The following is a 288,358-nucleotide window of genomic DNA, read 5'->3' on the forward strand; positions in this document are numbered from 1 at the left end:
GAGGCGCGTTTAGTCTACATCAGACTCATCAGTGACGCTCATATCAAAATATTTATAAAATATACCTTGTGTGTGACATGTGTCACCTTTTGATGTTATGTCTCTGTTATGTCGTTGTTCTCTTATATTTAATACGTTCCCTCAGTTTTAGTTTGTTACCCCTATTTTGTTTTTTCCGATCGATTTACGAGTAGTGAGTAGCAGTATACTACTGTTGCCTTTATAGTTGATGTGATTCCCTCAGTACAAAACTACTGTTGCCTTTATTCATGCTTCTGTTGATATTGATGTTGTTCAATATTTTGAAACATATGCAGCAGTTTATAATTATGCATAGTAGGTACACATAAATTGACTTGGGGAGAAACACATGGAACTTTTTCGAAACATCACTTCGTTTATATTCTCTAAAATAAGATAAACGATAATAATTTGCAATATATGCATTTCGAATAATTATGTCTCGTCTAGTATGCTCAGTTTAAAATATCTAACATTTAATAAAAGCGCACACTGGATAAGGAGTCCGGGCATTTTAACATTTTTACAGATTAATATACGCAAAAAAAAAACGTGTTGAACCATATATAAAGGATGTCACATATAACAAATGGAGAAAATAAAAACCCCATGTAACAATCGACACAAAATATACAACATAAAGGATGTCAATATTGAACACAGAGCAAATTAAAAACCTCATGCTACAATTGACAACAGACCAAATAAATACAGTCTTCAAAGCGTAAAATAGCAAACAAGATGAAGCAAAATGGACTTTGTACTCGGTACTGAAATCTGATATTACATGTCCAATCACTTCTGAAGACACAATGTTGATACTGACAAAAGTTAAGATTGCTTGAATAAAGAAATTAAATTTTACCTCGGGAATAGATAACCTTAGCTGTATTTGGCACAACTTTTAGAACTTTTGGTTTCAATTGTCTTCAACAATGTTCAACTTCGTATTTTATTTGACCTTTTTAACTTTTTGGGAATCGAGCGTCACTGATGAGTCTTGGGTAGACGAAATGTGCGTCTTGCGTTAATATAAAATTTAATCCTTGTATCTATGATGAGTTTATTGTCAGAAAGATAGTCACTTGAAAAATAGAAGCTCAAGCATAATTTAATCTTAAGCTAACCAGAGAGGCGAAAACACCAAGAACATATTTAGGCTAATAAGTCAAAAACATACTGATAACCTATTGGCATAGAACAGCGACAAAACTGTACAACAGCACGAACTCCAACGACCCTGCTACACACATAACATTAATTAAAGTGGAGAAATTTCACGAATAACCAATACAATCAAGTATTTCACAATTATTTCCATGTATAAAATATGTGTTAACGTAATGACATCTGTTAATGTATAGGGTAGCTTAATTTTGGAATATTAAAACCAACCTTAAAATACCACTAAACAGATCATTATATATAAGAAAAACGAAAAATTATTCGTATTTCATTTCTTGGTGAAAACTGTCTCATTGATGTACAGTACTTGCAACCTTAGGCGTTACTGTTTGACGTGAACTTGACTAATCGGTGAATGATCGGTGACGGATGTTTGACTGATCGATGACTGATCGGTGATCGGTGACCCATAGGATCCGTCAGATAAGTCAAATAACCTATGTGGGAGTTACCGTGACAACGGTCATCGATCGATCAGTAAATCAAATTTATGCACGGATCGGACGGATACGTATATATTAAAATTCTTATGTAAACCGAACTCAACAGTGTTTACGATCCATGAACGCGGACCTCGACGAAGACACCATAGTTTACACGTTAATTTGGTTGCAATAAAAAAGTAAAAATAGTATAACAGTTATATTAGATGCTTAATTAAAGCCTTAAATTGTTTCTGTTGATTAATAGTTTTGTATTAAATATTGTAAACATTAGAAACATAATTTAATACATAATATGTCTCAGTTAATATGAACTTCTACCTACGAAAATGCCGATAATCCGCCATTGAAGTTTTGAACTATTATTTTGTGGAATAAGAATGCAGTTATTTAATATTTTGATAAAAATTATCAACCGCAATATGATTTCAGTACTTTTTGTTCTTCAGGCTTGGTTGTTCTTCATAAATTATGTTTACTTTAGGGAATAAGATATTAAATTTATGTACGTGTTGCGTAAAATGCAAATTTTTCTTCTAATATTTGAAAATGTTGTAACTTCAATTTCAATCTGTTGCTATACATTCCTTTTATTGACAAATTTTGTATAAAATTTGAATATTTGAAGAAGTATCTTTTTACTTTTAATTTTGTTGAACCAGAATGCAATCTTTTCTTCATTTGAATGGAAATTATTGACCACTATTTGATTTTTTCACTGTATATAGTTAAAAATTAATGTTTTATTTATAAAGTTTAAAGAATGTCAGAGAAATTATACAAAATTTATTCGCATTCTTTAAAATATCCAAAATTGTTTTTCTTTTTATTGAATATGCCTACGTTAAGGAAAAAAATCTAAAATTTTTGTATAAGTTGCCTAGAATGCAAATATTTCTTTATTTTACTAAAAAAATTTTGACCGCCATTGTATTTTTGTACTTTTTATAGATTAGAATAGGGTTTTTTTCATGAAATTAAAAGAGTGTCAGAGAAATCATACTAAAATTTTATTCGCGTTGTTTAAAATAACCAAAATTTGTCTTCTATTTATAAAAAAATGATGCTATTTTAATTGAAATCACTCATTTTTACCATCTTGAGACAAGTCATCTAATCAGAATTGAGATATACTGAGAATTTAAATACTTTAACTTTTATTTTTGTTGAATAAGAATACAGTTATTGATTGATTTTGATACAAATTATTAACCGTCATATCATCTGAGTACTTTTTGTCCATCAGAATTGACTGTTCTTCATAAAAAAATGCCTACGATAAGGAAAAAAATATTTAATTTTTTTACGCATTGCCTAAAATTCAAATATCTCTTCATTTTACTAAAAATTATTGACCGCCATTGGATTTTTTGTACTTTTTATAGATTAAAATAGTTTTGTTTATGAAATTAAAAGAGTGTCAGAGAAATCATACTAATATTTTATTCGCATTGTTAAAAATAACCAAAATTAGTCTTCTTTTTATTAGAAATGATGCTATTATATTTGAAATCAGTTATTTCTACCATCTTGAGACAAGTCATCTAATCAGAATTGAGATATACTGAAAATTTATATACTTAAACTTTTATTTTTGATGAATAAGAATGCAGTTGTTGATTTATTTTGATACACATTATTAACCGTCATATGATTTCAGTACTGTTTGTACATCAGAATTGTCTGTTCTTCATAAAATATGCCTATGTTAAGGAAAAAAATATTTAATTTTTGTACGCGTTGCCTAAAATGCAAATATTTCTTCATTTTACTAAAAATTATTGACCGCCATTGGATTTTTGTACTTTTCATAGATTAGAATAGGTTTTTGTTTCATGAAATTAAAAGAGTGTCAGAGAAATCATATTAATATTTTATTCGCATTGTTAAAAATAACCAAAATATGTCTTCTTTTTATTAAAAATGATGCTATTTTATTTGAAATCAGTCATTTTTACCATCTTGAGACAAGTCATCTGATCAGAATTGAGATATACTGAAAATTTATATACTTAAACTTTTATTTTTGTGGAATAAGAATGCAGTTATTGATTTATTTTGATACACATTATTTACCGTCATATCATCTCAGTACTTTTTGTACATCAGAATTGGCTGTTCTTCATAAAATATGCCTATGTTAAGGAAAAAAATATTTAATTTTTGTACGCGTTGCCTAAAATGCAAATATTTCTTCATTTTACTAAAAATTATTGACCGCCATTGGATTTTTGTACTTTTCATAGATTAGAATAGGTTTTTGTTTCATGAAATTAAAAGAGTGTCAGAGAAATCATACTAAAATTTTATTCGCGTTGTTTAAAATAACCAAAATTAGTCTTCTTTTTATTAAAAATGATGCTATTTTATTTGAAATCAGTCTTTTTTACCATCTTGAGACAAGTCATCTGATCAGAATTGAGATATAATGAGAATTAAAATACTTAAACTTTTTGTTTTTGTTGAATAAGAATGCAGTTGTTGATTAAGTTTGATACAAATTATTAACCGTCATATGATTTCAGTACTTTTTGTACATCACAATAGACTGTTTTTCATAAAATATGCCTATGATAAGGAAAAAAATATTAAATTTTTGTACGCGTTGCCTAAAATGCAAATATTTCTTAATTTTACTAAAAATTATTGACCGCCATCAGATTTTTGTACTTTTTATAGATAAGAATAGGTTTTATTTCATGAAATTAAAAGAGTGAAAGAGAAATCATACTAAAATTGTATTCGCATTGTTTAAAATAACCAAAATTAGTCTTCTTTTTATTAAAAATGATGCTATTTTATTTGAAATCAGTCTTTTTTACCATCTTGAGACAAGTCATCTAATCAGAATTGAGATATACTGAGAATTTTAATACTTAAACTTTTATTTTTGTTGAATAAGAATGCAGTTGTTGATTTATTTTGATACAAATTATTAACCGTCATATGATTTGAGTACTGTTTGTACATCAAGATTGGCTGTTCTTCATAAAATATGCTTACTTTAAGATAAAGATATTTAATTTTTGTATGCGTTGCCTAAAATGCAAATATTTTACTAAAAATTATTGACCGCCATTGGATTTTTTTGTACCTTTTATAGATTAGAAAAGTTTTTTTCACGAAATTAAAAGAGTGTCAGAGAAATCATACCAATATTTTATTTGCATTGTTAGAAATAACCAAAATAAATACTTTTTGTTAGAAATGATGCTATTTTATTTGAAATCAGTTATTTTTACAATCTTGAGACAAGTTTTCTAATCAGAATTGAGATATAATGAGAATTAAAATACTTAAACTTTTATTTTTTGTGGAATAAGAATGCAGTTATTGATTTCTTTTGATACACATTATTAACTGTCATATCATCTGAGAACTTTTTGTCCATCAGAATTGACTGTTCTTCATAAAATATGCCTACGTTTAGGAAAAAAATATTTAATTTTTGTACGCGTTGCCTAAAATGTAAATATTTCTTCATTTTACTAAAAATTATTGACCGCCATTGCATTTTGTACTTTCTATAGATTAGAATAGTTTTTATTTCATGAAATTAAAAGAGTGTCAGAGAAATCATACTAAAATTTTATTCGCATTGTTTAAAATAACCAAAATTAGTCTTCTTTTTATCAAAAATGATGCTATTTTATTTGAAATCAGTCATTTTTACCATCTTGAGACAAGTCATCTAATCAGAATTGAGATATACTGAAAATTTATATACTTAAACTTTTATTTTTGATGAATAAGAATGCAGTTGTTGATTTATTTTGATACACATTATTAACCGTCATATGATTTCAGTACTTTTTGTACATCAGAATTGGCTGTTCTTCATAAAATATAGCTATTCTGTTATCCGGCGTGACGTAGCAGCCGGTAGTTACAGCATCCGGGCATCACTGTAGGTGACGCTTTTCCCTAGATACTCCAATCACCGCTAATGGTCAGTGGTAATACCCGAGGGTAAGTTAATTGAGATAACACTTTACATTTATTAATTAAGGTGTAAACAATAATTAGATGGCATACAATTATTTTGATAAGCTAGACAGTGTGGCACAAGGTCGTTATAGTACCAAATTAGTGTTAATTAACAGTGATGAATGTCCATACAAGTTCCCTGCAGGTGTTTGGAAAAATAACCCATCTTGTTGGCCAGATCTCCAGTTTGGAGATGTGTATTCATATTTAATTGACTCGCCAGGTATTTAGAATTAAAAATTATTAAGCTGAGCACACCTATAGATAACTTTAATTATTTTTTCCGGTTTTGAAGAATAAGGGTGTGCCGATTTATGCAGTGATATATTAGTATGAAACATATATATGTCTCTGTGTATTAAAAGTAAGCAGAAAAATAATAAACACATCCTTGAAATAACTAACAAAATATAAAAAAGTATATATTCACGGCGATATTATTTAGAACTAAACACAGATTGATACATATGTAATATAGATTTATTGTGTAGCAAAGTTAATTTGGTTATAATTCTGTTCTTTTAAGTTTGATTTAAAAAACAAAAATTAAATGTAAAGGACGCGGACCATGATAGAAGTTGTTATAAATAAAGATGAGATGGCACATCTTTGGCAATAAACTTTGCACAGTGGGTGATTTCCTCCCAGGTCAGGTGTGAAAGGATAGATTTATTATATTCGTTTAGTGTCCATGTAAACTTTAATTAATACACGAAGTTATAATTATGATATGTGTCAAGTTTTTAAAATGACATGAAGCTGAAGATATAGATTAAAATAAAAAGTGAATAACTTTTAAGAATGTTACAGAATATTACTTTAATTTATTAGGAATAATACTAGGTTACGTATTAAATGTTTTAAACATGTGTTTTAAAATATTTGTCAGTTATGCTGAAAATTAAATAATGTACAAAAAAATGTACAAAGCTCCTTGTATGCTTAAGGTACTATGGAACAGAATAAATTCTTTTAGCCTTCGCCTTTTTACAAAAATCTGTTATTTTTTTTTCTAGTAATTTAAATTGTTTTTGCTTATACCGGTATCTTGACATATATGTGTACCATATTTAGAGTGAACTTTTTAAAAAGGTTAATATTGGAACCTATTAAATTTAAATTGAATATAGGACAGTAAATACACCCAGCCGCAAGGACTCATTCTTATGTTAGTCAATATATGATTTTCAGGCATTTTTACCCGAGCAAGTATGAAATCCTATAAGAGTTTGGATGCCCACAACTATTTTCAGTCAGGATGGGTTCAGACAGTTTACAGCTATAAGCCTGCCACCAGTGCATACACTATACTGAAAGCAGATGTTAGGCCTTCACAAAGACTGAACGAGGAACCTCATCACCCATGGGTTGCCCTCTCTGGAGATGGTTCAGTAGCCGTGGCTCACTGCAATTGCATGGCAGGGTAGGTTTTAAAATCGTATTGAAATCATTTATATTTATTATATGCATTCAGGTTACTTTGAAGGTTGTTCTCTTTTTTTTTTATTTGCTTACGACGGTTAATGTAAAGACAGTAAAAAAGTAATGGAAAAAAGGTCACAATATTTTTTTATGTATGAAACTTGTCATAATAGTCTGTACACATATATCTCTAGATAGCAAAACAAAAATCCTATTTTTTTTTTAGGCTTGCAGAATCATGTTCCCATATTGCAGCCCTTCTCTTCAAAGTAGAAGCCGCTGTGAGACTGGGATATACCACTAAACTTTGCACTGAGCTACCATGCAAGTGGAATGCTGATTTCGTTAAAAAGGTACAGCCTGCGCCCGTAAAAGACATTCAATTCTATAAAACCAGCTGTATAAACAAAGCAAAGAAGGTAAAAGTTCGACATTTGTCATCAACCCAACAAGAACAACAGACTCTTCTTCAAACTTTGCATGCTTGTAACAGCAAACCTGTGGTTTTAAGTACATTTGACAACTTCTCTGACAAATTTCACTGGCAAAAAACTGTTTCCTCAGATCCGATTGTACCACAATGTCTTAGATCTCTGTACAAGACAGAGTATGCAGACTTCACAAAAATATATTTAAGCAGGAAATGCTCCGAAATTAATGATAGTTACAGCATGAATAAAGAGACAATCATGTATATCTACGATGTTACTCAAAAACAGAGCTCATCTTTAACATGGCATGAACAACGCATTGGTCGAATAACATCTTCAGTAGTGTACAGTGTTTTACATACAGATTTCAACAATCCAGCGCCATCACTACTTAAAACTTTGTGTAACCCTAGTTCAAAATCACTTGATCATGTACCTGCAATTCATTGGGGTAAAGAAAATGAAAAAGTTGCGCTGCATCAGTACAGTGCAACCATGAAGACACAACATCAACATTTTAATATGAGTTCTGCAGGCTTCCTAATTTCTAAAGAAACCCCTTTTATTGGTGCTAGTGCTGACTCTGTAGCCAGCTGTTCCTGTCACGGAAATAGAGTTATAGAGGTCAAATGTCCGTTCAGTCACAAGGAATCGACATTACAGGAGTATGTAAAAGACCCTTCATCCTGCATTGTGGCTAATGGCAGAGAGGTGAAGACTACACACAAATATTACTATCAAATCCAGCTTCATATGTACGAGCATGATGTAAATTTATGTGACTTGGTAATTTATACATCAAAGGTAACAGCGATATTTTATATTTTACGCAATGACATCTTCATTAAAGATATGATAACAAAACTGAAAGATTTTCACATTCGTCATGTGATGACAGAATTATTGACGAGACAATTGGAAAACAAGATTAAACAAGTACCTTTGAGAAATGATAAATTGTATTGCTACTGCCGATCAAAGGATGATGGAAAGGAGAATATGATTGGTTGTGACAACCCACAATGTAAAACTCAGTGGTATCATCTTAAATGTTTAAAAATGAAAAGAATACCAAAAGGACAATGGTTATGCAAAGACTGTAAAAACATTCCCGTTACTAGCTCTTAATAAATACTTTTGCATGTGGACCTGTCACCATCAGAGACGTATATAACAGTGTTCAACTTTTGTAGTTATTTATTGTTACAATTCTGTTTTTGGAGACCATTACAGCAAATTTCCTAATGCATGTAAAGGAAAACTTTGTTGGCTTGTTTGCTTTGTTTGTATAATTGTTGACACAAAGGCATAGTTAAACTGTATAAATAATATTTGAATTTAATTGGGTGTTATCCTAATGATTGTACAATATGAAAACAAAGCAAGCAAGTTAACTTAAGTCTTGCTCTACATGCTGTAGGAAATGAGCTGTAAATGTTGAACTCAACAACAGTCAGATATTGATCATAAGTGCATGCATATATGTAACCTAGAACTACATATATTTTTTATTTACTATGTATATACAGTCAATATTTGAAAATAATAAACATTTATCATTCAGCCACTCTAAAAAGGATGTTCTAAATTAGAGGTATTGTTAATCACTTTCTTCATTGTAGACTATTCCTTCCCCCATGTTGGTTAATGATCCGCAAATGCGGACGAGTTTGTCTATTCGAGCTTGCTTCTTGGTGGATGCCTCATCGGTGGTTGATTTAAGCATATTGATTGGTATAGTCCCTTGTAGAATTTTGTACCGGTTTTTCATCAAACCGATCACTCTCTCAATATGAATTCTGATGCTGCTCATTTTACGCGATGTTTCAACTTCCTCTGCAGATAACTGTGATTTTCCCTTTGTAAAAGCCGGAATTATAAGTTCTGCAGAGCATACACTGGCAAAGTCGTCTTGAAGAGTAAAGCCTCTATCTGCAAGAATTTGATCACCTGGGTGATGATATATTGAACTTATAAACCCAGATGACCTCACAATTTCGGTGTCTGACACTCTACCGCCCCATACTTCAGATAAAAATGTTATTGAACCTAAAGGGCTACAGCCAATTAAAACTTTAACAGTACTGTGCTTTTTATAGTTGGAGTAGCATTTTGCTCTGGCGTTTAATTTTTTTGGTCTATCTATAAATATTTCAAAACAGTCTATTATACATGTTAGTCGAGGGTATTTGACCTTGAAAACACTTGGTAATGTACGTTTCATTGTTTCACGATCAGGCCAGTGTATCAGAAAGTCAAGCTTTGTACTCATTAGGTCAATCCACCTCCAGAACATGTCATGAAGAGTAGAAGAAGGAATTCCACATTGGTCTGCAATATACTCAAACGGCATATCTAACTTTAATTTAACTAATGTCACAAAGAATTGATCACGCAATGCCAATTTACTTGCTAGAGGCGTTCTTGTCATAAATGTCTGCAAAAATGTAAATACGGACAGGAAAACATCCCACTTCAAACCAGTATAAAAATTGGATTTGACGTCATTGTTTTCAATGATAGAGGAAGAAAGTCTAAGCGTTGTTATCTGAGAAGAGAGTTTATCATTTTCCTGTATCAGACGGTCTCGTTCTGATCGTAAGTTGTCCATTTCACTATAAATCATTTCCCGTTCAGATGAGGTAACGGGTCTGTGTATGGCAGACGATCCCCTAGCAGGTGATTCCATGAAAGCATGATTAAGATACGGCATCGGTGATAACGGCGAAGTTGCTATATTTTCCTTCTTTTGTCTTAAAGGTGAACATGGTGTTGCTTCATACATAATACATGTTTCAGGGGTTGAAAGATTTTGGTCAAATTTCACCCTTTTCACTGCTAAATCTGGTGATGTGAAGTGGATTTTCCTTTTAGCTACGTTTTCATAACGCTCTATTTTTTTCTGTTGAACTGTCTTTGTATTGGTTACAGCAAAGGAGAACACAGAAGGTACATAGTCAGGGTGGTCGTGATCTTCATTTGGTTTACCTGAAATATTATATTTTCTCAATTCAGTTAATGGAAAAAAAATTGATTAGAGGTTAGATAGTCTAGATATATTTTTAAATACAAGTACTATACAAATAGTTCAAATCGAGAGGTGTATTTATTTGAATTTGTTTTGATTTTAAACAGCGTATTTTAATGACCAATAAATTCAAGGTAACATTTAAATTCGGGTTTCACTTGTCTTAATGCAAACACAATACTTATTTATGTTAATGTGGTCAGAATCACCTTTCTGTTAATTAGTTTCAATTCAAGATAAACAGTTCGTATGTTATCAGACTGATCAACTTATTAGCACCTTCTAAAAACAGCTTGATTCTAAATTTTATCTTTGCCAGATGACCACATCTACCTGTTATCTTTGATGTTTATAATTTTAATATCGCAATTAATTTCAACAGGAATACGATCGTGGCTAATCAAACAAGATATACAATCGCACATGGCTTGGGATTCATTAAAATAATTTCTAATATCCATTTGACTTCAAAATGTTTTATTTTACATCAATTATAAAGGTATTGCAAACGGACTTAAAATAAGTTAAATTAAATGAAAAATATTCAAAAACAGGATTTTAAAAACTTGTCTTTAGGACTTAAAAAATAACAAGACGGTAAGTGCTGAAAAAATATTATTTGAAGGTGTGTGTTTGTGAGTTGAAATAAAACAGTTAAGATGGTGTATCTGTATGTTTTAAACAGAGTAATTAATTAATTTATAATCATTTTAAACATGAAGTGAAATACAAATGTATTACCTGTGATGAAATGCTCGCTACATATTACTGAGTGTTTTGTTGGAACCCACGGTGTACCGTCTGGTTTGTCTCTTTTAAGTGCAGCTAACCACTTAATTTGTCTGTCGGCATTTCTAGGAAATCTAAAGAATGATAATCTTTTCAGCATCAAGTTGTGATTTTTACAGCCAACTGCACAACATGACTTGGGCATGTTTCAATTAAAATAACAATATAAGACACAGGTGCATTCACGACAAATTCTTTATTAAAAATGAGCATCTGCCCTATTATCTATACATCAAAGCTTCACCTCCTTGACATCGGAAATCGGCGTAACTAGGAAAGGGAGATTACTCGTTTTGAAAATGCCCGTATGTTCGGATAACAGAATGGTAAGGACAAAAATATTTAATTTTTGTACGCGTTGCCTTAAATGCAAATATTTCTTCATTTTGCTAAAAATTATTGACCACCCTTGGATTTTTGTACTCTTTATAGATTAGAATAGGTTTTTTTTATGAAATTGAGAGTGTCAGATAAATTTTACTTACATTTTATTTCGTGTTGTTTAAAATATTCAAAATTAGTCTTCTTTTTATTAAAATTTTATAGGCTTCGATTGTGACAGGAATATATATAGAAAGTCCTTGATTATGATAAGTTTTTTTAATGAATTTTATGATGATAACAAGGATTTGTATAGCTATGCAAATCCTTGTTCTAACTATACAAATCGTTGCTTTTCCCGAGAATGTTTGGAAAATAAAAAAATAAAAATCGCGATGTAGACACCGTTTGAAAACCCACCGTGTTTGAAAATATATAACCTAACTAAAACAAAAATACCATTCTTTAATAATAATATTTATGTTAGGTTTTATCTGTACATTTCTTTTCAATAAAACTTTGCTAAATAATTATTATTTAAGCAAAATGTATCATCATGATCATTGAACGTTCGATTTTCACTAGTCGCCATTTTAATTAAACTAAGCGAAACTTAGATTCCGTAATTTGCATTATTTTATCATTTGACGTATTACAGGTCAATCCGTCATCAAGGTCGATCGGTTCTATCAGTCCGATCAGTCCGATCAGTCAATTACTTTTACTAGAAGTCTGACGGATCGCTGACGTGAGTTTGACGCGAACTGGACTGATCGGTGACTGATCGATGACCGCTGATTGATCGCTGAAATAGTAACGCCTAAGGTTGCAAGTACTGTATATATAATACATCACAAAAACAAAAAATTAAAACAACACGTTCAATAATTTTATGCGTCCGAAGCCAATTTCTTGATTTACTTTTATCCGGAACGCTCACCCCCAAATATTTGTAAGCCGAGGATGTATAAATACATTTCGTGGTGATATATTCATAAATCAGATTAAATTTTAAAGATCTTCACAGTAATTTTGCCAAAATGTTGACAATTCTATGTTTATTCTTTCTTTGTGTAAACTGTACTTTTTCGTTAATTTATTCTGGACATTGTAATATTTCATTAAGTATGAAGGAAATGAGATGTGATTGTAGTTCGAGGAATTTAACATTTATACCAACAGAATGTCCACGAAATTCATCAGAGTTATATCTGGCTAACAATGAGCTTGGTATTTTAGGTAAGGACACATTTACTAGATATACACAACTCAGCTTTCTAGATATAAGTAACTGTAATATAACGTCAATCGACCAATCAGCTTTCAATAATTTGACACAATTAAAAAACCTGAAATTTTTAAATAATCCATTGAAAAAATTTCAAAGTAACGTTCTTGCACCAATAACTGAGCTAAGAGTTCTTTCCATTTCACATATTTTGCTGTCAACGTATCCAAGAGAGTCATGGTCTGATGTTTGCAGAATTACAGGATTGGTTTGTGATGATGGCCCATCAAATGGAACATTTTCTGAGATATTTTCTGCCATGAAAAATCTAAATTACTTCGAAGTTGATTATCAGAGTGTTGTTATACATAACTTTACATTTCAATCATTTAAAAGGACGCCATTAAAGCATTTAAATATCAATGGTTATTTACGAGTGATAGAAATCGATGCTTTTGCACCGTTAGAATTACTTTCTAGTCTTATCATTCCAAATCAAAATTTTCTGAAACTATCAAAAACATTACCAGCTTTGCACGTGTTTGAAAATCGACAAATGAATGAATTGGATTTGAGCAATAATTTTAAAAATTATGGTGAATATGTTATTTCGGCTGATCTATTTGCATATATCGGTAATATTTGCGTAAAAAGATTATCTTTGGGTTGGAACGGCATTAGGAGGATAGATGCAACTGCCTTTCAGAAAATGAAATACAAAAATTGTCTTGAATCTTTGAAATTAAATCACAATGACTTTGATTATCATCAGGATCTTATGGTATTATATTTAAATTTCTTTATTAATATCAAAAGAATAGACATTTCTGAGATAACTAGTAGATCTATTGAAAAAATTCGAGAACAAAACACTAATGGCACAAGAACGCTGGATCACAGAGTGATATTCAATACTCGATCAGATTGGTCTATCAGACTACCTTCTTCACTCGAATTTCTAAATGCATCATGTATATACGGACGAAATAATCTGATAAACAGTATAACATTTAATGGTATTGAAAATTGTTGATTTTACATACACATCATTTGATGACTGCAATTACACAGTAAATGGACTTCAGAACGTGTTAATACTTAATGTTTCACATTTCAAATGTGGTCTTTTAAATCCAAACCTTCTTCAATCTGCCGTCAATTTGGAACAGTTGATAATGCAAAGTTCTTCACTAAGTATCGGCCTTAAATATGATCACCACAGTAAATTCCTTCATGGACTCAAACGTTTGCAGTATATAGACTTTTCAAGAAATGCATTTGAAGACCGATTCAGAATTTCAACATTTAAAAGTCAACTAAACAGTGTGCAATCTTTGATACTTGAAGGAAATTTATTCACAAGTATTCCTTTAAATCTAGAAGACTTGAACCGTCTTAGTTTCCTAAACATCAGAAACAACAAAATAGCGTATTTGACAACTATAGAAACTGACGCGATTGAAGTGTTATTTGAAAAATCAAATAGAACAATGACAGTCTTATTAGATGGCAACCCCCTTGTTTGTACTTGCGCTTCGTTAGATTTTGTAGAATGGTTATTAACTACTAAAGTGACACTTGACAGCAATGGTAGTTATTCTTGTGTCGAAAACGATGGAAATATTACAACAACAAGTGTTGTCTACAATCACTTGCGAATTTTTAGAATAAGATGTATCAATACAGTATGGTTAATTTTTTCTGCAACTTTATTCGGTGTGCTTCTTTATTCATTCTGGTTGGATATCGTTACAAAATGCACCTTCAATACTTTTGTTTATTTATGGGAATGGCCAATCCACTTTTCCGGAAGTCAAAAGGAGAGACACTTGAATATGATGCATATGTAGCTTGTTGCGATGGCGACTATAAATGGGTTTATGGACCTTTGCGCTTATTTCTCGAAGAGAGACGAAATTACAAACTTCTTTTGTTAGATAGAGGGGATGTCCTTGCTGGAGAACATAGACTGTTTGCCTTAAACAATTCAATTCCAAAATGCAAAAAGATAATCTTAGTGATTTCAAAAGAGTTTGTTAACAATGATTGGGCATACTATGAAGCTACTGTTGGAATTGAACATTTCCTGGGATTACAAGCAAGAATAATTGTTATAAACCTGGAAAATATAACCAAGACAGAAATACCGCAATGTGTTCTTCAAATGATGTCATTGGACGCCAACGATCATATTCGCAAAACAGACATATTAAATGAAAATAACATTTTCTGGAAATGTTTAGATCAAGCGATGAAACGTTAATGAAGGACAGTGTCGTTATGGCTTTTTCAATTCAACAATTGTTGTTTTATAGTACAAATGCATTGTCAGTCTTAAACGTATACAAATAAAGTAAACATTAAAATTCTGCACGGTGGTACTATAGATATAATGACCACTATATGAACGAAAGGATTGAAAGAAACAAATGACATCAAAATACGTCTAGATGTGCTTGCAGGTATGAGCAACAATTTTACCTGAACACAAATGTATATAAAAATCTTATTACAGACGATCATATGACTGTAAAAGTGAAATATCATTATCGGTAAACGCTTATATAAACATGGATCTTTATAAAAAAAAACTATAAAATTGAAATTGCATTTTATGTCAAATACATGAGTTTGACATTCCACAAGAATTTATGAACAAATTATCGAGATTATTTAACCTGTTTTTTTTCAAATTGAAGCAAAAGTCATAATTTTGAAATAAAAGGTCAAAGGTACCAGGATTATAATAAAGTACACCAGACGCGCGTTTCGTCTGCATAAGACTCATCAGTGACGCACATATCAAAATATTTATAAAGCCAAACAAGTACAAAGTTGATGAGCACTGAGGATCCAAAGTTCCAAAAAGTTGTGCCAAATACGGCTAAGGTAATCTATGCCTGTGATGAGAAAATCCTTAGTTTTTCGAAACATTCAAAGTTTAGTAAACAGGAAATTGATAAAAATGACCACATTCTTGAAAATTTTTACTATTTGTCCAATATAAAAGACCATTTCATTGCTCTACTCTTATGTCTTTCTTTTTTGAATTTGGTTTTTGTGGTGCAGGTATCTTCAGAAAAGTGCGTCGGCTGAAACCCATTTTTGAAGTTTTACTTTCATTTATATAAAATCTAGATTACAAGTTACCACCGGTTGTTTTTAAAAAAAAATGTAACAACATTTGTCAAATAGACATGCTTAATTGTATGATAATTATGTGTATGAAATAACCCATTTCTGTTTATTTAAAGCTTTTATATTTTTATATTTTAACAGGATCTAGCTATATTACATACAGTACAAGGTCAGGAAATTATGTGAAGTAAAGCGATGTTCTTTGTGTTTCTTCCCATTTAAATATCACTTCCTTATATCAATATTCAGATCAAAATCTTAGTTGTTGAACATTACCTTATATATCAGGTTAACAAGAACAAACTATTTGAAGAATAGGTTCAAATGAATGATACCGTTTTAATACACGCATAAAAGGAAACCATTCCGTAATAAGAGCTCATATTTTAATCTTTTTTGTATTACAAAAACGTATCTAAAATGTCTTATTTTAACAGTATAACCAATTTGTTTGCTAATTGAGAAGCGGAATAATTTAATTTAAGATAGCAGAGAAGCTTAACGTTGTAGGTTTATAGCTGTAACTAATAAAAAGAATGAAAACTTTACATTGTAAATTTTACGATGTCTCTGAAGTGACCACTGTGTCAGATTTGTATAACATGCTATTTGATTAATTGTCTAATTTGTATAACACTTTTTCAGGTGTAGAAAACCATGTGAGTGGATTTCTTACTTTACTTCCTATTGGTCAATGATCTTGCGGGGTCAGCATAAGTTTACGTGCCATGTGTGCACTTCCTTTTATCATTAACGTTCGTCTTGATAACTTTTGTTTCTAAAACATTGTGTGAAATTTAAATCAACATTATGTATAATTTGAACTCATCTCTGTAAAATTCAAATATTTTTGGAAGTTCCAGCCTAGATTGATTTGTTTCAGCAATTTGCGGTAAAGGCGAACCATATTTTTGTGTATTTATAATTTGAGTTGTTAAATTAAATTAACTTGACCTTTTGCTACATAATGGACAAATGTGCAGTTGTTTTTGGCCATTCTTTCATTCGTAGGTTAAATGATTTTGTTTTATGCAATTAACATAATGGCTGGTCAAATTTGTCTTTTTTCGAAAGAGATATTTTAGTCAACTTCTTTGGTTTTGGTGGGGGCACTGTATGTCAAGGGCCAAAATGTATAACCAAGGTTATTGAAAACAATAGCTGAAGGTAAACCCGATGTTGCATTTTTGCAAGCTGAGGGAGATGATATTAAGCATGATAGTGTTAACCCAAAGCTATTAGCTCGAGATATAACTTTATTTGCAGAGTTCATCATTAATGGTTATGATGTAAAACATATTATTGTCGGTCAACTTTTTCACCGTTTTAATGTAAATCGGCCAAGAAATTACAACGAAATTGTTAATGAAGTAAATACACATGTGAAATTGATCATAGATAATATAGACAAATTATCGTTTTGGCATCAAAGAGGCATGTGGTCTGATTATGAATCACTAAAAGCAAATGACGGTTTGCATTTAAATTATAAAGGCAATTTGAAGTTTACAAATAGTATCAAATCCGCGTTAGGCATCTGTATGAGACGTGGTTTATTTAAATGTATGCATATGTTACTCATTACTTTGAACTTACGGTATGAAAGTATGTTTTTTTTCTAAATATGTCGCAACCCAACACTTATTTTTTTCATTGATTGATCCTCATTTTCTAATATTTTATTTTTCAAACCTTATTTCCTTGCTTGCTTTGGTAACGTTACCGTTTTTTAATTGGTGCAGAGGTCGCGGTTGCTTGTAATTATGACCTTTGTGTATTTGCTTCGTCAAATATGTGTTAATGTAGTGTAAATTTTATGTTTTATGCTTCGTCATGAAATTCATGTTACTTCAGTTATTTTTTTTGTTACGGTAATATTGGTTTGACAAATAATAATTTTTGCATTGTAACCTATCATAGGTTATCATTGCCATGTTTTATTTTTTAAATAGATACTGACTAAAATTATAGCATATGCTAAAGAAGAATAAAAAATCTTTCTTAGAACACCACAAAAAGTCTTTCTGCATATAGCATGTTTAGGCCCTCCAAAATTCTTCGAAATTTGAAAAGTTTTGGAAACCTTACCAAAAAGTTTCGTCATTTAAAATTTACTCAATTATTGCTGCATTTAAACTGAGTCAACCGCTTATGATTTTAAATAAACTCATCATAGACACTCGGACTAAATTTTATATATACGCTAGACGTGCGTTTCTTCTACAAAAGACCCATCAGTGAGGCTCGAATCCAAAAAACTTATAAATAGATTTGTTTCATTCGATAAGATAAGTAAATCATGTTTTAAATAGACATGTTACGAAAAGGTATATTCTCGACGCTGAGGTTCACAAATTACACTTTAAATTTGGGGACGGTGTCAAAACATTGATAATAGGTAAAATTTAAAACCTGTGCGTCTAGGTGAATTCAAATCACATTTATGTAGAACATCATGATTATGATGATATAACATCCTAATATTATAACAATTGCTTTTTTGATATCATTGCTGGCTTTCATACGACATGAAAGGTGCACGGGTGCAAGAGTTGGTGCGCTAGACAAAAGGGGGCTGAGAATTATACAAGTTCATTCGATTCTAGATTGATAACATATACATAGTAATCCAATTAGAAATGAGTTCTATTGTTGTATTACAGTTCCATTAACAAATAAATCTGTCGCTCCACTAATCCCGCACAAAGCTCTACAGTGTGCTTGATTTTTTTTATGGGGCATCCCCATAAGCCAGCTACTCTGAAAGTTTTTAAGCGCCTTATAGCGTGTTCGACATATACCCGACGCTCTAATATACGCAAATAAATGTGTTTACATGTTCTTCTTTATGCTCGTGGTATTTCTTTGTTGATGCCTTTTTCAAATTCAATTCAAATCCCCTCCCTCTCCCTGAAAAAACAACTGGTACATCCGTATAGTAGTAATAGGTACACATCTATAAAAACGCCATACTACTTTTTAAAAAAAAACCTAGCTTTGTTAGCTTAAATAGAGAAAATATCCATCGGTCATCGATGTTTATTTTCCTATTGTCATTTTCTTATAAAACGGTTGTCGAATTTTTACAAATCGTTTCAGGAATTTATAAAACACAAAATATCTGCATAAGGTTGTGTTAAGGTGTAAATACAAAGTCATTACGTAATGCTTTTGGAAACTCCGCAGGGATGTTCAACTGATGAGTAGTGAGTCATATTTTACACAAACCTCTTTTCGTTCTGAACAGGCATTAAATATTTGCCACTGGACGTTATGTAACCAATAATCAATCAATCACAAACCCCTTATCGGAAAATACAAATTGAACTAATATAAAAAAGAAGATGTGGTATGATTGCCAAAGACCCACCTATCCACAAAAGACCAAAATGGCACAAACATTAACAACTATAGGTCACCGTACGGCCTTCAACACTAAGCCCATACCGCATAGTCAGCTATAAAAGGCCCCGATAAGACAATGTAAAACAATTCAAACGAGAAAACTAACAGCCTTATTTATGTAAAAAAAAATGAACGAAAAACAAATATGTAACACATAAACAAACGACAACCACTGAATTACAGGCTCCTGACTTGGGACAGGCACATACATAAATAATGTGGCGGGGTTAAACATGTTAGTGTTTAAAAGTGTTTAAATAAAGACAAAGTTGGAAGGAAATAAAGGAAGAAAATACATCTCCTCGCAGCTATGTGACCGAGAGTATAAATTTTATAAACTAGAACGCAACATGTTTCAAGTTGAAATTTTATAAAAATCGTGTTCATGTGTTTTAAAACAGACCCCGTTAGATAAAAATTTAGGTGGCAAACAACTGGATCAAAATACATCACTTTTTTTTTGCTTTTCATAACTGTTTATAGATGACCGTTACATATATATTCACGAGCAGGTATAAAGCAGATTATTGTGCAAGGTCTATCATTTTTTCAAGGGCTCGCCGAAAAATTTACACACGTATGTATCCCGTGTCTTCGTTGCATTTACATGACCGCTCCCTCCCCACCCCCTTCCCCATTTTTTTTTTGCATTAGAGATTCTTGAAAATATTATGGAATTTATTAATATCTATTTCTTATATTTCTTATGGTAAAAATGTTATTGTATGTTCGTTCCATACGGAATTGCCTCCACAAAGATCAATGCAGTTTTTAAAAAATATTCAATGTATACACAGGTATAATCTCTCTTGTGTTTTGACACAGTCCCCACATTTAAATTGTAATTTGTCAACCTCAGCGTCGTGAATTTACCTTTTCGTAACATGTCTAATAGCCAAATAAAGTACTAAGTTGAAGAGCATTGAGATCCAAAATTCCTGAGAGTGTTGCCAAATACAGCTAAATTAATCTATGTCTAAAAGAGGGACGAAAGATACCTAAGGGACAGTCAAACTCGTAAATCTAAAACAAACTGACAACGCCATGGCTAAAAATGAAAAAGACAAACAGAAAAACAATAGGACACATGACACAACATAGAAAACTAAAGAATAAACAACACGAACCCCACCAAAAACTAGGGGTGATCTCAGGTGCTCCGGAAGGGTAAGCAGATCCTGCTCCACATGCGGCACCCGTCGTGTTGCTTATGTGATTACAAATCCGGTAAATAGTCTAATTCGGTAGGTCAAATTCATGGAAGGGAAGGGGATTGTAGTTACGACGTAAGGAACATATCCGATATCATTTGTGAAACGGTTATTCCATAACGGTCAACCAACTCGTGATGGCGTCCGTAAAATTTACGAAGGGATGATTTCAACTTCACCATTTGGAACTCTTGGTTGAATAGCTTCCTTGTGAGCAGTAACCCTCTATCAAGAAAATCATGATAGGAAATGCAAGCACGGGAATATCGTATCAATTGGGAGATATATACCCCGTATGCAGGTGCTGCTGGAATGTTGCTACTTAGAAATGGAAAGTTCACAATTGGAAAGCTGAAATCATCTCTTTTGTCGTAAAGTTTTGTCTTCAACCGACCCTCATTGTCAATTTCTAGATGTAAGTCAAGATATGAAGCCGACTTAACTGTATCTGTAGTATCCTTTATCTCCAATTCGATGGGATAGATGCGATCCACATAGTCACCAAATTTTGAATTGTTTAGTGAAAGAACGTCATCTATATAGCGGAAAGTAGAGTTAAAGGATATTGCTAACTTCTTATCTTTCTTCCTAAGAAGTTCCTGCATGAAGTCAGCCTCATAATAATAAAGAAACAAGTCAGCAAGTAGAGGGGCACAGTTTGTTCCCATTGGGATGCCGACAGTCTGTTGAAAAACACGTCCTCCGAACGTAACAAATATGTTGTCAATCAAGAAATCAAGCATCTTGATAATATCGGTTTCAGAGAATTTTTTGTTTGAATCAGAATGATTCTTTACAAAGTATGATTTGTCCCTCCCTAAGACAAGATACTTGTATCTACGTTGGCCATTCTTTTTTATGAAGCAAAGTAATACCAACTCTTTTAATTTGTCTTTTAGTTTGGAATGTGGAATACTTGTGTAAAGAGTAGAAAAGTCAAATGTTTTAATACTGTTACAAGATGAAAGAGAGTTAGATTGTATGTACTCTAAAAGATCTTTGGAATTTTTAAGTATCCACATCTGATTCACGCCACCTCTAGAATAGGCAGTTTCACAATAACTTTGAAGCCCGTCTTTGATTGCTGATAAAATGGATGTTAATAATATAGAAAGGGGTTTCGTGGAGCACTTGGAAGACCCAGCAATATACCGTTGTTTGTAAGGACACTTATGTAGTTTAGGTATCCAATACAGTGATGGAAGATCCAGTTCTTCATCTTTGGTTGAAATACCAAAGGAACAAAGAACAGACCTATGATTATCCAGGATTTCCTCTTTGGTAAGTGTCGTGAGGGTATATGTTGGGTTTCCAAGTGAATTGTCTATACCTAATTCGTTTATCAAACAATTAATGTAATGACTTTTACAGATAAAAACGATGTTATTTGGGGCTTTGTCTGCGGGGACAACAACATATTCATCATGGAGGTCAGATAGGTGTTTAGCAACATTTGGATCTTTGAAGATTGACGTAGCATGGGCATTGATGGACCCATTCAGTTTCTTAATTCTGATTTGTATTAACGACCTCACTGCCTTAATCCATTCGGATAGAGTGTCTACGTCTTCCTTCTCGCGCTTAGCCCATTGCCTGGCATAATCCTCGACTGAATCCATCAAAATTTTAAAGTTGTGTTTCCAATTGATGGATTTAGGCTCACGATATTTCGGACCTTTCGATAACACGTTTCGTAGAGAAGTGTTATTAACAATGTTAAGGTCACCGGTAATAACGTGGCCAGCAGGATTATATGTGAATTGGGAACTAGCACAAGTGCAATCAGGAGGTTTAGACTTGAAGTCGTCAATATCGAGATCCTGCAAAACGCGTTTGTAATTGAAAATTTTAGTTGCAATAGGTTTGGTATAGGTATAAGAAATTATTGGTACAGACTGGTCTTTGAAATAAGGAGGTATTTTCGATTGAACTAATTTATGATGAAGGATATTGCCTAGGTTGACGCCATCGAGACCTTTGTTGGCAAAGGAAAGATTTAGAAAAGATCTTTTCTCTTTTTCATCTTTTCCAATGCGAACTGGCTTGAAAAGTCTGTGTCTGGCAATATCCGAAATTATAGCTTGTAGTTTGTATTGGTTTGAATGAGGGTTTGTAACAGTGGATTCCAAACATAAATTGAACAGAGAATGAAGTTTTGAAAGGGGTAATGAATAAAGTTTCGTGCGAATGTGATGAATACCTAACGGTTTTTGTATGCATGGCAGCAAGTCATTAATAGAGACATCATGCAGAGAGGGTGATGTATAATGAAGATGGCCATGACTACGTCTACGTCGAGGAGTCGAGTTGAAAATATTCATCACATTCACCGAGTTACACGAAGGACTAGATAGAATACCTATACCATCAATTTTGTCATTGCAGCCATACGGTGTTGCAGTTCCCAATTGTCTAATCCAGTAGTCTTCTTTTTGTCTACGGAGAGTCGTTGAAAGATTAGGATTGTTCGAGCTATGGTATATTTTTTCAATAATTCGAACTGTCATAGAAACGATGGAATGATCGGGCTGATTAAAATGCTGGTATAGAATGTCATTAGCATTGAGGTTAATGTCTGATCTATGACCGCACATACGTTTGTTTAGCCTTCCTTTCGTTTCACCGACGTATATCAAGCCGCAAAGGTTGCACTCTAATCCGTAGACGACATTTATCGATTTACAATTCAGATCATCGTAACTTCTGGTAAAATATGACTTCTTGGTCAAATTGCTAGTGAATTCAGCATCTGTAATTAAAATAGCACAAGTTTTGCAGCCTTTGGTCTCACATTTTGAAATGCGACAGTGTTGTACTGTGTCATCAAAAACCAAAATGTCTTTAAGGAGAACTGAACAAGGCTGTATATGTGTAATATTGCTGTTGTCACTAGGACGATAATCTGAATGAGTCGTGTTTGGGTTATTTGTCATGTCTGGTGATGAGGGGACACCTGCCGTATCAGACGACACCGTGTCCATGGTGACGTCTGTTTCGGACCTTTTTATACTGGGCGACGTCCGAGCCAGTTTCCTGTTAGTTCTTCGTAAGTTCATGCAATTGTAGTTTTGCTACTGGGCGGATGATGTCCTCGGGGACAAAATGTCCACCAGCAGAGACATCGACCCAGTGGTAATAAAAGAGGGACGAAAGATACCTAAGGGACAGTCAAACTCGTAAATCTAAAACAAACTGACAACGCCATGGCTAAAAATGAAAAAGACAAACAGAAAAACAATAGGACACATGACACAACATAGAAAACTAAAGAATAAACAACACGAACCCCACCAAAAAGGTAGAAAAGCCTTAGTATTTCAACAAATTCACAATTTTTTAAACAGTTAATTTATTAATATACCAATATCAATGATAATTCATGTGTCCTCGGTTGCACTCAATCTAAAAGACTTCAAAAAATCAAGATTCGAAGAGGAAAAATCATGAATAAATTTCATCTCAACTTCTATTTATTGCTTTGTAATATGAATTTCGATTTTGCTTGTGTTCGTCAATAAATGTACGAAATAGTCCTATGAACAAGAAAAGTTATCAGCATGGGTTGGTGTTAGTACTAAATGAGGAACACGATAAAAAAAGACGTTCATTTTTATTTTAAGAAAAAAAGAGTATGATTGCCAGTAAAAATTCTTCATATTGTCATAGACCAAGTTCATGTTTGTAAGTAAAGATGCCCGTACACTCCCGAGCAAAAGGGTAAATACAGAAGATGAAAAAAGCAATATACAAAATGTATCTCTGACTAATTAATTATAACAATAAGAATATTTTAGGTTACATATAAATTGAATTTGATTTCTCTCTCTCTCTCTGACTTATTTCACATACAACACTAATACTTTCACTCATCTGTTTTTCTACAATATTTATCATGACTTACTTTTTGATCTGATTTTTTTTAAAGAAATAAATTTGCTCATAGTTTATAAATTATTTCTTTTCAATTAACTAAACATAGATAAAATATAAACAACACTTATATAAATAATTCTTTGTAATTATGATTAGCAGAATATATAATAAACTTTCATGTTTGCAACCAAGAAACACATTCTCTTTGTTGAGATAAAATATGTATTGTTGGTGGTTGAATAACTGCATCTACTCAGTTTTCATATACAAATTTGACTTTCACATTACACATGTCATCTGCTTTTTTTTTTAAAGAAAGTATCACCAGTGCTAGACTTATCAAAATCTTGATTTAGACAGTTTTCTTTAAGGCATGTTTCATAGTGTTAGAGATTTTTGATAAAATCATAATATTAAATAAAATTGTTGGTTTGTACTTTTTCTTGAAATTAATTAAATTTATAAAAAATCTTATTTTCACGATTAATGAGGTCACTTACTGACTACACGGACCCCCTTTCCCATTGACTGTAATATGGGAAATCATCCAAAGAAGAAAAGTTCAAAATATCTAAGAATAAAATGTTACTGACAGACATCTCAGTAACACGAAGCCTTGGTTCACACCGAACCACACGCTGCAAAATGATCCCAAAAGTTACTAGATAAGTGTAAAACTATTCAAACGGAAAAACCAACGGTCTTATCTATTAAATAAAAAGAAACGAGAAACACTTATGATACACATCAACAAACGACAACTACAACATCAGACTCATGACAGAAAAATGTAAACCAACTTAGCAAAAAAGCTCGAAATGCGACAATGAATGAAAAAAATAGAGATTTTCTATCAGGTGTGATAACTTAGGTAAATTGAAATATATTATAACAGGTTGTGGATATCTTAACGCCAAGTTATAATTTGATTTTGAGTAGTTCAAGTAATATCCAAATTAGTTGTACCTTAAACAGGGAACACACATCATTGATAGTGTATTCAACGAACGATCCTTTTGATAAACATACCCAATTTTCAGATGTAGAACTGTTTGCTTATTAGAACTCATATTTGTCTTTTGAATTTTTGAAATACTAAGTCTTTTCTACCTCGGGAATATATAACCTTAGCTGTATTTGGCACAACTTTAACAACTTTTGGTTTCAATGGTCTTCAACAATGTTCAACTTCGTATTTTATTTCACTTTTTTTTTTAAACTTTTTTTGGGAATCGAGCGTCACTGATGAGTCTTGGGTAGACGAAATGTGCGTCTTGCGTGAATATTAAATTTAATCCTTGTATCTATGATGAGTTTATTGTCAGAAAGATAGTTACTTGAAAAATAGTAGCTCAAGCATAATCTAATCTTAAGCTAACCAGAGAGGCGAAAGACACCAAGAACATATGTAGGCTTACAAGTCAATAACATACTGATAATCTATTGGCATAGAAAAACGACAAAACTGTGCAACAGTTTTAACCCCAACGATCCTCCTACACACATAAAATCAATTAAAGTGGGGAAATTTCACGAATAACCAATAATGTTTAAACAGTAGGACAACAAAATTACACAAGTATTTCACAAACGTATCCATGTATAAAATATTTGTTAATGTAATGACATCTGTTAATGTTTAAGGTAGCTTTGAATATTTTAACCAACCTTTAAATACCACTAAACAGATTATTATATATAACAAACACGAAAAATTATGTGTATTTCCATTCTTGGTGAAAACTGTCTCATTGATGTATATGTAAAAAAAAAAATCTCAAAACAACACGTTCAATAATTTAATGAGCCCTAAACGCATTTCTATATTTACTTTTATCAGGAACGCTCAGAGCGAAATATTTAAAAGCCGAGGATGTATGAAAACCGAAACAGTTGAAGAGGTATATAACAAAAAATACCTAAATAAAGCCGAATCCATCTTATGTAAACTTTGCCGGAGAGAGTTGAAACCTTACATTCTTAATTATTTCAAAATTTATCAACGGCCAAGTTTAGAAAGGTTTGTTAAAATCATGTCAGTACCGTACGTAGTACTGACTACTAAGCTGATGCTACCCTCGGGAAATGATTGTCCACCAGCAGAGGTATCGATCCAATGCTGTAAAAAAATTAAAAGACAACACGTTTAATAATTTAGTGCGTCCGAGGCGCTTTTCTGGATTCACCTCCAATTGTGAACTGGATAAAGAGTTGTTTTATTAGCACTTATACCACATTTTCTTATCTGTGTCTTTTATAGAAATAAAGTCAATACCCGATCTCTTTAAAATCTGTTCAATTTTATATTAAAGATATTAATTTCAAATATTAGCGAAACTTTATAAACAGTTCACCTTTTTCTTATAGCATCTATGTTGTTACTTTTGTATACTCTTATAACTGAAGATAAGCGCAATGCAAGTGCATACGGGCATCTTTGGTTACGTTACTTATATGCATTTTATATGGTCTCTAGTGGTCTTCAATGGTTCTTTTGGCAATCATACTTCCTGCTGTTTAATTGTTAGTGCTTAACATTTTTAAAGATGCGGCTCATTCATCACCAAATAGTAAGTTCTTCTATAATAATCATGTTTATCATGAATTGTGAATTGAACTTATGCCATACTAAAACTATTTATTTATACTCGATGCACATAAATTGGAGCGAATACGCGAAACGTTATTTCAATACTTTTTTGTTGGAATGCAAAAAATAGTATGCACGCATGTTTTTATTTTTTTTCAAAACTTCAGTTTTCAAGAATGAGAAATTATCTTCAACAGCGAACACAATGTTAGTGTCAATGAGTTTAAGTGTTGATATGACATCTTAAATATAAAAATTGTTGATTTACTTCGATAATTAATAAAGTTTTAATGTGAATACATTTTGTTAGCTTTCAAATTGTTGTTATCGAGGGAATTCGAAGTATTACGTGTAGCCATTCGAACAGGAGTATTGTCAGTCTTTAAGATATATTTTCTTAAATGGATGACTTCATGATAGCTAAGCATCATTGTGTAAGGGCATTAGCTCGCAAATTCATGTTCATCGATTTTACTCAAATTCTCATATTAGATTTATAATTTAAAAAACATATCAAATATTTATCCTATTTAAAAAAAATCAAAATTAAGCAATTCACAAGGCATGCAATTAATAATATGTAGCTTCGTATCGTGTGTATTTTAGTACAGGTGCCATCTAGATAACTATAGAGATGACTAATACAACAGCCGACGGTCACATAACAATATATAAACATTAACATAACTAGATAAAGGGACCTTATGCAAAAGGAAATTTCTATGTCAATTCATTCTTTTTTCAATTGACCTCAATTTTGAGGTTAAAAGGATGTATATTTTTGAATTTACCTGTATTAGAATGGTATTTAGGTGATCAAATCAGACAAATCATAATGTTTACCTCTGTTTTACTTTCAATGAATGTTGACATTATTTTCCTTGTACATTCTTACTCATGTATAATCCATCTCTAGCTTAGGAATTAAATTGAAGATCACTTGAATACGAATTCAATGATATCTTATTATTCTCTTGCAAGTGTATAATTCATCAACGATATTTTTTAGCTTATTTTGACAAAATATAAGCACACTGACTGTTAAATAAATGATTAAACAAAAGTTTTTATGTTTCTCGTAGCTTGTGTCCCCAGAACAATACACTATCATTATATATACAGTATAAAAACAGTAATGGCTATTTAAAAATATTGCTTTACATATTCCAAATGATATTTGGTGGTAGTGTAATGTATGTTCTCTTGAATCTAATAAGAAGACACAAGCAGTTACATTTTTAAATTAAAGAAATGTCATGTATCTATGCATTTAAATGGTGTCACTATTTCTAACCTTTATTTCGATTTGTTCGAATTTTTTTTACCTGTTGAAATATGTAATTTCCTACAAAATAAATTTAGGTATATGGGAGTGGTATTTAAAATGAAAGAAACCCGTTATCGTTTAAATTTTACTTTTGTAGCAACTTTGTCACATCCTGTTAGAATGTTTAATTTTCATTAAACAAAAGACACATGGTTTGCATGCATCACGGTCCAAGGAACTTACACCAAACACATTTTACAAAATAATTCCACATTTTTCAGTGACAGTCACTTGATCTTTGTTTATTTTTATTTTTCGTTGGGTACTTCAATATTGGAGATTGATGCGCTGAATTTTGGTACTTCCTATTTTCTTTTTTCGTTTGGTATCTGGATGTTTGTGATTAATGCGTTGCATTTTGGTACTTTCTCTTTTCTTTTTCGTGTTAATACTTTAATAAAACAGTTATACTTGTAAATAAATGTAAAATTTAAACTCTACATGATTTAAAAAATAGGGGTTGATGTTCCCTATTTAACAAAAAAGTATGATAAATGTAATATGTATGAGTCTTTTTATCTTTTTTCACTAACAAAAAGCCCACTAATTTAGATATCCCAGTATACATGTATATAAATTGAAAAAGTATGAATTCAAATGTATTTGATATTATAATTAAATCATCTATCCTTTATAAATGACAAAGTTGTCTTCTCTTACGTTCCATTGCTTGATCTAAACATTTCCAGAAAATGTTATTTTCATTAAATGTGTCTGTTTAACGAAGATGGTCATTGGCGTCCAGTGACATCATTTGCATTACACATTGCGGTATTTTTTTTATTTTATATTACTCTCCAAGCTTATTACAATTTTTGTCGCTTGCAACCCAATTAAATGCTCAGGCCCAACAGTAGCTTCATAGCTCGGCCATTAATTGTTAACAAACTCATTTGAAATAAATTAAGATAATCTTTTTACGTTTTGAAATGGAATTACTTATGGCAAGTCTATTTTGACCAGGCCGTACATCCCCATTTCCTCTGTCTGACAAGATAAGATAATAACTGTTTCTCTCTTAAAGAAATGAACGCAAAGGTCCATACACCATTTCATAGTTGCCATCACAATAAGCTTCATATGTATCAGATTCAAGTGATTCTGCCTTTGACTTTCGGAAAAGTGGATTGGCCATTCCGATAAATAAAGAAAAGTATTGCAGTTGCAATTTGTAGCGATATTCAAGTAGGATAAATTATAGAAGTACACCGAATAAAGTTGAAGAAAAGATAACCTTTACTGTCGTAAAACATCTTATTCTCATAATTTGCATATCATTGTAGACGTCATTTGTTGTTGTAATACATGTAATATTTCCATCGTTTCCGAAACACGAATAACTACCATTGCTGTCAAGTTTATCACAATTATCATACAATGATTCCACCTCTGGATTATTCTTCGTGGATTTCTTAAATTCGTGGTTTACTGTGACCCACGAAAACCAAGAAAACAGGTAAACCACGAATAAAACAAAATCCACAGTAGGGAAGCCGGACAAGTCGCGCCACTGGCAAGTCGCCCCACACCTTATCTCCCCACTTTTTCACCAACTCGCCCAACTTTAAAAAAAAAACGCCCCAACCTGGATCATCAACTCACCCCACTTTTTAAAAAATCCCCCCACATGTGAAATTGGTTAAATCGTGATTAATATTACTCCTGCAAACTCGCCCCACTTAATGGAAAACGGTAATATTTAGATTAATATAAAATTCAAAATTCAAACTCGCTCCACTTAAATGAAAACTAATCTACACAGAATACAAACAAACCGAAATTTATTTAATTACTATAATTTATATACTGAGATTATAATTTTAAAATTCCTAACCTTCTATCTGTTTTATTTCAATTATGCAGAAGAAAAGAACAACAACTAAAGAAAGCATTTCAAACATTCTCATAAGTGGGACCAATTCATTACTGTTATATATTACAAAAAAGGAATAATATAAGAAGTTTTTATAAGGTTTTCAATGGGATAGCATCTTTTTCCATACGTGGGGCGAGTTGGCAGAAGTAATAATCACGGAATTTAACTTATATACAACGGGATAATATCTTTTTTCATAAGTGGGGCGAGTTGGCATTACTACATTCATCCTGGTTAATAATATATTAATCTAGATATTATCGTTTTCCATAACTGGGGCGAGTTGGCAGGAGTAATATTCACGGAATTTCAGTTATATACAACGGGATAGCATCTTTTTCCATGAGTGGGGCGAGTTGGCTTTACTAAATTCATCCTGGTTAATAATATGTTAATCTAGATTTTATCGTTTTCCATTCAGTGGGGCGAGTTTTCATGAGTAATATTAACGGGATTAAACACATTTCACAAGTGGGGCGATTTTTTTAAAAAGTGGGGCGATTTGGTAATCCAGGTTGAAGCGTTTTTTTTTAAAGTGGGTCGAGTTGGTGAAAAAGTGGGGCGATTAGGTGTGGGGCGACTTGCCAGTGGGGGACTTGTCATGGATTCTCTACTGTGGAATCTATGACAAGTCGCCCCACTGGCAAGTCTCCATACTAAAGGCAACAGTAGTATACCGCTGTTCAAAATTCATAAATCCATGGACAAAAAACTAAATCGGGGTAACAAACCAAAACCGAGAGAAACGCATCAAATATAAGAGAACAACGACACAACACTGAAAAGTAACACACAAAGAAACGGGCCAAGCGTCAGACAAAATCCCACGAGAACAACAAATATAACATCAAAAACAAACACATGAATTTGGGATAGACAATTACCGTGACACGTCTAATCGCCATGCGAATCCTCACTCAAAAATAAGAGAAAACAAACGACGCAACGTTGAAATGTAACACACACAGAAACGAACAATAATCTAACAATGGCCATCTTCCTGACTTGTTACAGGACATTTTTAAAGGGAACAAAAATGGTGGGTTGAACCTGGTTTTGTGGCATGCCAAACCTCGCACTTTAATGGCAATGTTAAATATAACATTGAAATGACAACATACATGTAATATAACAGGACTACAATACAAATAAACAGGAGAACATATTAGACAAAGAAACACATGATTAATAGATAACAAAAACCATCATGTTTAAAATTCAATACGCCAAAAACGCGCCTCGTCCACACAAGACTCACCAGTGACGCCCAGATATGAAAACTCGAAAGTGAAAGTAACCGTATTGTTTTTTAGGATTTTTGAGGTAAACCGGGGATTTTACTGTCGCTATTATCCGTTTACCTGTCTCTGCGTCGCCAGTTGAACTCAATTTGCGACAGTAAAACCCCCAGTTTACCCACGCAAATCCCCAAAGACAATACGGTATCTTCTTATTTAGACTTCTGTACTTACATTGACTATCATTGATATGGTAATATTTATAAATTTACTGTGTACAACCCTTTTGAAATTGTTGAAATACTAAGACTTTTCTATCTCAGGAATTTAGGATTTTTGTGGTAAACCGGGGGTTTTAATGTCGCAAATATCCGTTTACCTGTCTCTGCGTCGCCAGGTAAACTCAAAATTGCGACAGTAAAACCACAAATACCCCCACAAATCCTCAAATACAATACGGTTATCTTCTTATTTAGACTTCTGTGCTTACAATTACAATCATTGATATGGTTATATTTATAAATTTACTGTTTACACCCCTTTTGAAATTGTTGAAATTTTCTAAGGCTTTTCTACCTGAGAATAAGATGTATCGCCAACCATAGATAAGCAATTTATACAATTTGTCTATAAGTATTTCACGAGCACGACCCTCTATTTTGTTTTCGAACATGTTGTTTTCTGAAATGAAGTAACGTAAGCAAACAGAGTGCTCGACACAATTATGATTAGCATAAAACAAGGCCTAGATTATCAGGCTTCCATACAGATAATTGTAGTTCTTCAGAAAATAATTATTTTTGGGAAACAAGAACAGAGTAAATCTTTACATTCACAGTATTTTGCATTAACTTCTTGTGAAATATTTTTTAACACAGTATATATAAATATATAATAAAAATACATATATATGTAATGGGGTGTGTGTAAATGTATTTTAAGAAACATCTACGCCACCTAAAAAAGATATTCGCTATTCTAAATTTTCTTTAGGTGATCCATGACATCCTATCAGTATAAAAACTACCCCTTGGTGTATAATACTTTGAGTTTATTGATGGTATTATCCAATGTACCGCAGGAAAAACTCACGTTTTATACGGCCCCTGAATTGTCATGGGCATATCATTTCAAAACAAAATATCTTTTTTTTATATAATTCACTCGCAAAAAGGTCTTGACTTTATCAATTTCACAGCATTACAAAAGTCTCCTTGCTGCAGAATTGTATGATTCATCGGGAGAGATGTTGAAAGATTGTAAAAAAGCTTGTCGTGCGGATTCCAAGTCGCCAAATAATTGTAAAGCAATTCCCAATAAAGTGTAGGCCTCCGCTTTATACCCCCAATCTGACATCAAATATGTCTTTCCTATAACAAGTTTTAATTTTTGAATAGATTTCTGACAAGGTCTAACATTATTGAGGTGATAATGACAAAGAAAACTTAGGAAATAAACATACGCTGTGGATGGAATATGATATCGATTTTTCCATCCCTCCATTAAGAGTTCCTCAGGTATTAACGTTGAATTCACTTTAAAGTGTATAAGATCTACGAATAGTATTTTTAGAAGATAAGCAACACTCTTCTTGTTGAATGACAGCAGTTTAATTGACTTGTAGTGGATTTCTGATAGAGTCATTCCATGATACAGTTTATCGGAAGTACATTTCGATTTAGAATACCTAATGATGCGTAAAGCTTTTCTATATTGCTTTGTTTTGTAAAACAATGAAGCTACCATAAGCCATCCAGAAACAGCGTCATGATAGACATTTGGTAGCAGAATACTTAAACAGGATTTGTACTGTTTGTACTGGTATTTATTGTTGATAAATGCTCCATCAAGTGGTAAACTTTGAGGCATAATACTGCACCCCTGTGATATGTAGTATGCATATAATTGCTTTAGTGAAAACTGGTGATACCATATTTTGTGTAATAATCCTGTGTTGAATATATCTAACTCAGAATAAGATTCTAAGTAACCATTTGCAATATACAAATTACGGGATTGCACTATTTTCTCAACGTCATTCACATATAATGTAAATGGTTCAACTGGAAAATTCCACATCGCTACATCAAAGTTAAATATTTGATCTGATAATAAAATGCATCGCCAACCACAGCTGTGTAACGTGTTTAATCTTTTTAAAAGTACATCACGAGCACGTCCCTCTAATTTGTTTTCGAACATGTTGTTTTCTGGAATGAAGTAATGCCAGCAAACTGAATGATCGACACAATATACTAGCCTGCTTAAACATCGCATAAAACAAGGTATAAGATTATCAGGCGTCCATACTGATAATGGTAGTTCTTCAGATATCCAGAAAATAATTGTTTTAAGGAAATAAGAACAGAGTAAATCTTTACATTCAGGGTTGTTTGCTATATCATCTTTCAAAATTATTTTTAAGAGAGCATAGCACATTAATTGGGTGTGTGTAAATGTATTAATTAGGAGTTTTTCAGCCACTGAAAAAGATACTCGCCATTCTATATCCACCTTTGGTGATCCCTTAAATCCGATCGGTACGAAAAGTACCCCGTGTTGTATAATACTGTATTTGACGTTATGACTAGGCCATGAACTTGTTGATCTTGTTATCCAATTTACAGCAGAAGATATCCACGTTTTACAATGTAAAGATGGGGCAAAATCTAAATCTCCTGTTTTGTCAGTTATACACGGTCCATGAATTGTTTCGCCTTTATCCTCTCCAACCAATAACATTTTCCCCTTCCATAATGCACTCGAAAAATAACTTTTACCATTGTGTTCTTCACAGCATTCCAAATTATACTGACATCTGCTATATTCTAGTCTTAATTGAGTAAAACCAGGTTTTACATCGTCTGTATCCATGGACAGATAAGTAATACTTGGATTAAAGTCGGGTTGTTTATCCGCATTCACCATAATAGATTTTTCTACTTGCACCATATCTAAATCACTTCCTCGCATATCAAGTCCTTCTCCATAGCTTCCACTTGTTATACATGTAAATGACTCGCTACTTGACAAATTATCCCTCACCGTGTTCATTAATCTGATTGTGTTAACATGTTCTTCTGTTCCTACGATGCTATGACACAGATATCGATAGAGAGCTAGTGATATGTTGGGTGAATTATTGTCTGTAATTAGAAAATTAAAACAAACATGGTAAAACATTGTTTAAGGTATATATCATCAAAAATTATATATTTATGATGACTTCACTAATTTTTCTGACAGTTATGTTCTCCATAGTCTTTTTTTTTTAACATTGAACTTAAATCATACGAGATTTGAATATTCAGATGATGTGTTATATTACACTTATAAGTAAAGTAAAGTTCAAAATAATTGAAATTGGTCAGGGAAAAGCTCTTAAATACATAAGAGGACTAATATATTGACATGAATTAATTAGAGACACGAATAAAACTGAATATTGGAAAAAGTATTCCTTCTTTCGTACAGTAAAACATGTTTTTGATTCACACTATTCTCTTTTATTGATTTTATCATCCTTTTTTTCAAAACTCCTATAAAAGTATTTATGAACCTTTTATTTTCATACTTAAATATAAAAAAGAAGATGTGGTATGATTGCCAATGAGACAACTGTCCACAACAGACCAAAATGACACAGACATTAACAATTGTAGGCCTTCAACAATGAGCAAATCCCTTTTTTTCAAAACTCCTATAAAAATATTTATGACCCTTTTTTTTCATACTTAAATATAAAAAAGAAGATGTGGTATGATTGCCAATGAGACAACTGTCCACAACAGACCAAAATGACACAGACATTAACAATTATAGGCCTTCGACAATGAGCAAATCCCATACCGCATAGTCAGCTATAAAAAGCCCCGATAAAACAATGTAAATCAAATCAAACGCCAAAAATAACGGTCTTATTTATATAAAAAAATGAACGAAAAACGAATATGTAACTCATACGACAACTTCAGAATTACAGGCTCCTGACTTGGGACAAGCACCTACATACATAATGTAGCGGGGTTAAATATACTAATCCTCCCCTAATCTGGGACAGTGGTATAACAGTGCAACATTAGAACGAACTATTAAAATCAGTTGAAAAAGGCTTAACTCATCAGATGGACAAAAATACAAGTGGACGTGGCCGGGTACTTATACGTCCTGACAAAAAAAGACACAATGAACAGATATGAGAGTACAGTAAGTTCAAGGCCGCTAGCAACTTATAAAAAAATCATGCCTCTTAGACTAAACACTCAATCCGTACAAACCCAACATCCAATGAATTTACTGTAAAGACGTCATAAACAGCAAGAGAAAAACACGACCTTGTGCAATTTTACAACAGACACGGGCATACCGAAGGAGCTGTGAAATATAAACACCGGAAGATATCACCAAAGGAACATCACCTTCTAAAAATGGAAAATTAACAATAGTCACAAATCTAAGTGTGGAGTTTCCCGTTAAAAACCGAAATATCTAAGCCAAGAAAGGATAGTTATTACCGAATAAATTTGATTTGTTTGAAGTAAGTTCCTTGAGATAATTCAGCAGTATATTGATAAAATTCTTGAATATTTTACAAAAACATATCATTAAGAGAACGGTTAGTGTTGTTGAATTTATTAATTGAGTGCAATTTCAACGGGTCTTAACTGAGTTTAGTAATAAAACTATGCAAAAACAAGTCTGATATTAAAGGGACACAATTAGTGCCCATGGGGATACCTACTAACACCTCCAGTAAGTGGATCTATCATGTTTGCCTTTCACATTATAGAAGAAGGCTTTAAATTTGTTGCAGCAAATATATTTGCATTCAGCTTTACCAAAGCACCATTCAATCAAATAGGAAAACTTTTGTCTAATAAGATAGTGTGGAATTGTAGTGTAATGTGTAGAAAAATAAAAACTGTCAACAGAATCAAAAGGACCACCAAAAGCACGTAACTTATATAAAACAAGATTTGTTTACACTAAAAAAATCGTTTATATCATTATGTTCTTATATTGTATTACAATAGTTTATGATTAGCTCTTAAGTAGTAGTTAATGAACTAGTTACGAGCACTGAAAGATTAGTTGAAGAACACTTAGTAGAGGCCGAGATGAAACGACAGTTAAATGATTTTATGTTTACTTTAGGTAGCCAATACATAGAAGGGACCTTCAAATGTTCAGAAGAAGTCTCAAGCTTTGATGTGGTTGTTATATGTTTGTTTACTATATGAATCTCTGTGATGCGGATGGACTTGAATGCAAATGAAGTTAAAATTTTATTTTTAAGAACGTCCGTGTAATATTTACGGCATACTACTACCCCATTGTTGGCTGCTTTGTCGGCCGGAACAAACACAAACCGCTTTGAAAGTTCTTGAAGTTTATTTAATTTCTGATTCTGGAAATAGGTGTTTTATGTACTGTATTATTTACTTATAAATTATTTTCAAACTGTGATATTCTCTTATCTACAACATTCATACACTTATTTTAAAAAGGATCAAAATGTCTTTTATCAGATTTTTCCCGCTAATACACCATGTTTTTACAAAACCAGGAAATAGCATCTTTGGTGACTTTCAAATGTATTTTAGATTAAGGACGATATATTGGTCCTTTTCCAAAAGGTTTTTTAATTTCTCTGTTCTGGACGGTATTGAGATCCCCTGTAATAAAATGGCCATAAGCAGCATATCTTAATTTCGAAAAATCACAGTTTCAAGTTAAGGGAGTGTTAATATCTATATTGACATCTGATGTAATAGACTAAGAAGCGCGTTTTGTCTACAAAAGACTCATCAGTGACGCTCGAATCCAAAAAAAATTAAATGGTCAAATAAAGTACGACATTGAAGAGCATTGAGAACCAAAATTCCTAAAAGTTTTGCCAAATACAGCTAAGTTAATCTATTCCTGAAGAAAAGCTTTAGTATTTAAACAAAAATCAAAAACTTTTAAACAGTATATTTATAAATATAACCATATCAATGACAATTCATGTCACCACAAAAAGTGCTGACTACTGGTCCTGTAATACCCTCGGGGAAATGTATCTCCACAACCAGTGACATCGACCCAAGAGTTGTAAATAAACTCATCATAGATACCAGGACTAATTTCTATATACACCAGACGCGCGTTTTGTCTGCAAAAGACTCACCAGTGACGCTCGAATCCCAAAAAGTTGAAAAGGCCAAACAAAGAACAAAACTGAAGAGCATTGAAAACTAAAATTCGTAAAAGTTTTGCCAAATACAGCTAAGGTAATCTATGCCTGAGGTAGAAAAGCCTTAGTATTTCAAAAAATTCTAAATTTTTTAAACAGTGAATTTATGGTTCTAATGCAATTATTTTGCATCAATGGTTCCGATTAGATGACAGTTGGTGTAAAATTCTCTATCTCTTTGTCTGTAACTAAGGAAGCCGACATTTTGAATTGCTGAATGTATTGACATGTAATTTCTACAATGATAAGCCAAAAAACTCACATGTTGCACCTAAAAATCTTCTTTTTATTCAATTTTATTACATTTTGAGGCGGCACAGAAGCCAGAAAACGCCCAGTGTTAAAGTTTGACGCCGGAAGCATACCTATGACGTCACCTTGTGTAGGGACCAAAGAAGATAATATCTTTTCGCGGAATTTTCTTTAATGAAGATTTTACACTGAAATTATGATTGAAATTTGATTATGAACTTGTTTTGCATTAGAATAGAGATGACTGTATTGTATTTGAAGCTTTAAGGACGTCCATCGGTAGTTTTACTGTCGCAAATACCCGTTTACCTGTCTCCGCTACGCGTCGCGAGGTAAACTAAATTTGCGACAGTAAAACTACCGATGGACGTCCTTAAAGCTGCAAATATAATACAGTTATCTCTTAAATATAGCCATATCAATGACAATTCATGTCAGCACCTCAATACCTCTCCTTATATATTTAATTTTCAGAAAATGACGTTTATGATCTTCAGGTTTGTCGATACGCGGGAACAGCCTATGGTTGCAAAAAGCTGTAATTATACAAGAATATTCATACAGCGGGCTGAACATTTGGATGGTGTCACACTGTACGAAAATATTGTATAATTTACTGATGGATATTTGACCCAGTTTACATAATAATTGATGCTTACCATTATTTTTTAAATATAGATAGGATATAACCAAGTGTATAATTTGTACGATGTTTAACTCGTTGATTTCGATTGATACGTTTCCCATGAGACCTATTATTTCGTTGTTTTTTATCAATTATATTCATGATATCAATAGAAGAAGTAGGAGATACATGTATGTTCCCTTGTCCAAGTATATTGTCATTTAGACCCAGGGGATAAGCTGTTTGAAGTCAGTTTGATAATTTTACGTGAATCTACAAATTGCTTATGAGAATATCCTTGTTGTGTCTGGATCGTTTCGAGAGGTTGAAATTTGATAAATTAAATATTGTGGTTGTGTTCACCTAAATGGTGATAAACTATACTTTTTAATTTCTTAGGTTTTCGGAAGCGGTGTAGATGTTCCTTTGATGGTTTGAAAAAAATCCCGTCCTGTTTGTTCTTCATATTGTAACCATGCATTCTTTGGCTTTGTTCATGTAACCAGATAAATGAGGCTTTGGATTTTTCATGTTTATGTCACAGGAAAAGGAAACCGAAAAAGCTATGCCGTTCACTGTTGACCTTAAAGTATAGTCAGAAGATAATCAGGAACAGGGTTGTCATTTTCTGGCATTGCACGGAAATATTTGTGGATACCCACGTGCGTTTTCATTGAATAACTGGCAGCAGCAGCATTGCCACCTTTAACTCAATTAGAAAAACTGCTCAATTTAGATGGAGAACTTCGATTGACGGAGGTTAAATTAATATTTGGAATATTTTTTTATAATAAGGTGTTCTTTAAAGTCGTGAAAAATTGACTTACTTTGAATGATTTTTTTTTTGATATTTTGTTTTAAGGTTATCTCTCTTTTGTAAACAATATAGATAAGTCATTTGTAAGCTATGGCAATGTAATTTCCTTTTAATTATATGGTCTTTGTGAAAGAATATACAAATTAAAGTTGTTGCTTTACAACAATCTCAAAAGCCTGATTTGTTTAGGTGCGATATGGTTTTTTTTTTCTGTAAAATCTATGTTCGTTCTTATTTTAAACAGACGTACTAATAATTCCGAATATTTTAACTTTGTAATTTGGTAATAAATGGCAAGAAACATTGCAAATGGAACATTTTTCAAGATATAAATATTTATTGTGTTTAAATACATGGTTTATAAACATGTGAAGTTGTGGTTAAAAAAACGAATTTTCTTTTGTATGAAATTTAAAGTACGATACACAATATCTGAACGTAATCAGCCGTTCGCAAGGCTTTCTATATACAAAACCATTCGAAAGTGAAAAAATAGTTTAGATGTACTTGAATGTACATATAAAAAAGAAAATCCCATAAATACTGAATTTAAACATGTTAGAGGAAAATCAATTCGGAAAGTCCATAATCACATGGCAAAATCAAATAACAAAACACATAAAAAACGAATGGACAAGAACTGTCATATTCCTGACTTGGTACAGGCATTTTTATACATTCACAGACCCATCTAGAACTCCGAGGGAAATTCAAAACGGAAAGTCTATAATCAAAATGCAAAATGAAAACCGCAAACACATCAAACATATGGATATTAATTGTCATACTCCTGACTTGGTACAGATATTTTCTTATGTAAAAAATGGTAGGTTGAAACATGTTTTATTATTAGATAAACTTGTCACTTTTGTGAAAGTTGCACAAAATGACAATATATTGTCAACGATGTGTTAACAAAATAAAGAGATATACACGTATTAGGGGAAAATGTCAGAAATAGGGAAACATCAGTCAACATTATGTCATAATCTGTATTACTGTAGGAACAAACAAGCATGCAAACAAAGACACACAAAAAGGCATATAGACAACGCACATTAGCAACAATCAAAAGCAAGAATACAAAAATGTACCATATCACAATGACATTGAATAACACAATGACCGAATGTATAAGTACGTATCCACTTTAAATGTATATTTCTATAGGCAAGTTCAGAAATATTCACAAACACAAATAAAATAATAATATAACACATTATTGAGGGGATAACAATGTCAGTTACTTACATAAAAAATTATGTCATGTATTATTTAAAAGTGATATATGATAACCAGGAGACATTCAAAACTCATATAATTGAATGAAACAACAATGCAATGACAAAACAGGGAAATTGACACGAACCCTTCCATAACTCAGTTTATCTCAGTAAATAGAACGTGTTACACGAGTTACAATCGTTATGTTGATAACTTTTTGTACAGGTTCTGGTATAAGCTTGGAGGGTATAAGTCTCATTAGCTGATATCACAAGCAAAGACAGATGACGGGTTGTGATAATGATGTATTTGAGATTGTTCATGTGTTTAAATCTAGTCATTGTTTTGTGATATTAGAGATTATACTAAACTGCGGCCGAGCTTAGCGAAAGGTCGTGCGACATAATCAGTGAAACAAACTTTATTAAATGTAGATTAACTCTCTACGGAACGAACGTTTTCATTGGTCAATTCAAACCTTCAACCTCAGAACTGCGAAAATAGAACACACGTTCTATAACGTTAAATGGACTGATTAATATTCACGTAGCTGGCCAATGTCGTTTAAAGCTTCCATCGTCGTATTCGCATACATTATTTCAATCACAATTCTGGCTTTTATAATTGTGCATGTGAAATTCATAAGATTTGTAATTTTCTGCAAATGGCAGTAAAATTTAAACTTGAAAATTTTAACCGTTTTTACATCAAAATATTCAATTTAAATGTCTCCTCTAGATCAAAGGACGACATCAAAAGTTCAATGTAGAATAATAAAAACTCAAATCACATATTGTTTTCTTTGACTCCCCCAAAACTGCTTATCCTGCCTTTTCATTTACTCAATGGACCCGATGAATTAACGTTGTACTTGAAAAATTAAACCGTACTTCACTACAAACACTTTTCATATTCTTTGCCAAGTTTTATGTATTCGACATAGGATTGTGATTTTTTTTTCTGATTCCATTTACTTGAGAGAAAAAATTCCGAAATTGTAAGTAAATTTATAACATGTAACCAACCATGCTTTATTAAGAAAAAAACGAAAATGGCCAATCATGGCACAGGGTATGATTAAATGTAATTTATAAACTCCAACGATATACTTCATTAGGTTTTGCTATTCTCGGTTGAAAAACGAATGTAAATTATTTGTAAATATTCATAGACCGTTGGTTTTCCCGTTTGGGTGGTTTTACACTAGTAATTTTGGGGCCCTTTGTAGCGTGCTGTTCAGTGTGAGCAAAGAATCCGTGCTGAAGGCCGTAAATTGACCTATGATGGTTTACTTTTATGAATCATTATTTGGATGGGGAGTTGGCACTCACAACACATCTTCCTACATATATATCTATATTAACAAACAAACAGTTAAAAAAAAGAGTTTATTCATTATATCATTTAAATGTATCTATGAAAAGGTGAGCCAACTCTCCACAAGAGACCGAAATGACGCAGAAATTAACAACTATAGGTCACCGTACGTCTTTCAAAAACGAGCTAAGCCCATACCACATAGTCAGCTATAAAAGGCCCCGAATTCAAACAAGAATTGTTCCTTATAAACTACGATTTCTCACAAGTATTTATTTATTATTTAGTTCCACACATGCAAAATAATTAATCTTCGCCGATGTTACATTTCAATTTATTACAACAACCTGCCTTCACTGAATTCATTCAGGTGCACCAATGATACGATTAAAGTTATTTTGTTTCTATCTTTGGGGGACAATTTCCTCCGTTTATGGTACGCTTATACATTTGTTGTTTGTAATTACATTTTTTTTTACTGTGTGTATGTTTTATAGCATGAAAGCGGCACATGTATTTTATTTTATCCTTATATTTTTCATCATGCCGGGTACAAGATAGTTAAGTTGCTGCATGCATAAAGAACTTAGAATATTACTTAAAATAAAATATCAGTATAATGTTTCGATCCCACTATTTGAAGTTAACAAAACATTTATTTAATTCTTTTGACCAAAGGTTTGTAAACTATACAAATCATTGTTTTACGTTCGTAGTAACATAGTAAATTCCATTGTCGGTCACCTGTGCCAATTCACGTGCACACTGACTACATTGTTGTTGTATTTAAATCTTTTGGCCAATGAAATGAGACGTAACAAGTTGTGTGTTTGTGATACGCCAGAATGTAATCAATGAACTATCAAACGCTAAAGTTGACTGCATTTTAGTTTAAAGATAATATATATTTTTCTATATGTATTAAAATTTAAATTGTTTACCTTTTATAATCTTAATCGGTTATATACACATGGGGCTAAACCGTGAATACTCGTAATATTTGCTTTCGTTGCCAAATTTAATAACATGTTCATGTACAATACGTACATAAGATTTAACATTTAAAAAACAGCCGTTGGTAACAATTCTATTCAATTATTGATAAGATTGTCTTTGTTAATAAAAGTTAAATTGTGTATCTACCATTCTCTCACTTTATTATAGGACTTAATATAATATGTGTTTTCCCATAATATCAACTTTCGTTTTCATTTCAATTACACGTAGTTATATCACCTACGCAATACTTTGTAATTTGAAATTAAAAACCCAGGTATATCAAACATGGTGAAAAGGAAAACTAAGATATAATAAACCAAAAAATTATATACACACTTGACAAATTAGATATTAATGTGTTTGTTTATCTTCATATTAAACTTTAATATATGTATGTTTTACATAGACATCAGACTGTTACTTCATTTTCACTTTATGTTTAAATTTGTTGATATAAACTAAAGTTAGATTGTTTACCTGCCATCCTTTCAGCCTGTTATAGGATTATACATAAAATGTGTGTTTCCGTGATACCAATTTTCGTTTCCATTTAACTTAAACCCTTTTACAACACCTGAATGTACACCAAACTATTTTGTAATTTACATTTAAAAACTGCGGTACATTAAACATGATGACAAACTAACATGATATCAATAACAAAAATGTGTACACACGGGAAGTATTAGGTTATATATGGATCTGGTTCGATAGATCGGGTTTGTGTTATTATTCTCAGTTGATGTGTTTCCCTCAGTTTTAGTTTGTAACCCAGATTTATTTTTTCTCAATCGATTTATGAACTTCGGATAGCGATAAACTACTGTTCCCTCTATTTATGTTTCTCAAAAGTTTGTGACATGGGCAGCGGTTCATAATTATTCATAGTATATTAAAGTTTGAAATGTCTTAAAACCTACCTAAGAATGTGAATAAAAACTTTTAGAGTTGGATTTACCCATTTGCCTAGTATTGATTCTAGATTATACCATTTGATAGGGGACTTTCTGTTTGAAATTACCTTGGAAGCCAGTTTTTTTTTTGTCATTCTGTAACATTTCGAGTGTTACATCATTGCTAGTAAATTATTAATAGATATTCCTGCTAAATATTGTCATATTTCAGTACATCTTTTGGTTCTTTACCTATAATGCTGTGTCATATTCCTAATATCTGTAGTTTAGTCTGGAAAACATATTTTATTATCGAGTTGGAATAGACTTTGAACTTCTTTTTACATATTGTAGTACTCGGGTTTTTGTTTTAAAGTTAATGTGTTTGACTGTGTACCAGGTTTCAATTAAAACAACTGAGTTTTATGGTTAAATCGTCCAATGTACTGATACACTACTTATCAAGGTTAGGGTGGTTGAGCGCTCAAAAACAAGTGTTACCCCTACACATTATGTATGTGCCTGTTTAAAATCAGAAGTTTATTTGTTAAAGTTTGTCATGTTTGTATTTCACAAATGTGTCTGTTATAAATTAGGCTGTTAATATTTCAAGTTTTAATTGTTTCACATATATCCATATTAGGGCCTTTTATAGCCTACTCGTTCTTATGGTTGTACTCATTGTAGAAATATTGACGGTGACCAATAACTGCTTGCATCAATCTTATTGGAATTCTGGTGTTTATATTTCTAATTGCAATACTACGAAATTTCATGGTTATTATATCTACCAATGGGGTTAATTGACACCCTTGGTAGAATGAAATAGTAATGATATCTAAAATAAATGTGATTGGTTATTTTTAAATATGTTATTCTTTGTAAATGTTTTTTTTTAACCTAAAATCTGATTTATTGCACTATTGCTGTTATAATGAATACCATGTTTACAGCATTTGACCGGGACACCTTTAGTGCTAGTTTTACTGAACAAACAGTTAGATTAATAATGATAAATGGTTAGATTTACATTCTAGGTATCAATATTATGTATACAGATTAATTTCCGGAAAACATTAAATTCGTGAACCGCTTTGACTCTGTATATGCTTGTTGACATGTTCATGACCTAATGATCAACGATTACACGATGGAGACAGGTTAACAGGCTAAGCATTTTATATCAATTATGTAGGTGTACATACTTGGTTGCAAATTGAAGTAATTTTATCAGTTTATTTTTTTATGAATATGTGATATATTAGATCAAGGAAGCATCAAGGATAATAGGTGTATAATCTTTTATCCCTGATCATTATAATTATCACGACGAAATCCACAACACTTGGTTTTAAGATTAAACAATGGCGAGACACATGTATTGCTGAATAAATATAACATATAACATATATGCATAGAATAATAATTATATGTACAAGCCTATTTCTTTCCATATTTTACCTTGTTTACCACATGGAAGTGTCGAAATGTTTAAGTTTAATGTTTAAGTTTAATTGTTTAAGGCATATACATAAAAAATTGTAGTTTTATAATTTGAATTGTGGTCAGAAAATGTAATAAGTGTCACCAAAAGATTTATATCATAATAATTTATATCACAGATTTCATATCCTATTATGCATGTTATGAGATTTCTGTCGTTTAGGATATTATGGCCAATTTCAACTTTATTTAATAGTATGATGATCTTTTCCTCAAAAGTTTTAATGAAACCAAATTTAACAAAAATGTGTTGCAGAGATAAACTATCAAGTATAAAAAAATTGTGAACACACAATAGATAAAAAAATAAAATGTAACATCTTTTTATATTTGCATAAAGAGTCGCATGTTTGTTCGAGTAGTCTGTGGGTCATTTTTCTTTTAACTCAGGAACTATAGAAATGTTTGGTCTGGTTTTCACAACTTTGTATTTACCTAAAAATAATGAGCTACTTAGAACAAGGCAAATTATCTTTAGTAATGGTAAAATTTTAGAAAAGTTCAATTTAGTTGACAACACTTTTCAAACAGTATTCGGCCTTTTTCAAATAATCAATATAAGTTAATAATTCGAAAACGAACAAATGTCAAGATAACACAAAAACACAATATAGAAAACTGAAGATTGAGCGATACGAGCCCCACTAAAAATCCAAGGGTGATCTCAGTAGATGATGAAGGGCTATGAGATCCTGCGTCGCATGTGGCATCCGTCGTGATGGTAATTTGAGTACAAACCTCGTGATAAGTCTTATTCAGTAGTGCACATTCCGGGAAAAGCGGACATCGGAAAATATTTGTCATTATCAGAGAAACAAATACTCCATAACAGTCACCTAGATCGTGATGGCATCCATAAAAATAAATATGTTTTAAACTTAGACAGTGGGGTTTTCTAGTTTGATAACTTCCATGTAAGCATCGGTATAAAAAATGACAGATCTTGAGTATCATATCATCATATTAATCCATGTGCAGACACTACTGGAATGTTGCATGGTAAATAAAATTTCACAAATGTTTTGGTGAAGCTGACTTCATCTCAACTGTTTTATTTACTTTGTTCTCAACCCATCTCTTTGTCAATTTCTAGAAAAAAGTTAAGATGTAAAATTGTATCTGTTTTCTTCATTTTAAACGAGTTGGAAAAGGATCTGATTCGTTTGCAATAGTCACCAAACATATAGTACGCATATGTAAAGGATTATGCTAGTTATTTTTCATTCCTCCTATGAAAATCTTGCATGCAGTTGGCCTCATATGAATACAGACACAAATCAACAAAAAAGTTGGTTCCTATGGGAATGTAGAGTTTCTGTTAAAAAACAAAGTCTCCAAAGAATAGCAATATGTTGCCAATCAAGGAATCTAGCATGATGATAACTGAAGTTATAGCATATTTTATATTTGAATTTAAGAGCGAACGTATGGAACTTTATATATCAGCTATTACATGTAGTAAGCACAGTATATAGAAGTAAGAGGGTATTTGGCGTCAAAATGAACTCATTATGCTGTTCTATTCTTGGTATTTTGAATAAGCAATCATCAAGAAAAAGAAAACAAACCAAACAAAAAAAAAACAAATTGTTCTTTTCAAGATATCATTGGTATAGCATGTTTATCTATTTCATTAAAATTTATGATATCTACTTTAATTAGAATATTAAGCTAAGTTGACACAATCCTTGTATTTTATTGCAGTAACATTTTTTTTGGAAAATGGTTAATTCTGCTATAATTTAAAATTGTTTGCTTGCGAGCCCCTCTCTGTTATTAATGTAAGATATCTTTGATTAATTTTCCAAACGTTAAATTTCATTATGCGGAGATAATATAATTTGGTTTTCATTCGAAGTCCTTTGAAAAAAGTTAAAAATGTTTTATGTAGAATCCAATTATATTTTTTCAAAATAAAAATTGGCAGAAGTTTGAAGAAAGTGGTGGCGATGGTGGTCTGTTTTTGTGTTTGTGCGTTTGTGTGTTTGTGTTAAGGGGTGTTACATTTCTTTCATGTCTTTGTATTTAGGGACTGAATTATGTAGAAAAGACGGTATGTATGCATCATGTGTGTTCTGACATAATTGTATACACCGTAGTAAAGCAACTTTAATGATCTTTAATGATTTTACAAATAGCAGGATCAATGCTGATGATGATTTAATAATTCTTGATGTTGGTATATAGTAATTTTATACATTTCAAAACAAATAAAGAAAAAAATAAATAAACATTTATGTCTTTAATAAACCAATAAAAGATCTAGTGCATCGATCAATTTTGTAACGATTTAAAATTCAATAAAATAAATATACTTGAAGTTGAAATTATAGCCTTGTTAGGGTAGACAATCGGCTCATTGAGTTTATGGAATTAAACATAGTACAAAAGAATGTAACTATTGCATACAAATCCCACACCAGAAATAAATTAACACATAATTTGTTCTCTACCTTCAATGACGATTTTTTTAATTATTTATATAATCTACAGTTGAAAATCTATAGGATAGTGAAAGCTAGTGAATGCTAACCCACAATTTTTGTGTGAGTAAAACCTAATTAAAATAGAACACGATTTACTTGATTTGTATAGCTTATAATTAATGTGTTTACATATTTATATACTATATAGCTTTTAAACAGTATGCACATCTAACAATATAAGGCACACTACATAACCTATGTTTGCATCAACTAACTTAAATTAATATTAATTTAAAGGCTCATTTTGACATTGTTAACATTAATATCCGTGTTGGAATTTGAATATTTTCACAAGTTCGGTTAAGTTTTAACTTAATAAAAATATCCCGATATTGTCAGGTAAACATGCTAATTGATACCATTAACCAAACACAGTGTCATGAAAAATCTAACTCAAATTCAACATTAAATTTGTTTTTGTTATATGTCATATTCAACCCATTAGTATAAGTCTCCTGGCGGCAGAATTGAGCGATGCATTCGGAAATATTTTGACAGACTGTAGAAATGCCTGTCGTGCAGATTCCTTGTCGCCAAATAATTGTAAAGCAATTCCTACTAGATTGTAGGCATTTGCTGCACCTGTCCGATATGGAATCAAATAATGTTCTTCTGTAACCAGTTGTAGACCTTGAATGAAATCCTGATATTGTCTTCTATTATTAAGGTGAAAATGACAAAGAAAACCAAGGAAATAAGCGTACGCTGTCGATGGAAACAAATATGTTCCATTCCATCCCTTTATTAAAAGTTCATCTGGTAACAATGTTGAACTCGCCTTCAATCGTATTTTATCTACAAACATTATTTTCAGCATATAAACAAGACTCTTTTTGTGGAATGATTGCAGTTTTAATGATTGGTAATGGATATCCGTCATAGTCATGTTGCGGTACAGTTTTTCGGGGCTACATTTTGATATAGAATAGCTAATAATGTGTAAAGCCTGACTGTATTGTTTTGTCTTATAAAAAAACGAAGCAATCATAAGCCATCCAGAAACAGCGTCATGATATATATTTGTCAGCAAAGGACTTAGAAAGGATTTGTACTGATTGTATTTGTATTGATTATTACTGATTGCACTTTCCCGTGGTAAACACTGCGAGTGAAAATTACATACGAATGACATGTAGTAAGCATATAAATGCTTTGGTGAAGATTGCTGAAACGATAATATCTGTACGATTCTGTATAATTTAAACATATCTGTTTTAGCAGAAGATACTAAAGTACAATTTGCACAAAACATCATCGTGGAGTTTATTATTTTCTCAAAATCTTTAACATATAATGTAAATGGTTCGATAGGGAAATTCCACATTGATAGATCAAAGATAGATATTTGATCTGAAAATAAGATGCATCGCCAACCATAGCTGTGCAACATATATAACTTTTGTAAAAGAAATTCACGAGCGCGACCGTCTATTTTGTTCTCGAACATGTTGTTTTCTGGGATGAAGTAATGTAAGCAAACTGAGTATTCGACACAATAAATCAGCCTACTGAAACATCGCATAAAACAAGGTATAAGATTATCAGGCTTCCATACAGAGAGTGGCAGTTCGTCAGATATCCAGAAAATAATTGTCTTCATGAAATAAGAACAGAGTAAATCTTTACATTCAGGGTAATGTGCTATAACATCTTTCAAAATTACTTTTAAGAGAGCATAACAAAGTAATTGCGTGTGATTAAATATATTGATAAGAAGTTTTTCAGCCACTGAAAAAGATACTCGCCATTCTAGATCTTCTTTTTGCGATTCATGAACACCGATCGGTACAAAGAGTACCCCATGGCTTATGATACTTTGTTTGACATTTTGACTTATCCATGAGCTTCTTGGTCGTGTTATCCAATGTACTGCAGGAGATATCCACGTTTTACAATGTAGAGAGTGAGCATAGTCAAAAGTTCCTGTTTCGTTTGTTATACAAGGTCCGTGAATTGACTGGCCTTTAATATGTTTTAACAAGATTCTTTGTTTAAATAATGCACTCGAGTAATAAAGTTTACCGTTGATTTTTTCACAACATTGCAAGTCAAGACGACCTCCATATGCTCCAGTATGTTCTAGTTTTAATAAAGTAAAACCAGGTTTAACTTCATCTAGTTCCATAGACAAATATGTTTTACTTGAATGAAAGGCAGGTTTTTTATACTCATAAACCTCGATATATTTGAATATCATCATCATATCTAAATCACTGCCTCTCATCTCGAGTCCTTCCCCAAAGCTTCCACTTGTTATATAAAAACTTATCTGGTTAGTTGTAAAAATATCTCGCATCGCATTCATCAATCTGATTGTTTTGACATGATCTTCTGTTCCCACTATATTCTGACAAAGATAGCGGTACAGAGCTAGTGATATGTTTGATATGTTAGTTGTTACATTGTCTGCAATTAGAAAAGTTAAACAAACATGGTAAGTACATTTATAATGCATTCGATAAATTTTTGTTGACAGTTAGGTTCTTCACACTATATTCTTTGTCCATTAAACGTAAATCAAACGAGATTTAAATATACAGATAATGAGTTTTATTAAGATATTAGTAACGTTAATATAAAAAAGAAGATCATGTGATATGATTGCAAATGAGACATATCTGCACAAGAGATCAAAATGACAACCAAAATAACTACTATAGGTGAATTTAAAAATCGGGTAAAATAATAAAATGTGTAATACTACCATTGATTTCCTCCTTTTAGTCCTAGTAAAATTTGCACTTTTCAAAAATATTTACAGAATTTATTTTTCAAATAAAGAAATACTTGGCATGGGTTAAGTTTTATCCTTTCCAGCAATATAGAAAAAAGTCACATTTCATTGCATATAAGAAAATAGTCGCCACTGGAAGTTAACCAATCAAATGTCTCCCCTTATGTAATATGTGTACAAGTTTTAGTAACCATGTAACCTCATGTTTACAAAATATTCTATAAAAACCCGAAATAAAAATAAAATAATGGTGCTTTGAAACACCCAAGACATTGGTTTATGACACATAAATGTTTAGGTTGCTATAAAGAGTTTCGTATAAAAAAAAAACTAGGGGTTATTCCCCGACTAGAAATATACATGGAGGGAAGTCCCTTTTTATCAGCATAATTGGTGATAAAGTATCATGTGTTTTGTATTTGGTTGGAAAACAAGTAAATTAACTTCAGTTAAAACAGGTTGCATGATTACAATTATTTAAATAAATAGATTACAAATACATGTTTAAAGGGGAGACAATACTGTAAGCATCCTGTTTTTTAGCAGTGGAAATCGAAAACTTATTTTCAGCCGCTGTAGCTTTTTTTCGGAGCAGGCGAACGTATCCTAAAGCATAATTGTTTTGAAAAACAAGGTAAAAATCTATGAAATTCATACAGTTTTGATTATGAAAAATGTGTATTAATCATGTCTTTATTGGTGTGCACATGACCCGATTTCAGTTTTTTTACATTAGATTATGCAATGTTTACCCAATGTTTACCCATTTTCTCTGGATAAAACTTTGTTATACTATTAAAAGTACACTTTATTTTTATTCATTATCAGATTATAGTTTTACACATTTGCAAGTATCTTTATCAAACAGTCTACCACTAAGGATGACTTATGTTTGGTCTTTCAAAAAACTGTTAATTGCGCCCTTAACTGCAGAGGAAGTGGGATTGATAACCTTCAACTGTCAATTCGAGGGAATATTTTTTTCGACCTAAAGAAGACATTATTGGTTAATAAACTGAATGTGACTTTTTTCCTTAAAGTTTGCAATACTACAAATATCAAGCATTTCTGTCATGTTTTATCATAATCAGTTCAAATGTTTGAGAAAATCTAGTTTAATTAAAGATGACATCTACAGCGATTCGTGCAAAATTTCTTAGACAAATCCAAATCAAGCCGCATCAATTAAAATAGAATACAGTGTGGACCAATATATGATCAAATTGAAACAGTTGAATATGATACAAAAGATAAGTTTAGAAATATAAATACCACTAATAGACCTCCTTGTTTTCTATATGAAGTCTCTTTTACAATGTTTTAGTCAATTAAATCCTCTAATTTCCTAAAAAAAATCAACTTTTCAGGCCGATAAATAAAAAAACAAGAGGCTCTCAAGAGCCTGAATCGCTCACCTTAATATTTTGGGTTAAATCTCTCATCAATGATTATTATGGCTTTTCAATTTATTTAAATGTTCTTTGAATCGTCCTATTTTCTTCAAAAGCAAAAAAAAAATCTTTTTCTCCTATGTTCTATTTTAGTCATAGGAGCTATGTTTCTGGATATTCAAGGAAATAAAATATAAAATTTATACTAGATACTCTGAAACTCATTTAGCCTAAGTTTGGCTGAAATTGATTCAGCAGTTTCAAAGGAGAAGATTTTTTAAAGTAAGTCAACATGATGAACAAATTGTGACAAAAGTCTTTAAAGGGCAATAACTCCGTAAGGGGTCAATTGACAATTTTGGTCAAATTGACTTATTTGTAGATCTTACTTTGCTTAACATTTTTGCTATAACAGTTTATCTGTATCTATAATAATATTGAAGATAATAACCAAAAACTGCAAAATTTCTTTAAAATCATCAATTCAGGGGCATTATACCTGCAAAACCAGTTCCCCGATTCAGCTGAATATTTCACCACAGGTAGACCTTGACCTAATAAATACTTAAACTTCTTGTCTTATTTGCTTTTGAGATATAAGCCAAAAACTGCATTTTAACCTGTGTTCTATTTTTAGCCATGACGACCATGTTTTTTGACGAAATAGAAAATAAAACACAAACTTTATTTTATACACCCTACTGATCATTCAGTTGAAGTTTGGTTGAATTTGGTTGAGTAGTTTTAGAGGAGAAGATTTTTTGAAGTTAGCAATTACGATGAACAAATTGTGAAAAATTGTCATTAAAGGACAATAACCCCTTAAGGGGTCAATTGACAATTTTGGTCATCTTGACTTATTTGTAGATCTTACTTTGCTGATCATTTTTGCTGTTTACAGTTTATCTTTATCTATAATAATATTCAAGATAAGGACCAAAAACTGCAAAATTTCCTTAAAATTACCAATTAAGTGGCAGCAACCCAACAATGGGTTGTTTGATTCATCTGAAAATTCAGGGCTGATAGATCTTGCCCTAATGAACTAATGAACATTTGTACTCCATGTCAGATTTGCTCTAAATTCTTTCGTTTTTGAGATATAAGCCAAAAACTGCATTTGACCCCTATGTTCTATTTTTAGCAATGGCGACCATGTTTGTTGATAGATCAAAACTTCGGATACAATTTATAAACAAGATACCCTCAGGAACATTCAGTTAAAGTTTGGAAGTATTTGGCCTAGTAGTTTCAGAGAAGAAGATTCTTGAAATAGTTAACGACGACAGACGACGTTGACGGACGACGACGGACGCCAAGTGATGCCAGGTGAGCTAAAAACGGGGTAACCTTCACTCATTCGTAATCAAAATGTTAAAAGAAATGAGTAACTGAAGTATTCAAGCAGAATGAACAATCCGTACAAAGTGTATTGTCTCCAATGAGGTTTCAATAGGTCCGTACGTAAAAATTTACTTTACGTACGTTCCAGAGAGGTAAATAAAAGGCTTTTCTCCTAGTAAATGATTTGTTGTTATAGCATTACAAATAATTTCATTTACTTATAACTATATATTTATTAAACTATTTCCTAGGATCATATTCGTTCAAATAAAGAGAAAAAGTCTCTAAAGCACTTAGCATGGCTTGTTCTTTAAGCTTTTAACTGAATATTCAAGGTAGAGTCCTATTTAAGGAAATTTATTCACGAAATGTGTTTTTGAGACTCGATCCCCTCAGAATATTTAATTTTTTGTAATATTTTACTTAAATAGCAATTTAAGAAGTTTAAAGACATGCTATTACTCACAAGATCATAGATGCAAGCTTCCAATAAGAGACATAAATAACACGGAATGTTTTTGGAGGTTTTCCAAAATATTGATTTTAATTAAAAAACAAATCAACACTCACATAAAAGTCTTGCAAAATTGTGCTATATTTATTGATAATTTTTTTATAATATTTATCTATAAGATTAAATTCAGAGTAATGTGATTTCATTTAAACTGCATTTTCAATTTGGAAACAGAATATTATAAAATAATACGTAGCTTATACTCATTCAAGAATTTAAAAGAATATACAAATTAAAGTGTTTGCTTAACTTCAATCTTGAAAGCCTTTTTATGTTAAGGTGCGATGTGTGTTTTATGTAAATCCCATGTTCCTTTTATTTAAAACAGACGTACTAATAATTCCGACTACGCTGTATACTTTAACTTTGTAATTTGGTTATCAAGAAACATTGCAAATGGAGTATTTTTCAAGATATAAATAATTGTGTTTACATACATGGTTGATCAATACGTATAGTTGTGGATATAACAACGAGTTCTTTTTTATATGAACTCGAAAATACCATACACATAGAATCGAATTCATAACAGTGTGGCTGTGGACATTGATTGGCGCACTTTAATTTCCCTTTGACTGGGACAGATTAGGTGAACGTTCGTCTTAGCTCACGACGTCCTAAGTGTAGACATTTAAACTGTGGGGTCACCAAAGGTTCTCAACGCCTAAATAAAATAATTCGAAATACTAATCAGGAATTTGTGTTTTGAAAAAAGAATGACTTACTAGCTTTAAAAATTGCAATGCATGTGTTGATTGATTATATTTATCGGACGTCAAAGCTATTTAACTATTGCGATTGTCGAATAATGTCATCTTTTTACGGAAGCCGATAAGGGCCATTCCAAAAAAATATTTTATGTCGTAATTACGACATAGCATGTCGTAATTTCGACATAACATGTCGTTATTACGACATCGCTATGTCGTAATTTCGACATAACATGTCGTAATAACGACATCGCTATGTCGTAATTTCGACATAACATGTCGTAATAACGACATCGCTATGTCGTAATTTCGACATATCATGTCGTAATAACGACATAGCTATGTCGTTAAAACGACATCGCCATTTATTAAAGAACATGTATTATGATTGGCAAGAGACTAAATGACACAGTAATTAACAACTTTATGTCATCATAATGCCCCCAATAATAAGAAAAGCCCCCGCATAGTCAGCTATATAAAAAGAGGGAGGAAAGATACCAGAGGAAGAGTCCCCGAAATGCTGTGTGGCAGTCAGTGTTATTATTTAATTATTAGCTCCCTTGGTAAAACTCCAAATTTCATATTCAATGTATTTTTTTTAAATAATTTACATGACGCTTAATATGTATATATTTGTTAATTGCATAGCTTTTGCTATTTGAATTCATTGGTTAAAGATTTCTATTTATATTGTTAAGTTTAATATTTGCATCGTTGCAAAATCTTTTGTTACCTTCTTAGGGTACCTTCAGTGAGAAACTTATATATTTCATAGATTCTATCTACAGATTTAAAGAATAAGAAAAGGATTTAAACTCTTCATTTCTATAATAAAGATAAAAAAAAAAAACTCTTCTTTTCTAAAGTTCAAACTATGGGAATGTTATTAAAAGGGCTATACAGCCAGACTAGGGCCGTGTTCACACCAAACGCCGTGTAGAGTAAACATGTTTACAATTAGTTTAGTGTAGTGTACACTGGTTTCACATTACATTTGTTCACATCTATACACCTTGTTTAGCTACCTGTACATAAGATTTGTTCCCACTTGTAAACTATATGTCATTTGAATGTTCATTACGTAGAACTGAATTCAAAATGTTTTGACAATTTTTCTAGCGGTAAGGGAACAACCATTTGACTTCAAAAGGGTGTGTGTGGTGGGAATGGAAATATTCCGATCAATTTGATGAAAAAAAAATGGCCATACAGATGATAAAGAAATATTCTGAATCAAGAGTTTCCCCATACATTATAGTGTTAAATATTGAAAAAAAATGTATTTGATCACCAGCATCGAAAAAAAAAAGTAATAAAAACGTACGCGCAAAAAAAATAAATAAAATAAACCCCCCTTTTTTTAAATTAAGTGGTTGCTACTTTATGAAAGCCATTTTTATAATTTGCAGAAGTTTGAATATACTAAAGATATCTCGATTACGCATTAGAAAACGGTTGCTGCAGAGCGTGCTTTCAGCCGAAAAAAAGGGATTGAGATATTAGGGATCACTACATTTGTATCTTTTCAAACGGTTTTTCTTCTCAAAGGAGTATTTGGTAAAAGAATAGGATAACGTTTTATTTATTTTAAGTGTTATTTAACGGACCTGAGATACAAGACAAACATGTCATTTACTCCACACTTTTTTTAGTCATGCATTTATGCGTGAATCGTTGTTTGAGTAAACACCGGTGGCGAATATTTCTGTGTACGTCAAGTCGAATCGGGAAGACCTTTTCAAATTAATTAGGCAACTATTTACTTTATTTTTGGGGAGGGAGAGAGGGAGCGGGCGGTGACGAAGAGGGGCGTGGGCAATTGATTTTTTTCAGGACAAATTTAGGTGACAAGTCGAAATCAATTTTAGCATTATATATAGTGGCAGCTGAGGGTGAAATAAACCAATTTTTTTCAGGGCAAAAAACTGGAAACATTTTTTGTTTCCAAAACAAAATCCATAGCCCACCACCACATTCCCTTGCCTTATGCCTAGTATGTTTTATACTCAACTATAATAGCCCGCCCCTCCCGAAAATCAATTGGTTGGTGCCTTATGGGTTCGACAATGATGCTGCTTGAGTCTTGATCAGGGGGTTAATAAAGTACGTGAATTTTTTTAACAAAAAAAATAATATGTAAAATTTAGACAACAATTTCTGTAAAGAACTGTTACAGTACTAATAATTATAAAAAACACTTTTACTCAAAAATAGTTTCCTTCTTAAATATATACACGATAAAACTAATGTCCTAAATGCCTAGTGTTGTGTACACTTAACCTACACAAGGCCTACATTGACTATCGACTGGTCCGAGACTACCATTGTCGTCCCTAGTCCCTAGTGTTGACAGTGGGTTACTTGCCATTAATTTTTATACCCCTTCCAAATTTATTTCTCCATGATTAATGCCTCAAATTGCAAGTAGGGGGATATAATTACACTGTAAAAAAATTTGGGTCCAGAATTTTAAAGGAAAGTAGTGATTTGGTCCAGCTGAAAAAGGTTGAAAATGAGCACTTCGGAAGCTGTCAAAAGATTTCAAGACGCCCTAAACATAAAATTGTCCATATTTTGAGTTTGAGGCGATGAAGTTTTCTATAATTTTTATATAATTTGTCCCAAAAGTAGTACAACACACTGTAAAAGTTTCTTTGAGAAAGCGCAGGTGGGATTTTTTTTATTTTCATTTATGTTCTAAAAGAAATGCACTACGAATTAATTGTGTTCTCGGACCGACTGTGTGTAGATAAAACATGATTTAAACTACATGTAAACATTGAGTTTTATCAATGGGAACGCAATTGTGTTTAGTTTACGTGTGAGTTACACTAACACAACACCGAATTTAGGTCAATGTGAACACGGCCTAGGTCATATGAAACTTAAAATATTCTGTGGATTGATATATAAAGAAAGGACTGAAATTGCAAGTCTAGCATGTATCCCATCATCCTGTAAATAAGCGCAAACTACATGTCTTCTTGTAATAATGGTGAATTAAAGTATTGACTGCTCAATTTCTTCTTTTAAACGTTGGGCACGATGTTCCTACAACACGTTACACTCCAAATATTATTCGGTTTTTCATATTGTTGGTTGATTCTGGTTTTGTACGTTTTGTGATGTCATTTTATCAAAAATTACCTCGAGTTGTGGAAATCGATTTTATAATGTTTACCCTTTATTAGTTATTTCAACTAAAAATGCAGTACTGTCGCAAGTAATGTAGGAAGGAAAGATGGGACGGAAGTACATGTATACGGTTTTCCATAATTTTTCTATCATAGGATGTTTAACTTTCAAGGTGCATATCAGCCACTGTGATATCATCTGTCATTGCAAACTTTCTATATCTAAATTCAACCCCAATACAAATATATCTGACACTCTGCAAGTAAATTGAACATTTCTACCCTTGGTTGAATAAAATTGTATTTTCCCTAGCACATATGTTGCAGGGACGGATCAAGCCATTTTAAAAGGGGGTCCTAACCCAGGACAAAGGGGGGTTCCAACTATATGTTCCATTCAAATGCATTGATCGTCCACCCCCCCCCCCCCACCCCCCCTTAACCCCTTCTGGATCCGCGCCTGTGTTTTCGAAATACACCCCTTCAATTACTTGAACCTTAGCTTTAGCATTATTTCCCAAGTCATCTTCAGATATAAACATTTCAAAATATTAGTAATCTACTCCTGGATTGTCCGCGAAAACGGCAAATATAATCCCGGGTTTTTATTAATACGATGAAACGGGTTTCGTCGCTGTTTGGGATTCGTCTTTCAATTACCTCCATTTCATGCACAAGTTTATATTGACGAAAAGTTCCGGCTTCGCTAGTACAGGAATTACTTTCATTACAACACTTATAACATGAATAGCAGGACAAATTGGGAAGTAAAACATTCCGTTAACTGTTATTAAGTCTTTTAATACTGGTGATTGCACCTCTAAGTTACTGAAGTGAAGACTTTAAATGATCTATTTCGGAGTACTTCCGTAACATAAATTTCAATTCGCATTTTACATTTAGAGGACTGTCTTGGTGTCTCCAATTTGTCTTTGCAAACGTTGGACGAAGTTCATGTAATGGGATTTTTTCCCATTTCCAAATTCTTTTAAATAACTCGCTAAAAGCTATATACGATTAATAAAAATTTCAAAATTTAACCTGTGTCGACCTATGTTTCCGGGCGGAGTCTATATCAACATGCACTATTCTTTTTTTTCCGGCAGCAATCATCAACCTCTTTTTCTAAATTTCATAACACGATTTGTTTTAATTATCATGAACATTTAATTGAAACTTTAGCACATGTAACGTCGGAATTTAGCGTCTTTAGGATTATAGACGTTTTCAGACGTTTGGACAAATTGGCTACCGTAATGTAATGTATGGAAGCATTATATTTCTTTAAGAGCCAAATGTGTAGTTAATAAAAAAAAGAATCTTGGCATTTTTTACTCTTCGTGTATCTAACTTTTGTTTTGATCAATTATAAAAAATACGCGTTAACTGCTTTGAAAAATGAAATATTAACTTGGACAAAATGACTACCGTTTGAAAAACGACTGTGTAGAGAAGATTTTATTGAATCAGTAATATTAGAACTCACATGAGGCAAATATTTGTACTTTTGTTAGATATTATTATAATTGTCTTACTCTTTTTATTCATTTTCTGCTATATCTACTTTCAGTCGTTGAGTTAACGAAAAACGTCGGACAGTTTTCCTATTCCAGCCTAATATGCAGCCACCGAGTCAAATAAAATTTTGGTAAAATAACGGCTTTAACGCCACAAAAATCGACACATGTCGTTGTTCCTGTCAAGAATCAAGAAGATCAGAGAATGAGAAATAGGATCACTTAACATAAGAGTTAAAACAGTTTTTCATAAATGTAGCGTTGGACATCCGTTTTTTCACATAGCTTTCTTAAATTTCAATCCTCAAATATACTAGATATTACTTAGGATATGACCAAGAGCTGTAAAAACATAATTCAAAACATATATTGAATTTGTTTTAATATTGGTTCGTGTTTTCTAACATTTTTATTTTGTTTTGCGGACGAAATTGTGAAGATTCTGTTTTAAATCCTAGGGGTTGTAGAAACATCGTGGCCAACGCTTGAAAGTCGAAATACAGCAATCAATACTTCAATATACCCTTTTTTACAAGAAGCCATATAGTTTGCGCTTATGTATAGGGAGATAGAAAGAATGGCTTGCCTTGGTATGATAAGTTCAGTTCTCTAATAATTTCACATATCAAGTTTATATCCATCATGTCTTGCTAAACAGCTCTTATCTTTATCTTCCAATCATTACAATAGACATATGGAAGATTTTAACGACCTTGAAAGACTATACAGCCCTTGCACGGTCGGCCCTGGCTTGAACCTTATTGAGCCATATTTTTTTTTTTTTTTTTATCTTTATGAGCCATAATATTTATATTTATTTATATAGATATTAACCTTTGATGATATCTATAGAATATAAAATTCTCACTGAAGGTATCCAAAGAAGGTAACCAAAGATTTTGCGACGATGCAAATATCAAACTTTACAATATCAATAGAAATCTTTAACCAATGAATTCAAATTGCAAAAGCTATGCAATTAACACATATAATTATATTTATTAAGCTTTATGTATTTTATTTAACAATAAAATACATTAAATATAAAATTTGGAGTTTTACCAAGGGAGCTAATAATTAAATAATAATACTGTCTGCCACACAGCATTTCGGGGACGCTCCCTCTGGTATCTTTACTCCCTCTTTTATAGCTGACTATGCGGGCCTATTCTAACTATTGGGGGCATTGTGATGACCTATAGTTGTTAATTTCTGTGTCATTTAGTCTCTTGCCAATCATAATACACATTCTTTTATATATAGCGATGTCGTTATTACGACATAGTTATGTCGTTATTACGACATGATATGTCGAAATTACGACATAGCGATGTCGTTATTACGACATGTTATGTCGAAATTACGACATAGCGATGTCGTTATTACGACATGTTATGTCGAAATTACGACATAGCGATGTCGTAATAACGACATGTTATGTCGAAATTACGACATGCTATGTCGTAATTACGACATAAAATATTTTTTTTGAATGGCCCTTATCGGCTTCCGTATCTTTTAACTTTTTTATCTGGTCAAAAAAATTATTTTAGAACGAATGCATAATCCACTTTCAAAAATTGTGCAAATACATAACATATAGACAAAATAAACTTCTGCCCTGTCTTTTTCGTACTTGAAAGTTATTGGATAGTAAGAAAGCTATTTGGATTAAACCTTGTAAAATTTGCATGCATTTACGGTATTGTATTGGTAAAACTGTTCTGCTATACTGCTACTACTTTGTGAAAAACACTTGGCAACAGAAACGCATTAATCTTATTTATATTCAAATCGACGCAATTTACATAGAAATGGACGACTTCGTGCATTTTGTGTTCGCAAATAAAATATGTTCCGGACCATACGCGTATGGTCCAAATACTCTTACGGCCCGAACACATACATGATATTCTGTGCGTTATAGGTCGTCTATTCATTTTTTTTTCTTTCTTTTGTTGATGGGTTGGACGTCTTTCTGTGCGTGATTATTTGTTTTAAATACTTTGAACTTACTTGCAAATAATTTAAAACCAAGACTTGAATTAAATGTCTAAACAAATCATGATTTTTTAAACATACATCACATCCATTGAAAAGGCTAAAATTCGCCAGGTCTTTCATTTCAACTTAGTGAGTTGACTAAAGTAATATTGCAGACCATTTTCCAATTTGTATGCGGTATCCTTATTGTTTTTCTCTCGCTCAACTTCCGTGTTTGTTTTTACATGCCAAGACCTCATGGAGCTTTCATTCTATAAAGTGTGTATTTTGCTAATGGTTGAAGGCCATACGGGGGCCTATAATTTGCTAACGCCTGTTGGTCCCTGTAAAGAATTTGTATGTTTGTCTATCACACCACACATTTTTTTTTTACATGCAGTTATATCTATAATAAGAATGAGAATTGAATTATCATACAGACAACAACCCAACCAAAAAGCAAAACAAGCCCAAGACAACATGTATTCGTATCAAGGGAATTGCTATAAAAATATTTATTTCAGGTTAATAGTATAAGGCCATACTCAAGTTGTAAATAGATCTTGTCGTCAACTTTTGCAACCAGCTTCTATGTTTCTATAATGCACCGTTCATCTTTTTTTGGCCTCGACCTTTCCATTGGACAGTCAATTTTGTTTTCGACTATTTTTAAAAGATGCATTTATTTACAAAATCATACAGGACGCATTTGTTCCTCCTGTCCCAAGTGTTGGACTTAAGAGCCAAGAAAAATTGACAAATATCTGAATGAACGGATCGATTTTTGGTTTATATCAACAACAAAAAAATGATTTTTTTTGTCATCTGGAACTCTTCAGAAACAAAGCCCACATGGTTAGCATTGAATAAATAGAAGGTCACTCTTAAATGGTTTTGTTCTCTTAACCAATAAGATATTTTGTGAAATAACGCGGGTCCCCATTACTTAAAAGTTGGGTTTTTTTTTACAATTAATAAACTTTTTTTTATCATTCTTTATTGATATCAGCTCTGAACATTATCATTTTTAAAAGAAAAACTGTAGTAAGTGATGGTAAAAAATAAATTTAAGACAAATTCCTTAAATGATTTGTGAAAAGAAAGTTTCATTTTATGTATCAAAATGTGTTAACAAGTGATTATTTAAATCCCCACTTGAAGGCCTCTGATAGACTGAGTGAGCATACAATCATCGCCAACGAGAAACAAGTTATAGGTAAATTTTTCAGTATAATTACTAACAAACGTTTTACCGTCGACCACACTGTTAAGAATTAAATTATATCTGAGCGTAATCAGCGATACAGCGGTTCACGACGATTTCTGTATACAAAACCATTTGACAACGAATAAAAACGAGCTTACATGTAAAACATTCACAGACCCATCCGAGGAAAATTCAAAACGGAAAGTTTGTAATTAAAATGCAAAATCAAAAGCTCTAACACATCAAACGTATGGATATCAATTGTTGTATTACTGACTTAGTACAGACATGTTCTTAGTTGAAAAAAAGTGGATAAAACCTAGTTTTATAACTTGCTAAACATCTCATTTGTATGAAAGCTGCACAAAACACCATTATTTTGACAAAGATTTGTGATTAAAATAAAGAGATATATGGGGTACATCAGTCAACATTGTGTTATAATCTTCATTACTGTGAGAACAAACAAATATGTCAACAAAAAACACAAAAACATGAAAAAGGCATAAAAACAAAGCACATCAGCAAAAATGACAAAAAAAGTTTACAAAATTTTACCATAGCAAAACGACATTGAATAACACAATGACGGGATGTATAAGTACCAAACTACGTTACAGTTAAAGTGATATTCACAAAGACAAAAAAGAGGTGATAACAATGTCAGTATCTTGAATGTATAATTCGAAACCATCCTGTATTATTCAATACATTCGACATGTTGAAAACTCAGGAATTTGAAAGAAACAACAATGCAATGAAAAAACAGGAAAATCGACACAAACCCTTCCAAAACTTAGTTTACCTCAGAGTAAGTAGAACATATTACACGTGTGCCAATCGTTATGTCAATATTTTTTAGTAAAAGTTCGGGGATAAGCTCAGAGAGGATAAGTCTAATTAGCTGATATCACAATCAAAGAAAGAGAAGGGTTGTGAGAATGTTGTATTCGAGATTGTTCGTATGCATAATGTCTATTTCGTGGTTCTGTGAGAAAAGAAAACTTAAAGATGTAATGAAATTATATTTTTATATGAAATAAAATCAAACGGGTTAGTCAGTTTTAGAGTTGGGTCTTTTTGTAATAGTTGCTTTTGTTTCAATTAAAATCACAGTTAAAACATAGTATATGCAATGTTTTACATTTAATAAAACAGCAGTTGGTTATTAACTTAAGATTCATGCTTAATGAATTCATGAATAAATACCAAAGAGATATAAATGAATTATTATTTTAATTGGCAAAATAAAGGCCTACATTAAATAGAAATATATTAATACAAAACCCAGAATTTACTCTGTCGAAAAATGTCTGCCTTTTCTTCTTAAATCTCTAAACGCCAATGCAGGCGATAAATTGACGTCACAGACAATATTGGTCCGCTAGGCCACATGACACTTTTTCGAGAAACATAGTTTGATTTTCAGAAAATTGCAAACCTACATTATAAAGAAACTGTATAAAGATAGGTAACTCGAATAACTGAAACGTCAGCTTCACAGAGTGAAAGCAATCTATCCCATTAGACATATTTCACATTATACATAAGATGTTCTATGAAAACTAAAGTTAAATTGTTTATTTTCCATCCACCTGTTGTAGGATTTAATATGAACTGTGTATTTCCGTAATATAAACGTTTATTTTTATTTGAATTACACGTAGTTTTAACATCTACGCAATACTTAGTAATTTGAATTTAAAAACCGAGGTATATTAAACATGGTAAAATTAAAAGCTAAGGTATAATAAAAAATTGTGTACACACAGGACCAATTAGAAAATCAATCTAGGGTGTGTTTCCTCAAATCATTTTATTTAACTACTAGTATTATATCACAATATATTGAAGATTTTATATATGAATTAAAGTTAAATTGTTTACCTGCCATCATATCAGCCTTTTATAGGATTTGTTATGAAACTTGTATTCGTAATACCAACTTTCGTTTTCATTAAGATTACACAAACTTATAACAACTACGCAATAGTTTTTAATTTGCATTTAAAATCCCAGGTATATTAAACATGGTGACAGTAAACAATAACATAACATAAACAGTGTATATAAAGTGCGAATCCAGCTAGATCATTTTCACTGTTATATGCGGGTATGTCTATTGTAGAATAAAGGATCATGGGAAAACTGTATTTGTTTACGGTTTGAAAATACCAAATTAATTTATGTTAATGAAAGTTTTTACATCTTTCATTGTGATATGTCTATATTATGTACAAACAAAGCATTAAAGTTCAAATAAGTGTTGTAAAAGCAACACAATATAGCATACCGATTATTGAAAGCGATCCATTTTAACTATAGATGCGATGAATTATCACTGTTAGTGCAGTCATTTCTGATGTGGAATTTTTGAAGATGCGAGGAATTTTTATCGTAGAATTGTGTGATAAATGCACTTGAAACAAATGAAAAACGTTGTTGATGACTTTAGAATTGATGATAAATATATTTTCAAATTGAAATACAAACTCCTCATTCATTCTTTTTCAAATATATAGCTTTTCAAACTTGTAACAACAAACGCTTCTCAAAATGTCATATTATATTCTTCAAATAACGTTTTTTCTTGATTTTAATAAAAAATTTGAAAGATATTTCTGTATTGTTTTTTAAGTCAAAGATTAATATGGCGGAGTTTAAGTGCAGTCTGTGTAAAATAGAGTACATTTGAAGATGTTATCTTCCACGCAATACATACACTTGCAGACAGAGAAATATGCATCTTGAAACGCAATGGTGACAGAAAAGCTTATCAAAGATTAACTTTCCAAATTTTACCCTCAACTGCACCAATTTCCATATTCTGAAAAAGACAGTTTTTGATAGAATAAATGTTTTAGACTCGATTGTTGCTTGCATGATTTTTACTGTATAAGGTGAAACGGTATGCAACATAAATTGTCCGCAGTCATTAAAACATGAAATGTAAGGTGTGTTGGCGGACTTTTTTGTTTTCATTGTACGTGACGTAGAGCACCCTTGATACAAACAAAATGGTCCGTAATGCACAGCTCGATACCAGAAGAGGTTTAAGGGGGGACAGGGGGTTGGCCCTTTTCTGGGAAAACATTTGGTTACTTTTATATGGAATCTCTGGAGCGGGCTCCCTCTTAGGCAGTCATTGGGCCCTACTTATGAAAATTCTAGATCCGCGAGTGGATATGCAGTTCTCATTTTTTGAAATTTTCCGTGTCCCGCTATTCTTTATTTTTCGTTTTCACGACACAATCATTTGACTTTCACGTGTCACGCTTACAAAAAATCGACAATTCAGCGTCACGCTTAGACCCCAACGCGACCCACTATTCTACTCTTTTCTGACTCATATTAAGCCCATTATAAATAAATTAAAAAAGTGTGTTTTTATCCCTTTTTGTCCCGTCTCGTTTCGGTTTGAGCCATAGATAGATAAAATGTCATATGTGACAATGAGACAACTCTCCATCCGAGTCACAATTTATAATAGTTTACCGTTATACGTCAAAATACGGTCTTCAACATGGAGTCTTGGCTGACACCGAACAGCAATTTATAGAGGGCCCCAGTGTAAAACCTTTAAAACGGGAAAAACCAACGGTTCAATCTATATCAAGATGTACGTAATTAGTGGTGAAATGTCATGGAAATGGATAAAAAACAAGGATATTGAAATGGATAAAAAAACAAGGATAAAGATCCCTATACGATTTATAAGAAATTAAATGGAATACATTTGAAATAAATATTATTTCTATTGAATTTATTTAGAGTGTTTTAAACCCAAACTTTCCTCCGTAAGTTAAATTTTATCACATCCGTCTCTTAGTTTTATTATCTATTGTTTGAGCAAGTCGGCTAAATTAAGGCTTTACAGCTAATTTCCTAACTATGGTTTACTTGCTTACTTTGTTTGTATAATTGTTTATACAAACTTTGTAAATAAGATTGACATCTTTAGAGAATATGTATCGGCATAGTTTAACCTGTATTTATATAATTATTATATTTGAATTAAATTGGGTGTTATCATAATGATTGTAAAATAAAAAAATAAAAAAAGCAAGCACGCTAACTAAAGTCTTGCTTTACATGCTTAAAAAAATACGCTGCAATAGATAAAAAAAAATCATACAGTGAAAATGCTCCGCATATACAATACTAATGACTCGCTCTACAGTGAAAATGAAAGAATAGTATAATTATTCGAAAGTAAACATGACTCGCATAAAGAAAGCATCATAGTGGAATTCAGTTCAATATGAAGAAACTGAATGACAAAACCTACGTTATACAACTGTAATAATTGTGTTGAAGTGAATATTTTTTCTGCAACAACATCTTACCTGTTAGTTATAAAACACCTGCACGATCTGTTCGTGAAATGTCCTAAATATTCACCTATTTTAGTATATATTTCACAGCTTATTGGCTTTAGGCGCGAAAACACCCGTTCGCATCTCTTACTTTGTTTTATTAGTATTATGTGTTTCTTAACATATACATTTTAACTTATTTTCTTCATTTTCTTAAAAAATAAAAAAAAAGTCGTCTGTTTATTTATTATTCTACACCAGACATTTGTGGCATATACAGTGAACATGATATTTTAGGATCCGCACTTTACATACACTGATAAACAAATGTATACATACGGGGTGCATTACGTTGTAAATACTATAGTATTAATGTATGGACTTTTTCATATTGGCCCTGTAACATGCCCGAGGTGTTAATAATGGCCAAGGATGGTTGTAATGGCCCTGAGGCAACGCCGAGGGCCATTACAACTGTCCGAGGCCATTATTAATAGCAAGGGCATGTTACAGGGCCAATATGAAAAAGTCCATATATTGATACTTTTACTAACCAACTGTAAAGGCACCTTCATTCAAGAACAGTCTTCGAGTCTCGGATCCAAAATTATACAGCTATCCACAAACTACAACAGGACCAATACAGAAAAGCCAGTTTCATTTAATGGTTTTAATTCTTCGATTAAACAAAGAGTAATAAAATTACCGTGAAGAAGATACAGGAATTTCATAGCTGAACTTCAACTTGTCTTTTTGCATTCAATTTCGCATGGAATTTTGGTCAACATAGTGACTGTCAGATGTTATTTCTGATTTCTCATCCAAGTACTTAATTTTATGCTATTAAAATTCATTTCATCTAGCACAAAAAAGTAGCTGGGAAGAATAAATCAGACAGTTTAACTATTCTTAAGTCTGCATTCTGAGGATTGAACAACGAAAATGAAACAGTGGTAATAATCGAAAAAGGCTGTGAAATATTTCCGTTTCAAGTCGATACAAAACAATGTCAATGAACATCATTTAAACTTGTTTTTATGATATTAAGTTTTAAAAAAATATAATGTCACACTTATTTAAAGAAATAAACGACATTTTGATTTAATCGATGTCCCGTTTCATCTGTTCATAATGCATGACTCTGATTTAGTATTGCACGGGTGTGATTTCGTAATGCATGACTGAGATTTCGTAATGACTTGCTGTAGCAATTTCTCCGTTCATAATGACCAGAAGTCGAAATTTTCCTTTTATAAAGCATGGGCATTTCTATACATATTGTAGTAAGTTGGTTATTAAATCTAGTTTATTGTTTTTTTTTCATATTCTTATTTGATATTTGAGTTATTTAATATTTTCTAGCATAGAGAGCAGTTCATAAAAAATCATAGTTCAATAAAGATTTCAATGCATCAACACCCACATAAAAATAAAAATATATGAGATTAACATTTGCCTTTAATTAATTCTAGCTATGTTCCTTATAGATAATTTAGCAATTTCAAAATAAATAAAAAATTCGGAATCTGATATTTTTAGAACAAAAAGTTAAAATAAATGCAAATTAATTTAAAAAAAAACAATAGCATTTTGCTTTGTTAATTTTATTTTTCAAAATATGCAATCTTGCCAACACCTGAGATTTTGTTTTAAATGGTGTGCCAGCTGGTGTTCAGTTTTGTCCATTTTGTTACTTTTTTTAACTGATAGCAAAAGTGATTAGAGAAAAGAAAATCTGCAATGAAAAGTGAGGCTCACACTTGCATGGCAATGTTTATTTGAAATCACATTCACATTTATCATTTATGTATATTACCTCAAAATAATCTGCAGATAGTCTGTACGTACAGAAAAGCATCATATTTCTTATTTTTCAAACGCTTGTAAAAAAATGTGGAGACAGAAGCAGCGAAAATTTACTATTATTTCCCTTTTCAATGATATTGACTGGACACTTGGTTAATACATCAGTTATGTTGATTGTTAAAATTATTTTACACATTTTGGGTGGTAACAGACACGAACAAAGGCAGTAACAGGGAGGACAAGGTGGTTACAGTAGAGACAAAACATAATTTAGGTCACAAAAATCAATAACAAAAAACACGATTTTTAAATTCTTAAATAGGTACTAGTATACAATAAAGACAACAGTAGTATACCGCTGTTCAAAACTCATAAACCCATGGCAAAAAAGCAAAATCGGGGTTACAAACTAAAACCGAGGGAAACGCATTAAATATAGGAGGAGAACAAATGAGGGATATAAGTATTTAAACATTATACACAAACCATTTATACGTGTATCATCCCTGTTCGGGTCCAACATACAAAAGAAAACAAAAACAAATGAAAAAAGCTATGTATGAAGTAAGATTGGGTTGCCGCAAGTCGTAATCATCAGTATACATAAGATGACATGCCTTTTTGTGAACTGCCGCTTATAAGATCGTAACTACAATTCCCGTTTCCTTTCATGAATGTATCATACCGAATTAGACTATTTACCGGACTTGTTATTAGATAAGCAACACGACGTGAGCCACACGTGGAGCAGGATCTGCCTACCTTTCCGGAGCACCTGAGATTATCCCTAGTTTTTGGTGGGGGTCGTGATGTTTATTCTTTAGTTTTCTATGTTGTGTCATGTGTACTATATTTTTTTTGTTTGTCCTTTTCATTTTACGCCATGCGTTGTCATTTAACTTTCGATTTATGAGTTCGACTGTTCCTTTGGTATTTTTCGTTCCTCTTTCACAACAAAGAAGAAAACAAAAACACAGACCGAATGAGGTGTCAATGCAGTTAATCATTTTATATGATATGCAGCGTTTTGTTAGTCTTGTATGCTTTTTAATTTTAGTTCATTTACTAGTATATGTTTTTAAGTATAATATGACGCCTTTTTTCACTGAACTAGTACATCTTTTTAACTAGGGGTCAGTTGAAGCCTGGCTCCATGTACGGTTGTTGGATTTTCATGCTGTTTTGAAGACCTTTTGGTGGCGACGGCTGTTTTCATCTCTTTGTTCGGGTTGTTGTGTCTTTTTTACATATTTCTCATTTCCGTTCTGAATGATACTTTTATATTTCACTTAATCATCACAGGATTAGGGTAAATGAGGCCCTATATTTGGTCCACAAATCAAACAGTGCAATTTCATATCTGATGTTTCTTACTTTAGGACAAACATGTGCAAGACAGACATTGTCGTTTAATCAACGCAACAACAATTCGACATTCAATTATCTATCACGGTCCATTTTCTTCTTAAAAATATTGGCACCCCCTTCGATTAAAAAGTTTATTACTAAAAAACAAATCGTATATAAGGTCAGATACGCATCTAAACAAATTTAACTGTGGTCCATTATCAAACACTTAAAATGAAGAAAGGGTTAACGTAATAATGATTATTTTTAAGTATTAGAAATATACGTTTTACGTGTTTTTGAACCAATAATTTTATCCTAAAGGAACATTACTATCGATTTAAAGACAGTAGTATACAATTTTTATTTTTTTATTTTATTGGCACAAACACAATTACAATAATTGGCAAAAACACAACTACAATAATTGGCAAAGGCCCATATTACAGTGCATTACAACAATGAATACAGCATACATTTACTTGTATTTAAATATGTTATAATTAAGAAGCTAAAATCTCGTTTCTATACATCAGACATTTATATATATAAGAACTAGTCACTTTTAGGACTTTTAAAGAATTACTATTAATACAACTATTAATATTTAGCTGATTTTCACTACAACATGTAGGAAGTATATTTAATATCTTATTTTTAAAGTTAAATCTATAGTTTGAAAAAAATTCACATTTCAGTAAAAAGTGATTTTCATCTTCTACCTCACCTGATTTACATACATTACAAACTCGTTCGTCGGTGGCTAAACCTAAATATCGCCCCTTTTCAATAGCAAGATTGTGTGCACTCTATCTAATTTTAAACAGAGATGACCTTTCTTATCTATTACACAGAACATCAACATAAGAACTACGCTGCTTTGAATTATGAAATTGTTGGTAAAATTTTAGTTTTGATGAATCATGAATTTTTGAGGTTTGAAAATCCTAGATTGTTAAAAATAGAATAAAGTTTCTTTGTCCAGGGGTTATTTTTTTCAGTTGCCAGAAAAACTTTGATACATGTGTGAAAGAAGACCAAAAGATTCCAGAATGACATTTAAACTAGATAGAAAATAAACTGACAACGCCAGGACTAAAAAAAGAATATATACAAACACATAATAGTACACAAGACACAACATAGAAAACTATTTACTAAGCAAAATAAACACCCTTGCAAATTTAGGATAGTCTCATGTGCACTGGGTAGGTAAGCAGATCCTACACATATGGCTACCGTCGTGTAGCATGGTTATGTTATTACAAACCCTGTAAATACTCTAATTCGGTAGTCACATTCGCGATAATGAACGGAATTGCTGTTTCGACATAAGAACATATCCGAAATCATCTGTGAAAATCTGTGTATCTACTCTCATTAATCATCATACACATGTTAACTTGATCATGCCCTCTTAGCAATCATCATTCACATGTTTGCTTGATCATGCCCTCTCATCAATCATCATATACATGGCAACTTGATCATGCCCTCTCATCAATTATCATAAACATGCTTACTTGATCATGCCCTCTCATTAATCATCATACACATGTTTACTTGATCGTGCCCTCTCATCAATCATCAGACACATGTTTACTTGATCTTGCTCTCTTATTGATCATCATACACATGTGTACTTGATCTTGCCCTCTCATTAATCATCATACACATGTTTACCTGATCGTGCCCTCTCATCAATCATCAGACACATGTTTACTTGATCTTGCTCTCTTATTGATCATCATACACATGTGTACTTGATCTTGCCCTCTCATTAATCATCATACACATGTTTACTTGATCGTGCCCTTTTATCAATCATCATACATATGTTTACTTGATCGTGCCCTTTCATCAATCATCAGACACATGTTTACTTGATCTTGCCCTCTCATTATTCATCATACACATGTTAACTTGATCATGCCCTCTTATAAATCATCATACACATGTTTACTTGATCATGCCGTCTCATTAATCATCATACACATATTTACTTGATCATGGTCCTCAATGCTCCTCAACTTTGTATTTGTTTTTGCTTTTTAACTATTTTGATCTGAGCGTCACTGATGAGTCTTATGTAGACGAAACGCGCGTCTGGCGTATAAAATTATAATCCTGGTACTTTTGATAACTATTTACACCACTGTGTCGATGCCACTGCTGGTGGACGTTTCGTCCCCGAGGGTATCACCAACCTAGTAGTCAGCACTTCGGTGTTGACATGAATATCAATTATATGGTCATTTTTATAAATTTTCTGTTTACAAAACTTTGAATTTTTCGAAAAACTAAGGATTTTCTTACCCCAGGAGTAGATTACCTTAGCCGTATTTGGCACAACCTTTTTGGAATTGTTGGTCCTCAATGCTCCTCAACTTTGTATTTGTTTTGGCTTTTTAACTATTTTGATCTGAGCGTCACTGATGAGTCTTATGTAGACGAAACGCGCGTCTGGCGTATAAAATTATAATCCTGGTACTTTTGATAACTATTTCCACTTGATTGACTGATTTGTTGTTGATAAACTTACATAAATGCCCGATTTCTGAAGGGGAACGCAAACTGCTGCAGTTCCTAGTTTAATCTACGTAAACACAATAAACAGTTAGAAAATAGAAATGACAATCGCAAACAAAACATGTCACACATTCGTTATCATATGTGGTGTATAGGTCATTCAAAGAAAACGATTTTTAATTTGAACTGGAGTTCTATATCATGACCTGCGCAATAAAACATTAATATATATACATATGTTCACTTTTACTCATACAAAGATCAGACCACGATGTGTTCATTAATATGACTATCAGTCTCAAGTCTATATACTAAATTGTTCTTTTCAATATATTAAAAAAATTATAATGTGTGTATACTGTTTTATATGAATTATTCTATTTGCGGATTACCAAACATGTTTTACTTATAAGGTATGTATTACAAAATGAGTGTTATCAAATTTATTCACAACATCTGCATGCAGTTATACAACTCATTCGTTCCGTTTTGTTCAATATGTTATTACATAAAATTCAATTATTAATATATTGTAAAAACATGTACGTCCTGTTGGATAGTTTCATCGGCTAATCAAAATAATTATATGCGATCAATATTATTTTTTCAATTTAATTTTGAGACGACCCCTCATTTCTCAACGGTTCTTTTTGTTCTCAACTGTAGGTGTAGACCATTGTTGAAAAGGTTAGATAAAAGTTATTTGTCGTTTTCTTATCAAGGCCGGTATCGACAGGAAGTATTACATATTTGTTTTTCGTAGGCTTAAATTTTGTGAACTGTTAATAAGTAGCTTGGGAAATTGTAATTGTTATCTTTGTCAAATTTCTTTTCAATGTGTTCATATGTTCTACGACAATTGTTTAAATGTAAACTTCCTCAATAAGAAACTTGAATTATATGAAAAAATGCATATGTTACTATTTGTTGTGTAATGTTTTGCATGACTCGTTATATTTGGTTTAAATACAACTTTAAACTTTTGAAATAACATTATTATTTTTATATTCTTTTGCAAAATGTTGTTTTATCAGTCATTGTTTATTTGTATTATTGTTGTCAGTTCTGATGTGTTACCAAATCATTGTTATATTTCATTAACTAATAAGGAAGTAAGATGTGACTGCCGCTCAATGAATTTAACACATATACCAACAGATTGTCCATCTAATAAAACAAATTTATATTTGTCTATTAATAATCTGGACATTATATCAAGGAAAGCTTTTACTAAATATCCACAGCTTAGGTATCTGGTTTAAGTGATGGTCATGTGACATCAATCGACCAATCAGCAATTTAACACAAATTAAAACGAACTGAGTTTATTCAATAATCCAATGAAAACTTTCGTAGGGAATGTATTTGCACCATTAAATAAACATCAAGTACTGCATATATCACATGACTTACTGTCAACGTATCCAAGAGAGCCGTTGTCAGATGTTTTACATTTAACAAAAGTGTTTACTTATGGTGGACCGTCAAATGGATCATTTGAGGAGATATTTTCTGCCATGAAGAGTCTGACGTATTTACATAGAGAAATTCAAATCCATGTTCTGTGTGACTGTATGTTTCATGTCTTTGATAAAACGCAATTCAAATATCTAGAGATAAAAGTTAAATTAATGACAATAGAAAAAGATACTTTTACACCATTACGATTTCTGTCTAGTCTTGTTATTCCAAATGCAAGTTTCCTTAAAATGTCAAATATTTTACCAGTTTTGCACGTGTTTGAAAATCGACAAATGGAAGAACTGAATTTAAGGTAGATTCATGGTATACCGCCATCTTGGATTGTACAATCACAGTACAAAATCGGTATAGTTATTAGCCTTAATCTGCAAATTTGGAGACAGATTTGCAATTCAATGGTTAGAATGTTTTTTTCTATTTAAAGAAAACTTGTTAATTAGTTGTATTATACAAATTATTTTAACAAATATACATTTTTTGGGTTTAAAAATCATTTTTTTTCAAATGAGCCATTTAAGGGGAGATAACTCTTTTAGTACAAAATTTATACTGGGCTAATCGGGAATTTTTTTATTTTTTTTGTACCAAGAAAACAAGTTCGGTGACACCATGTTTTATTTTTATTTTCTTAAAACATATTATGAAACCTTTCTTCTCACAATTTATTTCAAAATTCTATCTCATGCACCCTTATGTGTTTTTTCATGAACAAACTAACCAAATTTTGGCAATTTTCAACGACTCATAGCTTATAAAATAGCACGGTGACCCATACTTTTTATTAAATTTTTGAAAAGAGCATAGTAAATTCTTCACTTTGGCAAATTATAAAAAAAATCTGTCTCAAAAATTATATACTTGTGATCTACCTTAAACAATAATTTTAGAGTACATGGTAAATTCGTTATAACAACTGATTTATTTACATATATCGGTAACATTTGTGTAAGGAAATTATCATTGACCTTCAATGGCATAAGAATGATAAATGCCGACGCAGTTTAGAAGATGAAATACAAACACTGTCTAGAGAGTCTAAACTTAAGTAACAATGACTTTGATTTTCACCAGCTGTTAAAAATATGTTTTTTTAATTTGTTTACACATCTGAGGACATTAGATATGTCGGATAACAACAATCAATTAAGTCAAAATAAAGTTAAGAAAGATTGGATTAAACATACACGTGATAATAATGATCGATCTGATAATAAATCCTTTAAAATCATTCCCTCATATTATCCTCCAGATATTGTACTATGGTTTCCTTCGACACTTGAAATCTTGAACATATCTTGTATCAACATAGTAGGGAACCAAATCAACAGCTTTACATTGAAAGGAATAAAAAAAACATGCAAATAATTGATTCAGCATACTCTTCATTGTTTGACTGCAATTACACAATAAATGGACTTTAGAACGTGTTTATACTTAATGGTTCACATTTCAAATGCGGACTTTTAAACCACAACCTTCTACAATCTGCTGTCAATTTAAATCAGTAGCTAATGCAAAGCTCTTCACTGAGTATTGGCCTAAACGATGATCACCACAGTCAATTCCTCCAAGGACTCAAACGTTTACAGTATATAGATTTTTGAAGAAATGCATTTGAAGACCGATTCAGAATTTCAACATTTAAAAGTCAACTTGATAGTTTGCAATCTTTGATACTTGAAGGAAATTTATTCACAAGTATTCCATTATGTCTGGAAGACTTTAACATATAACGTTTTCTAAATATTAGAAACAACAAGATAGCCTACTTGACAACCTGTATGCACTTGTGCTTCATTAGATTTTGTAGAATGGTTATTTACTACTAAAGTAACACTTGCAGCAATGGTTGTTATTCGTGTGTCGGAACCGATGGAAATATTACAACAACAAATACAATTTACAATGACATACGAATTGTGAGAATAAGATGTATAACAACAGTTTGGTTATTTTTTTCTGCAACGTTATTCTGTATGCTTCTTTTGTTTATTCTAATTGGATATCGTTACAAACTGCACCTACAATACTTTTGTCTATTCATCGGAATGGCCAATCCACTTTTCCGGAGGTCAAAAGGAGAGACACTTGAATATGATGCATATGTAGCTTATTGCGATGGCGACTATACATGGGTTAATGGACCTTTGCGCATATTTCTTGAAGAGAGACGAAATTGTAAATTTCTATTAGATAGAGGTCATGTTCTTGCTGGATAACATAGACTTTTTGCTTTATACCATGCCATTCCAAAATGCAAAAAGACAGTCTTAGTAATTTCAAAAGAGTTTGTTAACAATGATTGGGCATACTATGAAGCTACTGTTGGAATTGAACATTTACTAGGATTACAAGCAAAAATAATTGTAATAAACCTAGAAAATATAACCAAAACAGAAATACCGCTATGTGTTCTTCAAATGATGTCATTGGACGCCAGCGACCACATTCGTATAACACACACATTAAATGAAAATAACATTTTCTGGAAATGTTTAGGTCAAGCAATAAAACGTTAATGAAAGACAGTGTGGTTATGGCTCTTTTCAATTGATGCTATTCAACAATATTTTTCATTGCACTCATGCTTTGTCAGTGTACAGCATATGTAAATAAAGTAGACATTTTCTATGTTGTGATGTTATGCTATTGTTTCAGAAAAAGGGAGAAGGTTTGGATCCATTAAAACGTTTAAAACCCGCTGCAAATGTTTGCACCTGTCCTAAGTCAGGAATCTGATGTACAGTAGTTGTCGTTTGTTTATGTTATATATACGTGTTTCTCGTTTCTCGTTTTGTTTATATAGATTAGACCGTTGGTTTTCCCGTTTGAATAGTTTTACACTAGTAATTTTGGGGCCCTTTATAGCTTGTTGTTCGGTGTGAGCCAAGGCTCCGTGTTGAAGGCCGTACTTTAACCTATAATGGTTTACTTTTTAAATTGTTATTTGGATGGAGAGTTGTCTCATTGGCACTAACACCACATCTTCCTATATCTATTAAAAACCTGTACGGTGGTACTGAAGATACGATGACAACTATATTTGTCAAAGGAACAAAAGAAACCTTTGATATTAAAATACGGCTAGATGGGCTTGAAGGTATGAGCAACAACTTTCCCATAACAAAAATGTACTACTAAAATTTGCTTTACCAAGATGATTTTATGTTTAAACGGGAAGAAAACAAAGAATATTTTCGTCTTCATTAGACTCATCATTGTCGGTAAATCGCTTATATATACTTTGACTAAAAACGTTGCTTGAAACGACATAGGGCGTCTCATTGGGGGGTCCGATCCCGGATCCCGCTTACTGTTTTGTCAGATTCCTGTATCCCGCTTACACTATGTACGTAAGCAATTCTCATTTTTTTGTCATTTCCCAGGTCCCGCAAGACTCCATTTCCCATTTTCACGCCACAATAATTTGACTTTCACGTGTCACGCTTACAAAAAATCGGCAATCCCGCGTCACGCTTAGACCCCAATGAGACCCACGACATATTTTGGTCAATATACGTGAATTTGATTATCTTGTAACGTGACATCACACGTAACTTTCTTTGCAAATGTATCGAGACTATGTTAACCTGCTTATTAAAATGTAACACAAAAGTAAACCTTGAATAAACTGACTATTTATGCAAAGACTAATTCCTTGATCTTATCTCATGTTTTATTTTTTTGGAATTTGGCGTCTATGATGCAGGTAGTTCCAGACAAGTGCTTCAGACACAACCTATTTTTGAAGTTTTCCTTTCATTCATATAAATTCTATATAACTAGTTACAACAGTTATCAAGGGTACCAGGATTACAATGTAATACGCCATACGCGCTTTTCGTCTTCATTAGACTCATCAGTGACGCTCAGATCAAAATAGTTTTATAGCCAATTAAGCACAAAGTTGAAGAGCATTGCGGACCCAAAATTCCAAAATACGGCAAAGGTAATATATTCCTGGGATAATAAAGTCCTTAGATTTTTTTGTTACAGGAAATTTATAAATATATACAAATAATTGTATTTAGATGAAAAAATACTATTTCACATAATTTTGTCAAACAGACATGCTTGATTGTATGCTTATTATGTATATGATACAAACCATATCTGCTTTTTTTAAAGATTTAATAATTTTTACATTTGAAAAAGAAGTAGCTATATTGCATTCAATACAAGGTCAGAAATTTATGTGAATTAAAGCGATATTCTTTGTTTTCTTCCCGTTTAAATACCACTTTCGTATAGCAATATTCAGATAAAATATCTTACTCATTAAACATTACCTTATTCATCAGGTAAACACGTACGAACTATTTGAAGTAAATGTTAAAATGAATGACACCTTTTCAATACACACATAATTTGAATTTTTTCCGTTTTAACTGCTCCTCTTTTCCTCCTTTATGTATTACAAAAGTAAATGTGAATTAACTTATTCTAACAGTTTAATTGTTTTGTGCAGTGTGATAAATACAAATGTGCAACGCGAATATTATTTTGTGTATTTAAATTAATGATCTTCCATAACCAAAGGATGTTATTTTATAGTTATTGATACTGTCTAAAATTGTATTATATGCTTTAGAAGAATAAAAAAACTTACGGTCTATTGTAGAACATCACAAAAAGTCTTTCTATTTATATAGGCACTTCACGTTCTGCGGACTCGCTCGCTAAAAATTGTTGGAAACATTAACATCAAGTTTCGTTATTGAATAGTTGTCAAAGGTACAAGGATTATAAAAAGTAAAATCACAAAAATACTGAACTCAGAGGAAAATCAATTAAGAAAGTCCATAATACATGGCAAAATCAAATAACAAAACGAATCAAAAACGATTGGACAAGAACTGTCATATTCCAGACTTGGTACAGGCATTTTCAAATGTAGAAAATGGTGAATTAGTACGCCAGATGCGCGTTTCCTCTACATAAGACTCATCAGTGGCACTCATATCAAAATATTTATAAAGCCAAACAAAAACAAAGTTGAAGAGCATTGAGGATCAAAAATTCCAAAAAGTGGTGCCATATACGGACTAGGTAATCAATACCTGGGATAAGAATATCCTTAGTTTTTCGTAAAATTTAATGTTTTGTAAACAGGAAATTTATAAAAAATGACCACATTATTGATATTCAGGTCAACACCGAAATGTTGACTACTGGGCTAAAAACTTACGCAAGTATTGCTGCATTTAAGATGAGTCAACCACTTACTATTTCAAATGTCCTTCTTCGGACTCCAACTCACAGGCTTTTAGTAATTTCAATAGTCGAGGATGAAAAATTATTCATTAACTTCTTTTCACCTTTAAGTTTTGTTAGGTAATAAATGTATATCATTCCTGAAAAAATGTGTTGCATTTCGAATTCGCTTGCTCTCATCAATAAATGTGATAAATTGTCAAAAGAACAAAATATTATCATGGATGGCTTTAGTACAATATATATGACGAACATGAAAATAGTGGACCTTACTTTCTTTTTTTATCGAAAAAGTAGTATGATTGCCAAAAACTTATTAAGGAGACTCGAGGGTACAACAAATTCAGAAACAATTTTAACATTATTGTTTTCATTAAAAAAAATATTTATTACACTTTTAGTTGTAACTTTATAACATAATACTAAAATCAACCAAAAAGATCGATTCGGTTTGGCTCTAGATTGCTTTTAAGATATTTTTATCATTGAAAAAAGCATTAAAGGATTTGCCTTTGGTGCAAACATGCCATTTGTTTACATTAAAATTGAAATATCTTTTTTAACTCATCGGTGATATATATATATTTTTTATTTTTTTAAATAAGCTGTACTTAAACTAAACAATTGTAAACTTTTAACGATTTCTGTAATTGAGTTTTTTTTTTATTTCGCTCTTAGTTCATGCATGCTTTTTTCGAAGGCAGATTATGTGCTTAAATGAACGGTGACCCCACTACTTTATTTTATTTTTCTACTATAATTATATGATAAAGTTCATAATTGGAAAAATAGTAAAAAACATGAATTTATACCGACAAGCCCCGTTTAGACCGTGAACGACCAAATACAAGTTAGGAACAGAAGATGCACGTATACTCATTAGCAAGAAGCAAATCAACAAAATAACACCCAGTGCAGATCTAACAGAACTCGCAGTTACTGACAGCTAGTTCATAGACAATAACATGTTTATGTCATTAATATCCATTAACAATCACTTAAATAGCATCATTCGTCATAGATCTCATTAATACCAGACGAATTTTTGAGGAATAGAATATATCAGGGTTTTTCATCTATCTTGCATGTTTATTTCTTTCTTTATATTTCTCATTATAATGTTGATAATATAAGACAATATCAGGCCTCTCATGAAGGTCTACAACTGGTTACAGAAGAAAGATTTAAGTAATACAGCAAATGCCTACACTTTGATGGGAATTTCTTACTTTGTTTCATGTTGAATGCTCGTTAACGTTTTTCAAAGCCCTCGAAACTTCCCCTATTGGCCCATCGCACTTAAGCGTGATATACTGTCCTACAGTACTTAAGCAACCAAACAACCATCGAATTTTAGCGTGAGACAACGCCATACTTGAGCGTAGACCATTGCACTTTACCGTAGCCATCGCGCTTTAGAGTCCTTCATATACTTGTATAATATGTATTGCTGTAACTTATGTAATCTGTTGATGTATAGGGTAGCTTAATTTTGGAACATTAAATCTTAAAATACCACATAACAGATAGTCATTTTATGTTAAAAAAAATGTGTATTTTATTCTTTATTGAAAATTGTATCATTGATGTACAAATGTATACTCCTTAAACTACAATTACTCAATCTTTTGTAAGCAAACTATTTAAAAAATCTACATATACATGTTATACATTACAGTAAAAATATAGAAAAGCGGGTCTTGGCCTTTTATGGTTTACTTTTAAATCAAAAGATGAAACCAACACGTTTAATAAGTTAATGCGTTCGAAGCGCTTTTCTTGATTTACCTTTATCAGGAACGCTCAAAGCCAAATATTTGCCTTCCCATCCCTTTACACAAAACAATGCAGTTTCATTATAAATTCAAGTATAAAAACAGTAATGGCTATTTAGAATATTGCTTCAAATAATCCAAATGATATGTGGATTGTTATTTAAAGTACGTGCTCTTGGATCTAATAAAAAGACACAGCCGTTACAGTTTTAAATAGAAGAAGTTTTATTTATTTATGCATTTAAAGTGTGTCACTCCTTCTTATCTTTATTTCGATTTATTCGAATTCTTTTACCTGTTAAGATAAGTTATTTTATACGAAATAGATTTGGGTATATTGAAGTGGTATTTAAAATGAAAGAAAACCGTTATCGTTTAAATGCACATAAACTTTACTATTGCATGCAACGTTGTCACATCCTGTTAGAATATTTAATTTATATTGAACACAATACACATGGGTTGCATGCGTCACGGTACAAGGAAATTATATCAAAAACATATTTTACAAAATAGTTTCACATTTTTTAATGACAGTCACGTGATGTTTGTTTATTTTTTAACGTTGGGTACTTCAATATTGGTGATTGATGCGTTGAATTATGGTACTTCCTATTTTCCTTTTTCGTTGGGTACTTGAATGTTGGTGATTGATGCGTTGAATTGTGGTACTTCTTCTTTTCCCTTTTTGTTAGGTACTTGGATTTTGGTGATTGATGCATTGAATTTTGGTACTTCCTCTTTTCCTTTTTCGTTGGGTACTTTGATGTTGGTGATTGATGCATTGAATTTTGGTACTTCCTCTTTCCTTTTTCGTGACTTGATAAATAATAGTTATACTTCCAAATAAATGTAAAATTTAACTCAAAATGATTTAAAAAATATTCGACATTTGTTTTTCTTAGGGGTTGGTGTTTTCCAGAGGTGAGGTGAAAGTATGACCATTTTAGTCATAGGGTCCACATGAACCTTAAACAAAATGTAATATATTAATGTCTTTCTCTTATTCTTTTCTAAAACAAAGCTCAATCATTTAGATATCCCAGAATATTCAATGGAATAAGTTTAAATTTGAAAATTGTTTTGTATTATAATTTTATCATTTATAAATGACAAAGTTGTTATCACTACCGTTCCATGGCTTTATCCAAACATTTCCAGAAAATGTTATTTTCATTAAATGTGTCTGTTTTACGAATGTGGTCATTGGCATCCAATGCCATCATTTGAAGAACACATTGCGGTATTTCTGTTTTTGTTATATTTTCCAGGTTTATAACAATTATTCTTGCTTGTAATCCTAGAAAATGTTCAATTCCGACAGTAGCTTCATAGTATGCCCAATCATTGTTAACAAACTCTTTTGAAATCACTAAGATTATCTTTTTGCATTTTGGAATTGAATTGTTTAAAGCAAAAAGTCTATGTTCTCCAGCAAGGACATCTCCTCTATCTAACAAAAGAAGTTTGTAATTCCGTCTCTCTTCGAGAAATAAGCGCAAAGGTCCATATACCCATTTATAGTCTCCATCGCAATAAGCTACATATGCATCATATTCAAGTGATTCTTCTTTTGACTTCCGGAAAAGTGGATTTGCCATTCCGATAAATAAACAAAAGTATTGTAGGTGCAATTTGTAACGATATCCAATTAGAATGAATAAAAGAAGAACACTGAATAAAGTTGCAGAAAAAATTAACCATACTGTAGTAATACATCTTATTCTCAAAATTCGCAAGTGATTGTAGACGATATTTGTTGTTGTAATATTTCCATCGTTTCCGACGCACGAATAACTACCATTGCTGTCAAGTTTTATTTTTGTAGTAAATAGCCATTCAACAAAATCTAATGAAGCACAAGTACAAACAAGGGGGTTTCCCTCTAATAAGACTGTCATTGTTTCATTTGATTTTTCAAATAGCACTTCAATCGCGTCAGTTTCTTCAGTTGTCAAATACGCTATTTTGTTGTTTCTGATGTTTAGGAAACTAAGACGGTTCAAGTCTTCTAGATTCAAGGGAATACTTGTGAAAAAATTTCCTTCAAGTATCAAACATTGTAAACTGTCAAATTGACTTTTAAATGTTGAAGTTCTGAACTGGTCTTCGAATGCATTTCTTGAAAAGTCTATATACTGCAAATGTTTGAGTCCTTCGAGGAATTTACCTTGGTAATCCTCTTTAAAACCAACACTTAGTGAAGAACTTTGCATTATTAACTGTTCCAAATTGACGGCAGATTGCAGAAGGTTGTGATTTAAAAGTTCGCATTTGAAATGTGAAACATTAAGTATTACCACGTTCTGAAGTCCATTGAATGTGTAATTGCAGTCTGCAAGTGATGTGTACGTCAAATCTATTATTTTTAAATGTGGGATACCCTTGAAAGTTATACTGTTTATGATGCCAAAACCATGGGCAATTAAAAAGGAGGCGTTAAAGAATTCGAGAGAAGAAGGAAGTCTTATTGCGTAATCTTTTGGCGTGTCAATTTTAAGACCATGGTATCTCGTTCGTCTAGAACTGTCACTCTTTTGTTTTTGAATATTTTGAATAAAGTTACCAGTAATTGAAGATATGTCTATTCTCTTGATATTGATAAAGTAATTGAAATATAGAAAGATATATTCCTGGTGAAAATCAAATTTATTGTCACTTAAATTTAAATTCTCAAGACAGTTTCTATATTTCATTTTCTGGAAGGCGGATGCATCTATAAGCCTGATACCGTTGTCTCTTAAAGATAATCGTTTTACGCATATGTTACCGATATATGCAAATAGATCAGCCGAAATAACGTATTCACCATAACTTTTGAAATTATTGCTCAAATCCAATTCATCCATCTGTCGATTTTCAAACACGTGTAAAGCTTGTAATGTATTTGATAATTTCGAGAATCTTTGACCACGCGTAATAAGACTAGAAAGTACTTCTAACGGTGCGAAAGTATCGATTTCTATTTCCCGTATACTGCCATTGATACTTAGATAATTTAATGGAATCCTTTTAAATGTATCAAATGTATAGTTATGTATAACATAACCTTCATAATTGCAATGGAAATAATGAAGATTTATCATGGCAGAAAATATCTCCGCGAATGATGCATTTGACGGTCCACCATAAGTAAACACCTTTGTTAAATTCAAAACATCGGACCAAGACTCTCTTGGATACGTTGACAGTAAGTCGTGTGATATATGAAGTACTTGAAGTTCATCTAGTGGTGCAAATATATTCCCTCGAAACGTTTTCATTGGATTATCGAATAAATTCAGTTCGGTTAAATGTGTCAATTTGTCAAAAGCTGATTTGTCTATTGCACTTATATTACAGCTGCTCATATCCAGATATCTTAGCTGTGTATATCTAGTAAATATTTCCTTACCTAGACTATTAAGGGTATTTTTCATCAGAAGCAAATCAGTTGTGTTTCTTGGACATTCTGCCGGTATGAATGTTACATTCCTTGAACTACAATCACATCGTATTTCATTCACACGTATTTTAATATCACAATGTCTTGAATAAACAAACGAAAGAATACAGTTAACACAAAGAAAGAATAAACGTTGTAGTATCATCATTTTTAAATCAACAGTAAATCGTTAACATTTTATATCCCTATTTTTGAGTACATAACCACAAAATTAAGCGCTCCTATCATTAAACATTATAACATTTAATACAGATTTCCAAAACGGATCCAACCAAGCGAAAATCAGCATAATTAAATATATAATGTTAAAAACATGAAGTTTGTTGTTGATATGTTACTAAGGTGATAATTGTTTGGCGGAAGATACACAGGAAGTACGGACGATTACATGAAATAGATATTCCAACTACCTGATACATCCTCATTTTATTGTCGGTTTATCTAACATTTTTTAAAAGTAATTAATATACCATAAAACGGATTGTAATCAAATCACGTGACACGATTTTTAAAGATTCACTCACACGGTGCAACACCCTACTACCTGACACACTTAAATTTATTATAACGTCAATTTCTTTAACAGTTTGAAAATATATACAACATTAAAATATCAAATATTTGTGTATAAACCTAAACGTCAAGAAAATTAAGAAATCGGTTTTTGAAATGGAATCTAAAGACAGAAAGAGGCTACCGAAACATTATCTGCCTCTTTCTGTTTTTAAAATGTGTGTTTGAAAAAATATCAATTATAAAAAAAAGACACAAAAGACGAGACAATTCTTCAAAGATCTTTTATATCAGAAATAAACTGAAACCATTTAATCTATCATAACACATGTATAGAAATATGTTTAATATTTGTCACGTCAAGGCCTTTATACCACATCTTCCTTTTTAATTTCTTAAGTCGAAAATCAACTGACAACGACATGGCTAAACAAGAAAAACAAATATACAACAACAGTACACAAAACCCAACATATATAACCAAAGACTAACCAACACAAACCTCATATTTATCTGGTGCTTATCTAAGGGGCTCCTAAAGGGTCTGCAAATCTTGCTCCATATGTTGCTCGTATTCTATTTATCACATCAATACAAATCTGGTGATTATTTTAATTGGATATGTCACGTTGTGAACATATCCGTGTATCTGCAGTACAAACCCGGAGAAGATATTTGAATTTTTGTGTCATTGTGTTAAAGGATTCAGATTCAGATTCAATAGTTTATTAAAGTCTCACCACTTGAATAACATTATGCATTCCAATATACATATAAAACATTGCGTATAACACGAAATATTGGATAACATATATAAAACATATTGTATATTAAAACTAACAGTAAAATATTATTAGCTCCTAATAATACTAAAACATATACAAGTGCCATTCTATTAAGAATTATGAGAGACCAATACTGAAGGATTAATTATATACAACGTTTTACACAATTTTAAAACTATATATATCTAAAATTTAAAATACATCATCAACTCTATACAAATAAAAAATTTGTTCTTCTACATAAAATATTAAAGCAGGTTTTAGCAACTACCTGACATAGTTCTTCATTACTGAATAAAAATATAAATTTTTCGTCAAAAGACAAGTTATAAAATTGATCGTTATGTTTCACTGCTTCATTATACAATATATTTCGAAGGTCTGCATATAAAGGACATAACGTAATAACATGTTTCTCATCTTCAATTTCCTTATTACACATAAAACAACATCTTTCATTTATTGGCTTTTTCTCATATCGGCCTGTTTCTATTTTAAGTTGCGCAACGCCACATCTAAATTTTGCATAAGCACTTCTAAATTTTATAGACATTTTTTGCTTTAAATATAACTCTGTGCAATATTGTGACTTGTATAGCTTATAAGTACGAAGCTTGTTACCGGTACTCTGTGACAAAATTTTCGTTTGCCATTCTACAATATATTTATTAAATAAAACATTTTCAATTTGTAGAACAATATTCTTATGCAGCACATTATCAATTGTAGTATACAAATCAAAGTTACAATCTTTTTCATGACTCTATTACACCAGTTTTTCTTATTATTTACAGCATTTTTATGTGACCATTTGAAAACTTTATAATTCATTCTGTCATTAGTCATAGAACTACATCTTGCCCAATGCCTGAAGACACATGTCCATTGTTTTACACTAAGAGGTCTCCAGCCCATGTCCCCGTTAATTGCATCATTTGGCGTATACTTGCCAACACCCATAAAAAACCTGATAGCTCTGTTCTGGACAGCGTTGACACAAGAAAAAGAACGAGTGCCCGAAATGGATGCACCGTTGCTTATTACTGGCCAGACCAGAGTATCAAATAATTTTGTAAAGGTACTGTGCTGGAAACCACCATGTGCTTTATATTTAACAATCAATAAACTTAGAGCTCGACTTGCAGACCTTGACACAGCTTTAGCCATCTCGTTATAATCGAGATATTCTGTTAACAGTAGACCCAAATATTGGTAACAAGATACTATTTGTACTATATCATTATTTAACAAAAAACATTTAGATGTTTGTTGAACCGAAGGGTTCCTAAAATGAACAACTTTAGTTTTATCTAAGTTCACATTCATGCAATTGGTAACACAACAATTACTTAATACATCTAATAGAGTTTGTAAATTATTTTCATTTTCAGCAATAAATACAATGTCATCAGCATATAAAAGTATACCAACTTTTTCACCATCAATGTCTACACCAATGTCTAGTGCTTTTATTACATCAATTAAACTATTAATAAAAATGTTGAACATAATAGGTGATAATACACATCCTTGTTTTAAACCTGAATTAACGCTAAACCAGTCTGTCATATTGCCATTAAGTTTAATACAACATTCTACATGTGAATATATAGCTTTCAATGTACATAAAAAATGTGTACTTATTCCTAAATCATCTAAAGGATTAACTTTGGTTTCATTTTCTGTTTTTGAACTGTTTATATAATATCTTGATCTTAATCTATAAATTGTTAAAGAGTCTACTCAAATTACAATAAGCTTTCTAATTAAGTATAAGATAAACGTACACATATTAAACGTCAAGTAAACAACAATAACTAACACGACTAACTTAAACCTGGTTGCGTAAGGACATTAGCACTAAACACACCTGTAATCTGTAATAATGATAACTCCTTCTTGCATAAATGTGAGTATTACTACTGTTTCAATAAGTGAGTCTATGAAAATGGGCAAAACAAATAATTTGACAATGCTAACTTATTCTAATCTGATACAAAATGGTCAACTCATTGTTAGTAATGTAACGAAAGACATTGCTCGAAGCCATATGGGATATTTGAATTTAATCGAAATTATGTTTGTCGATATATTAATGACTCCTTATGAGGATAATAGCAAAACATAATAAATTAACTAGTTTGAAAGATCAGAGAATTTATATAAAAAGGTGTTTGCTAAATCTTCTTCTTTTTTTATATAAAATTCAAATAACGATTCTTCATTGAACGTTTAATGTTTAATATTAGGTCTAATCCTGGCAAATCTAGTATACAGAATGTTTATTTATTTAACTAGCATATATATCTTAAACGGGCACTGGCTATCAAGTTAATGTTCACCGATTAGACTCAAATTCTCATATTTTGTACTAAAACGTATAGTCAAATTATCAAAAAAGTCTCAAAGAAATAATGTCCAAGGCATGTGCTAGATAGTATGTGTGAACGTTTCTTGTGTATTTTATTCTGGACTCCGTTTAATTAACTATAGAGTTGAACTCCGAGGAGGAGTGACAGCTATCATATATAAAGCGAAATAAACATAAAATATTATATAAAAATAGAATAGCTAATATTTTTTCTAGGTGTTTTTGTAAGCGATAAATTTGTCCTTGTAAAATATGTCCGGGCGGACCTATATTCCTAGTATAAAATGTCCATGGTTACAAATTTTACTAGTAAATATAGTCTGATGTTAGTAATTTTTGTCCTCGGACTAATTTACCTAGGAATTTAAGTCCATGTCATTAATAATCCTAGGTAAAAATGTCCATGTTAAATCTGAAACATATAATTCATTTACATAATTAAACATTTTTTTAAGAGCTGTGTATTAATATTTTTGATAAAATGTAAGTAACCAGACTAACTTTCCTAGGAAATCATGTCCGTGGTACATGTATTAATATTAATAGGGAAAAACGTCCATGTTTTTTATGATTTAAATTAAAGGTTATTTTTAACCAAACTAACTTTTTCAAGTACCTTTCATGTATTTTGATTTTGTTAAAGAGTTATGTAATAATATATGAAAAAAATATGTTCCCAGACAAATTTTACTAGGAAATCATGTCCATGCTATAATTATTCCTAGATAAAAACATCCATATCTTTAATTTCAAAGGTTTATTTACATAAATGGTTTTAATATTGTTTTAGAGTTATGTATTAATATTTTTAAGTTATGTCCCCAGACTAATTTTCCTAGGAAATCATGACTATGTCATTATTATTCCTAGATAAAGACACCCATATTAATTATTTTTAAAGGTTAATTAACATGGCTTGTGTTGTTTTAATATTGTTTTAGAATTGTGTATTGATAATATAAAAAAAATAAAAAATTCCCCAGACAAATATTTCTAGGAAATCATGTCCATGTTCTTATTATTCCTAGATAGAAACGTCCATGTTTGTTATTTTTAAGCGTTGTTTTAATATTGTTACAGAGTTATGCATTTAGATTTAAAATAAAATATTTCCTGAGACTAATTTTCCTAGGGAATTTGGTCCACTTTCTTTATGTTAATTGTAAATTATTATCAACACTTTCAATTCTTAATTAAGATGGGGTTGTTTATTCAATAGTTTTCATCATATTATAAAAAAAGAAGATGTGGTAAAATTGTTTCTAGTAGAGATTTTTGTTTTTAAGTTGTATTTAGTCATAGTCAATCTATTGCATTGTATTTATCAATTCATCAGGTAAAAAGTGTTCATTTTATTTTGCTTCCAGAATTTAATTTGGTAACAGACATTTTTTTCTAGGTAAATAAGTCCATGATCATAATTTTACTAGAAAAACATGTATTAGGACAAATTTTCCTAGGAAAATAAATGCCAGACTTATTTTACTAGCTATGGACTTATTTTCCTAGGAGAATTTGTCCTAGGACTTTTATTCCTAGTAAAACTATGGCCATGGACTTGATTACCTAGGGAAAAATGTCCGGCGGACAAATTTTCCTACTGGACCAAATTTACTGTTACATTTTTACTTTCATAATAAAAACATTTGTTTATCATCATTTGTACCTAGGCTATTGAATATTCTAAATTTAAACTTATAAATCTATCGCTAATGGTTTTGTTTTGTTTTGTATTCCGTTTTTTTATAATTTTGTTTGTTTTGCTTGTTTAAATTTGTATTGCAACGTTACAGACTGTAAATATGTAATGACAATAACGGAATGCTGACCACCGCTTGGTATCGAAAATTGATTCTTTAGCGGTCGGTTTCTTCGATATTACTATTAGCCGAATGACAGCCATGAAAAAAGTTCATTTACAAGTAGAGTATATTCCAATAAAAACAAGTAGATACAAAAAACTCATAAATACACATTTTATTACTTGATTATTCATTAATATAATTACAGTACTGCTGTTTTTAAATAATTTGTCAATTTGTCGTATTCATTAAAATAAATTCAGAATATTCAGGAAACAATAACCATGCAACACAGGGTTCATCTTTCTCCGAAAATTACTTCACAGTATCGTGGTAGTTCACAAGAAGAACGAATTTGTATTGATAAACACAATAAACAAAACAGGCGGTTAAGCATCACACAGGTAAAATTTATATTTTGTCATCCGTTTACCTTTGATGGGGAGCTTAATTACGGTGAGCTAGATATGAGTTCATTTGAGTTCTAATGGCTAGTGTCGATCAGTGTCATGTTTATATAATAGAGATGAAAGATACCAAAGAGACATTCAAACTCATTAGTCGAAATTAAACTGACAAAGCAATTTCTAAACATGAAAAAAACATGTAGACAGTACACCAAATACAATATAGAAAACTTAAGTCTGGGCAATACGAATCCAATTAAAAAATAGGAGTGATAAGGACGATAAGCAGTTTCTATTCCGAATTGTAGCACCCCTCGTTTTGCTCATCATAGTGGAGATCCGGAATAACTTATTCCGTAGTTGACACTACATGTACTTAGGAAAAAAGGGGACGGGATATAATTAGTTTTATGGGTATTTGTATTAAAGAGAAATAGGCAATCTTTGTTTTCGTTTTCATATTCTAGCTGACAAAAATCATGAATTTGCTGATTACCGAAATTTCAAATGCCTATATATGGAACTTGTAATCTTAGTTTTGAATTGTAACATCTTATTTGTTGTGTTAGAAAATAATTATAATATCCAAAATGCAATTTAATGTTTCTGAAACTCAAAATGCTCTCAGTTTCATGGCCCATGTTTATAGAAAACTGCGTAAACTTAAAAAATTTCCAACTGCATCTGTTGTATACTACTTCCTGCATTGTCCAGTAAGTTTGGAAAATTGTACTGCTGAAATATGCAGATTTGCACCCAGGTGTGGATCCAGACATTTTATGAAAAAGGGTTCCCATCCCAGCGCAACCGTATTTCCCTATTCAAATGAATTGATCGTAAAAAAGGGATTCCAACACCCGGAACCCCCATCTCCCTTTTAGTTTTGGTTTGTTGCCCCGATTTTGTTTTTTGTCCATGGATTTATGAGTTTTGAACAGCGGTATACTACTGTTGCCTTTAATTAGATCCGCCACAAGCAGCAAACACTATTTTCGGTGAAATTGTTAACATTCTTCTTGCAGCAAATACAGATTGAATCTTGAAAAAAGGCGACAGTAGTATACCGCTGTTCGAAATTTATAAATCGTTTGAGGAAAAAAAAATCTGGGTAACAACTAACACTGAAGGAAGCACATCAAATTAATATAAGAGGAGAACTAAGACACAACATTAAAATGTAACACACAGAAACAAACTATACCAATAGCAATTTCCCTAACTTGGTACAGGAGATTTTAATAATAAAAAAAAATGGTGGGTTGAACCTGGTTTTATGGCATTCCAAACCTCTAGGTTTTAGGTAATTGAAATAAATAAATATTTTATTAATTTATATATATAAGAAGGAGACGACAAATATTTATAACAATGAATGTTCGACCTTGTATTTGGGGTTTCCCAAACCAGGTTATTTTCGAAGGTACATGGGAAATGATTTATAGGTTGCGGTTTTTTTTATGACAATCAAACATTTTTTTTCTGTTTATAGACATCCGATTCGTCACAACTCGGCCGATTCCGTACCTTCTAATAGGAGAGTAGCAGATGCATCCGATGATTGCCGATTGAGACATCACCATCAACAATGGAAATCAACAATCTTCCACCAGAAGTTATTGTAGGGATTTTCAGATATTTACCAACAGAGAACCTAATACAGTCTAAAATTGTATGCAAACTTTGGTATCAACTGAGCAAGTCAAAAATATTGTGGAAAAGTGTTACCGCTATATCGTATATCAATATTAAGGAAACAGCGCAAAAAAAACATCGTCTTGCAAAACATGTTGATCAATAGTCACCAGATTCGCAACTTAACAATTAGTCCACTAGGGTTAAAGGTAATTTTGCAACAAAGTCGTGAAGTTGAATTTGCTTACCTTTCCAATCTTGTCCTTGCGGCAGATCGAGTGTATGGCACATCTTTATTTAGTTTGATCAGTGAAAGATGCCCGAATCTTAAAACTTTGAAATTTAGTTGTTTCTCTTGGAAAACATGGGAAAGGACAGCTAGCTTTCTAAAGAAGCTGCCATTAGAAGAAATAGACATGGCTTTTGAAGACGATGATATAGACGTTTCTGTTTTCCCGTCCTTGTCACAATTTCCTTGCATGCAAAAGTTTAATCTGTTTACCTCTTCGGTAGATTTAGTTAAACATGTGCTCCATAATTTAAAAACAATAGTTGGTATTAGAGCGCCAAGAACTATGGTTTGTACGGATACTTTTCAAACCATGCCAGTAATTCCAGGACTAACCCTTCTTCATCTTGATTATACTGAAATTGATGATGAATCTCTGTTTATTATTGCAAAATGCGCCAGGAATTTGAACTTTTTTTCAGTAATTGGGTGCACTGTGACGGATAAAGGCGTTTCTCAAATTACCTCTTCTTGTAAAAAATTAGAGTATCTCAGAATGGGTTCCAGTGACGACAAAATGACATCCGTTTTGTCACTGACTGCTATTTCAAGAGAAAGTAACTCACTTAAATACATTAATGCACAAAATATCAATTTATCATCTCAACAATATTTAAGCGATATCACCGAGTCGTGTAAATCCATTCGTTACCTGGACTTAACTGGTTGTTCTAGACTAAATGACTCGGCTTTGGAGGTCATCTCAAATAACTGTCCAGGATTAGAAAAAGGAATATTTAGTGGTTGTAATCGAATAACATTAAATGGTGTCGTGTTTATCTTGACAAAATGTTTAAATCTTACACGTTTGATTTTAAGCTATTGTCTTAACCTATCCGAAGTTTTAAACATTGAAAATCTTGGAGATGAGGACTCATTAAGTAATGATCCTTCAAATATGAACCAAGAAGAAATGTCTTCCACACTGAAGATAAATAGTTTGCCATTGAATACAGAAAATACAAATCCAGCGGAAAAAACAGAAACTTTTTCTTACAAAGCTGAAAGTACCAATGGTGAAACATATAAAGAAACGTCAATTGATGTTACAATGACTGAAAAAGAGATCTCTGTTTCTCAGCTGTCAGCGATAGCAAAACAAAACAAATCAATTAGCAATTTGACGGAACGCCATTGTGAATTAAGAGAATTGGATGTTAGCTTATGTCCGAACCTGACTGCTAGGTCCATTGTTCATATCACTTTGTTTTGTCCTGACTTAAGACAGCTCAACTGTTTAAACTGTGATCAGCTTGAGACGTCTGAGGCGAAGGTGATACTCCGTCAGGTGTTGCAGAACTGTCAGTTTCTTAAGACCATCGGGTAGGTCAAGATGGCACAATATTGAGAACAAACAAATAAAGTGTAAAACATAAATATAACCAGATACCATAAACTTTGTAAATGATGTAATAAACTAGGCTACGACAGTAAAATCTTTAAATACTGCCTTAAATGTACTTATTTTTATTTAGGTTTTGAGAAGTAAAAGCATAACTTAATAAAGGCAACAGTAGTATGTTCGAAATTCATAAATCGATTGAGAAAAAAACAAATCCGGATTACAAACTAAAACTAAGGGAAACACATGAAATATAAGAGGAGAACTAAGACACAACAGAAACACAACATTACAATGTAACACACTCTGAAACGAACTATGATATTACAATGGCTATTTTCCTGACTTGGTACAGGACATTTTAATAAAATAAAAATAAATAAAATATGATGGGTTGAACCTGGTTTTGTGGCATGCTAAACATCCTGCTTTAATGGTTTCTAGTATGTTAAATACAACATTAAAATGAAACATTACATGATAGGACTACAATACAAATAAATGGGAGAACATATAGGACAGAGAAACACACGAATAATAGCTAAAAAAAGTGTCAGGTTTAAAATTTAATTTGGCAGACGCGCGCTTCGTCCACACAAGACTAACCAGTGACATTCTGATGAAAAAAGTTCTAAAGCCAAAAAAGTACAAAGTTGAAGAGCATATGCATTGAAAACAATTTTTTTTTCAAAAAGTTGTGACCAAAATGGCAAGGGTTTTCTGCCGGGGATAAGAACATTTTTGTAATTTATAATAATTTATACTTTTGCAAACAGTATTTTTTTGGTAAAATGACTCTATAATAGATATAAATGATAAAACCGGTGCATTACTACAAACTAAAAACGGAGAGATAAATAACCTAACCCAGCATATAAAATTGTACAGCCGCGTTAGACAAATCGATATACGCACAAATTTAAATGACGTCACATTTGATTTCTAAAAATTTCCTGAAAAATAGAATAGATAGAATTCAAGATTGTGTTTCTCATACTGTTTACCTATAGCTTGGCACTGCACAAGGTCATGTGTTTCTCATATTGTTTACCTATAGTTTGGCACTGCACAAGGTCATGTATTTCTCATATTGTTTACCTATAGTTTGGCACTGCACAGGTCATATGTTTTTCATTCTCTTATTCTATAGTTTGGCACTGCACAAGGTCATGCGCTTCTCAAACTGTTTACCTATAGTTTTGCACTGCACAAGGTCAGGTTTAACAATCTGTTTATCTACAGCACTACACAAGGTTATGTTTTTCTCATACTGTTTACCTATAGTTTGGCACTGCACAAGGTAGTGTGTTTCTCATACTGTTTATCTATAGTTTTGCACTGGACTAGGTAATGCGTTTCTCGTCCTTTTTATCTATAGGTTTGCACTGCACAAGGTCATGTGTTACAGTTTCTCATGCTATTTACCTATAGTTTTGCACTGTCCAAGGTCATGCGTTTTTCAATGAGATTAATAGTACCAATTTTCTTGCACCAGATGCGCATTTCGACAATACATGTCTCTTCAGTGATGCTCGTTGCCAAAATATTTGAAATCCAAAGCTTATATAAAAGATGAAGAGCTATAATCCAAAAGGTCCAAAAAGTATAGCCAAATCCGTGACAGGAATCAGAGCTTTGCACGAAGGAGATACATTCCTTAATTTATAATAATTTCTATCATTTTGTAACAGCAAATTTTAATAACACAAAATATCCGTATTTTCATGCCAGTACCGAATCAATATGTTCATCTATAGTTTTGCATTGCACAAGGTCATGTGTTTCACAACTCTTTACCTATAGTTTGGCAATGTTAATTCAAGAGAAAAAACAATGCCATTACCCAAACAAAACTATGGGTAAGTCAGGTGATTGAGGGAAAAGTAAAATCACAAAATTAATCCGAGATAAATTTAAAACGGATAATCCCTAATTAAATGACAAAATCAAAACACATCAAACAAATGAATAGCAACTGTCATATTCCTGACTGGGTATAGGCATTTTCCTAAGTTGAAAATGTTGATTAAACCTGGTTTTATAGCTACATAAACCTCTCACTTGTATGACATTCGCATATAACTCCATTATATTGACAACGATGTGTAAACAATTGAGGCAACAATCCTTTAAACGCAGTGGATGAAACAATACCGGTAATTGACAACCGTACGACCACACATGAACACTATGAAACAATTCAATTGTAGAAACTATCGGCCAAGTATTTTATTACAAAAAAAAATACGATAAACAAAAATGATAGACACGAACCAAGGACAACCACTGAACTACACGCTCCTGACTAACCTTATATATTTGTTATAACAACGAGAAATACGTCAAATTCAGAGGATTGTAGTTACACATTAGGAGTAAATTAACGGTACCAATTTTTTTGCACCAGATGCGCATTTCGACAATATATGTCTCTTCACATATGCGCTATCAACTGTGAAACGGATATTTCATAACGTTCAATCAACTCGTAATGGCGTCCGTAACACTTCACTTTGAAACTTAATATATATCCTTACTACACTTACCAAAGAAGAACTCCTGGATAATCATAGGTCAGTTCGATGTTCGAATTCCTTTCCAATTTTAATCAAAGATGGAGAACTGGATCTACCATCACTGTGTTTGAAACCTAAACTATATATTAAGTGTCTTTAAAAATAACGGTATTTTGTTGGATCTTTCGAATCTTCCACGAAACCTCTTTGTATCACCAATCAAAGCTGGGCTTTTGCAATAATTTGAAACTGCCTTTTCTAGAGAGACGTGAACCAGACGAGGATACAAAAAAAAATCTTCTAGAGTACATACAATCTTAGACTCTTTCATTTTGCAATAGTATTAAATACTTTACTTTTATAAACTTTACAACTAAAGTTTTCAATTACAAACACGTTTTGCAGGATCTCAATATTGACGACTTTAAGTCTAAACTTCCTGATTGCAATTCTGCTAGTTCCCAATTCGCATATAATCCGGCTGGCAACGTTATTACCGGTGATCTCAGCTTTGTTAATAACACTTCCCTGCGAAATGTGTTATCGAAAGTTCCGAAATATCGTTTGCCTAAATCCATCGATTGAAAATACACCTATAAAATTTTGATGAATTCAGTCGAGGACTATGCAAGGCAATGGACTAAGCGCGAGAAGGAAGACGTAGACACTCTTTCCGCATGGATTAAGTTGGGGAGGTCGTTGATACAGATCAGAATTAAGAAACTGAATGGGTCTATCAATGCCCATCGTACGTCAATCTTAAAAGACCCAGATGTTGCAAAACACTTATCCTACGGTACCTCCATGACAAATATGTTGTTTTCTCCGCAGATAAAGCCCCAAATAACATCGTGTTTGTGTCAAACTCATTACATTAACTGCTTGAATGATGAATTAGGTACTGACAAATCACTTGGAGACTCAACATATACCCTCACGACACTTACCAAAGAGGAAATCCTTTTCTACACTTTTCAAAAGTATTCCACATTCCAAACAAAAACACAAATTGAGAGAGTTGGTATTGCTTTGTTTCATAAAAAAGAATGGCCAACGTAGAAACAAGTATCTTGTATCAGGGAGGGATAAATCCTACTGTATAAAGGATCACTCTGATTCAAACAAAAAAATCTCTGAAACTGACATTATCAAGATGCTTGATTTCTTGATTGAAAACATATTTGTTACGTTCGGAGGACGTGTTTTTCAACAAACTTGGCATTCCAATAGGAACATATTGTGCCCCTATTCCTGTCGACTTGTTTCTTTATTATTACTAGGCTGACTTCATACATGAACTTCCAAGAAGAAAGATAAACTAGAGGCTCCAAAGAGCCTGTGTCGCTCACCTTGGTCTATGAATATTAAACAAAGGAAGCAGATGGATTCATGACAAAATTGTGTTTTGGTGATGGTGATGTGTTTGTAAATCTTACTTTACTAGTCTTGCTGCTTACATTTATCTCTATCTATAATGAACTTGGCCCAGTAGTTTCAGTGGAAAATGTTAATAAAAATTTACAAATTTTATGAAAATTGTTAAAAATTGACTATAAAGGACAATAACTCCTTAGGGGGTCAATTGACCATTTCGGTCATGTTGACTTATTTGTAAATCTTACTTTGCTGAACATAATTGCTGTTTACAGTTTATCTCTATCTATAATAAAATTTAAGATAATAACCAAAAACAGCAAAATTTCCTTAAAATTACCGATTCAGGGGCAGCAACCCAACAATGGGTTGTCAGATTAATCTGAAAATTATAGGGCAGATAGATCTTGATCTGATTAATAAATTTACCCCATGTTGGATTTGCTCTAAATGCTTTGGTTTTTGAGTTATAAGTCAAAAACTGCATTTAACCCCTATGTTCTATTTTTAGCTGTGGGGGCCATCTTGAGTTGATAGTCGGGTCACCGGACACATTTTTAAAACTAGATACCCCAAAGATGATTATTGCCAAGTCTGGATTAATTTGGCCCAGTAGTTTCAGAGGAGAAGATTTTTGTAAAAGATGACTAAGATTTACGAAAAATGGTTAAAAATTGACTATAAAGGGCAATAACTCCTAAACGGGTCAACTGACCATTTCGGTCATGTTGACTTATTTGTAAATCCTACTTTGCTAAACATTATTGCTGTTTACAGTTTATCTCTATCTATAATAATATTCAAGATAATAACCAAAACTGCAAAATTTCCACAAAATTACCAATTCAGGGGCAGCAACCCAACAATGGGTTGACCAATTCATCTGAAAATTTCAGGGCAGATAGATCTTGACCTGATAAACATTTTTACCCCCCCCCCCCATGTCAGATTTCCTCTAAATGCTTTGGTTTTTGAGTTATAAGCCAAAAACTGCATTTTACCCCTATGTTCTATTTTTAGCCGTGGCGGCCATCTTGGTTGGTTGACCGGGTCACGCCACACATTTTTAAAACTAAATACCCCAATGATGATTGTGGCCAAGTCTGGATTAATTTGGCCCAGTAGTTTCAGAGGAGAAGATTTTTGTAAAAGATAACTAAGATTTACGAAAAATGGTTAAAAATTGACTATAAAGGGCAATAACTCCTAAACGGGTCAACTGACCATTTCGGTCATGTTGACTTATTTGTAAATCCTACTTTGCTAAACATTATTACTGTTTACAGTTTATCTCTATCTATAATAATATTCAAGATAATAACCAAAAACTGCAAAATTTCCACAAAATTACCAATTCAGGGGCAGCAACCCAACAATGGGTTGACCGATTCATCTGAAAATTTCAGGGCAGATAGATCTTGACCTGATAAACATTTTTACCCCATGTCAGATTTCCTCTAAATGCTTTGGTTTTTGAGTTATAAGCCAAAAACTGCATTTTACCCCTATGTTCTATTTTTAGCCGTGGCGGCCATCTTGGTTGATTGACCGGGTCACGCCACACATTTTTTAAACTAGATACCCCAATGATGATTGTGGCCAAGTTTGGTTCAATTTGGCCCAGTAGTTTCAGAGGAGAAGATTTTTGTAAAAGTTAACGATGACGGACGCCGGACGACGGACGCAAAGTGATGGGAAAAGCTCACTTGGCCCTTCGGGCCAGGTGAGCTAAAAAGTTAGCAATGTCCTTTAATTCTACTTTCCGCTATATAGATGATGTTCTTTCATTAAATAATTCCAAATTTGGTGACTATGTTGCACGCATCTATCCCATCGAACTAGAGATAAAGGATACAACAGATACAGCTAAGTCAGCCTCGTATCTTGACTAGTCCTATAATATAAGACTCTGGAGGTTCATATCATTTACATTCAACGTTTTTTATCGGATATTTTTTTTTTACTATCAATGTTGAACCCCAGAGTCTTATAACAAGTATCCATTTTCTCGTAGTGGATTCCCAACGAATTTTTGTGGGAACTTTGAACGACAATTTGACAATGTTTACGGAAGTTTTAAGTTTACTTATGTCACTATCCTTACAAGTGAACATCTCAAATAATAAATAAAATGTCTTACCTTATCATATGTTGGATTTATATCCTTTTTTTAAGCACTTTTCAAACTGTCCCCCCTTATTTCAAATTGTCAAGCGGATCAAGTACGAGAAGTTCCGCAGGTCTTTCCGAATGTTAATCAGTTGTACATATTTCAGAATATACATTGGAAAACGAATTTTGTTTTGACTTTAAGATGATTATAAATGATGAAATGATTAAATTCATTTTAATTTCCTCATCAATAGAAAAGGAAGCTTACCATCAAATCTTTCTTAACCCTTAAGAGGCGACCATTTAGTATTCATAAAAAGGTAAAGGATGGTTGTATAAATGAATGCTATGTCCCGATAATAACAGGAATTACACGGTGAAAATTTCTACAAAGAGTTATTGAAAGAAAAAAAACCTGTGTAATGAAAATAATGGTCAAAGCTGGAAATGGTGACTATTATTACATACACGAGTAAGGTAGTTGGCTTTCTCGATTTACTTTCTTTACAGATTTTTTTTCATGTTGGAGATTTGCCATTACAGCGGTTTTTTTTTTTTCCTCTCGCGGAAGGCCATATGGTATAAACTGCTTACATCAACTTCATTTAAACTCTTGTAAATGTAACATTATTTTGTCTCATCGGCTTCAATACCACATCTCCTTGCAATTTTGATTAGGGCTAATTGCATAATGCTTGTAGAGTAAAGCTTTGGTCGGTTTGCTTGCTTTGTTTGTATAAACTTCTACCTAAGCTTTGTAAAAAAAATTCACATATTAATACAATATATATGTATATCTAGTTATACATTTTTACATAGCTCACCGGTAATAAGCAGTCTGGGGTCAAATATAAATAAATGAACTGTAAAATGTGATTCTATAAGTATTGTGTAACATGTTAAAAAGTGATTCAAATGATATGAATATTACACAAATTACGCAAACCAATAATTTTATAAATTTGAATTTATGCATTACAATATCTTTCATGTTTCTTGTGCTGTTAATCTGGCGGCCACTTTTCCCTTTCCTTTTCTAATTGATAATTTTAAACGACTTCATGTACTATTTCCAAAAAACTTATTTTCTTCTTTTCATATTCAAACAATAATAATACTTTAAGCCCTTCAATGAGACATCACACAAAAAAATAAAGGTAAAATTGCGAGATCAACATACATGGATGAAAAGTTTAAATATCAAATGTCCAAAATTGGTGTTGTCCTATTATATTGGCAATAAGCTGACAGATGCGCTAGGGATGGATTCAGTTTTATTTTATCATGATAATTTTACTTTGTCGCTTAAAGCCACCGGCAAATATATAAGCGATATCATAAACTGCACCAGCTGTTGTATCAGATGTTAAATTGTAAATGCATTGACCGTAGACAACTTCATAGAAGATAAATCAGATACAAAGAAAGACGAAGGATGCGATTTTCAGCACTGTCGGTGTCCTTCTTGTAAATGTTGTGCAGAGTGTTTAAAAAACTGTACTTGTCGAGAAAGGAGCAAATTTAGTGTGGACGAGTTTCTAAAAACACCCAGACATTAAAGTTGCATTCTTTCTTGAACTTTCTTCTCGAACAACTTGCTATTATTCTTTGTAACAACTCAATTTTAGCAATACAAATATTGCCTCGCCAGCTATTATTTATTTCTATTGATACATACAAGAAAACGTTTGGTGAATGAGAATTGGCTCGCTCACCCCCGATGTAGGAACTTGTATTTTGAAAGATATTTATCTACTCATCCGCCCTCACAACTAGAAATTAATTTCCACTGATGCTTAACAACTTGGACAAGAGAACTTTTGGTGAATGAGAATTGGCTCGCTCACTGTTGTATGAACTCGTATTTTAAAGGATCATCGCCTCACCCGCTCTCACAACTCGCAATTGATTTACCGGTATGTTCATTCTTAACAGCTTCGACAAGATAACTGGCTTGTTCACTCCGTTGTATAAACTCATATTTTGAAGGACATGTATGGCCCGCTATCACAACTTGAAATCAATATCTTGTGATGCTTAAAAACTTACCAAAGAACATTTGGTGAAGGCTCATGCACCTGTTTTATGAAGCTGTACTTGGAAAATCATGTATTGCCACACTCGCTCTCACATTGGCGCACTCTCATGGATCATTGCAACTTCATACCGTTAGCAGCTAGCAGATTTCATGAACATTTGAACTCGTATTTCAAAAGAAAACCATCGCATCGCCCGTTCTTTTGACTAGAGAACATTTATTTTGTGAATTTGGCTCGCACGCCTCCGTTAAATGCCGAACTGATATTTTGAAAGACATTTATAACCTCGCCCACTCTCACAACTCGCCCATGATTTCTGTTGGTGCTCAATTAACAACTTGGAGTAGAGAACCTTTTGTGAAAGACGGTTTGCCCCCCTCCCGCCCCCGTTATGTGATTGAACTCGCGAATTTGCATTTGAAAGTCAAAATTGGACAGTTATTGGGTACGAACTGAATCGCTTAATAAATAAGTTATATCAGTCTTATAATTAATGTTTAAACATATTTTTTACTAATCTGTTGATACATTATAACTGTATTTTGGACATTGTTCTTTTCAACTGTAAACAATATACTTATACCGTTTTTTTCGGGGGGGGGGGGGGGGGGGGGGGGGTAAAAATAGAACCCATATTTTTTTATTCTTTTTGTTTTTTGCCGATAGTTCTCTATTCTGTTAACCCCATTCGTAATCTCTCAGCACTTTTTATGGTTATCTCAATAATTGCATGACACCATTACAATTGGTCGTGTTTTCGCACGTTGTTCTTTACTGGTTCTAAATATTATCGTCAAATTCGTTTCGTTCACGAAATCCTTAAAATAAAGAATCGGCGCATATATTTGAAATAAAATGGCGTGGAAAAAATTGTTTGTCAACTCAGGATAAAAGTGATGGATTAGGAACATTATTTTTAACAATTAATACGGTAAGAAGTTACTTTCATTCCTATTTAGGTTGTTCCTAATAATTTTATTTGTTTTGGCAGTGGATTATTAATTTAAATTTTTGCTACGAGAAAAAATGACAAATTTTATAAGACTCTGGGGTTCAACATTGATAGTAAAAAAAAAATATCCGATAAAAAACGTTGAATGTAAATGATATGAACCTCCAGAGTCTTATATTATAGGACTAGTATCTTGACTTACATCTAGAAATTGACGATGAGGGTCGGTTGAAAACAAAACTTTACGACAAAAGAGATGATTTCAGCTTTCCAATTGTAAACTTTCCATTTCTAAGTAGCAACATTCCAGCAGCACCTGCATACTTGGTATATAACTCCCAAATTGATACGATATTCCCGTGCTTGCATTTCCTATCAATCATGATTTCATGTCTTGCTAACTAAGGGTTGCTGCTCATGAGGAAGATATTAAACCAAGAGTTCCAAATGGTGAAGTCAGTGAAATCCTCCCTTCGTAAATTTTACGGACGCATCACGAGTTGGTTGACCATTATGGAATAATCATTTCTCAGATTCATATGTCCTTTATGTCGTAACTACACTATCCTACCCTTTTCACGAATGTAACCCTTAATGAAGTAGACTATTTACCGGATTTTAAATAACACGAGTAACACGACGGGTGTCACGTTTGAAGCAGGATCGGACAACGCCATGGCTAAAAATGAAAAAGACAAACAGACAAACAATAGTACACATGACACAAGTGACGCTAAAAAAAAAGCTGAAATTCCAAACTGATATCATCATATTGTTGTTACGAGATAAAACCTAACATGATTTAATTAAATTATGCAAATGAAACTTCATAAGGTTTGCGTTTCAATCAGTTTTGTTACAGACTGAGACTCCGAAATATGGAAATTTGGGACTATTTTAAATTCTGTCATCTATTTTACATACCTATAGGCATACGAACGAAATACTGGTAACAGTTGCTAGATAAGTCCATCAATTGTGGTTCTTCGGGTTATAGATAACCCGGTCATGCAACCCCCATTTGAACACACAGCTCAACACACAGGCACTTGTCTCAGAAAAAAAAATCCTATATACCTTAGTATAACACGTTATATTCAGGTTTTCTGAGACAAGTGCCTGTGTTTGAACAGGTGAAAAAAGACACTGATGTAAAAAAAAAAAAACCACACACACACTTTTTCACAACCATACAATCACTGGGGGAAAATGGGAGGTATCCCCTGCCTTCTATCACACAAAAAACCCAAACGCACGAGTATTCCTAGTAAATGATTACACTTTATTTGTGGTGCTCCTAAAGTACATGTATGTGGGATATAACTGTAAACATCATATTCTCCGTTTCTCTCCCTTCACATAATTCATCTAAACCTGAGCATGTGAAACACAATTATAATGGGACGTTTTTTGTTCTATTTCTCATATGTTGGCACTCGTTACAGGTAACTCTAGCATAAACATATAGAAATAAATATAAATAGTGTTAAAAAAATATAGCAACACATGTCGCATAGCATCAGATATGAAATATATACGAAATCATGACAACTCGGCCAGTTAGCACTGGCAATGACAATAATAAATAAGCTTTATTTAGAGTCGGCAGAGACATATATACACAGAGATTGGCAACTCCGTGAAATCCCGTTAAAGATCGCGGCCCAGAATGAGATTCTCGTCGATAAAATTTAGAACATGCAATCAAGTCGGGGGATGAATAACCTCGATAGATAATCAAGAAAAGCAATGGGAAAATTATATCAGATCATATTATAATTTCTTTTCTGATAAAAAATACTTGAATGTTATATTAATCTTTACGCCTTTATTGAGAAAAATATTGTTATATGATATGCATTTCATAATTAAAATTTCAAATCTGGTAATGCTCAATTGTTATTACAAGAAAATTTTCGGTACGGCATATATCTTTGCAATAGTTTGTTTAATTACACAGTGAAATTGTGTGTGTCCGATTTTCCGGTAATTAGGTCCTTCATAGAGTTGTGATTGTTGATTCACAGGTGTGCGATTACGCAATTTATTGCCCTCCGATCACCTGAATATTACCGGAGGTGAATTCTAAATGGATTATTACTTGGCAATTGTTTTTTTAAAGATTAACAAATTCTGACGTACTATTTTAACCATGACCAGAACTTTATTTTAACAGAAGCACTCGGCAATACTATAGTGTATATTCAATCAGGAAAACAAAAAGAGTCTTTTAACATGTCAAAAAAAGAAATGAGGCAACTTTGTCATATCAGAGACATTATATGTCTCTGGTCATATATATAAAAATATGTAGCCAGTAGAATTTTGTGGCCGAATTTTGTCGTGAGAAACTGAATTTTTATCTGTTTTAATTTAATTATAATGTTTAATTGTCGATTGACCTAAAATAAAATTATTTATGGAACATTTGCGTAAATTTCCTCAATGAACGTACATTATAGTGTTGTCGAAATCACTATTTTTTGCTGCCATGAAATATTGAATATGAATCCGTCATTATTTGTATTTGTCACAGACTTTGATTAAAAACAATATGTTTCATAAGTACAGTAAAATGCTCTGCTCAACTCTAGGAACAGTATATATATCTAACGTTAATATATATGTTCCAACTTCCTGCTCAACTGTAGAATTTTAATGTTTTGTTTCATAAACCACTGGAGTATTTCAACATTCTTATCTTTACTCTTTCCAGAGACATATATACACAGTGAATTTTGAGTTTGAAATTAGAATGATTTAAAATTGTGCACAAGTTTTATCTGATCTTTTGTGGGTTTATGTTGTTCAAGGTAATTTTCTGTGCAGTTATTTTCATTTCATTTGTTATTTTTTTCCCTCTGTGAAGTGTGTTACACGACCTTGTAATTTTTGATTTGCCCCTTGACATCTGCTGCTTCTGTTTAAACCTTAACCACAAATATCTCATCTGTTTTAAATAAAAGTCTCATTCCCGGAATTTGTTATACAGGAATTCATTTTAATATCAGATTTTTATAAGCATATCAACTGCTTGGTCTCTTCCCACAACTTGTGTCAGTTAGGACGGAATGCATCAATAGGTACATACATGTACCAGGTCATGGATATAATATAAGTACACGTTATGTGCTTTTGACCTTCACAAGAATTTTTAAACATTCATAAATGTGCAAAGAATATTGTTGTCTCATTGACACATATACCTCACATTTCTGTTTAGTCATGGCATCTATGCCTTTTCAACTTATTGCAGAAAATATTAGCATAAACATTTTTTCAAAACAGGAGAGGTGAAATAGTGATCACAGAATGAGGACATGTAAAACTGAAACAACACAGCACAACAGATAAATATAAATAAGCACCATTGACATTTTTTTAAAGGACTGAAACAAACATAGATGGTGACCAATGTAAGCGACTAGTGTACAGACGTAGAGTGAACATTTCTTGTACTTTCCTACACATTTTGTCATTTTATGTAAACAATTACATATGTTACTTTCCATGAAGAGGAAGGAATTTGTGAATAGAGTGGCCTTCTAATGATAGTCATACATGTAAATCCTTGTCTCATTAGCAATCATACTACATCATATTGTTATACATCTACATGTATGGTTTCTAGTAAAAACTATGTAAATTTTGTTAACATAAATAAGACTAATGAAGTTGAAGACAAGATATTTATTTGCTTTTTTATCCATTTTACAGTCAGGATAAGCACATGTACTTTTCTCTCTTACATAACCATTGTTAGTTTTAAGTATCACATTGATAGTAGTAATCAGTTCACAACATGACTGTGCCGTCACTTTTGGAAAAAGTCATCACTAGTTGTTCCTGTTTGCCAGGAAGTCTTATTTTCAATCAGAAAGACTTTGGAGTCCTACATTCAGCCCATGTATAATATTATATCTCTTGTTTGCTGCACTGACAGGTAAATTTGATCAACATCTTTGTCCTTTTATAGCAAGCAGGACCCTGTTAAAAAAGAGAAAGCTGTCAGATACTGAATGTAAATATATATAAAATTGTAAATGTCATCAAAGTGGTGGAAATAATGAAAAAAAAAACAACCTCTATACACAAATCCAGTTTGTCATGATAGGAAAGTAATGCATGTGCTGGGTACAATAATTCTCTGAAGATGGCCGTCAGCTATAATACTGATTTTTAATTGTAAATTGCATCAAAGTGGGTGAAAATATGATAAAAACAACCTCTTTATGCAAATTCAGTATGTCATAGGAGAAAAAAATAATGAGATAGGAACAATTATTCTCTGAAGATGGAAAAGTTTTAAACTGTAGCCATGGACAGGGGTCTGTCTTGATTTTAAAGAAAATTAACATGGCTGTCAGCTATAATACTGATTTTTAATTGTAAATTACATCAAAGTGGGTGAAAATATGATAAAACGACCTCCATATGCAAATTCAGTATGTCATAGGAAAAAAAATAATGAGCTAAGAACAATTATTCTCTGAAGATGGAAAAGTTTTAAACTGTAGCCATGGACAGGGGTCTGTCTTGATATTAAAGAAAATTAACATGGCAGTCAGCTATAATACTGATTTTTAATTGTAAATTACATCAAAGTGGGTGAAAATATGATAAAAACAACCTCCATATGCAAATTCAGTATGTCATAGGAAAAAAAATAATGTGCTGGGAACAATTATTCTCTGAAGATGGAAAAGTTTTAAACTGTAGTCATGGACAGGGGTCTGTCTTGATATTAAAGAAAATAAACATGGCCGTCAGCTATAATACTGATTTTAATTGTAAATTGCATCAAAGTGGGTGAAAATATGATAAAAACAACCTCTACATGCAAATTCAATATGTCTGGGGAAAGTAATTCATCACACAATTTGTTTTATTCCTTTTCAAATGAAAATGTTTTGATAAAAATTACGACCGTGCTAAAAAATTTCATAACGTGCATCTCGGCCCAGTTTTTACCATTATTAAATACTGGAATAAAACGTTAATCGTCTCAATATTTTAAATAATAACTACTACAACCTGAATAAAACAAGGTAATTCATAGTAGAAATTGAAATATATACTTACATTATGCTGTTTTGAAATGCTTGATGTGTAATAAAATTCGAAGCGTGGTGATGTACTTGTCGTGTTAGAATCAATATGGCGATCTCGTTAAAGTCTCGTGAGATGCGTGTCGTGGATTAGATTTCGTTGACCACTGTTACAGTTGCCAATCTCTGTGTATATATGTCTCTGGAGTCGGCAAGGTATACAAACATACACAAACATAAGCTCTAATGATCATTTAAGGTTCATCATAACAAATGAACAAATATGGCCGTATTGTCACCTCAAAAAACTAATCCCAGTCTGTGTACAGACTTACCTGTGCTGTTTGGAAGGTGCATAATAATCAAACAGCTAAATTACTTTGATACTGTCAACTCAGTGACTCAGATAAACTCTTTAGCTCACCTATAGTTGTGAAGATGGGTGGGTCTTTTCACCACAGACCCCACTGCACACCACCGAACACCTCAAAAACCACTAACCACTAAGAAAAACTTTGATATTATACAATAAAACGATAAAATTAATTAAATTACATATAATTTAATCAATTGTTCGATTTTTATGAGCATTATTGTATCGAAGAGTTCGAAAACGAAAAAATGGAAAAAGTATATTTCATTATTTGTTCATGAGGGTCAGCAGAGTTCAAAAAGTGGGGTGTTATAAGACTGCTTTCTGTAGATATTTGGATCTTTAATCTTCTGATTTGTTGAATTAATAACTTGAATATTATATATAATTCACATTGATAACGATAAAAGACAAATAATGAACCTTTGGGGTGTTCGGTGGTGACAAAACCTACCGTTGTGAAGATACCTCTTGTCTATGTTAATTAAGGACAATGAAAACAATACAAACCGTTTTTTTTTTACCCGAGGGAGCATCTCATAGTTGTTCCACAAAAATGCCTTCAATTTTATTATATCTATTGGATGCCAGACATTAAAACTTTTCCAACTTCACATGTAAGTCTGTACTCAAGAGTTATTTTTGGCACATAAATACAGCCATATTTGTCCGTTTGTTATGATGAACCTAAACCGACAATATCCAATCGCACCACTTTTTCACCAACTTGATTTCCCATTCTTGTTTACCAACTCGCCCAACTAATGTAAAAGTGCAAAAATCCCATTGAAAATTGGTCTAACAACTCTCCCCACTATTAGGCAGCAACCATTTGATGTTTTAGTACAAAAAAGTGTTTTCAGTTTTTGAAGAAAAAAAAATTTTGACTCTGGAAAATGATGTTTGCTTTGACACCCATAGCTTTTTTTTTAGCTCACCTGGCCCGAAGGGCCAAGTGAGCTTTTCTCATCACTTGCAAAAATCTTCTCCTCTGAAACTACTGGGCCAAATCAAACCAAACTTGGCCACAATCATCATTGGGGTATCTAGTTTAAAAAATGTGTGGCGTGACCCGGTCAACCAACCAAGATGGCCGCCACGGCTAAAAATAGAACATAGGGGTAAAATGCAGTTTTTGGCTTATAACTCAAAAACCAAAGCATTTAGAGCAAATCTGACATGGGGGTAAAAATGTTTATCAGGTCAAGATCTATCAGCCCTGAAATTTTCAGATGAATCGGTCAATTGGTTGTTGGGTTGCTGCCCCTGAATTGGTAATTTTGAAAAAAATTTGCTGTTTTTGGTTATTATCTTGAATATTATTATAGTTAGAGATAAACTGTAAACAGCAATAATGTTCAGCAAAGTAAGATCTACAAATAAGTCAACATGACCAAAATGGTCAGTTGACCCGTTTAGGAGTTATTGCCCTTTATAGTCAATTTTTAACCATTTTTCGTTAATTAAAGTAATCTTTTACAAAAATCTTCTCCTCTGAAACTACTTGGCCAAATTAATCCAAACTTTGCCACAATCATCTTTGGGGTATCTAGTTTAAAAAATGTGTGGCGTGACCTGGTCAACCAACCAAGATGGCCGCCACGGCTAAAAATAGAACAAAGGGGTAAAATGCAGTTTTTGGCTTATAACTCAAAAACCAAAGCATTTTGAGGAAATCTGACTGGGATAAAATGTTTATCAGGTCAAGATCTATCTGCCCTAAAATTTTCAGATGAATCGGTCAATCGGTTGTTGGGTTGCTGCCCCTGAATTGGTAATTTTGAGGAAATTTTGCTGTTTTTGGTTATTATCTTGAATATTATTATAGATAGAGATAAACTGTAAACAGCAATAATGTTCAGCAAAGTAAGATCTACAAATAAGTCAACATGACCAAAATGGTCAGTTGACCCGTTTAGGAGTTATTGCCCTTTATAGTCAATTTTTAACCATTTTTCGTAAATTAAAGTAATCTTTTACAAAAATCTTCTCCTCTGAAACTACTTGGCCAAATTAATCCAAACTTGGCCACAATCATCATTGGGGTATCTAGTTTAAAAAATGTGTGGCGTGACCTGGTCAACCAACCAAGATGGCCGCCACCGCTAAAAATAGAACATAGGGGTAAAATGCAGTTTTTGGCTTATAACTCAAAAACCAAAGCATTTTGAGGAAATCTGACATGGTATAAAAATGTTTATCAGGTCAAGAACTATCTGCCCTGAAATTTTCAGATGAATCGGTCAATCGGTTGTTGGGTTGCTGCCCCTGAATTTGTAATTTTGAGGAAATTTTGCTGTTTTTGGTTATTATCTTGAATATTATTATAGATAGAGATAAATTGTAAACAGCAATAATGTTCAGCAAAGTAATTAGATCTACAAATAAGTCAACATGACCAAAATGGTCAGTTGACCCCTTTAGGAGTTATTGCCCTATATAGTCAATCTTTAACCATTTTTTCATAAATCTAAGTAATCTTTTACAAAATCTCCACTGAAACTACTAGGCCACAATCATCAGATCATCTTTGGGGTATCTAGTTTGAAAAATGTGTCCGATGACCTGGCCATTCAACCAAGATGGCCGCCACGGCTAAAAATAGAACATAGGGGTAAAATGCAGTTTTTTGCTTATAACTATGAAACCAAATTTTAAAGCATCTAGAGCAAATCTGACATGAAGTTAAATTGTTAATCAAGTCAATATCTATCTGCCCTGAATTTTTCAGATGAATTGGACAACTGGTTGTTGGGTTGCTGCCCTCCAATTGGTAATTTTTAAAGAAATTTTGCCGTTTTTGGTTATCTTGAATACTATTATAGATAGCGATAAACTGTAAACAGCAATAATGTTCAGCAAAGTAAGATCTACAAATAAGTCAACATGACCTAAATGGTCAATTGACCCCTTAAGGAGTTATTGCCCTTTATAGTCAATTTTTAACAATTTTCATTAATTTGGTAAATTTATGTAAATTTTTACCAAATATAGTTCTCTGTTACTAATGGGCAAAGTTCATGATAGATATAATTGTAAGAAGCAAAATCGTTCAGTAAAGTAAGAACTTCAAACACATCACCATCACCAAAATACAATTTTGTCATGAATCCATTTGTGTCCTGTGTTTAATATGCACATAGACCAAGGTGAGCGACACAGGCTCTTTATAGCCTCTAGTTTCATTTAATGCTAAAAGTGGGTCTCTTTGGAGTCTAAGCGTGACGCAGGATTGACAACTTTTTTGTAAGCGTGACATGTGAAAGTCAAATTATTGTTCTGTGAAAATGGGAAACGAAGTCTAGCGGGAATCAGGATTTTACAAAAAAATGAGAATTGCTTACGTACGTGGTATACAGGAATCTGACAAAACAGTAAGCGGGATCCGGGAGCAGAACCTCCCAATGAGACCCCCCTAAAATTGAAATAAAATATGTTTTAACTTGTCGCCAAAAATACTACAAGCATTGACAAGGTGGGGGGAAGCTTTTCCTCCTTATTTCTTGTATTCTGCTATGATACAGTCTTCACGCTGAGTGGCAGCCCAGGCTAGTAAAATTGCTCTCTGGTCTGTAAAAATCATATAGATTTACAGGCCAACAGAATCTAACTAAAAAAATTTAAAAATTGAGCTCTGTGCCTGTAGATTTAATAGTTCATCGTGAAGACTGATAAAAGAACATTTAACTAGGAATTACTTAAGTAAATATATCTATAGTTATAAGCACTAGTACAGTCATGACAGTAGATGAAATAATTTTTAATATGTACTGTAACCACAAATTGTTCACTAAAAGAGAAGCCTTTTGTGTCCCTCTCTGCAACGCAGCGTAAATTTAATTTTTATGTAAGGAATTATTGAAACCTCCTTGGAGTATGTGGAGACAGTATAAACTTTTGTATGGATTGTTCATTCTGCTAAAATGCTTCAATTACTCATTTTTTATAATTACATTTCTACCATAAATGAGTGAAAGTTACCCCATTATTTTTATTTATTGGACTTAAAAATTGAAATTTTGTGGAAATGAGAGGTGTAAATTGACCAGAAGAGACCTTTTAAAGGAGACAAAGAGGTTCAATAGTAGTATTTATCTTCTTAACATCATCTTGTTTATCGATCATATTCAACTGTTTGTAGGCAGATAAGACATGTAAGATAGATATTTGATCACTTATTGGTCTACACTCTATTCTATCTTGATGCGGCTTGGTTTGGATTTGTCGAAGTAATTTTGCTTGAATTGCTGTACATTTTGTAGATGTCGTCTTTCATTATATATTGTACTAGATTTTTCTCAAACCATTGAACTGATTATGGCAAAACTTGACAGTAATTAATCCTACATTGTATTGCAGTAAAACATTTATATGTCATATTAAAACATAAATGTCTTGAGTATTTCAAAACACCATTATTTTTTATTTAGGAGTTCTATAGAATATTTTGTAATCTTAACATGGTGACTAAACCTTGTACATAGATAAAATGAGGGGAGAAATTTGATTGGTTATTTTCCAATGATGGCTATTTTCTTATATGCAATGAAATGTTATGTGTTTTTTTTTCTATAGTACATTTGTTCATGTAGTACTGGACAGGATAAAACTTTACTCCTGCCAAGTATTTCTTGATTTGAAATAAATTTTTAAAGATAAATTCTTCACATTTTTAGCTCACCTGGCCTAAAAGGCCAAGTGAGCTTTTCTCATCACTTGGCGTGAAGTTGGCATCCATCGTCTGTCATCCGTCGTCGTTAACATTTACAAAAATCTTCTCCTCTGAAACTACTGGGCCAAATTAAACCAAACTTGGCTACAATCATCATTGGTGTTTTTAGTTTAAAAAATGTGTGGCGTGACCCAACCAACCAACCAAGATGGCCGTCATGGCTAAAAATAGAACATAGGGGTAAAATGTGGTTTTTGGCTTATAACTCAAAAACTATTTAAAGCATTTAGAGCAAATCTGACTGGGGTAAAATTGTTTATCATGTCAAGATCTTTCTGCCCTGAAATTTTCAGATGAAACAGACAACCTGTTGTTGGGTTGCTGCCCCTGAATTGGTAATTTTAAGGAAATATTGCTTTTTTTGGTTAGTATCTTGAATATTTTTATAGATAGAGATAAACTGTAATCAGCAATATAGTTCGGCAAAGTAAGATTTACAAATCAGTCAACATGACCAAAATAGTCAACTGCCCCCATAAGGAGTTATTGTCCTTTATAGTCAATTTTTAACAATTTTCATTAAAATTTGTAAATTTTTACTAACATTTTCTACTGAAACTACTGGACCAAGTTCAGTATAGATAGAAATAGTTGTAAGCAGCAAGAAAGATCAGTAAAGTAAGATGTACAAACACATCGATCACCATCACCAAAACACAATTTTGTCATGAATCCATCTGCGTCCTATGTTTAATATTCACATAGACCAAGGTAACAACACAGGCTCTTTAGAGCCTTTAGTTTTGAAAAGTGCCAATATAACAAAGACTAATACCATTAACAGGGTAAATCAATGGTGGTATTACACCTTTAAAATAAGGAGGTGAGTAACAGAGTTGGTTAATTTGGTGTGGTGCAATTTTCCAGTAGGGTGAGTTGTCTTGTTTCCTATACAGTAGACATAAATGAGCATTTCATCCAATTTGTGTAAGTGTCACAGACCAGGAACATATATATTAAAAAAGTGTTAGATATACTGTTCCCAGCACAGACTGACAGAATAAGATTCTGTTTGTTTTTTTATTCTGAACAAAATGTCATTTAAAAAATACAAAGATACAAATTTTCTTGCTAAATTATGGATTTACTTTATTACATCTGTCCCTGAAACAATGAATAAGTCTACCAAAATCATTCAATAATTAACATAATAAAGTTGGTTGATATTCTTGAATCTACGTTATTTGTTTTACAAAAAGTTATAACGTAAGGGTACCCAAATTGCACCTATTTAGAAAAGATAGCAATGGAAATCTTGCAAGATTTTCTAGAGACTAAACAATTTGTATTTTTATGATTTGATACTATATACACGTCCTTCAACATAGGAAAACATATTGAGATATACACAAAACGTTCACAGTATTTATCAACAGATGGACTGTTTACTGAAAAAGCAAAATGTACGAAAACGTCACCATGCGACGTCATCAAAACGTCATCTTTTTAAAATTAGCAAATACAATATATTATAAGAATCCTTTTCGTAAAATATGAAGAGTAAGCATGGACTAATATCCAATTGTTCAAAATATTTGAAAAAATTAAACAAAAGCTCGGTTATAAGACTTTTGACGATGTGAATTTAAGCATGGATGCAATTTGGGTACTCCTCATTACAGAATCATAGGTAGTTTGAAGGTTGATTCAAACCCATTTTTTTATGACTCAATGTGGATTAAAAATAAAATTGGTGTACCTATACAATAAAGAAGGATAGGGCTACAAAATAAACACAGTATGGACATTTTTTTCTTTATCATAAAAAAACGTTGGTGAATAAACTGTCAAAATAGGTGCAATTTGGGTACCGTCACGTTATATATATTTTTATTTGTTTTATTTCAGAGGCTTACAGAGACAGAGTACCACTGGCATTGATGACACTGTTCAAGGAAGACTTGTGGTACAGTAAATAAAAATATAGTTTGTGTTTGTATACCTGCCCTCCTTTTTATGAATAAAGAAATGCCTAACCTACATTTTTTTAAATGAGGGGGATAGGACCTAAGTCCTTTATTGTGACTCTGGGATTGGGTGTTTTTAAGCTCAGGATTTCGGGATTGGCCCTTTCAGGATCAGGTTTTTTTTTTCTTCGAATTTTGGGATGTCAAGACCTCTGTATTTCGTGTTTTTAAGCCCGGGATTTCAGAATCAGGACCCCTCCTCCCCCTCCTTAATTCATTATTGCAACTTATCATGCATATATGGAAGTTGATTATGACAAAAAAGTTCTAAATACCTGTGATACATTTAATGCTTTGACCTACTTGCAATATTGTTTACTTTATACACATGATGATTTTTATGGAGAATAGTCTCATTGCCCCCACATCTTATTTCAAGATAAAAATAATAGCAAAACAAAAAAGTTACACAATTGCTTGATTGGCCTCAAATCTTTAATGAAAGAATTGTTCAGTGAAGGAACGGATTACATAACAAAGTCACTGTGTGACTGTCTTTCAATTTTTTTTTACTCGTACGGCTAAATGGCATGAATGTGAAAAAGATTTTAACCTCTTAATTTGAACATTTTTATATTACTATAGAATACCTAAAAATTTTGAGTTAGAAAATAAGAAATGTAAATTTTAAGACTGTATTTACAGGATTTTACCAGAGATGTGTTAAGGCGTGACCTTCGTGACCCTACAGCAACATTGTCATCATTGGTGTCCAGTAGAACAGATGTAGGGGTGCATGCATTGAATAACACAATAACTGTTGATTTTCCAGACAGGTAAAGTTTGAAGCATCAATTGAATTTTCAGATAAAACAGTCAACCCATTGGTGGGTTGCTGTCCTTGAATTAGCAATTTTAAGGAAATTTTGCAGTTTTTGATTATTATCTTGAATATTAATTTATAGAATGTATAAATAGTGATAAACTGTAAGCAGCAAGCATTTAAAATCCATTAGTGGAAAACAACATTTGCTTTATAAAACCATTTAAAAGGGAGATAACTCCAATGTTTTATAAAACCATTTAAAAGGGAGATAACTCCAATGTTTTATAAAACCATTTAAAAGGGAAATAACTTCAATTAGATCCATTAGAATCTGTTTTGAAGTATTTTATAAAAGTAAATAAAAGGGAGATAACTCCAAAGATGTTGATTGCATGTATCGTATATGAACTTTGGCTTCTTAAAGTTAAAGAATGTTTTTGAAGATGGGCAATGTCGTATTATTTAGTAGTGTTCATTTATTTTCTTTGTAAATTCATATTCTGTTATTTTGAATTTATTTTTCTTTATTTAGAAAATAAAACAGACAATAGCATGATTTTATGATGCTAGAAAAAAATATTAGATATGAAGAATCATATCATTTACTAGTCTCCATTTCATAATTTCATAAATTCATACTCTGTTATTTTGTATTTATTTTTATTATAAAGAACAAAATGAACAACATCATGATTATATGATGCTACAGTAATTATTAGATATGGAGAAAATCATATTAAAAGTATCATAAATTCACATTATTTTGTTTTTATTTAGAAAACTAAATGGAGAACAACATGATCTTATGTCGATACAAAAAATATTAAATATGAAGCTTGGGAAGAAAGGAGAAGAAATAAGGTAAAACTATTGATGAGGGTTTGTATGAGGGGTTCATATTTTTCTCTCACATTTTTATGCCCCACCTATTCTGGTCTGTACTTCCCTTCATTAGTTCGTCTGTCCGTTCATTTGTCTGTCTGTCTGTCACGCTTCAGGTTAAAGTTTTTGGACAAGGTAGTTTTTGATAAAGTTGAATAGCAGTCAACTTGAAACTTAGTACTAATGTTCCCTATGATCACTGTGTATCATCGGTATAGCTTATATAGGTCATACCCTTAGTCATGTGGGTTTAGAGGAGTTTGGATACCCCCCCCCCCCCCCCCCCCCCTTTGAAAACAAATACTGACTGTTAAAGTCAACAATCTGTTGGAATTGTGACTGTTAAAGTCAAGTTTTTGAGGCCAAATAACTCCCCTTTTGGAAATTCCTGGCTACCGGCCTGTAGGTACTAACCAAGCCAGCATGATGGATTTTGAACTGACATGGCAACAAAAAACTTAGTTTTGTTTTATCTTCATTCAGTGCATACATTTCTCAACATGTGAAATTCCTGCTCCATATGATTAACGCATCAATTTTTCCCCATTTATAAGACAACTTTGATATTCTAATAAGAATAATTCACTTTTACATGTGCAAGTAGTTGTAAATGTCAACCCCAACTTTCAATTTCAATACAGTTGTCAAGCCTGGCATTTACATGTTTTATCTGAAAGATAGGTGATACAGGGCAAAAGTGATAGTTACCAATCATAAACCTACATGTACCTGTGATTACTCATTCCTTGAAACATATTGGGTAATAAGAATATAGTTTTTGTGTAGGGTGTACAGCAACTTAACAATGCACCATATAGAAGGATTTCTTTTAGGAATAAAATATTGAAAAATAACATATATGTATGAAAGATTTCAATGCCAATTTTTTAAACAGCTTTACTTATTACACACACACAGTGCCCTCCTATCAGAAAAGAGTTGCAATGAATATAGAATCATATCGGGAGACAAGTATTTGCACATGTTTTTAGTAATCGTTCTTGTTTTGGGAAAGTAATGAGACTTCTCTTATCATCAACCTACGATCAGATCATTTCTTAAAACAACAAGTATATAAGATTAAGGTACACATTGATATTATGTGAACAAAACAAAGATTATCTTACCTTGTAAGATCACAATTGATCACACCCACTTAGTTATAGTACCTAGCTATATCCGCTGTATTGATGATAAACGGTGATAATATGATCTTTCTAATTTAAATGCCAAATTAGATTTATACCCAAAGTGTATGGTCCACTAAACATAGAAAATGATAGTGCAAGTGGGGCATCAATGTACTGTGGACACATTCTTGTTTCTCTATTCTTCATAGATTAAGTTCAATATTCCCTTTCCTTAATATTTTTGAACCCAAATATTCTCTATTTATTATTTGTATATTTTTCTTTGTTCTTCATTTTAAGCTCACATGGGCCAGTGTGAGCTTATGCCATCACTTGGCGTCTGTCCTCTGTTGTGGTCATAAACTATTTCAAAAATCTTCTCCTCTGAAACTACTGGGCCAAATACCTTCAAACATTAACAGGGATATCTAGTTTATAATTTGTTTGGGAAGTTTTGATCCATTGTCAAACATGGCTGAAAAGGCTAATAATAGAACATAGGGGTCGGATCTATCAGCCTTGAAATTTTAAGACAAATTAAACAATCCATTGTAGGGTTGCTGTCACTAAATTTGTTATTTTAAGGAAATTTTGCAGTTTTTTGGTTATTATCTTGAGTATTATAATAGATAGATTTTAACCCATGTTAACTGTAAACAGCAAAAATGTTCAGCAAAGTTAGATCTACAGAACAGTTTATTGACCAAAATTTTCAAATGACCCCTTAAGGAGTTAATGCCCTTTAAGGACAATTTTACACAAGTTTAAGTTTTTTAACTTTAAAAATCTTCTCAAATGAATCTTGTATACATTTTGTGTTTTATTTCCTTGTATGTCAAGAAACATAGACACTACTGCTAAAATGGAATATAGGGGTAAAATGCGTTTATTTGCTTTTGAAGAAAATATGACAGATACAAAGAACATTTTCTTTAAAAAAAAATCCTGTTTAATACATATAAAATAATTTAATATGCGAGTTTAATTTACAAATGAATTATTGCGTTTATAACTCTGTCACATTTTTCGCAATAATAAAAACCTTGCAATAGTTACTGAATTTACAGTGTCTGTATTTAGAAAGTGATTGTTGTATGAGCCACTGGCCGATCCAGAATTTTGCATAAGTGGGGGCCCGCTCCAGTCATGCTTCAGCGATACTCTATATAAGCAACCAAATTTTTTTCCAAAAAAGGGGGACCCGGCCCCCTGGGACCCACCAAATCCGCCTTTGTGAACACCAGTGTCAGAGCAAGTACATAAGATAAAGATCTGTGAACAATTTAAGTTCAGTGTTTGAAGTTATTATACCTTGTAATCTACTGAAAGAAAGGTTTCTTACAGCTATTTTCCTAATGCATGTAGAGCAAGACGTAGGTTAGCTTGCTTGCTATATTTGTGTATTGTACAATTATATTGCTATGATGTCCAATTAAATTAAAATATGATATACAATGTATATGAAGGTTTAACTATACTTATTTATATATATTGTTTGAAGATGTCAATCTTAATTATAGAGCTTGAATAAACAAGTATACAAGCATAGCTAGCATAGCAAGCAAGCCAACCAAAGTTTTATTCTACAAGCATTAGTAAATTAGCTGTAAAGGACCAAAAGTAGAATTGAGGAATTGTTGGAATCACTTGGAAAAAATTAAAATAGAGCTTTCAGTATTAAACTGTTTGAAAATCGAGTTATAATATAGCCTTATTACAACATTGTACAAAACAGACCATAATTCATCATTAATTTGGTATATGAATTTTTTTAAATCAATCAAAGAGTTATGCATTCAGATATATTTGTGTGTTTAGCTTGCATTTATAAGGTCAATTTCTATCCAACTCTGATCACATATCATGCATATTGTTTCCATGTAAATATATCCACAACAATATGTTTAACTTACTGCATGTTTGAACATTAAAAATAGATTTTATGATTAAAAAATAATGTTATATAATACCCACAACAAATTGTTACACAGCATGAGCCTGCCTTATTCTACACCTGAGTTTTCCAACATCTAGCTTTAACCAACACATTTTCATGGTCCCAAAGTATGCTTATCCTTACGAAAAATAAACTGAGTATTCTGACACCCTGTTTAATCTGACATTTTTTTCTTGTCCACCAGTGTGTCGAATTGCATAGGTTACAATATATAGTTAACAGAAGAATTAGATAAAATAATTTTTTTTCAGAGTTCACAGTATACAGCAGGTAGCGGATAATTTCCGCTGTTTTGGTAAACCGTACAGAAGACATTATATCTACAGATTAGGTATCTTCAAAGATTCAGCAGCCGCCAGCAGCGGTACACCACTACCAATCATTGACAGGGGCTTTGTACATCTTTTACAGTAAGAGACCATTACAATGTACATATCTTCTTCTTATCTGTAACTTCCTCCTGCTATTGGAGAGCAAATCCAAAATTTATAAAGTGAATTTTGCAAAATTTTAACACATTATATATAGGAAGATGTGGTATGAGTGCCAATGAGACAACTCTCCATCCAAGTAACAATTGTGAAAAAGTAAAACAATTATAGGTCAAGGTACGGCCTTTACCACGATGCCTATGCTCACATGCATTCAATAGAAAAATTATGATTTTGATCACATTGTTTGTATGAATATTAAAAAAAAGGAAATGTAATATGATTGCCAATGGGAAGACCAAATGATGTTAACCTATATGTCCCTGTATGGTATTAAACAATTAGCAAAACTTATACCGCATAGCAGGCTATAAACATCCTTAAAATGATGAACGCAGATCAATTCAAACAAGGTCTTAGAGCCAAATTTACCTTCAAAACAATAAATGAAATCAATGTTTTGACATTATAACTGTTCAGCACATTGGTGTCGTGAATAAACCATCACAATATAAAACTCAATAATTTCTAAATTGAAATGTAAACTGTTAAACTGAAGCATGTTTCCTTGAAAAAAAACAAACAAAGCATTCATAAACTTTTAATTTTAGTTCAGATTCGGAAAAAAAAAAATTATGTGAATAAAACAAGGCCTCAGATATATCTTCATGATCTCAAACTTGATTTCAATTCTGACAGGTATTGAACATATCATTTTGTATTTCAGTGACTGTTTACCATTATATAGGAAGATTATGATAAACACTAACTTGAAATATTGATTATATTTTTTTAAAGAAGAAACAAAGCATTCATACACAAAAGCAGTACTGACATAAATGATATCATGCATACATGGCATATTTGTATCTATAAAATAAGATATTATACCTACCTGCATACCAATTACATAAAAATGTGCCTTGACAACTTATTTTTTTGGCAAAATAAAATAAAATATTTTACCTACCTACCTACCTTGTTTCAAAAAATAGGAAAGGAAATGGGCAAACAAACAATATTTTAATTTAGGCCCTATACACACCTATATAGTATACCCCAACATTGGCCAACGATGTATTTTCCAACTTTTGATTTTAATTATGGATAATTTATTATTGCAGCCCACCATTCAGCATGGATAAGTTTCTACAAGCAGCAGAGGTTATGTGTGGAACAAATAATTTCACATCATTTACCAGCGTGAAGAAAATAAAAGAAGAATTCAAAAATCCAGTACGAACAGTTTCAATCAATGTAAAAAGAGGTGCTCCTTACATGGCAGGATCCACAGAAGAATGTCAAGAGAAACTGGAATTCTGGGATGTGCATATTATCAGTAAATCTTTTATGTATAAACAGGTATGCTGTTCTTTCATATGGATGACATTAGTATAGGTCACCTAATATCTGATATGCTTTGTTCATTTGGCTGTGCGAGGTATAACCTCACACTGTCATGTCAAGTCCAAATCTATGCATCTAAATTTGAGCTCTGTTAAACATGTTAAATGAAGCAAAATTTTACAAATAATTACCTATTGTGTAATTTTCTGTAAAAACAAGAGTTGTGCTTTTTATCATGTTCATGGTACAAAAATGTATCAAGCAATACAATTTGTTAAAAGGGGAATAACTTTTCAAATAATAATTTCAAAGATGGAGTATTTTAGAGCTGAATATTTAGGGTATGGGTTTTGTTGGAGGCTGTACAGTGCCCTATATTTGATGATATTTTCAATCTGAGGTCTTTTGGAAATCATATGACATTTCTTTTTTTATTCATAAGTGTGTTGTTTTTAGCATAATTTTTCTTACACTATCTGTAGCACTATCTATAGACCATGCAATAGTTCTATTTACTTCAGGTTGGCTTGAAATATAAAATATAAATAAAAAACAACATTTGCATTTAAAAAGTTCTAATTATGCCTCTGCTCCAACTTTTGTATTACAATTTTGTTGATGTGATGTGTTTTTTGGCTGCCACTGGGTTACTCTTGTCTATCTATCAATACATAGCTGTCAAAACTACTCTTAGTATAGCTCAACTATATGATATAAACCACAGATCAAGTTCCAGTTCCAGTGGCATCATTTTTACAGATCTCTAGTTTTATTTCTTTATAACTGTAAACATTATATACAAGCAGAGCATCATCTGTGTCCAATAGACACATTTTTCACTTATTAAGTATAGCTGACTAAAAAATCATACAAGACTTGCATAGACCAGAGGCTGCTTACTTGACACAGACGCAACATGTTGCGGGTTAAAACATGTTTTGTAAGATCTCAACCCTCCCTCTATACCGCTAGAAAATGTGGAAAAAATAAACACACAGCAATACCCACAGTAAAACTCAGTTTAAAAGAAATTTGATTTCATTAGAAAGTTCATTTAAATTCATGGAATAAAAATGGACATACAATTGCAATTAAAAGTTCTAATTATAACCTTGATGAAAATGAATACATAGCAAAGTTGTTGAAATTTTTACCAAATTTAATGCGGGCATCCTATACCATGTGATGTCCCTTTTTATAGTAGCACCTGACAGTACATCTTGTTTTCTTTATTCAGATTAGAAGAATGGTGAATGGTTTAGTAGCAGTAGCCTGTGACATGTGTAGTGTGGAAGATCTGAAACAAACTCTAAAAGATCCAGCTCATAAAGTAAAAATACTGGAAAGGTCCTTCCCACCATGGGCTTTGTTTCTAAATAATGTGGAATACTATCCTAAAGGTGAGAATATCATGATCATTTACATTGGTATAGCTCAGATCATAATGGTAACAAAATTGAAAATAGCAGAAATGATTTTCATTATTGTTTCATTCTGCATTGTTTCATAACTTCTATTTCTTTTCTTTTTCCAAATTTGTACTTTCATTGCAGGATTATTTTCTATTTGTATTTATCTACAACTTTACTCAGATACTTAGCATCAGCAACAACATTTAACAGAGTTTACATTTTTTTTTTTTTAATGTAATGAAAGGGAGATAATTCTGCAAATGGGAAATAATTCTAAATAAAATGAATCATTTGTGTCTGTTAAAATAATTATATTATTGTACCGTGTAGCACTATAATCTAACTGTACAAGTCATGCTTTTAAAGTTTTTGACCTTATAATTTATATGTTTTTATTTTCAGACCTGATTTATCCAGGACCCCTTCCACAACTTCAAAAGGAATATAGAACATTGACAAAAACTCTTCAAAAATATATGCATTTACAAGGCTATAATAATGATATTAGAGACAGAACATTGGATACAATTAATGTGCCAGATAGCTTTAGTGTTCCTAACAACGAGGAGAGTAAGAAGAACAATGAAATTAATTCTATAGAGCAAATTAGTGACAGTGATTCTTTACATTGTGTTGGAGAAGCGTTAACTGTAAATGAATTCAGCGAATGTATATCTCAAAGTGTATGTAGTAATGAATCTGTACTAACCAGTAGTAAAGAAATTGTAGATTCTGGTATACAAATAAATTCTAAAGGATAATAGATAGATTTTGAATGTATTTTCTGTTTTGATCACTGTATGTTGCACTGTAAAAACACTTCAAGTTATAATCATGAAACTTGGTACCTAAATTGTCTTAGAAGTTCATCAACTGTATAACTAGCCTATCAACACTGACTGTGGTTGTGAAGTTAAACCCTTTTCTTGGCCGCTGCCTTAGACTACAATCTTAATTGACAAGGATTGTCAGTTTTCATGTCCTAGTGCTCTTCAGGAACTTCAGCTCCCTCATCAATAAAAACTTGAGTCCACAATAAAGCAAAAAGTGCTCATAGTGGTGTTGAACACAATCAATAAATTTTCATAACCAATTACACTCCAGTTTTTTTTCAAATTACTCAAAGAATGATAACTACAGAATTTTACAAAACTGTGTATATAAATCATGCTATAGTCTATGAATAGATGCGAAGTAAAGGTAAACCAGACGGTGAACCAAAAACTCATCTATTGACTGTTATCAAGCTCTACATAATTCAGTCTAACTTAACAAAAAACAGAATCTACAATCAACATGTACATGCTTCAGATTCTCCATAAAACAATAAAATTAATGTACTATGCTGAAAAATTGCATTTATTTGTCATAGCTATCTTTTACTAATTGAAAAATAATGCGAGAATAATTATTGTAATTTTTTAAAAATCTGCATACAAATGTATCAGATATCACATTGCAAGTTCTTATAAATATGATCAGCAACAAGTTGCAATATACATGTTATTAAAAAACCTCACAATAAGTTAATGCCCATGCCATAGCAGATCTAGAGGGATCATTTAGTTTTACCCTTATCTGAAAATACAGGCCAAAGTTTGTTTCAGTTCTCTAACTTTAGTTTTCTATAACTCAATGTTATGAAACTTATACACAATGCTTATTACCACAAAATACAGATCAGGTTTAGGTGACATCATCTAAACCGTTCCGGAGTTATGCCCTTTCACAGATGATATTGGAAACTACAATCCTGTTCCCTTTTCACCAAATTACACTTTTTACCGGGTTTGTAATAACATGATCAACAGGACATGTGCCGCATGTGGAACAGTATCTGCTAACCTTCCTGAGCAGCTGAGACCACTCTGTGTTTTTATGTAGGGATTATGTTGCTTAGTCTTTAATTTTCTATGTTGTTTCTTGTGAACAATAATTTGTGTTTTCCATTTTTAGGCATTGCATTGTCAGTTTATTTTCAATTTATGAGTTTGACTCTTCTGCTGGAATCTTTTACAATTGGAAAAAATGCAGAATTTTCCGTTCCAAATATGAAATAAACTTACCTGCTCACAGACCATTTTTCACTAATAAAATATGATGACAAATCTATCAGTGCTTTTTACATTTGAGAGCCATATATAAGCATGCTAAATGTATAGTTTGAATCTTGAATAAATGCTGATGGATATAGGAAGATGTGGTGTGAGTGCTTATTTCTACCCCACTTTCTTTTGGTTAAATCACTTCCTTAATTTTTTAACAGAAAATTTGTCCAACATGTTTTATTTATTGCAATATGTATGCAACTGTAAACTTTTCATATAAAACAGTAGTTTGGATAGTCCAAAATACCAAATATAATACTCGGAAATTATTTTTTAATTTTCCAGATGGCTTCAGACTACAATTCTCTGTTAACGTAGTTCTGCCAGTGGAGGTGTGCCTTGATTGAATTTTATACGCCCATTTATGGGACGTATAATGGTATACCATTGTCCCTCTCAGTCTGTCTGTCCGTCCATTTTTCTGTCTGTCCGTCCATTTTTCTGTCTGTACATGTCTGTCAATTTTTTTAATTCTTTACACAAATTATTAAAAAGGAAAGAACTAGTACGACAGTGTACTGCGATTGTACAATCCAAGATCTACCTTCAGATGATGTTTCTTAAGGCACTTAGCTACGGATACATTGAATTTAACAATAATTAAAAAAAAATGCTACATAGGATACTAACTGCCGAAATGTATCGTTGGGTAAGGAACTGTTTTAATTACTAATAAAAATAGTATTTGTGTCTACTGTAATACATTGCGCTATTGTTACATTAATGAACTGCAATGTACGATAGTACTAGTAATATGTATTTTGAAAACTTTTATTTTATAAATATAATATTGCATACAATTTTTAAATTTTAATTTAGAATGACAGTTTATACAAATCCAGTATGTTGCTTTTGAAGCATTTTTAGTCCGACGCAGTTTTGGGGAAGCCACTCCAAGCAGCCATCACAAACTTTTCTGCACTATCTCTTTTACAAGTTAAAGATTTTGAAGGGAAATTATGTCATCCATGGATACTTGTATTCATAAGTTCACAGTATTAATTTTAGTTCACTGTAAGCAAGGCGCTTGCTTTTGATGTATCAATTTTATATGCCCAAACTACGTTAGTAGAAGGGCATTATCTTTTCTGGTCTAGGTCCATTCGACCCTTTGTCCCACTTCGGGTTAAAGCATTTGGTTTAGGTATTTGTTGACGAAGTTGATGTCCAAAACAACTTGAAACTTAGTCACGGAATAAAAGAGATTTCATAATATAAGTTCCAAAACTTGGAAAAAAAATTATTCTGGAATATTATTTTCACTGAAATAAATATAACAGTATATATCCCTAACGGAATAAATTGTATGGAATATTTGTTCCAACCGGAATAGATACTATGACAATGGTTATTACAAAGTTCCCATTGGCACTTCTGATATAGGTGGAACAATAATACGTTGACAAGTAAATGTCCCTATGATATATTTCTAATTTAAATGTCAATTCTAATATGACGTGCTTCTTTCGCTTTGTGAATAAACCCATACTCTATATCCAATAAAATTTGTATGCACATGTATACGCATATTGACTACTGCAGAATAATGAATTTGGTCAAATTGGCATACATTTAATAGATTTCATTAACTTAAAACATTCAAAACTCTTCAATGATGCACATTTTGTTACTTATTCATTGGTAATGACTGTTATGCGTTGTAAATGGAAATTGACATATTTGACCTAGATACGACAGCCGTTCATGCTGGCTGTTCAAACTCCTCCCTCTGAAAAATCACATTGCCTGTCTTTTGTCCTTTTACAAACAAAAGAGGGAGGTTCATGGGAGAGATTTTACAAAAGCTGCACACTTATATACATCGGACATAGATATTACCTTATAAGATTGACGAAAGATACCAGAGGGAAATTCAAACTCATAAATCGAAAATAAACTGACAACACCATGGCTAAAAATGAAAAATATAAAACGGACAAACAATAGTATACATGACACAACATAGAAAACTAAAGAATAAACAACACAAACCCAAAATTGTCCTAATCAGAATCGAAATAGTTGATGCAAGCAATACTTTATTGTAGTTTTAACATGGGTAGTCATTATATTCTTGTTATTTTAGCCCTCACTAACGCTCTGGCAAGAATAATATCGAATATAATGCCTGCCCATGTTAAAACTACAGTAAAGTAAAACTTGCATCAATTATTTGTTAAATCAGATTTTCTATCCTAATTTCACGGTCCATTGAACATAGAAAATGACAGGACGAGTTTTGTTGTTACGCACTGCGTTTGTATACAATAAAAAATAAGTAATAGGAATCACGCCATCTATGATTGTTAAAGGTATAGTGACTGTTAGTAATAAGGATATGTAGGAAATTAATTGCATATAAGTCACTTTATCAGCCTAAGTTTTAACAACGAACAATTTAGCTATATGTTTCGTCTTTGTCCCTTCTAAACTGTAGGAGTCTATTTCAGAGCACCAACATAATTCATACTTAAACCTAATAGAAAACCCTGTAATAAATTCTATTTGTTGAATAATAATATTAGTATTTTTATCAATAATACAAATTTCATCTCGTACATGTATCGAAGAACTAAAAGAGGTTTATATAAATAAAAGTCTTCAGTGTAACCATTACTCAATGTATTACCGTAGACACAAATATTATTGTTACATTCTTAAACAATCGATTCATTGTCCAGCCGGCATTCCAACAAAAGAGTGACGAAAGATACCAAAGGGACAGTCAAACTCGTAAATCTAAAACAAACTGACAACGCCATGGCTAAAAATGAAAAAGACAAACAGAAAAACAATAGTACACATGACACAACATAGAAAACTAAAGAATAAACAACCCGAACCCCACCAAAAACTAGGGGTGATCTCAGGTGCTCCGGAAGGGTAAGCAGATCCTGCTCCACATGCGGCACCCGTCGTGTTGCTTATGTGATTACAAATCCGGTAAATAGTCTAATTCGGTAGGTCAAATTCATGAAAGGGAAGGGGATTGTAGTAACGACGTAAGGAACATATCCGATATCATTTGTGAAACGGTTATTCCATAACGGTCAACCAACTCGTGATGGCGTCCGTAAAATTTACGAAGGGATGATTTCAACTTCACCATTTGGAACTCTTGGTTTAATAGCTTCCTTGTAAGCAGTAACCCTCTATCAAGAAAATCATGATAGGAAATGCAAGCACGGGAATATCGTATCAATTGGGAGATATATACCCCGTATGCAGGTGCTGCTGGAATGTTGCTACTTAGAAATGGAAAGTTCACAAACGGAAAACTGAAATCATCTCTTTTGACGTAAAGTTTTGTCTTCAACCGACCCTCATTGTCAATTTCTAGATGTAAGTCAAGATATGAAGCCGACTTAATTGTATCTGTAGTATCCTTTATCTCCAATTCGATGGGATAGATGCGATCCACATTGTCACCAAATTTTGAATTGTTTAATGAAAGAACGTCATCTATATAGCGGAAAGTAGAGTTAAAGGATATTGCTAACTTCTTATCTTATTAGCCTCCAAAGTAACAATATTTTTTAAAACTTTTGTTACATTTTCATGTACCCGTAGCCAGTGACTTTTCTTCAAGTTGTTTTTACATATTTAATGCCTACCCATTTTAAAGCTATCAATTATTTCGATTCTGATTAGGAAAATGTTGGGTTTGTATTGTTTATTCTTTAGTTTTCTATGTCATGTGTACTATTGTTTGTCTGTTTGTCCTTTTCATTTGTAGCCGTGGCGTTGTCAGTTTATTTTAGATTTATAAGTTTGACTGTCCCTCTGGTATCTTTCGCCCCTCTTTTAAATATCATAGTCTTATATATGTTATTCAAAAATTATAGCGTTGATAACATGAATTATCATGTTCAAAGTCACGTGATACAGGGGAGATACCATCATATGACCATAGTACAAAACCAGGCGTTTCACCTTTTCTGACAATTCGGTAAACAGGTAAACATTAACAAACATCCACATTATTTATTTGCAGTTTAAAAAAACATATCTCTTTTGTCCGAGTCGTCGGGAAGGTATTTTGAATAACAAATTAAGTCTTAACATAACTGTGCTATTCAACTTCCTTGTTCCTATGAAATTCTCAAATTGAGAAAATACTTAAATATATAATTCTTATTGCAGACATTGTTACAAAGTTCTATTTTAACAGCATATCGTGTATTCAGAAAGAACAATCTTTACTTGACATATTTTGAGATATTTAAAGATGGTATTTATCTAAAATTCGTTTTTTTCTCTACGAGCTCAGATTTCATTGAATTTTGCAAAACTTGCATAATGACCATTTGGGTTCATGATCAAAAGACAGTTTCCAGAGCCAGAGCCAAAATGTGAAAGTGATGTTTTTCTTAAAAAAAAATAATGACAAATGGACTTAATTTTGAGCTTTTGTTTTACGTCTAGTCAGAGACATATAATACGTATTATATGTCTCTGGTCTAGTGTAGGGTTAGATTTTATGACATCAATATAACTGTCAAACTTTCATAGAATGTTGACTAAGAATATAAGTGACATTGTCTTTCAACTTTAAACACGATGGACCTTTCTTATGTTTTACTTGATATTAGATTGTAACACATTCTTTTTGAAAATGAAAACGATATTTTGGAACAGAAAAGCAATATAACCAAAATGTTTTCGAAGTGGTCAAATTAATTAAAACGGACGGGACTTTTTTTATTGAGGCTTGATTCGCGTTTCATATCAGAAGACGCTTTGCTTACCTTGTCTCGCTTTCTTATGTTCATATGATTCACTCAGATTGTATGTGTTATGTTTGTTGTATTGATTTATTTTGTGTTCTATTTGTAAGATTTGAAAAGTTGAACAGCGGATGACCCAGGTTGGCCATTTTGTTGACTGATCCGACCAATACAAAAATCATTCTTATAATATATTGTTAACAATTGATTAATATATATGTTAACCTATAAAATGGATTTAACATGTAAAACAGACATAGAAAAACCAAATTGCCTGCATACTGTTTTTTTACATTGCTATTGTTCCTTTTTCTTTTTATTATAAGTTTGATATTGTTAAGTATGTTATCAATAAAATTGGAGAACTTAATTTAAATCGACGAATATGAAATTTGTAGCTAATAACCCTTTTATTTATCAGAACAAGTTATATGGTCATTTCAAACTCTCACAACTTTTACAAATCTTTCTGTGATAACTTTTACCTTTATTGTAGGGAGACAAAGGGTTAGATAAGAGCCCCTACTGACTAAAAATATTACATGTGTTTTTAAACTAACAAAAAAAATAGAAATGCTGTTCGAACAAAAGTTTATCTACAATTTGAAAGGAAGTCTTTGCATTTTGTAATTATTCCTCATTGAGTTCACCATCCATGTCATGTTTAGTCAACGTTTTGATATCTTTTTGTTTTTAGGAAAAACATTATATCGTTTACTGAAAGACTTAAGAAACCTCAAATGAAAAAAAAATGATGCATATGTTTTTTTATAACTCAATGGATAGTTTTCATTATAAAACTTATGTACATATACATTTTTATTAAGAAAATCCTTTAATTTATTCATATTTAGAAGAAGTTTACTTTATTTTAATTGCTTCCTAAGGAAGCAATTCCCTCGATGTATTTTCCGTATGCAAAGTGACCTCGGTCTGACCCATCCCGTAAAAATCCGGTGATCGCAATATGCATGGATGTCCCTAAAATAAACTATTATCTAAAATTACATGTTAAACACGTGCTCAATTTCCATGCTTTTTTGTTGACATTTTGTCGAGTGTTGACAAACAGGTGACAATCGTTAAACTTCGGCTTCAAAACACGAACTTTAATTACCTGCCATATTTTCACAACAATACTGACCGATTGAAAATTTATACGAATAAAATGATAAATTCGTGCACAGAAGACTAAGTTTATGATGTGTGTATGCATTGGTTTAAGGTTCATGTGGACCCAATGGCTAAAATGGCCATATTTTCACCTCAAAATTTACTCTGAGTACAGGCAAACCTGTGCATCTGGAAAAGTTTTAAGGCATAGCATGCCCTAGATAAATAGACTTCAAATGCATTGTATTATTTAGAAAAATCATCACTTAACTGGATTTTGCCGTACACTTTTTTTCGTCCCTGCAGAAGATGATAAAATTAACAAACAGTTGAGTTTACCTTGATATGGTCCACTCAGGTACACACTTTAAATATCCAAGTATTGTCATGTATCTATTGTCCATCTATTGTCCATGTCAATTAATACAGCTCACTTCAATTATTACCTGTGGGGAAGTTCTAAAACCTGTTTCCCAACTTAGTTTATTTTGGCACCTTCCGGAGGAATGAAAAAAAGTGCACGGTAAAATTCTGGTAAGTTTTTATTTTTCTAAAACATAAAACATGTTTGCAATGTATTTATCTAGGGCATGCTATGCCTGAAATTTTTTATAGATGCGCAGGTTTGTCTGTACTCAGAGTAAATTTTGAGGTGAAAATACAGCCATTTTAGCCATAGGGTCCACATGAACCTTAAGAATTGGAAGAACATTATTTTTCACCGGTCATTCGTTTCTTATGACTTTAATGTTGGGATGTTAAAAATAAACTTATCATAGATACCAGGATTATTTTCATATTAACGCCAGACGCGCGTTTTGCCTACAAAAGACTCATCAGTGACGCTCGAATAAAAAAAAGAAAACAAGACCAAATAAAGCACGAAATTGAGGAGTTTGAGGATTAAAATTCCAAAACATTTGGCCAAATACAGCTACAATAGTTTCTATTTACTTTCTTAAAGATACTAGTTATATTCATAAATTAGCAGTTTACAAAAATTCAAATGTATATTACCTTAATCACTAAAGCTTCTTCATTTAACGTAGGTGTGATTATGACAACCGTTATACCTTGTGGTCCCTGTATGTACGATGAAACCCATCAGAATGCTAGAAAATGGTGCACCAGTTGTGAAGAGGGTTTATGTGAAGATTGTGAGAAAACTCATAAGAAAACCAAAACCTCTAGGAACCATAAACTCATCTCTATTGAAGATTATCGGAAGATAGAACACGTCCAGATCCCCTTCACTTGCAGCGAACATGACAAGAAATTCGAGTGGTTTTGTAAATCTCATGATCAAGCTATTTGCGTGGTATGTTTACCAACTGCGCACAGATCTTGTCCCGATGTCATACCAATAGATGTTGCTGCTACAAATGCAAGACAATCCACGGCTATATCTGACTTACAGGAGGCAATCGAGATCACATTGCGTAATATAACTCTTTGCGTCAACAGCAGAAATACTGCCACAAATGATATAGAAAAGCAAGAGAAAGATATCAGGACAATTATCCTAAAAATAAGAACAAAGATAAATGGTCATTTAAACGAGCTGGAAGAAAAGCTAATGCAAACTTTGGTATCAGCAACAAAAACATACAAATCAAGTAGTAACAGCCTTCTTCAACAGTTAAATATACTTGAAGATAAGCTTATCTCACTGAAAGATCAAATATTGCAGATGAAAGATTTTGCCTCCGAACTACAAGTTTTTCTTGGAACGCGTCAAATTGACAAACTTGTAATGAGTGAAATAGAATCCATTAAAACTGCAACTGATGCTTTATACGATTACAAATTCAACCTGGTTTTAAATAGTGATATTCAGAGATTATCAAATGGGGTGGTCAAAGAGTTTGGGGAAATTCACGTCACTGAACATGTCTCTCATTTAGATATTAAAGATCTAAAAATAGAGCAGGCACAAATGCCGAAAAACGTACAACCCCTGTGTAATGTCGCTGGCATTGAACTTCAATTGACAACAAAGGTTGAAATCAAGAAAGAAAGATTTTTCCGTTTTACAGGTTGTGCTATATTACCTAATGGACATCTGTTGTTTGCGAATTACACAAATGAACAAAACCTATTAGAGTACAATAAAGAAGGTAACTACATCGGAAGTATTCCAGTGTCTGCTGCTCCGTATGATATAACAGTGCTAGATTCGGATCGCATTGCAATCACATACGGATATAACAGATTCTTCGAAATATTCAATTATCGCAATAGTCGGATTGAAAAGAAGATAAAAACCGAGGCTGAATGCTGGGGATTGAGTCAGTCAAATGGTAAAATTTTTGTCATATGTTATAAAGTAGAGGTTTTTGACATTACTGGAAAGAAAGAATGTACGTTGGATGCAGAAACCGACGTATATATTTCTGCCTCAATACACAACTTCTTCTGTTCAAACCATTCAAATGGCACAGTATGTTGTTATGATATGAATGGACAAGTAGTATGGAAGTTTCACGATGATTCCTTGGTCAATCCATTTTGCGTAGCAAATGATCGTAGTGGCAACGTTTTCGTTGTTGGTCGTAAGTCTAGAAAACTGATACTTATACAACATGACGGGAAATCATATAAAAACTTGCTTAATTTGGAAGAATATTCTGCTCCAAGTGCTGTATGTTACAATAACGATAAACAAACTCTACTTATCTGTAATGAAAACGGTGGTGCTTGTGCCTTGTATAAAGTATTGTACAAGTAACATTTTTCCCAAATTATAATTGTTCCAGACATTTTTTTCCGTTTTAATAGTCATCAAAGGTATCAGAATTATAATTAATACGTCAGACGCGCGTTTCGTCTACATAAGACTCATCAGTGATGCTCATATCAAAATAATTATAAAGCCAAACAAATACAAAGTTGACGAGTATTGAGGATCCAAAATTCAAAAAAGTTGTGCAAAATACGACTAAGGAAATCTATGTTTGGGATAACAAAATACTTGGTTTTTCGAAAAATTCAAAGTTATGTAAACAGGAAATTTTAAAAAATGACCGCATTATTGATATTCATGTCAACACCGAAGTGTTGACTTCTGGGCTAGTGATACTCTCGGGGACGAAACGTCCACTGGCAGTGACGTCGACCCAGTGGTGTCAAAAGTTATCAAAGGTACCCAAATTATCCTTAGTCTTAATTGTGATTTAATATTTTTAACAAACAACCGAGTAGTTGATCATGCCTGTATCCCTTTAAAAAAAATGATGCATTTATTGAATTTTATGTACAATAAAATAGACGAATTGCATTTGGAGCAATAATAAACCTTGAGTCTTATATTGATTAACCGACTTGAAGAATATAAAAGATGTATGTAAAGTTGAAAATTTAAGTGGGGAATGTATCAAAGAAACAACAACACGACAAAAGAGCAGAAAACGGCAGATGGACTCCAACGGATATTAAACACAACTCCAAAACATATAAATGAATTAAAATTGGGAATACATACTAAAATATAAAGACCAGAGGCATCCGACTTGGGACAGACGCAACATTGCAGCGGGGCTTACAATGTTAAAGAGGGACGAAAGATACCAAAGGGACAGTCAAACTCGTAAATCTAAAACAAACTGACAACGCCATGGCTAAAAATGAAAAAGACAAACAGAAAAACAATAGTACACATGACACAACATAGAAAACTAAAGAATAAACAACACGAACCCCACCAAAAACTAAGGGTGATCTCAGGTGCTCCGGAAGGGAAAGCAGATCCTGCTCCACATGCGGCACCCGTCGTGTTGCTTATGTGATTACAAATCCGGTAAAAAGTCTAATTCGGTAGGTAAAATTAATGAAAGGGAAGGGGATTGTAGTTACGACGTAAGGAAAATATCCGATATCATTTGTGCAACGGTTATTCCATAACAATATAAAATATTGGCTGAAATCTCAACTCTTCTCTTTTACCTCTAATGTATGAAAAAACAAACGCTCATATGAGTTTAAAAGAAGTCTGAGTTCGAAGTGTCGGATTGCTTTTAAAATGACAATTGACCAAGGGACGTATAGACGGAAGTACGGAAATTGAATAGTAACAATTAATTAAAACCCATTTTTTATTGAAATTCTAATGCATCCCATGCCAGCACACCCTGGATTAACCGTCAGCATAAACGGCCAAAACCAACAATTTAGAAAGCCATGTTTGTCTAAGAACTGAACCAGTAGAAGAGCTGTATATGAAATAGACATAAAAATAATAGGAACATCCAACTAAGGTCAACTTTGCATGAGGAAGTTGCCGCCGTAATTTCATAAACACTGATATAAGCTGCTTTTTCACATAGCAGTTGTCTTTAAGAATAAGATGTTCGTCATTTTGATATACTTATTTGATTGATAAAATATTGTTTAGTTATGTACAGCGGCCACAATTGCAGATATTTTAAGTGTTAGAGAACAATTTAAACAATAACTGCAACAGGTAGGTCATGTTATACTGGTTTGAATAAAAAAACAATTCAGTGGATACTTGAAGAGGAGGGTATATTAGAAAGACACCGGAATATGGTGTTACAAAGTGTTGACTAATGAATGTAAATCTCACCAGTAGCAGCTATACTAGATACCCCTACTCACATTTTCGGAAGTACTAGTATAACCTAACCACTCTGGTCCTAAAAAAAATTCACATAAGTTACATGACAGCAGTGAAATCAAAACCTAAATTTTGATATGTAAGGCAAATTCAATGGTCGGATTAAAGATAAATCCATGTTGTAAATGATGTGAAGCGGATTAATGATAAATCCAAGTGGTCAATTTGAGACCCCGTACCAAATATTTCTGTAACAAGTCTATACTTTTTACAGGTCCCTATAAGAAGGTATAATTCCACCATGAGAATGTCAAATCTTCTCTTAAATATTCAGTAAGTTGGATGGAACGTCTACCAAATCATTGCCACATAATTTATCTAAATATGCACGTTGTAATTCCTTTCTCTGACAGTGAAATAGTTCATTTTGCGTCATTCCGTGTTTAGCAAAGGGAGATTATTACACAGCTGCGCATCTCCGTTACACACCAATAGAAATACTACCAAAAATGATATTGAAATGCAAGAAAAAAATGTTAGAAGTATTATCCGAGATAAGAAAAAACAAAGAAATAGTCACTTGGACGAGCTGCAAGAAAATTTTATTCAAACATTTGAATCATCTTCAGAAACATGCAAATCGAAATGTGACAAGTTTCTTCAACAGTTCCATTCACAAGAGGAAAAACTGATCAAACTAAAAGATAAAACAACACCTGTTAGAGTACAACGAAGAAGGTAACTACATCGGCTGTATTCCAGTTTCTGCAGCTCCGTATGATATAGCTGTTCTAGATTCGGATCGCATTGCAATCACATACGGAAATAAAGGATTCTTCGAAATATTTAACTATCGCAAAAGTATGGTTGAGAAGAAGGTCAAGTACGGAGGTGATTGTTGGGGACTGAGTCAGTCAAATTGTAAAATTTACGTCAGACTAGATAAAGTTGTCGTTTTTGACTTTACAGGAAAGAAACTATTTACTCTGACTGCAGCTGGCTTGCTTTATATCTCCGCATCAAAATGCCATCTGTTCTGTTCGGACAGTTCAAATAAGAATGTATGTTGTTATGAAATGAATGGAAAGGAAGTGTGGAATTTTCACAAGTCTTTGATTCATCCTTACGGCACAGAAAATGACCGTAGTGGCAACGTCTTCGTTGTCGGTGGTGTGTCTAGAAATCTAATACAAATACAACATGACGGGAAAAACATTTAAAAACTTGATTAATTTGTGGGAAAACTCTGATGTGCGTGTTGTATGCTATAATCAGAACAAAAACATTGTACTGATCTGCGATCAAAATGGTGATCATTGTGCACAGTATAAAGTTTTGTACACGTAACGTTAACTATTTCAAAACTGAAAATAGTACAGTAAGTTATCCAGTTTGAAATGATAAAACAAAAATGAAAAAGCTTCTTATCAATTATTATAACAGTCGAATTGAAATAAAGCCTTTAGAAAACGACAATTTTACATCAAAAAGAGGGGGTGTATGTTTCCTAAAAGCACATTCTGATTCCTAATTTGATGAGAAAAAAATATTCTGGTCAAGCAGATGACAAAACAATAATTATTCTGAATGCAGATTTCCCCCATTCCTTATAGTGTTAAATTTTGAAGAAAACATTTACTGGTGGCATCGATAAATTTTGCGCACCTCCTAGTTAAATGGTTGCGCCTTACAAGCTGTGTTTTTGTCACAATCCTCAGCAAAATAAATATACTCCGAAATTTGTATACTGGAGAAAAAATGTATATTCTGTTTTTGTGCCAAGAAATTTAGGTCAACACCTGAATTAATTCAACATAAGTTAAAATTAGAAAGACTTACTCTTGGAAATGTCGTTTTCCTTGTGATTATTACATGATTATCTTCTAGTCATGAAAAGTCATAGGATGAAGATCCAATCGTTTGACGATATTATGTATTTCTATGACATTTTTGTTTTAAATATTTGCAAAATAGTTTTCAAAGGTACCAAGCTTATTACTTGATACGCCAGACGAGCGTTTCTTCTACAATTTACTCATCCATTGTCATCAGTGACGCTCAGATCAGAAGAGTTAATAAACCAAGCATGTACAAAGTTGAAAAGAATAGAGGACCCAAAATTCGAGATAAAAAATGTGTCAAATACGGCTAAGGTAATCTATGCCTTTGCTAAGTAGTATTTTGAATAACAGTACATTTAAAACAATGACCACATAATTGATATGCATGCCAAAACTGAAGTGCAAAACATATTTGCTTTTGTTTTTAGAATGTCAGTCAGTAGTCTTGAAAGTTCAATAAAGTGTTGAAAAGGTAAGACTATACTTTGAACAAAAAACAAGCAGCAACAAATAGCATATACTCTATTGGTTTTTTTATAATATGTAGTTTAAATTCATGTCATTTAACAAGACATTTAAAGGGATGTCTCGTTGACTTTTCTTTGTATCTTTGGCGAGGTTTGATCTATATTGCGTTCACCATGTTAGTACGTCGTAATTGCTAGGGATTGAGTCAATCAATTGGAATTTGTATGCCTCAGTTATGGGTATTATGTTTCCTGGTCTGTGCGTCCGTCCGTTCGTCCGTCTGTCCCGCTTCAGGTTAAAGTTTTTGATGAGTAGTTTTTGATGAAGGTGAAGTCCAATCAACTTGAAACTTAGTACATGTAGTACGCATGTTCCCTATAATATGATCTTTCTTATTTTAATGCCAAATAAAAGATTCCACCCATTTTCACGGTCCACTGAACATAGAATATAATAGTGCGGATGGGCATCCGTGTACTTGGGACACATTCTTGTTATTTACTATCTAAAACAAAAGTGGTTTAAAAGACGATGTGACAGCTATCCACCAAAATCCGAATTACTTGTGTATGCAACTACAATTATGGGTTTCCGTTCTAAAAGAGGGACGAAAGATACCAAAGGGACAGTCAAACTCATAAATCTAAAGCAAACTGACAACGCCATGGCTAAAAATGAAAAAGACAAACAGAAAAACAATCGTACACATGACACAACATAGAAAACTAAAGAATAAACAACACGAACCCCACCAAAAACTTATATAATTTATATGAAGAGACTAAGATAAAAGTCGGAAAAAGATAGTTTAATTTACAGCTGATTTCTGTCGGACCCTCGTACTACTTACCAAGTACATCAACATTGAAACAAACGACTAATTGATCTAATTGTTTCCATGCGTTACAAAGTGTGGTTTTGGTAATGTTTTATCTGCTTGTCTATGCATGTTTAAACACTCAAGAAACATGACTTAAAGATTTCATACTAGGTAGAATTATTTGTTGTGATATGCTCTTGGCCATGCTATATTGTAAAGCTCTCCTAATTTGTAGAATTGTATACCCGTAGTCCCTACATGTTAAAAATTCATTGTATTGGAACAAAATTCTTTATTCGATCTATAACATGGTGTGAACTATATCACAAAAACCAAGTTAATTTCTTGACGAAAAAATGTGTTGAAAACAAATTACCATATTTAAGTCTAAGGACCATGACCCTACACAAAATCTTAAGACCAGAAAAAATCAAGCTTAAACTGAAACTTGATAAATTAAGATACCGAATTTCAAATCAATACCTTTAAGCATAAATAAATAAAGTGTTGAAAACTGATTTGCTGGATTGACATGCAATCAGACAGATAGAATGCAAACCTAGTCCCCTTAGGTTTCTTTAGTAGAGGACTAATAATGAACAAAAGCAAATATGTTACATCGTAACAAATGACAACCAATGAATAACAGGCACATACAGAATTTAGTGGGGTCAAACAGGATAGCTGGTGACCATCCTCTCTTTAATATGGGACAGTGGTGCAACAGAAGAACACAAAAACGAACTATCAAAATCAGTTGAATAAGGCTTAACTCATCAGATGGATTCAATGCATCTAACAAAAACATGGTGGACAATACTGGGTACATCCCAACACTTATACAGTGACAATTTTTTAAAGTATTGTGACAATAACAACTCAACATTTTATATAGAGTAGGGTAACAAAACCACTTTCTGGAGACTCTTTTTTGTATAACATTTTTGTGAAAAGTTCCATATATATAATAGTAAGAATTGTGTAGTTGATCATATTATACAGTTGTTTTTATGGGAATAATAGCACTTTATTTTGGAGTATTGTAATGGTTTCAATCTATGAGACCATTTGCCAGAAAGGTTTATACTGTGTAGGATTGTTCTGTCTAATTTACCACATATGTAGTACCATCATTTATATTTGACCACTTTTATTTAAGTTATTGGAATTTTACAATTTGTCAATTGTAACACAATGAAACAAAACTATATTCCCTAATTATAAAGTGCAGGGGATATTAGGCCACACTATATATATATAGCAATCTTGAGTCTAATTATAATCCAATTTTATAAAACCTTTTTTAGCTCACCTGGCCCGAAGGGCCAAGTGAGCTTTTCTCATCACTTGGCGTCCGTCGTCCGTCGTCGTCGTCCGTCGTCCGTCGTCGTCGTCCGTCGTCGTCGTCCGTCGTCCGTCGTCGTCCGTCGTCGTTAACTTTTACAAAAATCTTCTCCTCTGAAACTACTGGGCCAAATCAAACCACACTTGGCCACAATCATCATTGGGGTATCTAGTTTAAAAAATGTGTGGCGTGACCCGGTCATCCAACCAAGATGGCCGCCACGGCTAAAAATAGAACATAGGGGTAAAATGCAGTTTTTGGATTATAACTCAAAAACCAAAGCATTCAGAGGAAATCTGACACGGGGTAAAAATGTTTATCAGGTCAAGATCTATCTGCCCTGAAATTTTCAGATGAATCGGTTAACCTGTTGTTGGGTTGCTGCCCCTGAATTGGTAATTTTGAGGAAATTTTGCTGTTTTTGGTTATTATTTTGAATATTATTATAGATAGAGATAAACTGTAAACAGTGATAATGTTCAGCAAAGTTAGATTTACAAATAAGTCAACATGACCGAAATGGTCAGTTGACCCCTTTAGGAGTAATTGCCATTTATAGTCAATTTTTAACCATTTTTCATAAATCTAAGTAATCTTTAACAAAAATCTTCTCCTCTGAAACTACTGGGCCAAATTAATCCAAACTTGGCCACAATCATCTTTGGGGTATCTAGTTTAAACTAGAGGCTCAAAAGAGCCTGTGTCGCTCACCTTGGTCTATGTGAATATTAAACAAAGGAAGCAGATGGATTCATGACAATATTGTGTTTTGGTGATGGTGATGTGTTTGTACATCTTACTTTACTTTACAGTCTTGCTGCTTACAATTATCTCTGTCTATAATGATCTTGGCCCAGTAGTTTCAGCGGAATATAATAATAAAAATTTACAAATTTTATGAAAATTGTTATATATTGACTAAAAAAGGACAATAACTCCTTAGGGGGTCAATTGACCATTTCGGTCACGTTGACTTATTTGTAAATCTTACTTTGCTGAACATTATTGCTGTTTACAGTTTATCTTATCTATAATAATATTCAAAATAACCAAAAACAGCAAAATTTCCTTAAAATTACCAATTCAGGGGCAGCAATCCAACAACAGGTTTTCTGATTTGTCTGAAAATTACAGGGCAGATAGATCTTGATCTGATAAACAATTAAATCCATGTCAGATTTGCTCTAAATGCTTTGGTTTTTGATTTATAAGCCAAAAACTGCATTTTACCCCTATGTTCTATTTTTAGCCGTGGCGGCCATCTTGGTTGGTTGACGGGTCACCCCACACATTTTTAAAACTAGATACCCCAAAGATTATTGTTGCCAAGTTTAGATTAATTTGGCCAAGTAGTTTCAGAGGAGAAGATTTTTGTAAAAGATAACTAAGATTTACGAACTAGAGGCTCTTAAGAGCCTGTGTCGCTCACCTTGGTTTATGTGAATATTAAACAAAGGAAGCAGATGGATTCATGACAAAATTGTGTTTTGGTGATGGTGATGTGTTTGTAAATCTTACTGTAATAAACTGTCTTGCTGCTTACAATTATCTCTATCTATAATGAACTTGGCCCAGTAGTTTCAGTGGAAAATGTTAATAAAAATTTACCAATTTTATGAAAAGTGTTAAAAATTGACTATAAAGGACAATTACTCCTTAGGGGGTCAATTGACCATTTTGGTTATGTTGACTTATTTGTCAATCCTACTTTGCTGAACATTATTGATGTTTACAGTTTATCTCTATCTATAATAATATTCAAGATAATAACAAAAAACAGCAAAATTAGCTTAAAATTACCAATTCAGGGGCAGCAACCCAACAAAGGGTTGTCCGATTCGTCTGAAAATATCAGGGCAGATAGATCTTGACCTGATAAACAATTAAACCCCTGTCAGATTTGCTCTAAATGTTTTGGTTTTTGAGTTATTAGCCAAAAACTGCATTTTACCCCTATGTTCTATTTTTAGCCATGGCGGCCATCTTGGTTGGTTGACCGATTCACACCACACATTTTTTAAACTAGATACCCCAATAATGATTGTGGCCAAGTTTGGATTAATTTGGCCCAAAAGTTTCAGAGGAGAAGATTTTTGTAAAAGATGACTTAGATTTACGAAAAATGGTAAAAAATTGACTATAAAGGGCAATAACTCCTAAAGGGGTCAACTGACCATTTCGGTCATGTTGACTTATTTGTTAATCTTACTTTGATGAACATTATTGCTGTTTACAGTTTATCTCTATCTATAATAATATTCAAGATAATAACCAAAAACAGCAAAATTTCCTTAAAATTACCAATTCAGGGGCAGCAACCCAACAAAGGGTTGTCTGATTCGTCTGAAAATTTCAGGGCAGATAGATCTTGACCTGATAAACAATTAAACTCCTGTCAGATTTGCTCTAAATGCTTTGGTTTTTGAGTTATAAGCCAAAAACTGCATTTTACCCCTATGTTCTATTTTTAGCCGTGGCGGCCATCTTGGTTTGTTGACCGGGTCACACCACACATTTTTTAAACTAGATACTCCAATTATGATTGTGGCCAAGTTTGGTTTAATTTGGCCCAGTAGTTTCAGAGGAGAAGATTTTTCTAAAAGCTAACGACGACGGACGACGACGACGGACGACGGACGACGACGACGGACGCCGGACGCCAAGTGATGGGAAAAGCTCACTTGGCCCTTCGGGCCAGGTGAGCTAAAAATGTGTGGCGTGACCCGGTCAACCAACCAAGATGGCCGCCACGGCTAAAAATAGAACATAGGGGTAAAATGCAGTTTTTGGCTTATAACTCAAAAACCAAAGCATTTTGAGGAAATTTGACATGAGATAAAAATGTTTATCAGGTCAATATCTATCTGCCCTGAAATTTTTAGATGAATTGGACAATCAGTTGTTGGCTTGCTGCCCTCCAATTGGTAATTTTTAAAGAAATTTTGCCGTTTTTGGTTATTATCTTGAATACTATTATAGATAGAAATAAACTGTAAACAGCAATAATGTTCAGCAAAGTAAGATCTACAAATAAGTCAACATGACCTAAATGGTCAATTGACCCCTTAAGGAGTTATTGCCCTTTATAGTCAATTTTTAACAATTTTCATCAACTCCGTAAATTTATGTAAATTTTTACCAAATATTTTTCTCTGTTACTAATGGGCAAGGTTCATTATAGATATAATTGTAAGAAGCAAGAACGTTCAGTAAAGTAAGAACTTCAAACACATCACCATCACCAAAATACAATTTTGTCATGAATCCATTTGTGTCCTTTGTTTAATATGCACATAGACCAAGGTGAGCGACACAGGCTCTTTAGAACCTCTAGTTTTTAAAGTATCACAGTTATTTTTCAAGATCTTAATCGTACAATACTGATATGTGTTAAAATTTGTACTAAAACTCTGAAAGTAGAAGGTATCCACCCATTAATTTCAGAGATTCAATTGTAGTTTCTGAGTAACACCATCTTTAATAAATAAAATGAATATCTAAGTAAAAATTCTTTTATTTTTAACCATTACTGATATAATTTTTCTCCATGTAAATATCATCTGCAATCACTGTTCTTATTTTATCTCCTTTTAATGTTAAATTATTCAAATCACTACAAAGATGACTCTTTGATTCATTGTCTACACCAATATCAGGAGTCACTTGATTGTCTTTCACATCACCACTGCCTGTCACCCCTGTAGTGCCTCTTTGATTTGCTGCTCCAATGTCCCTCAAATGTTCCCCATCTGATGGTTTAGATAGCTGATCACTCTTTTTCAGTTTACATGCCTCCTCATAGGGAGGATGAATTGGACTTTGTGTTGGGGGATGATACACATATTCTTTACCAGGTTCAAGCTGAAAATGTATTTAAATTGTATGAATATTTGTCTTGAATTGTGAGCATGAGGGCTCAAAACTATCAAAATGAAATATCCATAAATTAAACTACTTTGATTTTTTTTCGGAAATAGAAAAGTACTCATAATCGGTACAAAATCAATTCAACGGACTTGATAAAAGCCAATTCTAAGGAAAGGGCTTAAATGAGTATTTTATGGCCAAATTTGAAATGAGAAGCAATAAAAAAAAAAATAGCAAATGGGAACACTCAGTTCATAATGTACATAACCAGAGACATAACAAAAATGTGAGATCAAGTGGTCTTAGAAGTCACTCTACTGTATCAGCAGCCTGTCATCATTGCAGTTGTGAGTTTAAATCACCCACATGGCAGGTGTACTTGACTACAATCTTTATTGACTAGGATTGTCAGTTAACATTCTGAAGGTCCTTAGTTCACACAAGTTTCCAGATCTTTCACTTTGACCATTCAGCACTGTTCTAAACTATCTAGCTACGCTTTGGTCACTTACAAGCTGACCATTACCAAGTATTTGGAGAAAAACTGTACTCAGTAACAACTCTTCTAAAACAGACCATTGCTGCAAATATTGGTCTAAAATAACCTATGAAGTGAATTTAGTTATTGCAAGTCCAATTTGAAACTATTTATATACCTCTAGGGGATATGTACGATCTGAATCAAATCCACTCAGATCTCCACAAGCTAAGAATGGTACAATTATTCTGTTAGGTCCTTCTAAATTGTTAAAGTCCACATCTGAATAAGAAAAAAAAAGATGTTTTGATTTCATTTTTGCTCATATGCTGTGTCGACCTGCCCTTTTGTTTTCTTACTTACATATGATGTGGCTCTGTACTTAACCATCCTGTCATTATGTTATAGTACTATGGTAAATGTTGTACATGCACTTGTTTGCTTTTTATAGTTATTAAGATAATAATACAATGATGACTGTTGTATCTTTATTTTTGACATTTTTACCTATGATGTCTGTTTGCATACAGCATTGTCAATATATTGGAATTTGATGCAACTGTCTTACAAGTGAAAGGTTTAGCTAGCCATTAAACCAGGTTAAATCAACCATTTTCTATATAATAAAATGCCTGTTCAAAAACAGTAAATATGACAACTGTTGTCCATTTATTTGATGTGTTTGAGCTTTTGATTTTGCCATTTGATTCTGGACTTTCTGTTTTGAATTTTTCTTGGATTTCAGTATTTTTGTGATTTTACTCTTAATATAAGATTATTGAATTCTTCATAATGAATTGTAGTAAATTTTTCAGCTTGAAAGACTTTTTTGTAAACACTAATTTTTACTGTGGAAAAAAGAAATACAACAACTTATGCAGTTGCAACTCACCATATTGATGATCTAACAGTGGATTAGACATGTTGGGTACATAGCCATCTGGTGGACAATAATTCTGACACACAACAAAGGCCTCTGTAAGAGAAAAAAATATTATCTACAGAAATCAATCATAACTTCCTATTAAAATATGTTCAATGAGTCATATCTGTCAGATTTTTTAGCAACAAATTATGAGAACTCCCTCTCTCCAGCTAAAACAAAATGGAGTTTTATGTTTGACAAACTTATTTCCTTTAAAAATGTGTAATGAAGGCCTTTCATGCATATTTACTATGCATGTATGTTTTGCTTTTTGCAATGAACAAATTGACAAAAGCAAAATTTGGGAAAAGGACAGTATCAACAAAATGTAAGCCAATCTCAACACTTTTACTGAAAATGAGTTTCTAAAGCAATTAGAACATGTACAGTAAATATTTACTTAAGACATCTTATAATTAGAATTCGAAAAAATGTCTTTTTTAAGATATATATGTTGTAAGCTAATCAAAACTGTAAATTCTTATAAAAAATTTCAAAATTTGAGTTTAAATTATTGCGATTATAACCCTGTCGCATTTTTTCACAGTAACTAAGATATTACAATAATTTCTGAATTTACAGGAATTTATTTTGTTTTGCCTTAAAGTCAACATATTGAGGTTTCAGGAAGGAATATACTAAAAAGAGTCACATGACTGAGCCTAACCCAATCTCATGACTTCTGATAACATCCTTACCTATGCTAGAATTTCTGCTACTTCTTGGTTTAAAGATTGAGACCAGTGGGAAGAATATTTTCAGTTGTGAATATAGTAATGTGACATCTTTTCCTCTAAAAATCTGTAATAAAAAGTTAAAGCATAAACACTGTATACGATTTTGTGTTTAAAATAAGTCAAAATAAAAGTCCTGTGATTTTTTTCTAATAAAATATGCATTAATGATTACTAAATTTTTCTATTTTGATACTATGGTCATTTGGCAGGACAGTATTAGTTATGCAGTGTGCAATTGTTCTTATATAAGAATTGAAATATATAAATTTGTAATATGACAAAATCACAATAAATTTGTTATATTACAAAATCAGAATAAATTTGTTATATTACAAAATCAGAATAAATTTGTTATATTACAAAATCAGAATAAATATGTTATATTACAAAATCAGAATAAATTTGTTATATTACAAAATCAGAATAAATTTGTTACACAGAGTGCAACTCTCCTCATAATGAATTTATTGGGTCTATAAAATTTATATCGGGTGCAGTGATAAATTTTTAAATAAGGACAATTGCACACTTAACTGTGTAACTTATAGAACTCACCTTTGCAACAAAGTTTCCACCTTTCTTCAGACAATGTGTTGTTATATTTAGGGCCTGAAATAGAACATAGATGAAAGTAATAATAAAACATTACATATAAATTTAAATATCGTAGAAGAATTGATTGACATTGTAGAATAAATCAACATTTTGGAAAGATACTTTACAGGGGCAGCGCATTATAGTCACAATATTGAATTACATGTAGAACCACATGTGAGCTATTAAGGTATTTGGTAAATTAGAACTTGAAAAAATGAATTACTCACTAAAACCTGTTTCTGAAGCATAAATTTGTCGTTCCTGAGAAAAATGGAAAGAGAACGAAATGGGAAAGATGGAAGTATGGACAGAAGAACTAATGAATGGAAGGGCAAACAAAGGATAAAACAGTTTACCCTCTTCTTTTGGTATAACAAATCTACAGGTACAGTGTACAACAATACAAGGAATAGTGATACAATTACACAATGCACAATAAATAGATTGATTGTTGGTGTTTTAACACCTATTTTATTTTGAGCTATTTCATGTTGGTCATTTTTTGTTCATGGAGGAAGCCAGAGTGCCTAAAGAAAACCTTCAACAGGAAAACTGACAATCCTAGTCCTAGATAGGATTCAAGTGCACCTGCACAGGCATGTATTAAAATTACTACCTCAGTGTTGACTGGCTAGTGATTACAGTAGATCACTTGGCCACGTAGGCCCCCAACAATAATTGATATTAAGTTTTTAGTCTCACATATTTTACTTATCAACTTACACATGTGTAAACTGATTTCTTTCATCCATTTTTCAAGTATTTGCAAACATTTTCAAAGTGTAAATTTTTTGTACTTACTGCTAGTAATAATTGAGCCTGTATATACTCATCTATATCATGTAACCCTGTCACTGAAACAAAAACAAAAATACAGCTTAAATAAACCTGTAAAATACGTATTTTTCTGATTAAGCAGACTTTATTTTGCCTAAGTTGACAAAGGGAGGTAACTAGAGTTATCCCCTTTGATTTTAACAATAGTCAACGGTAACATCATGTTCATATTTGAAATCACACCTCTCAATATTTCGAATCTTCTGTTGAATTTATTCACAACTTAGTAAAATCAGTTTATTCTGTGTAGATGGACAAGGGGAGATAACTTGAATTCTCAATAAATCAGTTTTTATGCCACAGACAGCAGAGGGAGCATTAAGTTTTACCCTTGTCTATCTATAACATCCCTAATTTGGTTTCTGTTTCTAACTTTTTCAATAATACTTGATGTTAAGTTTAGTTCGAAATAGCCTGTGGGATTCAAAGGAAATAAAGTTAAAAAAAAAATCATGGATGAGAAAAGCTTCTTTTTAAATTTTTGCCAGGTGAACCAAGGGGAGACAACTTGAACTATTGAATGATACACAATTTAAAAGAATGTATTTATATATGAGACAATTATGAGAGTTGTTCAACATTTGCCACTTCTAGACTTTAAGCATTGACTATCATATGGCTTGTCATTAAAAATATTGTGCATCAATCTGTTACACAGCAACCATTTTCATAATTACCTCACATATAAATACAGTGAGTCTCAAAAATACTATATTTTATTTTGTTATCTTTATACTTCTGAACACAATGACAAACATAAACAGGGCCACCTACCATCAGGAGCTCCATCACAGACCACAAGGTCTGCGTAATCACCTTCAAAATGGGATATTATTTTCTGAGCTGTTGATTTCTACAAAATTAAAAAAAAATATGTGAAATACAGAGATGAATTATTTCTAATATTCTTTTAAATCATGCAAAATTGAATAGTTGATTTTGATAAGAGAAAACATTACAAAAATTGTATAGTCATGACATGCTGTGCAAATTCAATATCTGGTTATTCATTATTTTATTTTTTACAGGAGAAATTTGTTTTACAAACTGAATTTCTTTTGTTTACAATTCTACATATTTTTACATTTCTACAGAAGCACAACATTATGAAATATTATTTTCTTTGGGGGCAATACCACTGCTGGTTAATTGTAGTCATCAATTGTATTCCCAGCTCTGTATAAAGTGCTTCATTACTGACATGATTTATAACAAATTCTATAGATTTCCCATAGATAAATTAATAAACGATTAAAAAAAAGGTTCAAAATCTCTCATGGAAAGCTGAGTTTTAGTAAACACAAAATCATTTAATAGCATATCTGTTCTAATCTTCCCAGTGTCTTACTGTCTTATTTTGCCATCTATCAAAACCCTTAATACTTTTCACATCCTGTATCTTTGTTATGTCCCCTTGAATTTGAATGACATCAGGGATTGGTGCCATAGCCTGTAGATCTACAGCTACAATCTAATGACTTGTACAACATATCGTTAAGTGTACCTTGGTTATGTCCCCTTGAATTTGAATCACACCAGGGATTGGTGCCATAGCCTGCAGATCTACAGCTACAATCTTATGACCTGTACAACATATCGTTAAGTGTACCTTGGTTATGTCCCCTTGAATTTGAATCACACCAGGGATAGGTGCCAAATGATAGCCTGCAGGTCTACAGTTACAATCTTATGACCTGGACAGTATATTGTTAAAGTGTACCTTGGTTATGTCCCCTTGAATTTGAATCACACCAGGAATTGGAGCCATAGCCTGCAGATCTACAGCTACAATCTTATGACCTGTACAGTATATTGTAAACATATACCTTGGTTATGTCCCCTTGAATTTGAATCACACCAGGGATAGGTGCCATTGCCTGCAGATCTAATGCTACAATTTTATGACCTGTACAGTATATTGTAAACATATACCTTGGTTATGTCCCCTTGAATTTGAATCACACCAGGGATAGGTGCCATAGCCTGCAGATCTAATGCTACAATTTTATGACCTGTACAGTATATTGTAAACATATACCTTGGTTATGTCCCCTTGAATTTTAATCACACCAGGGATCGGTGCCATAGCCTGCAGATCTAATGCTACAATTTTATGACCTGTACAATATATCATAAACCTGTACCTTGGTTATGTCCCCTTGAATTTGAATCACACCAGGGACTGGTACCATAGCCTGCAGATCTACAGCTACAATCTTATGACCTGTACAATATATTGTATTCATGCACCTTGGTTATGTCCCCTTGAATTTGAATGACACCAGGGATTGGTGCCATAGCCTACAAATCTACAGCTACAATCTAATGACCTGTACAGTATATTGTAAACATATACCTTGGTTATGTCCCCTTGAATTTGAATCACACCAGGGATTGGTGCCATAGCCTACAGATCTACTGCTACAATCTTATGACCTGTACAATATATCTTAAACCTGTACTTTGGTTATGTCCCCTTGAATTTGAATGACACCAGGGATTAGTGCCATAGCCTGCAGATCTACAGCTACAATCTTATGACCTGTACAATATATCTTAAACCTGTACCTTGGTTATGTCCCCTTGAATTTGAATGACACCAGTGATTGGTGCCATAGCCTGCAGATCTACAGCTACAATTTTAACATCTTCTGGTTTGTCTTTCTCTTCTCTGTAAATTAAAAATAAATATTAATACATATAATTATATTTAATGGTAAACATCACATTCTTTCATAGATGAAGCGGCAAATATATTTTCGACAAATACTATCTTTTTCTAGCCAAAGATTTAAATATGAACCTTTTATTTTCTTTTAATTCATGTGTTTGATGAAAGTGTTAAAATCTATAAAATCCTTAATGAAGAAAAATAAGCTGATGAATAATATTTGTTTTTGTCCGTCTGCCATGGGTCTGTGTGATCTTTACATTTTTTACATAATGTTTACTGACATGTCTCTCTTCCATTCATTTCAATTTTTAAGAAACAAGGCCAATAACTCTTGAAAAGTCCATGCTCATTTTACAAGTTTTGTTTTGTTCACTCATGGTATTGACACACTTGTATTGTTGAAGACACTATTTTTTCCTCTTAATGATGTTTTTTCACTCTATATTTTGATGGATTTCTGTCTTATTATCAAATACCCATATCGAATTCAAATTCATAAATATACTTGCATTAGCTTCTTTGCCAAAACTTGACTCCAACTTCCTGGAGCTGCACATAAATCTACAACTTTGTTCACACCTAAAACACAACAATATATCCCATTTCAACGGAGAAGATATATATTCAACTAATAAAACCTTTCTATATTTTTTGTACATTCAACACAAGTTGAGAAATAAGATTTTGTTCAGATAAGATGGGGGTTCAAATTAAAAACTATAAAATGATTCGCTGAGAACAGACTGATACCATCATAGTAGTTGAACCCTGAACAGTTTGTGCAAGTTTAAACACAATATTCAAGCTTGATACTCTCTGAATTTGGATTATGATCAAATTTTTGGCATAATATAGGTTTCTTACACAAAATAAGTGTGGTGAAAGATCTTAAAAATGTGTCGGGACCATAACTCCCAAAATATATCCCAACCTACCTTTTGTGGTTTCAAACCTAGTGTTTAAATTCCATAGAGATCCATTCACTTAAACTAAAGTTATTGTCCGGAAACAAAGTGTCTTCAGGCTGCCGCAGACTAAGACAACGATGTGATGCCAATATACCACAAAATTGTTTTGCAGTCGTATAAAAATTACTTAAGACTAACAATTATGAATAAAACGGATATTGACCATGTTGACCCTTTTGCAATGAGAGAGCAACCAAACAATAAAATGGTGTATGATACCATCTCAGGTGTCTTTGTAAATATCTCAAATTAGCCAATACATGTACATGTACATTAATACATGTAATATGTATTTCATGTTTAGATTCTAAAAAGGTCCTTCCTGTGAAAATTGCTTTTTTCAGGGATTTTTGGCAGGAGATGTATACAAAGGATCTTTTATTCCAATTAGTGGGCCCATGAAGAGCAAAGTAATTTATTGCATGTTTTTGAGCATGCATTTTGGTAATTGACACAATAATGTTGATCATGTTGATATAAATCAATATAGATATGAATATAATTATCTCAATTCTCAGATGTTAAACCACAGCCAGATCAGGGCCACACACATATTAAAAAAGAAAAAAGGCATAACAACATACATTGTGTATCTAATATTAACAGTTAAATTTTCTCAATATTTTAAGTAAAACAATATTTGTACTATAGTGATAGCTTTTTCAGTTCAAAACATTTATTAACATAAATTGCAATACTTTTCAATACCTCTAGGTTTTCTTGAATAAAAAGTCAATTAAATTTGGCACTTGTGCTTAACTTTCAAAATTTTTACAACCTATTAAAATATCATCATAAAATTTTTTTCTTAAAAAGTTATAAAGGGGATATTGACATATAAAATGTTCTTCATCTTCAACTTTATCTAAGGTGCATTTTTTACATAATCTTTGTGCTTTATCTATATAGTTTTTTTGCATTTTCGTCTCTACAAAGAAAAAGTGTTCCTGTACGTAAGAACCTGGTCAAAAATATTTCCCATTATAGTAATCATAAAATGAAACATGTTCTACTTGGTGTTTTCTTGAAGGTTAAAAACTTAGAGATAGAGGTATGTAATGTATACGTCTTGTTTGTCTTTTCAATTTAATTGTTTGATGATTATTTTAGCAACTGAGAATAATTTTCAAAAAATTGTCTGTGGGAGACTTTCCTAGGTAATCAAGGCTGTTAAACACCTTTGTAGTAAAATATTAACTGAAACAAGGCATGATGTCAAATCAAATCATACCATTAAATAAACTATAATCTTCATTTATTTGCAGTAGTTTGAACGCACTCCTCGCTCTCCAACCCTCTTCTTTAGCCAGTCTGTAGTAAACATCCCGCTTGTCTTTGCTTGACCGTCCCATTTCTTTTGATTTCTAATTAGGTTGGCAATGATTCCTAACTTTCTACCATAAAATGCTCTATAAATATAAATGAATTGATAAATATTTAAGAATTTTTTTTAACATAATCTTCAAAACTTTAGAGTGCTAAATATTTATATTCTCATGAATACAACTTCTTTGAACGGAGTTCTTTCATTTATTGTGTGATAAGATGGTCAATTATTCATGATTACCATGATGCATTTTGAAAGCTAGTTTGGTATTATTGTGATGATTTGTCATGTTTGTATACATGTACAAGCTTTGGTGTAGTTGTTAAAATTCTCATTTATCATTTTGATTTAGAATAGTGCACTTTTTGTATGATTGTGTGACCTGGTGATATTGCTTCAAATTTCTGCAACGTCACCATGATCACTGTGACAAGTTAGGTGAACGCTTGAGGATTTTTGACACAGCATTTTCTTTAAGATGAATGAAATGCTATTCAACATCAAGACAATATTAATATTTTATTTGGCCAAAATAATTTTTAAAACTCTAAACATGCTAAAAGGAAACTGTTTAGTCTTTAAAATTTAACTAACTTTGTTGTAAAACAGTAAAATCTTATTATCTTTATTATTTTTGTTTTTTCTTAAATCTGTAAACTCAAAATACAATAAAATCTTTAAATTTATTTCAAAAATATTTAGTTAAGAAATTTAAGGTGGTACCTAACACTACAGGGAGATAACTCTGTAAAGTCAGCTAAACGTTTTAATTACGTTGTATTGTAAAAGGAATATTAAGCTTCTCAATGATCAAAATTGGTGTTTGTCAAATTGCTATATAACCAGTGTAATTTTTCTGACAAAACGGTTGGTTCAATTTTTTTTCTGTTTTTATATTTTTGTAACAGGGTCAAAGAAGATACTTTGACAAAATTTTATGAAAATTTAACGAGCCAAATTAATTTTAGTGAAAGTGTTGGGTAGGTACCACCTTAATTAAAGCAAAACCTCTAACAACGGTGCAATCAGGAAAGCAGATCATCAAGAATGGGAGCAGACATGATTTCCGGCAGCTATATAATTCTATCAACCTGTTTGTTGATTTTTAACTAAAAAATAAGACTACAACTGTAACTACCTATTACAACTATGATTTATTTTAAAAACTGTTAAAATATCTTAAAACTGAGAATGGAAATGGGGAATGTGTCAAAGAGACAACCACCCAACCATATAAAAAAACAACAGCAGAAGGTCACCAACAGGTCTTCAATGTAGCGAGAAATTCCCGCACCCGAAGGCTTTCTTCAGCTGGCCCCTAAACAAATATATACTAGTTCAGTTATAATGAAGGCCATACTAATTTCCAAATTGTACACAAGAATCTAAAATTTAAATGAGACTTTTTCACCTCAATTTTTAGTGGGTCTCATTGGGGTCTAAGCATGACACAGGATTGCTGATTTTTTTTGTAAGTGTGACATGTGAAAGTCAAGTTATTATGCTGTGAAATTGGGAAAAGAGTCTAGTGGGATACGGGAAATTAAACAAACAAGATGTGTCAAAGAGACATGAATGGCCCCGTTCTAAAAGTTGAAAAATCTGCAATTTCAATATAAACACATGTGGACACAAACATGATGGTAGTATCACATATCAAATATCAGCTCAAAATCTGGAGAGGAAAAGAGGAAAAGTCTGTATATCTGTGATTTTCAATAATTTATCAAAGTCCAAAGCCCTTTATTTCAGTGAAAATAAGCGGAGTGGAACGAAACGTAAGCTTGACCTAGAACTCGATCACCATGGTTAACTCACATACCAAAAATCAGCCCAATATCTGAAGGTGTTTAGAAAAAAAGTCTGTATATCTGTGATTTTCAACAATTTCTCAAAGTCCAAAAAGCCCGTAATTTTGGCAAGAATTTGTGGAGCGGAACTTGATCTGTTACTCATCATAGTTAACTACATGTAACAGTCACAAAGCAAAAATCAGCCCAATATCTGAAGGCGTTTAGAACAAAACTCTGTATAATGGTTTGTTGCGGAATGACAGAATTACGGAAAGACGGAAAGATGGAACTTTGGACAAGGGTAAAACTATATGGCACCAACAACTTCGTTGCGGTCCATAACAATGAGAATATTGCATACGTACATAGTGTAAGCGAGATTCAGGAATCTGACAAAACAGTAAAATTAAGGGGTATCCAGGATTAGAACCCCCCACTGAGCACTTTCAAAAGGCTTTCAAAATCATCACACTTTGTCATGTGACAACAGTCATGACAGTAAGAAATAACTGCACATCACAGGCACTTGTCTCAAAAAAAAATCCTGTATACCTTAATATAACACAAGGTACTTAACTAAATTTTTGAATAATGACACCCAGTCCCAAATTCCCGTTATTTTTTTTATTTCTCGGTTGTTAAACCTACTTAAACTTAATATGCCGTAAATCTAAATTGATTTATCTACACAATGGTATATGACACGACTATCATTGTTGTCGGGATCATAAGTAACAGGCCTCAGAAGTCGGTCAACGGGATGTTTTTTTGCATTCATCTATTTTTTTGGCAACACCCAGTCCGCATGTAATTTTTTACTGGTTTCTCATTGGTCAATTGTCTGGCTAAAAATAAATGTGGGAAATTTTGGTCAATTTATAACTCTACATTAGTGTCGTTGTGTACACGTGTGTGTCAAAACAAACTTATTTGGGTTTGTTTCACATAATCTGTAAAGAATTTACAATAAAGGTAATAATTCATAGTCAGAGGGAAGCTAACAGTTTTTATTTTAATATTTTTTTATAATAATTCAATCACTGCGGGCTGGGTGTTGCCAAAAAATTAGACGAATGCAAAAAACATCCCGTTGACCGACTTCTGAGGTCTGCTACTAATGATCCCGACAACAATGATAGTCGTGTCATATACCATTGTGTAGATAAATCAATTTAGATTTACGGCATATTAAGTTTAAGTAGGTTTGACAACCGAGAAATAAAAAAAATAACGGGAATTTGGGACTGGGTGTCATAATTCAAAAATTTAATTAAGTACCTTGTGTTATATTAAGGTATACAGGATTATTTTTTTGAGACAAGTGCCTGTGCTGCACATTGGGACAACAGACCTAGCTAAGAGTGAGGATTGAGGAATAATGTCAACAACTCAATAATGGGAGGGGTGGCTTTAGCATATCAAGGGGTGATGAGAATTACGTTAAGTAAAGAACTAAAGGGATATATTTAAAAGTTACATTTTGGGGGGTCTGGAAAAACATATCTTGAACAACATTCAAGATCATTTTGTTTCTTAATCGAGAGACTTCGCACTTGGTCTATAAAGCGCAGAACTAACCTAAATACGGAACCTCTTTAGTTTTATCGTAGTTCATGAAGAAAAGTCGAGAGAGTATAAACAATACGCACGTTGTAAGTTTTGCCGGTTTTGTGCGTTGTTCTTGCTGACATAATATTTTGATTGAAGCTTACACAATGACTGGAGGAGGTTATGCAGAAATAAAGCAACGAGAGCTTATGTACAGACTTATGATCAGGTCTAAATGCTTCTGTTTAGAATTTAAATTCAAAATAATGATTTTTGTATACATGTAGCTTCAAGTTTTGCTTTATAGCCTGGGCAGGGCAGGGCCCTACTAAGATTACTTTTTGATCTATGATACATCAGTAACATGCACACATTTTTGTGAGGTTTCTACATTTTATCATGCACATCCTTTACCCCTTATTGTCAATATAAATCAAAGGTTTTAACAGGTTGGGAACAAACCCCCTGGATGGTGATTATACCTGTATAGAGGGATAAACCTTCTTTAGAGGGATAAAATTATCCCTCTATAGAGGGGTATTTGTGTTTGCACTGGATTTAACGCAAATTAGGGCAGAATGGCATTTTCTAATGATATTGGCGGCAATAATCTCTAGCAGTAGGTGCAACAACATATACACTTTACTAAAAATTGGGATAACCCGTTTTCTGCTAAAGAGACAAAAACTTGAAATCTATTGTATACCTATCTGAACACCTGATCAACATCAAAAGGAATAGTTGACCTTTAAATTTCATGTTAAATCTAACAATAGAAATTCTGTTCAGTGAGGCATAAGTGAGTAGAATTTACCTGATCATCACAGCTTTCAATCATGGTGAACAATAGATTGTATATTTAGTCAGATAAGCAGCAAACTGGGCATGTGCATATTAAACTAAGTACATCAATTGGTGCATCAACAGTTGCAGGTTACTGCCATAATAAGTAGAGAATGCCATTCTGCCCTGTTTTGATTTAAATCCAGTCTAAACAAAAATACCCCTCTATAGAGGGATAATTTTATCCCTCTATAGAAGGTTTATCCCTCTATACAGGTATAATCACCATAGAGAGGGTTTGTTCCCAACCTGTTTAAAACCCTGGCCAGCTACATACACCTAAATAAAATTGAGAATGGAAATGGGGAATGTATCAAAAGAGACGATAACTCGACCATGTAAAAAACAACAGCAGAAAGTCACCAACAGGTCTTCAATGTAACGAGAAATTTCCGCACCCGGAAGCGTCCTTCAGCTGGCCCCAAAACAATTATATACTAGTTCAGTGATTAATGAATTAATGCCATACTAATTTCCAAATTGTACACAAGAAACTAAAATTAAAATATTACAAGACCTAAAGTCCTTATCGTATTTTGTATTATGACACCAAATGGCCCCACTATTTCACCAACACGCCCACTTTAATTACAACTCCCCCCATTCTTGTTTACAAACTTGTCCCATTTATGAGAAGGTGGTAAGGGGGCCCGAGCTATGAACACGGATACACGTGAAATAAAAATCACTAAAACGTTAAATGGAGAAAAAAAAATCGTGAAAAAGTAGCTTGAGAAATTAAATTGTAAATATATTTAAATGATTTAGGGAAAAAGTACTAGAAGTTATTACTCAGATGTTCTTGGAGATCATGCAGTCATTCATTATGTCGTTATTAATTGACCTGAAGATCCTGTGGTCAACTTTTAGTGTCTGCTAGTTGCATCTGATTTGATAAAAATATTCATATAGCATTAATTTGATAGCCATTAAAATCCTAGGAACACATAATTTTTAACAATCTCCAGACTGACTTTAAATTTAGTCCTGGTTTACTTTTAAACAATTGTGGGACAATCATGAGAAAATAAATGTACCAACTCGAAACACAGGAAATACAAATGTAGATATGGGGAAACATGAAGCATGCATGTCAAACCAAACACGAAAAAACAGAAATAAAACGTCAAAACACGAAAATATGTAAAATAAAAAGGCTGATAACGTTGCACGAAAATAATCCTTTACCACCATCTTATGAAAAAGGTTGGAGGCCCAATGAATTTAGTTCTGCAATTTGCAATCATGTGTATGAAAAGAGTAAAATTTGGATAGATTTAATCCTGCCAACTCACTTAAGTATATAGTGTAAACTACACAATCCTCTGAACTCACTCACAGTACTGCTAAAATAACAAACACAAGTTTATTTATGTACACGTATCATTCTGCTCACAATTATGTTTAAATATACATTGAGGCTAGTTTTCATGAATTTATGAGTAAATTTGGGTAAGCTTCTGTAACCAATTATTAAAAATAAGACACACAAATGAATTTACAGTGATTTTATGGTCATCCCATACACAATCCCAAACCTTCTTCAGCAGTCTACATTATTTTCGTTATTTGATGTACTTTATTAAACCAACAGTGAAATTTAACGTTATATGCATCAAATATTCACAAGAAAAATATGCATATACATGGGGAGGCCATCATGAGGGGGGTCCTATGTGTGAACATTATGATATATATAAATGAGAGTCAACATCTTCCTAGGTTTATACTTTAATAATAAGGATGACTGATACCTGAAATGAATACACAGTATATTAGTAAATGATTAGTTAATATATATGTAAATACTTATGTTTAAAGGTTACATCCAACATGTCCAAGCCAACTATAATGATTTGAAGGCAACATTTTTCTGTGAAACCCATCATGTCAAAGTCATTAGTTTTGCTACCGTGATATTCAAATGTATGGGTTTATCGATATCATATTTTGCCTTTTTTTACCACAGCGGTTTCTAATTGACTAAGTATTAGATATACGTACATGTACATGTATATGAAATGTACATAATCATGATAATGTAGACTATGTACACAAAGATCTGTAAATTGAATATCAATTTTATAATTTCAGTCAGTTATTCTATGATGGACATCAACAATTAGCTGTAACATTATCTAACCTTGTAAAGGCTCATCCAGCATGTCCGCCATCAGACAGACTCTTTACAGTTGTCAAATATGGACTAGACGTGGAAGAAGGTAATGTAATTATTAAAAATCTAAATCTTTAAAAGGCTCTCTATAGCTAACATGCTTTTTTTGACTTCTTGGACATTTTGTAGTGTACAAGATGGAATTTGGCTGGTAGATAATGTAGATAGTTTATTTCTCATAAAATCATGTAATATTTATTATTATAATTACAATGTAGGTTACAGAGAAGTTAAAACATGCATACAAAATATAAATTTGATAAATACATAAATATAAATTGTTAAATAAATAAATAAAAATATCAGATTACAAAATGAAGATACAATGTACATCATGTACATCATGTACATGTACCTAAAGTTTTTGTACAAAGTCCATCTAAAGGAAGAGCTCTTATATATTTTCTTGTACCATAAGTACCTCATGTACCTAGTATCATAAGTATTGTGAAAAATTTTTAACAGATGTTTGTATCAATATTTCAGAAATCACTGGCACCAAGCAAAATACTACAGAAAGCACCATCCCAGGAACTGGTATCGATCTGGAGTTTACTACAGATGGTAGGATAACCCTCTCTTATTGTGGGGTTTCTCATCAATAGCATAAAAAACCATTCTTATTTATGTACAAAAAATGAACGAAAAAAAAAATATAAAACACATAAAATATATGACAACCACTGAATTACAGGCTCCTGATTTGGGACAATTACATACATACAGAGTGTGAAGGGGTTAAACATGTTAGCAGAATAAGGTATTCATGGAATTACCACCTACAAAAGGGGAAATTACCAGTCAACAGGGAAAGATAATGAAACCCCTGTTATTTTTGAAAACCTCAATACAAATGTGTAATGTCACAAAACATGCAAAATCCCTATAGGGTATGAATCTTTTATATTTTATGCATGTAATGTGGATATATTATTATTATTTGTTGGATACAAATTTTCATGGATTCGTAGGTACAGGGAAACCACAAATTTTAATATATTTATTCAACAAATTACAAATTTGCTGTATGCTTAAATGCAGACTTTAAAAAAAAAATTAAATCAAACATTTGTCAAATATCCACGAAAATGCAAGTTTTCCTCAATCAACAAAAATGTGTACCCATGAAAATAAATGAATCCTCAGTACATACATCATTATTTTTTTATGTTTCATCTTGTTTAATTTGTTTTACAGTTCAGACAATCTCACCAGAGGCAGCTCTCTATGAAACTTGTTACGTGACTGCACACAAAGGACCGTGTCGCGCAGCAGCTTTCCATCCTAGTGGTAGGTTATTAATAGACATATTTACACTTGTATGCAAATTTCTCCGCCATTACATAACATTACACTGGTTCTTGTAAACTTTAACTTCATATTTCAAAATAATTGACTTTACAACTAAAAAATGATTGTTTCTTGACATCAAAGGTTTATTCGGAGGTGATATAAGGTCATTCAGAGGTGAAATAAGGTCATTCGGAGGCAAAATACAGCTAAATACCAAAAGTGTAAATACGTTTATATGGAGGCTTCTTTGAGTGAAAAAAAGGAAATATGGTATGAGACAACTATATATCCACCACAGACCATGTGGATTAAAACAGTTATACAGCATTGTTCTCTTCAGCAAAGAACGAAACCCAAAAGTATTATAAAACCATTATAAAAAGTTCTAACTGACTGTTATACTTTAAAATAGTTGTTTTTTCTGAATAATGTTAATTTCTTTGCTTGATTCATGGCTATAGTTGTGATCCAGTAAAAATGTTTTATAAGATTTCAAATCAACCATTTATAAATAATCACTTAGGAAGGGAAATATCTCAAAAAAATTATGTCATCGAAACCTATAACTTTATAAAATATATGGCTGTTGAAAAATAATAGACAGGATTTTTTTTATTATTCAGGGAAATTAATAGCAACAGGATCAGAGGACGCATCCATCAAGGTATAGTGTTATATTCTTTATGGTATCAATCATATGTCAAATGTTAATTAAGATAAGAGTCAAGTATACCTGCCTTGTTAAAGTCACAATTTCAGTGATGGCAGGCATGCTTATGATTTCTGTAGATGAATTACCTAAAAGACTCAATCATAAGAATGAATAAAAAATATAATATAACAAAAAGTCTGGAGTTCAATGCAATCAGAAAATTCTATTTTTATTTTTCAGATTTTAGATGTAGAAAGAATGTTGTCAAAAAGTGCCACACCAGCAGAAATAATTGCCATGGAAACACCACAACAAGCTATGGAGAATCACCCAGTCATCAGAACTCTTTATGATCATGCAGATGTAAGTACTTTTAAGGGGGCTCACGGATATAAATCATATACTTAATAGAAAAATAAAATAAAGAAACAGGACACCGTTCATTTAAGCTAGTAATCTGGCATCGAATGAAGCATGTATTTTTGTTAAGGTACTTTTTCTGGTGAACTGAAAGGAGAAATAAAGGTCACTGATGAGTTATAAAAAAATATTTCAATGTTTAAAAAATGGCATTTTAGCACCAAAGGGAGCTAATTTGGAGCTTTTTCAAAGAAATAAACATTTTAAAAGTCATTTGTGGCCAAAACCAATTGTTTTTTTGGTTGATAAAGTAACAATTAACCCTTTCAACGCTACACAAAAAAATAGAAAAATGGTTGCTGCTGCTGCATTTTTTGTGTGTTCATTCATTAGAACAGTATATTCCTTTTCAGACTGCTGTATCTTTTTTATTATAAGAGATACAGAGAAAGTTATTGCATGAAAAATGCTCAGGAGAGTATGAACTGTAATGTTAGGCAGTTATTTCAGTAAAATTTTTATCAGGTTACCTGCATTTTCAGGTAATTAACAGGTAAAAGGTGTAATTTATTACATTTGTGTTGAATTTTGAATAAAAACTACTTTTAGTCTTCATCTATTTTGTTGTTTTATCTGCCATATAATAAAGAAGACATCAATTGCTCGATTTCGTAGCGCATTGCACCATACACAACGGATTATGTAATCGTGGCACAAATCAGTGGCTCCGTTCTCAAAATTTTCAGTCAACCTCCATTTTCCCCCCTTTTTCTACGTCTCGTAATGATCGATCAAATCATATTTCCCACACGAATTGAATGTAATAAACACGTTGAGGTAACAAGAAACCTTTTAAGTAATCCTCGTTGTCTAATCCTCGTAAGTTTCCCCATAGAAATGCTGAAATATTTCCATATTTACAGCTTCGTTTCCGATTTCCGCCATTTGCATTTGTCAAAATATTTGTTTTTATTTTCCTTCAATTATCCTTCTACTGCATGATTTTACAATAAAAATTGCCGGGATTTCAAGCGCAAATGAGACCTTGTATATCCTCGATTCATACAAGGAAAAATTAGAGAGGACCCGAATGAAAACCGAATGGTTTAAGAGTCCTTACGAAAAATCCGTTGTCATCACGGCATATGCCAGGAATAGCAGTGGCGGACGGCGTATGTCATCGCGGCATATGCCGCGTATAGCGTTGAAAGGGTTAATAGTGTAATAAACATGATAAATAAAATGAAAAATGAAAAAAAAAAGTTTAAATATTTTTTGAAATTTTGTACCCTTGAGTCTCCTTAAATGAAACTTTATATTCATCAGCTTGTCTGTGCTGCACAAGATTTATATTCATCACCTAGTTTGTATTCTCCTTAAAATTTATTTCCATAGTAAAATGCTTTGATGTGTAATTCTTTTTTGGAAAACTCTGGGTAAGTTAAATTCCAAATTGATTGATTACTCCAAATCTAAATAATACAGTGTTAATTAACTGGATTAATTCTGGATATAGGTTGACTCATATTATAAACATTTGTAAGCAAGGATGGATAATTACCTGGTTCAATGCAATGTTCCCTAATCCCTGTTCACCCACATAAAAAAATGATATATAAAACATATAGAAGTTGGCAATTGTAGGTCACCATACAGCCTTCAACAATGAGGAATATATATTTCTAACTCTCTTAAAGTTATTTTAATGCCCCACCTACGTTTGTCTGCTTGTCCAGCTGTCCATCTATCCCACTTCAGGTTAAAGTTTTTGTTCAAGATAATTTTTGATGAAGTTAAAGTCCAATCAACTTGAAACTTAGTACACATTTTATGTATTATACAATCTTTCTTATTTAAAAGCCAAAGTGGATTTTTTTCCCTATTTTAACGGTCCACTGAACATAGAAAATGATAGTGTGATTGGGGCATCTGTGTAGTATGGACACATTCTTGTTTAGTATTGTATGTACTAAGTAACAAAAATGTTTGATTGACCAAATGAATACTGAAAAGATAAAAATTTAAAACAGTTATCAATAAAAAAATCATAATAACATATAGCGGGTTATTTTTTGCAGGGTGAAAAAATTTGATTATTTTCATGAATAGAACAAAATTGCAAAAGTAAATTCTGCCAAATTAAAAGTGAAAATGCAAAAGTATTGATTAACTTTTTGAATCAGCCAAAATAATAACCACCAAAATATTTTGTATACCTTATTCAATGAAAATCTCAAAATTTTACACCGGTGAAAATATCCCCATCTAGGGTTGGAAAAAAGTTAAGTTATAAATATCCATGTTGCTGATTTACTTTCAGGAAGTGACAACATTAGACTTTCACCCTCAGCATCAGATTTTAGCATCAGCAGGCAAAGATTTCAGCATTAGATTCTTTGAATACTCCAAACCGTCCGTCAAGAAGGCATACAAAAGTATTCAGGTTTGTAGGAAATTATTGTCAAACAATAAACAAAGTCTAAGAAATAGAAATGTTGTTTAACTTTTCTCGTCATATATATTATAAGTATTATAAAAAATGTCTCTGGTAAATTACATACATGACATAGACAGTTTTGTGTTATTTAATTTTGTACTTTTTACCTAAACTGATGAAGTCAGAGATTATTTTCCATTAATTATATGAAAAATAGGACAGCTTTTATAAGGGGTTGAAAAGTTCCAAGATTTCAATGACTAATTTTCTTCAGATTTTGAATAAATTCCAATTGCAGCGCATTTGATTTTTGCTTCTATCCATTTATGTACAGTCATCTTTTTTATGACATTTATGCTATGAAAATAAGACAAGGAAAAATTGAGAATGACCAATGATTTTATCCTTAATAGTTGGAAAATTTATTGAATTTATTTTTTTCAGGAAGCAACAGAAGTACGGTGTATATCATTTCATCCATCAGGGGACTATATCTTAGTGGGCACTCAGCATCCAACATGTAAGTAAATTGGCTCTCCTCCAACCAATATTGTTTTATCCTTCAGGGGACTATATCTTAGTGGGCACTCAACATCCAACATATAAGTAATGTGGCTCACCTCCAACCATTATCACTTCATCCTTCAGGGGACTATATTTTAGTGGGCACTCAACATCCAACATGTAAGTAATTTGGCTCTCCTTCAACCATTATCATTTCATCCTTCAGGCGATTATATCTTAGTGGGCACTCAGCTTCCAACATGTAAGAAATGTGGCTCACCTCCAACCATTATCACTTCATCCTTCAGTGGACTATATTTTAGTGGGCACTCAACATCCAACATGTAAGTAATTTGGCTCTCCTTCAACCATTATCATTTCATCCTTCAGGCGATTATATCTTAGTGGGCACTCAGCTTCCAACATGTAAGAAATGTGGCTCACCTCCAACCATTATCACTTCGAGCAATTGATAATACTGGACAATATATGATTCTTTAAGCTCTTTTTACACATAATAGCAAAGAAAATTGTAGTTTCATTGAATTTTTGCTAAATATGTTCTTTTTATTCAGATAACCAGAGAGAGTCAATTTTTGTGTCACAGGGTTCATATCAATTCTAATAGTCACGGTTTGGCCATATTAACAAAGTTCTATATAATGAAAATAACATTGTTCATTTGTGCTTTCAGTACGACTTTATGATGTGAACACATTCCAATGTTTCGTAGCAAGAGATCCCAGTCATCAACACAAAGGACCAATCACATGTGTAAGTTTGGTTCAGACAGAATTTCTAATTTGACAGATAAATTTATGTTTCTTTAAATAATAAACGGATGTCTTTGTTCAAAGTCATGATTTGTAAAACAAGAAAGAAATGTTGTTTGATTGCAAATTAGACAAAGGTCCACTAGTGACCAAAGTTTGTGGATGTTGGCAACTATATGTCACCCCCAGCCTCTTACAATAGGCAAAACCAAAACTGAATACTGTTGATTTGTTAATATTCATTGAATACCAATTTTTGTGGGATCAGGGGAACCACAAATTTTAAATTGAAATTTTCTAAAGGAACATTATATGCAGACTTTGCCAAAACCACAAACTTTTCTCAATCCACAAAAATATCTGCCTATATTTATTTGCCACAGTATTCAGAAGAAAATAAATTGTCACTTGTTGAAAACATCAAGCTGAACACGGGTAATTTAAAGTGGTATACGATTATTTGCTGTTCTTTCATGGAAAAATTAGTTTTCCATTATCAAATTCATTTGACCTTCTTGTTGTAAAATGATCATTTGGTTTTCCCCTTTGAATGGTTTTATACTTGTAATTTTTGGGGCCCTCTATAGCTTGCTGTTTGGTGTCAGCCAAGGCTCCATGTTGAAGGCAGTACCTTGATCTATAATGGTTTACTTTTATAAATTGTTACTTGGATGGAGAGTTGTCTCATTGGCACTCATACCACATCTTCCTATATCTATTTATTTCAATTAGTGTTTAAAATAATTACAGGACTTTGTGTTCCTCAGTGGCACACCCAGAGGTGGTTTTTTTATCCTAGATTGGGACCCCTTTTTCAGAATGGCTGGACCCCCCTCCCCCTGAATATGTTTATTATTTTCAGAAAAAAAACAATTCTATGGTCTTATTTTGCAGATTTAATTATGCTGTCTTTTTACCTCTGTATGATCTTTTTAGGCAAAATGGAGTCCAAATGCAAACATGTATGTGACCTCATCTAAGGATGGAGATATAAAAGTTTGGGATGGCGTAGGAAATGTGGTCATCAATACATTTACAAAGGCACATGATGGCAACGAAGTGTGTTCAGTTATGTTCTCAAGAAATGGAAAGGTACTGTATATTATTTTTAAGGGCTCTGGCCTAATTGATTTCCTGGTTCTCAGACACTGGCGTGTCAGCTAAAAACCAGTGCCACTGGCTAGTATTTGTCTTTGATCCAAATTAAATGGAATGTGTAAAAATCTGTTATATTTGAATTTTGTGGTTTTCAAACTAATCAAAGACTGAAAGAGCAACCACCCCTCCTGCATTGGGAGGGGGGAGGGGGACATATGTCTTAACCTGAGACACAATTCTTACTTCTAACCTTGTTTTAATCTAAATTATTATAAAACATGAAACTTATTCAATTATTATATTTATTCCAGCATATGTTTATATATTTCAGTAGTTTTTTTTATATATTCCAGCATATGTTTATATATTTCAGCATGTGTTTATATATTTCAGTATGTGTTATCTAGTGGGAAGGATTCCCTGGTTAAGTTATGGGAACTGTCTACCAATAGATGTCTGATTATGTACACAGGAGCTGGGGCCACAGGGAAACAGGAACACAGAACACAGGCTGTATTTAACCATACAGAGGATTACAGTATGTCATAGATTTTAAGATCATTTCTCTTTCTAGACATATTGAGCATTTGGTTTTTACATAAATCAATGTTCAAGAGAAACCTGGCAAAGAGTTAGACATTATATCTGAATATTAGTCTGTCCTGAGTTGATAAATATTGTATCAAACTTGATGCAACAGTAGAATCTATATTTATCTAATCTAAAACTATGACGTTTCCAATGACATTTAGCTATAACATCTTATCAATGATTGAATGTAATGTCAGCCATGTAGTTGAGAGGAAAAATAAAGAACTGAAGAAGGCCATTGGCCGAAACGTCTTGAAAAATTGGTTTATTTAAACAATTATATAAAGTATGTTCCCTATTGGAATTTTGAAAACAAGGATAATCTAAAACTAACAATATTCTTTTAGATAAATGGTTTCAATTTGTATTTAAACACCTGTGAAATGTTCATTACCAATTTATGATACATGTAGCATCATCCATCATCATCATCATCATCATCATCATCAAGAAGTACCAAGGACAATAAAGACTGATAAAAAATCAATAGAGTTTTATTTATGTTGAAATAGAGCTATTTAATAATTTCTCTATTGTGTGCAGATTTTGGTTGTAAAAAAGTATACTTATATACTTTCTTTGATCATAATGAGATTGATATTTTGATATATTTTCAGTTTTATTCCCTGATGAAAAGACCACAAGTTTGTGTTGCTGGGATTCCAGAAATGCTGAAAGACAAAGATTGTTAGCATTAGGTATGAAAAAACGTGGCAATGATAAAAGTTGATGTTTTTTCATATAGTAAATTAGTTACAAATTATATTAAAACAGTCAATGATATTGTCTGATGTAATCAATAACAACTTTTCAAAAAGTAACCCTATGTTTTTATCTCCCTTAAAAAGTACAGCAGCATATATATATTTATATATATATATGTATGTTTAATCAAACCGGTGTGTGAATATCTCCCTTCTAACTAGAGAAAACTGTAGGGTGTGTATAGCTTAGTTAAAGATTAATAGTTTGAGGATAAGTATCAGTGTTTTATAGATCACAAGCCTGCTAGCAACTATTTACCAGGTATGCACACTTTTCTCATAAAATTTGTAAATTTTTACTAACATTTTCCACTGAAACTACTGGGCCAAGTTCATTATAAATAAAGATAATTTTAAGCAGCAAGAATGTTCAGTAAAGTAAGATGTACAAACACATCACCATCACCAAAACACAATTTTGTCATGAATCCATCTGCTTCCTTTGTTTAATATTTACATAGACCAAGGTGAGCGACACAGGCTCTTTAGAGCCTCTAGTTGTGGATGGGCTGGCTCCAATGTTTCAGGTAATAAAAACGATGAAACAAGAAAATATTTCTAACACAATCAATGTATTATATTACAGGTCATAATGGTGCAGTTAGATACATTGCTCATTCTCCAACAGGTCCAGCCTTCATCACATGTAGTGAGGATTTCAGAGCTAGATTCTGGTACAGGAAAGCTGATTCAGACTGATAGAATAACTGGGTTTTTTCTGCAAATGTTATTGTTTTAAATGAATGAATAATCATTACTGTGCACATCCAGATATTAAACATACATGTTAAGTTCATTAATTAGTTTGTACAACTTTCCGTTTACAAGTTCATGATAGAGAAATTTGAGTTTTTTTTGTCTTTTTTTGATACTCTGTAAAACTTAAGTTTAACTTTATCATTTGAAAGATGCTGTACTGATTTTGCAAACAGAAAGATTTTATATTGTTTCATGTGTTGTATCATTAGAACATTTAATTGTAGTTTACAGGTCTTATAATTTGATTATTTAAAGTAATATCTGAAATTTTCAAGTAAACATTTTTGGCATTTGCTACGATGATATATTTCTGAAACTTTATAAATAAAAAAAGCCATATCACATTTAAATGATAAAATTGTATAGTTGGATGTCTTGTATATAGATAAATAAAACATGTACAAATGGAATTTTGTGTTTCTATCCTTTTGGTCTCTTCTTCTTATCAAATTTATTGGTAGAAACCTAAAGCAAAGAATTATAATGGTTTAACTGTCATTCATCTTGTTGATAAATTTAAGGAGATGTGGTATGATTGCTTATGAGACAACTACCCACCATAGTTTAAATGAAGTAGATGTAAGCAAAAATAGGCAAAAGTACAGCCTTCAACAAAGAACAAAACCTTTACTATAGTTGGCAATGACTAATGTGAAACATTTAAACAAAAAAACCAACCAGTTATTTATAACGAAACAATTTTTGAAAAATGAATAAGAAAGAGATGAACAAACAACAATTACTGAACTACAGGCTCCTGGCTTGGACATGAGGAATATAACAGAACTAATCTCAGTGGTGTTACAGCCCATCATATGAAGAAAAATCAGTAGCAATTGGATTAACTTAAAAGATTGTTATAAGTCACAAAAAAACATTGAAAACACTTAGAAACAAATTAGAGCACCAAAATAAGGGTGCTCACAAATACTGAAAGCTAGTTTAAAGCCAATTACAACTGATAAATTAATCATATAGAAATAAGAAAATGATGTATAACTGCCAATTAGACAATTCATAGTCAGGACTGTCAGGTATTAATTGCCCTGAAATGATGTTTAAAATATTTAAAAATAGAAAACTAATGGCCTCATCTATGTGCAAATCAATGACCAGAAAAACTAGATGCTCCTTGCTAGAGATTCCAAGGAGCCTGTGTGGCTCCCCTGATATTTTGTTTACGTTTCAGAGATATAAACCAAAATCTGCATTTTACCCCTATGTCCTGTTTTTAGCATTGTCGGTTGGCAGGCAGGGTCATCAGACACATCTTTATACGACCCCAAAAAAATTTAGGATCATATAATGGTATGATGTTGAAACAGGCAATTCCTAAATATTTCGTGCAAATTTTGAAATCTTGCGGAAAACAGAATTTGCATTATGAAAGTAAATTAAAGATATCAAATGACCTTGAGATAATTAATTTAAACAACCAAAAAATCAAACCATCAGAGTTAAAACTCAATTATATAATCGTACGGTTTTAAATAAAGATGTATCTCCAAAATGTCAAATTAAGAAGGAAGAAATATTTGGAACAAATATACCTTGGGAAATATGTGGTCGGGATTAAAATATTTGAAAATTGAAAATAAAGTAAAAGAATTCCAATGGAAATCCTTGCACAATGTTTTATATACTGAAGAAAGATTAAAAAAATGAAGATATCAAATGGAAAATGCCACATTTGTCAAAATGACAATAATATAGAAACCCTGCAACACTTATTTTTTGTTGTAGTCATTCACAGTTAATTTAAAAAACCTCCAAGGAATACTTATTAAATCAAACATAGGAATAAATAATCATTTTGACGAAAAGGACATTCTATTGGGTAAAAATACGGGAGAACTAAAATATGTTAATGTTTTAAACATAATCATCATATATTTTAAATGGACACTTTGGAAAATTAGGAATTCAATAAAATTTAATAAAACGCCTAAAACACCACAAGATATTTATAAAATCTGGAAACAAAACTTGAAATATAATCTTAAATTTGTTCTTCATTTGAAAGGCGTTGATATCATTGATAAGACAAAATTGGCGTCTGTAATAATGAAAATTTAGACATTTTATATAGTATAATACAACTTGAGTCAAAGTACATTTTCTTATGGTTTATAGAATTAAAATAATGATTATATCAAAAACAAATGATAAAAATAGTATTAGCCTATCATGGTTATTGTAGTAAATGCACATCTTTTATGTGGGTACTTTATAATTATTTACTTACTATTTTGAAATTAAAGTATAGAACTGTTAGATGCTTCTAACATTATATGAATACTATATTTTTTACACTAAATGTAAATCCAAGGTTAAAAGTGGACTACTTTTTTATTGCCTTCTATTTCCCCTGGATAGATGGTTTATTTTTGTAAACAGAGACCCTTAGCCTGATCCTGGACGACTAAGGTAACTGTACACAGGAAATATTTAGAAATAAAACGTTTATATGTCTTAAATTTTTATTTTTTTTAAATGGCCTCATCTATGTTCAAATCAATGAACAGAAAAGCTAGATGCTCCTTGCTAGAGATTCCAAGGAGCCTGTGTGGCTCACCTGATATTTTGTTTACGTTTCAGAGATATAAACCAAAATCTGCATTTTACCCCTATGTTCTATTTTTAGCAATGTTGGTTGGCAGGCAGGGTCATCAGACACATCTTTATACGACCCCAAAAAAATTTAGGATCATATAATGGTATGATGTTGTCATTGTCTGTGTCATCGTCTGCGTCCGAAGACACATTGGTTTCCTGATAATAACTTTAGTTTAAGTGAATAGATCTTTATGAAACTTTTCTAGAAGGTTCAATACCACAAAAGGAAGGTTGGGATCGATTTTGGGTATGATGGTCCCAACTGTATAGACAAAAGGGGCACAAAACAAGCATTTTTCTAGTTTCAGAATAACAACTTGTGAACAAGTATTTCAATTGCTCTGAAATTATACCACAATGTTGAAAACCACAAGTAGTAGGTTTGGATTCATTTTAGGGCTTATTGGGCCAAAGTTTAGAAATAAAGGGCCAAAAAGGGGCCAAAACAAGCATTTTCTTGTTTCCAGACCATTACCAGTGTGTAATGTATGGATCTCTCTGAAATTCTACCACAATGTACCTTATAACAAAGGGGAGGCTAGCATTAAGTTTTCAGTTAATTGCCCAAAATATGTAGGAATAAGGGGCCAAAAAGAAGCATGTTTCTAGTTTCCAAACAATCATGACAATGACTTGTGTTTAAGTGTATGGATCACTCTGAAATTGTACTACAAAGGTAAGCATTGGATTGAGTTTAAGGGTAATTGCTCCAAGGGAGTTTCAATAAGTTGGGGGAATTTTTTGTTTACAATTCTTTATCCATTTTTTTTCTAAATTTTTCAAATTTCAAATTTTGAAAAGTCAAGAAGTAATTTTCAATTGCACAGTATTGTGCAATAGATTTGTTAGATCTTTGACCACATTAATTTTGTGACAACAACCTATATTGTGTCAAAAATTTGATCAAAATCCAAATTCAGACAGTATCAAGCTTGAATATTGTGACCAAATTTGCCTCAACTGTTCAGGGTTCGACCATTGGGGTCGTTTAAAGCTGCGCCTTGCGGAGCACCTAGTTAAAATTTGATACCCTAATGATGATTGTGGCCTATGTCTCAGAAGTTTCAGAGGAGGGTATTCCTGTAAAAGATTACAAAAATCTACCCGAACAAATTGTTAGAAAATGACTTTAAAGGGCAATAACTCCTTAAGGGGTCAATTGGCCATTTTGGTCATGTTGATTTACTTGTAGATCTTACTTTGCTGCACATTATTGCTGTTTACAGGTTATCTTTACTAACAAAAATATTCAAGATAATAAACCAAAAACTGCAAAATTTCCTTAAATTTTCTAATTCAAGGCAGCAACCCAACAACGTGGTTTCTGATTCATTGGAAAATTTCACGACAGACATAAATTAACCTGTTGAGCAATGTAACCCCATGTTAGATTTGCTATAAATGCTTTATTGTTTCAGAGATATAAGCAAAATATGCATTTTAGCAATGTCGGTCATCTTGGTTGGCACGCAGGGTCATCGGATATAGTTTTTAAAACTAAATACTCTATAGTGATGATCGTGACAAAATTTGTTTAAATTTGGTCAAGTAGTTTCAGAGTAGAAGATTATTGTAAAAGTTAACGGACAACGACGGACGCTAAGTGATGAGAAAAGCTATCATGAAGACAAGATTTTGGCCAACGGGTGTGGACAGTGGGTTTGGACAGTGGGTTTTTGTTTTTGTTCATGTTTCAAATCTAACCTTAAATGTTTTAATCTTTTATTAGAATAAAAAAATATAGGTTTTTGTTGAAACCACCTGCTTATAATAATCAAATAAGACAAAGATGCACTTGATGAAATTAACTAGAGGCTCACCTGTTATATTTTCATGAAATAGACGCAATGCAACAAGAAGTTTCTGCGTTGAATAAAAACTCTGTAAAAAAACTCCTTCAGTTTAGAAAAGAAAAAGCCTTTCAAGACGTCATAAATATTTGGACTACAATTTACGCAAACTGAAGAATATTCTCGAGTTTTTTTTTACAGAGTGCTATTCCTTTATTCTTTGCATAGACAGACAGAAGTAGGTTAAACTGGGATTGTGTTACATGTTATATATAGACAACTATTGGTACAGAAGTAATCTTCAAGAAATACATAATGTACAAGAGTCTGGTTGGTGGAGGGGTCCGTCCGTCATTTATGTATTCTGTATGTTGTATGCCAATTTTCGCCATTCTTTTTACATTTTGTAAATGTATTTCTTATATTTTGGCACCTCATTATTTTTTATTATTTTTTATGCATTTGTAATGGTTTTGTTTCCCTTTATTCTCTGTTGTACACCAGCTCCCCTCATCCACACCTTCGCATATTATGTTATGTATGTATGTTAAAAAAAATTGAATGTGTGTTACAAAGTAGTGGGTTTAAAGTCAAGAAAACAAAAGTTCATCGTATCAATTGAAATATATTCAACCTATAGTCAGTAAATAACTATGTTTATATTATATACAATTCCTTGATTGGATAGAAAATTTAAGATTTTTATTTAAAGTAGCAAATCGGCAATTGCAAGGGTTGAACTTCACTTAAAAATCTTAATCATATAAAGCATCAAAAACATATTATGGTTTTCCACTAGTAGTTTTTGAGGTCCTTTATAGCTTGCTGTTCGGTTTGAGCCAAGGCTCCGTGTTGAAGGTCGTACCTTGACCTATGGTGGTTTACTTTTATAAATTGTGACTTGGACGGAGAGTTGTCTCATTGGCAATCATACCACATCTTCCTATATCTATATACAATAATCTCTCTGATTACATATATATTAAAAGGGTTGCCTCCCCTGACTTATTGCGATAATGAATGATTTATGATATATATATATATATATATATTAAATAACTGAATAAATAGTCAACGATCAATCTTACAGGGCGATGGATCATGTAATATGATTCTGTACACTACAAAATATAATATATAACAAGTCAAAAAGAGTACAACATCACCATAAAATAACTATAAAATATACAAATATTAGATATTTCGGATAACAGATATCCTTCTTCAATAATAGCACGATGTCAAATGAATCGTGTCAATTCAAATTGAGACTCTATCAAAATCTTGATTTATACAATTTAAGCGAACGCTGGAACAATTTTAAAAATTCCAAACACACCGCAAAGACTACAGAAATATGCCAAAAATAAAAATAGTTATTTACGATGTGAAATGGCACAACTTTAGATTTCCAAAGGATGTGACAGTTGAGATGTAATAACTGCATTGAGGGCAGTCCTCAAACAAAAAAATCAAAATAATCATCAAAATAATCAAAAATGTCCTTACCGATCCAGGATGGTATAAATTAGACAATGGTAGGGCAATAACAACGGAAACTACATATTAAAGCCTTCCAAACGAATAGCAGTGTAATAGTGATTGAAAAAATAAGTTTTGTATATCGAGCTTAAATAATTGAACGTGGCAACGTACTTATACATCATCCCGAATCAAAGAAAACCTGTAATTTAAACGGTAATTTGAAAAATAATTTCGAACTGTAAAGCCAGTACTAAATCCGGCGTTGTTTGAAACAGGTGGTCACAGGAAAATGAGGGACTCGTTCTATGTTTTTTTCATTTATGCCCTCTGGGGAGACTGTCCGTAACTTTCTTATCCAAAATCTTTCCCGAGCGACTCTGTCGACCTTTGACCAACACTCGTTGTGGTCTATGATCGTGATGGTAAGGTTTTTGAGATCAGCTTGTGTGTGTCCAGGTGATCTCAAATGACGACTTACGGGTAGGTCGGGCTTGCAAGTGTAGTCACTTCGATGACCATTCATGCGTTTGTTAAATGGCTGCTCTGTCTCGCCAACATACTGCATGCCACATCGACACTGAAGGAGGTACACAACATTCTGGGTTTTGCAAGTTACATTGCAATATATAGTGTACACAGACCCAGTCGAGTGGCAAGTGAATGTTTGAGTATTCAGTATTTGTTGACAAGTCAGGCAACGTCTGTTACCACATGACTTGCACCATCCTGCAGTTGAACAGCTTTTATTTGAGGAAACGTCAGCTCTAACAAATAAGTCTTTCAGACTTGCTGGTCTCCGAAAAGCTAAGACAGGAGGATTGGGAAAGATCTTGGATAATTTAGGGTGTTTGGCAATAGTTTGCCAATTGGCACGGATCAAACGTGAAAGGTTATTAAAGGCTGGATTGTATGTAAGAACAAACGGGACTATTTTGCTGCGCTTCTTCCGTTTGTACTGTAAGAGGTCATTGCGGCTGTTATTGCTAGCGCGCTCAAACCCCTTATCTATGTCCAATTTCTTATAACCTCGTTTTGTCAAAAATCCGCGAAGTTCCTGTAACCGTTTCGTGACAGCCTCCTCAGAGGAGCAAATCCGCTTGACTCTGAGAGCTTGACTGTACGGGATACTTTTTGTACAGTGTTTTGGGTGACAGCTTTGGGGAGAAAGGTATTGATGTTTATCTGTGGGTTTACAGTAGAGGTCTGTTGATATGACACCGTCCTTTATAGATGTGGTTGTGTCTAAGAAAGATATCTTAGAGTCGGAAATTTCATACGTAAATTTAATTGAATGGTGGGCGTTGTTTGCATGTCTGATGAAATCATCCAGTTTTTGTTGAGATTCAATCCATTTCATGTCAACATCATCAATGAAACGGAACCAAGACAAAGGTTTGGATAAAGATGTTGCAATAATTTGTTTTTCTAATTTGCCCATGAAAATATTGGCGTAAGACGGTGCCATTTTCGTCCCCATCGCTGTCCCGTTAATTTGAAGGTAATGCTCACCATTAAAGGTAAAATTGTTGCATTTCAGGACCAGATTAAGCAGCTGGACTAAACATTCAGTAGGTGGTTCTAAAATGTTGCGCGAGTCCCATATTTCCCTACAAGATTGTATGCCGTCATCATGAGGTATGTTGGTATACAATGAGGTGACATCTAAAGTGACAAGGAGGGTTTCCGGAGGAAGAGGGTTCATGGATTCCATTTTACGAAGATAATCTGTAGTGTCTTGAATGTGGGAAGGAAGATTTTCTACATGAGATCTTAAATGAAAATCGACGAATTCCGAGATTTTCTCAGTCGGATGGCCGTTTGCGGATACAATGGGTCTACCAGGGTTGTTGACCTTGTGTATTTTGGGAAGAAGATACAATCGACCAGGCTTGGCATTCTCTGGCTTTAAATAACCAATTGTATCCTCATCTATGTGACCGTCATTGTACATGGTTTGTAACGCAGTGATAATTTTGGAGCTAAACTGGGAATTAGGGTCATAGTCTAGCTTCTTATAAAATCTCTCATCAGAGAGCTGACGCACTGCTTCCGCGATGTAGTTAGCTTTGTCCATTATCACAACGGCACTGCCCTTGTCTGCTGGTTTTATCACAATATCATCTCGGTTTCTCAGCGATTGTATGGCTTTTTTCTCGTCAGGAGAGGTGTTGTAAAATGACGAGTACTTGTTGCTAGCTAGATGAACAACATCCGATTTGATTTTGTCGATAACATCTTCCAGTGTAAAAGATTTACTAGGTTTTGGAATCCATGAACTCTTCTTTTTAAAATGCGGAATTATGATTTCTTCCTCCAAGTCAGACGTGTCTGTGTCCTCCTCATTATCCACCTCTTTATCCTTGTTACCAAAATATTCTTTGATTCTGAGGGTTCTAGCAAAGTTATCGAGGTCATCTCCCAATTTCATATCATCTATGTTATTGGGAGTAGGGCAAAAATTCAATCCCTTGGACAAGACTTTAGTTTCGTCCTCAGATAAAGAGACTAAGGATAAATTGACAACCGTGTTGTTGGGATCCATCGGAACTCGAATTTTTCTTTTAAATCTACGATTTCGAGGTTTTTTCTTAGATTTTGTAGAGGGTCTAATTGAAGCGGTGTTAATTTGCACACCATCACGTTTAAATTTGTTGATCTTTGACGTGGAGCTTATGTGATTCAATATGGTTGATATCACCAAGACGTACTTGAATTTCGTCAAGTTCAGGATCAGACAAATGTTCACGGGATCGGCAGTGCAAATTATCACGTAGTTTATAAATATAATTAACTTGATGAATTGCTTCTTGGCGTAAGAGATCCATCAGACGAAAAGAACTGTTGTATAAAATGTTGTTCCATCTGTGAAAAAATCTGTTCGACTTTTCTCCTGTTGTGAGTGGGGAGACCTTTAAAATAAGTCCTTTCGGAATAATTCCTTGATTAATGTAGGTTTCTAAATTTGAAATGTGATGTTCTGTTTTGATAATTTTGATAGTAGAAGATCTTAATTTCTTAAAATAAAATTGAAAATGCATGATGGAATATGCAGTAAGAAAATCGGATCGGGTGAACACACTCGATGCAGACTACCAAAAAGGTAAAAATATTAAATGACTGAATAAATAGTCAACGATCAATCTTACAGGGCGATGGATCATGTAATATGATTCTGTACACTACAAAATATAATATATAACAAGTCAAAAAGAGTACAACATCACCATAAAATAACTATAAAATATACAAATATTAGATATTTCGGATAACAGATATCCTTCTTCAATAATAGCACGATGTCAAATGAATCGTGTCAATTCAAATTGAGACTCTATCAAAATCTTGATTTATACAATTTAAGCGAACGCTGGAACAATTTTAAAATTTCCAAACACACCGCAAAGACTACAGAAATATGCCAAAAATAAAAATAGTTATTTACGATGTGAAATGGCACAACTTTAGATTTCCAAAGGATGTGACAGTTGAGATGTAATAACTGCATTGAGGGCAGTCCTCAAACAAAAAAATCAAAATAATCATCAAAATAATCAAAAATGTCCTTACCGATCCAGGATGGTATAAATTAGACAATGGTAGGGCAATAACAACGGAAACTACATATTAAAGCCTTCCAAACGAAGCTTAAATAATTGAACGTGGCAACGTACTTAAACATCATCCCGAATCAATGAAAACCTGTAATTTAAACGGTTAAATTACCGTTTAAATTACAGGTTTTCATTGATTCGGGATGATGTATAAGTACGTTGCCACATTCAATTATTTAAGCTCGATATACAAAACTTATTTTTTCAATCACTATTACACTGCTATTCGTTTGGAAGGCTTTAATATGTAGTTTCCGTTGTTATTGCCCTACCATTGTCTAATTTATACCATCCTGGATCGGTAAGGACATTTTTGATTATTTTGATGATTATTTTGATTTTTTTGTTTAAGGAATGCCCTCAATGCAGTTATTACATCTCAACTGTCACATCCTTTGGAAATCTAAAGTTGTGCCATTTCACATCGTAAATAACTATTTTTATTTTTGGCATATTTCTGTAGTCTTTGCGGTGTGTTTGGAAATTTTAAAATTGTTCCAGCGTTCGCTTAAATTGTATAAATCAAGATTTTGATAGAGTCTCAATTTGAATTGACACGATTCATTTGACATCGTGCTATTATTGAAGAAGGATATCTGTTATCCGAAATATCTAATATTTGTATATTTTATAGTTATTTTATGGTGATGTTGTACTCTTTTTGACTTGTTTTATATATATATATATATATATATATTACTAGTAAAACAAGTGTGGACACAGATGAGTGTGGATAGTGTGTTTGGATGTTTGACAGTGTCTTATGACAATAAAGTTCTATGTTTTCCTATATGGTGTTAATAACTGTGTTGCACGGTGACAACCGATCTGAGCATTAGGAGTGTTATTTATTTGATATTTGTTTTATGTTCAATACAGACATGGGGAGACAGTAATTACATTAGTTACCAAATGATTATGATAGAACATGTTCTACATCTTTGGTTTTGGATACATTTTGTAGCTGGGAATTGTTAATTTCTGTGTCGATTTGGTCTCTTGTGGAGAATTGTCTCATTGGCAATCATACCTCATCTTTTTTTATATGTATTTGCTTACTATTGGTATGGTTCTATTTACATTTCTTTGTGGTGGATCGTCAGTATCATTAGTAAAAAAAAAAATTAAAATGTCGAATTTCTTCCTCATTAGAATACATTTATTGGTTTTAAGTAATGACAATGGCTTAAGTCTGACATGATTATTGGGGCTAAATAAGATCGGAAGTAAACCTCTGTGCTGATTTATATCAATTCTTTATATCTCCTCCAAAGCTGGTCGAAGCAAAGACAAATTTTGACCAAAATAAAAATGATTTCACCAAAAGAACCTTTGTGAGCATGCTTCAAAGACTCATAACTGCTCCAAAAGTAATCTGATCGAATTTGAAGCATGTCAAGCAGATATCATCAACATCTACTTAATAAGTCTTAAAATATGTCTAAATACCTAAAAAGCTATTTAGTACTCAAAAGGTATTGCAAAATTATTCCTTTTCATTTTTTGTTTTGTTATATGGATACAAATATAAGTGATACATGTACCAATACAGTATTTGTTGTGGTATGCAAGTGTAGTAATTAGCATTTACTGTAACAATGTTAATTCACACAAATTAAGAAAAAACAAATGAATGGAACAGATACTCCGCAGGGTGCTGCTTTATACGACTGCAGAGGTGGAAACCTGAACGGTTGGGGCTAGTATGGACACAACATTCAAGCTAGATACAGCTCTGAATTTGGATTGTGGTTAAATAGTTGACACAACATAGGTTTCTGACACAGATTGAATGTGGTCTATAAAGAACTTCAACTTAAAAATTTTAAATTGGACATTTACCTATTTTGGTCCAATATCCAAAATCTAAATACATGGTTAAATTCAGAATATCATAGAACCCGAAGAATTCAATTTTTGATCGGACCAACTTGAAAACTGGGCCCATAATCAAAAATCTAAGTACATGTTAAGACTCACCATATCAAAGAACCCCAAAAATTCAATTTTTGTTAAAATCAAGCTGATTTTAAATTTGGACCCTTTGGACCTTAATGAAGATCAATTTAAAAACAGGACCAAAAATTAAGAATCTTAACACGGTTAGATTTGGCATATCAAAGAAGCACAATAATTCATTTTTTTTATGAAAGCAAACAAAGTTTAATTTTGGCCCCATATTCCTTGGGACCAAAACTCCCAAAAATAACCCAAACCTTCCTTTTGTGGTCATAAACCTTTATAGATTTCTATTAACTTATGCTAAAGGTATTGTTAAAAAAACCAAGAAAATGCTTATTTGGGACCTGTTTTTGGTTCCTAAATCCTACCCTGTTGGGACTAAAACTACCAAAATCTATTCCAACCCTCATTGTGTGGCCATAGACCTTATGTTAAAATATCATAGATTTCTGTTTACTAATACTTGAGTTATAGAGAAAAAACCAAGAACAATGCTAAATTTGGGCCCTTTTTCCTAAACTGTTGAGACCAAAATACCCAAAATCAATCCCAGCCTTCCTTTCATGGTCATAAACCTTGTGTCTAAATTTCATATATTTCTATTGACTTTTACTTAAGTTAGAGTGCTAAAACCAAATGTCTTTGGATGAAGACGATGACGCCAACGTGATACAAATGTACAACCAAAAAGTTTTCAATTTTTGTGGTGGTATAAAAATGATCTCAAATCAAATTTCTAATGGAGTTTGCAACAATAATTATTCAACTACTCATTTTAATAAAACATTAAGTATTAAAATATAAATGTCATACAGTCATGGTGATGATGCCCCCGCTAGCATTTAACGTTAAAAAGGTACATAAAGTGAAGCTGCCAAAAATTGAACTTAAACTGAGTTTAGAGGTAATAAGCATTATATACACATTTCACTAAATTTAGTTGAGACAAACTTGAGAAATTTTTCCATTTGTGAAAGGCCATAACCCTAGAATGATAATCAAAGTGCTTGTAATCACTGAATGGCTATTAAAAACTGCTTAAATTTATCAGTTGGTAGTAAAGTGAATTTTGCATTGTATAGTGTATATACATGTATAGCATTATTTTAAGTTGATTCAACTACTATTATGGACAGAGAAATCTAAACTCCAATTTTTAAAGAAGATTTCATAAAGCATTGGTTTTAGGTAATTCAACAACCATGGCATTCTGGACAAAGAAATAACTCAAATTTATTGTCTGGAATCTACAAAAATGTTTGTTTTTGGCCCTTAATTCCTAGACTGTTTAACCCATAACCCACAAAATAGACCTCAACCTTCTACTTATGGTATTCAATATTATGGTACAATTTCAGAACAATTGAAATACTTATACACAACTTTTTGTACGGACACTAGATTAATGCTTGTTTTGGTCACCCTTGGAACCCTTATTCCTAAACCTTAGGGACTATATATATAACCCCCCAAAACAATCCCAGGCTTCCTTTTATGATTATAAATATTACTGTGGATGCATTATTATTCTTTGGATACCAATTTTCGTGGCTTTTGTGGCTAGAGTCTTACCACGAAATTAAATGTTCAACGATTAACAAATTTTCTATATGCTTGTATGCAGACTTCGGCAAAACCACGAAATTAAATATCCATGAAAATGCAAACAGTGACTTTCTTTAATCCACGAAAATAAATGAATCCACAGTATGTTATAATTTTAAGGCTTCCTTTTTACTTATACTGAAGTTATTATCTGGAAACCATCCGTCTTGGGAAGACGACGACAGGATACATACATGTATTTCAACTGCAAAAATTTCTGTGGTTGTTTAAAAATTTCAAACATGTATGATGAAATATTGTTTTAGAAATTGATAAGCCTAGATATGCCTTATAATTTTTCCCTGCATAGTTGAAGGACCATTTACACTCAGAACCGATTCATCAGTAGGCAGCTAGTACAGATGTATTAAAACAACCTAGCATCATATTGCTAGTAGTGGTAGTAGCATTCTCGGGTAAATTTGTTCTTTTTTTTTATAATATATTTGGTTCAAATCAATATAGAATGCTTTTATCTCCCTAATACTTACATTGTAAATAGAGGTGATACTACTTTGACAAATCCTTGTACATGAGAGTTTTCTGTCAAATCTTTATTTCACAAAGAATGATTTGCATAACAATGAACTGAGCTCAAAGCAAAGTATTAAATAATACACTTAGACAAAGAGCTAAATTCAGTGATATACTTTGTACTACAGGTCCTTCATTAACATCCATCGACCAAAACCACATCTCAAAAACATTCCATACTACATGGTTGGATTCAGAAGTCCTGAAAAAGACATGATTTTTTTTATCATATTTTAAGTACATGTATATACACACAGGTTTAAACTTTCTTGTGGTACAATCATTCCGTATCTAGCAACTATCAATTTGATTCATGCACATATTGATATGTGTTGAGTTTACCTCTGTTGGAAATAAGAACACACAAACCTCCACCTAATTTTAGTCAACGGACAAAACATTCAAAACTATAAAATATTATCTAAGACTTGTCAGTGTCTATTTACCATTGCCACTGAATCATTGATATATGTACACATAATTATGTACATGCAAGACTAAAATTATAAAGTACACTAGAATAGACACATGGTATCGCAGGTCCATGACTAAGTTAACGTATATAACTATGTGCAAGCCTTATTTTAATATTAGTATTTTTATCTGATAAAGTTATGCCGATTAAACGATACACAGTTTTCTCTGCTTTCAAATCTTTCTGATTGAAACTGTCGAACTGGAACTTATCAATTATTGGTAATATTAATTATTTGAAAAACAAAAGTTCCTTGGATGGAGTATTTTTTTAATCAACACGAACAGCATTGTCATATACATACATGTATTAGTTGTAAATAAAATTGAATTCTTTGATTCGCTGTTATACGTCATGCGGGCTAACAAATTGAAAACTGTACCTATACGCCTTATTTTTTAGTATTTGTATTGTTACAATGTATCTTAGAAAGTCTAAACTGATTAAAATTTGACAATTTAGTAGTTTCAACCCTGTGGATACGACCCATACGCCTTATTTTTTAGTATTTGTATTGTTACAATGTATCTTAGAAAGTCTAAACTGATTAAAATTTGACAATTTAGTAGTTTCAACCCTGTGGATACGACCCATGTATATAGCATATTAATCCTGAATACACCGTTTGATGGTGCACCTGTCAGACGCGGAACGTACAAATAAGGTAATCGGTAACAGGTGAATATACTATTAATTTTTGGTATCGGTATCGGACTCGATCCAGAACTTCTTAATTATTGGCAATATTAATTACGTGGAAAACAAAAGGGCCTGGAGTGGTGTAATTTTTAATCTACACCTTTGTACTACATTAGTTATATATAAAGTCAAATTCTTTGATTCGTCGTTTTTTACGCGATGACGGCTGACAAATTGGACCTCGTAATTTTAGTATTATAGATATATAAGACTAAAACTGACACTCAGTCTTTACGATATCTTCATTCCCAAAGTCATTTTCAAATCTGACTTCATGGTAAAATAAGATTCCATATCTACAACCAATGAAAAGGAAATATCCCTCTAATAGACTAGCATTTAAATCACAGTTTTCGAAAATGGAAGCTAGGTCACCGTGGAACCTAGAACAAAACTAGAGGCTCTCAAGAGCCTGTATCGCTCACCTGATTCTACTTGGGTTTTTGAAATCATATAAAACAAGAATGTGTCCTCAGTACACGAATGCCCCACTCGCACTATCATTTTCTATATTCAGTGGACCGTGAAATTGGGGTAAAATCTCTAATTTGGCATTAAAATTAGAAAGATCATATCATAGGGAACATGTGTACCAAGTTTGAAGTCGATTGGACTTCAACTTCATCAAAAACTACCTCGACCAAAAACTTTAACCTGAAGCGGGACAGACGGACGAACGGACGAACGAACGGACGCACAGACCAGAAAACATAATGCCCCTCTACTATCGTAGGTGGGGCATAAAAATATAAAATTTGGCTAAAAGTGACAACACAACCTCATTTATAAGGAAAGGAACATGTTTAATTTCATTCAAAAGTCCCCCACTGGCGGCCATCTTGGATGACGGATCGGCTACAAAGTAACAACACTTGGTCAGCACCTCATAAGGAACATTCATGCCATGTTTGGTTTTATTCCATTCAGTGGTTCTCTAAAAGAAGTTATTTGTATGCATTTCCCATAGGGTCCTATGTTAAACTAAGTCCCCTGCTGGCGGCCATCTTGGATGATGGATCAGCAACAAAGTAACAACACTTGGTCAGCACCTCATAAGGAACATTCATGCAATGTTTGGTTTTATTCCATTCAGTGGTTCTCTAAAAGAAGTCATTTGTATGCATTTCCCATAGGGTCCTATGTTAAACTAAGTCCCCCGCTGGCGGCAATCTTGGATAATGGATCGGCTACAAAGTAACAACACTTGGTCAGCACCACATTAGGAACATTCATGCCATGTTTGATTTCATTCCATTCAGTGGTTCTCTAAAAGAAGTCATTTGTATGCATTTCCCATAGGGTCCTATGTTAAACTAAGTCCCACGCTGGCGGCCATCTTGGATGATGGATCAGCAACAAAGTAACAACACTTGGTCAGCACCTCATAAGGAACATTCATGCCATGTTTGGTTTCATTCCATTCAGTGGTTCACTAGAAGAAGTGATTTGTATGCATTTCCAATAGGGTCCTATGTTAAACTAAGTCCCCCGCTGGCGGCCATCTTGGATAATGGATCAGCTACAAAGTAACAACACTTGGTCAGCACTCCATAAGGAACATTCATGCTATGTTTGGTTTAATTCCATTTAGTGGTTCTCTAGAAGAAGTCATTTGTATGCATTTCCCATAGGGTCCTATGTTAAACTAAGTCCGCCACTGGCGGCCATCTTGGATGATGGATCGGCTACAAAGTAACAACACTTGGTCAGCACCCCATAAGGAACATTCATGCTATGTTTGGTTTTATTCCATTCAGTGGTTCTCTAAAAGAAGTCATTTGTATGCATTTCCCATAGGGTCCTATGTTAAACTAAGTCCCCTGCTGGGGGCCATCTTTGATGATGGATCCGCTACAAAGTAACAACACTTGGTCAGCACCACATAAGGAACATTCATGCCATGTTTGGTTTCTTTCCATTCAGTGGTTCACTAGAAGAAGTCATTTGTATGCATTTCCAATAGGGTCCTATGTTAAACTAAGTCCCCGCTGGCGGCCATCTTGGATAATGGATCGGCTACAAAGTAACAACAATTGGTCAGCACTCCATAAGGAACATTCATGCAATGTTTGGTTTCATTCCATTTAGTGGTTCTCTAAAAGAAGTCATTTGTATGCATTTCCCATAGGGTCCTATGTTAAACTAAGTCCCCCGCTGGCGGCCATCTTGGATGATGGATCGGCTACAAAGTAACAACACTTGGTCAGCACCCCATAAGGATAATTCATGCTATGTTTGGTTTTATTCCATTCAGTGTTTCTCTAAAAGAAGTCATTTGTATGCATTTCCCATAGGGTCCTATGTTAAACTAAGTCCCCGGCTGGCGGCCATCTTGGATGATGGATCGGCAACAAAGTAACAACACTTGGTCAGCACCTCATAAGGAACATTCATGCCATGTTTGGTTTCATTCCATTCAGTGGTTCTCTAAAAGAAGTCATTTGTATGCATTTCCCATAGCGTTCTATGTTAAACTAAGTCCCCCGCTGGCGGCCATCTTGGATGATGGATCGGCTACAAAGTAACAACACTTGGTCAGCACCTCATAAGGAACATTCATGCCATGTTTGGTTCCATTCCATTCAGTGGTTCTCTAGAAGAAGTTCAAAATGTAAATTGTTAACGACGACGACGACGGACGACGACGGACGACGGACGCCAAGTGTTGAGAAAAGCTCACTTGGCCCTTCGGGCCAGGTGAGCTAAAAAAGGGAAACAATATATCTTAAATATTTCAAATGCATGTACATGAAATAATAAATATTAATCTCTAAAATTCACCATATTGTTCCCTTTTTTATCTTCTGTTCGATACTGTATATCCAATGGCGAATCCAGAAATTTTCTAAAGTGGGAGCCCACTGACTGACCTAAGAGGGGGCTCGCTCCAGTCACGATTCAGTGATTCCCTATATAAGCAACCAAATTTTTTCTCAAAAAGCAGGGGCCCACCCCCCCCCCCCCCCCCCCCCCCTAAATCCACCTCTGATATCAACCTCTAGATGTCTTTCAATTACATTCAGTTTAGTGTGGGTTGATGTTTGATTGTTGTACATGTTACAATTACATTCAGTTTAGTGTGGGTTGATGTTTGATTGTTCAGTGTTGTACATGTTACAATGAGCAAAGCCCATACCGCAGTCAGCTATAAAAGGCCCTGATAAGACAATGTAAAACAATTCAAACGAGAAAACTAACATGTCTGTTTAAGGTTACATCATCAAAATATGTAGGGTAGGTAGGTAGGTCGGTATTTTCTTATTATTATTTTGTCCATTTTATTTTTTGTGCCATGATTTTGAATTGTGTGGTCCGAGTTGTCCATGGGGCGAGAGTTCCCCTATTTATAATGATTGGATTATTTCTTACGACGGCAATAAAATGGCTTAGGGTGGGTGCTCAAAATAGGATCGGTCAGGTACCCATAATCAAACATATATTTTTTTGGCCTTACCGAGAGCACCATTGAAGTATATACAAATCACGGATCGGATACGCATCAACTATGTAAGACCTAATTTCAACACCCCTAAACAGTGAATATTTTTATCGCAAACAGTAGAATTTTATTACATAATGTGAAATGTGTGGGATTGTGCAGCACGTGTCATCATTACATGTGTCCCTTCGCGGCCTTCAGTTTTGATTATAGACTAGAGACGAGACTAAATGCGTACAAACCTGATGTCAAATGAAGATATACGGAATTTAAATAACGTTGATCCTTTAAATGTACGAAACACAAACACATATGACAATTGTTCACATGAATAGATAGTAAAATTTTCCAAATGAACATCCATTAAAATTATTTAAGTCTCTGATGAATATTTCCCGCGCAAATGTCATGGAATAGACCAAAACGAATTTTAGGTGTGTGTTGTCATTCAAAAATTCGGGTCAATGAACACAGTTAGATTAAATATATAAATATGTTAACTATATTTATATTGGTTTTTCAGAAAAGTGACTTTACCAGATTTTTTTTGTGGCAAACAACGGTAAATAGCCTATATCATCTTGACATGATATATGAAAACCCCTTAAGCATAATGGTGTGTGTATGGAATAGTCCATGGAATTGTCCAAACCGATACAGGTGAAATACGTAGAATAATATTGCTGTGTCTATTGTGGACACAGTAATAAAATCAGATTTAAGATCCTTATGAGCCCGTAGTAAAGTAAGAAAAAACTGTAAAAAGCCTTATTAAATAGAATTTGCTCGATTAACCTTGAAGTGAAGACTAATAAAAATTTGCGTGTATAGTGAACCCCCTAAATAAAATAATACTGTGTTCTAGACCACTTCCCCTTTCGGTGATCTACAGAAATGATTTTTTACTATATAGTATGTTAAATAAATACTTCGTGTATTGTATCAGAGGTCCTTGTTTAATTCCTACAAGCAGGTAACACCTCCCGAAACGAGGGCTTATTTTAATAAGCTAGAGCTAGTTAAAGGAGGCAAGGATTTGTATAGTTAGTCTTAATATACAAATCCTTGGAGGCGGGGATAATGTCTCTGCACAATGCTAGGCGCAATCGGAACAACTCGGCCTTTCTGGTTGCACGAAGAAATAACCTCGTATGCATTAGGCGGAGGAATCATTGTCCGGAAAATTTTCCGATTCGATTCAAAATTATATTTTTTCGACTGGACTGGTACATTTTTTTTACCACTACTGATTTAACTTGCTCCTGTCCGGAAAATTTTCCGATCCGATTGAATTTTATATTTTTTCGACTGGAATGGTATAATTTTTTTACCATTACTTATTTACTTTGCTCCTTCTTTCGCGCCAAAATATTTGGCAGAGTTAAAGTTCTTGATTACTGTGATATGTAACCAAATTATAGCGCCACCTGGAGGATAGAACTTCTTTGTGTCGCGGATCACTACAATTCCGGCCAACAATTTAAGAAGAATTTCTCCGTAGTGCATACGAGGCTATTGTACTGCGTAGCGAGAATGGCCGAGTAGTTACGATTGTGCTAGGCGGTGTTGTAGAAGTTAGAAAAAAAAGTACAGGTTCCAGCCTTGGCGCCGGGAAGGATGTTACGAATCAAATCTACTTAACATCGTTACGTTGATTTTCTAGGCACTTTGTATATTACTAGTTAAAGTTATGTATTTCATCTTATATATGGGAAAGGATTTAACATCTGGACTTTGTTCAAATCATTTGTTTCATATTTGATTTGAACAATAAAATACTTTGAATTGCATTGAATAACATGTTATATATATATATATATATATATATAAAGTCAGAGTCATATAATACATTGTATTATATGTCTCTGATAATGTGTATGTATTATGATGAATCTAAGATTGTTATAACAATTAACTCAGATTGAACCGATAAAAGCTTAAAGATTAAACGGAATTTTAATGTCAATGTTAAAGCGTACGTAACAACAAATCATGTTATGTAACAACCAATTATGTCAGTCAGCTGTAAATTTGTATGTCCCGTATGTAAGAGTAAGAGAAAGATTATCCCTTTATTCATTCAGCCATTAAAAAAGGTACAAGAAAATTGTATTCACAATATTGATATACAGTTTATTGATAGTGATTTAACCAAGGCAATACCCACAAGATAGATAGACAGTTAATTGGAAGTGATTTAACCAAGGCGACAAAGTAAGTCATATTCAATTTGTCAAATTTTAAAATTAATTACGGAAATCATAGTAAGATGACGGAACTGTACATTTTTTTTTATATTTTCTCAAATTTGTTTGGTCATTTGAGACTGTCAAGCAGAGCTCCTACATTCAAGAAATTACAAGATGCCAGACGGAAAAATTACCAATGAACCCCAAATATCCACAAAACGTACAGTTTAGTGCCTATGTAACGGTTTATTTCTTTCTCTGTGATATTTTATCCTGAGGATAATTTAACACGGTAATTTTTTTCCAGACATGGTATTTCACAGGTAGAATTTTTCCGGAGGAGTGAAAATCTATCTGTGTTATGCGGATAGTATGTACCGGTATATATTTGCCGTATCATATTTCACAGAACCTTGTGAAATATACTCCCAATAACTAGCATGTAAGTTACTCGCAATCAATATATACCTGACTTTAATTATAAAATGTTTCACAAAGGTAGAACAAATTTGCATAATTTATCAAAGGGAGGTAATTATGAGCAATTTATATTTTTAAAGATATTCAATATAATATATTTCTGAATCTATTTCATAGTGAAATTTTTCTTTGAATCTTATTTTTTATATATTCATTTATATAACAAAATGACTTATAAAATTAATTTTTGATAAGACAGATATAATTTCACAGGTAAATACTATCCAGCTGTTAAAACTGCTTTTGCTAATTTCACGGCAAAGGAAGAAATATCCCAGGGAAATATTTTCCTCCGGATAAAAAAATAACAACAATTACTGTGACATTTTTTCCTCCGGATCAAATTTCACCCGGATATAATTTTGCTTTACACCTACACTGTGTTGGTAACAAGTTACATGTATTTTGTCTTTTTTGTTTGTTAGGCCAAAGACGTTTAAATGGTCTCATATATTATTTCTTTTTTACTTTAAATGCCACAAATTTATGGATAATGAAAAAAAATGAAAAAAAAATCCATTTATTTTTAAGGTTGTCATGGCAGTAGTAGGCTTGAAATTTACCAATTTTTCGGATGTACATGAATATATATGTAATTCAATTAGTGTATTTTTTTATTAAATCTCAGAAAAGGTGACAGATTTAATCAGTTAAAAATCGATACAAATGATGTCACAGCTATTAGTGGACAATTATATTGTCTCTGTAAACTGAGTGATATTTGACAATGAGACCTTTTGTAATCTTTTCATTGAGCCGACTCTTAATAATTAAGACTTTAATTTGCCGGCTAACACATTAGATAAAAGTTCACCTGTAGCCTTAATTTTGGATATACTATAATTTCCACTTTTGAACCACATAAAAGCAGTGACTGGTGCAGTTGAAAAGGTTAGAACAATATTTCATTTGTTTAAATAATTTGGGAATAATGTAAATTGAATAAATCCGCGTTACAGCTAATTTCCTACTGTGTGTAGATGAAGACTTTGGTTGTTTGCTTTTTTGTATAAAGGTTGAATTTGATTATTTGAGTATGTCCAATCGGGCGCATTGCATTTTCGCCAATTTTTGAAAATTACAATCTTTAATTTGCGCCATAAGGTTATATTTCACTCGCGCCATAAAATAGAAACATTTGCGCCATTTAACAGGTAATTAAGGTAAGATATAACGGGAAAGTTAAGTATTCGTTGCTCTAAAAGGTTTGTCTCTTCAGTATTTTCCCCTGGATTATTGAGTGAGTTCAATGCCATACTCATTTCTGAAACTGAGAGTCACTAATGTTTATTATTAAAAATATAATGTTCACATGCTCGAGGTTTCAAAATTGACATTTTCAACTTAGACATAAACCATTGTGTAAACAGAAGAATTTAGTCCATAATTTTTTATGACCACACATTTAGGTTATCATTAGAATATATGTTCTGAAAATTGAAGACAAGTCGTTTAGTGGGAACCCAAATAAAATAAAACCTTGCATAGCCTGTTTAACAATTGACATGGACTGCAAGTCTATCTTTTGGATCAATATGGTATGCATATGAGAGGGGGGTTTTCCAGACATGAATACATCAGGATCGTCGCTTACAAGTTTTGTGCCAGGATAGACTTATTACTTTACTATTGTGCATCATGGTTAGAACTGTTCCAATGTATTACTCCAGTATTTATTATCAAAAGCCCTTTTTTAAAATATGTGTTTTATACTATTTACCTTTGATATTGGCGCAAATGAAAGGTTTTATTTTGGCGCAAATGATTTGTTTTTGGCGCAAATGAAATTCCAAATGGTGCAAAAGCAAAGCACCGGTCCAATCAAATCTAAATAAGATGTATGCTGGTTTAAGTTCGTCTAGTTATATTGATTGCAGATGTCTATATCAATTTCAATGCATGAGAAAATGTTAATACAAATAAAGCAAAAAAGTCAACCAAAATATTTATTTACATGCACTAGGAAATAAGCTGTAATATATTTGTAAACTAGTATATCAGTATTAAATTGAATATGCCACCATTTGTTGTGATACTGTGTATATGCCACCATTTGTTGTGATACTGTGTATATGTCACCATTTGTTGTGATACTGTGAATATGTCACCATTTGTTGTGATACTGTGAATAAGTAACCACTTGTTGTGGTACTGTGAATATGTCACCATTTATTGTTATGCTGTGAATATGTCATCATTTATTGTGATACTGAAAATAAGTCACCTTTTATTGTGATACTGTGAATATGTCACAATTTGTTGTGATACAGTGAATTTGTCACCATTTATTATGATACTGTGAATAAGTCACCATTGGTTGTGATACTGTGAATAAGTCACCATTGGTTGTGATACTGTGTATATGTCACCATTTATTGTGATACTGTGAATATCACCATTTGTTGTGATACTGTTAATATGTCACCATTTGTTGTGATACTGTCAATATGTCACCATTTATTGTGATACTGTTAATATGTCACCATTTGTTGTGATTACTGTGTATATGTCACCATTTATTGTGATACTGTGTATATGTCACCATTTGTTGTGATACCGTCAATATGTCACCATTTGTTGTGATACTGTCAATATGTCACCATTTGTTGTGATACTGTGTATATGTCACCATTTGTTGTGATACCGTCAATATGTCACCATTTGTTGTGATACTGTCAATATGTCACCATTTGTTGTGATACTGTCAATATGTCACCATTTGTTGTGATACTGTCAATATGTCACCATTTGTTGTGATACTGTCAATATGTCACCATTTGTTGTGATACTGTCAATATGTCACCATTTGTTGTGATACTGTGTATATGTCACCATTTGTTGTGATACTGTCAATAAGTCACCATTTGTTGTGATACTGTGTATATGTCACCATTTGTTGTGATACTGTCGATATGTCACCATTTGTTGTGATACTGTCAATATGTCACCATTTGTTGTGATACTGTCAATATGTCACCATTTGTTGTGATACTGTGAATAAGTCACCATTTGTTGTGATACTGTGAATATGTCACCATTTGTTGTGATACTGTGTATATGCCACCATTTGTTTGATACTGTCAATATGCCACCATTTGTTGTGATACTGTAAATAAGTTACCATTTGTTGTGATACTGTCAATATGTCCCCATTTGTTGTGATACTGTGTATATGTCGCCATTTGTTGTGATACTGTGAATATGTCACCATTTGTTGTGATACTGTGAATAAGTCACCATTTGTTGTGATACTGTGAATATGTCACCATTCATTGTGATACTGTGATAGTCACCATTTGTTGTGATACTGTGAATAGGTCACCATTTATTGTGATACTGTGTATATGTCACCATTTGTTGTGATACTGTGTATATTTCACCATTATTGTGATACTGTGATTGTAACCATTTGTTGTGATACTGTGTATATGTCACCATTTATTGTGATACTGTGAATTTCACCATTTGTTGTGATACTGTTAATATGTCACCATGTCACCATTTATTGTGATAGTGTGAATAAGTCACCATTTGTTGTGATACTGTGGTGTCACCATATATTGTGATACTGTGAATGTCACCATTTGTTGTGATACTGTTGATATGTCACCATGTCACCATTTACTGTGACACTGTGTATATGTCACCATTTGTTGTGATACTGTGAATATGTCACCATTTATAATGTTACTGTGAATGTCACCATTTATTGTGATACTGTGTATATGTCACCATTTGTTGTGTTACTGTGAATACGTCACCATTTGTTGTGATACTGTGTATATGTCACCATTTGTTGTGCTACTGTGAATATGTCACCATTTATTGTGATACTGTGATTATGTCACCATTTCTTGTAATAATGTGAATATGCATTGGCGGATCAAGGGGGTTCCATGGATTGGAACCCTCCTTTTTGATGGCCGATCACTGAGTTTGGATGGGGAAATATAGTTTGACCCCCCCCCCCCCCCCCCCTTTTTTTTTGTCCTTGGTTGGGAACCCCCTTTTGAAAATGGCTGGATCCGCCCCTGTTTTGTCACCATTTGTTGTGATATTGTGAATATTTCACCATTTATTTGTTATTTGCTTCACGCCCAGTAGCATGCATTTCATAACTTAACTATCCAGGGAATTAATCTATTAAGTAGATAGGCATTTACATTCTTAATTGACCAAGATTGTCAGTTTTCCTATGAATGAATGCATTTTATTTCTCATACAATTTACATAGTTACAGTTTATTTCTCTATACATAGTCAAAATGATGGTTTATTGTCGAGCCTGCAACTTTTGTTGCAGAAAGCTCGACATAGGGATAGTGATCCGGCGGCGGCGTTAGCTAACTTCGTTAAAGCTATATATTTTAGCTTCATACTTTGTATATGGATGCCTCATGTTACGAACTTTCCGTCAGTCACATGTCCAACGTCCTTGACCTCATTTTCAAGGTTCAGTAATTATAGTTAAGTTTTTGTGTTTTGGTCTGTTTTTCTTATACTATATGCTACAGGTCTATTATATTTGGTGAATGGAATGATTGTAAGGTATAAATGACTAGTTGACAGGTGTCCGATCTGACCATGACATCATGTCATGGTTCAGTGGTCAAAGTTATTTTTTATAGTTTTGATCTATTTTTCGAATACCATATGCAAAAGGTCAACTTTATTTTGTGTATGGAAATATTTTATGATCTCATATTATGTCAGTCACGGAGATTTTATTTGACCTTGACCTCATTTTCATGGTTCATTGATCAATGTTTAGTTTTCTTGGTTAACTGATGTTGAGTTTATGTGATAGCTTTATATTTAGAACTATCAACATTATATCAATGATTAGTAAAGAAGGCGAGACATTTCAGCATGTGGACTCTTGTTGAGAATAAAGATATTTACAGAATATATATGTATAAACAATTACATTAAATATTAAAGCACATGTGAACAATTCAAAAATAAACATCAAATTACTAACTAACCTATCGAAGGTCGGTGGTTTATTTCTCCGGGCACTCCGACTTTCTCCACCAATAAAAACTGGTGCTCAAAAACGCGTTAAAACACCAGAAATGTAAATTCAAATCATTCAATTTGGTTTAACAATGATGAAGGGCGATAAGTCTAAGCTGACACTTCGGATATCTATGCTACTTGGTCAGGAGCCTTTTTATGATCAAAAGTCAGGGTCCATGGACAAGATAACGAAAATATATTTGATTGGCAAATATTATTATACGTTCACAGTGACCACAGCAATCAAAAGCAAAACCGTAGATTTCCGTGGAACCATTGATACTTTTTTTTATTGTATTGATAAAACTCCTGGTGTTCTTTCTAGATTGTACTTTAATTTGTTTTATCTTTATTTTTCAGGTGCCCACCATTTACCGTCATTTAAATTGAACAACTGCTTGATGTGTAAAGGGTACATGCAAAGACAACCTATTCTCTATATTTCTTGATTATTTCAACCAATCAGATTTGAGCAGATATACTCCGTTTTCCAGTGGTATGGCATTGAGATTTTCCCGGGTCTACCTAGACTGATTGTAAGCGGACATTGTGTTTAGGAACTTCCAAATTCACTCTTGAATAGGAACGTGTTACCATGCTGAGCAATATTAGTAATCAAAGTTATGATTTACATTGTGATTGTGACTATGGAAACGACTATATATGTGAGCAAAGTGAATTATTTATTCCAGCTGCATGGATAACCATCACACAACCCTGTTTAACAGTTGAATGCGCATTAGTCAACATTTTTATTATCGCAATAATTTTACGTCCTAAAAATAGAACGCCATCAACAATTCTGTTGTCATCACTAGCCGCTTCGGACTGTTTGACAACCATATTAGCACCAATACCATATCTAATGGGATACGCATTTAACTTTGACGACCTCATAATTGCCGAAGATTCAATTTTGGGCGGATGGATATGGCCAGAACTATACTCCAATTGTATTATATTGACGCCTCTTTCCCTGACCTCTTCAGGGTTTCATATGATGTCAGTTTGTTTTACTTTTATGTTAAACATTCAAAAGGTTATTGCTCTGCAATTTCCACTCTGGACTATGAAGAATATGGGAAATAAGGCAACACTATTAGCAATATGTCCATTTGTGCTTGCCGTTTTTGGATTTAATATATGGCGTACAATTACAGGAAATGGATATTATTTCGAAGGGAAGAACGGTGTTTGTTGTATAGTTAAATATAAGAGCCAAATAAATGAATCCTTACTATTTATGAATATATGTCTTATGTTTATAACGCTTGTGATAATATTATGCACGATATATATTTGTTGGAAGCTAAGAACTCTTGGAAAAAACATTCAGATTCCGAACGTCAGTAAAAACAGCAAGAAGATCCCGAACGTTGGGGAAAACAGCACGACGACTCCTAACGCTAGGGGAAACACTCCAAAGATTCCGAACGCTAAAAGAAACAGCCAAATTATTTCCAGAGCTAACAGAAACAGTATGAAGATTCAGAACCCAAAGGCCCAAGCAAAGGTTCGCCGGTCTGCTTTCATAGTGGTTTTTATATCGACGGTATTTATACTGTCTGAAGTGCTTAATTACTTATGGACTATCAACCAATCAGGATTATTGCCATTCAGTCATTCTCTAGACCAGCTATGTGACTCTTTGATGATATTAAGTTGGCAGTTCGGATTTTCTGTAAATTTCATTGTCTATTTTATAATGAGCGCGAAATTGAGGAAAACACTGCAGGCATTTCTTGTCAAATTATTTCACTGTAATAAAAGAAAGAAAGGTGAAAACATTTTTTCAAGCACCATTACATCAACTCCTAATTCTGCGATTATCTGATCAGGGTCAGTCAACTTCCGGAAATCTACTATTGCGATGTCATCAACAGTTTAAATTATGGTTACAGCGGAGTTTAAAAAGTGACTATAACTATGGACAGTTTATAAATATCGAACTATTACACTAATTTTTATTTCTATAAATGTTATTTACAAATGTGACCCTCCTATTTGAAGATGTTATTAAACTTAAGTATTCAGCTCATTCATGAAAAATTATAAAAAAGAATCATTGAAATGTAAAGTAACATAGGCAATCTTTTATGAATATTCACAGTCTTCTGTGCTACAATCATACATCAACCTAACCCGAATAATTCAGTCCGCTTATCTACGATTACTACATTAACCCCGCAAGAAGGGGAGATGGAGTACGAGGAGGGACTGAATTATTCGGGTAAACATCAACCCATTCGTGTCCACTCGGCCGATTCCGTACCTTCGAGCGTAGCGGATTGACCCGAGGATTGCCGATCGATGTCAACAATGTGCTTTGTCATTTACCATCAGTACTAATTAAGCAGGTGCCAACTACCAAAAAACTATATTACAGTTAGTAGTTATTGTGCCACAAAAATAATATGCAAATAAACTATTACATAGATTTCACAAGTAGACTATTTACCGGATTTGATATCACATAAGCAACACGACGGGTGCCACATGTGGAGCAGGATCTGCTTACCCTCCCGGAGCACCTGAGATCACCCCTAGTTTTTGGTGGGGTTCGTGTTGTTTATTCTTTGGTTTTCTATGTTGTGTCATTTGTACTATTGTTTGTCTGTTTGCCTTTTTTTCATTTTTAGCCATGACGTTGTCAGTCTGTTTAAGATTTATCAGTTTGACTGTCCCTTTGGTATCTTTCGTCCCTCTTTTATAAACCAGTAACACATTCACAACATTCAAGCAACAACTGAATCAAGTCTGTGGTAACTTTGTCGACGACGATAGGTCAGCAATGAATTGCGAATAACAGGGTCTAAAAGGCAAAATAAAATACATGAGAAGAAAGCCTGTGAAGAATCCCCGAAACACTGAATATAGAAAAATATTTTGTCGAACTTTGTATAATTTTCGAGTTGGTCTTTGGTATGATGTTTATACATTGCAACACCAAATCTAATTGTTCCCCAAATCCGCAGAACATAGATTATTAGCCACAGTGTCAAATAATTCTCATCTGATGGTCTGAGGTTGTCAGATAAATCCACAAAACTCAACCGAGCTTGTTTTCGTTCTTTTCTCTAAAAACAGAAAATAAGAAAGATAAACATTATGCATTGATTAAGCTTAGCTGCAAAATAAAAACAAACTCGACGACAAAATGAATATTGCATACTTTTTTTGAGAATTTGAATGTACATAAGACGACGTTACATTTTACCTTAGCAACAGTATCTGAGAGCGAAGAGATTTCTGGGACTCTTCTGGTATTGAAATAAAACGATTCAAACATCAGAGTTGTCTCTCTTATTTCGTTAAAAATGCAGACTGTATCGTACAAAAATTCCAAAATCAAATCACGTATTTGTGTTGCATAATTGATATAAAAATGGAGATGTGGTTTGATTACCAAAGAACATTTTAAAAATAATCCAAAGATTGCGCTTTTCTCACTTGCTATATTTTGAATAACATATCTTCATAGGACAGTTTTTCCCGCCGAAACTGACCTTCTGTGAAAATATATAAAATAATCAGAACTATTGAAATATTTGTTCGTTGTTGCTCAGCAATGATGACCAAGATTATGCTGAGATTAATTTTTCCAAAGTTTTGGTTTGAGTCTAAACGATCTCATGATCATAAATTCATGAACCAAAATTGACTAGCAGGCAACACAAAGATAATATACAACTTCCGTCCCTAATGTAAGGTATGGATATTTCACCTCTTTATAAGATATTAACTTTACTAGCAAAGAATATAGCATAGTTGTAACAACAGTACTTAAGCGTTGCCCTTTTCAAATGAGTTACGAATACTTAAAATACAACAAAGAAAAAATAAGTAAATATTGCAAATAACAATAAACGACAACCACTGAAATGCATGTTCCTCTTGGCTTTGGGCAGGCACTTTTTACAGTTCGTTCATATGGTGCACTGTATGGATACCGCTAACATGTTTAAACTGACACATTATGTATGTATTTGCCTGTCCCAACATATGTCATTCCGAGCCTTTTATATCTGACTACGCGGTATGGGCTTTGCTCATTGATGATGGCCGTACAGTGACATATAGTTGTTAATTTCTGTGTTATCTGGTCTCCTGCGAAGTGTTGTCTCAATTGTCATCATACCTGTCATACCTCATCTTCTTTTTATACATAAAGAATGGTGGCGGGGTTTAACATGTGTGTAAGTGCCCCTCCATCAAATAGCATAGCAATCAGTACATGTTAAATGTCTTATCAGGGAAAAGACGGACGAAAAAGTTATATATTATAATACATTATTCAGAAGTATATATACAAACAAATCATGTTTCTTTTACTAAAAAAAATAAAAGATTAAAATATTTCACCTTCTGTATCATATACCCCTTTAAAAGAATATACGAAGCTCCAGTTAGAAGGTACATGAGTAGTTCCCAGCCTTTCCCCGTCACCATCATCCAGAAAAACTGTTCTGCAGGAGTAAGGCATGCTGAGATCCAGCACCACAGACCACTGCCCACCCTGTAGTCCTCACCTATAACACCATGGAGCATTGCTAGTATTACTATAACAACTGTAAACAAAAAATAAAAAAAGATCTACTCGAGTATGATGTTGAATTGATTTCAGTGATGTCTTACTTCCAATGACAAACATTACAGGCGTATTCAAGATGATTACGTCGTGCTTTTTTTATTAGCCTGAAGTGAACTTTTTTTAACATCACAAGGTAATGGTCTCATTTATAAATCAGTATCCTAGACACATTTTGTTACTGCAAGTCTTTCAATCTTTGTTCTGCTCTGCGTTCTTAACGGAGAAATGGCATTCTGAACGTTTTTTGTTTAACTTGTACACTCGCTTGCATTGAAGAAAGTATATTTCTGTTGTATGCTACCATAAAGCCACTGAGACATTAATAGATTGATAAAATAGGAATTTATGCGAATGTTACTTTTCGGGCTTAAATTAATGAAATTCTAAATAGAAAATGATTCAATATAGGCTGAGAACGTAAAACATAGACAAAAAAGGAAATCAGCAGTCAGAAAAATAAACGAATAAAGACTTGTTCGCCAAGAATCTATTCACATATCAGTACATTAATAAAATTGAGAATCGGAAATGAAGAATGTGTCATAGAGACAAAAAAACTGGCCAAAGAGCAGATAACAGCCAAAGGCCATCTTTTCTCATAGTTTGTTATATTCAAATAGAAATGGTCAACTAACAGTGTGTGTTGTTATACTTTTTTTTTTTATTCATTCTAATTTTACTTTTTATCAGGTTACTTCCCTCTTAACATATAATAACCAATAGCATCTTTGTTGAAAACAGACAAAAAAGGATAAAATCTATTGTTTTGCGTTTGCAAGGCAGGTAAAAACTATAGACAACAACTTTGCATTAAAATATAACTTGCGATAAGATAATAGTTTTTGCTCCATGTCGTTAACCATATAGTGACTTCGAGTTGACGAACAGCAATGAAGGCGTTGTTAATTTGCGTTAGGTTTCTTCTTTTTACATGTAGATATAATGCGTCATACGCAATATCTTTTTCTTTTCCCTAAAACTTTTTATCGCCAATGACTTAGGCAGAAAACCAAATATCTTTACTTAATAATCGGAAAGTATACAGTTCATTTGTATTTCCTACGTAGCATAGATCGTTGACCTTGGTTTTCTTCCTGTTTCTATAATATAACTTGTACAAATGTGTTTTCCAAAGTGTAAAGTGATCAAAATACAATGATCTGATTTTGGTCATTTAATCGATTAAATCATACAAAAAATTAAGATTTAAAACAGAATATGTGGTATAATTACCACTTTGACAACTCTCCACAAAAGATCAAATGACACAGGAGTTAACCACTATAGGTCACCGAACGGCCTTCAACGATGAGCAAATCATAATAGTATACTTACGAGGCACTCCCCATGCTACACCATGAACACAGAGCCTCAAAGTGAAATAATGTTCTCTCGTTTTGAAAACAACACTCGTTAGCAAATGAAATGCTATGATTGTAGTCCAGAAAAATGAACATAAGTTTGCCCAAGTCTGGACACTGCCATGAATCAGACAAAGGTAATCACATTCTGTACTAGGGCAGGCTATTTCTATTATTTCTGATTTTCCATATTTTACGGCGTACCGGACGTTTCCAACAGTGGAACTTATCGCCATGATGAAATCAGCTATAGTTAAACATACTAGTAACTTTCTTGTCTCGTTCCTTGCCTCATCGGCCAAACTAAATGTAATGAAGATAAACAACGCTCCAACTATCGATAACGGTGCTGATATAAGAGTTAGTACGAGCGGTAGCGTGTCGTACGGATCCTGGTAAATATTCGTATATATAACAGTAGAATTATCATTTCCCATTCTGACAAATGGTAAGAGGATTTTAATACGTACTAGTAGTGGTGTACAAGTATGCACTTGTAATAATGATAATTATGATCAAATCCAAAGTTACACAATTTGGTTGTGCGTCTAACAGAGGCGAATTTACAGAATATGTAACAGGTAACAGAGCTTTATTCATCAGCATTCAAAAATTGACGAAAAAGATGGTGTATTCTCTCCTATTCACATTATGATATTGATATATTCCAATTCAAACAATTTCGACTTAGTATCTGCCTTTATATAATTGGTTTTGAGTCAGATGCCCGTATGTTGAACGGGAGATAACTATACTAGGTGTCCACTGTGTAAAGCAGAATCTTCATGAAGACACTAGTCATCTTTACATGTAAAATGTCGTTTTTTTTCAGTCCAGAAGTTGCTTGTTTGTTCGGGTTACGTTCGTTCAAGAAGAGAGCACAATTGTATTAATTTTTTGTAGCTCTCTAAAGTCGTTTAAAAATATAAGTTGTAATTTCCAAAAATCAAATGATGACAGAATGAGGAAGATGCATCTATTAAAAAACGGAAATGAACGAAAATGAACGGAAACAATTTAAATAACAATTAATCCAGTCATGTATTGTATAAAAGCACTTAATCATCAAACAGAACCCATAAAGTTTTTTCCCCTCTCATTACCATGATTACGAATATAAAATATATGGGAAAAGGAAGAGGAAGAAACCTTGATAGTTACCACATAATAAGTACCAGTACTGTCTTCAAATGTTCCGGGTTATTTGATAAGAAACTAGAGAAGATCACCTTGGTCTATTGTTTTGTTTTGCCGAGTCGTTTTAGGAGATGATTTTTGTAAAATGGAACGACGACGGGCGACGACAGCGGACACTTAGTGATGAGGAAAGCTCATGTTCGGGCCAATGAAAAATTTCGATCAATCATATCTATGATGGTATTACATTTTATCAAGTCTAGTGTACATCCGTAACAGAAGTTACAGATTCCGAAGTATAATACTGTGAAAATAAAATTGGCTGTACTTCTTTATTTTGTCTACTGTTGAAGATTGAATAATGCCCTCAAGATGTCGTTTGTTTTTCTTTGTCGTTATGTTGTGTTCTTCTTGACATGCATGTCATTTATCTAGATATGGAAAGTATTATAAATGTTTGAACCCTACAAAACATGTACATGTGTAAATAAATAAATTCAGTAGTTTATTATTTATTGATATTGACCATCGATTGAAGACGACTAAAATCAATCGGACGTAGTTTTGGCAATACATGACTTCATATTGGACGTCTATTAGAGTTTCAAAATATTGGACGTCGATTTGAGAATGTGACGTCAGATTTGGACGTTGATTTCAAGAAACAGACGTCGATTTGAGGCGTGGCGTCGATATGAGTCTAACATATATGGCATGCAAAAAAATTAAATAGGAGAAATTTAATAATGAATTCAAGGAAAAAAGACTATATTCCTTAACCGACTATAGCCAAATTAATAACTTCGTACTTGAGTTAGCTCTTTATTATTGTTTATTCGAGTGTCATTGGTGATTCTTTTACATGCCAGTTAATGACACCGGGTCTTGGCCAGATCTTTGGCTTTTTCAGGAGTTTGTACATCATTTCACATACCTACGTCAGTAAAACGATGAGTCCTTCTGACATTTTCACATCCCTACCACCATGCAAGAACGAAGTTGAGAAGTATTGATGACCCAAAATGTTCGTCTCGAATATCGATGGTTTGGGTTTAAATACCTTTCAGGTCAAACCGAACTAACTTTACTCTTATTGTAGCTGTACCTCACCACTGTTTTAGGAGAAATAGTGTTCTGAGTAGGAACAATGTTTCTGGGTATGGAGACGTCTTTTATGCGGTCTGGTACCTTGAGAACTAACACACTAAAAGGCCCATTCAACGTGTAGATATAGTACAAAGCAGTGTTTAAATTCATATAACATCATCATGTTAGAGTCATGTGTATACGTTTAATTTGCCACTGGACATTAAACAGCAATAAATCCATCCAACGTTAACCAAACGTCAAACCCAGGTGGTCACAGTTAAACGATTTGGAACAAGAGACATATTTGCACTGAAATAGCCTTGTGTATAGTGTACCACTTAACGCCAGGCACTTGAGTATTTAGAAAAATGTATTTCCTTAAATTGTCCTATGACATGTATGATTAAAATAGGTTATATTTACATTCAGATTTATCTTTTGACCTTCAAGCGAGTGGATACACTTACATTAATGATTTCAAATATATAACGTCAACGATATGTTAGCTATAAATAAACTGGATTTTTACGTAGTATAAATTTTCTAACTTTATCTAAGTTTGTGTGCAATATTGAGATTTCGTGTTATTGAATATTTGCCGCAATATATGAAATATAATCACGTGACAAAAGTGTTCAAAGCAGACGAAAAATCAGCTATAGTACTCTTAAGAAAGAGTGAATTATGGAGAACGTGACAATTAATACTACGTCTCTGCCAATATCCAACGAAACAGAACATATAAATCTCTTGTCGGTATTTGCTGCGGATATTACTTTAACCATCATTGCTTGCACATTGTCATTTTTAGGATCCATATTTATTTTTAGTGCTTATTGCGTCGTTGACAGTTTACGACCTGAAAATGAAACGAGACGACTGCTTATATATTTAACTGTTTCAGATTTAGTAGTTGCCATTGGAAACTTCATTGGAACTATAAGATTTATTATTATTTACGACAATAAACCGTTTTATGCTAATTCGGGCGAAGAATTGGCGAGTGATAGCGTTTGTGTTGTTCAAAGTTTCATTTCAGCAACAGGATCTATGTGGTCATTTTGTTGGAACACAGCAATTGCCATACATCTATGTGTTGCCTTGGTTTATCGTAGAAATGGCACATGGTCGCGGAAGGTGAAAATATTCTGTCATTCAGTGTGTTGGCTTCTTCCTCGTAAGTATATATCAACCGCCTTGGTGGTCACGTGATAGCATGATTTCGTCAGGTTTGGAATGTCGTTGGCACGATCCGCTTCTGCTTCTTTTTTGATGCAAGTTGCATATAGGAGTACGAGCAAAGACTGGCCGATACATCATCATATGGGGACGAAGTCCCCAATTACGGTACAAAAATAAAAAAAAATAAAAAAAAAAAAAAAATTGGGAAAATTTCCCGAATTTTTCATTGTACTAATGAACTCAAAATCGTTAACTTTTTTTTTCAGATCTACTTCCTGTTCCGGTTTTCCCCGCATTTGCGCAGATATCTGTCTTGTTTGCATGAGACTTTGAAAACAATTTATATTTATCAGTCTAGTAAAATATAAGATTGGATCTCAATACAAATTCAATTTTAATAATTGTTTGATATGAAAAAACGTTACCTGATGAAAGCGTTTCGTTTGTTTACATCGAATATGACGTCATAACTTAAAGAACGTCACAGCTAATTCCCTAACAACAGAAACAAAATCGGGAACGTTACGTACGGTATTTCGGTTTCTTTTATCAACATAATTGAATTAAAAAAAATACATACATACTTCGTCCCCATTCACAGGTTATGCCTGCCTCATAATAATTAACAACGTGTTTGCTGGTGTAAAACTCTCCCAATACTTGGGCAGTTGTGTAACAGTACATAATAAATATAAAAATCAGATGGAAACGGCTTTAACTAAGATAGATTCAAAGCAGAAAATATCTAACACAAACACAGACCAGACAAAGCAAAATATTCATACATCCACACAAATATTTATTTTGTCGGTAGATATAAGGTGGTATATAAATAAAGGCAACAGTAGTATACCGCTGTTCAAAACTCATAAATCCATGAACAAAAAACAAAATAGGGGTAACAAACTAAAACCGAGGGAAACGCATTAAATATAAGAGGAGAGCAACGACACAACACCGAAACGGACCAATCATCAAACAAAACACCACGAGAATAACAAATATAACATGAAAACCAAATACATGAATTTGGGATAGACAAGTATAAGTATAAGTGCCGTTGAGACAATTATCACCCAAGTCACAATTTGTAAAGGTAAGCAGGTTTTAGTCATTGTACGGTCTTCAACGGATTCATTTATAACAATTCTTCATTAAGCAGTAGTTACTTTTTAAATTATAGTTTATATACATGTAACAGCCACAAAAGAATCAGAAAATTTAGGTAAAGACTCATATATCATAATCATCAGGATCATTACATTGGCTAAAGACGGTTTCTTAAATACCTTTATTTATTTTCATGAATTCAATTAATATGACTATTCCTTTTTTAAACATTAGTAGGTTTTTAAATTGTAGTTTCCGTAGCAATAGCGGCTGCCAAATGTGAAGTTTTAGGTGAAGATTTTGCTCAAGTAACTGGTATATGGTGTTGGATTAAGTCTTCATTGTCAAGGAGCGACCGGATATTATGGATGATAATTTCCGGTAAAGGATGGGAGTTAGTTTCGTATTTTGTGACGTGTATAATGTTTCTATATCTGAAAGGATACATGTGGCGCCAGGTATGCATAATAAACAGTTAACGAAATTCATTAGCGAACCAAATGCTGTTCCAGTGGTTGGAATCCACCTATTGACGCTTTTAATTAGGTAACGTTTCATTTGTTCTTGGGGTTCAAACTCCATATTCAAATTGGCTGCATCCGCACCTGAAATTTTCCCGTCAACTTATTCGATTTTAAATTATTGATATGTAACCCTTTCATTTGGGGGAATAAGTGTAGCTATTGATAATCGTATTAGATATATCAACTATTTTTTCAATGATGAATGCCTTATTCGCATTAACAATTTTCGTACATTGAATCGAGGAAGGAAGCATGTACCAGAGAATTGGTCAACATTCACAAACATACGCAAACGAACACAAACTGAAACAATGAAAAATGTCTAATAGAAAAATGTCCGATAGTTAAACCAAACCTCTTTTTTGTTGGCAACAAATATTTACCGACATGTCAAAATGACCACAAATTGTTGAGATATTAAAGCTGCCTTTCAGAGGTTTTTGTATAATAAATCAGCTTAAAAGAGGGACGAAAGATACCAAAGGGACAGTCATACTCATAAATCTAAAACAAACTGACAACGCCATGGCTAAAAATGAAAAAGACAAACAGAAAAACAATAGTACACATGACACAACATAGAAAACTAAAGAATAAACAACACGAACCCCACCAAAAACTAGGGGTGATCTCAGGTGCTCCGGAAGGGTAAGCAGATCCTGCTCCACATGCGGCACCCGTCGTGTTGCTTATGTGATTACAAATCCGGTAAATAGTCTGATTCGGTAGGTCAAATTCATGAAAGGGAATTGTAGTTACGACGTAAGGAACATATCCGATATTATTTTGTGAAACGGTTATTCCATAACGGTCAACCAACTCGTGATGGCGTCCGTAAAATTTACGAAGGGATGATTTCATCTTCACCATTTGTTAAAAGTTGCATTCGATATTTTGTTAGGCTGTAAAAACATCTGTTTATATAAAACTCTTAAAGCTGACATGTGGTATGAGCTTTGCTCACCATTGACGGCCGTATGGTAACCTATAGCTGTTAATTTCTGTGTCATTTTGGTCTTTTGTGAAGAGTTGTCTCATTTGCAAACATACCACAACTTGTTATAATAAACACAGCAAATTTATATTGATTGATTGATTGATAGTTGCTTAACGTCCAGTGAATTTTGTATTGCAATGTTCCTGTACTTTAAATTAACCACGATGTTATGTAAACTATTACTATAATCAAAATGCTAAAGGTCATGACTTGGAATACTTGTTTGTATGGCTTATCAAACCAAGGTGTTCCGATTAAAAGTGTCTAACTGAATACAGTAATTTTTTTTTATTTGATCTGGATATTATCTCTTTCTTTAAAGTTATTTCGGAATTTATATTTTTTTCAATATACATATACTATTAATTTTATATTTCAGAGAACAAGATTTAACCAACGTCGATTTAACGACGTATCTCTTCGACTGAGAGCTGAAGACGAAAACTACCTTTACTTGTGGTTGATCGGGTATCTTCTCAGGATATGGGGGACGCTGCGCTTCTTTTTATATGTGTCAGGAAATTCTTCGAATGATAAACCTTACACGGACATAAATTTTGCCCTAGTGCATCTAGAAAGCTTTGGTGACAGTTCGAAGGCATTTTTTACATTTATTTTATTTTGCATTGCTGACAAAACAACTAGACAAATTCTAATGAACAAAATATGCCATAGAAGGCGTGGCTATGAGGAAATTTTACAAAGCTTAAATGCGGAACCAAGATAATGCGGATAACAGTTTTAATTAATCCTTGTAAACACCATTTTACATGGAAAAAGACAGGTAGAAACATTAATAAAATTAAACATAATATTTGTTTAGAGATAATAGATTATGCCATCTATGTTACTCAACTGACATTGGTGAAGAATACCACTACATTATGACTTGTAAAGCACCCAAAACAAAATTGTTATGTAATTACTTTCGGAAAAATCTAAATACATACACATTTTATGTTTTATTCAATTCTACAAATACTGTACTATTAGAAGTTGTGTACATTTATTAAAATGAGAAATGTGAAAGTATGTCCTCCTTGTTTAACTATGAAACTTACATGTAGGATCTCACACATGCATGTAGTTATTTTTTTAAGGATATATATATGTACCATTCTCTGAAACTTTGTATTTAGTTCATGACAATAAAATTCAGCATCATACTCGTTAAAAGTGTGATTAAATAGTCTTGATGGTAGGCAGCTTGATCAGCTGTTTTCACACGATTGAGTTAATTTGGTATAATTTTACGTCACTGATGAGTCTTATGTAGACGAAACACGCGTCTGACGTATTGAATTATAAGTCTGATACCTTTGATAACTATTTAAACCACTTGGGCGGTGTCACTTCTGGTGGATGTATCGTCCCCTAATGAATCACCAGCCCAGTAGTCAGCAATTCATGTTGACATGCATATCGATTATATGGTCATTTTATGAATTTCCTGTTTACAAAATTATGAATTGTTCGAATTACTAAGGATTTTCTTAACCCAGACATAGATTACCAAAGCCGTATTTGGCATACATTTTTGGAATTTTGGGTCTTCAATTCTCTTCAACCTAGTTCTTGTTTGACTTTATAACTATTTTAATGTGAGCGTTACTGAAGAGTCTTATGTAGACAAAACACGCGTCTGGCGCATCAAATTATAAGTCTGATACCTTTGATAACTATTTACTTTGTTTAATGCGTTGATTACCTGAAATGTGTTTATTCAGGGATCATTTAGTGTAGGTAAAAAATCCGGGATCCTTTGATTATACAGAATCACTATACATAAACAAAGTAAACATAATCCTACTACATGAAAGAATTCTTGGTATTTGCTTGTTTTTTCCAAAACTTTATAAGTGCGAATCGAGAAAACCGTTTCTAATGTGATGACTTATATTTTCTATTGTCAACGAGAGGCATTGTCGGAAAATATCAGTCGAGTTTTTACATTTGTTCAAACAAAAGAAGTTTTGGTAATGTACTGTTTTTCCTTTTAAATGGAGACTATTTAACAGGACAAATATCTATAAACTTGCCATGCAATGTGTACATCCAATCCAAAGCCTGTGTTTTTGTACGAGAAAATATGCATATGGGTTGACGCAATTTGAACTTGTTGCAAGATATACCATTATTAGATATACACATATCAAGACAATCATGTTGCAAAGACAATGTGGTGTACGTTGAAAATTTTCGATTGCTTTCTACATGATATTAAGGGGGTATTGCGGAATTCAATAGTGGATTCTATAACTATTCTAACTAATTATTTGGTTGTATAGTTTTGTCAATATTCAAACCGTTTGCTATTTATCGATTGAATTGTTTCACATGTTGTCACCATGGAGCTTATAATAACTGACTATACTGTATAGGTTTCAGGTCATTGGTGAAATCTGCTTCATTTGGGACCTTTGGACAGTTGCCACATTTAAACTAGAAATATATCACTTTAAAATTGAGAACAGAAAATGTAAAGGTGTTAACAAAACCCCACACCAAACAACCAAAGAACACAAAACAGTCACAAGCTACCAATGGGTCTTTAACACATCGAGGACATCTGCAGCCAAAGAAGTGTTTCAGCTGATCCTCTACAAAGAAAATCATGATAGGAAATTCAAGCCCGTGAATATCGTATCAAATGGAACATATATATTTCGTATGCAAGCGCTGCTGCAATGTTGTTACACAGAAACGGAAAATTCACAATCGGAAAGGTGAAAACAAAGGAAAGTTTTGTTTTCAACCGACACTCCGTGTCAATTTCTAGATGTAAGTCAAAATAGTAGACAGGCTATACTGTTTCTGTTGTATCCTCTATCTCCATATCAATGGGATAGATGCGTTTAACATAGTCACCACATTTTTGAATTCTTTTTTAAGAGAACATCATATTAATAGCGGAAAGTAAAGTTAAAGAATATTGCTAACTTCTTATCGTTCTTCCTAAAAAAGTTCCTGTTTGAGGTCACCCTCATATTAATATTCAGCCTCTATACAATCATGACGTTATTTGGAAAATCAAGAATTAAAACATTATATTGTCATCTGCTTGACCACAATATATATTTTTTTCTCATAAATTTGTGAAGGAAAAAAAACATGGATCCCCCTTTTAAATGGTCAATCCCTCAGTGTGCTAATATGACTAGTCATGTACTAGAATTCTATCAACAAAATATAGTTTTTAATGCTAATGTAAATATTATAATGGAAAGAGACAGAACATATGTCGATGAAACAAAAAAGTCAAATCTGATTGAAATTTTGAGTGGCTGTGAATTCATAGGTCATTCACGAGTGATTATATTCATAAAAAAAGTGACCAATAATTCACATTTTGTGTATTTACCTTAACACCTCATTATAGACTGAACATATTTTCATCTGATCTGGGAAAATCAGTAGGTTTGTCAATTTTTTTTTTGTATAACTTTCTTTGTCATTATTTATTCCAGTTAGCCTATGTAGAAACTAATTATTTAAAGAAAAAGTAACAAGATTTTCCATTGGCATAGAAAAAATCAACAAAAAGACTCCAATATACTAAATAGAAATTTTCAAAACATATCACTGAACAAAACGAACCGTATCGAAAAAAGTAAAATCACAAAAATACAGAACACCGTGGAAAATTCAAAACGAAAAGTCCCTTATCAAAAGACAAAATCAAGATACGTGAACAAAACAGACATAATCGGTAAAATAGTCAAAATAAGGTTACAACGGTCATCACCGTGTAAAATCTTAAGATAAACAAATATTTACAAAAAATCACAAAAAGCATCTATCGAATTAAAAAAAACTACCGAATACCAGGTGATCTCAATCGAATTGTGAAATAGAGGCAATAGTCGTAGGTAACTAAATGCACATGTAATACTTTACCTGGAAAAACACCAGTTTGGAAGACGATAATTCAGCTGTCAAATGTCTACTTAAGAGTTTGAAATATGATCAGAGGATGTTGAAACTCAAATATCGGCTTACAAGTACCTGGCTACGTCAATTAATATTTTTGTCCATCTGATGAGTTAAGTCTTTTTCAACTGATTTTTATAGTTCGTTCTTATGTTGTACTGTTATACCACTGTGCCAGTTTAAGTGGAGGGTTGGGATCCAACGTACAAGTTTAACCCCGCTTCATTATTTATGTATGTGCCTGTCCCAAGTCAGGAACCTGTAATTCAGGGGTTGTCGTTTTTTCATGTGTTAAATATTTGTTTTTCGTTTATTTATTTTTTTATATAGATAAGGCCGTTAGTTTTCTCGTTTGAATAGTTCTACATTGTCATATCGGAGCGTGTTATAGCTGACTTTGCGGTATGGGCTTTGCTCGTTGTTGCTCATTGTTGAAGGCCGTACGGTGACCTATAATTGTTAATGTCTGTCTCATTTTGGTTTCTTGTGTCTCATTGGCAATCATACCACATCTTCTCTTTTTTATATTAACCAAAATTGTGTTTGGTTACTTGTGTTTTAAAATAACTGACAATTGCACATAACTTTTGCTTTCATTATCGGAATGTAAAATATATATTTGATTGACCGAAAACATAACATTTTTACATTCATGTCATTATATATATTCAAAGAACGAATACCAATACTAATACCAGAAGTCCATTACTTGTCTATTGATGGAATTTTCTTATAAAGTAAAAGCGAGAAAAAAATACATATGTCGGCGGTTCACAAAATTAAATATCTCACACAGACACTAATGCAAAATGTGTAATAAAATCAATTGAATGATGTGTAGCTGAAACAATTCAGCTTGCATTTGGGGTGCAAAACCACTGCCAATGCACGCTTATTAACTAATTGGCAATGGATGCAAAATGTAGCAGCGATGAAACAATCTAAATTAAATTAAACAAAACTATGAACAAAATATGTGATTTATTTTTCAAATACAAGTTTGAGTTAAATTCATTATTAATTGAAATGGAGATACCATAGTATGGTAATGCGGTTGCTGTGCACCTATCGTATTGTAGAATAGCATGGTTTTCCTGTACATTTGTGTGCAGAAAACAATTGTTAATTAAGGCACCAGTAATATATCATGTCCGTTACATGTATAATGTCAGTTAATTATATCATGTCAGTTAAATATATCATGTCAGTTAATTATTTCATGTCAGTTAGATATATAATGTCAGTTAATTATATCATGTCAATTAAATATATCATGTCAGTTTAATGTATAATGTCAGTTAATCATATCATGTCAGTTAAATGTATAATGTCAGTTAAATGTATAATGTCCGTTAAATGTATAATGTCAGTTAAATATATAATGTCCGTTAAATGTATAATGTCCTTTAAATGTATAATGTCCTTTAAATGTATAATGTCCTTTAAATGTATAATGTCCGTTAAATGTATAATGTCCGTTAAATGTATAATGTCAGTTAAATATATCGTGTCCGTTAAATGTATAATGTCAGTTAATTATACCATGTCAGTTAAATATATCATGTCAGTTAATTAAATCATGTCAGTTAAATGTATAATGTCAGTTAATTATATCATGTCAGTTAAAAATATCATGTCAGTTAAAAATATCATGTCAGTTAAAGATGTCATGTCAGTTAAATGTATAATGTCCCTATCATCCACATATGCAATAGCGCTCTTAGTCTCTTGCACAATTATATTGTTCTATGAAGATTTCAAAAACATCATTTGTTTTTATTTATCTCTCACCTAAATAAACTTCGTTGTCTAATGAGAATATGGTCCCTCTTTTAGCTAGTTCCCTTTTCATATGTTTTATCGACGAAAACATGTCATCTAGAAATTATATAATATGGGTTTTTTGTTTTTTTTATTTATTTACTTTTAAATACTTTATCAATGTAACAAAGCTGTCCTTTTATGTATGTATTAGATGTTTGTTTTAATGATAGTGTCTCATAAGTCTTTCTATAAAAATCTTGATTTATTTGCCACAAAAGTCCTCTTTTTCTATCAAATGCAATGAAACAGTAAAAAATAATGCTTTGCATCAAGTGTCCCCTGGGAATATGTACTAAATGGCCTATCTCTATTATTGATTTTATCTTTAGTTTTGATACAATTGAGGTTTGAAAAATTCGTACAAAAATGGCTACAGAAGGGTACATAAACCTTAAATAATAGATATTAAACTTGTATGGCCTATGGTTTCTTTTTCTTTAGGGACTCGAAACGTTTGAAAACCGAGGGAAAGATTATTTGTATATATACACATACTTCAGTCTAATGGCTTTATTTATTTCAACTTATCTTATTAATTTTGATTGTACGTTATTTATAGACGCTTAAGGAAGTATAAGAAATAATTCGACTACAATGAAAGCATTCTAACTAATGATAAATCTATATATCGTCTTTATTAAGTCTATCAATGGGATATAAATGTAATAATTTCGTCTTATTTTAACATTTTAACTTGCAATCATTAAATTAAAAAGAAAATAAGAAAATAAAATGACTTGAATAAAATCGATTAATCATCCATAAGTCAATAAATGGACTTGATGAAAACAATGCATTGTTTACACAATTTAGATTTTTTTTAAATACTAAGGCTTTCTACTTTAGGCATAGATTACCTTAGCTGTATTTGGCAAAACTTTCAGGAATTTTGGATCTCAATGCTCTTCAACTTCGTTCTTTATTTGGCTTATTTTTCTTAACTTTTTTGGATTCGAGCGTCACTGATGAGTCTTTTGTAGGCGAAACACGCGTCTGGCGTATATATAAAATTTAGTCCTGGTATCAATGATGAGTTTGTTGTAAGATAATGCATGAAATCACTTGACTTAAATTTCCTCGAGCATTGCTAACTAACTAACACAACTAGGGCGTTTCATTTCATGTTCATTTTCACGCTCAATAGTAAGCAAAGGGCGAAATTCAAACTTTATTGAGCAAGGATAAAGATGATCTTTAGAAAAATAATTAGGTGTCCTCAAGTTAGGACACAAAATGCGATATATCCTAAGTTAAGAGATATCAGTTTATTTTCGATTTATGAGTTTTTCGAGAATAATTCAAGAAACATCGTTAAACTCATTTTCTTAAATTTCTATACAAGTCGAATAATTTGTTTTCCTTCTTTTGTTGTAATAACAAAGATATTTAATTAAAACTTTATCCGTGATTGCCATTTATTGTCACTTGAAGCATTTTTGTGTTTGACTGATTAAATTGCGAATATACTAGTAATATATATTGTAATATGTTTTGTATTTTAATGTATGAATGTACGAATGTTAGCTGTATACATGTAGTTTGTTTGAGTGCCTCAATTAAAGAGGAACACCAGTGGGACAGTCAAACTCATAAATAGAAAAATAAAAATGACAACGCCATGGCTAAAAATGAAAAAGATAAACAGAAAAACAATAGAACACATGCCAAAACATAGAACACTAAAGAATTAGCAACACAACCCATACCAAAAACTAGGGATGATCTCAGGTGCTGTGGATGGGTGAGCAGATTCTGCTCAACATGTGGCACCCGTCGTGTTGCTTATGTTATAACAAATCTGGTAGTTAGTCTAATTCGGTAGGTCGAACTCATGAAAGGGAAGGATATTGTAGTTACGACGTAAGGAACATATCCAATATCGTTTGTGAAACGGTTATCCCAAAACGGTCAACCAACTCGTGATGGCGTCCGTAAAACTTACAAAGGGATGATTTCAACATCACCATTTGGATGATGACTGATGTACCCATATTTTTACTATTTGATTAATTGTGACTGTTTATTTAACGCATCAAGTAAATATAACGGAATTTGATGAGACTGTTATTAAAGAGAGAGGGTTAGCGCTATAGAACCAGGTTTAATCCACCATTTTCTACATTTGAAAATGCCTGTTCCAAGTCATGAATATGACAGTTCTTGTCTATTCGTTTTTGATGCGTTTTGTTATTTGATTTTGCCATGTGATAATGGACTTTCCGTATTGATTTTCCTCTGAGTTCAGTATTTTTGTGATTTTACTTTTTTGGAACCCTTGGTTTAATAGCTTTCCTTGTGAGCAGCAACCCTCTATCAAGAAAATCATGATAGGAAATACAAGCACTGGAATATCGTATCAAATGGGAGATATATACCCCGTAAGCAGGTGCTGCTGGAATGTTGCTACTTAGAAATGGAAATTTTACAATTGGAAAGCTGAAATCTTCTTTTGTCGTAAAGTTTTGTTTTCTACCGACCCTTATTGTCAATTTTTAGATGTTACTCAAGATATGAGGCCGACTTAACTGTATCTGTTGTATCCTTTATCTCTAGTTCGATGGAAAATTCTTTTTTTAGAGAACATCATATAAAAAGCGGAAAGTAAAGTTGAAGGATATTGCTAACTTTTTATCTTTCTTCATATGAAGTTCATGTATGAAGCCAGCCTCATAATAATAAAGAAACATGTCGGCAAGAAGAGGGGCACAATTGGTTCCAATTGAAAATTAGACAAGTTCTTGTTGAGTTTCCCTTTTCAAATAAAGAATTTATTGTTATCTTTATTATAACATGACTGAGGACAAAGACTTGTTCTGAGATGGTCTTACATTGTATGACACGTCTGAATCCTAAGATAGCTTCGAGAACACTCTAAACAAATATAATGCTGAATTTTATTAATGTTTGTTCCTGTCTTGTCCAATGTAAAATGAAAGTTTTAAAGTATTATCATTATTTATATAAGCTTTAGATTTCAAATATTTTGGCCACGACCATCACTGAAGAGACATGTATTGTCGAAATGCGCATCTGGTGCAGAAAACTTGGTACCGTTAATGTTATTGGTTCCGCATTCAACTTTGTAGAATTTCCTCATTACCACGTCATCTGTGGCATATTTTATACCTGTCTAGTTCAATGTAAAACAATTCAATTGTGGATGTAATTTTCAAAATTACATAAAAAAATAAGTGCACACTTTAAAATAGTGGGCACCACATTTTTTATATTATTTCTTCTTAGACAGAAAACACATTCATTCCATAAATGATATTTTGAAGTGATAATTGAAAGTGCTATTAATATTTGGTTTCGCATTTAAAATTAGTGGTGAAATTTCCTAATAACCACGCCTTCTGTGGCATATTCTGTTTATTAGAATGTCTCTAGTTGTTTTTTCAGCAATGCAAAATAGAAGAAATGTAAAAAATGCCTTCACACTTTCACCAATACTTTCTAGATGCACTAGTGCAAAATTTATGTCAGCGTAAGTTTGATAATTTGAGGAATTTTCAGTCACAAAGAAAAAAAAGCGCACCGTCCCCCACATCCTTAGGCAATACCCAATCAACCATAGGTAGAGATAGTTTTCGTCCTCAGCCCTCAGTCGAAGGGATACGTCGCTGAATCGGCGTTGATTAAATCTTTTTTTCTAAAATATAAATAAAGGCAACAGTAGTATACCGCTGTTAAAAACTCGTAAATCCATGCTCAAAAACAAACTCGCGGTAAAAAACTAAAAAAAAGCTGAAAATATCCATTTAAAATTTCAAAAATAAATGCAAAAAGGAGGGTTTAACGACGAGTAAACCTCATATCACATAGTCAGTTTTTAACATTATATTTTATTTGCAGAAGGTAACACATATAACAATACAGTATAGCTTCTACATCTAAATGATATATTTACATACATAAAACAAAGATAAACAAAGAGATGAGATTGACCGTCTGCTTTAAATATATTTACACTTTTACTCAAAGTCAAAGAATTCCACAACAAAGTTCCAGAAAACTTATACAATTTGTTATGACAAAAATCATCTGAAAGCAATTCAATATCACTACTTTTCGTAGTCATTTTGTAATATCAGTTAAAATGTGTTGCTAACAAGTAGGAGGTATGGTTTAACATCGGTCATTTTTATCCGACTTGGTTCCTATGTTTCACTTTGTGTTCATTTGTGTATGTTAGAAAATTTGACCAATTCTCTGGTATATATTTTATTCCTAGATTCAAAATACGATCATTTATTATGTAAATTGGACATTTATTATTGAAGTGATCAATAGCTACACTTATTTCTCCTATTGAAAGGATTAAATATCAATAATTTAAAATTAAATAAGTTGACGATAAATTTCAGGTGTAGACCTGCCAATTTGAATATGAGGCTTTTACCACAAAAACACAACGAAACGTCAAATAATTGACAACAAGTACAAACAGGGGGATTCCAACCCCCAAAACACCCCTAGATCCGATTTTGAACTTCGTTAACTGTATATTATGCATACCTGACGCCACATGTAGTATTTCAGATAAACAAACATTACACTCGTCACGACAAACGAAAGTAACTCCCATCCTATACCATAAATAATCATCCATATTATCCGGTCGCTCCTTGACAAAGACGACTTAATCCAGCACTAGGTATACGTACCAGTTACTTGAGCAAAGTCTTCACCTAAAACTTCACATTTGACAGCCGCTATTGCTAAGGAAACTACATATAAAAAGCGACTAATTTATGAAATATAAATATAATCATAATTGCATCCATGAAAAGAAATTAAGGAATTTTAAACCGTCTATAGCCAATGTAATACTTATGAAATTAACATGAGTCTTTACCGAAATCTTCAGATTTGTGTAGGGGCTACACGTATATAAAAAACTAGTATATGTTTAAAAAGTAATAACTGCTTATTAAAGAAAAGCCAATCATGAATCTGTTGAAGACCGTACTTTGACCTATAATGACTTACTTTTACAAATTTGAGATTTGGATGGAGAGTTGTCTCATTGACCCTCATATCACATCTTCTTATATCTACCGACAAAATAAATAAAATTGTTTGGATGTATAAATATTCTACCCTGTCTGATATGTGTTTTTGTTAATGTTTTTGTACTTTGTATATATCCGAAAAAAGCTATTCACTGGACAGTAAGCTAGCAACAATCAATCAATTAATTAATCATTTCTTTTACTATTAGTTCATTTATTTGCATAGGTACCAATTTTCGTGGATTGAACAAAACTTACAATTTCGTAAACATTTAATTTCGTGGGTCTGCCAAAGTCTGCAAGCAAACCTATGGAAAATTTGTAATTCATTGAACATTTAAATTCGTGGTTCATCTGCACCCACGAAATCCACGAAAATTGGTATCCAACGAAAAATAATGAATCAACAGTATTCAGGATCTAAATTGCACTTATTGTCTAGAAATTGGTTTTTGCGCATATTCCAAATATGTTAAAAATAAGTGTAAATTAGACTTTGACCACTCCTGATGAATGTGAATCTAGAACTGCGCTTCTTATACATGATATTTTAAAAAATCTTGTCTTCATTTTTACATCACTAGGTGGAATCCGCTTCTGTTTAGGTATCAGGCCCCGATGTTTAATCAGTTCAGTAAACGGTACTTTGGTACTGACAAATTTGATATATAATCACCTTTTTAAATTATCCGTTAATAAATAACCTAAGGTTTCAGCTACATCAAGCAAATTTTACCTTATATGCATACTGCTATTATTTATAGGGCAGTTTAAGTGATTTAGCTCTTCAACTGTTTCGATTTTTATACATCATCGGATCTCTTTTATGTTCTGAAAAATCCAGAAAAACGCTTTGGACGTATGCAATTAAAACAATATTGATGTCGGTTTGTATGCCAAAAAAAAATATAATTATGGACGATCGTCATGAACAGTTACAAATGTATGTCATTTCCATTCTTAATTTTATGTTGAGTTACAAAAAAATATTGTTCACATCCTTATCATTTGTCCTTGCAGTGGACAATAGTCTCGTTGACAATAATACATCATCTTCTTACTATCATACAAAAATGAAAAATGCTGTTGATGAAATTGTATTAAGCATTAAACTGTCATCCAATAGCACGTGAATATCAGGACGAACAACACTTTGTATAAGACTACAAACAGAGTCCTTTGAAGACATGCCACACAACACAAATACTATATCTGACTTAATCTGGGTCGACCAGTCTTTGCATTCAAGACAAGCGGTAATTACTGACCGGGGTGCAAACCGTGCCGACGGTATTCCTAATGCGACGAAATTACACTGCCACGTGACTACCAGACGGTAAATATATACTTACGATGATTTCTGTGCAAATATTGAATAGTCTCTTTTTCACTGGGGTAAAGCTGATGACCGTAGCTTGATTTACGGTCATCCAAAGATGTCGAATGAAAAATTAGGTTTGTATCTGTATTGTCTGTTGAAGTGTTTCTATATCACTTTCTTTACAAAGTATACTTAAGGTTCCACTAAAGTCAAAATATAGGACACTTCATAAACATATAAACTTTGCCTGTATTTTTCAACCTATTAGGAATAAAGTCATAAACTATGAGAACATATGTTCATTTAAACATACTTTACATATACACACTGTATAAATTGTAAATAAACTTGAAATTGTTATGTTGTGGCCAAACCGGTTCTTGGGGTGAACACTAAATTTTCAAAAAAATCTGGAGGCCTGCAAGAAGACTTAATTTGCTTAAAATTGGTATGGACGAATACTATAACATGTAATGCAGGGCAAGCGGATGTTGATTTTTTATAAAATGTATTGATTTTCGAGTTTCAGTTAATTTCATGTATCTCAGTGAACGAATATCGAAGGTACAATACAGAAATTGGACAAATATGCCATTAAAACATATGTCTGTGACAATCAACATCCGCTTGCCCTGCATTACATGTAATAGTATTCGTCCATAACAATTTTAAGCAAATTAAGTCGTCTTGCAGGCCTCCAGATTTTTTTGAAAATTTAGTGTTCACCCCAAGAACCGGTTTGGCCACAACATAACAATTTCAAGTTTATTTACAATTTACACAATGTGTATATATAAAGTATGTTTAAATGAACATATGTTCTCATAGTTTATGACTTTATTCATTTTAGGTTGAAAAATACAGGCAAAATTTAGATGTTTATGAAGTGTCCTATATTTTGACTTTAGTGGAACCTTAATGAATGGCTATTATCTATAAGTCAAAAATTAGTTTTATGGTTAAATAAAATAAGTAAATTATTGCCATTCATTATAAAAAAAATTCTGTCAAAAATAAGGGTAAAAGGACTTTTTATATTAACAATAACAATAACAACGTACACACATGTTGGCGTATGAATACACAACGACGGAGTGGGCGTATCGCCATCAAAATTGACAACATTGAAAATAAAACTAATAATTTTAACCAATCAGAAAACAGTAAAACACCAAATTTATTTATATTGATATGATGTAAATTTATAAAAGATTCACACGGAAATCTTGCACAAGTCTATTGTTCTTTAAAGATATTAAACACATTTTTGATACGTCTCACACCTATAGCTAAGTAAAGATTCATAAGTATTCATATCGGTAAGTTATGCAATATTTTTCAAAGTTCATGTCTAGTCTGATAAGAGATCAACACTACTGTTTTAGTGTAGGTAAATGCATCCTTTTCAGGATACAATATATCTCTGAAGACAATATGATATTGACAAAACTAACATTTGCACTTTTGAAAGAGCCAATTAAATCAAACATGACAACTTCATGCACTAATTTCATTTTATCACAGTCAAAATAATCAACTAAAACCAGCAGCTTTTGTTAATTGCTGAAAATGTATGATAATCTGGATATTGTTAAAATAAATGAGTGATATTTTCTACTTCCTTGTAGTTAAAAAATACAATAATTTGCTATTTAAAAATCAAGATCTATTTATATAATTATGTAATTGAAACTGACAAAAGTTGAAGTTTTAAACAAACGATAAAATCAAAATAGGTAAAATTCAAGTATATTGACAATAATTATTATGTGTGAACAAAACAAACATACCTTATTGGTTAAATGTCAAAAATAGGGGTAAAGCAGTACACATTTTGGTGTTAAAATAGTCATCCTTATAAACAAATAATTATATCAACAAACAAACTGGCATTTTACAAAGCACATAGAGAAATGAAGGAGACGAGAATACACAAAATGATATCAACACAACAACAAATGGAGGTATACACAAGTACCGTGCCACACCAAAAGGATATTATGAAAATGTAAAGTTAATTATCAAAAAAATAAATATTGAAAGAACATTATAACACGTTATCAAAATGATAGTCAACGTCAGTACCTAGAATCTATTAATCATGTTAATAAAATATTGAGTTAAAATTTTAGTTAATTTTAATAACCCAAATTAAAGCTAACGTTTTAACTTAACAATAAAGAAATCTATTGTCATTATCTGCCATATTCTTAACCCACTGTTTAATATAAATATATTAGTTAATTATAAAAACCCAAATTAAAGCTAACGTTTTAACTTAACAATAAAGAAATATATTGTCATTATCTGCCATATTCTAAACACACTCAGTCTGTTTAATATAAATATAGTCAATGTTAAATTATACTGAGTGCATTTTAAAGTCCGTAAACTACAATTGACCAAACATCTATAACTTCAATCCTCTTAATAACATTTAAAACCGATTTGGAATCAAATTATGATGGGGAACTATGTGTGTTCCAGTCTTGTATAATTTAGCATGACATTTATAAGGGTTCATTTACACTGTTATTATAATTTGACTCCGCATTGATACTTTGTAAAATTTCTTCATAACCGCGTCTTCTACAGCATATTTTGTTCCACAGCAGTTGTCTAGTTCTTTTGTCAGCAATGCAAAATAAGAGAAACGTAAAAAATGCCTTCGAACTGTCACCAAAACTTTCTAGATGCAATAGTGCAAAATTTATGCCAGCGTAAGGTTTGTCGTTTGAAAAATTTCCAGACACAAATAAAAAGAAGCGCACTGTCCCCCAGATCCGGAGAAGATATCCGATCAACCACAAGTAAAGGTAGTTTTCATCTTCAGCCCTCAGTCGAAGAGAGACGTCGTTAAATCGGCGTTGATTGAATCTTGTTTTCTGAAACATAAAGTAAAATGCTGATCTATTAAAAAAGAGGATATACTGAAAAAAGCTTTAAGAAAGATAATTTGCATAGCGGTCATTTTGCTTTATCATGACGGCAGCAATTACAATAGGATTATATATGCCCCTTAAATAAAAATGAAAATATGTCAATACCTTTGTCGAATGAACAATTTATTCGCATGTAGGTGAATTGTTCATGTTTTCGGCTTCTGTCCGTGTACAAATGGACATTGTCGAATCTGAAATCTTTCGGCTTTTTCAGTTTCAAAATCGGAAGCGTAACTATAGTATAATTGCTATATAAGATCATATAAAATGACGGAAATCGTATAATAGTATTAATAAAAACAGAAATAAATATGCCTGAAGATATTGTTAATGATTTTTTCGCATATAGGGAAACACCTTGTAGGTTGAATTTTAAAGTCAAATATCTTTTAACTTACTTGTGTCTTAAGTTTTCGTCCAAATTCTTTTAAAACCATGATGTTGTTAACCTTCCCATTTCGTAAAAAGTCAAATTTTTAGCATTTTCCCACAGAATTAAACACATGTTTTGTAAATTTTCGACAAAGGAAGGTTTTTAAGATACATTAGTTTTAGATACATGACGGAAAAGGACTTGGTCGGTGAATGTTCTCTAACCGGATTCAATTCAAGTTAGAATCAGAACATATTGGTATGATAAGGGGCAATTGAAATTACGCCAAATCATGACCTAGAATATTTTGAATATATTACATTCAAATATAACAGACTAGTTAAATATATAGTTTGTACAATGTAGTAGGTAACAATGCAATCATGGTAATTTCATAGTCATTGCACAGTCTCGCAAGTGAGTTTCATGACCGTTCCGTGTGGAAGGTTATTATGTGTATTCAAAAAAATGTTTTTTACAAACCTATCAGAAACAGGTATGCAATTTTTGGGTAGATTTATCACACAAAAACATTCAAAAAACTTCACAATCACCGCATTTCGTGAAAATGTTGTCATTTTGGTAAATATTTAGTGCAAGCAAGTAAGTGTTTTTAATGGTTTAACATTTTGTTCGTTTGTTTATGTTTAAATAGTTTGAAAATTCGATTGTTTAAGATTCAATAAAATTAGTGAAGTAAGTTGGACACTGATTATTAAAGAAATCATTTAATAGTCGTTAAGTAGTCCTTTAATTGACACCAGATGCCAATTTGAATATGCAATTTGATATTTCACACTAGGATGGCTATATAACTGGTAAAACAGCTAAGTCAACTGAAAGTCAAACGATGATACCCGAGCCATACACACGATGACCTTGCGAAGATTAAGATGACAACCACGAAACCACACAAACGTCGGTCTCAAAAAAGACAAAATGAAGACATGAATTCAATTAACCCGAAAATTAAACCTACGCAAGACCTTTCGGCAATCTTTGGACATGCCAAAGATTTTACTAACGCACTATACTTACTGTGTGCTTGAGTCGGGGAAACTGAGAAACATAACCGATGGTCATATTATGTCAGCGATGTTTACTAAGTATTGTGATCAGATCAGATTTTGAAGATATCCTTTATCTTTTGTCTATCTGGTATAAATTTTGAGACAGTGTAATGACACAATTATAACAGTTACACTTATCCCCCAAATGAAAGTTTGATAATCAATTATTTTAAAAAGATTGAACCTGAATTACAGGCGCGGATACGGCCATTTTAAAAGGGACGTTTCAACTCCAGAAGCACATGAAATGTTCACATTACAGCCAGTTTAAAAGGAATGTTTCAACCCCAGAAGCACCATGAAATGTTCGCATTATGAAATAATACGGATTTTTTCAACCCAAAGGACATTCTTGGATCTGTCAAAAAATAATTGTTTATTATGCATACCTGACGCCACATATATCCTTTCAGAAATAAAAACATTATACATGTCACAAAATACGAAACTAACTCCCATCCTATACCAGATATAATCATCCATGTTATCTGATCGCTCTTTGACAAAGACGACTTAATCCAACACCAGGTACCAGTGAAATCTCCACCTAAAACTTCACATTTGGCTGCTGCTATTGCTATCGAAACTACAAGTAAAGAGACTCGGATAATGCCTGATAAAAGTTATAAATAAATTCGGGAAAATAAATAATGGTTTAAAAAACTCTGTAATACCAACATCATAATTCTAGTACATGCGCCTTGAACTTAATATTCACATTCGAACATATATATGTGCATTTATTTTAATTTAAAAAATCAATCAAGGTATTTTTTTTTTTTCGATTTATTAGTTTGACTGTCCCTCTGGTATTTCTCGTCCCTCTTTTATAAATGTCTTGTTTGAATTCCTTTATATTCTTTTTATTTCAATTTTTTTATAGCTGACTATGCGGTATGGGCTTTGCTCATTGTTGAATGCCGAACGGTGACATATATTTTTTGTCTTATCTATCACAATGGGTCTGGTGTAGAGTTGTCCCAATGGCAATCATTTTACATTCTCAAATTATAAAGGTATCACTAAATTGTATTTACTTTGGAACTTATTTAAGTCTTTATGATATGGAAACTATATTGTGAAAAGAAAAATACTTTTACTTTGCGAAGGAAAAGTAAAAAACAGATCAAAGAAAAGAACACATTCCTAAAAACGTAAATACACAAATTTATAATTTCAGGACGCAATTTACACAAAATGTTACAGTACGGAAAAAAAGCTATAATTATCAAAAGCAGCAGGTACTAATTTGCAAGTTTGGAAGTATCGTACCAATGACCTCCCGCATTCAGGTCAAGCACGTAGCTCCGAGACTAAAGGGGCGGTAAATATATACTTACGAGGAAGAATCCAACACACTGAATGACAGAATATTTTCACCTTCCACGACCATGTCCCATGTCTACAATAAACCAAGGCAACACATAGATGTATGGCAATTGCTGTGTTCCAGCAAAATGACCACATAGATCCTGTTGTTCGTATGAAACTCTGAACAACACAAACATTATCACTCACCAGTTCTTCGTCAGAAAACGTATATAATCTAGCAGAAATACTATAAATAGGTGTCCTGCCGTAAATAGCAATAAATCGTATAGTTCCAATAAAGTTTCCGATGGCAACTACTAAATCCGAAACAGTTAAATATATAAGCAGCCGTCTCGTTTCATTTTCAGGCCGTAAACTGTCAACGACGCAATAAGCCGTAAAAATAAATATGGATCCCAAAAATGACAACGTGCAAGCAATGATGGTCAAAGAAATATCCGCAGCAAATACAGCCAAAAGATTAGCATGTTCGGTATCATTGGACGTCGGAATCCTCGTTGCATTAATTGTCACATTCTCCATTAGTTTTTTCATCTGCCCAGAAAATATTCTTGTCGCGTAATTATTAGTCACACATTTTAGAAAACATTTAAACTCATGGAATCTCACAATTGCACACAAACTTTAATAAAGTTAAAAGGTTATACTATGTAAAGTACAATGATAATTAGTATGTTATTGTTAGTAGACATAATGTCGACAGTTACGTATATATATTGAAATTCGTTTCATCACATGGTGTACTCCCACGTGATAGCTAAACGATCAATATGTGTGTTAATGTGACCTTGTAATCTAAATATTTTTTTTTTATCATAGGACAATTTAAGGAAACCCATGTTTCTAAATACTCAAGTGTATGGTGTTAAGTGGTATATTACACACAAGTCTATTTTAGTGCAAATAAAATCATTTGTAGTTACAGATCGTTTCACCACGACCACTAGAATATGACGTGTGGTTTAGAATTGTAAATTTAATTCTTTTTTTTTCAGGGCGAAAAAAAATATGGCAAAACTTATTGATCGAAAATAAACTGACAACATCATGACTAAAAATGAAGACATAAACCGACAAAAAATAATACACAAGACACGACATAGGAAACTAAAGACTTAGCAATACGACCCTCCCCCCCCCAAAAAAAAAAAAACTTGGTGTGATATCAAGTGCTCCAGAAGGGTACACATGTCCTGCTTCACATATGGCACCCGAGAACATGATAATGAAAATTCAGAAATTAATGCTAATTTTTTTATTATTGAGAATAAAACGATCATGTGAGTATCGCAATAAAAAAAAAGCATTCTGATATCTAATATCAATATATGTACGGAGGTTTTCCTGTAATCACAATAATCATTCTCGCAATTTTTTTACATTACAAAAAAATAGCAATAATAAATTCACGCAATAATTTCAGAATTTCCAGTAATGTGATATGAAAATAAACCCTGTTTTTTTCAAACGACCCGCTCATTCGGATTTTTAAAGAGTAAGTTCACAAGGTAACATACCACAAGAAGACATGCCAACCAACCCAGACACATTATTAGACTGAGGGTGGACCTTTCATTACCATTATTCCTATATGTCGCATGCTTTCCGGAGAATCAAGAAATACCAATTTTTAAGATAGTTTTGTTTAATTTAGACGTTTTTTTATGTTATCCACGACCTCCCACAATTGAGGCAAACATGTTATGTCATCAATGTCCGTGACGTTTGTACTTGATTCGGCCTTTTAATCTAAACATTCGACCATCACTAATAAGTTTTGTTGACGACATGCGGATCTATCGTACACAATTGTTAGCTTTATTTCTATGATGAGTTTTATAACGCTACAACGAGGCGGTTGTATGGTAAAGGAATATGGTCACGCTAACTTCATCAGTCAAACAGTAGGACTGTAGCTAATGGGATGTATATATTTGTAGCCATGTCTTGTTGAAACGGGGACGTTGATTTTGATGCGTCGCGAAAAATTAATATGCATGTTGGTGTGGAGAGGGGGTAACATGCCTTCTGTAATATTTAAATTAAGGGCATATCTAACAGTTTCAGGGACGGTTATAACAAACGTAAACTTCGTCTATTGTTTCCCGTAATTTAACGTTGTTTGAACGACGTCAGAACGGAATCACCATTGGAATTGCTATGGCCGTCTGGAAAGGGAGGGTTCTTTCATCAAAGGAAAGAGCACGGCGGGAAAAAACTCATATAAAATATTAACAGAAATTAGAACTCAAATCTTTAAAGATATTTTTGTCCTCTTGGTGTATCATAATTGATATGCAATTATCTTGATCATTATAGACCATACTCACTCAAGTTACCGTTTTATTGAAATTATCGTCAATACATGCAGTACGGAACAACGAGAACAAATGCGTAATGATTTATTATTGAATTATAATGCAAATTGTAATTAATCCTTTACCAAACTTTTTTTTACTTCAAAATTCCAAAAAATTTTAATTTTCAGCAGCATTTTTTGCAAAAACGAAATCGACGACATATATTTGTTTTGGCAAAATTTGATTCTCTGTCAATTGAAGAATAAAATATCTTAAAGAGAAAAAATTCTCACCGTCAGAAAGAAACTGTTGGATATGCCCTTAAAATACTCGTATAGCTCTTCCACTGTATCGGTACTTATACATCCTCGGATTGCAAATGTTTGGCTTTAAGCGATTCCTAGTGAAGGTAAATTCAGAAAAGCGCTTCGGGTGCATGAATTTATTAAACGTGTTATTTTCAATTTTTTACATCACTGGTCGATACATTTGCTGGTGGACTATCAGTTCCCGGTGGTATCATCAGCACAGAAGTCAGTAGTTCGATACTGTCATGATTTATAACAAACCTTTCTAAAATTGTCTGTTTATAGATTTTGAAATTATAAAAAAAAATAAGGTTTCAACTTCCTCAGGCAAAGTTGACTTTGGCTATTTGTTTTAGGTATTTTTGTCATAAAACTCTTCAACTGTTTCGGTACTTAAACATCCCTTTGATTTCAAATGTTTGGCTTTAAGCGTTCCCGATAAAGATCAATCTAGTAAAGCTCTGCGGACCCATGCAATTGTTAAACGTGTTGTTTTTATTATTTTTAAATACTAATATATCAATTTTAATTTGTAAGATGCTAATCAATTCATATCCTGTATCATGTGTGTCCTTTCAGAAAGGGCCATAAAGTAAAGATACTCGTCTCTTGTTGACGTCCAGAGTAAGTGTGTTACTCAGTATATACGAAATGGTCTTTGGTTGAAAAAAGGGGGAAATACCAAAATGGTCATGAAAATCTCAAAAGGTCGTTTCATGGCAAAACAACAACAACAAAGAGCACAAAAAGACACAATAGTACATATAAAACTTAACACTGAGTAACATGCGTCGTACTAAAAACAGTGTTAATCCAACAAGACAAGTGCATTGGAAAGGTATCAGTTATTAATAAAATCACAGGTTTTAGTACATATAACAACAGGAAGTACTTTCACTTAATTTTGAAGACAAGAAATGAGAAATTATAAGCAGATCATACCAAAGCTCAAATATTGTCTTTTTAGTTATGGTTGATATAATGGGTTATAAATAAGGTTTCAAGCCCGTCAGTCAAAGTTGGCATTAGAAGGCTTTCGCTATTATTTTATGTCATACCTCATCAACTGTTGCGACTTTGTTCATCATTGGCTTTCAAATATTTTAATTTGAGAGTCTGCATGAAGGTAAATCCAGAAAAGCGCTTTTGACGTCTTAAATTTACAATTTGATGTTTTCTCAATGCCGAAATCGTGAAAATGGAAAAGCCTAAGCAAAAATACATGATTGAGAAACGAAGTTGTAATGCAGTACAACGACGATAGTATGAAAAGTTCAAACGTTGTGATCGGTCAATATAGCCAAAGTATGACGTCGCATAATTTTTACATGGTATCATAAGATATGAAAAGTAAAGTATTAAAGTAATCAGAAATATTTCTTTATAATTGTTTGAGTAAGGTTGTGTGGTTTAGTCCGGTTCAACTTATTCATTTATACTTTTTAACATTATTGTTTTGACACACATTTCCTGTTTCATTGAATATAAAATGAAGAAGTGCTTATTTTTAATTGTATAAAAATGTTAATAAACTAATGGCGATATGTTCGCATAATATAGAAAAAATCCCCCGTCATACTCACAGGATGTATTACTTACCTCAATATTTGCTTTGAGTGTATTTTACAAATAGTCATCGGTTGTCAGATGTAATAAGACAATTACAGACTGATTTGTCATCTACAGTCGATTCATTTATATTCGTGGATAACAGAAAACATGCCTTTTCGTGGATAGGTTATGCCAAAGGTTGAATACAACCTGATAGAAAAATTCTAATTCATTGAGCATTAAAGTTCGTTGATCACCTGTACCCACGAAAACGACGAATGTTGGTATCCAACGAATAATAATGAATCAACAGTAGTTTTAAAATCTTATCTTTTCAAAATACATAACAGAAAGCTTTTAAAAGTTTGGATGTTGAAACCATAACTGTTACAGCGTTTTTTTCTTCTTCTTTGAAATGCCAAACTGTCAGTTTAATTCTGTTATTTTAACTTTTAATACAGGTTATTCCCCTTAATAATAAACTTTGTGTTTTGTAAAGGCTAATAAAGGAGATGAAAGAATACGTTAATAATACAGTTACAATTAAAAAAAACACTACGGTTTGAAATTCAAGGGCTGTATCCGATTCTGCCATTTTCAGTTATTCGAGGGTATTATTCATTACGGTTCTTATCGCGAAATCTGCAGGTAACTTATTTGAAGAAAAGAGATTGATGTATTGAATTTTATACGAGAGGTGAGAGGTTGAGCCAGCTACCGGTTTAACCCACCATTGTTCTTCAGAAGAATATGTCTAAACGAAGTCAGGAATATGACAGTTGGGAACTCATGTGAAAAGCACAGATCAATATTCCCGAAAAATCGGACACAAGGAAATGTCCATCAAGCAATGATGTATGAATATTGCCTTTTCTTTTATTATATTTCGTCATTGAAATACTATAAAAATATTATTGATATAAAACAGCAGACGATAAAAGTTTAAAGCACTTGCGAAATGCAGTTATAATACTTTATTTAATTAGAAGACTGTTCATTGGCTGATGAAAATCAACGAATAATATAAAATAAGAAATGGACTCAGACAACAAAAGTATTGATAATGAGCGTACTGTAGAGATTTTAAAACGTTTCACTGTCAAACAGCACTTTTAAAATAAATATTTGTGGACAAGACGTGAAAAACGGTAAGAATATATCAATACAAAATGAAATATGTGTTAAAATTATCGATGGCAGATTATAATAGTTAATTTGGTTTTGTCTGAACTTTTCTTTTAACTAAAATTAATGTTTTCGTCATAAATTAAACTTGGCTTATTCAAAATAAATATGCAGAAATGTCGATTACAAATGATAGAGGCATGAATTTCAGCAGTAAACCTTCACTTTTTCTTTTACAATGACAGTTGTTTTCCGTTCATTTGATTTGATTGTGCCTGTTTGTTTTGTCATTTGATAAGTGACTTTCTTTTTTGAATTTTTCTTGAAGTTCTGTATTTTAGTTATTTTACTTTTTATCCAGCCATGTTTAAATCAGAATTTTTAGAATATTATAAATGTGAAAACTATTCGTTTCTTTATCATTGCAAAAAGTACAGCAGGGTTGTAATCGCATTAATTCAGATTCGCATTTCCGATATATTTTTGATATAAATGAAGCGGGGATTTTTCTCAGTACCGCAAAAATAAAAATAGCATTTTGATCTTATACGACAAAATTGCAATATTATTTTTGTAATATAAATAATAATCTTTAATTGTAAACCAACTTTTTTCGCGACTTTTGCGAGAAGAAAAATAACGCGAATATAAATGATCACGAAAATGTTAAACTATGATCAGTCCTTATTGAACTACTTCAAGTAAATATGAAAAATGCGAAATTTAATCGCCACGAAAATTGATAGAAAGGTCTTAACGCGAAATAAAGTATTCGCGAAAATTAGTTGGTTTACAGTATGTTATTTAAACAAATGAAACATGTTAGTGGCAAAGCAAGCATATGCATGATCTTTATTTAGAGGAGAGGGTAAGGCGTCAGTTGAGAGTAGAGAAAGATACAGATTCCAGTCTCGCCCTTGGAGAAAGTGAGAATACAACAATACTCCTACATTGTTTTGTAGATTTTCTAGGCACTTTATAAGAACTTACTCTTTTCATTTTTATCTTTTAAAGCTATCTTTATTCAATTTTGTATTTGTCTTGATGAGAATATTTAAAAGTTTGAGTTCTTACACATTTTTCAATATTTCCTACATGCAATAGTTTCTGACTTATCAATTCATTTTTCTGTAAGAGGGAGGTTGGCGTTTTGAATAATATTGTCTTAATATAGTAAAATGACATAAGACATAAGACATAAAACATTTTATTTCACTAAAGCCCCCATATGGGGTATGTAAGTACAACATTTTTTAAACAAACTATAAAAGTATGAACATATTTACATATTTACATTAGAACATGGTTAACAAAGGTGCAATAATAGTATATATAATTAATACAGATATTTGACAGGAAGTACAAAATAAAGTAACATTATTAAGCATATGTATTAAAAGGTTTTAATAACACTTTTACAAAATTTTGCTATTCCAGTAAGTGTGAATAAATCTGATGTATTCATCAATTCTTTAATTTTTAAAACATTTGGGTTTTTACATATATCTAAAGGTAAAAATTTAGCTCTAACATTGTTGAAAAAGGTACATTTGAATAAGTAATGGAACTCATCACCAAGTTCATTAGCATTACAAAGATTACAATGTCTTTCATATCTATCAATATTAAAAAATCTCCCCGTTTCAATGGGCAATTTATTACTAAGGCAACGGAATTTACATAAATACATTCTTAGATCAGATGGTAACACAGTTAAATATTTCTCAAAACAAAAATCCGACTTGTATATTCTGTAATTAAGACATTTTGCAGAATTCATAACATTATTACTCCAGTTCAACATAAATTTATTACTTAAACATTTCTTGACATTCTTACTAATATTATCAGATTTAGCAATTATTTGATTATCCCACATCAAATTAAATCCACATTCATATAAAGTATTTTTAATTTCTAACAACCATTTAGAGTGGTAGATACCCCTTTTACTAAGCTGATACAATATACAATACAGTGTATATGAAATTTTTTCTCTTTTACCACACATGATACGTTGCCAGAAACCAACCATTCAACTTTAATAAGAATATGTAATGGTATTCTACCCAATTCTCCATAAATCATACAATGAGCAGTACTTTTTTTAACATTCAAAATTATTTTACAAAATTGCATACTATGCAAGTTTTCTATAATATTACAATTTTCAAAACCCCAAACTTCTGCACCATATAACAAAATAGGTACAACCATTGTATCAAAAAGTTCTAATTGCATATCAATTGGTAAATTCAACTTCCTAGCCTTTCTTATGACTATAAACATGGCTTTTCTTGCTTGCTGTACAAGATGTGCTTTGGCGTCATTAAAATTACCCTTACATGGAAATATAATACCAAGGTATTGAAAATTTGTAACAATATTGAGGCTTTCACCACTATATTTAAAGTTCATATTATCTGTGTTAAGTCTAGATCTTGAGAATATTACAACTTTTGTCTTAGATATGTTAACTTGCATTTTCCAAGTTTGACAATATGCATACTTGGCATTTAATGAGGCTTGTAACTCTGCTGCCTATTCGGCTAAAATAACAGTATCATCTGCATACAATAACAAATATAAACGAAAATATACAGCGACTTCATCAGTATCAATAAGACGTGCTGCAATACTCATATCAAATAAACCATTATATGAATGTGACATATATTCGACCAAGTCATTTAAGAAAATGGCAAACAATACAGGAGATAGATTTTCTCCTTGACGTACACCAACATTGGATTTAAAAAAGTTTGAACAAGAGTTGCCTTGTCTCACACAAGACTTTGCATTGTTATACATACTGTTTATAATTTTAAACATTTTGCCATCAATGGAACATTTTAACAGTTTTTGCCATAAATATAATCTTCTGACAGAGTCAAAAGCTTTTCGATAGTCAACAAATACACAATACAATTTCCTACCTCTATGTAGCTATAAATCAATCAAGCATTTCAAATTAAAAATATGATCTGTCGTACTATAACCTTTTCTGAACCCTGCTTGTTCTTTACACAATAAACCAGAATTTTCTAAATATGTATGAAGCCTATTGTTCAAAATGCAAGTAAATAATTTACAATAACAACTTAAAATAGTTATACCACGATAATTATCCACATCATTTGGATTACCTTTATTTTTAAATATTGGACATACATAACCTTCTGACCAACTATCAGGTATAATACCACTATGAAATACAATATTAAATGTTCTTACAAAAACAGGCATCATCTTTACAGTACCATATTTCAAAAATTCATTCAATATAAGATCACCACCACATGCTTTATTATTTTTCAATGATTTGACAGCATATAATACTTCGTCTTCAGTAATATCTCTATTTAATTCAATATTATAATCAGTAATATTATTAGGTAATACAATATCATTATCATCCTGCTCATCAAGAGCATTAAGGTTTTTGAAATGATCATATAATACATCCATAGCAATTTTGTTTACAGCTTTGTTACCTTTTGTATCACATTTGTTTAAACGAGACCAGTATGCTTTTGAATCAGATTTACGAAAATTTTTCAATTTGTCTACAGCAGACTTCTGATATTCTCTAAACTGCTTTTTAAGCGTACGTTTATACTCTCTACTACAAGCAATGAGATTTTCTTTTGTTTTAGCCCTTTGTAATCTCCAGTGGAGATTTTTACATTTACGATATGCTTTACGTTTTAAATAACAATCTTGATTAAAATAAGGTTTACATTTTTTTTTAACCTGACACCAGGTCGACTGTTCTTGGGTTTAAACTCTACAATCATGTCAGCTTTATCAGCAGCATTTTCAATAATTGAATTACAATTCAATATTACATTGTTGACAGTTTCAACACTAATATTATTGACATCTAGATTTTCAAGTTTTTCAACTAAATCATGAATATTTTCATAATTCAAATTTTCTAAAAATACATTTGCATTATTATTCTTCCATTTTGGTTTGTATACAACATTGCTATTATCATCATGTGACAGAGTATCAACAGATTCAAGTATTACAGAAGTATCAAAATGTATGACAACTGGACAATGAATATCACTCAAAATTGGATCAAAATTTTCAATATTGAAGTATGAAATACATATAAATAACATAGGTGACACAATAGCATTATCAATAAGTGTATTTTTACTTCTTGTAAAAGTCCCTATTAACTGATCCTTACTAATTCTACCATTAACAATATATAGATCTAAATTTTTACAAAATTCCAATAATTTGTGTCCATAATTATTTATATTCGAAATGTCCTTCGAAGAACGCTTAATTTGGATACCCAATTCATACAGAGCATTAATACTGTTCATATATTTTCTGGAATTCTCGTCGATCAGCAGGCTGTCTAGGATTGTATCATTTACAATAATAAAGTCACCATGAGTCCCTGTATGGGCATTAAAGTCCCAAAGTAGGCACACTTGGTAATTTTTATTTACAGTAATATCAAATTTTTTTCTAAAAACTCATCAAATATATCAACTGAACCATAAACACTATTTTCAGGGGGAATATATACTATCCCAAACAACAAATCACTTGGCAACAAATTCACAATAGAAAACAAATATATACATTGACTAGAGATATCAATAACTTTCACATATTTGTAAATAGAACTTTTTACAAATACTGCTATACCACCAGACTTACGTCTACATTTCTCACGTATTATAGGTGGTAGTAATTCATAACCAGATAGATAAACATCATCATATGCATCATATTTAGATTCAGTAAAACACAATATATCATATGATGAGATAAACTCGGGGATTTTACTTTTTGAAACCAACCCACACACATTTAACGACAGACCTTTTAGCTGGCTTTTCACATTTTGAATTTCACAATTTTGACGATCACTTTCACTTATGAATATGGGCAGATTTTCAGATTTTGAATTTATTTCAACACTGCGCTCCTTTTGACTATTTTCAGGTTTTGAATTTATTTCAACACTGCGCTCCTTTTGACTTCCTTCGCACCCCTAAAATTCTGGCAATCCTAAAGCTTTATAATCCACGGTATCCATTCCAATTTTAAACAAGTCATCCGGACTATCAATTGTTACCTTTGAATCGTTATTTAGCGTACAGTGGATCCTTCCTTCTTTTGTAAATGCTGATTTTACATTAGTCTGCTTTTTAATGTAAAAGAGTAGCTTGAATTTCAGCTTTGTAAGGTCTTCAGCTATAAAAATGTTCTTAAAGCGTTCATTTTTTCTCAACTCTGCACGATTCTTCAACAACGGTGGACGAATCTAGCAATGACTTGGCGTGCCTTCCCCTCGCGCTTCGGACCTATTCTATGTATGGCGTTGATGTTGTCTGGCTTTATGAATACACCTACCGAACCAGCAATTTCAATTAAAATATTAGTGAAGTCTTCTCCGTCTGCTTCTGGAACATTAGAAATACGTATATTTTCTCGTCTAGAGTACTGATTTAAAGAGTCATTTTCATACAAGACGTTTCTCACCTGTGCCTGCAATTTATTGATAGCTACATCATGCTTGTTAAGTCTATCGTCCTGTTTAAATGAGAAGAATCTAATCAAGTAAGTTTACCGTCATATACATGCTTAATAAGTCACTCGAAAAGATTTAACGAAAACATGTCCGAGGCTAGTACACGAACATATATTGTGTTGCATTTTCCTATCAATTTTCATTTTATGTTTGGACGTGTTCTGCCTTTTGATACAAAAATCCAATGTATAGTAAAGTCGCGTTATATCTAGATAATTGTGTTTAACATCCAGCTGACAAAGAAAACAAAGAAAAGAGAGAAAAATATAAATGCACATCGACAATATTTAAAAGAGGGACGAAAGATACCAAAGGGACAGTCAAACTCGTAAATCTAAAACAAACTGACAACGCCATGGCTAAAAATGAAAAAGACAAACAGAAAAACAATCGTACACATGACACAACATAGAAAACTAAAGAATAAACAGTACCTGGAAAAATCTAATGATTTTATTTTGATTTGAACGTCACTGGTGAGTCTTATGTAGACGAAACGCGTGGCTATTAATCCAAATATTTCGACATTTTGACACGCTTCCTGTTTTATTTAATCTGCATAATGTACAACTGTCTGCATATTTGTCTTTCTGAAAATTTTTATTAGAAGTTCCATATGAATTAGAAAATTAGAAAATCGAGTAAAAGTGTACGCCAATATGACAACCCCCATTAAATACGAAAATGATGCTATTGTGTTAAGGTGAACATTTTGGGCATTGCATGTTATTGTTCTAACTCATCGCCAGAGACAAAACAACATGGTGGTGAACAGGAGGACTGTAGGCACAATGTGAAAACATTCCACCAGGTACCAAATAACGCTACTATGTAAACTAGGACATTGAAGTGCACATTACCAATGTGAAAACCCGCCAGCAAACATCAAACGACGCCATGTTATCAAGAAGGACATTTATACACTAAGTGCCACTAAAGCAACTCTTCACTGGAGACAAAAAGACGCTATGGTATAAAGGGGGATAGAAAGAGTTTTATTTGATCGTTTGTTAATCGTGTGCTCCAAGCCAGGCCGTGAACGGTCTTCCGTTTCCAATTATTATTGATTAGCCAAAGTTATCACACTGAGACTAGTACAGTATTTTGAAAGCCAAATATTTTGGCAAAAATGTATTTTACTTATAATTTGGTAGATCATGTGTAGTTGATTGGTTTGCTACTGAAAAATGTTTTTTTTCAGTTTATCGGTTTGCTTACTAACTTACTTACTTAATCCTCTTCATGTTCTTGAACACATATGGCGTCAACAAGGGACCCCAACTCGTTCTATCTTTTGCGATTTTCTATATCTGATTCCGGGTGTCTTTTTATCTCTGCTGCTATATCTTTTCTCCATCCGCATTAGGTTTTCCAAGCTTTCTTGTCCCAAGTGGTGTCCATGTCAGCCCCTTTCTCAAATGCCAGATGATATCTATCCACAATTTCGGCCAATATATTTCCACCGCCATCTCATGATCTCATTTACTATTATATTCATCACACCTGTTCTTTCTGATATTTTACTGTTTAAAATTACATTTGACCAAGGTTTATGACCACAAAAGGAAGATTGGGATTGATTATGGGAGTTTTGGTCCCAACATTTTAGGAATAAGGGGCCAAAAAGGGACCCAAATAAACATTTTTCTTGGTTTTCGCACCATAACTTTAGTATTAGTAAATAGAAATCTATGAAATTTAAAGACAAGGTTTATGACCATAAAAGAAAGGTTGGTATTGATTTGGGGAGTTTTGGTCCCAACAGTTTAGAAATAAGGGGCCCAAAGGGTCCAAAATTAAACTTTGTTTGATTTCATCAAAATTTGAATAATTGGGGTTCTTTGATATGCCGAATCTAACTGTGTATGTAGATTCTTAATTTTTGGTCCCGTTTCCAAATTGGTCTACATTAAGGTCCAAAGGGTCCAAAATTAAACTTAGTTTGATTTTGACAAAAAAATTAATCGGTTGGGTTCTTTGATATGCTGAATCTAAAAATGTACTTAGATTTTTGATTATTGGCCCAGTTTTCAAGTTGGTCCAAATCGGGGTCCAAAATTAAACTTTGTTTGATTCATCAAAAATTGAATAAATGGGGTTCTTTGATATGCCAAATCTAACTGTGTATGTAGATTCTTAATTTTTGGCCCTGTTTTCAAATTGGTATACATTAAAGTCCAAAGGGTCCAAAATTAAACTTATCGTCTCAAACAGCGTCCTTCGAATCCTCTAACAAGATTATCTAATTTGTTAGCTGTTTTCCATGTTTCTGAACTGTACAGCAGAACTGATCGAACATTGCTTACATACAATTTAATCTTCGTCTTTCTAGAAATGTTATTGTCTTTCATATGTTCTTCATGTTTTTGAATGCAGCAGAATACGGGTGTTGACTTCTTCGACAGTCCCTCTGTATTGACTCTACTACCAAGATAGTTGAATGCATGTACTTGTTGCAGTTCTTTTCCGTTCACTGTTATTGCGTGTGTGTTCTTGGTAGCTATCTTCACCACCTTAGTTTTCTTTGCATTTAACTTCAGTCCTACTTTCGCTGCCTCTGATGTAGCTTTATCTGTCTTTTTCTGCATGTGTTCATGATCCTGAGAAAAGAAGATGATATAATTAGCAAAGTCCATGTCCTGCAAATAAAGAGTTAGTTTCCACTGTTTACCATGATTTTCAGTTGTTAACTTCTTCATTGCCCATCCAACCACCAATATAAAGAGAAAAGGAGATATTATTGATTAAATTGAGAATGGAAATGGGGAATGTGTCAAAAGACAACAACCCGACCAAATAAAAAAACAACAGCAGAAGGTCACCAACAGGTCTTCAATGTAGCGAGAAATTCCCGCACCCGGAGGCGTCCTTCAGCAGGTCCCTAAACAAATATATACTAGTTCAGTGATAATGAACGCCATACTAAATTCCAAATTGTACACAAGAAACTAAAATTAGAAAAAGATAAGACTAACAAAGGCCAGAGGCTCCTGACTTGGGACCTGTTTTACTCCAGATTTTATAAAAACCAATCTGATAGTTTGCCATCATGTCTTACTGCACATCGAAAACCTTCATACATTTCCATAATGATGTTGATTATTTTCTGTGGAATTCTTAAATACTCATGATGTACCAAAGTGAGTCTCTATGGACGCTATCAAATGATTTTTGATAATTCATATATCATGTATATATATATAAACAATATCCTTTAGAGAACCTGCTTAATGATATTTTTCAGGTTGAGGATCTTTTCTAAACATTCACGTTTTTTTTCTAAATCCATTTTGTTCTTCTCGTAGAATAGAATCGAATATGTCTTTTATTCGTTCTAAATTATTCTTAAAAGAAATTTACCAGTAAAGTTATTCCACGCCAGTATTTACAATCTGTAAGGTTGCCTTTCTAAGGTAGCTTTATGATGATACCATCTTTCCACTGAGTGGAAAGCATTTCTTTTTTCCATATTTCATTTAGTAAATCACGTAGGGCATGTACATATAGGATGTACACATTGAGATGTCTGCTTTTATTACTTCTGCTGGTATGTCATCTGACCAAGGAGCCTTGTTGTTTTTAAGTTTCATAATGACTGCTTGTATCTCATCGTCTGTAATGGTTCCCACTTAAGGAAAAACAGTACTGTAGTTAACGAGTTGCCACTGTCAATTGTAGATTTGACGATCGCAAATGCAGTTTTATTGGCGACGAGTAGCGGAGACAGTAAAACGGAGATTGCGACCGTCAAATCAAAATTAACGGTGGCAACTCTTCAGCTACAGTACTGTGATTCCGATTATAATGCATTACAAAAAGAAATAATACGATAAAACTTGGAAACATGTCTAAATTTGACAAATGAAAAAAAACCGCGTAACGTTATGAACGATTTTGGCGCATATACGTCATTGGTAAACGTGACGTCATACAAATGAAAACTTACAAACTGGAGATAATTACGTTACCTGAACCCTTCAAATTCGGATAAAATTACATTAAAACGGCGATTTCGAGGTAGGTGTTGTTTTATTTTCGATTATATAGTAGTAATCGAACATTTGTGCATTCAATTATTTCAAAATGGTTGTCCCTCCTTAGTTACACCTGGTCAACTGTGGATTTGATGGCAACTTTTAGCCAATGAAAAGAAGTGTTACATTCAAATTGCATTATATTTTATTTCTATTGTTGTAGGAGCTCCCTCCGACCTGTCAACTGAGATTTATGGTTTATGTCTTTTTAACACCTCTTCAATTTTTTTTTCAATATTTCTACATTGTTTAAGTTGTTTCTCAAATGTGTACATTGTCTGACCATCTTTTTCTTTGGTGTTAGTTTTTGGTGGTTTTTAACCCTGTCACTAAGTTGTTTTGTAATGCTGTATAACTTTCCCATATCTCCAACATAGATGTTTTTCAGCCTCTTATCTATGTATGCCATTTTGCCTGACTTTGCATTCTTTTCACTTCCTTTTCCTGGCTATTATCATGATTATACAGCTCTTCCATTCCCCCTTGTTGTTCGCATGTTGCTTGATTGTTTGTGTTTTTTTTTTAATTTCCTTTATCATTAGAGCCCAGGATTTTCAGATATCAATTCCTTTCTCTCTTTATTTTTACAAACTAAGATGTTTTTAATTGTTTTTAAACAAATTTCACTCATATTTTGCCGTTTTGAGTTTATATCAATCTCATTTTATTCAAGTTGTAAAACACTGCAAATATGTTCCTCGGTTCTATATTGAACTTTTAATTTATTTCAGGTTGATGAAGTTTTCCAAAGTCTTGCTTGGTGTTTTACGTTTGTATTTTCTTAATTTTAGTCTGATCTTTACCATGACTTGGTGATGATCTCTGTATACATCTGCACATAGTTTTACTGTCACATCTAATTATGATGACCTACTTTCTTATAAATCAGTATGTGATCGATCTGGGTTTTCACTTTCCAATTTGAAGACACTTATGTGGCTTGGAGTATGTTTTTAGATTGTTTCCCTAAATTAGTTGGTAAAGCGGTAATGAGAACGCTTATAAATCAGTTAGTAAAGCGGTAAGAAAACTCAGACAAAACGTTTGACAAACTAAACATATAAAAAAGTACAGCATGAGAGCAAACTATCAAAAATAGTTGAAAAGGATGAACTCATCAGATGGATACAAATAGAAATACATATAAGCAAACAGATTATCGATTCATGAAAGTGCATATACATAAGTCTATTGTCTTGCTAGGTGTTTAGCGCTTGTTTTTCTTCATTCTAAGTCTGATCCTTCCTATGACTAGATGATGATCGCTGTATACATCTGCACCTCTTTTTACTTTCACGTCTAATATCGACGACCTCCATTTCTTCTTAAACAGTATGTGATCGATCTGGTATTACACTTTCCCATTTGTAGAAACCCATGTAGCTTTTTGTATGTTTTATGTTCAAAGATTGTTCCTCCAATTATCAGATTGTTCATAATATAAACCTCTACAAATCGGTTGAGCGATAAGGACATCTCTTTTAAAACAGTTGGTAAAGCGGTTATGAAAAATCTTTTAAATCAGTCGGTAAAGCTGTAAGGAGAACTCAGACAAAGAGGTTGACAAACTAAACACATTCAAAAGTACAGCATGAGATAAAACTATAAAAATTAGTTGAAAAAGTCTGAGCTCATCAGATGGATTCAAATAGAAATACATATAAAAAAACACTTCGAGTGGACGTATCCGGGTTCTTTTGCATCCCAACAATAAAAAGACAGATATGAGAGTATTCGCAGGTACTGAAAGCTAATTCAAAGGCAAAAACAACTTATAAAAACATGCATGCTTCTAAGACTAAATAACAATCAGTTGTCATCAAACATCCAATGGATTTAGTGTAGAGACGTCATCAACAGTCGGAGGAAAAACATGACCTTGTGATATGACAAGATACAGTAATCAACATATCGGCGATTCGTGAAATTGCATATGTATATAATAATATTCCGTTTGCTATCAATTCACTGATAACAAAAGTAGGAATTTACCTAGATAAGAAAAAAATAGTCAAATGATTAAACACATTTCTCCGAATTGTAACATTTCTTTTTTTTTCTTTGAGTGGTGTGATGTTGTTAAAGTTATACACATTGTTAAAGTTAGTGAGACTGTTTGGGTTTGGCCGAGTGGTAATATATATGAGACAAATTGATTACAAAACCATTGCCGCCTGCTTTCAAAACGTAGACGGTAAGAAACCATCCAAAGAACTGTATTTGTTGTTCAATAAATCAAGCTACGGTAAGGAAAACAATAACTATATATAGTTTTAACGTGCATTACAATACAATTTTTTTTTAAATTTTTATGCCCCATTTATGGGCATTATGTTTTCAGGTCTGTGCGTCCTTCCGTCCGAAAATATTTGCCCCTATTTTCCCGGTCCACTGGACATAGAACATGAAAGTGCAGACGGCGCGTCCGTGTACTGGGGACACATTCCGGTGATATAATACTTCAGATGACGGTCTGTTCGGAGGCAAACTGGCTAAAATATTCGACTTAAAGTTTTAATAGTATATATCGATTATCGAAATGTCATTTTCAATTAATAAACCAATATTATTTGTTTTTTCAGGTGGTTATATTAAACGGAATGTTTGGTTCGAATACAGCTACAGGAAAGGCACAGTTGCACCTGACTTATTAACTTAAGATTAAATGTTATAGTTATAAGATATTTACATCTCGTACAACTATGGACGAGTATTCCGAAAATCATGAAAACAATGATACATGTGATCAAAGTAATTTGTTTATCCCATCTGCCTGGATAATCTTCACTCAATTTGGTTTGGCAGCTGAATGTGCTATAGTCAATACAATTCTTATTGTTATATTTTTACGTCCTAAAAATAGAACTCCGTCGACTATTTTGTTATCAGCACTTGCCGCGTCCGACTGTTTGACCGCAATTCTAGCGCAGATGCCATATTTTGTAGTATACATATTTCATTATGACGAATTGGAAGTTGACGAAGACGGATATTTCGGCGGATGGTTTTGGCCGGAGCTTTATTCCAGTTGCGTTATTTTTACACCACTGTCCAATATATCGTTTGGATTCCATATGATATCCGTTTGTCTAACGATTATGCTGAACATTCAAAAGGTTGTTGCATTACAGTTTCCTCTTTGGACTATGCTCAAAGTAGGAAATAAATCAACAATATCCGTCATATTTCTTATATTTGCTATTGTCGTAAGCTTGTTTGCATTGATGACTGTTAGAGACAACAGAACGCTGTTCAACGGAGAGGCTGGCGCATGCTGCTATAAAGGACCGTTAAACGCAAATTATACTGAAGTCTTTAATACAGCAACAAATGTTTTTCTTATTGTTGCTGTGCTTGTTGTTATCTTATGCACTGCATATATCTGTTGGAAACTTTGGACCCTTGGGAAAAACATTCAAAGGACCCGAAACCCGATTTCAGAAAGAAAAACTCGCCGGTCTGCTTTGATTGTTGTCATAGTATCTATAGTTTTCGTTCTTTCTGAAGTATTAAACATTTTAAGGACAATAAATCATTCAGGACTGGTACCATTCGTCCCAATGATTGAAATAATTAATGACTCGTTCATTTTGTTAAGTTTGCAGGTGGGATTTTCTTTTAATTTTGTAATTTATTTGATAATGAGCGAAAACTTGCAAAACATACTGAAATCATTTTTCATGCCATCATGTCGATGTAAAAAGGAAACGCAATTACTAAATACAACTAAATCGACTTCTGTTACCAACTATGCATCCACGCACATTTAATGACGGAGATAACCGAAATGTTTTTGATTCATTTCTGTTCTCCATGTTCATAGGTTAATTTATACCAAGCTTATCAAAAACATTAATCCAGATATTAATTTTTCATTATTGATCTTTTACTTTACGGTTTGTTTTCAAACAAAAAGAAATCATATGGAATAGGAAAGGTCTTAAGAAGAATTATTAGTAAAAAGCTAGAGATAACTCCTCCCTGAAATCCGCACTAGTGTTTAACTTGTGAAAATTTTGTATTTCAATCTAGCAAACACAGGGCAATAACATTTTATCTAACATCTAATATAAAACAGATTATTGCATAATTGTAACAATGTAACAAACTTAACAATTAGGTAATCTACAATACTGACATACGGATTGATTTTTTTTGGGTATGTACCTCAAATCTGAGCACTTTTGGCTATGTTGTGGCGGCCACTTGATTTAAGTGAACGTGGTGGTGTTCGTCTAGCTCAATCTTAATTTTTCTTGGTTGTTTCATGTGTTTATAAATTTATTTGAATGGTTTTTTTTCTCCATTTTTAGCCATGGCGTTGTCTGTTTATTTTCGATATATGATATCTGGTATCTTTCGTCTTTCTTTGATTTATCATTGTTTTACGCTTCAGTCGATCAGTATTCTTTGTTTGGTGGAAACAGTAAACACTTATAAGTTGAAGTTACGGTCGTAAGCAAGGGTTCTTAGCTGACACATAAAGAAAACAATAAAGTGCCCCAAAATGACTAGAATACTGTTAACCAACTTATTTTCGCGTATACTTTATTTCGCGTTTCACCCTTTGTGGACTACTTCGCGGCTATTTAATTTTCCCGATTTTCGACTTACTTAATGCAACTCAATAACAAATGGTCCAAATTTTTCATATTCGCGACAATTTAAATGTGCGTTATTTTTCTACTCGCGAAAGTCGCGAAAATAAATCGCTCGCAAAAAAAGTTGGTTACAGTCAGGGATGGGCACGATTACTGACATATGTAATCGATTAATAATCGATTACATGAAGGATTTTTGTACAATCGATTAATAATCGATTACAATAATTTTTGTACGTAATCAATTATAATCGATTACTTTATCAGAAGTAATTACATTACTTTCGATTACTGTCAATTACACGCTATATCATGATGAAGAAATGTTGAACACAATTATGCTGCTAAACTTATTAAGAGTTGAAATTTAAAACTTTTAAAAACCAGCTTTAAAGCATTGTTTCAAAATGTCATTTTGACAGTTATTTTCTTGATGGAAGCTCATACAGAGGGTATAAAATATTCAATCATTCTTAAGTGAGTGATGATAAACATGAGAACATGCATTTACTTAAAAGGACATCGAATGCATCAATTGCTCCTTTCTATTGCAGGTCATATTTTCAATAGTTTGCAAAGTTTTGCTGTCACACCTGAGAACACCCGTAGTTTTTTTTATGGGGTTCGTGTTGTTTATTCTTTGGTTTTCTATATTGTGCCATTGATACTATTGTTTGTCTGTTTGTCTTTTTCATTTTTAGCCATGGCGGTGCCAGTTTGTTTTAGATTTATGAGTTTGACTGTCCCTTTGGTATCTTTCGTCCCTTTTTTAAAAATTTGATATTAAGTTATTTTTATCATATATGTTTGATGACAATTCTTTGCAATATCAGAGTTTTCCTCTGAAAATAATAATAATATTAGTTATCAACAAAAAAATAGTTGATCTTATTTTAAAAGATGGAAGTTTATAATTAATAATTACATGTATGAACTTATCCATTTGATAATCCCCCTAAAAACACCTTATGAAACCTTTATTATATGTAATAAATCTTGCACTTATAATTAATTGGACATAATTGAAATCAAAATAAAGTCTGTGTCTTATTGATAAGAAGTTTTTGATCATCTGAGTAGTGAAAACAAGAAGGTTGTTAAGATTTCAAATCGTAAACAATATCCATTTTAGAGTCAAAATTTGAATACATGTATCTTTTACTGAACAAAATTTGTATTATCAAAATAATATTGTATTCTTTCCTTATTTAGATGTCGTACCATTATGACGAATCAATGGGTATCTATTCTAAGAAAATTGTAACTCTTATTGACAATTAAGCTTTAAGGAATTTTATTACAATTATGCTTACTACCTCAATGTTGTACACAACTTAACTTAGAACTACATGTATTGTTCTTAATTTTTAAATCTAGTTTCGTGTTTTTAGCATTTTTGTGTATTATATAAAATGTCTAGAAGTATTGACAAACATTGAAAGTCATTTATTTCAATAGCTGAAAATATAGTAAAATTTTATAAGGAGATCTGGTTAATCATAATGGAGATCTAAATAAGGTATTTGATAAACTCTCAAGTAATGCTATTGCATTATATCTAAGCAGTACAATAAACTGATGAATACTTGCAGTTGTCTATTTTCATTTAAATTATAGGTTTTATTTTATCAAACTATTTTACCAAAGTAATCAAAATGTAATCGAAAGTAATCGACATAAATTTTGCTGTTATCGATTAAATTACGATAACATAATCGAAAACAGATTACTGTGGGGTACTTGAAAAAATGTAATCAATTACAATCGATTACGATTACATCATCCCTGTTTACAGTAATACAAATAAATCAGGAAAACCAACGGTATAATCTTTATATTAAACAAGAAACGAGAAACACGTATTAACAACCTAAACAAACAACAACCACTGAACAATTGTTCCATATGAATAAAATTAGATTTGGAATACTTAATATCGTGTAATTGACCTCGTGATTCAGATCCCTTTGTGTTCTTTTTTTTATCCCTTTTGTGGCATTTGGACTAAGATTTCCGGTGTGAGGATACTTTATTGGACCGCGGCCCCCATCTGATTATTAAATGTGAAGAGAAGAGCTTTAAAAAAAAAAATGAAGATAACATCTTCCCCCCAATGTAACAATTTCTGTATTGCATATTTGCTGTAACAATTTACTAAGTTTACAGCTTTAACTTAGTATCTCCATGTTAGTTTAGGGAAGCACTATTTGGCAAGATATCATTTCTGTATACTATTTGTATTCATTACATAATTCATTTCACAATATATACATATTTGTTTTCTTAAGTAATGTGATATGAGAAAAGTTATTAGAATGTGTTTGATAGATAAAAACATACATACATTATAGATTGAAATGGCATAGAAGAACTGTTTGCAAAAGTATGAAATATGCGAAATATTAAGTGTTTTCCTATCCCAGGCATATATAGCTTTAGCCGTATTTTGGTACAACCTGTTGGAATTTTAGGTCATCAATGTTCCTCAACTTTGTGTTGTTTGAGCTTTATAATTATTTTGATCTGAGCGTCACTGATGATGCTTATGTTGACGAAACGCGCGTCTGGCGTATTAAACTGTAAGCCTGGTACCTTTGATAACTAGATTAACCCAACACAAGACATCCATTATCCTTCCTTTTTTAAAGACTATTGAAGGAGTAGTCCGGTAAGGGCCGATTTTGGCTTCAAATTTCAAGTTCATCTAACGAAAGATTTAAGACACTCAAGTGTCTATTTGACTTGATTCGAATAGTTTGTGTGAAAGATTTTAACTAATTTAGTCATTAAAAACGCTCCTATGCAAGCTTCAATATGAAAAATCTATCAAATATGCAAAAAACGGTCACTTTTCAGATGATGTTTGTCAAACATAAAAGTCGCCGCATTCTTGTTCCTCCTCAATCTTCATATATATTATGTATTATCATCAAATACACCCTCCATTTCAATATTATGAATGAACACGAATGCGGCCACTTTCATTTAGGACGAAAACCGTCTAAAATTTACCTAAATTGCTAAAATTTTGAAGATTTCAGTAATTTAGCATGACTTATAATTAATGCTAGTGTCCGATTTATGGCCATTGCAATGTCAAAAACAGCCCATATTAACATATATGTAACAGAAGCATTCTACTTTCCAATAAATAGCTAAAAGATCTCATTTTCACAATTTTGAAAAAACTGCTATATTTGGGGCCAAAAAGGGTTCTTACTGAATCTACTCCTAAGAACAAGGGACTCTTAGAATACTAACTACTATCATGTTTATAAACAAAATCAATATTATGTTTTTATGTTGTGTCACATGCTTTAAACGTATACTGTAATGACAATAAAGATTTGATTTGAATTGAATTGAATTTTTTTCGACTATATATTTATATGAACCGCGATGGTCAATCTGAGATGCGATGGTTTGACGCTGAAGTTTTTTGTTATCAATCTTCAATGCAAGAGTGGCATTGTTACGCTATCTTGTTGATAGCTACGCCAATGTGTGATTTTTATAACGCTGAAGTACGAAGGCCACACTAATTGCATTGACAATGATTTTCATGTTAATTTGCATGTTATAAAAAGTTTCAGGATCTTTAAGTTAATAAGGAACTTTTATTTTTTAATAACTACGAGAAACGGGGAGGAATCATTTGGTAGCGGTACAGTTGGAAAGCAAGAAATTTTGGTCTGATTTCCTACTGGGTACACTATTATTTACGATTATTTATCTCATGTGGATTTTTGTTCCATCTACACGAGGTACTTTTTACGTAGGAAGAGCATGTCATTTTCTAAATACATACGGGCCCAAAGACAGACTCTCTAGATTATAATATTACTGTAAATGAGTAACCAATGAGAGAAACAGAGTAATTGAAAAGATAGGAGGTAACTCAAAATTATGTCAATATACAAACAATCAACGAGGGCAGTTTGTATGAAATAGAATTTACAAACAGGAACAATAAAACATGAACATTTGTATACCATTGACAAAACTGCCTCTCATAAAAGCTGCACAGCAACCATAAATAAATAAATTAATTCATTATAATTAGCAATGATGATGTCCACATGGTCCATTAGATTGTCTTTTTTGAATTTTCTGCCAACAAGCGACATATATCTCTGTGTTAACAATTTATTTTTATAAAAAAATGTTATGATTATCATTTCCAGAGATAACCATGGTTATTTTTAAGTACACATGGCGTGGCGATCAAATACAAATATAGTTTAAATAAATAAAAAAGTTTATGAACACACACGGATTTAAATGATTTTTGGAAGTTCCACAAATCGGGTTAATCAAAATGATATGATCTTGAACGATTGTCAATGTAACAACTATCCAGTAGAATGAATGGATGAATTCAAAAAAAGATGTGGTATGATTGCCAATGATACAACTCTCCACAAATGACCAAAATGACACAGAAATTAACAGCTATAGGTCATCGTCCGGTCTTCAACAATCAGCAAAGCCCATACCGCATATGCAACTATAAAAGGACCCGAAATGACAATGTAAAGCAATTGAAACGAGAAAACTAACGGCCTCATTTTTGTCCAAAAAATGAACAAAACACAAATATGTAACACATAAACAAACGAATGGTGTATGATAGTGCAACCAGCATATATAAAATAGATACATATGAGTAAAATATTACATTACAGCCAGATAGGCACACGACGCAATAGATCTAAAATGACATAGAGGTGTATATCTGACATAATTCATTGTTCGATCTTTAATTACGAGCAAGACCCATACATACTATCAAGCTGAAGAAGGGGCTCGTGTGTGACAATTCAAATGGATAACCTAACTATAAATGTCTGTTGAAAATGACAAGAAGATACACAGCAAAAACTACTGTCAAAACACCAAAAATACAAAATCTGGAGTTCGGAGTATTCACTATTACTGCAAGCAATTTCAAACCAATGATTTCTTATAAAAAAATGCTATATCTGAGACTACCATATCAATCAAAACATGTGGCTGTCCTAGGCCAGGAGCTTGTAATTATGTAGTTGTCGTTTGGTTGTGTTACATATTTGAATTCCGTTTATTTTTTTGTACATTAATTAGGCCGTTAGTTTTCACGTTTGAATTTCTGATTACGCGGTGTGGGCATGTTGCAGTCCGTACGGTGACATATAGATGTTAACTTCTGTGGAATGTTGTCTCCTGTAAAGAGTTGTCTCATTGGCAATCATACCACATCTTCTTCTTTGTTTATCTAACAAAATTATTCACGCATCGTTGTAAATGTAACGGAGTTTGTTGCGACTGTAATACAAGTGAGATGTTTAGCGCTATAATACCAGATTCAATCCAACTATTCTACATTTGTAAAATTTTACAGTTGCTTAACAATTTTCTGCGGAGTTAATTGATATAAGAAGATGTGGTATGAGTGCCAATAAACCAACTCTCGTTGTAAGTCACAATTGTAAAAGTTAATCAGAGAACGGTCTTCAACACGTAGCCTTTGCTCAGCTAGCTTTAAAGGTTTCAAAAAATTACAAGTGTAAAACCATCCAAACGGAAAAACCAACGGTCTAACCTAAATAAAAAACGAGAAACGAGAAAAATTTACGAACCACATCAATAAAACGACAACCCCTGAACATCAGGTTTGTGACTTAGGACACTTCTATGGGACGTGATACCGTATCGCAAGTTATTTTCGCGGGGTGTAAATTTTCGCTTATTTTCGCCGATGGAACAAAATCGCCAAAATAAATTCCGACAACCTAAACGTGCACATGCAAAGTTATTGATAAGAGTTTTGAATCTGCCAAAATATTAATCGCCAAAATATTTCGAATACCATATGTAATGAAAATTGCGAAATTCTACACCCACGAAATAACCCTATACGATATTTCAGGAAGAATATAGAAAGGAGTAGATAGCTGAATGAATAAAGAAAAAAAATAGAAATTCGTATCTTGTGGAAGGAAACCACTAAAGTTGAAAGATATCTTCAGTAGACCATTTTGTCCTTGAAAACTTTAAAAAGGTCATTTTTTAACGATTTAAATCATCAAAATACAATTTATCAGCATTCTTCGGAGATAACAATGCATAATTTATCATGTTTATTACGACTAAAGATAGTTATCTCATAAAGTTTATCTCAAATATAACATCTGCACTAATACAAAATGTGGATCCATTACTTAATCAATTTCTCATCTGAAATTTGAGATGATTGAGATTTATATATCTCTTTGTCCAAATCTAGCTGGATATCTTCAAAGAATAATATCACCATTATATTCTTTTATTAGTTTTTGAAGAATTGAAATTATGTTTAAAGTGAAACAAAGTGTAGAATTGAACTCAAATTCAAATTAAAATTAGGAAATAATTTTTATGACAAAAGTTTTTTTCCTATGCAATACTACAGTATATTTTTTCATACCATTTCATTGCATATAGGATAATTAAACATTACTGGCAGCTTTAGTAATCATATTACCTCAAATTCCAAGAATATTTTATGGAAACAAAAAATAGAACAAAAAATAGATGCAAGAAGCAGAAAAATTAAGAAATGCAGGTTCACTTTGTACATCTGTCAAGTTAATGGCAATTTTTTGCTGTTCATTTTCGAACGACACCGTATGTGACGTACCATGTTTTGGTAATACACCTCAATAAAAATATTTTCATGTTGACATTTCTATTTTCTAATGAGATTAAAAGTGTTTATACAAAACTAACAATTTGTTAATATAACTTACCATAATATTGATCGTTTTTTTTTGTTGCTATCAGTAAACTCATCATAGATGCCAAAATGAAATTTTGTATTAACGCCAGACGCAGGATTCGTCTACAATAGACTAATCAGTGACTCTCGAATCCCAAAAAAATTAAAGGCCAAATAAAGTAAAACATTGAAGAGCATCTAGGACCAAAATTCCTAAACGTTTTGCCAAATACAGCTAAGGTAATATATTCCTGAGGTAGAAAAGCCTTAGTATTTCAAAACTTCGAAATATTTGAATTATTAATAATTATGATCCGGACCATATGAGTATTTAGATCATACGCGTGTTGTCATGATCATATGTGTTTACTCCTATGGTTCGACCGTACGCGTATGGTCAGATAATATGATTGGTCCTCGTTTGTTTATCAACGGACCAGACCATATGAGTATTTGAATCATTTAGATATTTCTATAAAATGTACTTAAAACGTTTCAATAATGCAATTTACTTTATAATAAAACATCAATGATGGTTACACCAAATTTATTAATTTTATAATTCAAAGGCTACCAAATAAAAACCGGCATAAGTTACAAGTTGAAACTCTGCCTTTCACATATAGTCTAAATCTGGACGTATCTGTTTCATGTCCTTCTCTCGTGTTTATCATTATACTATCAATCATGTCGAATTTTTCGCCAGTTATTAAACAGAAGACTTCTTATTTAACGGTTCATACAGATATTTTTAGAAGTTATCTCCCAAAGTCGACAGATTGATATTTACTCATAACACCATGCTTTACTATAGTTTTAAAGCAAAAGACAAACAGGAATGTGTCAAGAGAACACGAATACTCCAATCGCATTATCATTTTCTATGTTCAGTGGACCGTGAAAGTTGGATAAAAATCTTATTTGACATTAAAATTAGAAAGATCATATCATGAGGAACATGTGTATAAGTTTTAAGTTGATAGAATTTCAACGTCCTCAAAAACAACCTTGACCAAAAACTCAAACCTGAAACTTGCACTTTCATTTTCTATTATCAGTTGACCGTGAAATTGGGATTAAAAATCGTATTCGCCATGAAAATAAAAAGGATCATATCATAGGGGACATGTGTAATAAGATTGAAGTTGGTTGGACTTCAGCTTCATCAAAAACTGCCTTGAGCAAAGACTGTAATCTGAAACGGGACAGACGCACAGACGAATAGATGGACGGACGAACAGACAGACTCACAGTCCAGAAACCAAAATGCCTCATCTACTATCGTAAGTGAGACATAAATATGTTTTCCATACAAAATTCGACACAAAACAAGCTACCTTCTTTCAAAGATTAACATAACATATAAAGGGTTTTAAACTCTTATATATTAAGTACACATTGTGTAAAATTTATACAGAGAAGATATTGACAAAAATCTGGATCGTTTATATTTTGGCACTTTTCGTATTTTTTTTAATATGATAATTGCATGGATTAAAATCCAATTATTACCCCCCCCCCCCCAAAAAAAAAAATTAAAAAAAAATTAAACAACGACTCAATCATAAAATGAGTCTTCATTATGTGTTTTTTTCTTGATAACAAACACAACCTGCAGACGGTTAGAACAATCTAGTTCTCGTAGGAAAATAACCTTTGCTGTGACTGTTCGACGGTAATAAATCTATCAATATCGAAATGCACCGAATTGAAAAAAGAGTTAAAATTATGTACCTACTTAATACATACTAGTTTCGTGGTTCCGTGGTTCGACTTATTTGCCTCACTTTTGGGCAGCAGCGCCTGCTGAAAACTGGAAACGAACCAACAACGTCCCTGCATCCTGCCACGTGCCCTAGAAAGAACTGCAAAAATCAGATCATGGTCAGTCAGTAGAAAACATAAAAAAAACTGACTTTCTAAGTGAACATTATCATTGTGGTGTAAAATGATATCACTTATTGAGGTCGTAGGTTATCTTAATTGTTGCATACAGACCACATGTAGCTAGGACGAACTTGTTAATACGCAGATTCACCTATGACGATGAACTGTCAATGTTTTGTTAATGGCTCAAAAGGGGTAGCGAAAAATTCAATGTCGAAGAAAAACTTAAATATGCAGTTTAAGAGAGACAACTTAATATTTGTTTAAATTGATTATCTCTGAATGCAAAGAATTCACGGATATCCAATTCAATTTATTTGAATAAAACATTGTTTTAGAATAAGTTCACTAATATCTGCTGTAAAAATACAACGATTCACTAGATTTTTTTGTGTAAAAATAAATTTTTGCTTACGCTGCTACAGTGACTTTTATATAAGTGATTTAAAAAAAGGAGGTCACAGGCATAGTTTTACTGTCTAAATAATTAAGTTCTTTGTGCTTAATATGATTTCGGGGCCTTTTCATTTGAGACTTCCTGATTTTGATACATATATTTACATTAAACTTCCTACTCAACATCTTAATTCCACCCAATGTGTTGAGTTTAAGACGGCAGTTGAAATTTTATGAAACATTATGTACAACTAATATTATGGCGCATGACCTGTGTATACCTGTCGCAAATTACATAAAGTATTGGCACAAACTATCTTTATTCAAACTGTTTGGTCACCTTACCCTCGAAGATGACTGGGGAATAGAGATATGGTCATCAATGCCACAAATGGATAGCGGAAAATTGTATGTCGAAGAAAAACTTAAATATGCAATTAATGAGTGACAACTACTCTGTGTAAATCAGGGTTTCCGCCGGCGGTCGTGCGAAAAAATAATAATTGTGGCGATTAAATTTGTCATTTGCGAAAAAATTTGGCGAAAGAAATATATACAACGATTTATTTTCATCCATCTAGTATATTTGCTTTTTTATGAACAAATCGATGCAAAAGGTTGTGAACAATCCTTCGAATGAGAGTAACCCTTCAAAGTAATGGCTACACTTTATATGAGGGATAAATTTTACGGGATAAAAGGTTTTGTTTTGTTGCAAAAACTACTCCTTAGTACAAAAGGGCACATACTTTTCTTTTAAAGCAATTTTCCCAAATATTTTTACGTCTTTCTAGTATAATAGGCCAACAAGACATGTCCACGAATCTTGTGAAATTCCGGGACTTACATCTTTTTTTATTATTTAAAGTAAGTGGCCCAATCTTTTAGAAAAGTTGTTCAAAATATTCCCCTTTTAAGTAAACAAAAGGGTTCTTATTAAAAGTAATTGTTCAGTGTTTATTTTTTACAATGTAAACTCTAAGATAAGTTTGAGAGAATAATCATAGACAACAATGGGGACAAAATCATCTTATTTAAAGGGAAGGGGTAGACATAATTTTAAAACGAAAAATATATGTATGTTACTTGGCGAAAAAAGAAATAAAGTAGCGAAAAATAATATTGTTTTATCAAAATAGGTGGCGTAAAAATTTAATTGATCATGGGGAAACCTTGGTAAATTGGTTATATTTCAAAATGCAAAGAATGCACGAATAACTGCTATTATTTTGGAAAAATAAAATTTTTGCTTACACAACTATATTGATTTTCAATCAAGTGATTTGCAAATTTAGGAGGTCACCGGATACCTGTATTGTCTAAATTATTAAGATATGGCTTGTTATGTCATATGTTTGCGTTTATTTTGATTTGGGGACTTTTCATATGCGACTTTCTGAATTTGATTTATACTTTAACATAACACTTCCTACTCAAAAATATTTTTTGTTCACGCATCGTTGTAAAATTAACGTAATTTTAAGCGATTGTCAGTGTAGCGCTTCAAAACCAGGTTTAATCTACCATATTTCTAACCAAGGAAATGTCTGTACCAAGTCAAGATTATGACAGTTGTTATCAATGACAACATTAATACGCGACAGGACTTCAGTACAAAATGCAAGAAAAAAGTAAAGACAAAGACATACACAAATAAATATTCAATAGGACATTAAAATCCTTTGAAACATGACGTAGCTCTGTACTTGTACATCCCGTCAATGTGTTATTGTACTAATGTTAATGTTAATTGTTAATGAGCTTTGTCTATATGCCTCTTTGTTAGATGCTTGTTTTTTCATAGTGATAAAGAGTATCACACAGTGTTGACTGATGTACCTCTACTCTTGACATGTTCCCAGTTGTTTTGTTTACACATCGTTGTCAATAAAACTGAAATTTTTGTGACTTTAAAACAAGTGGAAAGTCAGGAATATGACAGTTGTTATCCACTCCTTTGATGTGTTTGGACTTTTGATTTTGCCGTTTGATTGGGGACTTTTTGTCTCGAATTTTCTTCGGAGTTCAGTAATTCTGTGTTTTTACTTTTATCCAATGTCAACTTATAATAAAACTTAAATGATGTTTTCTTATCTTTGGAAAAAATATAGATACAACATGAAGAAGGATTAACAAAAATCATATGTAGAGGAAAAATAAATGTGTACAAAAGCACTTTTATAGACTATTAGTTTGTTTAAATTATTATTTATGACTCTATCCTACCGTTACGCCTATTATAACATGTCAAGCCTTTTTAAAGCTGGTGGATCGAACTTTCTTTTCTGTGTCTTTATTAATTAGTGCTGAATTGCAAGATACACTGAATACTGTCTTGGTCCCAATATATTTCAATTACATAAGTGAAGCAAAACGTATATACTCTACGTAGGATAACTCCATGTACTTTATTTGGTAGCAGTATTTCTACGCGTTTTTGCGTTTTTGTGTTTTGTTATATATATTTTGATTTATCAATGTCACTACTGTCCGAAGTGGATTTAGTTTTTAAAAATGATAATCTAGTTTTGCATTTTGATTGTGTGTTCTACATTATGATTGTGTGTTTTACATTTTGATTGTGTGTTCTACATTTTGATTGTGTGTTCTACATTTTGATTGTGCGTTCTACATTTTGTTTGTGTGTTCTACATTTTGATTGTATGTTCTACATTTTGTTTGTGTGTTCTACATTTTGATTGTGTGTTCTACATTTTGATTGTGTGTTCTACATTTTGATTGTGTGTTCTACATTTTGTTTGTGTGTTCTACATTTTGATTGTGTGTTTTACATTTTGTTAGTGTGTTCTACATTTTGATTGTGTGTTCTACATTTTGATTGTGTGTTCTACATTTTGATATGATCGTCAAACATTCAAAAACCAATACAAGTCTGAAACAGAAAAAAACGTGAAGCTGTCGAGTACTGAATGCATATGTTTAAATGTGGTTCCAGCCAAATTTAGATTGTAATTGTAAACCATTTTCCAAAAGGTTTCACCAAACTCAGATATGCGACGATGCCCGACTGTGAGAAACATTTCAGACGTGTCTGCATACGAAGTATAACATATACCCCATTTGATACGATATACCATGGCTAACTTTTCCAATCCTGATTTCCTTAATATGTGGTTGCTGCTCATAAAGGAAGGTACTAATCCAAGAGTTGAAAGTCATTCCTTCATAAATTGTACAGACGCCTTCACGAGTTTGTTAACCGATATGAAAAGCCGTTTCGCAGATGATAGTGAATACATGTATGTTACTACAGGTAATATGTTACTACAATCCCGATTCTGATGCAGAATGTGACCTACCGAATTACATTTATTGATCTGAATTGTGCGTACGAGAGCAATGTAATGAAGTCAGTGGTGGATTAATAGATAATTTGTTTATGCAATTTCAAAGTCAAATATGATTCTTAAGTTCAAATGTTCGAATGTCCACGAACTGTTGTTAAAGTCCCTCTTCCGGAGCTCTTTATTTCATTAACAGTTTTGATGAGGTTCGTGTTGCTAAGTCTTTAGTTTTCTATGTTGTGTTTTGTCTATCATTGTTTGTCTATTTGTTTAAATAGTTAAGCAAGGAACATGACCTCGTTTAAGCTATGTTATTTTTAGTTTAATTTCGAATAGAATTTAAATGTCCCAGGAGCCTGTAATTCTATGGTTATCGTTTGGTTGTGTTACATATTTGAATTTCGTTAATTTTTTGTACATTTGTTAGGCCGTTAGTTGTTACGTTTGAATTTCATTCATTTTTTGTACATTTGTTAAGCCGTTAGTTGTTCCGTTTAAATATTTGATTATGCGGTGTGGGCATGATGAAGGCCGTACGATGAAATATAGATGTTAATTTCTGTGGAATGTTGTCTACTGTGAAGAGTTGTTTCATTGGCAATCATACCATATCTTCTTCTTTGTAAATCTAACAAAGTTATTCACGCATCGTTGTAAATGTAACGGAGTTTGTTGCGACTGCAATACAAGTGAGAAGTTTAGCGCTATAATACCAGATTCAATTTACCTATTCTACATTTGTATAATATTACAGTTGTCTTACAATTTTCCGAGGAGTTAATTGATATAAGAAGATGTGTTATGAATGCCAATGAGACAAATCTCTTTGTTCAACACGTAGCCTTTGCTCAGCTAGCTATAAAGGTCCAAAAAAATTACAAACAAGTGTAAAACAATCCAAACGGGAAAACCTACGGTCTAACCTATATAAAAAACGAGAAACGATAAACATTTACGAACCACATCAATAAAACGACAACCCCTGAACATCAGGTTTGTGACTTAGGACACTTCTATGTGACGTGATACCGTATCATTTTCGCGGGGTGTAAATTTTCGCTTATTTTCGCCGATGGAACAAAATCGCCAAAATAAATTCCGCCAACCTAAACGTGCACATGCAAAGGTTTTGATAAGAGTTTTGAATCTGCCAAATTAATAATCTCCAAAATATTTCGAATACCATATTTAATGAAAATCGCGAAATTTTACACCCGCGAAAATAACCCTATACGATATTTCAGGAATAATATAGAAAGGAGTAGATATCTGAATGAAAAAAGAAAAAAAGAAGAAATTCGTATTTTGTGGAAGGAAACAACTGAAGATGAAGAACTTTAGTAGACCATTCTGTCCTTGAAAACTGTAAAAAGGTCATCTATCAACGATTTTAATCATTAAGATAAAATTTTATCAAGCATTCTTCGGAGATAACAATGAATAATTTATCATGTTAATTACGACTAAAGATAGTTATCTTATAAAGTTTATATCAAATATAACATCTGCACTAATACAAAATGTGGATCCATGACTAAATCAATTTCTCATCTGAAATTGGAGATGATTGAGATTTATATCTCTCTTTGTCCAAATCTAGCTGGATATCTTCAAAGAATAAAACCAACATTATTTTTACAGATTTTAACTTTGTTTCAAATAAGGAAATATTTGTTATGACAAAAGTGTTTTTCCTATGCAATACTACAGTATAACTTTTACATACCATTTCATTGCATATAAATAATTAAACATTGCTGGCAGCTTTAGTAATCATGTTTAATACCTCAAATTCCAAGAATATTTTATGGAAACAAAAATTAAAACAAAAGATAGATGCAAGAAGCAGGAAAAAAAAGAAATGCAGGTTCACTTCTGTCTAGTTAATGGCAATTGTTTGCCTGTCCTTTTTAGCACGAAACCAGATGTGACGAACCATGTTTTGGAAATACACCTCAATAAAAATATATTCATGTTGAAATTTCTATTTTCTATTGAGATTAAAAGTGTTTATACAAAACTAACAATTTGTTAATATTACTAACCATAATATTGTTGGTTTGTTTATGTTGCTATCAGTAAACTCATTATAGATACCAAAATGAAATTTTGTATTTACGCCAGACGCAGGATTCGTCTACAATAAACTAATCAGTGACTCTCGAATCCCAAAATAATAAAAGGCCAAATAAAGTACGACGTTGACGAACATTGAGGACCAAAACTCCTAAACGTTTTGTCAAATAAAGCTAAGGTAATCTATTACTGAGGTAGAAAAGCCTTAGAATTTCAAACCTTTAAAAGTTTTGTAATCAGTTATTTTATGAATTATTAATAATTATTTTCCAGTATTTGGACGATACGAGTATTGTCATGACCATATGCGTTTTCTCATATGGTTCGACCGTACGCATATGGTCAGATAATATGATTAGATCCTCGTTCGGTTATTAACGAACCAGACCATATGAGTTTTTGACCCATTTAGATATTTCTTTAAATATGCACTTACAACGTTTCAATAATACAATAAACTTTATCTAAAAACATCAATCATGTTACAACAAATGTATTCATTTAATAACTCAAAGGCTACCCCAAAAAACGGCATAATTTAAAAATTGAAACTCTGCCTTTCTCATTCTCATTATCATTATAGTTTCAATCATGTCGACTTTTTCTCCAGTAAGTAAACAGAAGATTTCTTGTTTAACGGTTCATCCAGATATTTTTAGAAATTATCTACCAAAGTCGACATACCGACATTCACTCATAACACCAAATCGGCAATGACCATGCTTTACTATAGTTAAAAGCAACAACAACAAAAATGTGTCCAGAGAACACGAATGCCCAACTCGCACTATTATTTTCTATTTTAAGTGGGCCGTGAAAGTTGGATAAAAATATTTTTTGGCATTAGAATTAGAAGGATCATATCATAGGGAACATGTGTAATAAGGTTGAAGTCGATTAAAAACTTCATCAAAAACTACCTTGACCAAAAACTGTAATCTGAAACGGGACAGACAGACGGACGAACACCTACTATCGTAAGTGAGACACAAAAATGGTTTCCATACAAAATACGACACAAAACAAGCTTCTTTTTTCTAAGATTAACATAACATATAAAGGGTTTAAAGGGAAACTTCGCAAAAGAATGAAAATTTTATATTATGTTTATTTGATATAAATAATCATAGATTTGTTAAAATTATTGTTCAATTCTTTTAGATGAGTGATTAAAATCAAAATCAAAATCCCACTATCACTTCTCGACTTATCGCCATTTTGACGGCATCTCCGATACAAATTGTCACGTGGTGAGTATTTGGGGATTCCGTATATCGTCAGATTATCGGAATTCCAATGGGGACTAACTGTGCACCACTTATTGCGGACCTCTTTTTGTATTGTTACGAGTTACAATTTATGACAAAAATAAGCAAAGACCCATCAAAACAACATCTGATAAACAAATTTAATAATACTTTTAGATATTTGGATGATATTTTGGCTCTCAATAATGACGACTTCAGTATGTATATTAATGAAATTTATCCTGGTGAACTCACTTTAAATAAAGCTAATACTAACAATGACCACTGCCCTTTCCTCGATCTTGATATCTATATCACTAACGGAAAGCTGAATACTAAAATTTATGATAAAAGGGATGATTTTTCATTTCCTATCGTTAATTATCCGTTTTTAGATGGTGACGTTCCCTTGTCACCATCTTACGGTGTTTATATATCTCAACTTGTACGATTCGCTCGTGTATGTAACAATGTTTTAGATTTTAACGAGAGAAATTTATGTATTACTGAAAAATTATTACACCAGGGTTTTCGATATCACAAACTAGTCAAAACATTTACTAAATTTTATCATCGGTATAAAGACATCATTCGAAAATATAGCTCAACATGCAGACTTTTTATACGTTCAGGTATTTCACATCCAATTTTTTATGGAAATATTCTTTATAAAGCACAAAGGTGTCAGTATTCACCTCATAAACTTACAAAACCTTTGAATAGACTTATTAAGAAGGGATATAATTACGATACTGTTGTCAAGTCATTAAAGATTGCATATTTTGGAGTTAATATTGAGTCACTGAAAAGGTCTTTGCGTCGGAACTAAACACATTTATTCTAAAAACAGTTGTTGGCATGACACGGGTTATGTTCTTCTCATATATGTTATGATGGTATGATACTAAACCCCTTACGGGAAGGATTGTGCCTGATGTTCATATGATGAAATCATAATCTTTCAGTCAGTTTAATTGAAGTCTGGAGCTGGCATGTCAGTTAACTGCTAGTAGTCTGTTGTTATTTATGTATTATTGTCATTTTGTTTATTTTCTTTGGTTACATCTTCTGACATCAGACTCGGACTTCTCTTGAACTGAATTTTAATGTGCGTATTGTTATGCTTTTACTTTTCTACACTGGTTAGAGGTATAGGGGGAGGGTTGAGATCTCACAAACATGTTTAACCCCGCCGCATTTTTGCGCCTGTCCCAAGTCAGGAACCTCTGGCCTTTGTTAGTCTTGTATTATTTAAATTTTAGTTTCTTGTGTACAATTTGGAAATTAGTATGGCGTTCATTATCACTGAACTAGTATATATTTGTTTAGGGGCCAGCTGAAGGACGCCTCCGGGTGCGGGAATTTCTCGCTACATTGAAGACCTGTTGGTGACCTTCTGCTGTTGTATTTTTTTATTTTGGTCGGGTTGTTGTCTCTTTGACACATTCCCCATTTCCATTCTCAATTTTATATTTGAATAAAATATCTGAATACCACAAAGCGAAAAAACAAGCATGGCATATCGTATATTCAGTATCAAAATGACTTGTCAAGCGTACGGATGTTCAACTCGGAGTTCCCATGGCATAAGCTTACACGCTTTCCCAGCTCCTGCAAAAAAGAAAGAGTTGTACCAGACGTGGATGATTAACCTAAACCTAACACCAACCACTTTCACTCACAACAAGTTCAAAAAGTGTGTGCAGACCATTTTGAAGCATCTTGTTTCGATGGAAATTTGATAGTAATTATGATTTTTCTCATGAATGTTTTTATTGCTATTTCTTTCCAAGCCTTGTTGAAAGATATTTTCAGTTAAATGTAGTTCAGTGTTTCGACATTCAGGCATTAGTAACAGATTTTGTTGTATTTTAGTAAACGGGTAAAAAGGTCACAGACAAAAAGTAACAACAAATTTGTTGATAATTTTTGAATATATACAAGAAAAAAATCTTCAAATATTATATTATTTATTATATTTATTCAATTTAAGTTTATGAACTTGTTTATAAGCCTTAAAATAATAGATATTTGATTTCAATTTAATAAATTCTGTTTTATATCAATTTAATAAATTCTGTTTTAAACTTGCTTTAAAAAAAATATTTCAGAACAAACCAAAAAAAGAATTAATTAATTTATACGTTTACTCGTTTAAAGAAAAATAAACTCGAAACTGAATTATATATGATGTTTTGTTTTGTGATTTTCTGTCGTAAATTCACAAGTTCAATGAAGTATAATTTTTTATTAGGTGCAAAAAGAACGTATGTGTACATAAAAAAATATAAATTACGTAAAACATTTAAAGGTTCATTTGCTTAAAATAATAATGGTTTAAAAATAAGACTTTATTTACATGTAGTATAATTACAGATGCTGTTTAACCCCTCCCCCCTTTCCCGCCTTTTCCATATTGCCCAATAGAAAATGTTGAAAGGTGATGGGTAGATGGGAGCGTATATCTTCCCCGATTCGTGTGGAAACGGAAACTTAATAGATCTTACCACCCCCTTGTTATGCTTTTTATTTGTTTTCTAGGTCAACCCAGTTGCGTGGTCCTACAAGTTAAGGCTAAGCAGTTTCGGGATATAAAATGTCTACAGCTAGGCTAACGAAATTTGTAATGATTTATTGTCAATCGTAGGAGTATTTTTTCTTACTATATTTATGATAGGAATACATCTAGTGGGTGGACACTAATTTGGAAGTTGTGAAAGCATATAATTATTCTAATGATTTTTTTCGAAAATACTATGCAAAAAAAGTCTTTTATCTGTAATAGATTTTATTCATTTCGGGTACTTTACTCGGCCTTTACTCTTATATGAAAACCGACGATCTTTTAAATTATTGCCAGAGGTCGTGTAATAGTGTCACATTCAGGTATTCTAGATACTTCCTGCAGGCTATTAAACTGGTGACATTACACAATTCCGGACCCAGCTGTTTTACCCAGGTGTGCACAGGTAAAAGTGCCATCAAAAATATAGTCAGGTGTATAATACATCCTGTTAACAATGTATGCCCCTATTATGATTGAAATACACAAATCCGCCAAATATAAAATTAAGAGTTTAAAATTTATAGCCACAGGTTGAATAATTCTGACATGTGCAAAGACAGAAACAATAACATCGTAAATTAATAATTTTGACTTCAAAATTAATGTGTAGGAGATTATCTAGTACTGTACACGCACACGCACCATGTAAAATGATTTCTTTTTGAATTTTCAATTGTACAAGAGATTTACTTTTCGGGATGGATCCAGTCACATTAAAAATGAGGGTTCCAACTACATGTCTCACTTCAAATGCATTGATCGGCCTAAAAACAAGGGGGGGGGGGGTCCAACCCCGAAACCACTCCCTCTGGATCCGCCAATGCTTTTGTACACAATAACTTTCATTATGTTTTGTCAGATTGTTTTATTTGCTTATCAAATGTTTCATTTAAGTTATGGTCTTGAGTTGTAATGAATAATTTAAGAAAAAGAAAACTTCATCATTTTACAACATTGTTTGGAGTAAATCCTAGAGAATTTAACCGAGAATTATGGATGACTATCTAATACTTTCTTGTCCTATTTCCGATATAAGCTGGCGCATTTACGAAATATTTTGCACTTAGGAAATTTGCGTTAACTTGTATGTGAAGAGACAAGTATGTGCAATTATGACACGAAGATGATACTTAGTTTGTGGTTGTCTCTAGATACGGTATTCGTTTGTCTTTCTGTAAAAAAAAAAGATGTGGTATGATTGCCAATGAGATAACTCTCCACAAGAGACCAAATAACACAAAAAATAGTAGCTACATGTCACCGAACGGCCTTCAACAATGAGATGCCTAGTCAGCTGAAAAAGACCAAGAAATCACAAATATGAAGAATAAAAAAATCCAACGAAAAATAACGGCCTAACCAATGAACACAAAAAAAGACAGAGTGGCATGTTCTCTTACAAACTTGTTGCATTGTGTAGTAACATGATATATTTCCAATGTACAGTTTCAAGGTCTTGTTTGTAAAAAGGCAGAAGGTACCAAAACGGGAAGTCATATTTAGTATTAAAAACACACTGACAACGTCATAATAAAACATAACCAATAAACGATCAAAAGACAACAAAAAAAACAGATAAAAAAACAGATCATCGGAAACTGGTTTAGGTTGCCCAACAAGAACCCCACCAACATCTCGGGAGGATCTCGTGTCAAATGATATCAACGCTCCGTGGTACTGTGGTATACCAAACCTTCATGTTAATATATACAACAAGCAACTCTATAAAATTAAACCTCAAAATTTAATAGTTCATAAATAGGTTTATTAATACACAAATAATGAAATGAATCTGAAACATTCTGTGAAAAATTGTATTGGTTAATCGTGAAAATGATTTTAGAACTATTCAGAGTCTGAAGTGTCACTTTCACATTCTTTGAATCCTTCGTATACCCCATCCAACGATGGAAACTCTTTTCTAATGACATTAACTACACAAGCCGGTAGGGTTATTCTGTGTTTCTTGCCAAGTGGTTGACCATTCCTGACCCAACACACAAACTGACGATAAGCCATAAGCCTGCTTTGTCTGTTAGTAAGTTCGTCTGGAGCTCTCCCTCTATGGCGCTTGTATCTCAGGAAACTTCTTATGTAGCTTGTTTCAAGAACAACGGGGTTTAGACAAACTATTCTAAAATCTGTATTTTCAGTGACACATTCACCCAAATTCATTTTTTCTTCTTATAGCGTATATTCGTGACAGCAGAAACACTCCGCCGGCAATGGCATGACTATACAGTTTTTACATGAACACCAATTGGTGTCAAACTTGCGAGGATTATTTATAATATCCTGTTGTCTAGAAGTTTCTTCAGCTTCAATTTGTTGGAGTTCTTCTTCAGTGTACTCCGGTCAAAATTTGTCTCACTTTGGGAGCTGGATACATCAGAACTTTCACTCTCTGAACTAGACATTTTAGCTTATAGTATAGATTTATTAAAAAGGCTTATATATCAAACTTTTTTCTTTTTACAAAGACAACCACGCTCCAATCATTAGAAAACAAGGAATTAAGAAAAAGTTAAATGATTAAGTTAATTCGACGTCTTTTGATCTAGGCTAGATATTAGGTAGAAGTTAAAAGTTAGATTAGCTTGTGTATTTATAACAATGGTGATTCAATTATTTGAATTAAACTAAGCTCATGGAAAATATTAATAATCCCCCGTTTATCATTCATACGGAATGTTGTTCACACCTAGAAAAGTGAACCGTGGCGGCTTAAATTCACCGAGTAAAGATCAAAAGATACAAAATTTTAATTTTTTAATTAACTTGAATTTAACCACGCATTCAACAGGTAGTAACTTTATGTATGTGTCAAAGTACAATACACATTGTATTTGCGGGCCGTATTTGCACACTATGTAAATGTACTAGCAGCACATATTTACTAGACTGACGTAAAAGGTAAAAAGTACAAACATGCATTTTTAAAACACTTTCAGTTATATATGTTTGTTCAAAATATTCGTCGGGAAAAAAAAGAAGAAAAAAAATATTCTATACGATTTACTTGTATCACTATAATCATTACAGAAAATATTAAAATATAAATCGTACATTCTAATTTGAAGATGAGCGCTGTTCCATCTTTATTATTAGTTGGTTAATAGCTACACCAAACGTCGTCGATGCGCTTTAAATAGAGTTATAAGATGATTAACAATTAAGATTTAAAATGAGATTATTTTCACTCCCTTAAAGACTTAAACTACGTCACATAAGTCAGGAAGTTTGAAGAAATAAAATTAATAATTCTTAATTTTCTCCTTTATTAGATTTCATTTCAAAATAAAACTTGGTGAATATGTTTTTTATGGTATTATGAACATAATAAGATGAAAAGTGAAAAATCGCGAATTATCCCTTTAAAACTCTAATATATTAAGAACACATTGTGTAAAATTTCTACAGAAAAGATATTGACAAAAATCTGGATCGTTTATATTTTGGCACTTTTCGTAATTTTTTAATATGATAACTACAAGGATTTAAATTCAATTATTTACCCCCCCCCCCCCCCAAAAAAAAAAAAATTTAAAAAACATTAAACAACGACTCAATCATAAAACGAGACTGTATAAGGTTTTTTTCTTGATAACAAACACGACCTGCAGACTGGGTTAGAACAATCTACTTATCTTAGGAAGATAACCTTCGCTGTGACTGTTCGACTGGATTAGATCTATTTATATCGAAATGCCCCGAAGTGAAAAAAAAAGTTTAGATTATGTGCCTACCTAATACATACTAGTTTCGTAGTTCGACTTATTTGCCTCACTTTTGGGAAGCATCACCTGTTGAAAACTGGAAACGAACCAACAACCTCCCTGCATTCTGTTACGTGCCCTACAAAGATTTGAAAATACTGCCAAAATTGTCTGTTAGAATCAGCATGGTCAGATCATGGTCAGTCATTAGAAAACATAAAAAAAATTCTTTTTAAGTGAACATTATCAATGTGGTGTAGAATAGACATCACTTATTGAGGTCGTAGGTTATCTTAATTGTTGCATACAGACCACACGTAGCTAGAACGGACTTGTTAATACGCAGATTTACCTATGACGTTGAACTGTCAATATTTTGTTAATGGCACAAAAGGGGTTGCGAAAAATTCAATGGCGAGGAAAAACTTAAATATGAAGTTTAAGAGAGACAACTTATTTGTTTAAATTGATTATCTCTGAATGCAAAGAATTCACGAACATCCAATTCAATTTGTAATGACTGCGCTTTAAATGAGGGATCAATTTTAAGGGATAAAAGGTTTTGTTTTGTTGTAAAAACTACTCCTTAGTACAAAAGGGCACATACTTTTCTTTTAAAGCAATTTTCCCAAAGATTTCTACGTCTTTCTGGTATATAAGGCCAAACAAGACATGTCCACGAATCTTGTGAGATTCCGGGATTTACATATTTTTTTATTATTAAAAGTAAGTGGCCCCATTTTTTAGAAAAGTTGTTCAAAATATTCCCCTTTTAAGTAAACAAAATAGTTCTTTTTAAAAGTAATTGTTCAGTGTTTATTTATTACAATGTAAACTCTAAGATAAATTTGAGAGAATAATCATAGACAACAATGGGGACAAAATCATCTGATTTAAAGGGAAGGGGTAGACATAATTTTAAAACGAAAAATATATGTATGTTACTTGGCGAAAAGAATAAAGTAGCGAAAAATATATTGTGTTGGCAAAATAGGTGGCGAAAAAAATAATTGACCCAGGGGAAACCCTGGTAAATTGATTATATTTCAAATGCAAAGAATGCACGAATAACTGCTATTATTTTGGCAAAATAAAATTTTTGTTTACACAACTACATTGATTTTCAATCAAGTGGTTTGCAAATTTAGGAGGTCACCGGATACCTTTATTGTCTAAATTATTAAGATATGGCTTGTTATGTCATATGTTTGCGCTTATTTTGATTTAGGGGACTTTTCATTTGAGACTTTCTGAATTTGATACATACTTTAACATAAAACGTTCTACTCAAAACCCTACTTCCACCTCCACATGCTGAGTACGGGGCAGTATAAGACAGGAGGTATAATTTTATAAACAATTATGTTCAACTTACATGAATATTATGGATTATGACCTGTAAATTGTCGCAAATTAAAGAAAGTTTGGAACAAACTATCTTTATTCAAATTGTGTAGCCCCTTCCCCTCGATGACGGCTGGGGAATAGGGATGTTGCCATCAAGGAAACAAAAGGGTAGAGGAAAATAGGTTATTTTAATTTGATTGATGTTTTTTGTGTGTTTTTTGTATATGTTTGTTTGTCTTGAGATTCTAACACATTGATGACTACTGTAACGCATACTTTGACTATTTTAACGATTATGTCTGTTTTGTTTACGCATCGTTGTAAAAATAACGTAATTGTAGGCGAATGTCAGTTTAGCGCTACAAAACCAGGTCCAATCTACCAATTTCTAAACTAGGAAATGTCTGTACCAAGTCAGGATTATGACAGTTGTTTTCAATTCGTTTGATGTTAAAAAAGATTAAAATGACAACCTTAATACTTCATGTACTTGACAGGACTAAAGTACAAAAATGTGCCTCTTTGTTAGATGCTTGTTTGTTTTTATAGTGATTAAGAGTATAACACAATTTTCACTGATGTACCTCTATTTTTGACATTTTCACAGTTGTGTTGATCCCACAACGTTGTCAATAAAATAGAAATTTCTGTGACTGTCAAACAAGTGGAAAGTCAGGAATATGACAGTTGTTATCTACTCCTTTGATGTGTTTGGACGTGTGTGTTTTGCCGTTTGATTAGGGACTTTTCGTTTCGAATTTTCTTCGGAGTTCCGTACTTTTGTGATTTTACTTTTTATCCAATGCCAACTTAAAAATAAAACTTAAATGATATTTTCTTATCTTTGGAAAAAATATAGATACAACATGACGAAGAATTAACAAAAATCATATGTAGATGAAAAATAAATGTGTCCAAAAGCGTTTTTATAGACTATTAGTTTGTTTAATTGATCATTAATGGGACTCTATCCTGCCGTTACGCCTATTATAATATGTCGAGCCTTTTTCTGACTGTTTCAGAATAGCCAAATTGTACATATCGAACCATTTTGATTTTTACTGATCTCATATTTTGGTAGCTATGGAACCTTAGGGAAAATATTCAACGGACTTGTAACACGATCGAAAACATGTTGCACAATCGAAAACATGCCGGTATGCATTCTTTATTGGCGTAATATCTATGACATATAGATTTTTTGAAAATATTGAACATAATTATCTTGATGACAATCAACCATTCAACTGCTGGTGGACGTTTCGTCCCCGAGGGTACAAATGTATCACCAGCCCAATAGTCAACACTTTTGAGTTGACATGAATATCAACAATGTGGTAATTTTTATAAATTTTCTGTTTACAAAAGTTTGAATTTTTCGAAAAACTAAGGATTTTCTTATCCCAGGCATAGATTACCTGAGCCGTATTTGGCACCACTTTTTGGAATTTTGGATCCTCAATACTCTCCAACTTTGTACTTGTTTGGTTTTATTAATATTTTTACATGAGCGTCAATGATGAGTCTTGTGTAGACGAAACGCGCGTCTGGCGTACTAAATTATAATCCTGACAACTTTGATAACTATATATTCTCAATATTTATATAGGAGTTATATAAATCGTATTTAGTTTTTAGCTGGTAGATCAAATTTTCTTTTTTTTTGTGTCTTTAATAATTATCGCTGAATTGCAAGATACACTAAATACTGTCTTGGTCCCAATATATTTCAATTACATATTAAGTGAAGCAAAACGTATATACTCTACGAAGGATAACTCCAAGTACTTAATTTAGTAGCAGTATTTCATCACGTTTTTGCAGTTTTTCGTTATATATATTTTGATAAATCAATGTCACTACTGTCCGTAGTCGATTTAATTTTTATAAATGATAATCTTGTTTTGCATTTTGATTGTGTGTTCTACATTATGATTGTGTGTTTTACATTTTGATTGTGTGTTCTACATTTTGATTGTGTGTTCTACATTTTGATTGTGCGTTCTACATTTTGATTGTGTGTTCTACATTTTGATTGTGGGTTCTACATTTTGATTGTGGGTTCTACATTATGATTGTGTGTTCTACATTTTGATTGTGTGTTCTACATTTTGATTGTGTGTTCTACATTTTTGATTGTGTGTTCTACATTTTGATTTGATTGTCAAACATTCAAAAAACAATACACGTCTGACACAGAATAAAATGTGAAGCTGTCGAGTACCGAATGAATATGTTAAAATGTGGTTCCAGTCAAATTTAGATTGTAATTTTCCAAAAGGTTTCACCAAACTCAGATATTCGACGATGCCCGACTGTTAGCAACATTTCAGACGTGTCTGCATACGAAGTATAACATATACCCAATTTGATACAATATACAATGGCTTACATTTCCAATCTTGATTTCCTTAATAGGTAGTTGCTGCTCACAAAGGAAGGTACTAATCCAAGAGTTGAAATCATTCCTACATAAATTGTACGGACGCCTTCGTGAGTTTGTTCACTGATAGAAAAAAGCCGTTTCGCAGATGATAGTGAATATGTTCCTACATTTAATGTATAACTATAATCCCGCCCCTGTATGCAGAATGTGACCTAACGAATTACACTTATAAATCTGAATTGTGCGTACGGGAGCAATGTAATGAAGTCAGTGGTGGATTGGATAATTTGTTTATGTAATTTCAAAGTCAAATATGATTCTTAAGTTAAAATGTTCGAATGTTCGCAAACTGTTGTTAAAGTTGAAATGTTCTAATGTTCAATAAAGCAACACACGAACACAGTAACGTATAGTGGTATAACTGTTCAGTCCTGATGGAGTACACTCGAACATTAAGCGCATGAGTTCAAGGCCACACACGAGGGGGAGATCTTGTCGAAATCTCCTGTCGGAATCTATCTGCTGGAATCTATTGTACCAATCTGTCTGTTCGAGTCCTAAACTGGATCTTATATAGTTTAGAGGGGTCATACTTCAGCTTTCAACAATAGCTATAAATGTCAACAGTTTATATAATAGTCTAGCTATTAAATAATGCATGCATTAGGTTGGGCGGTTGACAATTCACAATGCAATTAAAGCCGGCAGAATTCATGTACGCGCGACGAATGACTGTAAGCTACATGTTCTTTTATTGATAATGTTAGATTAGAATACACCTTGTTAAATATTGTTCTGTAACATATTGATAGCAATATGTGGAGCAGAATCTGCTCCTTCTTCATGAGCTCTTTATTTCACCCACAATTTTGATGAGGTTCGTGTTGCTAAGTCTTTAGTTTTCTATGTTGTGTTTTGTCTATCATTGTTTGTCTATTTGTTTAAATAAGTAAGTAGGGAACATGACCTCGTTTTAGCCATGTTATTGTCAGTTTAATTTCGAATTGAATTTAAATGTTCCTCTAGATTCTTTGAACTCTCTTTTTCAATGTCAAATCAGAATTTTCTGAACGTTGTTGTGATTCATAATCAAGCAATTAACAAAACAAAAAAATAACATAGGCAGCTACTTGAACATATCCATAACAGATGATGTGGTGTAACTAAACTACGCTTTAAATAGCTAGTAACTGTTACAAATATGTTTTGCAACTTAAAAAATCGTCCTGGTAATGCACAAAATATTTGCAACTGAAAAGACAACAACTAAGCATTCATGATTAAATCTGTGACGGAATTGGTTCCCTTCAGTAATGAATGAGTGGTTCAGCTAGAGAAGTAGTTCTTTCGCTCATTCGGTTTAAGTGATGAATTGCAACAAAGTCCTCCAGAGGTCAAGTCGAGGAGGAGACAATATGTTTCATCCTCTCCAATTAAATATTCGTCCCCCCCCCCCCAAAAAAAAAAACAAAAAAAAAACACGATGAACAGAGAAGCTATTTATATGTTGCCAGAGAATGAAGGAAAAGAGTCTTAGGTAAAAAGTTCACGGACAAAAAGTCACACAGATAAAAAAAAAAAAAGCACGGACAAAAAGTCACACAAATAAAAAAGCACGGACAAAAAGTCAAAAACAAATAAGTCACAGGACAAAAAATTACAATTCAGTTTTGAGATTATTTTTCTTTGAACAAGAATACATTATTTCGAAAATATTGTTTTTGTATTTTTCATGATGTTTAATTTTAAAGCAACTTTGTAATTAAATATTTAATCAATAAATATCAATAATAATCAAATAATTGTTATAAAAACAAAATATTAGGGTGGCTAGGTACCTTCATGGCTTCAGTTTGTCAGGAAATATATTCTTTGCATAATCAAAATTTTATACATTTTCATTTATCCAGGTTTATGAGTAATGTTATTGATTTCAAAATGAATATATGTAATAAAAAGAACATATTTCAAGATATATTTAAACAATTGTCGAAAAATTATTTGTGACTTTTTGTCCTGTGACTTTCTGTCCTATCAAATTTGTAACTTTATGTCCTGTGACTCTTTGTCCTGTGCTGTGACTTTCTGTCCGTATATCGTGGCCAGAGTGTGCGTAATGAGAGTCACAACAATATGATGACTCTTGAGGTTAGGAAGTATTCCCTTTATAAATTCAGTAATATATATGCTTTACAAATCGTCAGTGGTTGAGCTAGGGAATTACTTCTATAACTCAGTCAGTCAGAGCGCTGACTATGAAATCAGAGGCCTGCATAATCGAGAGTAATGTGTCTTTCAATGAGCAATATGTCCTCTTTATAAAAGATACTGGATTTCAAGACAGATTTTAATTTCAAAAATCTTTTTATTTAGACAAATAGGTTAAAATTCAGACATGTTTGCAAAATCAGAACAATAGGGGGAAATTTTTTGTCGAATAGCCAAATATAAAATCAATAATGCTCTGAAGGGCGTATTTTGACCCATAATGGTTTACTATTACAAACTGTGACTGAAATGGTTTAATATTAAAAACTGTGACTGAGATGGTTCAGTATTACAAACTGCGATCGAGATGGTTTACTATTACAAACTGTGTCTGAGATGGTTTACTATTACAAACTGTGATCGAGATGGTTTACTATTACAAACTGTGACTGAGATGGTTTACTATTACAAACTGTGATCGAGATGGTTTACTATTACAAACTGTGACTGAGATGGTTTACTATTACAAACTGTGACTGAGATGGTTTACTATTACAAACTGCGATCGAGATGGTTTACTATTACAAACTGCGATCGAGATGGTTTACTATTACAAACTGTGTCTGAGATGGTTTACTATTACAAACTGTGACTGAGATGGTTTAATATTACAAACTGTGATCGAGATGGATTACTATTACAAACTGTGTCTGAGATGGTTTAATATTACAAACTGTGATCGAGATGGTTTACTATTACGACCTGTGATCGAGATGGTTTACTATTACAAACTGTGTCTGAGATGGTTTACTATTACAAACTGTGTCTGAGATGGTTTACTATTACAAACTGTGACTGAGATGGTTTAATATTACAAACTGTGACTGAGATGGTTTAATATTACAAACTGTGTCTGAGATGGTTTACTATTACAAACTGTGTCTGAGATGGTTTACTATTACAAACTGTGACTGAGATGGTTTAATATTACAAACTGTGACTGAGATGGTTTAATGCTACAAACTGTGACTGAGATGGTTTAATATTACAAACTGTGTCTGAGATGGTTTACTATTACAAACTGTGTTTGAGATGGTTTACTATTACAAACTATGACTGAGATGGTTTAATATTACAAACTGTGACTGAGATGGTTTAATATTACAAACTTCGATCGAGATGGTTTACTATTACAAACTTTGTCTGAGATGGTTTACTATTACAAACTGTGACTGAGATGGTTTAATATTACAAACTGCGATCGAGATGGTTTACTATTACAAACTGTGTCTGAGATGGTTTACTAATGCAAACTGTGTCTGAGATGGTTTACTATTACAAACTGTGATTGAGATGGTTTAATATTACAAACTGCAATCGAGATGGTTTACTATTACAAACTGTGTCTGAGATGGTTTACTATTACAAACTGTGTCTGAGATGGTTTATTATTACAAACTGTGACTGAGATGGTTTAATATTACAAACTGCGATCGAGATGGTTTACTATTACAAACTGTGTCTGAGATGGTTTACTATTACAAACTGTGACTGAGATGGTTTAATATTACAAACTGCGATCGAGATGGTTTACTATTACAAACTGTGTCTGAGATGGTTTACTATTACAAACTGTGTCTGAGATGGTTTACTATTACAAACTGTGTCTGAAATGGTTTACTATTACAAACTGTGACTGAGATGGTTTAATATTACAAACTGCGATCGAGATGGTTTACTATTACAAACTGTGTCTGAGATGGGTTTACTATTACAAACTGTGACTGAGATGGTTTAATATTACAAACTGTGACTGAGATGGTTTAATATTACAAACTGTGTCTGAGATGGTTTACTATTACAAACTGTGTCTGAGATGGTTTACTATTACAAACTGTGACTGAGATGGTTTAATATTACAAACTGTGACTGAGATGGTTTAATATTACAAACTGTGACTGAGATGGTTTAATATTACAAACTGTGTCTGAGATGGTTTAATATTACAAACTGTGACTGAGATGGTTTACTATTACAAACTGTGTCTGAGATGGTTTACTATTACACACTGTGTCTGAGATGGTTTTATATTACAAACTGTGTCTGAGATGGTTTACTATTACAAACTGTGACTGAAATGGTTTAATATTACAAACTGTGACTGAGATGGTTTAATATTACAAACTGCGATCGAGATGGTTGTCTATTACAAACTGTGTCTGAGATGGTTTAATATTACAAACTGTGACTGAGATGGTTTAATATTACAAACTGTGACTGAGATGGTTTATTATTACAAACTGTGTCTGAGATGGTTGACTATTACAAACTGTGTCTGAGATGGTTTACTATTACAAACTGTGACTGAGATGGTTTAATATTACAAACTGTGACTGAGATGGTTTAATATTACAAACTGTGTCTGAGATGGTTTAATATTACAAACTGTGACTGAGATGGTTTAATATTACAAACTGCGATCGAGATGGTTTACTATTACAAACTGTGTCTGAGATGGTTAACTATTACAAACTGTGTCTGAGATGGTTTACTATTACAAACTGTGACTGAGATGGTTTAATATTACAAACTGCGATCGAGATGGTTTACTATTACAAACTGTGTCTGAGATGGTTTACTATTACAAACTGTGTCTGAGATGGTTTACTATTATACACTGTGACTGAGATGGTTTAATATTACAAACTGTGACTGAGATGGTTTAATATTACAAACTGTGACTGAGATGGTTTAATATTACAAACTGTTTCTGAGATGGTTTACTATTACAAACTGTGTCTGAGATGGTTTACTATTACAAACTGTGACTTAAATGGTTTAATATTACAAACTGTGACTGAGATGGTTTAATATTACAAACTGCGATCGAGATGGTTGTCTATTACAAACTGTTTCTGAGATGGTTTAATATTACAAACTGTGACTGAGATGGTTTAATATTACAAACTGCGATCGAGATGGTTTACTATTCCAAACTGTGTCTGAGATGGTTAACTATTACAAACTGTGTCTGAGATGGTTTACTATTACAAACTGTGACTGAGATGGTTTAATATTACAAACTGTGATCGAGATGGTTTACTATTACAAACTGTGTCTGAGATGGTTTACTATTACAAACTGTGTCTGAGATGGTTCACTATTACAAACTGTGACTGAGATGGTTTAATATTACAAACTGCGATCGAGATGGTTTACTATTACAAACTATGTCTGAGATGGTTTACTATTACAAACTGTGACTTAGATGGTTTAATATTACAAACTTCGATCGAGATGGTTTACCATTACAAACTGTGTCTGAGATGGTTAACTATTACAAACTGTGTCTGAGATGGTTTACTATTACAAACTGCAATCGAGATGGTTTACTATTACAAACTGTGTCTGAGATGGTTTACTATTACAAACTGTGTCTGAGATGGTTTACTATTACAAACTGTGACTGAGATGGTTTAATATTACAAACTGCGATCGAGATGGTTTACTATTACAAACTGTGTCTGAGATGGTTTACTATTACAAACTGTGACTGAGATGGTTTAATATTACAAACTGCGATCGAGATGGTTTACTATTACAAACTGTGTCTGAGATGGTTTACTATTACAAACTGTGTCTGAGATGGTTTACTATTACAAACTGTGACTGAGATGGTTTAATATTACAAACTGCGATCGAGATGGTTTACTATTACAAACTGTGTCTGAGATGGTTTAATATTACAAACTGTGACTGAGATGGTTTAATATTACAAACTGTGACTGAGATGGTTTAATATTACAAACTGTGACTGAGATGGTTTAAAATTACAAACCGTTTCTGAGATGGTTTACTATTACAAACTGTGTCTGAGATGGTTTACTATTACAAACTGTGACTTAAATGGTTTAATATTACAAACTGTGACTGAGATGGTTTAATATTACAAACTGCGATCGAGATGGTTGTCTATTACAAACTGTTTCTGAGATGGTTTAATATTACAAACTGTGACTGAGATGGTTTAATATTACAAACTGCGATCGAGATGGTTTACTATTCCAAACTGTGTCTGAGATGGTTAACTGTTACAAACTGTGTCTGATATGGTTTACTATTACAAACTGTGACTGAGATGGTTTAATATTACAAACTGTGATCGAGATGGTTTACTATAACAAACTGTGTCTGAGATGGTTTACTATTACAAACTGTGTCTGAGATGGTTTAATATTACAAACTGTGACTGAGATGGTTTAATATTACAAACCGTGTCTGAGATGGTTTATTATTACAAACTGTGTCTGAGATGGTTTACTATTACAAACTGTGACTGAGATGGTTTAATATTACAAACTGTGACTGAGCTGGTTTACTATTACAAACTGTGTCTGAGATGGTTTAGTATTACAAACTGTGACTGAGATGGTTTAATATTACAAACTGTGTCTGAGATGATTTACTATTACAAACTGTGACTGAAATGGTTTAATATTACAAACTGTGACTGAGATGGTTTACTATTACAAACTGCGATCGAGATGGTTTACTATTACAAACTGCGATCGAGATGGTTTACTATTACAAACTGTGTCTGAGATGGTTAACTATTACAAACTGTGTCTGAGATGGTTTACTATTACAAACTGTGACTGAGATGGTTTAATATTACAAACTGCGATCGAGATGGTTTACTATTACAAACTGTGTCTGAGATGGTTTACTATTACAAACTGTGTCTGAGATGGTTTACTATTATACACTGTGACTGAGATGGTTTAATATTACAAACTGTGACTGAGATGGTTTAATATTACAAACTTTGACTGAGATGGTTTAATATTACAAACTGTTTCTGAGATGGTTTACCATTACAAACTGTGTCTGAGATGGTTTACTATTACAAACTGTGACTTAAATGGTTTAATATTACAAACTGTGACTGAGATGGTTTAATATTACAAACTGCGATCGAGATGGTTGTCTATTACAAACTGTTTCTGAGATGGTTTAATATTACAAACTGTGACTGAGATGGTTTAATATTACAAACTGCGATCGAGATGGTTTACTATTCCAAACTGTGTCTGAGATGGTTAACTATTACAAACTGTGTCTGAGATGGTTTACTATTACAAACTGTGACTGAGATGGTTTAATATTACAAACTGTGATCGAGATGGTTTACTATTACAAACTGTGTCTGAGATGGTTTACTATTACAAACTGTGTCTGAGATGGTTCACTATTACAAACTGTGACTGAGATGGTTTAATATTACAAACTGCGATCGAGATGGTTTACTATTACAAACTATGTCTGAGATGGTTTACTATTACAAACTGTGACTTAGATGGTTTAATATTACAAACTTCGATCGAGATGGTTTACCATTACAAACTGTGTCTGAGATGGTTAACTATTACAAACTGTGTCTGAGATGGTTTACTATTACAAACTGCAATCGAGATGGTTTACTATTACAAACTGTGTCTGAGATGGTTTACTATTACAAACTGTGTCTGAGATGGTTTACTATTACAAACTGTGACTGAGATGGTTTAATATTACAAACTGCGATCGAGATGGTTTACTATTACAAACTGTGTCTGAGATGGTTTACTATTACAAACTGTGACTGAGATGGTTTAATATTACAAACTGCGATCGAGATGGTTTACTATTACAAACTGTGTCTGAGATGGTTTACTATTACAAACTGTGTCTGAGATGGTTTACTATTACAAACTGTGACTGAGATGGTTTAATATAACAAACTGCGATCGAGATGGTTTACTATTACAAACTGTGTCTGAGATGGTTTAATATTACAAACTGTGACTGAGGTGGTTTAATATTACAAACTGTGACTGAGATGGTTTAATATTACAAACTGTGACTGAGATGGTTTAATATTACAAACTGTTTCTGAGATGGTTTACTATTACAAACTGTGTCTGAGATGGTTTACTATTACAAACTGTGACTTAAATGGTTTAATATTACAAAATGTGACTGAGATGGTTTAATATTACAAACTGCGATCGAGATGGTTGTCTATTACAAACTGTTTCTGAGATGGTTTAATATTACAAACTGTGACTGAGATGGTTTAATATTACAAACTGCGATCGAGATGGTTTACTATTCCAAACTGTGTCTGAGATGGTTAACTGTTACAAACTGTGTCTGATATGGTTTACTATTACAAACTGTGACTGAGATGGTTTAATATTACAAACTGTGATCGAGATGGTTTACTATAACAAACTGTGTCTGAGATGGTTTACTATTACAAACTGTGTCTGAGATGGTTTAATATTACAAACTGTGACTGAGATGGTTTAATATTACAAACCGTGTCTGAGATGGTTTATTATTACAAACTGTGTCTGAGATGGTTTACTATTACAAACTGTGACTGAGATGGTTTAATATTACAAACTGTGACTGAGCTGGTTTACTATTACAAACTGTGTCTGAGATGGTTTAGTATTACAAACTGTGACTGAGATGGTTTAATATTACAAACTGTGTCTGAGATGATTTACTATTACAAACTGTGACTGAAATGGTTTAATATTACAAACTGTGACTGAGATGGTTTAATATTACAAACTGCGATCGAGATGGTTGTCTATTAAAAACTGTGTCTGAGATGGTTTAATATTACAAACTGTGACTGAGATGTTTTAATATTACAAACTGCGATCGAGATGGTTTACTATTACAAACTGTGTCTGAGATGGTTAACTATTACAAACTGTGTCTGAGATGGTTTACTATTACAAACTGTGGCTGAGATGGTTTAATATTACAAACTGCGATCGAGATGATTTACTGTTACAAACTGTGTCTGAGATGGTTTACTATTACAAACTGTGTCTGAGATGGTTTACTATTACAAACTGTGACTGAGATGGTTTAATATTACAAACTGCGATCGAGATGGTTTACTATTACAAACTATGTCTGAGATGGTTTACTATTACAAACTGTGACTGAGATGGTTTAATATTACAAACTTCGATCGAGATGGTTTACTATTACAAACTGTGTCTGAGATGGTTTACTATTACAAACTGTGTCTGAGATGGTTTACTATTACAAACTGTGACTGAGATGGTTTAATATTACAAACTGCAATCGAGATGGTTTACTATTACAAACTGCAATCGAGATGGTTTACTATTACAAACTGTGTCTGAGATGGTTTACTATTACAAACTGTGACTGAGATGGTTTAATATTATAAACTGCGATCGAGATGGTTTACTATTACAAACTGTGTCTGAGATGGTTTGCTATTACAAACTGTGTCTGAGATGGTTTATTATTACAAACTGTGACTGAGATGGTTTAATATTACAAACTGCGATCGAGATGGTTTACTATTACAAACTGTGTCTGAGATGGTTTACTATTACAAACTGTGACTGAGATGGTTTAATATTACAAACTGCGATCGAGATGGTTTACTATTACAAACTGTGTCTGAGATGGTTTACTATTACAAACTGTGTCTGAGATGGTTTACTATTACAAACTGTGTCTGAAATGGTTTACTATTACAAACTGTGACTGAGATGGTTTAATATTACAAACTGCGATCGAGATGGTTTACTATTACAAACTGTGTCTGAGATGGGTTTACTATTACAAACTGTGACTGAGATGGTTTAATATTACAAACTGTGACTGAGATGGTTTAATATTACAAACTGTGTCTGAGATGGTTTACTATTACAACCTGTGTCTGAGATGGTTTACTATTACAAACTGTGACTGAGATGGTTTAATATTACAAACTGTGACTGAGATGGTTTAATATTACAAACTGTGACTGAGATGGTTTAATATTACAAACTGTGACTGAGATGGTTTAATATTACAAACTGTGTCTGAGATGGTTTAATATTACAAACTGTGACTGAGATGGTTTAATATTACAAACTGTGACTGAGATGGTTTAATATTACAAACTGTGTCTGAGATGGTTTACTATTACAAACTGTGTCTGAGATGGTTTACTATTACAAACTGTGACTGAAATGGTTTAATATTACAAACTGTGACTGAGATGGTTTAATATTACAAACTGCGATCGAGATGGTTGTCTATTATAAACTGTGTCTGAGATGGTTTACTATTACAAACTGTGACTGAGATGGTTTAATATTACAAACTGCGATCGAGATGGTTTAATATTACAAACTGCGATCGAGATGGTTTACTGTTACAAACTGTGTCTGAGATGGTTTACTATTACAAACTGTGACTGAGATGGTTTAATATTACAAACTGCGATCGAGATGGTTTACTATTACAAACTATGTCTGAGATGGTTTACTATTACAAACTGTGACTGAGATGGTTTAATATTACAAACTTCGATCGAGATGGTTTACTTTTACAAACTGTGTCTGAGATGGTTTACTATAACAAACTGTGTCTGAGATGGTTTACTATTACAAACTGTGTCTGAGATGGTTTACTATTACAAACTGTGACTGAGATGGTTTTATATTACAAACTGCAATCGAGATGGTTTACTATTACAAACTGTGTCTGAGATGGTTTACTATTACAAACTGTGTCTGAGATGGTTTACTATTACAAACTGTGACTGAGATGGTTTAATATTATAAACTGCGATCGAGATGGTTTACTATTACAAACTGTGTCTGAGATGGTTTAATATTACAAACTGTGACTGAGATGGTTTATTATTACAAACTCTGTCTGAGATGGTTTACTATAACAAACTGTGTCTGAGATGGTTTACTATTACAAACTGTGACTGAGATGGTTTAATATTACAAACTGTGACTGAGATGGTTTAATATTACAAACTGTGTCTGAGATGGTTAAATATTACAAACTGTGACTGAGATGGTTTAATATTACAAACTGCGATCGAGATGGTTTACTATTACAAACTGTGTCTGAGATGGTTAACTATTACAAACTGTGTCTGAGATGGTTTACTATTACAAACTGTGACTGAGATGGTTTAATATTACAAACTGCGATCGAGATGGTTTACTATTACAAACTGTGTCTGAGATGGTTTACTATTACAAACTGTGTCTGAGATGGTTTACTATTACACACTGTGACTGAGATGGTTTAATATTACAAACTGTGACTGAGATGGTTTAATATTACAAACTGTGACTGAGATGGTTTAATATTACAAACTGTGTCTGAGATGGTTTACTATTACAAACTGTGTCTGAGATGGTTTACTATTACAAACTGTGACTTAAATGGTTTAATATTACAAACTGTGACTGAGATGGTTTAATATTACAAACTGCGATCGAGATGGTTGTCTATTACAAACTGTTTCTGAGATGGTTTAATATTACAAACTGTGACTGAGATGGTTTAATATTACAAACTGCGATCGAGATGGTTTACTATTCCAAACTGTGTCTGAGATGGTTAACTATTACAAACTGTGTCTGAGATGGTTTACTATTACAAACTGTGACTGAGATGGTTTAATATTACAAACTGTGATCGAGATGGTTTACTATTACAAACTGTGTCTGAGATGGTTTACTATTACAAACTGTGTCTGAGATGGTTCACTATTACAAACTGTGACTGAGATGGTTTAATATTACAAACTGCGATCGAGATGGTTTACTATTACAAACTATGTCTGAGATGGTTTACTATTACAAACTGTGACTTAGATGGTTTAATATTACAAACTTCGATCGAGATGGTTTACCATTACAAACTGTGTCTGAGATGGTTTACTATTACAAACTGTGTCTGAGATGGTTTACTATTACAAACTGTGACTGAGATGGTTTAATATTACAAACTAAGATCGAGATGGTTTACTATTACAAACTGTGTCTGAGATGGTTTACTATTACAAACTGTGACTGAGATGGTTTAATATTACAAACTGCGATCGAGATGGTTTACTATTACAAACTGTGTCTGAGATGGTTTACTATTACAAACTGTGACTGAGATGGTTTAATATTACAAACTGCGATCGAGATGGTTTACTATTACAAACTTGTCTGAGATGGTTTAATATTACAAACTGTGACTGAGATGGTTTAATAATGCAAACTGTGTCTGAGATGGTTTATTATTACAAACTGTGTCTGAGATGGTTTACTATTACAAACTGTGACTGAGATGGTTTAATATTACAAACTGTGACTGAGCTGGTTTACTATTACAAACTGTGTCTGAGATGGTTTAATATTACAAACTGTGACTGAGATGGTTTAATATTACAAACTGTGTCTGAGATGGTTTACTATTACAAACTGTGACTTAAATGGTTTAATATTACAAACTGTGACTGAGATGGTTTAATATTACAAACTGCGATCGAGATGGTTGTCTATTACAAACTGTTTCTGAGATGGTTTAATATTACAAACTGTGACTGAGATGGTTTAATATTACAAACTGCGATCGAGATGGTTTACTATTCCAAACTGTGTCTGAGATGGTTAACTATTACAAACTGTGTCTGAGATGGTTTACTATTACAAACTGTGACTGAGATGGTTTAATATTACAAACTGTGATCGAGATGGTTTACTATTACAAACTGTGTCTGAGATGGTTTACTATTACAAACTGTGTCTGAGATGGTTCACTATTACAAACTGTGACTGAGATGGTTTAATATTACAAACTGCGATCGAGATGGTTTACTATTACAAACTATGTCTGAGATGGTTTACTATTACAAACTGTGACTTAGATGGTTTAATATTACAAACTTCGATCGAGATGGTTTACCATTACAAACTGTGTCTGAGATGGTTTACTATTACAAACTGTGTCTGAGATGGTTTACTATTACAAACTGTGACTGAGATGGTTTAATATTACAAACTGTGATCGAGATGGTTTACTATTACAAACTGTGTCTGAGATGGTTTACTATTACAAACTGTGACTGAGATGGTTTAATATTACAAACTGCGATCGAGATGGTTTACTATTACAAACTGTGTCTGAGATGGTTTACTATTACAAACTGTGACTGAGATGGTTTAATATTACAAACTGCGATCGAGATGGTTTACTATTACAAACTTGTCTGAGATGGTTTAATATTACAAACTGTGACTGAGATGGTTTAATAATGCAAACTGTGTCTGAGATGGTTTATTATTACAAACTGTGTCTGAGATGGTTTACTATTACAAACTGTGACTGAGATGGTTTAATATTACAAACTGTGACTGAGCTGGTTTACTATTACAAACTGTGTCTGAGATGGTTTAATATTACAAACTGTGACTGAGATGGTTTAATATTACAAACTGTGTCTGAGATGATTTACTATTACAAACTGTGACTGAAATGGTTTAATATTACAAACTGTGACTGAGATGGTTTAATATTACAAACTGCGATCGAGATGGTTGTCTATTACAAACTGTGTCTGAGATGGTTTAATATTACAAACTGTGACTGAGATGGTTTAATATTACAAACTGCGATCGAGATGGTTTAATATTACAAACTGTGTCTGAGATGGTTAACTATTACAAACTGTGTCTGAGATGGTTTACTATTACAAACTGTGACTGAGATGGTTTAATATTACAAACTGCGATCGAGATGATTTACTGTTACAAATCGTGTCTGAGATGGTTTACTATTACAAACTGTGTCTGAGATGGTTTACTATTACAAACTGTGACTGAGATGGTTTAATATTACAAACTGCGATCGAGATGGTTTACTATTACAAACTATGTCTGAGATGGTTTACTATTACAAACCGTGACTGAGATGGTTTAGTATTACAAACTTCGATCGAGATGGTTTACTATTACAAACTGTGTCTGAGATGGTTTACTATTACAAACTGTGTCTGAGATGGTTTACTATTACAAACTGTGACTGAGATGGTTTAATATTACAAACTGCAATCGAGATGGTTTACTATTACAAACTGTGTCTGAGATGGTTTACTATTACAAACTGTGTCTGAGATGGTTTACTATTACAAACTGTGACTGAGATGGTTTAATATTATAAACTGCGATCGAGATGGTTTACTATTACAAACTGTGTCTGAGATGGTTTACTATTACAAACTGTGTCTGAGATGGTTTACTATTACACACTGTGACTGAGATGGTTTAATATTACAAACTGTGACTGAGATGGTTTAATATTACAAACTGTGACTGAGATGGTTTAATATTACAAACTGTGTGTGAGATGGTTTACTATTACAAACTGTGTCTGAGATGGTTTACTATTACAAACTGTGACTTAAATGGTTTAATATTACAAACTGTGACTGAGATGGTTTAATATTACAAACTGCGATCGAGATGGTTGTCTATTACAAACTGTTTCTGAGATGGTTTAATATTACAAACTGTGACTGAGATGGTTTAATATTACAAACTGCGATCGAGATGGTTTACTATTACAAACTGTGTCTGAGATTGTTAACTATTACAAACTGTGTCTGAGATGGTTTACTATTACAAACTGTGACTGAGATGGTTTAATATTACAAACTGCAATCGAGATGGTTTACTGTTACAAACTGTGTCTGAGATGGTTTACTATTACAAACGGTGTCTGAGATGGTTTACTATTACAAACTGTGACTGAGATGGTTTAATGTTACAAACTGCGATCGAGATGGTTTACTATTACAAACTATGTCTGAGATGGTTTACTATTACAAACTGTGACTGAGATGGTTTAGTATTACAAACTTCGATCGAGATGGTTTACTATTACAAACTGTGTCTGAGATGGTTTACTATTACAAACTGTGTCTGAGATGGTTTACTATTACAAACTGTGACTGAGATGGTTTAATATTACAAACTGCAATCGAGATGGTTTACTATTACAAACTGTGTCTGAGATGGTTTACTATTACAAACTGTGTCTGAGATGGTTTACTATTACAAACTGTGACTGAGATGGTTTAATATTACAAACTGCGATCGAGATGGTTTACTATTACAAACTGTGTCTGAGATGGTTTAATATTACAAACTGTGACTAAGATGGTTTATTATTACAAACTCTGTCTGAGATGGTTTACTATTACAAACTGTGTCTGAGATGGTTTACTATTACAAACTGTGACTGAGATGGTTTAATATTACAAACTGTGACTGAGATGGTTTAATATTACAAACTGTGTCGGAGATGGTTTAATATTACAAACTGTGATTGAGATGGTTTAATATTACAAACTGCGATCGAGATGGTTTACTATTACAAACTGTGTCTGAGATGGTTAACTATTACAAACTGTGTCTGAGATGGTTTACTATTACAAACTGTGACTGAGATGGTTTAATATTACAAACTGCGATCGAGATGGTTTACTATTACAAACTGTGTCTGAGATGGTTTACTATTACAAACTGTGTCTGAGATGGTTTAATATTACAAACTGTGACTGAGATGGTTTAATTTAACAAACTGTGTCTGAGATGGTTTACTATTACAAACTGTGTCTGAGATGGTTTACTATTACAAACTGTGACTTAAATGGTTTAATATTACAAACTGTGACTGAGATGGTTTACTATTACAAACTGTGTCTGAGATGGTTTAATATTACAAACTGTGACTGAGATGGTTTAATATTACAAACTGCGATCGAGATGGTTAACTATTACAAACTGTGTCTGAGATGGTTAACTATTACAAACTGTGTCTGAGATGGTTTACTATTACAAACTGTGACTGAGATGGTTTAATATTACAAACTGCGATCGAGATGGTTTACTATTACAAACTGTGTCTGAGATGGTTTACTATTACAAACTGTGTCTGAGATGGTTTAATATTACAAACTGCGATCGAGATGGTTTACTATTACAAACTGTGTCTGAGATGGTTTACTATTACAAACTGTGACTGAGATGGTTTAATATTACAAACTTCGATCGAGATGGTTTACTATTACAAACTGTGTATGAGATGGTTTACTATTATAAACTGTGTCTGAGATGGTTTACTATTACAAACTGTGTCTGAGATGGTTTACTATTACAAACTGTGACTGAGATGGTTTAATATTACAAACTGCGATCGAGATGGTTTACTATTACAAACTGTGTCTGAGATGGTTTACTATTACAAACTGTGACTGAGATGGTTTAATATTACAAACTGCGATCGAGATGGTTTACTATTACAAACTGTGTCTGAGATGGTTTACTATTACAAACTGTGTCTGAGATGGTTTACTATTACAAACTGTGACTGAGATGGTTTAATATTGCAAACTGCGATCGAGATGGTTTACTATTACAAACTGTGTCCGAGATGGTTTACTATTACAAACTGTGACTGAGATGGTTTACTATTACAAACTGTGTCTGAGATGGTTTACTATTACAAACTGTGACTTAAATGGTTTAATATTACAAACTGTGACTGAGATGGTTTAACATTACAAACTGCGATCGAGATGGTTGTCTATTACAAACTGTTTCTGAGATGGTTTAATATTACAAACTGTGACTGAGATGGTTTAATATTACAAACTGCGATCGAGATGGTTTACTATTCCAAACTGTGTCTGAGATGGTTAACTATTACAAACTGTGTCTGAGATGGTTTACTATTACAAACTGTGACTGAGATGGTTTAATATTACAAACTGTGATCGAGATGGTTTACTATTACAAACTGTGTCTGAGATGGTTTACTATTACAAACTGTGTCTGAGATGGTTCACTATTACAAACTGTGACTGAGATGGTTTAATATTACAAACTGCGATCGAGATGGTTTACTATTACAAACTATGTCTGAGATGGTTTACTATTACAAACTGTGACTTAGATGGTTTAATATTACAAACTTCGATCGAGATGGTTTACTATTACAAACTGTGTCTGAGATGGTTTACTATTACAAACTGTGTTTACTATTACAAACTGTGTCTAAGATGGTTTACTATTACAAACTGTGACTGAGATGGTTTAATATTACAAACTGCGATCGAGATGGTTTACTATTACAAACTGTGTCTGAGATGGTTTACTTTTACAAACTGTGTCTGAGATGGTTTACTATTACAAACTGTGACTGAGATGGTTTAATATTACAAACTGCGATCGAGATGGTTTACTATTACAAACTGTGTCTGAGATGGTTTATTATTACAAACTGTGACTGAGATGGTTTATTATTACAAACTGTGTCTGAGATGGTTTACTATTACAAACTGTATCTGAGATGGTTTACTATTACAAACTGTGACTGAGATGGTTTAATATTACAAACTGTGACTGAGATGGTTTACTATAACAAACTGTGTCTGAGATGGTTTAATATTACAAACTGTGACTGAGATGGTTTAATATTACAAACTGCGATCGAGATGGTTAACTATTACAAACTGTGTCTGAGATGGTTAACTATTACAAACTGTGTCTGAGATGGTTTACTATTACAAACTGTGACTGAGATGGTTTAATATTACAAACTGCGATCGAGATGGTTTACTATTACAAACTGTGTCTGAGATGGTTTACTATTACAAACTGTGTCTGAGATGGTTTAATATTACAAACTGCGATCGAGATGGTTTACTATTACAAACTGTGTCTGAGATGGTTTACTATTACAAACTGTGACTGAGATGGTTTAATATTACAAACTTCGATCGAGATGGTTTACTATTACAAACTGTGTATGAGATGGTTTACTATTACAAACTGTGTCTGAGATGGTTTACTATTACAAACTGTGTCTGAGATGGTTTACTATTACAAACTGTGACTGAGATGGTTTAATATTACAAACTGCGATCGAGATGGTTTACTATTACAAACTGTGTCTGAGATGGTTTACTATTACAAACTGTGTCTGAGATGGTTTACTATTACAAACTGTGACTGAGATGGTTTAATATTACAAACTGCGATCGAGATGGTTTACTATTACAAACTGTGTCTGAGATGGTTTACTATTACAAACTGTGACTGAGATGGTTTACTCTTACAAACTGTGACTGAGATGGTTTAATATTACAAACTGTGACTGAGATGGTTTACTATTACAAACTGTGACTGAGATGGTTTAATATTACAAACTGCGATCGAGATGGTTTACTATTACAAACTGTGACTGAGATTGAGATTTGTCTCTTGGCAATTGTTTACACATTATAACCATTTTGTGATTGTATAAACTCATAATAGTATAATTGTCTTGACTCATACCGCATCTTCTTTTTTTGAATTGACGATACCTTTGATGGACTTAATCGCTATATCCTTATTTCTGAGTTATAACAACGAGGCGGGAAGACAATTGGTGAACTTTTTTTATAACGACTTCCCGTCGTAAGTTCTGCAAAGCCACTAAATTGTATTAAAGTCATATAATTGAGAGATAAATGTATACTTTTTAATAGAAGTTTAATGCTCCCAATAAACATTCGTACAGTATAATATCAATTATTGCTTTGGGTAAATGGCTCGAAAATTATTTGAATAGTTCAGCTACCTTAATTGGTTCTTTGTATTGACTTCGTAATACAAACATCATTAATCTTCTTTTTAATTGGTATTTTTAACTCATGAAACTAAATTGATATACTTTGTTTTTTTATCTATTGATAATCAAAGATGATTTATCTAAATATTCGTACTGCCCAAACCCACGAGAAATATAGTAATCATATTTTGTGTGATTGGGTCATGGCACTAGGGATGAGGGTATACTTATATAAGAAGATATCGAAGACGCAAGAAAAGTACAAGGAAATGAGGTACTGTTGTAACAGAAGGTGATGACATTTAAGGAATGTTACAAAATACATAGTTCTTATTTTTCGTAGTCAGATCGTAGTTGATACCTACAGAATGGTAAGAAAGGTAAGAAAATTATGTTTGCTTGTATGTCTGTCTGTCCCTTAGTCTGTTAATTGTAACATATAATTTTCAGGTTTATTACATTTTTGGTTTAATGTTATTTATACTAAAGGCAGAAAGTTTTAGTTTTGAATGTTAAAACAAAAACAAACATGCCTTCATTTGTCAAATAGACGCTTTATCAAGAGAAAAAAAGGATGTTGAAGAGGACGTACACTATAGAACTTACAACCGTAGACGTTACTGTTTGATGTGAACTTGACTGATCGGTGACAGATGTTTGACTGATCGATGAGTGATCGATGACCCATAGAATCCGTAAGATATGTCAAACAAGCTATCTGAGAGTAAATGTGACAAGTGACAACGGTCAGCGATCGATTAGTACATTAATTTAATGCACGGATCGGACGGATACGTATATATTTAAAATTCTTATGCAAACCGAACTCCACAGTATTTATATTCGATGAACGCGGACCTCTACGAAGACACAATTATTCGTTTTTTTGTGATCAACTTAGTTGCAATAACAAATAAAAAAATAAGAATAACTTTTCACTTATCATTTGTATTACTTCATATTCTATTATTTCAATTTTAGCTAAATAAATAAATGAGCAAGTGCAGAATAACGATACTCTTTGAATATTGTTGTACCATTTATAAGAGGAAACATGTTGTCGTTTAAAATAAGTACTCTATTAAGCAATTTTATGTCACTAGATGAAGAAAGTAAAAATATTATTAAATTAAAGATGCGTGCTTTATTTGTGATGATTAAAAATGTTGATTTTATTATTGATTTGATTAACTTAATGTCTTCTTTTGATTAAAAGTAATACAATTATATTTGTAATTTGTTACTTCAAAGGCCTCACAATTAAGTCTAGTCTTTTCTTATAAGCTTTTGTTTCTTTTTTTTCTCAAATAAGATT

At 32.5% G+C, this 288,358-nt stretch overlaps 14 protein-coding genes and 1 long non-coding RNA gene across 23 annotated transcripts; 8 read left to right on the top strand and 7 right to left on the bottom strand.

Annotated features, from left to right (window-relative positions):
• The first annotated feature begins 5,506 nt into the window (after window positions 1-5,506).
• Window positions 5,507-8,618, top strand: LOC134692768 (uncharacterized). Of its 2 annotated transcripts, none has more exons than XM_063553286.1 (3): window positions 5,507-5,859; window positions 6,828-7,059; window positions 7,285-8,618. In XM_063553286.1, exons 1-3 carry the CDS (start codon window positions 5,676-5,678, stop codon window positions 8,615-8,617), a joined length of 1,749 nt encoding a protein of 582 aa, XP_063409356.1. In that variant the 5' UTR covers window positions 5,507-5,675; the 3' UTR covers window position 8,618. The 2 variants fall into 2 exon arrangements, with proteins under 2 accessions (XP_063409356.1, XP_063409357.1); XM_063553287.1 differs by having other exon boundaries at window positions 5,507-5,618.
• Window positions 8,619-9,089: 471 nt separating this feature from the next.
• Window positions 9,090-11,610, bottom strand: LOC134692549 (uncharacterized). Its single transcript, XM_063553006.1, has 2 exons — window positions 11,259-11,610; window positions 9,090-10,477 (listed from the first exon to the last, which is right to left on the bottom strand). The coding sequence occupies exons 1-2, from the start codon at window positions 11,449-11,451 to the stop codon at window positions 9,090-9,092; spliced, it is 1,581 nt and encodes a 526-aa protein (XP_063409076.1). The 5' UTR covers window positions 11,452-11,610.
• Window positions 11,611-14,644: 3,034 nt separating this feature from the next.
• LOC134692550 (uncharacterized) lies at window positions 14,645-15,118 on the top strand. The gene has a single exon (XM_063553007.1). The coding sequence runs from the start codon at window positions 14,645-14,647 to the stop codon at window positions 15,116-15,118; it is 474 nt and encodes a 157-aa protein (XP_063409077.1).
• Window positions 15,119-80,669: 65,551 nt separating this feature from the next.
• LOC134692770 (toll-like receptor 4) lies at window positions 80,670-83,969 on the bottom strand. Its single transcript, XM_063553289.1, has one exon. It carries the CDS (start codon window positions 83,954-83,956, stop codon window positions 81,998-82,000), a length of 1,959 nt encoding a protein of 652 aa, XP_063409359.1. The 5' UTR covers window positions 83,957-83,969; the 3' UTR covers window positions 80,670-81,997.
• Window positions 83,970-87,434: 3,465 nt separating this feature from the next.
• Window positions 87,435-93,558, top strand: LOC134692771 (F-box/LRR-repeat protein 20-like). 2 transcript variants are annotated; one of them, XM_063553291.1, is made up of 2 exons: window positions 87,435-87,522; window positions 91,683-93,558. In XM_063553291.1, the coding sequence occupies exon 2, from the start codon at window positions 91,978-91,980 to the stop codon at window positions 93,439-93,441; it is 1,464 nt and encodes a 487-aa protein (XP_063409361.1). In that variant the 5' UTR covers window positions 87,435-87,522; window positions 91,683-91,977; the 3' UTR covers window positions 93,442-93,558. The 2 variants fall into 2 exon arrangements, with proteins under 2 accessions (XP_063409361.1, XP_063409360.1); XM_063553290.1 differs by lacking the exon at window positions 87,435-87,522 and adding an exon at window positions 90,132-90,190.
• A 10,239-nt stretch (window positions 93,559-103,797) lies between these two features.
• LOC134692772 (tRNA pseudouridine synthase-like 1) lies at window positions 103,798-123,257 on the top strand. 2 transcript variants are annotated; one of them, XM_063553292.1, is made up of 8 exons: window positions 103,798-103,894; window positions 114,451-114,508; window positions 115,215-115,345; window positions 116,113-116,196; window positions 119,556-119,714; window positions 120,860-121,097; window positions 122,320-122,482; window positions 122,897-123,257. In XM_063553292.1, the coding sequence occupies exons 1-8, from the start codon at window positions 103,848-103,850 to the stop codon at window positions 123,253-123,255; spliced, it is 1,239 nt and encodes a 412-aa protein (XP_063409362.1). In that variant the 5' UTR covers window positions 103,798-103,847; the 3' UTR covers window positions 123,256-123,257. The 2 variants fall into 2 exon arrangements, with proteins under 2 accessions (XP_063409362.1, XP_063409363.1); XM_063553293.1 differs by lacking the exon at window positions 119,556-119,714.
• Window positions 123,258-131,499: 8,242 nt separating this feature from the next.
• On the top strand, window positions 131,500-133,170 carry LOC134692551 (uncharacterized). Its single transcript, XM_063553008.1, has one exon. It carries the CDS (start codon window positions 131,500-131,502, stop codon window positions 133,168-133,170), a length of 1,671 nt encoding a protein of 556 aa, XP_063409078.1.
• A 9,827-nt stretch (window positions 133,171-142,997) lies between these two features.
• LOC134692773 (tRNA (cytidine(32)/guanosine(34)-2'-O)-methyltransferase-like) lies at window positions 142,998-155,261 on the bottom strand. Of its 4 annotated transcripts, none has more exons than XM_063553297.1 (11): window positions 155,170-155,261; window positions 151,804-151,981; window positions 150,114-150,183; window positions 149,499-149,601; window positions 147,705-147,783; window positions 146,895-146,947; window positions 146,052-146,105; window positions 145,458-145,560; window positions 144,727-144,810; window positions 144,013-144,116; window positions 142,998-143,350 (listed from the first exon to the last, which is right to left on the bottom strand). In XM_063553297.1, exons 2-11 carry the CDS (start codon window positions 151,922-151,924, stop codon window positions 143,009-143,011), a joined length of 1,113 nt encoding a protein of 370 aa, XP_063409367.1. In that variant the 5' UTR covers window positions 151,925-151,981; window positions 155,170-155,261; the 3' UTR covers window positions 142,998-143,008. The 4 variants fall into 4 exon arrangements, with proteins under 4 accessions (XP_063409367.1, XP_063409368.1, XP_063409370.1 ...); XM_063553298.1 differs by lacking the exon at window positions 155,170-155,261 and adding an exon at window positions 152,908-152,931; XM_063553300.1 differs by lacking the exons at window positions 149,499-149,601; window positions 150,114-150,183; window positions 151,804-151,981; window positions 155,170-155,261 and adding an exon at window positions 149,287-149,349.
• A 45-nt stretch (window positions 155,262-155,306) lies between these two features.
• On the top strand, window positions 155,307-167,900 carry LOC134692774 (cleavage stimulation factor subunit 1-like). Its single transcript, XM_063553301.1, has 13 exons — window positions 155,307-155,469; window positions 158,178-158,305; window positions 158,746-158,823; window positions 159,457-159,549; window positions 160,176-160,216; window positions 160,445-160,567; window positions 162,885-163,007; window positions 163,446-163,521; window positions 164,200-164,279; window positions 165,215-165,370; window positions 165,770-165,914; window positions 166,585-166,665; window positions 167,318-167,900. The coding sequence occupies exons 1-13, from the start codon at window positions 155,408-155,410 to the stop codon at window positions 167,428-167,430; spliced, it is 1,299 nt and encodes a 432-aa protein (XP_063409371.1). The 5' UTR covers window positions 155,307-155,407; the 3' UTR covers window positions 167,431-167,900.
• A 10-nt stretch (window positions 167,901-167,910) lies between these two features.
• On the bottom strand, window positions 167,911-175,923 carry LOC134692552 (uncharacterized). Its single transcript, XM_063553009.1, has 2 exons — window positions 174,151-175,923; window positions 167,911-167,955 (listed from the first exon to the last, which is right to left on the bottom strand). Exons 1-2 carry the CDS (start codon window positions 175,921-175,923, stop codon window positions 167,911-167,913), a joined length of 1,818 nt encoding a protein of 605 aa, XP_063409079.1.
• A 1,289-nt stretch (window positions 175,924-177,212) lies between these two features.
• On the top strand, window positions 177,213-195,431 carry LOC134692775 (uncharacterized). Of its 3 annotated transcripts, XM_063553303.1 has the most exons (3): window positions 187,718-187,920; window positions 189,004-189,266; window positions 193,754-195,431. In XM_063553303.1, the coding sequence occupies exon 3, from the start codon at window positions 193,989-193,991 to the stop codon at window positions 195,225-195,227; it is 1,239 nt and encodes a 412-aa protein (XP_063409373.1). In that variant the 5' UTR covers window positions 187,718-187,920; window positions 189,004-189,266; window positions 193,754-193,988; the 3' UTR covers window positions 195,228-195,431. The 3 variants fall into 3 exon arrangements, with proteins under 3 accessions (XP_063409374.1, XP_063409372.1, XP_063409373.1); XM_063553304.1 differs by lacking the exons at window positions 187,718-187,920; window positions 189,004-189,266 and adding an exon at window positions 177,213-177,293; XM_063553302.1 differs by lacking the exon at window positions 189,004-189,266 and having other exon boundaries at window positions 187,691-187,920.
• Window positions 194,868-200,318, bottom strand: LOC134692777 (G-protein coupled receptor 157-like). Its single transcript, XM_063553305.1, has 3 exons — window positions 199,320-200,318; window positions 197,756-197,961; window positions 194,868-196,470 (listed from the first exon to the last, which is right to left on the bottom strand). The coding sequence occupies exons 1-3, from the start codon at window positions 199,780-199,782 to the stop codon at window positions 196,129-196,131; spliced, it is 1,011 nt and encodes a 336-aa protein (XP_063409375.1). The 5' UTR covers window positions 199,783-200,318; the 3' UTR covers window positions 194,868-196,128.
• A 1,622-nt stretch (window positions 200,319-201,940) lies between these two features.
• LOC134692778 (G-protein coupled receptor 157-like) lies at window positions 201,941-206,548 on the top strand. The gene is made up of 3 exons (XM_063553306.1): window positions 201,941-202,748; window positions 204,116-204,321; window positions 205,764-206,548. The coding sequence occupies exons 1-3, from the start codon at window positions 202,256-202,258 to the stop codon at window positions 206,109-206,111; spliced, it is 1,047 nt and encodes a 348-aa protein (XP_063409376.1). The 5' UTR covers window positions 201,941-202,255; the 3' UTR covers window positions 206,112-206,548.
• An 8,131-nt stretch (window positions 206,549-214,679) lies between these two features.
• Window positions 214,680-216,984, bottom strand: LOC134693686 (uncharacterized). The gene is made up of 3 exons (XR_010102438.1): window positions 216,890-216,984; window positions 215,657-215,868; window positions 214,680-214,790 (listed from the first exon to the last, which is right to left on the bottom strand). It is a non-coding gene; the product is annotated as an uncharacterized LOC134693686 (long non-coding RNA).
• Window positions 216,985-219,077: 2,093 nt separating this feature from the next.
• LOC134692779 (G-protein coupled receptor 157-like) lies at window positions 219,078-223,911 on the bottom strand. Its single transcript, XM_063553307.1, has 3 exons — window positions 223,200-223,911; window positions 222,249-222,445; window positions 219,078-220,359 (listed from the first exon to the last, which is right to left on the bottom strand). Exons 1-3 carry the CDS (start codon window positions 223,723-223,725, stop codon window positions 219,985-219,987), a joined length of 1,098 nt encoding a protein of 365 aa, XP_063409377.1. The 5' UTR covers window positions 223,726-223,911; the 3' UTR covers window positions 219,078-219,984.
• Window positions 223,912-288,358: the final 64,447 nt, after the last annotated feature.

Source organism: Mytilus trossulus, chromosome 12, assembly GCF_036588685.1.
Source record: "Mytilus trossulus isolate FHL-02 chromosome 12, PNRI_Mtr1.1.1.hap1, whole genome shotgun sequence".
NCBI lineage: Eukaryota > Metazoa > Mollusca > Bivalvia > Mytilida > Mytilidae > Mytilus > Mytilus trossulus.

Coding starts and splice junctions, on each gene's coding strand:
- LOC134692768 (XM_063553286.1), top strand. CDS start 5,676: ATGGCATACAATTATTTTGATAAGCTAGACAGTGTGGCACAAGGTCGT. Junction 5,860..6,827: donor ATATTTAATTGACTCGCCAG/GTATTTAGAATT, acceptor TATGATTTTCAG/GCATTTTTACCCGAGCAAGT. Junction 7,060..7,284: donor CACTGCAATTGCATGGCAGG/GTAGGTTTTAAA, acceptor TTTTTTTTTTAG/GCTTGCAGAATCATGTTCCC.
- LOC134692549 (XM_063553006.1), bottom strand. CDS start 11,451: ATGCCCAAGTCATGTTGTGCAGTTGGCTGTAAAAATCACAACTTGATG. Junction 10,478..11,258: donor TAGCGAGCATTTCATCACAG/GTAATACATTTG, acceptor ATAATATTTCAG/GTAAACCAAATGAAGATCAC.
- LOC134692550 (XM_063553007.1), top strand. CDS start 14,645: ATGGCCAATCCACTTTTCCGGAAGTCAAAAGGAGAGACACTTGAATAT.
- LOC134692770 (XM_063553289.1), bottom strand. CDS start 83,956: ATGATAAATCTTCATTATTTCCATTGCAATTATGAAGGTTATGTTATA.
- LOC134692771 (XM_063553291.1), top strand. CDS start 91,978: ATGTTGATCAATAGTCACCAGATTCGCAACTTAACAATTAGTCCACTA.
- LOC134692772 (XM_063553292.1), top strand. CDS start 103,848: ATGGGACGTTTTTTGTTCTATTTCTCATATGTTGGCACTCGTTACAG. Junction 103,895..114,450: donor TATGTTGGCACTCGTTACAG/GTAACTCTAGCA, acceptor GTTTTATTTCAG/AGGCTTACAGAGACAGAGTA. Junction 119,715..120,859: donor GGCTTTGTACATCTTTTACA/GTAAGAGACCAT, acceptor TTATTATTGCAG/CCCACCATTCAGCATGGATA.
- LOC134692551 (XM_063553008.1), top strand. CDS start 131,500: ATGACAACCGTTATACCTTGTGGTCCCTGTATGTACGATGAAACCCAT.
- LOC134692773 (XM_063553297.1), bottom strand. CDS start 151,924: ATGGGACGGTCAAGCAAAGACAAGCGGGATGTTTACTACAGACTGGCT. Junction 147,784..149,498: donor TTCAAGGGGACATAACCAAG/GTACAGGTTTAA, acceptor TTAATTTTGTAG/AAATCAACAGCTCAGAAAAT. Junction 144,811..145,457: donor TAGCAGAAATTCTAGCATAG/GTAAGGATGTTA, acceptor TTTCTCTTACAG/AGGCCTTTGTTGTGTGTCAG.
- LOC134692774 (XM_063553301.1), top strand. CDS start 155,408: ATGACTGGAGGAGGTTATGCAGAAATAAAGCAACGAGAGCTTATGTAC. Junction 159,550..160,175: donor AGCAGCTTTCCATCCTAGTG/GTAGGTTATTAA, acceptor TTTATTATTCAG/GGAAATTAATAGCAACAGGA. Junction 163,008..163,445: donor AGGCATACAAAAGTATTCAG/GTTTGTAGGAAA, acceptor TATTTTTTTCAG/GAAGCAACAGAAGTACGGTG.
- LOC134692552 (XM_063553009.1), bottom strand. CDS start 175,923: ATGGATCCCAACAACACGGTTGTCAATTTATCCTTAGTCTCTTTATCT. Junction 167,956..174,150: donor CAAGTCTGAAAGACTTATTT/GTTAGAGCTGAC, acceptor TCTTTGCTTTAG/GTTTCTACCAATAAATTTGA.
- LOC134692775 (XM_063553304.1), top strand. CDS start 193,989: ATGCTGAGCAATATTAGTAATCAAAGTTATGATTTACATTGTGATTGT.
- LOC134692777 (XM_063553305.1), bottom strand. CDS start 199,782: ATGGGAAATGATAATTCTACTGTTATATATACGAATATTTACCAGGAT. Junction 197,962..199,319: donor TGTAGCATGGGGAGTGCCTC/GTAAGTATACTA, acceptor TTTTGTTTACAG/TTGTTATAGTAATACTAGCA. Junction 196,471..197,755: donor AGGGGTATATGATACAGAAG/GTGAAATATTTT, acceptor TTCTGTTTTTAG/AGAAAAGAACGAAAACAAGC.
- LOC134692778 (XM_063553306.1), top strand. CDS start 202,256: ATGGAGAACGTGACAATTAATACTACGTCTCTGCCAATATCCAACGAA. Junction 202,749..204,115: donor AGTGTGTTGGCTTCTTCCTC/GTAAGTATATAT, acceptor TTTAAATTGTAG/TTTCCGTAGCAATAGCGGCT. Junction 204,322..205,763: donor AAGGATACATGTGGCGCCAG/GTATGCATAATA, acceptor TTTATATTTCAG/AGAACAAGATTTAACCAACG.
- LOC134692779 (XM_063553307.1), bottom strand. CDS start 223,725: ATGAAAAAACTAATGGAGAATGTGACAATTAATGCAACGAGGATTCCG. Junction 222,446..223,199: donor AGTGTGTTGGATTCTTCCTC/GTAAGTATATAT, acceptor CTTTACTTGTAG/TTTCGATAGCAATAGCAGCA. Junction 220,360..222,248: donor AAGGATATATGTGGCGTCAG/GTATGCATAATA, acceptor TTTATGTTTCAG/AAAACAAGATTCAATCAACG.